At 35.4% G+C, this 227405-nt stretch overlaps 1 protein-coding gene across 3 annotated transcripts; it reads left to right on the top strand.

Moving 5' to 3' along the window:
• The first annotated feature begins 1699 nt into the window (after nucleotides 1-1699).
• On the top strand, nucleotides 1700-227166 carry mip40 (Myb-interacting protein 40). 3 transcript variants are annotated; one of them, XM_090406870.1, is made up of 10 exons: nucleotides 1701-2283; nucleotides 53008-53064; nucleotides 54856-54928; nucleotides 78745-78801; nucleotides 85926-86020; nucleotides 94107-94330; nucleotides 131158-131292; nucleotides 162822-162895; nucleotides 196182-196256; nucleotides 226824-227166. In XM_090406870.1, the coding sequence occupies exons 1-10, from the start codon at nucleotides 2250-2252 to the stop codon at nucleotides 226873-226875; spliced, it is 876 nt and encodes a 291-aa protein (XP_090262996.1). In that variant the 5' UTR covers nucleotides 1701-2249; the 3' UTR covers nucleotides 226876-227166. The 3 variants fall into 3 exon arrangements, with proteins under 3 accessions (XP_090263004.1, XP_090262996.1, XP_090262988.1); XM_090406862.1 differs by having other exon boundaries at nucleotides 226812-227166; XM_090406878.1 differs by lacking the exon at nucleotides 53008-53064 and having other exon boundaries at nucleotides 1700-2283; nucleotides 226812-227166.
• Nucleotides 227167-227405: the final 239 nt, after the last annotated feature.

Below are 227405 nucleotides of genomic sequence, written 5' to 3'. Positions count from 1 at the left end.
TGATCTGCACTGTGAATTGTTGGAACATCCACTCTATTCCCCCAGATATGGTTCCCTCTGGATTCTATCTCTTTCCGCAACTTTAACTCCTCCTTGCTGGTCAGCGAATCAAGAGGTGATTGCATATGTAGAGGGGTATTTTGCACATCTTATTGAGAATCGCTACAGGGACGAGATAATGGTGCTGGAGCATCGCTGGACTAAATGTATTAGTCTTAAAGGAAATTATGTTGATCAATAGGAATAATTTTGAAATTATAAATTCGTTTTTTCATTGTTAGGCCAAGATCATCCTCATATTTCCTGGAGTACAATGTGATTCACAGCTTGAAACCTTTATGAGAAAGCTTCTTTATAACAAATATTATGAGAAATCATATGATCAAATCAACAGAACAAAATTAAACAATATTCTTCAAAATTAATCAATAAACTTCAGTAATATATATATATATATATATATATATATATATATATATATATATATATATATATATATATATATATATATATATATATATATATATATATATATATATATATATATATATATATATATATATATATATATATATATATATATCCCGAATCTCGAGGAGCGCCCGTGGAGAAAAAACAAAATCATAGTAATTAAAATAGGAAATAAAAACGAACCAGCGTTCTGTATGCTGATGATCAAGTTATTTTTGCTCAAAACTGAAAACCAAATAGAGAAAAAACAATTAGAGAAAAATATCAACAATACAATAGAACAGTATGACATTAAAATCTCAAGAAATAAAAATAAATGAATAGCCTTTCTAGGTAAAGAAATTAAAAGATGCAAACTAGTCATCCACAAGAAAGTAATAGAACAAGTGAACAAATTTAAATATCTGGGAAATTATATATGAATCCCAATGGAGAAATCGACATTGCATATAAAAAACAATAATTCCTAGCAGTCATTGGAATTTTGAATAGATACTTCAGTAAACAGATGTCTAGAACAACCCAAATAAAACTATATAAAATATTAGCAAAACTAATTCTGAAATATGGCAGTGAAATATGGAATTGGGGAGAACGAGATAAAAGACAAACAGAGGCTGTAGAAATTAAGTTCCTAAGAACGCTCGCAGGCTGTAAAAGAATAGATAAGATAAGAAATCACGAAATAAGAAAACAGTTATCCATAATTATCATAACAGAATACATCACAACTATAGAAAACACTGTAAAAATCACATCGAAAGAATGAATGAGGACAGATGGCTAAATATTGCTTGGAAATATAAACCAAATGGACATCGATCAAGAGGAAGACCCAGGAGGAGATGGGCAGAAGAGTTTTTAAACCCTTGAAAACGTTATAGGCATATAATTACCTAAAGAAGTGCATCTGTAAAAAAAAACAATAATTTCTTTAATGTACGTTTTTCAAACCTGTTATTGAATTTCATAGTATAATTTGAAAATGTTTATAATATTTAAAAGCATGATGACAAAACTTTAATAAATAACAATCATTATCACATTTGAAAAATTGCAATTTGAAAATCACTTTGGATCGTTATCATATCATCTGTAACAATTTGTTCATTCGTCGATAGATGGCAGGGCATCATCAATTGCACTGCAGGGCGATTGCAGCATTTTTAACTGAAATAAAAATTTGCGGAGTTGGGAATGAATGTATCGATGTTTAGAAGTACACTTTTGGAAAAATACTCGAGGACTATATGCATTTCATGCAGATTAATATAATTTATATGCTTTTTACATAATTTTTTTGTTCTTTCAAAATAAAAAAATATTATTTTTATTTTGTTCTAATTCCGATTGTTATTTTCTGTGAATGCTGGAATTTTCCAGTTTACTGGTGAATATCGCATTCTTTAAAATGAATGCAAGCATACTTTTGCTTATGTAAATTGTTAAAAGGAAAGTCCTGTGTCATGTTAATGAGCATTTATTTAAAATACAATGATAACTTTTTAGAAAAATAGAGGGCCTGTCAGTAGGTGCGCGATTTGAGACCCGATTTGAACATCTTTATACAGAACAAGTTACGTAAATATCAATACAGCATCCTTCCTACATCGTGATCGATGCTAGCCGAGAGGAGAGGGTGTTTAAAATGGTAGACTTTTGAACTGAAGTGTTAACGAAATAAGGTTGTATTTCTTTCAGGTTACATTTTAAACCACAGTTGAATTTTTAAGTTTTTAAAGTCGCTGGAAGCACTTGAAATTTCACATTTTGGTGTCATGTCTCTGGCCAAAATAAAACAGGAAAAAATAGGTGTGTATTTAATGATGTTCTTAAGGTTTTATGTTTTTGTTTTTCAAATACGGAAAAATGTATTGTTATTTATTTATTCAAGCAGAATTTCAATTGACAATATGCATGGTGCGTAAATGTTAGAATTTGATATAAAATTAAATGATGTAGTGTAAGATTTGTGTTCAAATTCAATTTAGTATGCTCACGAGTTGCGATTTCCATTTTGGCTTCTCGGTATTAAAAGAAAGCTCTGAAATGTGTGTGTGTGTGTGTGTGTATATATTTTTTTTTTTTAAAAGAAAGCTCTGATATATATACATATATTAAAAGAAAGCTCTGATATATATATATATATATATATATATATATATATATATATTTTAAAAGAAAGCTCTGATATATATACATATATATTTTAAAAGAAAGCTCTGATATATATACATATATATATTAAAAGAAAGCTCTGATATATATATATATATATATATATATATATATATATATATATTTTAAAAGAAAGCTCTGATATATATACATATATATATTAAAAGAAAGCTCTGATATATATATTAAAAGAAAGCTCTGATACATATATTAAAAGAAAGCTCTGATATATATATATATATATATGTATGTATGTGTGTGTGTGTGTGTGTGTGTGTGTGTGTGTGTTAAAAATACCAAGCAATTTTAAACCTGGTTTTACTCCATTTCCCAAGTAAGCAAACAGACAAACAAGTCAAGTTTGCGCCTGCAAGTGATGCAAGTCTAGCTGATCCTACAGGTAGTGCAAGACCAAGGCAACTCGTGGTAAAGGTGGCATAAGCTCCGATCACTAATCTTAATATTTACCCTTAATGCCAAAACATATCTCCAAGAAGGGATGCATGATGCCTCTTGCCTTTAATACAAAACATCATGCATCCCTTCTTGGAGATGTGTTTTGGCATTAAGGGTAAATATTAAGATTAGTGATCGGAGCTTATGCCACCTTTACCACGAGTTGCCTTGGTCTTGCACTACCTGTAGGATCAGCTAGACTTGCATCACTTGGGCGCAAACTTGACTTGTTTGTCTGTTTGCTTACTTGGGAAATGGAGTAAAACCAGGTTTAAAATTGCTTGGTATTTTTAACATTTATTATACCCAAGGTAAAATACTTTCTACATATATATTAGTCCATTTCTAAAACATACGTTTAGCTAGCAGTTGCAATTTTTTTTTTCTCGTTTTTTTTTTAAAGCCTAGTACGCCCTGCTTTAGTTTGACCAATATTTCTCTTAACTTACTGAACATGTAATAATATATATTTATTTCATTTGTATTTTTTAATGTGCAGGATATTTTCAGATTATCCTGTGAATCTAGGATAGACATTAAATGAAGAATGGTAGCATTAGGCAAGAACATAAAAATAATGTGAAAGAAGAATAAAAACAAGGTACATGAGTGCTATTTTTATTACATTACACATTCAAGGAGTACAAAGACTCATTGATGGAGGGAAAATGTGGAGAAAAAGAGCAAAGCTAATAATAATGGCATATACCTGTTGGATTTCTGCTCAGGACATGGAATGGTTATTACTAACCATGTTCCAACATAAAAATGTGCATAAATTCACATGGAGAGAAGAAGCAAGGAATAAGAACAGTCTCGTTGACTATGTTATTGTTGACGGGGTTGTTTTCTCACTGTGCAGGACACTAGAGTGTACAGAGGATTTGAAATTGAAAGTGATCACCATTTAGTCTTGAGCAAGATAAAATTGAATTTCATATTGAAAAGAACAACAAAAGTGAATAAAAGTTGAGCAGATCTCAGATGTGAACTGTAGACTAAAATACACAAACATTATTCAAGAAAAAATGAAAGAGTTTGAGAACAGGAACCAAACCTTGGAGGTTCAGTGGCAAATCCCGAAGAAAATTGATTGATTCAGCCGGAGAGCATGTGGTGAGGTTGTCTGCAAGGATAGAAAAATCAGAACTCCATGGTTGACACAGGAAATTAAAGAGGCGGTTTCGACCTTTATTGAGGTCTCATCAGTCAACTTATCTCTAATCCAGAGAATTTTAATAATAAGGTGTGACACCTTTTGGCAACTGGTATAGGTAAATATGACTTCTCCATTACTTTCACCTTTAGTATCACCACCTCTGGGTCTGGCTCCTAACCGATGAGACTGCAATAAAGGTCCAAACCAGTCTGGGTAGTGGCCCTTCCCTTAATGCATAGCATTATACATGTCTGCAAGGCGATGTGCTTTGCATTATGGGAGATACTAAGGCAAGTGATGAGAACTTATACCACCTTTACCACGAGTTGACCCAGTCCTGAAAATACTTCAGGTGCAAACTTCGTTTGCTTACAATATAATAAATTTAGTTTAATCCTTTATCCAAGTGTGAGCAAACAAAGTTTGTGCCTGAAAGTATCTTCAGGACTGAGTTAAGGTGGTACAACACCAGGGCAACTCGTTGCAAAGGTGGAGCAAGATACCAACACTCCTATCTCAGTATCTCTTATAATGTAATGCAAAACACATCTCCTTGCGGATATGTCTAATGTTATGCATTAAGGGAAGAGCCACTACCCAGACTAGTTTCGACCTTTATTGAGGTCTCTTCAGTGGGAGCCAGGCCCAAGTGGAGATATCAGGCAGAAGCATTAGCAGGTCATCTCTACCTATAGGAATTGCCAATTGGTGTGCCACCCTTTTTTTAATAATTTACTCTGGATTTAGAGAAAGTTGTTGAAAGTTTATTTTTCACTTGGTTAGAGTATAATAAATTTAGTTTAATCCTTTATCCAAGTGTGAGCAAACAAAGTTTGCGCCTGAGTAAATCCAGATCTAAATCCAGAAGGGTGGCACACCAATTGGCAGTTCCTATAGGTAGAGATGACCTGCTAATGCTTCTGCCTGATATCTCCACTTGGGCCTGGCTCCCACTGAAGAGACCTCAATAAAGGTTGAAACTAGTCTGGGTAGTGGCCCTTCCCTTAATGCATAACATTAGACATATCCGCAAGGAGATGTGTTTTGCATTATAGGAGATACTGAGATAGGAATGTTGGTAGCTTGCTCCACCTTTGTAACGATTTGCCCTGGTGTTGTACCACCTTAACCCATTCGTTTGCTTACACTTGGATAAAAGATTAAACCAAATATATATTTGGTAGCATAGCCAAATGAAAAAACTTTCATCAATTCTTCTGCATACTTAGAGCTTCACTAACATCCTTTATCTTGCACTTGAAGATTGTATATAACTGAACTGTATTTTTTTAAAGAAATTACAACATACTTTCCAGTATTTTGGCAAGGTCAAACTGCCATCATCAGGAAACAAAATATAATAAGATGTGTGTGCAGGCACTACACTAAGTAATGAAGATGAAACATGAGCTGAGAGTAACCCTAAGTCCTAAATAAATTTAATTAATTTAATATTTAATAGGACTTAATTTATATTTGTTGTGATGGACTGTTCCATTGCAGAAAATATAAATTTAGAGAGCACTATTTAGGACTTAGGGATACTCTCAGTTGATGTTTCATCTTCATTACTTAGGGTAGTGCCTGCATGCACATATTTTATTATATTTTGTTTCCTGATAATGGTAGTTTGACTTTGCCAGAATATTGGAAGTATTAATTAAATTTATTTCAGTTAATACATTACTCTGCATTTTAATTTCCTTAAAAAGACAGTTATGAATAGCCAATGTGTAAGCCTTCACACTGGAATTGCACATAAAGTTGGTGTGATTAAGTTGGAATGGATGAGGTTAGTGAATTTAGAATAATGATTTGTCAGATAGGTATATCAGCAAATTTTGTATGGGGGGGGGGAAGTAGTATCCTGGAAAGAAATTAGTAGTGAAGTGCAACAGGTCTTTGTTTTGGGGCATTACTGTTTGACCTATGTTAAGACATAGGACTTAATTGCATTTAAACCTCACTAATATTAACATAATATTGGGAGAGATTTAAATACTTTAGCAGTATGCAGTTGTTTGCAGATGACAGAAAGTTAGAACTGTTAGAAGTAGAGCAGATGTTGTGAACTTTTCAGGAATATCTCTGTAAAATGATTGAGCAGGTAGATTTAGGTGGGAGAAGAATTTCATCTCATGGTACAAAACAATCAGCATGTTTATTGGTGGGTCCTGAAGTGACTTGGAAAAATTTAACATTTGTTCTGTAGAGCAGGCTTACCACCAGATTGTGTAAACAATAAATAAAAATACAAACATAATATACAATTATTATTTATATCAAATAAATAATCAGAATAATGACAAATAACTGTTATCAAGATGATACTCTATAGGTTTACAATCTTTCATGGGTGGAAGTCGCATAAAAATGAATGAAAATGCTGGTTTAATGTTGCACTTGTACAATGTAGGGTTTGCAGTTTTGAAGGCAAGCATGCATGAAATGCAAAGTATTCGGTTGGAGATATTGTGATGGAGATGGAGGAGATAAGTAATCTGGTTGTGATGGTGAGTCACTTGAAATTTAGCAGTCACTTTTTTAATGATAATCTTCTTCATGAGAGATTGAATAATGTATGGTATGTTACTACCATGGATGGATGAGAGGGAACTTGTTTATATTTAATTTGAAGAGTAGTGGATTGTATTCTGTGGGAAATGCATAAGATAGGAGATTGTTCCAGAGGACAGCGGTAGAGTAGATAAATGAGAATTTTTTTTTTTTTTTTTTTTGTAAGTTTGGAGTTGAACCGTGAATTACAGATGGATCATTAATCAGCCTAATTGCTCTCTTCTGCATTGAGTTTAGTATTTTTAAGGAGCTCTAATGGACACTGCCCCAAATATGAGAACAGTATTCAATGGTTAGGTAGATTTGGGATTTATATAGAGTTAATAGCTGTTCAGAGATAAAGTAGTGCTTTGAGCAAAAGTGAAATTCTAATTTTTATTTAATTTTTATCGATGCCAAGGAGGCAGTAGCTTTTTTTGTGCTTTGACCAAGATAGGTTTTGATTATAGATTAATTCCAAGAAGAGAGATTGCATGTATTGAGGTTTGGGTGTTGTCTAGAGTAAGACATGGGAGATAAGGTTAAAATGTGTTTTACTAGCATTAAAACTGTCAAAGTTGGTCCAGATCCCATTGAAGAATGGTTTAGATATCAGAATTTAGTGATAGTAGAGATCGCTGTTGTGGAGGTTTGTGTAGCACATGGGTTGGCAAATGAGGAAGAGTGTAGTGTGATGGCATCAGCAAAGCTGTGTATTGGTTTTGTAGTCAACTGATATATAGAAGGAAAAGAGTGGGTCAGAGAACTGAGCCCTGTGGATCTCTAGCATTAATTACATAGTTAGAGGATAAAGAACCCTCAACCATCACATGTAGTGCATGTAAGAAACCTGACAGTCCAGTTACCAGAAGTCATGGGATAGGCCAAATGATGGGAGCTTATTTAATAGATCCTTGTACCAGTCCTTGTTGAAAGCCTTGGAGATATCAAGAGTGACCACCTGAAACTTGCCAAATTTTTTTCATGGTATTTGTTTAGAGATGACATAGGTAAGCAGATCCTCTGTTGATTAACAGTGGTGGAATCCATACTGGCAATCATTAGTTGGGCACTTAAGCCTTGGAGTCGAATGTTGGTGGTTTTCTCTCCATTACTTTAGAGAGAACTGAGCTAAGAGAAATTGGGTGGTAGTTTGATGGAAAGGATTTGTCACCCTTCTTTGGAATGGATTGTATGTGAGCTAATTTCCATGCTGTGGCATATGAATGCATAAAAAGGTAACACAAAATGGGAGTTAACTCTGAAGCACACACTTTTTTAAGATTTGAGAAATACCTTTAGAGCTTTCAGATACAAATCAGATACAAAGGGATTTCTTTGTATCTGATTTAGATTTCTTTCTGGCAAAAGGTCAAGGAAGACATTGTGTGGTGAGTGTTTTGAACAGTTGGGTGGGGCTGGGGGCACATGCAGGAATTAGAGAAGTTAGAAGCCAGGAGGTTGGCTCTTTCTGTTGGTGATGATGATAGAAGGTTAAAGCTGATTGCTTGGACAAGAGATCAGAAGACATGACTGCCATTTGGACAGGATATAAGTTTCTAGCTTTTAGCTCTTTCAAAATCTCTTTAAATGAGTTGATAATATTCTTGCAGCTATTCCATGCTTTAGTATTAAAAAAAAAAAATGGAGTTCTGGATCCGAGTGAGTTATGGTATCCCTTGGGTAAAGGATTAAAACCAAGTATGTGCAAATTTTGTTTGCTTACACTTATATAAAGAATTAAACAAGAATATAATTTCTTGGCAAGTTTAATGCAATTTAGTATATAGGTTTTAGTGGCTTCAGTTTTTACATAGAAGAAAGTGGAGGACTGGTAGTGGCCAATTCAGAGAAGCAATGCCAAAAAAATTACCTATAGAGAAGGCATGGTGCAGAAACAGAGTGGTTGTGAAGGAAGGGAAGTGATGTGACCCTTCCCTCTGGGAGGGAAGGGTCACATATTAAGCAGACTGCCCTTTTCTGTATATCATCAAGAATTCTTAGGGAGGTTTTGGGTGCACCACCACAAATGTGCTAATGATATTCCAAGGTTGGTCAGATCTGAGATGTAGAGCAGAAGAGAAGTACTGTTTTAAACAGAAAAGAATAAGATTTTTAGAGTCTGAGGAGACTATGTATGTAATGTTAGTGCCAAGATAAACTGGATGTGAAAGTCAGCCAAAGAAGAAAGAGCTCATCTTGAAAGGAAATTGTAGCATTATCAGAAGCAAGTGGTAATAAAGTAAGATCTTTTTTTTGTAAGTAAATCAGACCTGAGTTTTTATGGCATGGAAATTGATTAAGTTGTCCTCGTTCCATTTTGAGGATGGTGAGAAAATAAATATTTAAATAATTATTTATGGAAGATATTGAGTATTCTATTATTTGAGTATACTACTGGGTTTCTCAAATGAGGAAGAGGAAAGTAACATTCACAGTGTACTTAGAAGGGTCACCAGTGAGAAGTCCTGGGTGTTTGTAGAGTGGTTAGTTATCTGATATTTGAGCGGGCATGTGAACTATTTGTATAAGGTCATTAGTGACAGTAGGTGTCCCAGCATCTCTACTTTACCCGATCTGTGTAATTGAAACTTGCTGTTTGGAAAACTGGAGTGAAGAAAATTGATGTTTAGAGAGAAAATTCAAAGTTTGGCATGGTTGGTGGCGATAAAGAATTTGTAGGAATAAGGAAGTGGTTGTGCCACTGTATAAAACACTAGTCAGATCATATTTGGATTGTTGTGCTGAGATTTGGTGACTTAGTTTTCATTGTAATATGAAAACATTAGAGAAGGTCCAGAGATGAGTGACTAAGACAATATCAGGACTCTAGCATGTTTGTTATGGAGAAAAATTAAAAGAATCTAAATTAGAGTTGAGTGGGGAGACATTTAAGTTAGAAGATTTTATCAGATTAATAGAGGGGAAGAACCATAGGCCACCCTTTGAAGTTGTGTGAGAGTGTGGTGAAGAAGGGCATGAGGAATAATGTTTTACATGGAGAATTGTGAGTGAATGAAATTTAACCAGTGGTGAGCCATGGAAATTTTAACAAAGGGCTCGCATCGTCGAGCAAAAATAAGCCGTATTTCACAATACAGCTTTTTATTAATACAGCTTGTGTACCAATAAAAAAGTATGAGGGGACAATCAACCTGTAAAGGCTATAATTTTTAAACAAATATTTCATGATCTAAACATGAAATATTTGCACACAATCATCTGTGTTAATAAGAATAAAATCTTTTATAATTGCACATATGAAATAGTCCACATTTTTTATAAACAAAATAAATTTTTGTTTGCTATAGAAGATTTTATGACAAACAATCTATAAAGATTAAATAAATATTATCTAAACACAATAATATTGAAGTGCGTTATATATATATATATTTTTTTTATACTTAAAGTGATAATCAATGGTACCAATCAAGGGGCATTATTTTATAGTCCAGTTTATTTATATGTGATTACCAAAAGTGAATTCTTATTTGTAAAATGGTGGTAACAGTAACTATAATATTTTATTTAATGAAATTACTTTGTTAGGTTACCGTATGAGTTTGTTGCTTAATATATTTCAAAAAAAATTTTTTTTTTTTTTTGAAAAAATAAAAAAGTAAACAAGAAGAACAAGGGGCTCGCAAGTTTGAGAAAAAGTTAACAAAGAGCTCGGCGAGCCCCTTATAGCTCACCACTGAATTTAACACGTTACCAGAACATGTGATTGCAAGGAGTGGTAAGCATTTTAAGGTTCAGTATAATAAATATATTGCCAGTTGTGAATGAACCTCCCATGATGAGTCTGCTGACTCCATGGAGGATGTGATGATAATAGACAACAGATGAATTTGGTATAATGTGGTAGAGAGATTTTTGGCCAGAGGATGACAAAATTGGGAGATTCTAAGTTATTGGTATATCAGAGCAAACGTATGTCCACATGTTCTGCCTTGAAGTCAGAATGAGTCAAAGAGCGTGTAATTAAAAAAGTTCAGATGTGCAGCACTTGAGGAAGTTGCAATTTGAATTTGTTAGTAAAAGCAGGTGAGGTTTTATAGACTGGAGGTGGTAATGGACATTATTAAGGTTGGAACTGAGATCATGTATGTTTGTAAAGTGGATCCTGAAAATTGTTTGAGGGTTTACTATTGATTACTAGGGCTAAGCACATTCCTTCACAATTGCTAAAATTTCTACTCATCATCATAATAGATTATGCAAATGATAAGGAGAATCTGTAGACTGGAACCATATCTTCTTTACTTTTACAAGGTCTTGATTTGGTTAGGGAGATGAGGATAGTCAGGTTTTCCAGAATATGTGAACAAGAATAATGGTCAAGGCATTTTTGTTTCAAAGAGTTTAATGTGAAAGCAAATAAAAAAAAAAGCCATGGATTGCCCAGGACATTCTAGAGACCTAATAGATGAAAGAAGAAAACATGAAACCTTCCTAACTGAAGAAAGCAAAGACAAATATAAACATATAAAAAATGTGATAAATAGAAAGCGTAAAGAAGCAAAAGAATAATGGTATATAGAAAAATGTAAAGAAATAGAAAATTTAACAAAGACTGGGAGAATCGATAAGGCTTATAACATTATAAAAGGAATAAGCAAGCAAAATAAGACAAGAAGCATAATTATCAAAAATAAACTGGAACATACTTATAGATAAGGAAGAAATTTCAGAACGATGGAAGGAGTACTTGGAAGATATATATAGTCGAAAAGATATAGATGCCAAGGCTATAGAAGATGAAACAAGACTTGATGTGTAAGAAATTGGTCCAACTATATTAAAAGATGAATTTGAATGGGTGCTAAATGAACTGTCAGCTAACAAGGCACCAGGTGTTGATAACATTCTCTCAGAATTAATAAAATAATCAGGAAACCTAACTAACTCATATCTTTTCAAGATCATAAAGGATATATATATATATATATATATATATATGAAACGGGGATCATTCCCAGACTTTACACAGTGTGCTATCATACCCATTCCTAAAGTAAACAATGCAAATAAGTGTGAAAATCATCAAACGATAAGCTTAATATCACATGCTTCAAAAACACTACTAAAAATTATACAAAAACGAGTAACAAAGAAGGCTGAAGAATATATTGGCAATGACAGTTTGGATTCAGGGAACAAGAGAAGCAATCCTAGCTCTAAGAACAGCTATCAAAAGAAGTTTTGAGAAGAAAGAATCAAAATACTCTGATAGTCTTTCTTGACTTAGAGAAAGCCTTCGATAGTATTGACTGGAACCAAATGTTTCACCTCTTTAAAACAATAAAGGTGGATTAGAGAGAAGGCTCATATTTAATCTTTACAAGCACCAAGAAGCCCTAATAGAAACAACAGCAATAAAACAGAAACTGTAGTATCAAGAATGTTTAGAGGTGTAAGACAGGGTTGCTGTCATTCACCTATACTGTTCAATCTCTATATTGAAGATGCAATAAATAAATTGAAAGAACTAATAGAAACAGGAATTAAGATAAATGGAATTGAAATTAGCTGGCTGCGGTTTGTGGATGACATAGCAGTTATAGTTCACAATGAAGATAAACTGAAATCTACCCTGACAAAGATGGAGGAAATTTTCACATAGTATAGCCTAAAAATTAAAACAAACTATTAATTACAAGTAAAGCAAATCCAATGAAAATAAACCTGGAAATAAATAATAACCCAATACAACAGGTATCCTCCTTTAAATATCTTGGTAGTCTTATCACGGAAGAAACCAATCAGATATTAAAGCATGAATAATTTTGGCCAAAAGGGCATTCTACAGTAGAAGAAACATTCTCACCAGTAAAGGATTTAGCATCTAGCTCAAAAAAAGGCTAGTGAAAACATACATATGGAGCATTATATGGTTGTGAGACCTGGATGCTAACAAAACAAGACATCAAAAAGTTTGAGGCATTTGAACTTTGGTGCTGGCGAAAGATGATGAAAAGATAAAGGAGAATACCTGTTGCATGGGTTATTATTTATTTCCAGGTTTATTTTCATTGGATTTATTTTACTTGTAATTAAATTAGTTGGACAGAAAGAAAAAGTAATGAAGTTTTAAATATAGTTCATGAAGAGCAGTCACTAATGAACCACATCAGTAAAAGAAGAAAAAGCCTAATTGGACACCATCTGAGGCATTGGGGGGGGGGACTGATTACAGAAATAATGGGGACGACTATAGAAGGAAAGAGGCTACAGGGAAGACCAAGAATTTCATATATAAATCACATAATGATGCTAACCACCGCTAAGAGTTATGAAGAGATAAAAAGGAGGTCACAAGACAGGATTTATGACATGCTGCTGTAACTAACCAATCTTCAGATTGATGCACCAAAGAAGCAGCAGAGTTCTATACCAGACAAAACATGAGCTTGATTGACTTGAGAAGTGACTGGTGTGTGTGGCATAGCAGGGAGGAAAATGAAAAATGAATGGGGAAGAGCATGAAACAGTGTGAAACTGAGAATAAGAAGAGAGTATTGTATGGAGATTCTATGATAAGAGGTGTGCTTGATGAGAATGTGATGAAAGGCTATCAGTGAAGTATGCAGAGAGGGGAAGTAAAGTGTTGATTGTTTTGGTAGGCACAAACAATTTGAAAGGTGAAAAATATGCAGTAAAGAAGATATAAGTTGATGGAAGAAGCAAAAATTCATTCCTATCATGGTATGATAGGAATGAATTGAGAAGTGCCATGATTACAAATGAGTCAATAAGAAGATTGTGAAGGAGGAATGGCATGCAGTTTTATAATTCTATCTGGTGTGAATTGGGATGAAAGGACCTGTACATGCCTAGATTACATTTGGATAGTTTTGGAACTAGATGTTTTGGGGAAAGTGTTTTTCATTGAGAGCTTAGAAGTGCATAATTAGTGCAGGTGTTGAGGGGGGGGATGCAGTTAAGCATATGTTCAGCCACCCCTAGGCCAAATTAGTATAAGTACAGGACTGAACATGCAATGCTGAGTGCAATTCGAATCTGAATGGATTAGTAATTACATCAAATTATTGGCATCAGGGAGACTTAGTTGACAAAACTTGATAGGTATAGAATGCAAGGGTTATTGCATTTTCAGAGAGGATACAGAGAATAGGACGGGAGGAAGGGTCTTACTGATCATAGCTGAAGAACTGCAACCAGTAATACTGAAGGATATTACGACTGATGGAGATGGTTCACTTGAGACTCTGGTGTGAGACAGGCTAACAGCATGAAATATATAGTTGATTGCTACTATATAGCATGGAGTTAACAGAAAAGGGGGGGGCTTCAACTGTGAGGACATGCATTAGAGATACAAAATGGAATTTATATAGTTACTAAGGGATAATTACCTGGCACAGCATGTGATGGATGGGGTTCGCTGGCTTTGAGAATGCTGGATCCTAGCAACATAAGATGTATTTATAATAACCATAATAAGCCACTCTGCCTGTGATTGGAGCAAGTGACCATTTAATTACTTAAAGTAACCATTTAATTACTTAAAGATTATAATAACCCTTGCATAAAATATTATTTATTAGTAGAATTTTTGCCTGAGTATCACAGGCATCTTTAGATTTAGAAAGACTAATTAAACAACTGACCATTACAAAGGGTGCCATCTAAGTAGCTCATGTAAGATAACTAAAAAAAGGTCATTAAGTTTCCTAACTTATTTAAAAAAAATAACACATATATATATGTACACACACACATGCACAATTAAAAAGTTAGTACTTTTTAAATCAGCTAATCTTTCCTATCTCCCACAAAGGGGATAGATGTAGACCATTGGATCTGTTTAAGTTGGGAGAGTGAAGTAAAGTTTCACATGTTTCTTTATAAAGCTGTTTCATGAGGAGCCAACTTTTGTGAAGGACTATTGTCTTGTTCCAATGAACTCTAGTGTTGATGGCATGCTCTACAAGTCCAGACTGTTCAGGTTCAAGGTATTGAATATACGACTTGTGTTCACCCTAGAAGTAGAAGTAAATAAGCAGTGAGCCTTTTTAGATCTTTTAATTCTTTGCCAACCAGATGGTAACCTACATTTCTCAGTCTATAGGAAGGGGACTCATACAGGCCATTATATCCGTGCTGAATCTCGTCACCATCCCAGTAAAAAGGCGAACTATTAAAACACTGGTTCATTGGATCCACTCCTTTCTTCAGAGGAACTATTATAGAAAGAATTGCAATATATTATTTTCTCTTTTCTATCTAATGGTTATAAGAATTCTTTCATCAAAAGAGCTTTAACTAGTTTTGATATATCTTCCTCTTCAAATACAGAAGAAATAATGCATATTCCTATCCCTTATGTGCAAGGCATTAGTGAATGCATAGCGAAAGTTTTAAAACCACTAAATATTTTTGTTGCCTTTCGACCCATGAGAAAAATCGCCACCTTTCTCGCTTCTCCAAAGGACAAGCTTCCACATCTAAGTCATCCAGGTGTCTACCAAATTCTTTGCTCTTGTGGGTTATCTTATTTTGGACAAACATTAAGATCTGCTTTTATTCAGATAGAAGAACAAAAGTTGTATATTCAATGCCTTGAACTCGAATAGTCTGGCCTTGCAGAGCATGCCATCAACACTAGACAGAGTTCATTGGAACGAGACAAGAGTGCTTAACAAAAGTCAGTTCCTTGTGGAATGGCTTTGTAAAGAAACGTGTGAAATTTTACTTCACTCTCCCAATTTAAACAGATCCGATGTTCTACGTCTATCCCCTTTGTGGGAGATGGTACTTTTTAAATCAGCTAATCTTCCCTAACTTTTTAATTATATATATATCTTACTTGAGCTACTTAGGTGGCACCCTTTGGAATTGTCAATTATTGTTTAATTATCCTTTTTGCATATACTGAAGATGCCTGTGATACTGTGGCAAAAATTCTACTAATAAATACTATTTTACGAGTTAATTCCGTTTTTATAATCTTTAAGTAATATGTCTACTATTTACACACAGTATTTCCTTATTGAAAGAATATCAGTAGTGTATAGGGAAATGGTCCTGGGTTGTTTGAGTATTTTGAGGGAAGCATTATCATATCCAGGGTTAGGAGGATAAGTGGGGATTATGGATGAGTAGCATCATAAATCAGGAGCTTAAAAAATTAGGTGGTGCCCTTTGGAATTGTCAACTATTGTTTAATTAGCCTTTTTATAAAAATCAGAGTGACTAGCATGGTAATAAGGAGGGCTAAATATGATTGAGAGAAAATTAGCTAAGCATGCCAAAAGAAATCCTAAATAAATAAGAGAATGATTATGGAAGGATAACTTTAATCATTACTGAGGGAAGAAGCAAAGGAAATAGTAGGGTTACTAAGCGATCACTTTGTAAGAATTTATCATCCAGATGGAGATGTTGCAGATGCGAGAATTGAGCTAGATGAACTGGAAATGAGAAATATCAGTGTTAATACAGCAGTGGGATTAGATGGCATGTTGGCTTCTGCATAATAGAAAAGTGTTACAGAATTCACAGTGCCTTGAAACAACTCTTAGCACTGTCAAGGTTCGTAGGGAGCAGAAAATAGGTAAGACAGTTCCACTACATAAATGGGGGAGCCATGACAGAAGTAACAAATTACCAATTATTAGTATTCATTAGTAGTGATGACAGGTCTGTGGAATGCTCCTTATGAGGATAGATTTAAGCTGTGTAGGGAAGAGGGAAAGGATGCGCAAAGGGTGACCAAATAAGCATGGAAGGCTGGATTATCTTTGTCGCCACGTACAAGCTTATCACCCACAGGGTGTGTGGGTTGCAAAGTTTAGTTGATAGATGGACAAGAAGGGACAGAATAAAAACAAAGCTTAAGTTAATAAAGGGATTCTATAAAATTGATACAAAAGAAATACACAATGAATAGGGAAACAACTAGGGATGATTCCTGGAAGTTGTGTAAGAGTGTAGTTAGTAAAGTTAAGGCTAAATTTTTTGTTTAGAGAGAGTGATGAATAGAATTTTAATTTTCAGGGGTTTTGAGTGCTCTGACAGTGAATGAGTGCAAGGAGAAATATGATAGCTTTTGTGTGAATATTTAGTATGGGCTTTTTGCAGTGAGTTTTCTGACTCTTTGCAGATGCCTGTAATAATTTATCATCATTAGACTTCCGTAGTCAAAACTCTTTGGGGTCCCACTATCACATATCTCATCATGATGTTGATGTTGATTTACACTCATGGGTAGACCACACTTCACCGTGCAGGCATTTGAAACTGAAAGTCTTACAGAATAGCTTGGTTAATCCTTATTCCAGGAATGTCTTATGTCTGGAGGTGTGCGTTCACTGTCTTCTCAAGCAGTGCATTCCATATACTCACCTGTATATAAACTTCTCATTCTCTTGCACAGTGTGCAAGGATGACTTCCTCTCCTTTCCTAATTCTTCTCACCCTCAAAAAAAAATCTGTGTCCATCTAGCAAAAAACCTATCAATTTGAATGCTTCATTCATTTCATCTTTCTTCTCTTATCCAGCATACTCTGAGGCTCTACATCCAAAATATAATCTTTGTAACCTTATTAGCACACTTTCTAAAAGTTTCTTCATCCTTTTGAAATCCAGAAAATGAGATCTGTGCAAAGTTGGGTCATATATGGCGTGAACAAGGTCTTATTTCTATTTATGGCCTCATTTATACTTATTGTGGTAAGCAATCCCAGTAAGATTTGCTATGCAGCAGTCACCAGGTTGTCTTCAGTCTTCACTGACTTCACTTAAGGTGTGCTAGTAAATTTTTGATAACTGGCTTGCTAAATAAAGAAATAAATGATAAAAAAATTGCCTGGGCTTCCTCGGATAATGACCTTACTAGGTTCATGACAATTCTAGAGATGCAAAATCTTTGCTTCTAGAATTGAGTGGATTCTTAGTGAAAAATAATATTCCTGTAAAATTGCAAGTGGATATCCTACACATACTGCTGTGTAGAGAAGAGGGAAAGGATGACCAAGTCCTGAAGATACTTCAGGTGCAAACTTTGTTTCCTTACACTTAGATAAAGCATTAAACTAAGTATATAATGTACCAGGAAGTTGTTTACTTTGGAACATTATCTCACCAGAAAAAGTTAACCAGTGAAATGCCATAGTTTTGTTTTTGGGTTACTAACGTTAAACTTGAAAATTTATTTATCACTAGGTTAGACTATAATAGATTTAGTTTAATCCTTTATCCCAGTGAGAGCAAACAAAGTTTGCGCCTGAAAACATCTTCAGGACTAAATATAGTGTTGTACTATCTTATCCAGTAAGTAGTGCAACACCAAGGCAACTCGTGGCAAAGGTGGAGCAAGCTACCAGGCACTTCTAACCCAGTATCTCCCATAATGCAAAACACATTTCCTATGTGGATATGTATACTGTTATGCATTAAAGGGATTGGCCATCTACCCAGACTAGTTTCGACCTTTATTGAGGTCTCTTCAGTGGGAGCCAGGCCCAGAGCTGGAGATACCAGGCAGAAGCAGTAGCAAGTCATCTGTGCCTATGGGAGTTGCCAAAAGGTTTATCACCTTTTTTAAAAATTACTCTGGATTTAGAGAAAGATGTTGAAAATTTATTTATCACTAGGTTAGACTATAATAGATTTAGTTTAATCCTTTATCCCAGTGAGAGCAAACAAAGTTTGCGCCTGAAAACATCTTCAGGACTAAATATAGTGTTGTACTATCTTATCCAGTAAGTAGTGCAACACCAAGGCAACTCGTGGCAAAGGTGGAGCAAGCTACCAGGCACTTCTAACCCAGTATCTCCCATAATGCAAAACACATTTCCTATGTGGATATGTATACTGTTATGCATTAAAGGGATTGGCCATCTACCCAGACTAGTTTTGACCTTTATTGAGGTCTCTTCAGTGGGAGCCAGGCCCAGAGCTGGAGATACCAGGCAGAAGCAGTAGCAAGTCATCTGTGCCTATGGGAGTTGCCAAAAGGTTTATCACCTTTTTTAAAAATTACTCTGGATTTAGAGAAAGATGTTGAAAATTTATTTATCACTAGGTTAGACTATAATAGATTTAGTTTAATCCTTTATCCCAGTGAGAGCAAACAAAGTTTGCGCCTGAAAACATCTTCAGGACTAAATATAGTGTTGTACTATCTTATCCAGTAAGTAGTGCAACACCAAGGCAACTCGTGGCAAAGGTGGAGCAAGCTACCAGGCACTTCTAACCCAGTATCTCCCATAATGCAAAACACATTTCCTATGTGGATATGTATACTGTTATGCATTAAAGGGATTGGCCATCTACCCAGACTAGTTTCGACATTTCCAGCTCTGGGCCTGGCTCCCACTGAAGAGACCTCAATAAAGGTCGAAACTAGTCTGGGTAGATGGCCAATCCCTTTAATGCATAACAGTATACATATCCACATAGGAAATGTGTTTTGCATTATGGGAGATACTGGGTTAGAAGTGCCTGGTAGCTTGCTCCACCTTTGCCACGAGTTGCCTTGGTGTTGCACTACTTACTGGATAAGATAGTACAACACTATATTTAGTCCTGAAGATGTTTTCAGGCGCAAACTTTGTTTGCTCTCACTGGGATAAAGGATTAAACTAAATCTATTATAGTCTAACCTAGTGATAAATAAATTTTCAACATCTTTCTCTAAATCCAGAGTAATTTTTAAAAAAGGTGATAAACCTTTTGGCAACTCCCATAGGCACAGATGACTTGCTACTGCTTCTGCCTGGTATCTCCAGCTCTGGGCCTGGCTCCCACTGAAGAGACCTCAATAAAGGTCGAAACTAGTCTGGGTAGATGGCCAATCCCTTTAATGCATAACAGTATACATATCCACATAGGAAATGTGTTTTGCATTATGGGAGATACTGGGTTAGAAGTGCCTGGTAGCTTGCTCCACCTTTGCCACGAGTTGCCTTGGTGTTGCACTACTTACTGGATAAGATAGTACAACACTATATTTAGTCCTGAAGATGTTTTCAGGCGCAAACTTTGTTTGCTCTCACTGGGATAAAGGATTAAACTAAATCTATTATAACGTTAAACTTATTTATTAGTGACATTTTTTTCATGTGAACTGAACAGGATTTTCAGTTATTTGCTAATGATTCAGAATTTCGTAGAGTTATAAGGAGTGATGCTTATTAATAGTGATTGCTTCAGGAAGATTTAAGTACTTTTAGCACGAAACAGAGGAGTAGGGTTGCAGTTTTTAATGTTATCAAATACAAGGCATTTCACATTGGAGTGTTGACGTGAAGGGATATCTGTTGGCTTGGGGAGGGGCAGTGACAGTCATTAGAGGTGATTTAGTTCAAAGGATATATTGCAAAAGTTGTAAAGCCTGCAGCACACATTACTTGTGATAATTACTATACTAAGATAAAGAGGTTTTATCATTTTATAATGCTTTACTTTCATCTTGTGCAGATTTGGTCATGTTGCGATCATGAAACTTCGGAGAATTTTGAAACTGCTTTAGTGGTATCAAGATTTTGTACTGTTGCTATGGAGAGGAATTGAAGAAATACAAATTTCAGAGTTTTAGTGCATAGATGCAAAAGAGGTGATAGGATAGTGAGGTTAATTTGGGGAAGGCCATCACTAGAAGTTATATAAGGGTATGGTGAAGAAGAAAGCGAGGGATAGTTTTTATTTTTTTTTTGCGTATGGAAAATGTGGGAAAGTGGTGGAGTATTTTTCATATGTTATTGGTTGAGTAGAATATTCTGTAATGAGTTTAACTCCTTTGAGGTTAGTATTAATAATAATTAAATATCAACTTGTCATGAAATCCTGTCAAAGGTTTGCAAAATACACAAATATTATAATATATACATTCCTGTGATCAGCTGTTATGTTATAAAATGTGACTAGATTACTAAAATAAGACTGCCTTTGAACAAATCCATGTTGGTGTCTATGAAGTATTGCACCTCCTAATTCTTTATACAAGTCTTAACTGATTTGTTCTGTAGAATTATTGGAGACAAAAATGTGTGTTAGAGCAATTATGTGGACCTCAACGTTTTGACCTCTATATCAAAGTCATTATCAGGAATACTTATACTCGGTGGACAAAAACATTAGAGATATCTACTTAATATCCTGTCTGTCCTCCTCTAGTGTAAATAACAGCTGTACTCTCCGAGGCATTGACTCCACCAGATGCAAGGTAATTCCAGCCATGCCTGTTGCAGCATTATCCACAACTGTGCCTTTAGATGTCAGTCCCAGATACTTGGATCTGATATCTCACTCTATGGCATACCAGAAAGATTTGATCGGGTTTAAATCCAGGGACCACTGGATGGTCCCAAACTCAGTGAGTGTTCCTTGAACCATTCCTGGGTGGTTGAAGCCTGGTGGGGGGACAGCACATTATCCTGCTGAAACATACCATTGGTTGCAGGATGTGCGAATGCAATGAAAGTGTATAGGTGATCAGCCAGCACTTTCTGGTAGCTCTTTCTGATATTTAAGGAGACCTCTCCAGACATACTAAGGAACTTAATGCATCACATGAGAAGGCTCCCCGAACCATCACAGAGCCACCACCTCCCTGAACAGAGCTGACTCTGGCACAACGGGGCCATGACCTCATGCTGTCAGCACCACACTGCACCCTCTCGTCAGTTTGATACAACTGATAATGGGATTCGTTAGATTGCACTACTCTGGTCCATTCTGCAGAGATCCTGTTTTGATGGTCCCAACACTAGGCGAGGGGCAATGTTCGATGATGAGCTGTCAGCAGTGGTACACGTTAGGACGTCGGCTCCCATAGCCCTTGGTATGCAGGATACGCCGTATTGTTGACTCTCTTGGACCTCTGACATTGAAACTGGATGCGATTTGTGCTGCTGTTGCCCTGTAATTGGTCTGTACGAGCCTGGACAATCTGCATCATTTCTAGTCATTGATGGCGTATGGCCAACCACCACTTGCTTGCTGGGCACTGGTACATCTGTTGATTGTTGTATACTCACAGTAAACTCTTCATGTGGTTTCCCTCGAGAACCCTAGGGTTCTTACCACTTGGGTGATTAGAATGACCCATCTGTCTTACGCTGATAATACGTCCATGATCAAAGTTGCTAAGGTTGCCACATTTACCCATGTTTGTTGATTGTGATACGCTATTGGGAAGCCCAATGTTTGCCTATTTACTGTTCGGTTTGGGTATGCTTCACTCTGTGCAGAGGGAGGAGATAACAGTGTCAACTTCCCATTACCCCATCTCTAATGTTTTGTCCATTGAGTGTATATATGAACTAAAATATGCTATGATACAATATATAAAAGATAAAGTATATCTGCTTTGTTAACTATTTACACTAGTGTGACCTGGTGAGGAAAAGAAAGGGGAAGAGTAACATTTAATATTTAAAAAAAAAAAAAAAAAAAAAAAAAATTAAAGTTGGACTACATCATTTAGTACTCTACAGTCCTGTTAATTTTAGGTTCTGCCCCCTGATCTGGTTTTCTTGTATTGGGGGTTCTGCCATTGTGTTTTTTTTTATGTTCTATATCTGAATGTTACATGAATTGCAGATGGGTCTTCCAGACTCTTGGAATTGCTAATCCATTATTCTTGTTGAAATGAGACGTTGAATCAGCATCTAACAAGCTTCATTGAATTTTATTTCGAACCATGTTTTGGTGCAGTGCAGGGACTAAGTGCCTTTCACTTAATTCTCTGACACGTTTGGAGAGCATGATCAGAAAGTCCTGTTTTATCATAATGAAGGAATTTAATGTATTTTGCATTTATCTTTTCTTATTGGAATTGCACATCCTGTTTACCCTGTGTAGGGTAAGTTGTAGGTGCACTCAGTTTTGTAAATCCCTGGGTGGTCATGGTAAAAAGAGGATCTTTGGACGAGCTAAGTATGCTTTTTAATTTTGTGGGAAGTTGGAATGTTGCCTTTAATATACATCTCAGATCATCTTACATATTCATGGCACCAGTTTTGACAAGTTCTGTGATAGTTTGTGGTAATGAGATACATGCCACTGGCTTCCTTGTATAGATCCCACTTGAATTGAGTCTTCGTAACACTGAGTGGAAATGTTTTCACTTGTGGCCATAGTAATCTGAAGAGATGGTGACAGGACATCATAGGATTCTGTTGTGTTGTTATAGCCCTCAGATGACTTTGTCTGACTGTTCTGGTTCCTATCTCCTGAAACTACATCCATGGTACTAAGACAACTTTCACGCATTAAACCAATGCTCCACCTTCACCTGGCTTCAAGTCATCCAACAGTTTGCCATCTCAAAGAATCATCTATGTGATGATGACTTGCCATCTCTGAAAGTAGTAGAAATGTGTATAACTAACTGAGCAAACCAAGATATTGGAATAAAGTGATGTGGTTGCAATCCATGTTTCTTATAGCATTGTATGTGGACCTATTGAATGCTCAGAATTTGCATGCAAGAATGCCTATTATATGAAATATTTCTCTTCAGAGATGCTGTTAAAAATCATGAGAAATATTTTGTTCTGTTAAATTTGTTGAGCAGTGTACATTTGTTTGTACTGTTTGCTTAGATTTCATAGTTAGATTGTTTGACCTATACTGTAAATTAATATTGAACTCTGAGGGTTTCTGAGGGTAAATTAATATTTAATTACTGTACATGTTCTTGAAAAAAAATTCCAATGAATAGTTACTCTTTAATATAAGGCATTGTTGATATTACATATCCATATAAAAGGGATATCCTGTCCTTTAATAATTCAATTTTGCAAACAGAAGGACCACTTTTTATTTCCTCCATACTTTCACGTTTAACATCTCTACAACTCTTGCTTTTCCATGATTCTTAGTTCTCATCAGCATTTTTTAAACTCTGATAATGTTATTTCTCTCCAACCAACCTACATGATTGGGGTTTCTGAATAATGCTGGTTCACTTTCTTAAATTTCATTCTCTTTATTTTAATAGCTTTTTCGTTGTGAAGTGGCGAGATTCTTTGTGTCTCCAGAGAATTTTTCCCAACCCTAGAAAATCACAGAACAATTTGAACACATGGTCAATAGATATAATACATATGGCTCATTGCCTCACTTGCCTCATTGTCATATTAAAGAAATGATTCATCATCATACAAAAATCTCAAGTCCATTGAAACTACTCTAGCACTTGCCTTAAATAGTCTAACCACATACCATACCAGCAATCAACTAAAACCAAACCCCTTGAAAACCCAGACTGGCCTTTTCCACCTTAACAATAAGGAAGCCAACAGGAAGCTATAGATTTCTTGGGAAAGCTCTAAAATAGAACATTCCTGGAATCCAATCTGACTCTCGATCGCACCCTCTCATATAAAACCCACATAGAAAAAACAAAGGCAAAAGTGAATGCAAGAAAAAATATATTACGAAAGCTTACCTCCTCCAAATGGGGTGCAGAACCTAACACACAGATCTTCTGCCTTGGCCTTTTGCTTTTCTTCTGCTGAATACACCTGCCCAGTATGGTCCAGATCCTGCCATGCTGAAAAACTTGATCCAGCATTGAATGAAAGCTGCCACTTAATTACAGGATGACTGAAACCAACACCACCACCACCACCAAAAGACCTGTATACTTTGGTTGGTATTGCACCCACATTCAATTCGAAGAGCTGCATTCTCAGCTGATGAAAGAAGCAGACAAATGAATGATGAACGCCACCCACTGTTCGGCAAGACTGCAGTACCCCAAAGACTAAGATCCCGACATAGCTTCCTGGCAACTGTTGAACTACCTAAAAACCTCTCAGAGACATGACTTCAACAATGGCTTGCACTATATCCTGAAAATAATACTGGTATTCCAATAGCCGAACATCTTCCACGTGGTGCCCACTTGGACTGTAATACTTGGAAAAGCCTAAAACAGACTGCGAACGACAGGATGCCGCAAACAAAACCCTCATCAAATGGGGCAACCTCACTGGCCCAGACAATTGTGAGTGTGGGACAACCCAGTGCATGGAACATCTTCTTGCATCACCTTACACAAAAGAGGACCTTCTTATATCCTGCACAGAAAGAGCAGTTGATTGTGCAAGATACTGGAGGAACATCTGACCATATCTACTGTATATTAGTTATGTATAGTTGCCTTTTTTTCATATTTAATTATTATTTCCCTGTATAATTCATCTACCAAATCTAAGCTGATCTCATTGTAATGTATCCTAATTTGGTGTAAATCATGTACCACTTACTGGATATGAAATAAATAATCATCGAATTCCTCATATATGTACCCTCAAGGGTGTACAGGATATGATAGTACTACATGAAAAATTTACATCATTGATAACTTCCTATCTACAATTTTCCTCCAAATCAGTCTGTTACCTGTCAAGACCCCAGTATTATCAGATCTTATATTTCTGTCTTCTAAGGCACTTTTTACTGCCTTAGAAGACAGAATTATCCACCTATATCTTGGTTTTCCTCTAGGTCTTTTTCCTGCCAACCTGGCAGAGAACACTTGTTTTGCTAATCTTTCCTCCCATTCTGTTTAAGACCATACTACCTGAGATTATCTCTGCTAATGCATTCCTGGATGCTGACAATGTCAAGTCATTTCCTAATATCCTCTTTTTTAGTATGATATTGCAATTGATGCCATCTGTTCATGCCTCTAATCTTTTCTCAGGACTCTCATATCTGCAGTCTCTAGTCTTGGGTCAAGTGTTTTACTTTTGACCCAGCTCTCAGATCCATAAGTTAAAATTGGTTTGAACACCGTCTTGTATACAGTTTAATTTAGTGTTTTGGCTAATTTCTCTCTTATTCCATATTAATTTATTCCGCTGAATTTCTACCATACCAGCTTTGTCAATTCTCGTTATTTATTTCCATATTTAATTTACCATCTTCACTAAAAATCATGCCTAAGTAGCTGAAATGTTTTACTTGTTCTATAGGTTCTCCATTCACAATGCAGTTGATATTTTCAATATTTCTGTCTATTTTCATTGTCTTTGTCTTTTTAATGCTGACCTTCATACCATATCTATTACAACAGTTATTCAATTTAGTCAGGGAATCTTGCAGACTTGTAGTGGATTTATTTAGAAGTATAACATCATCTGCAAAGAGCTGACATTAACATCTCCAATTTTGATATCAGGTTTAATTCCACTTTCCTTCATAATGTGATCCATATAAATAATGAATAACAGGGGAGGATAATGTACATCCTTCTCTCACACCAGATTTAACATTAACATTAAAGTACCTTCCTGTACTTCTTTCAATTCTAACTGCTGACTTACAACTCAAATAAAGACTAAGTATTGCTTGATATAATGCCTCATTGACACCATATAACTGCAGTGTTTTGAATAGCTTCTCTCTTGGCACCTTATCATATGCCTTTTCCAGATCTACAAAATTTAAATACAAATCTTTGTCATATTCCCATGATTTCTCAACTGTCTGTCGTAAAGTGAAGATCTGATCCTGACAACCTCTATTTGGCCTGAAATACAGCTTGTTCTATATCAAGTATACTTGCCTGTTTCTCAAGTATATTTGCATATATCTTACCAGGAACATTCAATAATGAAATACCTCGGTAATTCTCACATTCAGTTTTATTTCCCTTTTTATATATGAGTACTAAGAGAGCTCTACTCCAATCATCTGGAATTCGTCCTTATGTCCAGGGCTTCTGAATTATGCAGTGCAGCCACTTCAAGACTTTTATACCTATATACTTGAGCATTTCTGGTCGAATATCATCTACTCCAGCTGCCTTTCCACATTTCAAGCCTTTGATGGCTTTTTCTATTGCAAGTATGGAATTTGTATTCCTGACTGTATGCTTTGAGTGTTTTTTATCACTGTGCTTCACCGCTTGTTTCATTTAGCAGTTTTTCAACGTAATTACTCCATACTTCAAGGATATCTTTTTCTCCTGTTTTCATGTCACCTTTATCATTTCTAATTTCTTTTACAGCACTCTTTCCTCCATTTCTGAGCTTCTTTAATAACCTCCCGAATATCTTGCTACCTTCTTGATATTTATTTTCTATGTTCTTACCAAACTCCCATGACTTTTGTTTAGCTAGTTTTACACTGTGTTTAGCTTTCTTATATTTGTTTCTGTATTCTCTAAGAGCACAAGCTGACTTATTTGCCAGGAACTTTAGATATGCTTTCTTCATTTCCTTCACTGCCTCTTTAACTTCCTGTGTCCACCATGGAGTTGTGATTTTTCTATCCTTGCAGACAACCTCACCACATGCCTCTCTAGCTGAATCAATCAATGTTTTCTTCAGGGCTAGCCAGTGAATCTGCAAGGTTTGGTTCCTGTTCTCAAACTGCTTTCATTTTTTCTTGAATAATATTTATGTATTTTAGTCTGCAGTTCACATCTGAGAGCTGCTCAACTTTTATTTGCTTTAAAACTTTCTTATATGTTCTTTGAAATTCAATTTTATCCTGCTCAAAACTAAATGATGATCACTTCCAATTACACTCTGGTGTGCTGCACCAGGGAGAAAACATCACTATCTACAATAACATAATCAATAAGACTTTTCTTTTTCCTTGTCTCTTCTCTCTCCATGTGAATTTTTGCACATTTTTATGTTGGAACATTGTGTTAGTAATAACCAGTCCTTGTCCTGAGCAGAAATCTAACAGGTATTTGTCATTATTATTAGCTTTGCTCTTTTCTCCAAACAGATGATTCATCATTTGTCTGCTTTCTCTCTCTCTCTGTGTGTGTGTGTGTGTGTGTGTGTGTGTATATATATGTGGATGGATGGGTGGGTGGGTATGGGTTTGAATCCTGTCTAGAACTTTAAAAATCTTTTATAAGGGATTTTCATCAGAGAACGAGTTGTCCTGTCATAACACTGGAAGAGAGAGATATATCCTTTCCCATTTCTCAGATCTTTTAGTGCATCCAATTCTTAGTTTGACCTCTTAAAAAAACTGTCTTATGGTTGATGTCAGCTATTCTTTTCCTGTTCCTTATTTGGTTAGTAATTTTTTTTCACTTTTTTTTAATTTCTATTTTTTTTATTATTCATTGTGTTGACTTTTTGAATTAGTCATCTGTTATGTTTTTTTTTTATCTCTCTTGAATGAAGATGTTCAGCATACATACTGTTTTTCAAAGTAAATTGTCTGAACGATACTAACATTATAATTATAAAAACAGTACTAAAGTCTCTATTCTCATTTAATCTAAGTCTACTGCTGTCCCATCTAATAAATTCGATTGTGATCAAGCTTTACTCTCTGGTATCACTGTAATAATCTGTTCACTGGTGCTCAGAGTTAATCTTTTGTAAAAAAAAAAAAATGACTATTTAGTAATGTATAGTACACAATGTCCCACACAATGAAGATCCTAGAAAGGGTTCTTGATGGTAGATTGAGGGAGGAGGTGGAGATTGCAAAGGAACAATTTGGCTTCATGCCTGGTAGATCAACAACAGATGCTATCTTTGGGTTACGACAGATGATGGAAAAATATCGAGAGAAACAAAGGGAGCTACATCTGGTATTTATTGATCTGGAGAAAGCATACGATAGAGTGCCAAGGCAAGAAGTCTGGAGGTGTCTGAGGGAGAAGAAGGTGCCGGAGAAATATGTCAGGTTGGTGCGGGAAATGTACAGAAATGTGAAGACAAGTGTTCGGACCTGTTTGGGACAGACAGAAAGTTTTCAAGTAACAGTTGGCTTACATCAAGGGTCAGCATTAAGTCCGTTTCTGTTTAATATTGTGATGGAGGTGGTAACAGAGGAGGTGAGAGAAGATGCACCTTGGACAATGTTGTATGCAGATGACATCTTGCTGTGTGTAGATTCAAGAGAAGAAGCGGAAACTAAACTGGAAAGATGGAGAAAAGTACTGGAAGAGAGAGGTATGAGACTGAGCAGAAGTAAGACAGAGTATATGTGTTGCGCAGTGGGCGGTGGCCAGGAGACAGATCTGGAAGGAAATGTCATCAGGAAGGTGAGAGACTTTAGATACTTAGGTTCAACAGTGGAAGAAGATGGAGGAGCTGAGAAGGAAGTGGGATGCAGGATACAAGCGGGTTGGAGGAACTGGAGGGAGATGGCTGGAGTGTTATGCGATAAGAAGGTGCCGATCAATCTGAAAGGCAAAATTTTTAGGACAGCAGTGAGGCCAGCTATGACATATGCTATAGAAACTGTGGCCCTGAGGAAAAATAACATCAGCAGGATGGAAGTAGCAGAGATGAGAATGCTTAGGTGGATGTGCGGTGTGACCAGAAAGGATCATCTGAGAAATGACTATGTCAGGGGAATAGTGAAAGTTACGAACTTAGGAGCGAAAATACAGGAGGCAAGGTTGAGATGGTTTGGTCATGTGATGAGGAGGGAGGACGAATATGTGGGAAGAAGGGTCATGCAGATGGATGTGCAAGGAAGGCGGAAGCGTGGGCGGCCAAAGAAGAGATGGAGGGAGCTGGTAGAAGAGGACTTGAAGATGAAGAACTTGGTTGTGGTGACAGCCCAAGACAGGAAGGTGTGGAGGAGACTCATAACAAACAGTGACCCCACTTAAGTGGGAGAAGCTGTAGAAGAAGAGAGAGAGAGAGTAATGTATAGTACATGTTGGTACTGATTTTCATTGTTTATAGCTTTTAATTTTCCAGGAATTGACAACATATACTAAAATATTAATTATAAAAACTTTCATTAATACTTGCCTATATTTTGGCAATGTTACATTGCCATCTTCAGGGATCACAAAAAAAATAATGATATGTGCATGCAGGCACTAACATGGGCAAATGAGTCTGAATAAAGGCAGCAGAAATTGGACCTGGACTCTTAAACAGTGTCCCCTAGTGCAGTGCTTCCCAAACTTCTGGATGTCAGGGCCCCCTTTGCAAAAATTAAAATATTTCACGCCCCCCCCCCTCAAAAAATCATAATAGAGAGATATATTATTATAATATTTATTGTATTTATATTCAATACAAAATATACACATCAATTATTGCAAAAATCAAATGCATATATTATTTTTTGCCTTTTACCGTTTGGTTCTGAAGACGATGCGGGCTGTTCTGGTAAAATATGAAATACTGTCCCTTTTTTTGAGTCTGTTTCTGCTTCTTCTGATTGTTCGTGGGATTTTTTTAAATTTTTTATCAGCCACTTATCCATCTCAGGGTTAAATTTTTTAATGTAGAATAGATCAAATAATATCACCACTTACCGATACTGGCACACCACAGACTGATAACATGAAATTAGTGAATATTACCTGAATAAGGGAATCCCTGGACCAGGAACATTTTTCTCTTTTGTGACTTTTCTCCCTTTACAGTAATTAAGCCTAACGCGAAACAGACAGCAAAGGCAGGTTATTAAAACGTGCATATGATTGGTACGGTATTAACAAAAGATCGTGCAACCGAAAGAGAAAAGCATAGCTGACAATTGAGTTGAAATGCTAATTCTCTTCAACCGAATTCCATATGTGAAACTGCCATAACATTCATTATATATATATATATTACTTAGTTTTAACACTTTTACGAATTTTAACACGTTCGGTTGAATTTTATTGCTGCCTTGGGAAATCGAACTCGCACACATCTAATTAATAACAATAGTTTTTAGTTAGATATTGTGTTTGCCCATGCAACATATGGTTTTGTTTCAGTCTATACAGCATAGTTTCTGTATGAGGGGACATGTGATTCATTAATTAGTGTTTTTATCCCAGTTGTCTCTAATTGCACTATTTGTTGAGAAATATATTACACAGACTCCTCGTACCTTATTCACTGGCATAATAAAAGTACTTGTTTTTATTGCCTCTGCAGTATAGTGGCTGTTAGGGAGGGAGTGTTGTTTACCACTGCAAACGAGTTACTATCTTCCCCACATGGACTTGTTTAAGCTTTTTTTCATGTGTGAAGTATATGCGAAATTTTTATTGGTAACAGAAAACTAGCTCGGATGACAGTGATAATATAAAACGAGTTTTGATGTGTATATAAAGTCAGTATCAACAGTCCCTGAGTACGAACACGTGATGAAAGGGACAGGAAGATTTGGAGCTTCCCTGGAGAGCATTTGAAGTAAATACAATTAACCACTGCTTTGAAATGAAACACATGAATAAGCAATATTTAGTAATATTCATTAAGTGCCAAAATATGCAGGAAGCAAAGTTTTTGAACCAACACTAATGTGTGAATTTTTCCATTAAAATATAAAAAATAACAAAAAAGAAATAATAAATAATAAAAGTTAAATACGTTTCTTTTAAAATAAAAAAAAATCTACTTAGTCTTAAAACATTTTAAATTTGTTTTCATTATTTCACGCCCCCCCCTCAACAAAACCTACGGCCCCCAAGGGGGCCGCGGCCCACAGTTCGGGAAGCTCTGCCCTAGTGAGTTAAATTGGGTTATCTTGGCTGTTGGGCTGACGTTCTTAAAATGTATGCTTCCCAGATTTGGGACAGTCTCATGCACCCAAATTTGTGAGGTTTGGATACCCACCACAAGATATGCTCGAAGGCCACTCTATTACACCACAGTAAATGTAAATATGAAAGACTGTTCATCAAATCTGCCTCAGCTTTAAAAAACTTTCCAAACCTCAACAAATTTGGGTGCATGAGACTTTTCCAAATCTGGAATGCATACATTTTAAGAATATCAACCTAATGGCCAAGACAACCATAATAAATTTAGTTTAATCCTTTATCCAAGTGTGAGCAAACAAAGTTTGCGCCTGAAAATATCTTCAGGACTGAGGTAAGGTAGTACAACACCAGGCAACTCGTAGCAAAGGTGGACCGAGCTAACATCACTCCTATCTCAGTATCTCCCATAATGCAAAACACATCTCCTTGCGGATATGTATAATGTTATGCATTAAGTGAAGGGCCACTACCCAGATCAGTTTTGACCTTTATTGAGGTCTCGTCAGTGGGAGCCTTAGCCCTGAAGATATTTTCAGGTGCAAACTTAGTTTGCTCACACTTGGATAAAAGATTAAATTAAATTTATTATAGTCTAACCAAGTTGAAAATAAACTTTCAACTGCCAAGACAACCAATTTAGCTTACTAGGGGCACTGTTTAGGACTTCAGTGTTGCTTTTTTTATTCAGCCTCATTTGCTCATTGTTAATGCCACATTGATGATTATAACGGATCACAAAAAACAATTTAACATTCTTGAAATATAGGAAAGTATTAGTTTTTTTTGTAATTAATATTCTGGTATACATTGTCAATTCCTGAAAAATTAAAAGCTATGTATAACCAATATATAAGCTTATCTACAAGAATTACAATCATCCACTGAGATTCCATCACATGCAAGACCCATCAATATGTTAAGTTGAAGCTGAAGATATCCAGACAACTGAATTGATTAGCCTTTCTAAAATGCCGGCGAGATAACGTGATTCCGAATTGTGTTAAATTAAAACACTGATTTACGTCGCTGAAAGCTCAGCGCATTATAGATGCACTAGCTTTGCTCTTCCACAGGAGCAGATTGCTACCACCTGCATTCTTCTGGCCGACACCAACGAAGCTATCCGTGCTCTGGAAGAGCTTGCTGCTAAGCCAAATGTTGATCTTTGGATGATCATTTCTGACGTCTTGAACGCTTTAGCGGACAGAGAATTTCAAAGAATATGATGTCAGCATATTAAGAAATTGAAGTCTACAAAAAAAAACTCTGCTTCCAAACCTCAACCACCTCCTAACACTATTATAAACCTATCTTCACTTACTCTGAAGCAGTTAGTGCACTCGTGCATGGCCATGACGTTGCAATAGTACCTAAAAAAAATTCCTGCAGAATTTGAGAAAAAGAATTTGAGGCTCTGCAAGAGATAAGCAGCAACAGAATATTAATTACCAGTGGATAAGGGAAAGACCACTGTGGTTTTAAACCAAACAGACTACTCAGGTAAATTGCCACGTTACTATTAGATCGTTCTTCCTACTTTTTTTCCCTGTAGACTGTAATCCTCCACACAAAAATCAGAACACTCCATAGGTTCCTTAAGAAGGTTACCTCTTGGCCTGTGGAAGTTGTTACAAACAAATTAAAACCTTATAACTCTAGACCCCCCACCTCGGATATATGGACTACTAAAAATCCATGAATAGAATGTGCCATTACGTCTCATTATGGATGGCTTTGATTCACCCACATACAAATTAGCCAAACATTTTGCTAAAGTGCTTCACAATATAGTGGCAACACACCTTTACACATAGAACTCAGCCCACTTTAAAGCCTATATAGAAAACCTCACACTCCAAAACAATGGCATAATGGTAAATTTTGATGTCTCCTCCTTTTCATCAATGTCCCACTCAAAGATACCTTAAGACATCATCCAAGCCATATTTCCTCCCAATATCTCCACCCTATTTCAGTCACCATGAACTCTGTTTTGTTTGGTAAGGAAAATTCTACAAACAGTTAAGGGGACTACCATGGGTTTTCCATTCTCACCACCACTGGCCAATGTCTTTATGGAGACCTTTGAAGAAAAAGCTTTAAATTCTGCTCCACAAAAATCCACTGTCTGGCTATGCTCTGTGGATGATGTGTTTTCCATTTGGCTGCATGGCCTGGATACACTCCACATTTCTTAACACACGTAAAAAATCAACACCCCACGATCTAGTTTGCTTTGGAAAAGGAAAACAATAATAGTCTCTCATTCCTAGATACTTTGATTATATTCCAGCTAATGAAAGAGGTGCCAATTTGTCTTTTGTAGATGGCACCTCTTTCATTAGCTGGTGTTTACCAGATGCCATGTGAATGTAATTTATCATACTTTGGACAAACAGGCTTTCTGTGGAAAAAAGAATGAAGGAACATCAGTATTATATCGAATACACAAAACCTCATAAGTCTGGTCTAGCACAACATAGCATTGACACTAAACATAATATCCAGTGGGATAAAGCTTGTCTTCTCCATAGATGCAAGCTTAAATATGAACGTCTTTTCAAAGAAAGTTGCGAAGTCCTTTTACATCGGCCGAATTTGAATCAAAATGACTTGTCTCTCTCTCCCAAAAGTTTGGGAGATTCTTATCTTATGCAACCATCAATGAAATAGTTTTAAGAATTATTTAATAATAATTTATTAATATTAATTTTCTGGCATGCGGCAACAATTTTCATTGGTAATCCACTGACTGTTCTGTACTTTGTATTCCACTCCTTTAACTGTTTGTTCTACTGATGTACTGTTACTTTCAGTATGAAATATTTGTACCTTTTAATTCATTCAAGTTACTGTTGGTTTTATATGCGTTAAGTTATTAATTTTAATTATGCCTCAGGTACCTTGCGACCATAAAGGACGTAACTGCGTCTATTAGAGAGCAAAAGGAAAGGGTGAAAGAAATGATTGTTGTGGCAGGTACGAATGATTTGAAAGGAGATAAAATGGAAATGATAGAAGACCTGAATGAATTGTTTGAGGTAGCAAAAGAAAAGAGTGAGAGAGTTAGAATGATTAGTCTTTTGCCACGGTATGACAGTGAAATGTTTAAAAGGAGGGCTATAATTGCAAATGACTTTATGCGTGGGTTATGTATGACGAGTGGTGTGGAATTTGTGGATGTGTGGAGTGAGTTTGATGGGCGAAAGGATCTATATAAGATGGATGGCTTGCATTTGAATGGTTACGGTGTAAGAAGACTTGAGAAAGTGTTGCTGAATGTAGTGGATGTGCAAATTCAGGGAAACTAGATTTGTTAGAGGGGGGTTGGAGGCAGTTGAATGTAAGAATGAATATAATATGCCAGAGCAAATAAGGACAACAAATCTGAGTGGGATAGTTAATATAAGGCATCAAGGTAGGGTTGGGGCTAATGGGGGTCTTAAATTCATGTACACTAATACTAGGAGTATTAGGAACAAGAAGGAAGAGTTTTTGGCCATGGTTGGCACTTCCAGACCACAGGTTATAGGTATTAGTGAAACATGGCTGACTGTAGATGATATAACTAGTGGGATTGAATGTGATGGGTATAGTGTGTTCAGGAATGACAGAGAGAATAAAATGGGGGGAGAAGTATTGTTGATGATAGCTGATGAGCTCCAGCCAAGGAGAATAGAAGTTGAATTGCAGGATAGAGAAAAGAGCACATTTGAGGCCATTTGGTGTGAGATTGTGGCTAGCAGAACTAAATATACAATTGGGTGCTGCTATAGACCAGGTGATGGAAAAGATGGTGGTGACAGTATGCACAAGCAAATAGAAGAAATGGGTGGAAGGAGGGTGATTATTATGGGAGATTTCAACTATGGTCGCATTGATTGGAGTGAGGAGAGGACACACGGGAGGAAGGAACTGCATTTTATGCAGTTATTAAGGGATAACTATCTGCGACAGCATGTAATGGAAAATACTAGGGGTCAGAGAGTGCTTGACCTAGTAATTACATCTGAGGATTTGGCTGTAACAAATGTGACCACATTGCCACCAATCGGTGAGAGTGATCATAGGGTCTTAACTTGGGAGGTGGCTAAAGGTGTAGAATTTTCAATTAAGACAGGGTACATGTGGAATTATCGGGCGGGAAAGTATGACAAGCTTAGGAGTTTGATTGGTTCAGTGCCATGGCATGTACAACTGCAAGGCCTAGAAGTTGATAGTGCATGGGAGGTAGTTAAGAAGTGCTTGCATGAAGCAATGGCTGACTGTATACCTAGAGCCCGAATAATAAATCAAGTAGGGGTTAAATGGATGAATAACACCATTAAGCTTGAGTTGCAAAAAAAGAAACAACTATGGAGGGAATTTAAGGAGAAGGGTGACCGGCAGGCACATGAACGGTATAAAGCGCAGGCCAGAAGGGTGACGAGTGTGGTAAGAAAAGCAAAAAAGGATTACGAAAGAACATTGGCCATGCAGGCTAAAGAGAATCCTAAACAGTTTTTTAGATATGTAGCAAGTAAAAGGAAAAATGTACATGGCAGATTGATTTTAAAGAATGCCGATGGTAGGGAGGTAACTGAATCAGTTGAGATAGTTGAGTTACTGAGTGAGCACTTTGCAAAAGTATATCATCCAGGTGGTGACATTGCAGAAACGAATAAACCAGTAGATTATACGGGAATTGTGGTTAATGAAGTGGAGGTGAGTAGTCTATTGCATAACCTCAATGTCAATACATCTGTGGGATTGGATGGTATACCAGCTCGTGTTGTACGAGAAGCAGCTAAAGAATTGTCAGTACCCTTGACCATTTTGTTTAATTTGAGTCTCGGGTCTGGGTTAGTCCTGAGCGGGTGGAAAGAGGGGAAAATAGTTCCACTGCATAAAGGTGGTTCCAAGACTGCTGTTGTAAATTACCGACCGATTAGCATATCAGGAATCATTGTCAAGGTCTTAGAGAAAATAGTCAAGAGGAAAATACAAGATTGGATAGAAGAAAATGGGATACTGTATCGGGGACAGCATGGTTTTGTGAAGGGTAGGTCATGCCTCAGTAACTTGCTCACGTATTATAACACAGTGACGGCTGAACTGGATAAGGGTAATGGGTTTACGGTGATTCTACTGGACCTTGCCAAGGCCTTTGACAGGATTCCACATGGAATTCTAATCAGTAAATTGCAGCATATGGGAATGGACATAGGGTTGGTGAGATGGATAGGAGGGTGGTTGACGGAGAGATATCAGAGAGTGGTTTACTCGGGAGTAGAGTCCACAAGACGGCCTGTGACTAGTGGTGTGCCACAAGGATCTGTTCTTGGACCACTGCTGTTTAATTTGTTCATAAATGATATAGGAAATGATCTGAGAGGAACAGTTCATTTGTTTGCGGATGATGCGAAGTTGGGTAGGGCAATAGTGAATGCAGATGACGTCAAAATTTTGCAGGATGATTTGGATAGATTGGAGGTCTGGGCTAAGGAGAATGGATGTCAGTTTAATGTGGCAAAATGTAAGGTTATGCATTTTGGGGTGAAAAGATTGGCGGCAGTTTACTGCATTGGTGGAACCGTGCTCCAGGAAATTGATGAGGCACGAGATTTAGGAGTGTTGGTAGATAAGGAATTGAAATTTAGGGGACACATTGCAAAAGTGACCAAAACAGCTCATCAAATCACTTGGTTGCTGAAGAATACGTTGACAAGCAGAGACAAGCAGGTTATTGTTCCTCTGTATCGAGCCTTGATAAGACCCCATCTAGACTACTGTGCTCAGATTTGGTCACCTAGGTTTCTTCTTGATGGGGAGGAGGTGGAGAGGATCCAGAGGCGAGTGACCAAGATGATAGCAGGTCTGTGGAATGAACCGTATGAGAACAGGTTGAGGATTTGTGGGTTGCAAAAATTGGTTGATAGGCGGAGGAGCGGAGATATGATTGAGACATTCAAATTACTGAAGGGTTTCTATAAAATTAATTCAGAAGATATTTTTGAGAACAGGGCTGGTTGTGGGAGGACTAGGGGACATCCATGGAAACTGGGCAAAAGTGTGGTTAGTAAAGGTGTTAGAGCTGGGTTCTTTACTTTTAGAGTAGTGAATGAGTGGAATGCGCTCCCTGAGTCTGTGGTGGATGCTGTGACAGTGAATGAGTTTAAGGCGAGGTATGATAGATACTGTATGAATGTCAAATAGTTGTGATGAATATGATTTGGGGCCTCCCTCGATGAGTCCAATGACTCCCTGGAGTTGCCCGTAATAATAGTAATAATAATACCTCTAAAGATTGTCATATCTAACATTTTATTCTTCTAAGGTAGTTTTGACTGAATCAATCCACCTAGACCTTGTCTTACTCTGGGTCTCTTTCCTCACTCATTATATTTAAGTGGCTATACCACCTTAGATTAGCTCTGCCAACACATTCTTGAATGCTAATAATATCAAGTTCCTTTCTAATATTTTCATTTTTAATATGATTCTGCTATTGATGCCATCAGTTCAGTCTCCTTAATTTTTTTTCAGAACCCTCATATCTCTGGTCTCTGATTGGTATTTTGGCTAATTTCCCTCTAATTCCATATAAATTTATTCAGCTGGCTATCCACCATACCAACTTTGCTTATTTTGTTGTCTATTTCCAGATTTAACCTGCCATCTTCATTAAAAGCTGTGCCTAACTAGCTGAAAAAGTTTACTTGTTCTATAGGATCTCCATTCAGAATGCAGCTTAAGTTTTGTATGCTCCTGCCTATTTTCATAGTTTTAGTCTTTCTATTGATTTTCATGCCAAATTTGTTACAGCTAAACTGTATTCAGTTTAGTTAATGAATCCTGCAGACTTACAATAGATGTGTTTAGGAGTACAATATCATCTGCATAAAACAAAGAGCTAAGTTTGACATCTCCAATTCGAATATCAGGCTTAATGCCACTTTCTTTCATAATGTGATCCATATACATGATGATTAATAGTGGAGATAATGTGCATCCTTGTCTTACTCCCTGATTTTACATCAAACCATCTTCCTGTATTTCCTTCAGTTCTAACTGCTGATTGTCAACTTAAAAATAAACTATGTATTGCAATCTCTGTATAATGTTTCATTCACCCAAAATAACTGTAGTGTTTTGAAATGCTTTTCTCTGGGCACTTTGTCATATGCCTTTTTCCAGATCTACAAAACTTAAGTACGGATCCTTGTTGTATTCCCATGATTTCTTAACTATTTGTCTTAAAGTGAAAATCTGATCTTGACGGCCTCTATTTGGTCTGAACCCAGCTTGTTCTTCTCGAAGTTTCTGTTCCATGATCTTTCTGAACCTCTTTTCAAGTATGCTTGCATAAATCTTACCTGGAACACTCAGTAGAGAAATTCCTCTGTAATTCTCATATTCAGCTTTATTCCCTTTTTTTTTTTATAGATGGGTACTATGAGAGCTCTGCTCCAATCATTGGGAATTCGACCTTCTGTCCAGGCCCTCTGAATTATGCAGTGTAGCCACTGCAAGACTTTTAAACCTCCATACTTGAGCATTTCTGTCAAATATCATCTACTACAGTTGCCTTTCCACATTTCAAGTTTTTAATAGCTTTTTCTGTCTGAAGTACTGATATGTACTCTCTTTGCGTTCCTCTTGAAAATTTTCTAGTACGGTTCTGTCACTGCTTAGTTTCTTTAACAGTCTTTCAAAATAATTTACTCCAAACATCTAGTATGTCCTTATCTTCAGTTTTCATGTCACCTTTATCTTTGATTCCTTTTACAGTACTCTGTCCTCCATTTCTAAGCTTCTTCAATCTTCCAGAACATTTTGCTACCTCCCAGATATTTAATTTCCATAAGTCTTCCCATGACTTTTTTGTTTAGCTACTTTTACACATAGCATAGCTTGCTTACATTTTTTGTGTATTCTTTTAGGGCATTTGCTGACTTAACTGCTATTAACTTTTGGTATGCTTTCTTCTTTTCCTTGACTGCTGCTGCTGCTTCTTCTTGTGTCCACCATGGTGTTCTTATTTTTCTATCCTTGCATACAACTTTCCTAGCTGAATCAATCAATGTCATCTTCAGAGTTTGCCATGGAGATTTCAAGGTTTGATTCTTGTTTTCAAACTGCTGTAAATTTTCTTCAATAATATTTGCATAGTTGAGTCTACAATTTACCCATAAAAGTTGCTCAACTTGAATTCTTTTTAAAACTGTCTTACATACTGTTCTTTTCAATTTGATATCTTCTTTATGAACAAGAGGAGATTTCAGTTTCCTGAAATCTCCTCTTGTTCTATCGCTGTCTCATTCTATGAAAATATTTTTTCTGCATAAACCAGATAACAACCTCTTACTAACTTCTGTCCCAATCACATCCCCTCCCATATCCTTTTCCTATTCATGAGGTTTTTGCAAATTGTATTCTCTCATTGTTTTCATATCCCACATTTCAACCACCTGATACCACCTTAGTCAATCTTCTTTGCAGTCTTTCTAATAAATCTTCACTCCCATGAAGACTAGGCAGCTGAATCTGTGTATAATCCATATGAATCCTGGTGAAGACCTTATGCAATGAACAATAACCTCTTTGTGTATATCAAGGTATTCTGCAGCATTGTTGCAATCTGATGTGATAACTTCACAGCTCGCATCATGTGACTCAGAAGACTTCAGATCCCTGTCTAAACTCCTCCTGATCCAAGGCACGTTAGCTAATTTTTAAAGAAATCTACTTGATAAATGCTAGAACAGCACAGTTTGTATTTGAAATCTTATCTTCCCAAGAGCTCAGGACAACTCATGTCACAGAGTAAAGAAATAAGTATCATTACATGAAATTTTCATTTAGGTATATGATATATAAACAGCCTGCTAGATGTTCACAATGTACCAGGCCATTGGGATACAGCTCTGGAAAAGATTAGTGCTGTTTTGTGTAGTAAGTCACAATATTGGATAAATTTTAAGGGAATCTTGCAGTTACACTAATCTATTTTTGATAGCTTAGTGTAACTGCATGATTATGATGCTTTGTGGGTTTGTTAGTGATGTTTTTTAAAATGAGTTTTGAAGCTTGCCTTAAATGAAATAAAATGGTAGTACAAATGAGAACTGAATGCTGCATAGTGTAAAGATCAAATGTAATTAATAGCATAGATTTTTCAAGAAGGATTAGATCCCATGCATGCAATAGGTATGCATGACAAAATATGGAAGCTGTGTTTGTAGAGAGACACTGAACAGGAGATGAGAAAAGATAAGAGTTTGTAGAAAGTTCAATATTTTGTTAGGCTAAAAGTTATCATTAAATGTGAAACAGATTGATGGAATGAATGCTAGCATAAATTCATGTGTAAAAGACTGCATGAATCATGGAACAAAAGTGAGTGAGACTGGGAGTGAAAGAACATATGAATGAAGAAACAAAAGATTGTGGAAGTGGAAAGTAGGAACGAGGATCAAAAAGTGAGCAAGGGAATGGATTAACAAAAAGAGGGTGCAAGACTGCGGAAGCAATAGAGAAAATTACTGGTATTTGAAGTTGTTGTACCGGTAATTACCAAATTACTGGTATTTGGTAATTGAGATTTGAAGAACAAGTTACTTAGAATGAGAAATGAAATGAGGAATATGTGTAGTGATATTACATGTTTGGTGGAAAGGAATGAAAGGATGCAAAAGGATAGAATGAAGGAAAGTAGAGAAAACAGATGAATGATTTGAAAATAGGAACGTATGAAGATTACATTATTTAGAAGTGTAGTCGATGTAAAAGTCTGCAAGCTCTGTTTTCCAGTAGGGAGAATGAGCAAGATAATGAATACTTTGGATATGAGAAGCTAAATTGTCTTTGGAATTTGTGGCATGAAGACAGATTGAGAGAATGCGGTTTGCAGATCCTCATGAATAGGAGAGGGGATATGATTGAAACGTTGTGGAAGAAATATTTCATAGAATGGGAGAAGGGAGTTGAATGAGGGTCCATCCTTGGAAACTATATAAGGAGGGCATGAGCAGGGGAGTAAGGAGCAGGTTCTTTACATGGAGAGTGGTTGATGAGTGGAATGCATTTCCTGACACTAGTGAATGCAGATACAATGAGTTTAAAGCACAGTTTGAGTTTTGTGTAATAGTGTATACCTTCCTCCTGTGATGAATCTGACATAACCCACCATTGGAATTACACCATTCCTTCTCTTACCATTTCCGAGAGTTACCTTCATTCCTTTAAAAAAATTTTGTTTTTAAATAGATTGATATTGCCACATGAAACACCCTTTTAGATTCTGTTTAACGTAATGATTATGATATAATCACTACCTGCACTCATACAATGCATTCCATTCACTAACAACTAAAAAAAAAAAAAATCTACTCCTCGCACTCTTCTTCACCACATCATCATTATACAACTTCCAGGTATGAATTCTCTTGTTCTTCCCATCTTAACATCCACTATTTTTTTATAGTTTCTTCTGTATTAATCTGATAGAATCCCTTAACTAACTTCATGTGCAAAAGTGAAGGTCTTTATCATATCTCCTCTTTTCCTCCTGTCCATCAACCTCTGTAATCCACATTCTCTCAAATGCTCCTCATAGCCAAAATTCCAGAGTCCTAATATCACTTTGGTTATTCATCTTTGTATCCTCTATATCCATCACAAATGAAAACTAGGTGACCAAATCTGAGCACAATAGTCCATATGTGGTCTGACCAATACTTTATTTATAGAGGTATCACCACCTCTTTCCTACATGTCAATGTACTTTTTTTGTCATAGCAGCAGCTATACAGTGTGCAGTCTTTGCAGCACGTGCGATATGTCCTTAGAACTTCAGTCCACTGTCCACCATAACTCCAGGATCCCTTATCTCATCCACTTCCTGAAGTACACCTCCACCAGTACAGTATGTAGCCTTATATCTGTGTATCCCAAAGTGTAACATCTTTCATTTATTAACATTAAAACTGTAATCCCCACTCATTTGTCCAAGCTATGAAAGTCTATTCAAATCTATCAGCACTACTACTGATAACACAGTCCAACACAATTTTTGCTAACTTTTATACGAGACTTGTTTTTTACTAATTTAGGTGCGCTAATTTCAAATATCAAACCCATTTTTCTCTATCATGGCAGGTTTTTCCTCTACGACATTTTCTTTATGCTAATTTGTAAGTTTTTGATAGTTTTAAGGAGGCAGTACTATTTAGAGGATCAAAAAAATCGATTTTTTAATATTATTTTCTGAAAGTATGTACTTTTAAAAATCTGTTCCTAACTTTTTATCAAGAAATTTGAAAAATTCCTGAAGATATAGCCTATTATTCAAAGCGGTGCGCAGATCAGAATCGTAGCGCTCACCGCTCTTGCTTGTTACTGGCCGAATTGCTGAGTTGAGATTTGGATACACAATTTTTTTCTTATTCTTATTATAACCAGAAGTCTGAACTAAACAAAAATAGCAATCAACTACGTGATTTTTCGGTTTACACCAAATCATCGGAACCAAAAGCTAATTTTTGGTGTTTTCCCTTGCTCCACTGTTGTAAATTTTCTACACATGACGTACACACTTTATTTGGAGCCCATGACTTGTCCTGATCTGCAATTTTTACGTCAAAGTATGCAAAGTACACTTTCTTAACAAAATCAGTGATATTTGTCCTTTGACTGGAACAGTAAAGCTGCCACAAATGTAGCAGAAGGAATCTACACTATTGACACAATTTCGAGTAGTAGACATGATGTATTTTCTTCACTGCCGACTAATATGCAATTAACAAGACAAAAAAAACCAGACTTTATTGAAACGTTATAAGCGCTCATCATACTTTCACGATCGATTAACGATTGACTGATTTCGATCGTTCTTTGTCCGCTATGATGCATATAGCATTCATTTGTTTTAGGCAGTTGTCATTGCCTACTTTTCATCACCCTAATGTATTAGGTCGGTTATCGGCCTCTCTCGCATTCAAAGCGCCAGTACGTGCCATTGCAGGTTCTTTTATTCGTTTACTAACAAGCAAGAGCGGTGAGTGCTCAGATTCTGATCTGCACACCGCTTTGAATAATAGGCTATATCTTCGGGAATTTTTCGAATTTCTTGATAAAAAGTTAGGAACAGATTTTTAAAAGTACATACTTTCAGAAAATAATATTAAAAAATCGATTTTTTGATCCTCTAAATAGTACTGCCTCCTTAAAACTATCAAAAACTTACATAATTAGCAAAAAGAAAATGCCATAGAGGAAAAACCTGACGTGATAGAGAAAAATGGGTTTGATATTTGAAATCGGCACACCCAAATTAGTAAAAACAAGTGTCAGATCATGATCAGTAGAAAAAAAATTTTTTTTTTGTTGGCCAGTGTAATTCTACCTAACTTTGCATCATTGTCAAACATTTGAAAATCCCCCATCAATCCACATGAAATATCATTAACAAACAAGTTTAACAGTAGGGAACCCAAGAACAGAACCTTGAGGTTCATCACTGGTCACCTTCTTTTTCTGAGATATGGCTTCATCATACACAACTTGCTGGTATTATTAAGAGAGCCAATCTCTGATCATCTACCCAATATACTATCTTTTCCTATCCTCTGCAGCTTGTACACTAACTTATCATGTGGTAATCTCAAATGCTTTTGCAAACTCCAAGAATATCACTGTATATGATTCTCCCTTATCCAACACATTTTGTCACCTTATCATAAAACATAAGCAGATTGCTAAAACAAGACCTACTCTTCACAAATACATGCTGGCCATCAGGTAATCTTATGTTCATCAACCTATTCCTGTATTCTATTTTTAACCAGTTTTTTCCAACACTTGGATCATAACGGCAGATATACATACCTGTCTATAATTGTAAACTTCCGTTCTTGAGCAATGCTTGTGGAGAGGTATTATTTTGCCGTTTTTCCATTCCTTAGGAACCTTCTCCACTGCAAGACTTTAATTAAATAACCAGAAAAAGGGCATGGCTAACTCTTTTGCACATTATTTAAAAATACGTAGTGTATTGTCATCCATTTCCGCAGCTTTATTAACAACGAACCTGAGCAACACGTGATACACCTCTGATTCTCCTAATTCTTGCCTCCTTTCTACATGTTGCATAGCATCATTCACACTACTATGATATCTTCATTAAATAATTCAATTTGTTTTGGTTACTCTCCACCATCGTTAACCTGCTATAATTATTTTTCTTCTTGCTTTCCACATAGCAATAAAATTCCCTTGGATTAGCTTTGATCTGACTGGCCAATCTCCTCTCATATTCTACTTTTTTCTTTTTTTAACCATGGTTGTCACTTTTCTGGCCTGCACTTTATATTCTTCATGCATCTGTTTACTACAAATTGTTTTGTACTTCCTCCATAACAACTTCTTTTGTAACACTGCTTGATTTCACTGTTCATCTCACTCCTCTATTTATTCACTTAACTCTTGGTATGCATTCACTGCTTGCATTAGATACTGCCCTATCATTTCTCATGCACTCTGAACATTTTTTCTACATAATGTATCAACCCAATGTGTTGATGCTAGTTGACTACGGAGCTTCAGATAATCACCCACCTTATATTTCCACATATAGACCTTCTTGATAACTTCTTCCTGTTTGATTACCTTCCAAATCAGTACCTCATGATTATTTTCACCAACAGGTGGCAGTGTTGATACCTCATTCACAACTACATTCCGTGAGGATATCACCAAATCTAATACCGATAAGCCTCATGTTGCTTCCATCACATGCTGCCTCAGATAGTTATCCTGCTGAAACTCAACAAATTCAATCTCCTTTACTATACACTCTCTCTGCTTTCCAATCCACATTCCCATAATTAAAATCTCCCATTAGGATCATCTTCCTTTTACTTGCCCAACTGATTTGTCTAAACATTTCACAATCAATACTCTCCACGTTCTCTCGCTATAACAGCATCCTGTTAGATATACTATTCTACTGATCTCAACTTCACGCCAAACAGCTTCAAAGTCTTCGCACGTACTACTATTTTCCACTTCGAATCTTGGAGACAATTCCTCTGCTATCATTAATAATATTCTCCCTTCTGTCTTCATCTTCCTATTCTTTCAAAAAATTCTATATCTCATCATTTCAAGTCCTAACAGTATATCATCCTCAGTCAACCAAGTTTCACTTATGCCAATTATCTTTCAGCATACTGATTCAATCAATGCTACAAATTCAGGCCTTTTTATTTCTGATATTCCACACATTAGTATACAAGCATGACAGTTCTCAACTCGATGACAAAAGCATCCAAAGTGTAACACTTTGGATGCTTTTGTCACCTACCTAAACAGCCAACACCCCAAAATTCACTTCACAGTAGAAAAAGAATCAAATAACTGTTTACCATTTCTTGACACATTAGTCACCCGCCTTTCAGATGGATCACTATCTTTTTCTATTTACAGAAAGCCTACACACACAGGAAGATACCTACATAAACAATCACATCATCCAGTCCAACAGTACGGCATTTTAAAAACACTTACACACAGAGCCATTTGTTCTAACGATACAGCTCTGACCACTGAACTCCAGTACCTGCGCCATACGTTCTTAGCCAACGGCTACAATCTCTACAAAATAGATAAAATACTACATAGGCCCATTACTCTGCCCTCCCCTAATACACAAGAATACAACATGACCATTTCTATTCCCTATATCAGAGGTACATCGGAAAAGATAGCCAAAGTATTGTTGAAACATGGCCTTCGCACCACCTTCAAACCTCATGTCAAGCTGGCAACTCTGATCCGCTCGCCAAAGGATAAACTTCACCCTTTAGCACACCCAGGAGTGTATGAAGTTCCATGTGACTGTGACTTGGCCTATTATGGGCAAACAGGAAGATCAGTGAACATCCGCCTGGAAGAACATGAAAGATACATTCGCTACTATTACTATGGCAAGTCGGGACTGGCAGACCACGCTTTGGACACTCCTTCACACAGGATTAGATGGAGGAAAACAAATGTGCTATTTAGGAGTCGTTATAGATCTGAAAGATTATTTTTTGAGTCAGCAATGGCTTTGAAGAATTCTCCCAACCTTAACAAATATGGTTGCATTAATTTGCCAAAAATTTGGGAGACGGTCATCCTAAGAAAAACTCCTGGATAACTGCTTTTTTTTTTTCGTTAGAGGGTGCCAAAAATAGGACTTTAGATCTTTTGTCTTTTGCAATTATATTGTTTCACTCACTCACTGTCGCGTTTACATGTGTGTTGTGCTCTGATGATGCTGATTTGAAAATCAGCGAAATATTAGCGTTAATAAAACATCTTTGTTGATAAAAGTGTTTGTGGTGGTGTTAATACCGTGAAAAATAAGTCATGAATAACCATCAACGCCTAAACTTATCTGTTAGACCAACTACTATTTGTGATAAATAATAACTCTCTCTCTCTCTCTCACACACAGCATTAAAGCAACTAATACTGTACTTCAATGTTGAAGGCTTAATGGATTGTATACAGCACTCAGAAAGGATTAAAACAGAATTTAATACTTCCTATATTTCATCTCAGTCACTGAGACAAAATATAGGAAGAATCCATTAAGCCTCCAACATGATGTCCTCACAGCACTTAAGCCTCTACACACGGTAATGCTGTACTGTTGTCTAAATAATGTCTAAAAGTAATTAACCTGCGTTGCCTGATCCCTTGTGGTAAAAATTATAGAAATAAATAAATAGATAAAAGTAAAATTAATAAGTTGATAATAATTACATCAGCCAATCAAAAAATTCCTATTTTTGACACCCAGTTGTTAAACCCTACAGTCGAGTCATTGGTTGACCTATGGTTATTTTATTTAGCCTAGAGCAGAGGTGGCAAATCTAGGGTGTGCACACACACATTTTTTGGGTATACAGAATTCAGAGAATCCCAAAACAATTCCACACTTCGAAACATCACTCCAGGAATCCAACTTGAGTTGCGACTTTTGCATGGCTGTTCTCTCTGCAGACCGTAGTGATATCACACCATGTTTGAAAATATCCGGACCAGTTTCTGTCTGACTAGTCATGCAATATCTGAACTCGCTACAGTTTCCTTTATCTTTGTTACATTTAAGTTACATTTTAAGATACTTTTTTTTTTTTTTGATATGAAGGATTTTAATTTAATACCTTTTATCAAAGTATCTTTAAAATGTCTTTTATTTCATTATTTTCTTATGCTTTTCTCAAGTAGCACGTGTGAGAAAAATGATGATATACTGTGCAAAATTCCAAGGGGCACACAATGGTAGTTTTTTAGAGATTTAGCCAATCTTTTGCACACACCCTTAAGGAGGAGGCTAGAGTCCTTTTTTACAAAAAAGTCCATGGTTCTTCTGTTGACTTAATGTAGTTCATTGCTTTCAAGTAGTCATCAGCAGATGTGATTTTTATTATTTTCATTTGCAAAGATTAGTGCTAACTGAAGTCAGTGCTATAGCCAATCTGAGGATGTACATTGATTTTAACATCTGTGAGGGTCATATTAATTTTGGTGACCAAAATTCGGAAATTTTAGGCCACCATTTCTGTTTAGATTTGGTTATTTTATGAAAGTCACAGGCCTCATTAAATTTTCTTTTGTGACATGTTCTTGTTTGATGAAAGAGAAATTCCTCCCACTTATGTTCAGACGTATACCAAATTAAATGTATACAGTAACCTACACTGTTTTTATGCTCTTTTCTAATATTTACTGATCATTGTTTTACCAGTGTACAGAAGGTTACATATACATTTAATTTGGTATACTTCTAGACATGAATGGGAGGAAGAGTCCCTAGATGTGCTGAATAAATGCTTTAGTTTTACAGGCAGTTTAAAAGTAGTTTTAATGTTGTACTTTCTTAAATTTCAATTATTTTTTTTACTTATTTTTTCTGGTAGATCCTTTAAAAATTTTACTTTATTTCATTTAGTTTTATTTCATTTTTTTTACAAGAAGTCAGTAGACAGTTATGTAGCTTACAGTGTTAGTTGTTTTAATGTAGTTTATATATTGTATGTGTATGTATTACTAAAGAGAACCTCTGTAGCTCCATTGGTATAGACAAGCCCTTTGGTTGGAAAGACTTGGGTTCAAATCCAGTCTGTGATGAGAGGAACCATTGTCTAGCATTTTCAGTCAAATGGTGAGTTTGTTGGTCTCATATGGAGGTGAAGGGATTTTTCTTCTGGAAACTTGGGTTTTTCATCCCTCCAAACATGCAAACTATCCCTGTGAACATATCTTCAGACATAGGATACTAATCATGAGATGGAAGAGATTAGAGCTTCGCTGTCTTATTATTCTATTGCACATTATGGATCTCAGATAAAGATCCATAATGTGATTCTGAAGAGAACCTGAAGAATGAACTTAATGTAGAATTTTAATTTTACATCCACTGAAGTGAGCACATACACAAGCTGTTTGTCGGATTAGTGACAGTTATTTATTTCGTATCCAAACACAAGTAGTACAGTGGTAAGTAAGTGGTACAACATGATTTACAACAAATTAGGATACATTACAGTGAGATCAGCTTAGATTTGGTAGGTGAATTATATATGGAACACACAATTTCAGGCACAAACTTTGTTTGCTCACACTTGGATAAAGGATTAAACTAAATTTATATAGGGAATAATAATTAAATATGAAAAAAAGGAAACTATACATAACTTATATACAATAAACATGGTCAGATGTTCCTCCAGTATCTTGCACAATCAACTGCTCTTTCTGTGCAGGATATAAGGTCCTCTTTTGTACAAGGCAATGGAAGAAAGGGACTAGAAAGAGGGTGTTCCATGGACTGGGTTGTCCCACACTCCCAATTGTCTGGGCCAGTGATGTAGCCCCATATGATGAGGTTTTGTTTGCAGCATCCTGTCGTTCGGAGTCTGTTTAGGCTTTTCCAAGTATTCCAGTCCAAGTGGGCACCACATGGAAGATGTTCAGCTGTTGGAATACCAGTATTATTTTCAGGATATAATGCAAGCCATTGTTGAAGTCTTGTCTCTGGGAGGTTTTTAGATGGTTCAATAGTTGTCAGGAAGCTATGTTGGGATCTTAGTCTTTGGGGCACTGTGGTCTGGCCGAACAGTGGGTGGCGTTCATCATTCATTTGTCTGCTTCTTTCATCAGCTGAGAATGCAGATCTTCGAATTGAAGGAGGTGCAATACCAGCCAAAGTATACAGGTTTTTTAGTGATGTCGATTTCAGGCATCCTATAATTAAGCGGAATAATAATTAAGAATCATGGAAAAGCAAGAGTTGTGGAGATGTTAAATGTAAAAGTATGGAGGAAATAAAAAGTGGTCCTTCTGTTTGCAAAATTGAATTATTAAAGGAGAGGATATCCCTTTTATATGGATATGTAAAATCAACAATGCCTTATATTAAAGAGTAACTATTCATTGGAATTTTTTTTTTCAAGTACATATACAGTAATTAAATATTAATTTACCCTCAGAGTTCAATATTAATTTACAGTATAGGTCAAACAATCTAACTATGAAATCTAAACAAACAGTACAATCAAATGTACACTGCTCAACAAATTTAACAGAACAAAATATTTCTCATGATTTTTAACAGCATCTCTGAAGAGAAATATTTCATATAATATTTCAGCCCATTTTTCAACAAGTTCTCCATCTTCGTTGGTCTTTGTGTAACCCCAGTTAACACTATGGCTGTTAAAGTCACCTAATACAACATTAGTCATGTATGCATTATTATTGAAGAGGATGCCAGGGAAGGAAAAAGCTTCTTCTGGTGGTTTATAGACTGAGGTGATTGAGATATTTTTAAATGTGATCGTAATCATCTCAATGTTTCTGTTGTTCGTTGAGTCAATGGACGATGGGATCAAGTTCTCTTTTGTAAATATTGCACTGCCATATTTATTGTGGGGTATTTTTTTGAGTTTCATGCCATGGATGTAAGGTAAACATCCATGGCATCCTCTGCGAGTTTCTTGCAGGCAGAGCACATTGCAGTTATTATCTCTGCAAATATTTGCAATGAGATCTTGCTTGACACTGGAGAAACCTTCAATATTAAATGATATTATTTTTAGGCTTGACCCCAGGTAGGATCCTTTAGGGCAGAAATTTTGGAGCATTTTAGTTCGATCACTTGCATTCTGTTAATATCAGCTTTAGCTTCCCCTAATAGTTACTAACAGGGTGCAGGAACGAGAACCTAGCTGCTGCGCACCCCATTAGTGAAAGAGTGAAAACAGTGAAAGAGCTTGAAATGAAATGAAAGAACGTGTGTATGTGATATTTTGCTGCAAACTTGGTAAAAAGTTTACACAGACATTTCAATTGCTTAACCAAGCATATGGGGAGGATATGAGCCAAACACAGTGCTGTGAGTGGTTTAAGTGTCGATGGATGAGTCGGTCAAAGATGAAGGTGATGTTGGTTGTGTTTTTCGATCGGAAAGGCATTGTCCATTATGAATTTGTACCATGTGGTCAGATGGTAAACAAAGAGTTGTACCAGGATATTTTAATGCATTTGAGAGATGCTGTGTGCAGGAAGAGGCCTGAATTGTGTGAAAACCAGACTTGGATGTTGCACCACAACAATGCGCTGGCTCATGCGTTGCTCCTCATCTGCAGTTATATGGCAAAACATCAGAATCCGTTGTGCCCCTCATCCACCCTATTCTCTAGACTTAGTATACCATCAAGTGGTATTAAGCATTGTGTGAAGGTTAGTGCTATTACCTGGGAGAGAATGCCTTGGATTGGATAGTTCTTGGTGCTAGCTGAAATGAAGGAGGGACTTGGAAAGGTGCAATCCCATCTAAGTCCCTCTTTCATTTCAGCTTGTACCATGAACTATCCAATCCAAGGCATTCTCTCAGGTATTGCCACTGCTAACCTTCACATGATGCTTAATTCTTTTTCTAATCTAATATCACTTGATAGTATAGTATACATTTTAAACATTTATCTCATAAATTACCCTTAGCTTACTCCAGAGATGAATAAATTCTATATTTTTTACATTTCTCTTTATTATATTTAGATATTTTTATAATTTAATCAAATAATAATTTGATCCCTTTATACCTATCGCTTGAATATTCTTCACTTTAGGTATTTTAGCAGTTTTCTGATGAGTGGGAGCTGCCCCTACTGTAACAATCACTATCTGGCAGACAGTGTCTTTCTTTATATGGCTGTGCACTAAAATATCTGGAAAGGGAAGGTCTTGCCAGGAGTCATGCTCTTGTATTTCCATGAGCTGAAATAGTGGTGTGGTTGAACCATGGAATGCATTGCCTGATGGAGTGGTGAGAGCAAGAACGGTCAATGAGTTTAAGGAGTGGTATGATAGGTTTTGTTTCTTGGGGGGGGGACCTCCCCTCGATGAGTCTTGATAGACTTTGTGTTTCTTAGGAAGGACCTCCCACGATGAGTTGTTTGACTACATAGAGGCCTGAATAATAATAATAATGGAAACACAAAGCTCATTTTCTACAACACTAACAGATACCATTCATAGAAAACAAATGCATTGATAGCAAAAAATAACAATGGAGAAGCATAAAGAAAAGATACTTGTAGCACTTTTTTTTTTTTTTTGCTGGATTGGAAGGTATATACTAGACAAATTTTTCTTTTCATCCTTTTGTACCCAAATGTAGGCAAACAAAACTTTTGCATGTGAAATATTTACATGTACTAACTAACTTTTAGAGTACTTGCATATAGAGATCATTTGACTTTGAATGGTGATTTTACTTTGTTTCATACTGTCTCTTTTTATCATTAAATTTTTTCTTATTTATTCTACATAACACAAATTTTAGTTAAAATTATCTAGTAATAATTTTTATGTTATAATTTTTTTTGTCTATTGCTTCTTATCCTTCACTTTTCTTCAGTCCCTCAAATGACTGTTACATTTGCTAGGATATCTTACAAGCTTTTGCTATAATCATTAACCCAGAAACCATACATGGAACTTTTTTAAGTGAAAAAGTTCCATGTATGGTTTCTGGAGCGGGTTCTTGGATTAACTAGTTAGTCTTAGCCGATCAATGGTATTAAATATATTACACAAAAAATCAAGCTTTTGTGGATAGGCTACACATTTAAAAAAAAAAAAATCAAGAAATTTTTGATCTCAAATCCAAATTTGTTCTAGTTAAACTGTTCTTTTCTATTTATGTGATGCCTCTCATTCTTACTTGTCTAAACATCTGTTTATGCTGTGCACAGGCGAAGTGCTTTTTTATTTTTCATAAGTCCCCGGGGAGCAGACAACTTTGTAATTGCTTGCATAATTACAAATGGGAAAAAGATATCATAAAAATTCACTGGATATTATGTGTAAGTAAGTAAGAGAAAGTTTTACCCTAAACGCTTCTGCTGTTTTGTTGATACAAACGCAAAGATACCATAGTCTACACAGGTAATGTTTCAAAATTAAGATAAATTTATTTAAATTTAAAAAATCAAAATAAAAAAAATCAGTTAATTTTTAGATCAGATTATACAAACAGTGAAAGGGAAAAGCTTCATTCTGAAGAGGGATATGAATATCTTATTTTCTTTGTCATTAAAATGATTCAAAGAAAAAAAAAACTTTTGCTTAAAACTTCAAGATTTATATACGGTGTTATTTTTTTTCATTTCTTAGCAAAACAAGCTCTTTTTCTGTCGAGAACACAACAAAAAAAAGAGGAGACAAAAAAAAGTATGTAATTTTATTTTCTAATTGCAGTGTAATGCATCGCTTTTTAATGGATTCATTGTCATGAATTTCTCAAAAATAATTATATATGAAGTCATTGAATATATAAGATTGAAGATTTAGGCATTTGGATAAATGTTGTTTATGTGAATCTCATACTAGAATTTTGAAAAGTGAAACTTTATCCTTGGTTATTTAGATAGCAGATTATCTTTTGAGTAAATAGGTTTGACAATAAATTATACTGTTTGGCTGAACTAATTAAATTTCATGAATGAATATAATCTCTTATTTTAATTCCACTCAATTTTGTTTTTTTGTGTGTGTAACATTGTACCTAATATAAACAAACACTTCAGTCTGATAGGTGCAATATTAAACACAGCTATCTCAGGTTTATTAATGATGAACTCTTAATTTAATAAACTCAATTAAATTCATTATTTATATAGAAGATACTGTACTTTTATTATTCATTATTTTTAGAAAATATAAGATGCCTAAATAATATAATAAAAATCTTATGTTGGCATAATATGTTCACTCCAAAAAAAAAAAACTTCCTTTTAATAGCTCATCTATTAAGAGGATAGATGAGCTATTAAATTTGCCTTAGTTGGGAAGATTGGGATTCTGTTGTAGTATGAGAGTTAACTCTCATATTATAGTGAGCAGTGAGTTAACTAGTCAGGTATGCAAATGAACAGTATTTACCTCTTGCAGTCTGTGTTTTTTGTATAATATACTTGCTAGAGAACTGCATGTAGATTTAGACATAATATGCTCTCATACTTTTAGTTGCTACACTAATTTAAAATCTAAGCCAGATAATTACTGGAACTGTATGCAATTTTCAGACTACATTACGCATATAATATCCATTTAATATAATCATAAGAAAAAGTATGTAAAATTATTTTTATAACAGTGATTTGAAAATTAACTACCTGCTTCTTTTTAAGCAGGTAGTTAACTTTCAGTTGGTTGGAGAATGATGGGATATGTACCTTTCAATTGCAAACAGCCTGAATTTGATTCTTATCATGATGAAAGTAATATTTCTGTAAATTTTTTTTCAACTGACAAGTTAGTTGATCTCATACAGAGGCAGCAGGGTTCTCCCCCTCCTGGAAACTCAGGTTTTTCATCCCACATACAGGCAAATTGGCCAGAGAACATACAATTAACAGACAGAAATACTCTTAGTGGGCGGTAGATGGTGTAATGTATAGTTGACAGTAGATGGCACAGTGTGTAAATGGTGGATTGTGTAATGTATAGTGCCCTCCTATGTTGAGTTCTGGTACTCCATGGTGTTGCCATTTAATAATTTTTTTTAAATGTAAAATGAATAGATCTGTAATTGAGCTGTAGTGTAATTATCAAATCAACATTTGCTAATTACACTATAATTTCTATCTCAGCCATTAAGTAGGAGGTACAGGCATAGTTCCACCTTCAGCTCTGGATTGTGGTATCATTATTCAAGCCTTGAGACCAAGGTCAGTTGGAAGTCACGTAGTTTGAAGGTTAAATTACAAATTAAAATTATTAAGGCATACTTAATCTTTCTTTCATTGCGTTAAATAAAACACACACAAATTTTATTTCTGAATTTGGTGCTGCTTGTAAATATTTTCTGAGTTTAATAGGAAGAAACGAAATTTTAAAATTTGGTGATAAATTCATGTAATAAATATTCAACTAATTTGTTTTTGCATGTACTGCTAGATCATGTCTTGCTGTACTACATTAGACTTAAGTCATTTTTATTAAATTTGTTTTGTTTTTCAGTTCCTGATTTAGATGATGCCCGATCTAAACTAGATGGAGTTCTTCAACACTTGATGGAAAAAACAGATGAAAGGTAGGAAAGTAGTGAAGTGTTTGAATAATCTGTTATAATAATAGATTATATTATTTGAGTTTACGTATTAGTCAATTCGTTCTTGCTTAAGAGATACTGAGAATAAATAGTAAGTATTGTACTTATGAGAATAAATAGTAAGTTTTTAATGAAATCGTTCACTTATTTGAAGTTTAGTATCCATGATTCTCACAGTCTGAATAGTTACTATTTATGGCATCTCCATGGAGTCTAGACCTAAATCAACCATCATACGCCAAAATCCTATCATACAAAAATCCTATCCTTGAATCCATTCACCGACAGGGAGCTCGCAACCAATTCTGGCAATCCATTCCATTCACTCGCCACTCTCCACACAAAAAATCTTATCTGCACACCCTAGTCGATATATGTTTACTTTACTTTTTTTTTCTTTTAATACAATAGATAAATGTAACATATAAACAAGAATATTCAAAACTTCTGTTTTGCTTTTTTTCATTACAGTATTTTCCTCATCATTTGATGATCGGTTTATGGGCTAGCATTTGATAATAGCCTATGTAAAATAATATTTTGTTGTGATGAGAAAGTTTATTTTTAACAAATAATAAATTAAATCAACATTAGTGAAGTCATAAAATTAGTTGACGTGAACGACTAATTGGCTGAAGTTGAAGATAGGATTGGTGATTTACCAATGTTAAGCAAAGATGAGTTTGCTGGGTTGTAAGAGTGAGAGATATAAGTTTTGATGAGGTATAGCAATGGTCAGTGGACTGTCACATCCATTAGAATTCTAACAAAAATATGTGCTAGAAGTTGAATACAAGAGTTCTTCTGGCAAGATGGATTGCATGTGAATTACTGTATTTTTCCATGTATAAGACTGTACTTTTTTTCAAAAATTTTTAGATCAAAAATTGGGGGTCGTCTTACACATGGGGGGTAACCGGTTGAGAGATCCACGGTTGCCGTAGAGAAACTGCTGTATACTTTGTCTCCACGAACAGGCTTCCGCCAATCACTAGCCTTTGTTAACTCTGTTGATTGACGTTATTAATGGCTGATTCTGAATAAACTAGTCAGAACTCTGAAAGCATTAACTTACCCCTGCAACTCGTTGGTGGAGTAAGTTAATGCATTAACAATATTTTGAGCACTAGCTCTTAAAAATGTCTGAAAATAAAAAACGATTGGTGTATTCTTTAAAAAAAAATTATCTAATTACTAAATATACTTTGAATATTTAAAAAAATATCAAATGTGTTCTGTTTTATGTTTAAAATATTGATTTCTTAATTTTGAGTTCGAAAAAGTAGGATTTCTCTTATACGTGGGGCGTCTTATACATGGAAAAATATGGTATACTGAAAAAGCATTGCAGATTAAACTGCTCTCTAAAGCATAATTTATTAACAAAAATAAATGAATATATTTGATGGTCCAGTTTCTGTATTGAGGTTATCTATAGAAGTATGTACAATATTTACTAAAATACACAGAGTAACTGGGAAACTGAATTTTCCCAATTATGGGCTGCTTCCTAGTGGCAAAAAGAAAAAAATAATTTCAATTTTTTAACTCTTTAAAAAAAAATTAGTAAATTAGTTAAATAATATAGAGTTCTTAATTAGCCAAAGTATACTTAGATAGAAAAATCTAGATAGAAAATAGAGAACTTGGTAGTGAAGGATATTTTGATACTGATTATCTGTCAGTGGGGTGCTTAAGTGTCAAAGCTGTATAACTGAGAGGAGACGTCCACATAGCCTTTAAAGGAATGCGGAGAACCGACCAGGGCTTCTGACCTAATGTCCAATCCTCACCTTCTCGTGGTGCACCCTGTTGGGTATCTACTTGGATACTGACCGAACGAGGATGGGCTGGCAATTTGGGATTTAGTCGACCAAATTGTATTCTTATTGGTTAAACCACAATTAAAAATGATGGTACGACATGACAAAATTTCATGCCGGCTGGGGCGTCGCCCGGTTAAACAGGCCCCTGTTGTTTTTGCCAGGGAACCAGGGCTAACAGCGAAAAGTCAGCTACTGGAACAAATCTAAAAACAAACCCCAACCCAACATCACCAGAGTTAAAGATCAGTACTATCAATGTAAGAAGCCTGAATGGCAAAGAAATGGAGCTAGCTGAGGAATTAGATAAGTACCAGATCAACATAATAGGGGTGATTGAAACAAAAAAGACAAAAACTGGTGAGATCTTTCTGAGCAATAAATACAAAATGTTATATTCAGGCAATGACCAAGAAAAAGGAGTAGCCATAGTATTCAACACAAAATACGAGGCTAATCTTCTTGAATGGCAGTCAGTCTCAAGTAGAGTAATGTGGGCAAATATGAGAATGGGGAACTGGACAATGAGACTTATTTGTGCCTATGGTCCCACAGAAGGTTCTACTAAGGTAGAAGTGGAGGAATTTTTTGATGCTTTAGAAAAAGCAACTGACACAATGAAAAATGAAAAGTTGATCCTTGTTGGGGATCTAAATAGCAGAGTAGGAAATGATTGTGAGACATACAAAAATATTTTGGGAAAATTTGGAGAAAAGAGCAAAGCTAATAATAATGGCAAATATCTGTTGGATTTCTGCTCAGGACATGGACTGGTTATTACTAACACCATGTTCCAACATAAAAATGTGCACAAATTCACATGGAGAGAAGAGGCAAGGAATAAGAAAAGTCTCATTGATTATGTTATTGTTGATAGTGATGTTTTCTCCCTGGTGCAGGACACCAGAGTGTACAGAGGATTTGAAATTGGAAGTGGTCACTATTTAGTCTTGAGCAGGATAAAATTGAATTTCATATTGAAAAGAATGACATGTAAGAAAGTTTTAAAGCGAATAAAAGTTGAGCAGCTCTCAGATGTGAACTGTAGACTAAAATACACAAAGATTATTGAAGAAAAAATGAAAGAGTTTGAGAACAGGAACCAAACCTTGGAGATTCAGTGGCAAGCCTTCAAGAAAACACTGATTGATTCAGCCAGAGAGGCATGTGGTGAGGTTGTCTGCAAGGATAGAAAAATCAGAACTCCCTGGTGGACACAGGAAGTTAAAGAGGCAGTGAAGGAAAAGAAGAAAGCATATCAAAAGTTCCTGCCAAATAAGTCAGCTTGTGCTCTTAGAGAATATAGAGAGAAATGCAAGAATGCTAAACACTGTGTAAAACTAGCTAAACAAAAGTCATGGGAGGACTTTGGCAAGAACATAGAAAATAAATATCAAGAAGGTGGCAAAATATTCTGGAGGTTGTTGAAGAAGCTTAGGAATGGAGGAAAGAGTGCTGTAAAAGGAGTTAGAGATGATAAAGGTGACATGAAAACTGGAATAAAAGATATCCTTGAAGTATGGAGTAATTACTTTGAAAAACTGCTAAATGAAGCAAGCAGTGATGACAGCACAGTGGTAAAAAACACTGACCATGCATGCAGGCAGGAATACATATCTATACTTGAAGTAGAAAAAGCCATCAAAGGCTTAAAATGTGGAAAGACAGCTGGAGTAGATGATATTCGACCAGAAATGCTGAAGTATGGTGGTATAAGAGTCTTACAGTGGCTGCACTGCTTAGTTCAGAAAGCCTGGACAGAGGGATGAATTCCCGATGATTGGAGTAGATCTCTCATAGTACCCATATATAAAAAGGGAAATAAAACTGAATGTGAGAATTACAGAGGTATTTCCCTACTGAGTGTTCCTGGCAAAATCTATGCAAGTATACTTGATTAACGGTTGAGAAGAATTGTGGAAGAAAAGCTTGGAGAAGAACAAGCTAGATTCAGGCCAAACAGAGGCTGTCAGGATCAGATCTTCACTTTACGACAAATAGTCGAGAAAGCATGGGAATATAACAAAGATCTGTATTTAAGTTTTGTCGATTTGGAAAAGGCATATGATAAGGTGCCAAGAGAGAAGCTATTCAATACGCTGCAATTATATGGTGTCAATGGGGCATTATATCAAGCAATACTTAGTCTTTATTTGAGTTGTAAGTCAGCAGTTAGAATTGAAGGAAGTACAGGAAGATGGTTTAATGTGAAATCTGGTGTGAGACAAGGATGTACATTATCCCCTCTGGTATTCATTATCTATATGGATCACATTATGAAGGAAAGTGGTATTAAACATGATATCAAAATTGGAGATGTTAATGTCAGCTCTTTGCTTTACGCGGATGATGTTATACTTCTAAATAAATCCGTTACAAGTCTGCAAGATTCTCTGACTAAATTGAATAGCTGTTGTAATAGATATAGTATGAAGGTTAGCAATAAAAAGACAAAGACAATGAAAATAGTCAGAATCATTGAAAATGTCAACTATGTTGTGAATGGAGAACCCGTGGAACAAGTAAAACATTTCAGCTACTTAGGCACGATTTTTACTGAAGATGTAAATTAAATATAGAAATAGACAACAGAATCAGCAAAGCTGGTATGGTGGGAAGTCAATTGAATAAATTCATATGGAATAAGAGAGAAATTAGTCAGAACACTAAATTAGCTGTATACAAGACAGTGTTCAAACCAGTTTTAACTTATGGATCTGAGAGCTGGGTCAGAAGTAAAACACTTGACCAAAGACTAGAGACCGCAGATATGAGAGTCCTGAGAAAGATTAGAGGCTTGAACAGATGGCATCAATGGCAATATCATATTAAAAATGAGGATATTAGGAAAGAACTTGACATTGTCTGCATCCAGGAATGCGTTAGTAGAGCTAATCTCAGGTGGTATGCTCACCTAAACAGAATGGGTGAGGAAAGATTAGCAAAACAAGTGTTCTCTGCCAGGTTGGCAGGAAAACAACCCAGAGGAAGACCAAGATATAGGTGGATTGATACGGTACAAAGTGCCTTAGACGATAGAAATATAAGATCTGATAATGTTGGAGTCTTGACAAGTAACAGACTGATTTGGAGGAAAATTGTAGATAGGAAGTTAGTAACGATATAATTTTTTCATGTAGTACTATCATATCCTGTACACCCCTTGTGGGTACATGGCAGGAATTTGATGATGATTATCTGTCAGTATATGTTATTAACAGTCTGAATTGTGAACAACAACATTTCTGAACAGGATGAATATTTCATTATTTCTGTTGTCAGCGTATAAGATGACTCTCATACTACAGAAAACCCCTCGAAATCGTGGGTCATCTTTACGGCGAGTATAAAAAAGGGAAGCTTAATTTCTTGGATGAACATTTAGGTAGTTACGGTACATTGTTATATAAGAAAATAGGCAGTGTTTATAAACCAATCAGATTTATTTTTTGTTACATAAATTTATTTAAAATATTACAATAGATGCAAGTCTTAAAAAAACAAATAATAATTATTAACCTCAATTTTCATGTTAATTTTCTTCATCTGTTGAAAGTCGTTCTTCAGATTCATTGTTTAAATGATTGTCATGTGGATCCCAGTTCGAATCTGGTGAATTGATTTCGTTTTCATCATCATCAGTGTCCCACAACAGATCATCTTCTGTATCATCCATAAGATTAGAGATACCACACTTTTTAAATTATTTTATTATAGCCTCTACTTTTACTTTATTCCATGTTTTGATTACAATATTGCACAACATATCAAGTGATGCAGCACGTGTAGATCCACTGTTTGTAAATGATTTTTCACCACTCAACATCCAATTATTCCACTCTTCCATATGATCTTTAAATGGTTTGTTCAAGCAGACATCTAGTGGTTGCAATATAGAAGTTAAACCACCTGATATAACAGCAATTTTTGTGTTATTTTTTTCTAGAAGACTTTTAGTATTCTCTGTTCTCGAAACATATCCCATACTAATAAACTCCATTTTTTTCATTATACCACCTGGTCGCATTTTCCATACATTATTTATTCATAATTTCACACCATTTTTGTCCATCCATCCTTTTTCGTGAAAATGTACAAAAACATCTGAAGGAAATTTTTTCCTAGTTTTACGTTTGAAGATGATCATTGGTTTTAAGTTGGTTCCATCAGCCAAACATGACAACACAACCATAAACCTTTTTTTTTTTCATGACCTTTTCTTCGAACTAGCACACTCTTACTACCTTTAGACTCCACGGTTTTATTGCTTATCACAGGGTTTCCCAAACTGTGTTACGCGGAACACTGGTGTTCCATGGAAGGTGAATAAGTGTTCTGTGAGAAGTTCTCCTGGAATTTGTCATTTTAGTTTTCTAAGCATTTTTCATGAATAAATATTTTATAGTGGAAATATTCTGAGGAGAATAATATTCGTGAATATGTCGAAAAAAAACTCAGACCTCAGACCCAGAATGCCTGATAACATCTGTTAGTGACAAATGTTAGTGCCCAAGCCATGTATTTTTTTAAACATGGACGTATTCATGAATTATCATTAATTTTCACACATCGAACCCTTTCAACATTTGGGAAAGGGAATATCGCTGTTTATGACTGGTCATAAAAATTGCCTGCAATGGGATTATAACAATGTGCGGCATATCCTCTGTTCTCAAAACTGAAGGAAATGACATCTGTGTAGCAAATGTCAGTGACCAAGTGGCATATTTTTAAACATGGAAATATTCATGAATTATCATTCATTTTCTCACATCGAAACATTTCAACATTTGGGAAAGAGAATACTGCTGTTTATGACCAATCATAAAAACTGCCTGCAAGCCGATTACAACAATGGGCAGCATATCCTCTGTTCTCAAAACTGAAAGAAATAACATCTGTGCTGCAAAAGTTAGTGACCAATCAGCAAGGAAGTATAAAGAAAATTTTTCTACCAAATGTGAAGATCAAGGGAGTCTGTATCCGGTTCTTGAATCTGGTAATACTGAATACTTTCTTCGCAAGTTCATATTCTAGGGTGAAAGTTTCGAAACCGTAGTGCCATGATTTTTTAAAAGTAATAAGTCTGCAGATTTAAATTTTAATATGAATAAGAGATGAGGGACTTTTGTTTAATTTTGGTATTAAGAAATCTCTCATTGAAGGTGTTTGTGATGCAACAGATAGTGAGTCATTTGCCACCAGCCTACAAAGCGATCTCCAGGATGTACAAAAGGAGAGGAAAACTCCTGGCACACAGGAGAAAAAGTCTGCATTCACTCGTAATTACTTATAATAATATTATAAATTTTTGGTGATCTGAATTGGATATGTCAATAAATTTGGCATATGATTAAATTTTCTTTTGAAAAGAGGGGGGGGGGGTAAGCCAAATAAATTTGGGAACCACTGATAGAGCAATGTTTCCCTGGGTTCCACGAGTATCTCGAGGGTTCTGCAAGTTTTGATTAGGATATGGTTCTAAAATACAAAATAATTATATAGTTTGCACACTATGCGATGTTATAAATGGGAACAATGGTTTTGGTGATGGTACACTATGGTATAAAAAAACAGACTTGCCCAAAATGACAATATGCAGATGAGTAAATATGTGTATATACAATTTTCTTGCCATTTACTTCTTTAGTGTAGCATATTTGTTGGTTGTCAGTTTTGTGTTTACTTGATTAATTTCAAAAGTGACAGATTATTTGAGACTTGTTTAACAAATTTAATGAAACAAATCTACACTCCAAGGAGATTAGCTGAATTTAATAAAAAAAAAACGTTTTTTTTTTTTCAAATAATTCCCTACATTACTTTACTCCCACTTTCCCCAACTCCCTTCCTTTAACAGCAGATGTATGTGTAAAAATAATCATAATTTAAAAATTCTGAATATTTTTACGTATTATTTATGTTAGAATGTTTATTCGTTTTAGTTTCATAACACGCATTGTCGGCACTTGCGATGTGTTCGTTATTGAAATTGTTTTATCAAAGTGATATGTAAAGCATTTAAAAATTTTATGTACTTACTGGATTTGATATTTGTATTACTTATAGGAATTTTATTGTAGTTTAAAATGATCAATATACAGTACTTGGTTTCTGTATAATAGCTGACACGGAGTGGCTGTATAACGGCTGACACTTTCATGGAGTGCACATGCTCGCCGAGAATTTTGATGTGTGATTGACAGCTGACAAGTTCGGTATCAAAGCAGCGGGAGAGTAAACAAGAATAGCGTTCGGGAGGAATTGAGAACACAGGCCGGCAGACGTTTAGATTTGGAGGAAATTGAGTTTTTTTACTTGACATTCGGAAGAAAATTAATAGTATATTCTAAAAAGGGAATCGTGGAACTATGAAGTTTAAAGTGGAATAAATGTTGGTAAATAAAAGAGAAATATTACTATAGGCGTTTTAAAAGGAATATTGGAGGAAACGCTAATTGGAAGATTTATAGTAGATTCCGAAAAGGGAATCATAGAACTGTAAATTTTTTAAAGTGGAAGAGTTAAGACTGTCAATAAATATTAGTGAATAAAAGAAGTTGCTATTTATGTTCTAAAGGAATGTTCGAGAAAACTCTGATTAGGAAGTTTCATCTGTATTAAGGAACAGGATCTAACTATTATTTCTACTGAAGAGAAGACAGAATCGAGTCAGGAAGATTTAATGTGTGCTACATGAGTGATGAAAAAGGATCCTGTAAAAATGAAGAATAGAGTCATCTTCGGAAAAAGGCCTTGACAGAGAAAGAAACTGGCTATGAACATGGAATGACTTTTAATGGGATTATATTGATCAAGTGCATATAATAAACAACTATGTTATACCAACTAGTTTCATGAACTAAGGCTGGCATCTTCAGGGTACATAACTGATGTAAAAATAAAATAAAAAACTGTTACAAACTATAATCAACAGATTCCAATTATATTAAACAAAGAACAGAACACATACAATACATGCATAGAGCCTGCATGATCTCACTTGTTATTTAGGAACGTACTATAGTTGGCACTGTAATTCAGTTCTGACGAGTTGAGAGATCTAATAAAAGTCTTCCAGATCATGGGTAAAATTAGTCCTTCATTCCTGTTAAGGTTTTTGTATACAAAAACCTTAACAGGAATAAAAAATAAAACCCTACAAAAGGCCTTGGATCCAATTAAATTTGTAGTTAGTTATGTAATATTGTTTGAAGTGTGTGTGTGTGTGTGTATATATATATATTGTTTTGTTATATTAAATGTATTTATTTTGTATTTTGGTTTTGAGTCAGTGATTTATTTGGATTCTGAAAGAAATAGTAAAAAAAGAGGTCATTGCACCAATTGGAGTGAACCCTTGTGCATGTATAGGTACACTCGGAATTAAAAAAATAATTGTTGAACAGAGATCATCTCTATAGACAGGATAATATTAAATAATTAAAAATCCTATATTTAAACAATGGCACAGCCGGTAGGATTAATATTATAATATTCTCTATATAAAAATCACTAGCTGAATTTAATAAAAAAACATTTTTTTTTTTTCAAATAATTCCCCACATTACTTTACCCCCACTTTCCCAAACTCCCTTCCTTTAACAGCAGATATATGCATATTGCTGGGATAAGGAGACAGCCAACAAATAGTTATTAATAATAAAATAATAGAACAGATAAATACTTTCAGTTATCTTGGATGTGAAATATCATACGAAGGAGAAAAAGGCATGAAATTAAAAATATCAACATTTTTACAGATTATAGGCCTGATAAATAGAACACTTGATCCAAATATAGTACAAGAAGAAACATTTTAAATGACTGAAAAACAAAATCAATAGAAGAAAAACTAAACAATTATAAACAAAAATGGATAGAACATGTAAACCAAATGGCCAACACCTGATATCCTAAACAAATACTAAAATATAAGCCAACTGGAAAGAGAAGGCAGCATAGACCTCAAAAAAGATATTGGATAGATAATGAGACTGGAACAGACGATCAATATGGTCTATACCCTTAATAGCGTTATGATGAATTATAATTTTTCATATATTAGTTTTATAACACATCAGTAATGCCCTAAGATTTGAGTAAAGAGCCAATGACATTGTAAAAAAGACACTCCTAACGAAAGTAGGCTATATTAGCCATAAAAATAATAGTTTATCTCAGAGGAGTAACATGAGAATTTTCCCAGAAATAATACCAATGAGATAGATACTCTGTCTCCAAATGATAAGTGACCATGCAGTCTTTTTGTGGGAGGTTGCTAAGCACATGGAATTCTCTGTCAAGAAAAGGTTTGTTGTACTATAAATCTGTTAATTATGACAAACTTAGGAGGCATCTTGGAGCAGTGCCATAGCCTGAGAAGCTAAAAGGAGAGAATACAATATCAAACTGCATACCTACAGTCAGGAGTGTAAACCAAGTGGTGGCTGAGTAAAGATTAAAGCAAGAACTGTTTAAAAAAAAAAAAAAAGCATTGTGGAGAGAATATAAAACAGATCATTAGCATAACTCATGAGCAGCAGAGTGCATAAGCAAGAAGGGTGACTAGTATGGTAAAAAAAGCTAAATCTAATTGAGAGAAAATTAGCTAAGCAAGCAAAAGTAAATTCAAAATAGATTTTTTCATTGTGTGTCAAGTAAGAGGAAAAATTACTTTAATCTGTTTTGATGGTAGGAAGGTGATGAAGGTAGAGGAAATAGTCGAGGTGCTGAGTGATCACTTTGCAAATGTGTATTATCCATTGATATTGGAATTAAGGTAGATGAATTCTAGGTGCTCAACATATTGAAAAATATAGCTGTGAATACAGTAGTAGCACTGGATTGCATATCAGTCCTTGCACTGCGCAAATGTGCAAGAGAATTTTCAGTGCCTCTGATGAAGTTGTTCAGTCTTGGCTCTCACAATGAACTGCCCTCTACATCTCTGTCCTTGTGATGTATTTTTATTTTATTTTATTTTTAAATTGAGATGTTAGAGGAATAATTCATCATAAAATATTATTGGAATCACTTATACTTAATTTAAATATCTTTATTTGTAAAATTTTTGGGTAAGTTTCATAGCCATTGTCAATAGTTATAGGAAAACACAAAATGAAAGTGCATGATATTGTGTTCAGTATCGGCTGCAGGGAAATAGCTCCATCTGCATTAATAGATATCCAAAATAAATTGCGATAAAATAATTTAGTTAATAAATTATTTTTAAATATAAACAAAAAATTAATTACACATTAAGTAACCCATGAATGGTGAGTATTTGTCATTGTAACTTCCCAAAATTGAGATAGTTTTAGACAGTCATTTTTGTCCAGGTTTGGGGTGTGAATGTGTGCTTGTGCTTCAAAGTTTTTCCTTGTAGTCTTTCCGGAAGAAAATAATTTTTGTGTGGAACAAGCAAACAAACAAAATAAATAACTGACTGTTGCACTTCTGAACTCTCATTGAACATTACATTCTCATCGACCCTTAACTTTGAATCCATTAAATTGCAGTCTGCCTTATATAAGGTCTTTGTATATCAGACTCTCTCCACACTATTCCTCTTGCACAACTTGTGCATTGACCTATTTGCAATTGTTATCCTTCTTCTCAGCTCTCCTCTAGACTAACATTCTGCTCTCTTAGAACAGTTAAAGAATATACAAGAATGGATGCAGTATGAAATGATGAAATCAGAAAGGAATTACAAATAGATACAGTAAATGATAATAATAAAACAACACCAAACATATACAAAGAATGGAGGAGAGAAAGTTACCAAAAGAAGTAACAAAATATAAACCAAAGAGAAAAAGAGACAGAGGAAGACCTAGAAAAAGAATGAAAATATAGTTTTCCAGAAGCCAAAACAGGCTTTTTAGCACCTATTTGAGCACTTGAAAGAAGACCAGCAACTCTTTCATATCTTCTCACATGACATTCACTTGCTAGTTGTATCTGCCCTTTTGCCTATCGTGCTCTTGTGGAAAGAAATACATAAATCAGATTAGAAGCTTCGAAATCCAACAAAGAACATAATATAAGTGACGTTGCAAACAAATAGGAAGGAAGAAAGAAAGCAGATGTGTGGGACAGATCCTCAAAGAACATCACATGGTAAATTGGTAAACATCCTCCATGCCTTACTCAGAAGAGAATTACTTAGACAGATTGTTCAAGAAGTCCTCAGAGATCATTCATTCAAAAGGCACACTAAATAGAAATCAAGGAATTATCCTTCACGACAATTGGAAGTTGTTAATGAACATTGTAACATTGAAGACCTCTCCTATGCCAACAATCACATACAGAGTTTACACAAGCATGGAGAGACTGCACATAACATGCCTAACATTATTAAAACACTTAAGGAATAGAACAACGTAGTTAAGGATATAAATTAAATTAAACTTTAATAAATATTTTCCGATATTTCGGCAACGTCACGTTGCCATTTTCTAAAGGAACTTACAAAAAAGTTACGTGCACGTAGGCACTGCAACACAGAAACTGGGAATGAAGAGATGAAGCAATTGTTCTCCTGACAGTCCTGATGGTGCCCTCTAGCGGGCTAAGTAGGTGTTCTTGGCCGTTGGGCTGAAGGTCTGCAGATGTAGGCCTCCCAAATTTGGGGCAGTTTAGCCCAACGGCCAAGAACACCTACTTAGCCCGTTAGAGGGCACCATCAGGACTGTTAGGAGAACAATAGCTTCATCTCTTCATTCCCAGTTTCTGTGTTGTAGTGCCTACGTGCACCTAACTTTTTTGTAAGTTCCTTTAGAAAATGGCAACGTGACGTTGCCGAAATATCGGAAAATATTTATTAAAGTTTAATTTAATTTATATCCTTAACTACGTTGTTCTATTCCTTAAGTGTTTTAATAATGCATAACCAACGTATAAGCCTGTCTACGAGAATCAACATGCCTAACAGTACTTGTGATTAAACTATCATTCCAGTCTTTTCAACTTGTAGATATTAACTGCTGTTGGAAAATGTTTAATTTTTGTCAGTTTTTTTTATTTATGTTAAGCACCCTTCCGATGATGCTGTTAGCCATATAGACAGCGAAACATGTAGAGGAAATACATCTAGTATAAATAAACAATTAATCAAAACAGCCTTCTACTACAAGAATGTCAAGAGAATTTGTAAAAGACTTCTTATCTTGTAAGCATTAAAATAAAATAATATGAAACTACATGAATCATGATTGGAAGTTCTTGATAAAATCTGACCAAATGTTGAAAAATGTCTGAAGCTATAAGAATCTAACCAAACTGAAAGATAATGAAAGTGAGCTGTGGTTTTTAATGCAGTGGTTTGGAGAATGATGGAGAAGAAGAAGAAATCTCTGTAATTCACTTGTTATTTAATGTAGTTTTTCCTGATAATTCTGTTTTTGTATTATGGCAAAATGCATACTTATGCACTCAGTTTTACATTTGCTTACTGAAGAAGTCTACTAGTGGCATTTAATGATAATAAATTTTAATGTTGTGTGTTTTTCTTAACCATTTCACACAAAATATATAAAATGTACTGTGAACATTGTAACTCATTGTTATGAAATTTGTGATTTTAATAACGTTAGCTCCGAGTTGTAAGATTTCTGAATATTTTATACATTTTTTTTCCACATCATTCTTTTTAGACTTTATATATTAATAAGGCAGTGTATATGAAAATCATTATGCCTACAAAATGTTACTAATAATTTGTGTAATTACATCATTTTATGACAGTAAATGAAACTGTTTATTGCATTTTGGTATTGGCAGCAAACCAAGAAGTCATTAAATCTATTTTTTTTTTTTTTTTTTTTTATGAGATGCTACCCAAAAGTTTGGGAAATTTGAATAGGACATGTGAACTGGTTATAGTGAAAAGCAACTCTAGACATTTCATAATTTACAAATTGGAAAGAGAAAAGCATGGAATTTATACTTCTTATAATTTATTTTAGTAAAATGAGTATTGTATTGTACAGATTATAGACAATGGTTAAAGTTTTATTAAGAATTAAAATATTTATTGCCTGCAATGAATACAATTGCAAAAATAATCATAATTTATAATTATGAATCTTTTTACAATTATTTATATGTTAGTATTTAGTTTTGGTTTCATAACACATTTATCAGCACTTGCGATGTGCTCGTTATTGATATTATTATTGTCAAAATCAAATGTAAAGCATTTGAGAAATTGATGTACTTACTAGATTTTGATAGCTATGTTACTTTCAATCCTTTTATTGTAGTTTAAAATTATTAAGTGTTGTTTTTATAAAGACATTCTCATTATGCTAACGGAGACATGCAGCCATTATACGTAATTTCTCGCTTGCCATTTTCATGGAGTGCGCATGCTCGCTAAGGTGATTTGGATGGGTGATTGACAACTGACAGAGAGAGAGAGCATTCGGTATTGAAGTAACAAGAAAACAAGAAAGCTTTATTTATTTATTCGTATGGCATGAATAACAAAACATGCAGTATAATACACTGTCATTTTAAAAACATATAAAATTAAGTCATTTTAAAAACCAATGAAATTAAAAGGTTACATCCATATTGGTCAAATAGTTTATATCTTCGGGTGTAGCACTTAAAAAGTTCAATTTGTCTCCTAAATATGCATTAAGATAACATTGGGTCACAATATGGTCAGTTTGTCTTTGAGCTTCACAATGGGGATGGTCGTTTACCCCATTTAAAAAGTATGCCCGTACATACACCATAACCAGTTTGTATTCTGTTAAGATGAGTCCAGGATTTTTGTGTGAGGTGGGAGCAAACATCAAAACTTTCTTGTAATTTGTTGAGAGAAAATTTTGTGACATCATCTGTCTGGCTCTACCACTGTTCTTGCCACTTTTGCTTCAGGTCGAAGTTAGATTGTAGTAGTAGTAGTTGGGCTAATTGGTGGTGGATGTCTCTATCTCAATCGTCGTATACTTAAGTCTGGGAGATCTAAGTGTATTGGTAGGGCTGTGGTCTCAGAGATTTTCTTATATTCTTGTAAGGGAGGTTTAGTCCTGCGCAGAGCTGGAAGCCAGTGTGTGTGTGTGGGGGCATTGATTTAATTGTGCCAGAAATCAGTCTCATTGTATTGTTTAGTTGGTTATCAACAAGTTTAACATGTGTGCTATTTAGCCACACTGGTGAGCAATATTTGGCAAAAACTAGACCAAGAGCTGTAATCTGTAGATTATTGGCTGTTGCTCCCCATGTCATGCCTATTAGTTTTTGCATTATGTTGTTATGGGTTCTTAACTTAGCAGAAACATTTGTTAGGTGTTGCTTGTAAGAGAGCGTGTGGGCCAGGGTCACACCCAAGTACTTTGGAAACTGTGTCGTAGTAAATATCCTTCAAAGCAGATATGCAAAGGGACATCTGCCATGTGATTATTAAGGTGAAAACTTGATACTTCTGTTTTGTCTAGATTGAGCTGGAGTGAGCCTCCATTTTTTGTAATATTCACCTATTGTTTTCAGATCTTTTGTGAGTACCTCTTCAGCCTGACTCATGTTTTTGTGTCGAATGGCAATTACAGTGTCATCAGCATAACAGAACTTGCGTGAGATGGTAGTGGTCAAGTCGTGTGTGTGTGTGTAGGTTATAAAGTAAGGGTGCCAATACTGACCCTTGTGGAAGACCATGAACATTGTATTTCCTAATAGAACTTGAAAGAAACATTCTGTGAGCATGGAGGAAATTAAGTGCACAGTCTGTTTACATGGGACAATGCTAAGAAATTTTTATATAAGACCTTCATGCCATACTGTATCATAGGTCCAAGAAGACAGCTGATGTTTTTTCTTGCTTCTGGAATCCAGCTTCTATGTATGATGTTAAAGTGAGCACTTGATCACAGCAACCACGTTTTCTGTAAAGCTGGCATGTTCAATCGGGACATGCTGCATGATTGGTATGGACAATCTGTTGTACAGAAGCCGTTCTAACATTTTATAGGTGTGCAACTCTATAAAGCAATAGGTCTGTAGCTTTTTGCCTCCTGGGGTGGTTTTCCAGGTTTAAGAATAGCAACTATTTTTGACTTCTTAAACTGGCTAGGTAGTTGACCAGTCAATAATATATCAGAAAAGAATTCAGAGCTATTTTATAATATTTGGCCTGCTATTAATCAGAAATTCAGGATGGACACCGTCGGAGCCTATGGCCTTGCCTGCTTTGATATCTTTTATGATGGCTTTTACTTTATCTATAGTGAAGATTGAAGCATATTGTGAGAAAGCAGGGGCATTTGTTTTTAAAGCTCTAAGTTCTTAATTTTCTTGGTATGTTCATAGTCCCTAGGTGCCCTTGGTATATAAACGATTTGATTAGCTATTACTCAGGGGAGATAGTTATACTTTTTCTTTTAGGTAGATTAGTTGTGGATAGTTGAAGAAGATTACAAGCTTTTCTACTTGAACATTTGAAGTTCAAGGTTTTCAATCGTATCAATCCATTTTGTTTTTCAAGATGAATTACTACATAGCCTGAACTCATCTGCTATTTCAGGATCTTCACTTTTGAGGAACTCTCTATAGAGATTTTCACTCTCTTCATTCCATCCAGGGGACATAATCTTTTCTGTAACCTCTAGGGATATATTTTGATATGATAGTTGATATGATTGCTCCTACAAATCTCTTGTACTCCACAACTCTAGCAGGTATGCAACAGACACATTTATCCAATTCATTTGCAAAATTTCTCCAATTTGCTTTTTAAAATTCCAACGTGATCATGGAAAGGATCTTGCTTTAGGTAGTATCATACCAATTTCTAGTAACACCGGTAGATGTTGACTGTGTGGGAAGTTAGAAAGTACATATCGTCTTGCTGGTAATGGTTGCCCTTCTGTGTTTAATGAAACAAAACATAAGTCCAGATTAGACTCTGTTTGCCATGCTGCTGATCTAAATTTATTTCTATCATTGGCATCAAATACAAGGTGTATATTATTTATTTCTGCCTATTGAATGAGGGCAGTACTGCAGCCGTTATTATCACGGTACGTCCATTCTTCATGATGGCTATTAAAATCGCCAATCCATACACTTGGATGTTGATAAGTGGGTATCACATCTATAGACCATGATGTTAAAGGAGGGTTATAGACATTGACTATTGTTATGTTGTGAATTTTCACACTCACAAGATGAGTATCATTATCAAATCTCGTTGTCAGGACAGAAGCATTTTCTATATCATCCTTAATATATGTTGCAATGCTATAATTCTGGTGGTATGTAGCACTACTCAGGGTATAACTAGTTATTTTTCCTCTTCTATTAAGGTCGTCTTCATTTTCAGCATGCATTTCTTGAAGAAGCACAACATCAATGTTAATTTCTTGTAGTATTTTGCAGAGATAGTCACATTTTGCCCTGTTAATTCTCTCGATATTCAGTTGACACATCTTAAGGCTAAATCCCAGTTTTTTGTCATCATTATCAATAAAATTAGAAAAATCAGTATTGTTTGACTGCATGCCTTAGCCAGGAGAACTAAGTGTCAGACCGGCTGCCAAATCACTCTAGCTCAATTAGCATTACCCAGGGTGCACCATGAGGAGGTGGGCTAGATTACACACCAAGAGAGAGCTAATGGAAGTTTAAGAACGCAGACTGGAGGAATTTTGTTCTTATGAAGTTTATTTAGTTTTATGTGACAGTTGGAAGAATATCAATAGTCGATTCTGAGAAGGAATAGTAACGCTATCAGTCTTTAAACTGGAGGAGTTGAGACTGTCAACAAGTAACTATTAAATAAAAGAAGATTTGCAGTCGATGTTCTAAAGGAATGTTCGAGGAAACGCTGATTGGAAAGTTTCATCTGTCTTAAGGACACTGGATATATTTGTTCTTTCTACGGGAAAGGGAGATGGAATTAGCTGAACTTAGATATGTTGTTTTTGAAGTAGTAGGAGAAAATTTTTTCTCTGGTACAAATATTAGTAGTTTGTGCATCAAACTGAACTGTAACATTATTTATACTTAATTGAGGAATAATATTGTATACTACATAAGGATCCCATGGAAATATTTTCTGAAAAAGGCCCTAACAAAGAAACAGACTATGAAAATTTTTGTTGTTGTGAAAACAGTCTTTAGGCTCCGATTAAGGATGTGATTAAGTATATGTTAAACAATCCATTAATAGAATGAGTCAGAGAATGGGTGATTTTAATATTTTTGGAATAAGAAAATCTCTAAAGTGTAGATGTATTTAGAAGGCCTTGGATCCAGATATTTTGTAGTTATGTAATTTTATTTAAAGTGTATATATATTGTTTTAATTTTATTAAATGTGCATTTTTTTTGTATTTGGTCTTGAGTCACTGATTTTCCGGATTCTAAAATAAACAGTTAAGTCATTGCACCAATCGGAATTGAACCCCTGTGTAAATAATAATAAACACTCGGAATAAAAAAAAAATCTCAATAGAGATAATCTCATAACAAATGGCAATTAATAATCTCTTTGCTAATTCAGAGATTCTTCTCTAAATACTACTACTGACAGGGTTATCTCAAGACATAGGACTATATAAATATTTTTTCTTCTCTCTCAAGCCAACAATGTATAATGAAATGATCTGATGATATTATTTATCATGTGACTCTTCCACATGGTGTCCAAGTACTCATTGCAGGGAAGTGCTTCACATAATGTGCATAATACATAATCTACTCATGCACTATACCACTGCCACCCACTAATAGGGTGGCAGATGGTATGATGCTAAAACTTACTTATGAGATTAGTTAACTCACCTTCAATTTAAAAAAAAAAATGTAGATATAAAGATTCCTCTCATGAGGAATTGAACTTGGGTCTCTTTAGTCAAAGAGTACATTGTCTCACCATTCTTCCATGTTGTTAAGTCCATTGAATAGTTTCTAGATATGACTGTGGATCTGTAGAACTGCTTTGGCAATATGTTTTACTTTGATGGCGTAGAGCTTTTCTCTAAGGTTAGTCAATTTTCTGTAGAGCAGCAATTGCTGGACAAGAATAAATTTGGACAGGTGTTAGTCCAACTCCTTGACAGTTTTTGTATGTTTCATAATGCATAGCATTATACATGTCTGCAAGGAGACGTCTTTGCATTATGGGATACTAAGGCCAGTGATGTGAAGTTGGTTCATCTTTGCCACGAGTTGCCCCAGTCCTGAAGATACTTCAGATGCAAACTTTGTTTGCTTACACTTGGATAAAGGATTAAACTAAATATATATAATTTATAGTCTAACCAAATGAAAAAACTTCCTACATCTTTCTATAATCCAGAGTAATTTAATAATAAGGTGTGACACCTTTTGGCAACTTATATGTGGAAATATGACTTCTGCATTGCTTCAACCTTGGTATCACCTCTGGGTCTGGCTCTCACTGAAGAGACACCAATAAAGGTCGAAACTGGTCTGGGTAGTGACCTTCCCATAATGTATAGCATTGTACATGTCTGCAAGGAGATGTGTTTTGCATTATGGGATACTAAGGCAAGTGATGTGAAGTCAGTCCACCTTTGCCACAAGTTGCCCCAGTCCTGAAGATACTTTAGGCACAAACTTTGTTTGCTTACACTTGGTTAAAGGATTAAACTAAATATATAATTCTTATAGCTCCTACTACCATCTGGCTGAATTTTCATGCCTTTAAAATATTCTGTCCTTAATCCTAAAACAAATTATCAAGAAGAAGAATGAAATCAATGAAATTAATGAAAATAGAGAAATAACCACAATCATCATTAATTTCACTGATTTCATTCCTCTTCTTGATAGTTTGTTTTACCAATCTTATTTTGGCAATAGAGTTAGCACCAGTTAGTGATAGTGGATGTAATTTTTGAGTATCTTGTTTCTTTGGCTAGTCTATCTGCTCTTTCATTGCTTTAGATATTTACATGGGCTAGTATCCATTGCACTGTGCAGTTTTTATTTTTCAAATTTAAAGTTAGTAGTTAATGAATTTCCTGTGTGAGTTTTGCTTTTCCATTTTTTTAATGTCTCAAGTGCAGCTTTTGAGTCACTGTAGATGGTTATTCCTTCTGTAATGTTTATTACTGAATTTGAGAGATGGAATTTGAGAGCTGTTTGTATGACTGTTAATTCACAAGTGAAGTTTGAAGCTATTTTGCCAGCTGTGGTTTTGATTTGCATTTCCTCACCTCCAGGTAGAGTTAGAAAAACCCCTGAACCTCTTTGGTTGAGTGCTTCATCAGATGATCCATCAGTGTAGGCAATGACATGGTTTGGATTATTTAAGTGATGTATAGTGTCAAGTCCTTTTCTTTTATTTTCTTGCTGTGAATCTTTTTTTGAACAAGGTTCGAGGAGATTTAAGTTTATTATTGTGTTTTTTGGTAGAATAATGGAAAAGAATGATCTTTGCTTATTTCAATGGATAGGTGCTCTAAGTCAATCTGTTTTCTAATTTTTTTGATCATATTTATCGTAGATGATCTCTTTAGTCTAGATTTTCTTGTCCAGGCATCGAAAATCCTGAGTGAGATGTGATCCTGTTGGTGGCTCCTGATTCTGTTAGTGAATTTAACTGTGGAGAGTTTTCTTCTGTCTTCTAGTATGTGAAGCCCACACTCTTGTTGAGCTTTTAAATTATTTTTGGATGAGACTGCACCTATGATAATTTTTGCTGCTCTTGATTGTATTCTGTGAAATTTTTCTTTTGAGCTAGTAGAAGCTGGAGCCCAGATTGATGAGGCATATTCCACAGTGGGTTGTATGAGTGCCGTATATGTAGTTTTGAGCGTCTTCGGTTTTGCACCCCACTTTGTTCCACAAAGTTTTTGATGATATTAAGCTTTTTTAAGAGCTTTATTAGATATATTTGTAATATGAGTTGTAAATCTCAGTTCAGTGTCTAGGGTTAGGCCTAAGTATTTTGGAGACTGTTTTTTTTTTTCTATTTTGGTATTATATGCTGTATTTTGATTTGAGGGTTGTAATTGTGTCTATTTTTTTCTATCAGTGGAGACGATGTTCAGATTTGTTTTTTCTGGGTTTATCTGTAGTTTAAGTTCCTTTGCCCATCTTTCTAAGCCTTTTATTGAATTATTTAGGACGTTTTCAGATCATTGAGGATTACCTGCTTGTATGCCAGATTGCAATATCATCTGCATAGCATGCTATTTTTGTGGTATTTTATTATGTGAGGATGGATATTGTTCATATAGATGAGAAATAGGAGGAGTGGGCTTAAAACAGAACTTTGTGGGACTCCAGCCCAAGTTTGGTGCATGTTGGAATAAATTCCATTGACTTTTATTTCATTTTTCTTCCTTTCATGAAATCTGAAATCCAAATTAATGCATTCCCCCTTATTCCAGTATCGTATGCAATTTTTATTAACTTTTGTCTCCAGACACAATCGTAGGCAGCTGTGAGATCCAAGAATATTGCTGTTGTCTTCTTTGGTGGTTTTTCTTGAAAGCCATCTATGACTGGTTGGCAAAGATAAAATAATTGATCTTCTGTACTGTGTTGAGACCTGTATGCAGTTTGGTAGAAGTTGATCTTGTTATTTTCTAAGAGCCATTTCATAAGTCGGGTATGTATTATTCTTTCGTTTAGTTTACAGAGAGTGCTAGTCAAAGCATTGGTCTGTAGCTGTTACAGTCACTAGGGTTTTTGTTTAGGTTTTAGTAAGGGTATATTGACTGATGTTTTCCAGATTTTTGGTAGTTTACCTGCATTCCAAGAGGCATTAAATATCTTCAGAAGGCAGTTTTTGGCTATTTTCCCCATGTTTTTAATCATATGTCCAAAGATAAGATCAATTCCGGGTGATGTGTCAGTGTCCATTTGAGTAATTGCTGTTTCTAATTCTGTCATTGTGAGGTCCTGAATAAAGATGTCTTCAGAGGGGATAGGTTCTGGATTGTATTAGCAGCTGTTTTGCAATTTTCCTGCACTTTTTGTCTTCTTTGTTGTATTGAACTTGCTTGCAGTAGAGTAATGTTTGACTAGTAAATTTTGCCATCTGTTTGTTTGTTTGCTGCTATATTGGTTCCTGAGGAGACCGTGTTTGAAGAGTGATCAGTATCCAGATCTGATCACGATTCTTCCATAAGAAGTAATTAATAATTACTTTTATCCTAGCCTACACAGAGGTTGTTTTGGAATGATGAGATGGTCACATTAAGGATCCTCCAGTGGTTGCGCTTTAAAATGATTCCCCATTTCTACCCTCTTTTAACAAAGAGTAATTATTTTCTTATGTCTGTTCTCCAGCACAATTCATGTTGACTTTCTTCAGCCAAATGTTAGAAGAATGAGTGACTCATTGAGATCTTAGATACCTTGGTAGAAATATCAATAAAATATCGGTAAAAAAATATCAACATCCATTTCACTTCCTTTTATTATTATTATTGAATAATTAGAGAATCTTTATATTATATTGCTGATGGTTTTTGCTAAAAAAAAGTCCAATTTGGAGTCAAAGTTAGTGTTTGTTCATGGATTTGCAAATGTCATGTACACTGCAGAGAAAGAAGTCAACTGACACCATTGTTTGAGGAACAAACAGCCATGGTTCCCACCTTAATAAGATGTAGGACCTCCTTTTGCTGTGATGACTGCAGCAATCTTATGGGGGCACACTAGTGTATGATAGCGATTAGTGGGAATTTTGGACCATTCTTCGTAGGCATATAATGAGGTCCTGGATAGTTGGGCAGATGTCCCTTGACCTCACCAGAGACTTCAGTTCATCCTACTAATGTTCATTAGGATTGAGATCAGGGCTCTGTGGAGGTCAGTCAAGTGTGAAGTTCATGTTCACAAACTATGCAGTTACAACAGCAGCAGCCTTATGATGTCATGCTTTGTCTTACTGAAAGAGACAATGGTCATTTCTGTAGAAATGCCACAAAGTAGGAAACATTGCATTGTCAAGAATGTTCAGATACCTCTTGGAGTTCAGTATTCATGTCACCACAGAGGCCAAATCAGACAAAAAAAAAAAAAAACAGTACCACACCAGCATACTGCCACTGCTGAATTTGTAGTTGGAGTTATGCACTCTAGTAAGAGACAAGGAATTTGCCACACCTGCCCATCTGCTTGGTAGGGGTGTAGCATGATTTGTCACTCCATAACACAGATTTCCAGGCTTCAGCGTCCCTCTGTACACACTCTTTGCACCTCTGAATACAGTTCTGCATGTTATTTCAGGTAATGTGGGACTGCATATTGCAGTCCTATCATGGAAACCCATGTTATGAGCCTTGGTTCTGAATGCAGATTCATGTGTTCCAGTCCATTCCCAGATCTCTGTATTTCACTGTGTCAGCCGATGAATGGCACTTTTGTGTATTATCCTTCATAATACCCTATAACACTTTGTAGGTCGTGTTCAGTGAGTGTGGTGGATCATCCAGTGCAGTAGCACTTGCATTTGACTCCCTTCGCTTCCACCTCAGTATAGCATCACTGATTATTGACCTGGGATGCATGCCTCAATTTACCAAACAGATAGGCCTGCAACATGACGTCCTATCACAACACCTCTTTGAAACTCCATCAGTTCCTTTCTCACAACCATTTCACCTGGACATAGGTGCACCGACTTGGGAGCATCATATTCCTTCTATTGTACCGGCTACAAACACTACTCGTTATGTGCCATGATGCACCTTGTACATGGAGTTGTCCATTGACTTTTTCTCAAGCAATGTTAAATGTTATAGGTGAACAAGAGGATATGCAAAATTAAAATGTCGTTCTTTTCAGATTTCACCATATTGCTTTGGAGATTCGTGAAAAGTCTATTAGCATTATTTAGAAGACTACAGTCTACTTTTTAGTGATCCCCATTCTAATACTTGTGTTATATGTTTAAAAAAAAAAAAATCTTTTATATGAATCAGTATAGTGATTTAGAGCATTAAAATTATTTTGCATTTTTTTTTTTATTTGCAGTCCTAGTTCCTCAGAAGATGAGATATGTAAGGGCCCACTTGAGATAGTGATAAAAAAGTAAGTTGGCATTAAATTATATAAGAAAACACGGAATTATTAAAATAACAGTATAAAATGCTGCTTTTTTTAACTGCAACTTGGAGCAAACATTTCTCTTTTGCTGTTATTACTGTTTCAAATCGGAGCCAAAACTGAGAAGCTATTATTTTGCTGATCCTGATTTTTTGATCATTATAACTACAGTCATTTACGCATGATGTAACATGACATATGACCAACTGTGTTGACTTTCCTGAAACTTTTTTTTTTTTTTTTGGTGGGGGGGGGGTTATCATAACTCTTCAGGCATTCAGCTTATATTGTCTGGCTGGTTTTTAGGTATGTTTTTTAAAATGCATATGTAGGTCATTCTAAAACTCGGGGATGAATTTTACTTAAATTTAATATTTGGAATCCTTATGAAACTTCAACCGGCTATTCCATTTTTTGTTTTTTGATCACTGCAGGGATGCAAATGACCATAACATGCTGAAAGTATATACTGCAACAACTCTGCTTTAGGTGGACGGAATTTATTGCCAGCCTGGTTGGCTGAGTGGTTAGCGTATTTGCTCTCCAGCCAAAAGGCTTCAGGTTCGAATCCTGCTGTGGGCATGGATGTTTGCGATTGTCTACGAAAATACTAGTAGTAGTGAAGGGCGGTAGATGGCATTGGTGTAGTTGTGGTTCGTTGTAGTTGGTGGTTTGAGTGGGAGACAGAGAGTTGTAGAATAGGTGACCTCCCTCGATGAGTCTTTGGACTCCCTGGAGGTGTCATGCAATAATAATAATAAAAATTTGACAATGATTCAAATGAATGTTAATAATTCCATACCAGCTGGGTGGAATTTAAAGAAATTTTGTGTTTGTAATCTCCATTGAAATTTGCCAAGTCGTTTCAGTGTTTCATTCTGGAAACCAACCAAACATGGATTACATTTAATGATAAATGTTATAACTTCAGAGATATGCTCATCTTTTTTTTTTCTTCCTTTTTTCTTTTTTTTAAACAAAAGTTTTGCAAGCTGCTAAGTGTTTTGTGAACAGTGTGACTTTGTTGTGGATTATCATGATACTTTTAGCAAAAGCAGTGGAAATATTAGCAAATTCTACTCTGAACAATTTCATTCTGTATTGCATGAACAGTTTTAAGAACATACCTCTAATACTTATTTGGTGTAGGACAGCAATTTTCATTGTTAGCAAGTCCTAGGTACAAGGCTGACCAGTGAGATTGTTTTTCCCCCCCTCTACTATAATTGGAATAGTAGAATAATTCAGAATTGTGATATTTCCATATCTTGATTAAATTTAGTATTTAAGGATCAGTATTATAAAAGACAATTGGTTTAATTGAACAGCTTTAATGACAAAATTACACAGAAATGTTCCTAGGTTAAGCTGTGATAATATGGAGGAGTCATTTCATAATGCTATTATGAGAGGGCTCCCTATTATCACAGCTGAATTATGCAGTGCAGACATAAAACTCATTATTACTGTCCCAGGTCAGTGGTCTCATACTGTGCTATGAAATTCATTTACCACCTAAAGACTTATGGTATGAAGGCAAGAGTGGGGAGAGAGAGAGTGTTGAAAATGTTTCATGTGAGAGTGCATGAAATACAAGCTGGGTGGAAAGTAGGAAAATTAAGTTTCTAATATTAACAATGTAAGGCAAGATAGTGAAAATCTTACCTAGAACGTGGAAGGAGTGAATGATAATGCCTGAAATATGAATGCTGAAGGTAATGTGAATGATGAAGTGGCAATGAAGAGTAAAATAGCATGCTTATGCAGTAGTCTTCGCTGTACAAAATGAGCTAGAGCAACTGGAGAAATGATTGATGTGATACAACAGGGGAAAAAAGGGGGGGGAGAATGAAAGAAAAGATGAATGAGAAAAGTATGAAAGTGCAAGAAACTGGAAGTAAAGAGAAAGTATTATATGGAGATCTGATAAGGGATGTACTTAATGAGAAAGTGACAAAAGTGTGCGTGTTTCCCAGGTGCAGATGAAGATTGTTAGTGAAGCTGTTAGTTTGCAAGGCAGGGGGAGAAGCGAAAAAAATTAATAGTGTGCTGGTACGAATGATTTGAAAGGTAAGAAATATGCAATGAGATAAGATATAAAAGAATTGCTGATAGAAGCAAAAGAGTGAGAAAGTAAAGACTTTGAGTCCACTGTGATTGAGTCGTTATGACAGGACTGAATTAAGAAAGTCCATGATTATGAATCAATCAGAAGATTGTGCAGGAGGAATGGTGTGCACTTTGTAGATATATGGAGTGAATTTAATGGATGAGAGGACTTGCACATGCCTTATGAACTGCATCTGAATGGTTTTTGAGTTAGATGTTTGGAAAGAGTGCTGTTCAGTGAGAGGTTGGCAATGAAAATTTAGGAGTATTGGGGGGGAGAGGGAGAAGACGCAGTCAAGTGTAGGGTTTACCTACTCCTGAGACAAATGCAGTTTCACAGATTTCAAATCTAAATAGGTTGGTAATGACATTGCATGAGAGTAACTGTGGGTTCAAGGAGATGTTGAAATGAATATTGAAATGAAAAGCCTTTACATTAATGCCAGAAGTATCAAAAATAAAAAAGAGATGTTTTTGGCATTAATCAGCTCAACTTAGCCAAAAATTTTATGCATCAGCGAGACCTGGTTGATAGAAAATGATAGTTTCAAGGATAGAATGTAAAGAATATTTTATTTTCAGGGAGGATAGAGGGAATAGGAGTGGTTATTGCTGATAAGTGAACTTCCAACAACAAAATTAGAAGTTAGAAGATTTTAGGTCTTGGATAGATGGTTCATTTAAGGCTGTCTGGTGTGAGATAGAGGCCAATAACACAAAATATATTGGTCATCATCAAATTACTGACATGTACCTTCAAGGGGTGTACAGGATATTATGAAAGTACTACATGAAGAACTTACATCATTACTCACTTCCTATCTACAGTTTTCCTCCAAATTAATCTGTTACCTGTCAAGACTCCAACATTATCACATCTTATATTTCTGTCTTCTAAGGCACTTTGTACTGTATCAATCCACCTATATCTCGGTCCTCCTCTGGGTGTCTTCCTGCCAACCTGGCATAAAACACTTGTTTGCTAATCTTTCCTCTCCAATTCTGTTTAAATGACAAACCACCTGAGATTAGCTCTGCTAACACATTCCTTGATGCTAACAGTGTCAAGTTATTTCCTAATATCCTTGTTTTTAATATGATATTGCCATTGATGCCATCTATTAATGTCCCTAATCTTTCTCAGTGTTCTCATATCTGTTGGTCTCTGGTCTTTGGTCAAGTGTTTTATTTCTAGGGCAGCTCTCAATCCATAAGTTAAAATCGGTTTGAACACTGCCTTGTATATAGCTAATTTAGTGTTTTGACTAATTTCTCTCTTATTCTATATAAATTTATTCAGTTGAATTTTTACCATACCAGCTTTGTTGATTCTGTTGTCTATTTCCATATTTAATTTACCATCTTTACTAAAAATTGTGCCTAAATAGTTGAAATGTTTACTTGTTCTATAGGTTCTCCATTCAAGATGCAGTTGATATTTTCAATGTTTCTGCCTATTTTCATTGTCTTTGCCTTGTTATTGCTGACCTTCATACCATATCTATTACAACAGTTGTTCAATTTTGTCAGGGAATCTTGCTAACTTGTACAGGACTTATTTAGAAATATAACATCATCTGCATAAGATAAAGAGCTGAGATTAACAACTCCAATTTTGATATCAGGTTTAATACCAATTTCCTTCATAATGTGATCCATATAGATAATGAATCACAGATGTTATAATGTACATCCTTGTCTGACACCAGATTTAACAACAAATCATCTTTTTGTACTTCCTTCAATTCTAACTACTGACTTACTATTCAAATAAAGAGTAAGTATTGCTTGATATAATATTTCTCAACTATTTGTCGCAACCTGAAAATCAGATCTTGATGGCATCTATTTGCCCTGAATCCAGCTTCTTCACCAAACTTCCCTTCCACAATCCTTCTCAACCATTTCTCAAGTATACTTGCATAAATGTTTCCAGGAACACTCAGTATGGAAATACCTCTATTATTTCACATTTAGTTTTATTTCCCTTTTTATATATTGGTACTATGAGAGCTTTACTTCAATCATCTGGGATTCATTCCTCTGTCCAGGCCTTCTGAACTATTTAGTGCAGCCACTGCAAGACTTATACCTCCATTCTTGAGCATTTCTGGTCAGATATCATCTACTCTGCCTGCCTTTCCACATTTCAGGCTTTTGATGGCTTTTTTACTTCAAGTATGGATATGTATTGCTGACTGCATACCTGTTGAGTGTTTTTTACCACTGTGCTGTTATCATTGATTGTTTCATTTAGCAATTTTTCGAAGTAATTACTCCATACTTCAAGGATATCTTTTTCTCCCATTTTCATGTCACCTGTATCATCTCTAACTCCTTTTACAGCACTCTTTCCTCTATTCCTAAGCTTCTTCAACAACCTCCAGAATATTTTGCCACCTTCTTGATATTTATTTTTTATATTCTTGCCAAAGTCCTCCCATGACTTTTGTTTAGCTAGTTTTACACAGTGTTTAGCATTCTTGCAGTTGTCTCTGTATTCTCTAATAGCACAAGCTGACTTATTTGCCAGGAACTTTTGATATGCTTTCTTCTTTTCCTTCACTGCCTCTTTAACTTCCTGTGTCCACCATGGAGTTCTGATTTTTCTCTCCTTGCAGACAACCTCACCACATGCCTCTATAGCTGAATCAGTTAGTGTTTTCTTCCAGGCTTGCCAGTGAATTTCCAAGGTTTGGTTCCTGTTCTCAAACTCTTTCATTTTTTCTTAAATAATCTTTGTGTATTTTAGTCTACAGTTTACATCTGAGAGTTGCTCAACTTTTATTCACTTTAAAACTTTCTTACATGTTCATTTTTTCAGAAATTTAATTTCATCTTGTTGAAGACTAAATGATGATCACTTTCAATTACAAATCCTCTGTACACTCTAGTGTCCTGCACCAGTGAGAAAACATCACTATCAACAATAACATAGTCAATGAGACTTTTATTATTCCTTGCCTCTTCTCTCCATGTGAATTTGTGCACATTTTTATGTTGGAACATGGTGTTAGTAATAACCAGTCCATGTCCTGAGCAGAAAACCTACAGGTATTTGCCATTATTATTAAGTTTTATTCACTCAACTTTTATTCACTTTAAAACTTTCTTACATGTTCATTTTTTCAGTATGAAATTTAATTTCATCTTGTTGAAGACTAAATGATGATCACTTTCAATTACAAATCCTCTGTACACTCTAGTGTCCTGCACCAGTGAGAAAACATCACTATCAACAATAACATAGTCAATGAGACTTTTATTATTCCTTGCCTCTTCTCTCCATGTGAATTTGTGCACATTTTTATGTTGGAACATGGTGTTAGTAATAACCAGTCCATGTCCTGAGCAGAAAACCTACAGGTATTTGCCATTATTATTAAGTTTTGCTGTTTTTTTCAGATTTTCCCAAAATATTTCTTAATGTCTGACAATCATTTCCTACTTTGATGTTTAGATCCCCAACAAGGAGCAACTTTTCCTTTTTCATTGTGTCATTTGCTTTCTCTAAAGCCTTAAAAATTTCTCCATTTCTACCTTAGTAGAATTTTCTTTGGGACCATATGTACAAATAAGTCTCATTGTCCAGTTCCCCATCCTCATATTTGCCCACATCACTCTACTTGAGACTGCTTGCCATTCAAGATTAGCCTCCTATTTAGTGTTGAATACTATGGCTACTCCTTCTTTTCCTTGATTGTCATTGCCTGAATATAATATTTTGTATTTATTGCTCAGCTATTTCCATTTCTTTGCTATTCAGGCTTCTTATGTTGATAGTACTGATCTTGAACTCTGATGAGTTGGGGTGTGTTTCAGGATTTGTTCCAGTAGCTGACTTTTTGCTGTTCACCCTGGTTCCCTGGTGAAAACAGCGGGAGCCTTGTTTAACCAGCCGATGCTCCAACTGGCAATGAAATTCTTTCATGTTGTACCAGTGGTTTAAGCCAATGAGAATGCAGTTTGGTTGGCTAAATCCCAAATTTCCAGCCCATCCTCAGAATCATTCAGTATATAGGTAGATACCTAATGGTGCACCATGAGAAGGTGAAGGTTGGGCATTATATCAGAAAGCCTGGTTGGTTCTCCACATTCCTTTTAAAGGCTATGTGGAGGTCTCCTCTCAGTTGTATAGCTTTCATCCCTTGAGCATCCCATTGGTGGTTGCTGCTATTCACCATTGTGTGTGGCGGGGTCCACAGGAAGATATGGATTAGAAAATTATCACAACAGTTATTATGGCTGACTTGATCTGTAGGGACGTAGATGAAGGAGAAAAGAGAACATATCAAGATTGAAGTGTTATTTATACAGGGATACTTACCTGAAATAGCATGTTATGGAGGAGACCAGCAAGTTGAGAGTGATGGATCTGATAATAGCATTGGAAGATGTATCTATAACTTTAGTTATGGATAGTCACTCTGCCTCCAATCAGGAAGGCAGAGTGACTCCCTGATTGGAGTCACTCTGCAGTCATGTTATGGGAGATTGTTAAATGTGGACTCCCTGATTGGAGTCACCATGCAGCCATGTTATGGGAGGTTGTTAAATGTGGATTTCTCAGTCCAGAAAGGGTGTAAGTGTTGAACTATAAATTGGTAATTCTGACAGACTTAGGAGGCGTCTATGAGCAGTGCCATGGCTTCTCCTAGGCTGGAGAAGCTACAAGGAAAGGATAACAGTAGTGCATGAAACTTGTGACGAACTACTTCCTGTAAAAGGAATGATTTTATTCCATAACTTCTATTTAAATTTGGTCCACATAGAAAAGTTTCACAACTTTCTTTATATGAGCATTCTGAGAGATAATTACTTTTATACATAATTACTTTATGGAGAATCTTTATTTTCTTCTAAAGATTTCTGTCTGGTGGAGATAGCCTGTTTGGCAAGTTCCGATTGTTCTAGTTAATGAAGTTGAATATTATTATATATTATTACATATTATTAATATAAGTCATTAGGGTATTTAAGCTTTCATAATATACTTACAGAGAACCATCTCCTATATCATCACCAACAAAGAAACAGACTCAGAGAACTCAAAGAAAAAGGAGACGCAAAGATGATGTTGCTACCAGGAATGCTAGTGAGTCTGTATTAACAAATGATAAGTGTATCTATTCAACTGATATCTAGTTGTTTCTATGAATTATTTACACAAAAACACAAGGAAAGATAATATTTATTTACTCTATAATATAAAATAAGTTTTTTTTTGTGTCACGTTTTTTGTCAAGTTATTTGAAACTTTTTGATCTGGGGCTACCCTGAGTGTTGAGTCTTCAAACTTCGAGTCATCAGAATTCAAGGAGAACCCGTCTACCAGTCCTCAACTTGAGGGGTTGGGCAGCATAGGTGCCAGGGGGAGGAAACCCCCCCCCTTGAGTTTTCAAAATTCGAGTCATCAGAATTCAAGGAGAACCCAGCCTACCAGTCTGGAACACGGAGGGTTGGGCGCCGTATGTGCCAGGGGGCTGAACCCCAATTTCGAGTCATCAGAATTCAAGGAGAACCGGCCTACCAGTCTGAAAGTCGGGGGGGGGGGGGGGGTCAGGGGGTGGAGTTAAGCGATCTTTTGATACATTATAGCCAGGCTGCGCTGCTTCTTTTTTTTTGATATAAAAGTTCTAGATGGCATTATTTTCCAATAGAGTCCAGTTTCATCTACATTGAAAATTTGCCGGTAATCGTAATAATTTTCTTTGATAATTTTCTGCAGCTCAGCAGGAAATGTGGATGCAGCATCTTCATCGGCACTTGCACCTTCACCTGTTATTTTCACATTCTTTAGTTCAGCTCTAGATTTAAAATTTTCAAGCCAGCCTTTGCTAGCTGCGAATTTTGAATTGTCTTTTTTATGTTAAAAAACGTTTAATTTTCTTGAACTAAAAAGCTCTGGGATGACTTTTAATGGGATTATATTGATCAAGTGCATATAATAAACAACTATGTTATACCAACTAGTTTCACTAACTAAGGCTGTTTGCATTATTCAGGGTATATAACTGATGTAAAGCACTAAAAAGTAAAAAAACTGTTACAAACTATAATTAACCGATTCCAATTATATTAAACAAAGAACAGAGCGCATACAATACATGCATAGAGCGTGCATGATCTCACTTGTTATTTTAAAGTCCACAGCAGTTGCCTGCTGCATACAAAACCTTAACAGGAACCAAGGACTAATCTTACCTGTGATCTGGAAGACCCTCATTACATCTCTCAACTCGCCAGAACTGAATTACAGTGTCAACTATAGTACGTTCCTAAATAACAAGTGAGATCATGCACGCTCTATGCATGTATTGTATGCGCTCTGTTCTTTGTTTAATATAATTTGAATCGGTTGATTATAGTTTGTAATAGTTTTTTTTTTTTTTTTTTACTTTTTAGTGTCTTACATCAGTTATGTACCCTGAAGATGCCAACAGCCTTAGTTGGTGAAACTAGTTGGTATAACATAGTTGTTTATTATATGCACTTGATCAATATAATCCCATTAAAAGTCATTGTCTTTTTTATATTTAGTCTCTTTAAGTCTTGAAAACAGGCTTAGAGCTTTGGCCGTGATATTATAGGCACTAATTGAATTTCTCTTTTGATTGCAGCCAAATAATCAACAGATCCTCCATTTCAACCATTCTCCGGTTACGTGTGCATTGCATACTTGCAGATGTAGATGCCACTTTACCTTGCTCGCAATGCTCATCAGCTTTGAATAAAATAGTCTGCATTGTAGACTCGTTAAAACCAAATTCGCATCCGATCTTACTTTTATTTTCACCATGTTTAAATCTTTTAATTATATCAAGTTTTGTATCTAAGGTAATTACCTTCCTCTTCTTTTTTTTTCACTTAATGACCCGGTTGTGGGATTGCTCTTATTCTTAGACATGATCAATGGGCTGTAAAATTTACAAAGAATGTAATTTGTAAATACGTACAACAGAACAACTGGAGCTTGTAATGCACCCACTCTTAATGATAGCAGCAAAGTAACTGGCTGGCACTCAGCGTCGTGGCATGATTTTCACCTGTTGTTGTTTCAACTGCCTTTGAGAATGTCTTTTTAAGAAATTAGGCTTTGAAAGTTGCAATGACACTCATGTCTGTAGGTTGTAACAATGATGTTGTATTTGGTGGGAAAAATAAAACTTTCACATTCTCACACAGATCATTAAGAGAATTTGGATGACGACGTGGCGTGAACATGATTTTGCATGGCAAATTTAAAGGCAGGCCCGTTAATCAAAACTCTTGCCACGTATATCAAGGGATTGCCGCAATTAATTTCGCTGCGATAATCAGATCCGCGTTAAGGAAAACCTGTATTCATACCAGGTAATTGTATAATGTAAGGAACAGGTACCTTTCCAACCAATTTGGTGTATAGTGTTAAGAGCATGATCTTGAGAGGCTTGTTTTACTAAAATTGTTAAATTTAATGTGTCATTTGTGTTTATATTATTTTATTTTTTTTTTACAGGTGCAATGGATAGATATACTCTAGGGTGGGCCAAGGGGAAGAGGATCCTGAATGAGTTGAACATGTTTTTAATTTTACAAGTGTTTTGAAGGTAGCATTAAGATTGTAATGGTATAGAATTTTATTTACTTTATCTGATAATTCTTTAATGTATGGGATAGCTATGGTTTCACTGTAATATATATTATTTGCATTTTTTGCTGAAGTTTTATGAAGAACTTTATTAATGGTATTTTTGTTATAGCCAGTATTTATAAATGTGTTGCTAATAATTTATAATTCTTGTTTAAGAGCTTCTTCATAAGAGCAATTGTTACAGCTGTTTTTGAGGATGTTAATGACTCCAAGTTTCAGGAAAACCTCACTTAATGCAATTAATTAATCTATTGCCTCCTAATAAAAGTGTAAGATGATCTTTCGCTTTTCAAAATCTAAGATTTAACATTAAAAGTATCTAAATGCTTGGTATCCTAGTTGAGATGCTTCAGTTTTAGCTAGGAAAGTTTTTGTTGTCATAAGTTTCCAAAAGAGACCAGTTTCGTCAACGTTGAATATTTGCCAATCGTTATATGCACACTCCTCAATTATCCTTTACAATTCTTCAGGAAACTTGGCCACGGAATCTTTATCAGCACTGGCAGATTCCCCAATTATTCGTACATTATGCAGTCCATTTTGATTTTTAAAATGGTCAAACCATCCTAAACTCGCAGTAAAGCTTCCACATTCCTCTTGAAATTTGGTTTCTTTCAGTGAGATAAAAAATACTGAGAGTTTTTGCCTGAATATTCCCTGTACTAAGAGGTATTCTTTTTTGGCAATCCAGAGTGATAGAAAGATGCTCCATCTCGATCATTAAATGGCTTATATTTCTGAATATTTGCATGCTTAAGGAAGCAGTAGCAACTTTTCCTTGTTTATTATATTTTTGCTCTTATTTAATATAGTCCAAACTGTAGATCGCTGTATCCCAGGTCTTGCACAGTCATCGTATTACTCAGCGCCACTTTCATGTCTCTTAACGACTTCCAGCTTTTCTGCTTGCTGTAGATTGGCGAGAAAAAATTTCGTGTAACGTAAAATTTTGCATAACTAAAAATTGCGTTAACTGATTAATAATCACTCTCTTAAAGCAGGAAATAGCATCATTTTACTCAAAGTATATCGAATTCGCATTAAACAAGGTTTTCCTGTATATATTGGCCAGTATGTGTGGGCTAATGGAGACAGTGAAGGATATTCAGTGTATCCAGGAAAGAAAGTGAGTTTTGATTTTCAGTTTTAATAGTAAATTATATGCATTCATGTTTGTTCAGGTGGCTGAGGAAGGTCTTCAAAGTTTGTTGAATATGTTTTTATAGGTTTTTAATGTTTTTCTTGTAGAAAGGCTTATATGCTGGTTAGATTTAATATATACTTTCCAAAATATCGGAAAGTATATATTAAAGTTGATTTAATTTATATTTCTAGTGTACGCTGTCAATTCCTTAAGTATTTAGTTATCATGAATATGTTTTTATAAAGAACACAGAACATTTCATAAACAAAAATTAAAAACATAACACTCGACAAAGATGTTTTTATTAATCAGTTTTGACGTTTTTGCACTTTTCACAAATGTCAACGAATTTCCACCCAGTATTATGGCTCTTTTGCCACGTACTACTTACTGGTTAATTCATGTGACAAAATACTTTTTACCTACAAAAAGAAGCTACAACCATGTTCCCGTCACTATCCAAATTGCTAATTTTTTTATGGAAACTTTTGATCAACATGCTTCAGATTCCTTTACTTTAAGACCTACAGTTAGGTTTAGATACATAGATAATGTTTTCATTATCTGGCCACATGACTACCAAACTTCACCTGAACAAACAACATGAGTGCATGCAATTTACTATTGAAATTGAAATCAAAACCCACTTCCTTTCCTGGTCACACATCTTCCTTCAGGCATTGTGTCCTTCACTGTCTACCTCAAGCCTGCACATACCGGCCAATATATATATATGTGTGTATATATATATATATGCTAACTCCTATCACCACCCTTCATAAAAACTTGGAGTCATTAAGATCCTCAAAAACAGCTATGACAATTGCTCTTAAACAAGAATTATAAATTATTAGCAACACATTTATAAATAATGGCTATAACAAAAAGACGGTTATAAAGTTCTTCATCAAAAAATGCAAAATAATATAAATTACAGTAAAACCATAGCTATCCCATACATTAAAGGGTTATCAGATTAAATACAATTCTATGCCATTACAATCTTAATGCTATTTTTAAACCACCTATAAAAGTAAACATATTGAACTCCTCCATGGATTTTCCTCCTGGCTCACCCCAAGGTATACCATATCCATTGCACCTGTAACTTACCTCTCAGTGTAGAATCACTGTCCCGTGGCCCTTTGTCAATTCTTCATTCATCTCTATCAAACCAATTCAGAACTTCAACTTTGCCTCTAAAGAATAGTATTTCCTAGGTCTCTACGGATATTTGAAGGACCTTCACTTGGCCTTTATTCACATTATTTATTTCAGTTTGTTTTGTTTTTCTCTTGCTGACATCTTGCTCAAAGGGTGCATAACTTATTTACATTTAAAGTAGATAAATAAAGCATTAGGGACACATTAGATCAAAGTACAAAACAAGGCACATGTATGAAGCTTCCACGTCCTTGGATAGGAAGCAGCAGAAGTTTTACCAAAATTAAATGGCATATATGCAAAAATGCAGAAAACAAAATTGCATATAACAATAGTTACCTGTACTTTTTAATGTTTTTTTTCTTTCTTGGAAAAAGTAATGTCAAGTTTATTTGAAGTGTTTGTATAATATTCATGATATATATATATATATATATATATATATATATATACACACACACACACATTTTTAAAAAATATAGATTTAATGACTTAAAAACCGAGGTAACTTATAAAGTTTTTTATGAGAATAATACAACTAGTTTCGGCTTATAACAGCCTTCATCAAGTATTCATTAAAGGAAGAGAATAATAATAAACATTGAAGCATCTAAAAAACTGAAAATTACAGGTAAAAATTGCAACACATAATTGAAACAAAAAATGTTGTATTTTTTAAGTTGTTCTAACTGGTGTGCTATTGTTTATTGCGTGTGTGCGTGCAGGCTCTTGTGAACGCCAATATTGAATAACTGCAGTATGGCTATCTGGGATGTTATAACTCAAATTGCTGTTTAAGTGTTCAGGATTCAGAATGATTTCCCTGGATTCCACGATTTTTCTTTCGAACTCATCACCACAGCAGAAAAATATTTTCTGATTTATCCCAGCAAACGGAGTGACTTTGGAGATTATCATTAGGATTGTTTGAGAAAAGAACATGACTTGACAACGCAGTTGCATGTGATCTTTTATAGGAGATGTCTCTCTTATGCTCCTCAATATGTTGTTCAATAGATTTGTTGGTTTGTCCAAAATAAGGGATATTGCAATCACACCATAATTTATATACACCTGGATATTTTAGGTTGTGATGAATAGGTTTTGGATGACTGATAAAAGAACGGATCTTTGGAAGTGTGGTGAAGAACGTCCTAATGTTGTATTTTTTAAGGGCCTTAGCCAATTTGTTAGAGACTGTGCTAATGTATGGGATGGAGATGCTACTTTTAAAATTATTATTAGTTTCTGTGGTGCATTGTCTAGGAGGATCTAGAAGAAATTTCTTAATCTTTTTTTTGGAGTATCCATTTTGTTTAAAGATAAGAGACAGGTGATTTATTTCTTTTTGGAGTTCATCCGGTTCATTCAAAAGAGAGCGTGCTCTGTGTCCTAAGGTAGATATAGTTCCATCTGTGGTGGGAAATGATGAGAATGACTATGCAGATATCTATTGGTATGAGTAGGTTTCCTGTATATAGAGATTTTTAATCTTTCAGCGCATCGTGTAATCATTACATCCAGGAAAGGTAAGGAGTGATTTTGTTCTAGATCAGCAGTAAATTTTATATTAGGATGTTGGTTGTTAAGATGATGAAGAAAATCTATGAGAGATGTGCGTCCGTGACTCCATATAATGAAAATATCATCAACATAACGTTTCCAAAGTTTTGGTTTAAGTGAGAAGGAAGATATAGCTTTCATTTCAAAATCTTCTAGGAAAATGTTTGCTAAAACTGGGGACAGTGGGTTGCCCATTGTTATGTTGATATTTTCATTATATGGAGTCATGGATGCACATCTGTCATAGATTTGCTTCATCTTAACAACCAACATCCAAATATAAAATTTACTGCTGATCTAGAACAAAATCACTCCTGACCTTTCCTCGATGTAATGATTACACAATGCTCTGAAAGATTAAAAATCTCTATATACAGGAAACCTGCTCATACCAATAGATATCTACATAGTCATTCTCATCATTTCCCACCACAGAAACTTGGAACTATATCTACCTTAGGACACATAGCACGCTCTCTTTTGAATGAACCGGATGAACTCCAAAAAGAAATAAATCGCCTATCTCTTATCTTTAAACAAAATGGATACTCCAAAAAAACGATTAAGAAATTTCTTCTGGATCCTCCTAGACAGTGCACCACAGAAACTAATAATAATTTTAAAGGTAGCATCTCCATCCCATACATTAGCACAGTCTCTAATAAATTGGCTAAGGTCCTTAAAAAAATACAACATCAGGACGTTCTTCACCACACTTCCAAAGATCCGTTCTCTTATCAGCCATCCAAAACCTATTCATCACAACCTAAAATATCCAGTTGTATATAAATTATGGTGTGATTGCAATATCCCTTATTTTGGACAAACCAACAAATCTATTGAATAACGTATCGAGGAGCATAAGAGAGACATCTCCTATAAAAGATCACGTGCAACTGCGTTGTCAAGTCGTGTTCTTTTCTCAAACAGTCCTAATGATAATCTCCAAAGTCATTCCGTTTGCTGGAATAAATCAGAAAATATTTTTCGCTGTGGTGATGAGTTCGAAAGAAAAATCGTGGAATCCATGGAAATCATCCTGAATCCTGAACACTTAAACAGCAATTTGAGTTATAACATCCCAGATAGCCATACTGCAGTTATTCAATATTGGCGTTCACAAGAGCCTGCACGCACACACACAATAAACAATAGCGCACCAGTTAGAACAACTTAAAAAATACAACGCTTTTTGTTTCAATTATGTGTTGCAATTTTTACCTGTAATTTTCAGTTTTTTAGATGCTTCAATGTTTATTACTATTCTCTTCCTTTAATGAATACCTGATGAAGGCTGTTATAAGCCGAAACTAGTTGTATTATTCTCATAAAAAACTTTATAAGTTACCTCGGTTTTTAAGTCATTAAATCTATATTTTTTAAAAATGTATCAAAACAACCAAGTAGAAGTCCATAATTACACACACACACACACAGTGTGTGTGTATGGATAAAATTGCAGATGAATAAACATTAAACATTTGGTGTTTGTCTTTGTATGTTCTGAAATTATTTTTTGGAGGAATATTAGAGCATTTCATTGTCCCAACACATGTAGACTGTCAGAATTCAACGTATGTTGTATTTGAAGATGTAGGAATTTTGTATATCACTTTTGCATTGATTGGTATTCTTTTTCATATAAATTATAACAGATGATATCAATTAACTTCACAGATTCTTACATCATGAAACTCTATGATCGAAGTGTTGACTTGGCTCAGTTTTCAGAAGAAACTCCATTGTATCCTGTATGTAGAGCATGGATCCATAACCAGCCACATGGAAGTGAGATTCCAGTAAGAGAAGAACCCGTTAGTCCAATTTCTCCTCCTCCACCGCCACCACCTCTACCTCCCCCACAACCTCTTTCTACTTCGACAGAGATGCAAGATGACAAGGTATAGTTTTAAGGCATGTCTGTACTTTTTTTTGTGTTACAATATCATGCCCGAAGCTGTGTTGATCTTAATTTTGTAATTTTAAAATTGCTCCTCAATATATTAAGATATGGATTTTTTAGTATTCTTTGCAAGGAATAAGTTTGCTAGATCAAAGCCTTATAAGCATAGCTTCTGTAGTTGAAGTAAATGCCATTTAGACATCTACGTGATATTTTATTACTTGGTGAAACACCACCACCCTACTTATTTGGAGGCATAAAGTGGTACTGCTGTCCTCTCCAGAATATGATCCCCATTTTCTGCTCCCCTTTCTCTTTATACACATTGCAGTTATGGCCTTGTTGAATATGCGTACACAATTTTCATAAACTTGTGAGTCATACCTCCATTTGAGGGTACATCAGTAAAGTGATTTCTGTGGGCCAGTTGCTTAATGATAACTCATCCAGAGTTATCATTAACTTCATCAGCTAGTAAATAATCCTGCTGCTACTTATTCTTGCCATATCATGCTTGGAGAGAGTTAAGAGTATGGTAGCAATGAGGAAGCACTATTAGACCATGCTTGGCTTGTAGTTGGGATACTCCCTGTAGGGGTTAAGTTCACAAGTCCTTTACCTCTCTTGCATGCCCCTGCTCTGTTAGGTTCCCAGCACTAATTCAACCAAAGAAAGATAGACAAATAAATACTAGTGTCATTGTGGGTATAAAACATCTCCCACAAAAATCAATAAATAAATTGCAAAAAATATGGCAAAACAACAAAATACGTTGAGAAAAAAAATTATATATATATATCACAGAAAAAGCTAATATAACCATAATTTCATACAGTAAATAATAGACGATAATAAATAAAACAATTAATGATGTGCATGGCCACGTAAAGGTATGAAAACCTGATTTACTATTTTTAACAGAATCCTAGCTGTCATCCTTCATTACTCAGTTCATTTTGGCTATCCTAATTACATCACCTACGATGTACCTTCTGTGCAAAGAGCAGAACATGTGCTTTTGTGAAATCGGATATTCCTTGCCAATAGTTAAGCTTGGAATCCCTGTTATATGATCTGCTCTGGCTCAAGATTTCTTTGTCTCACTTTATAGCTTTAACACTCTCCTTATTCAGACAACCATAGTGACCTCTGATTATTTATCTCTGAAAGTCTGTTTCATACAATCTGGCTACCCAAAAACTTTGAGATTATCTTCCAAAGAAAGAAGGGTAAGACAGTGAGTTAATAACTTAGACTGTCTTTCCATTCTCTAGCTTCATAGATCCAGTGGAAGGAAAGCTGAAACAAATTGCCATCAGTTATGATCAAACACAATTGTTAATCTACCAACTAGAATGCTAGATAATTCTCATCATTCTTCTAATACTCTAGATCTTTTCTTTATCACTTTTCTCTCCAAATACACCATGAATGTTGCTTTCTTCTTGGCAACTCTGTCCATAACTTTATTCACATGTTATTCTTCTTTACAGATTGATCTCCTCTCGGCTAATGGCACCCCCACTTGGATTTTTGCACCTTTTTTTCCATGGTCAGATTACTGTTTCTGCTCTCCTGATCCAAACACATGGGATGACCAAATTAGTGAAATGATCCTTATTGAAATGTGGACCTTTATTCACCATTCCACTGCAAACCGCTGACCTCCGTTCAAACTCTAGTTCTTGATTTTTAAAAAAAAGCCATTGCAGTCTTTGATAAAATCAGCATATATCCATTGGCTCAAGTCAAACTCTAACCTCTCACTCAGGCTGCACTATAGCTCCAAAACAAGCAAGAAAAGCATTAACAAACCCAAGGTAGCCTTTATAAAGGTCAAATGCAATAAGCTTGCTTTCTAGTTCTCTCACTAAGATGCTAGATATCTCTGTACTCAGCTGTTTAATTTTGCCTGTGATTCAATAGACCAGTAACAAGTCAGAATCTTCACAAACACTCAGAACAGCTCTTAGTTGCCATTACAGTGACATTAGTGTGCAGTGTGTTGTTCAGAATATAGTGAACACTGTTTTCCAAATAGCTTTGGGAACATCCTTTTTAGATGCTGGAGTTTTCTTTATTTTAGAGGCTCCCTAGGATGACTTTCCATGTTATCCACAAGTATGTACTAAAGTGGTGCTATTGTGTTCTGGATATGTACATTTCATTATCATAGGACCTATGTCATGAATAGTTTATAATGCATACAGAAAAATGAAATTATTGATGGTAAAAAGAAGAAAAACCATTGCCTGAATTGTACTTTTGTTTGGAATAGTATTATTATTGCACAGATATAGTCCTAAGACTCATTGTGGGAAGCCAACATTATCAACATATCTATTGTGCCTCTTAAAACTGTGAATAGACAGAGCACTTACAATTGATCAAGCAACCCATTTCATTCATTCAAAACTTTTCAAGTGGTGAATGAATGGAATGGGTTGCTTGAGTCCCCACAACCCTATTAGCCACACCTTTATTCATCTTCCACGGATGCCCTCTTGTTCTGGCCCTTCTAGCCCAAGTGCTGAAACATTTCCCCCCCCCCCTGCATCAATACTATAAAACCCTCTAAGCAACTTAAATTTTTCTATCATAGTCCCTCTTTTTCTCCTCTCAATCAACTTCTGCAATCTAAACACACTTAATCTTTCCCTCATAGGGGACATTCTACAGACCATTTACCATCTTGGTCACTTTCTTCTGAATCTTCTCCACCACTTCTTCATCCTCAAGAAACCAGACTTGAGCGCAGTAATCCAGATGTGGATGTATCAAGTCCTTAGTTAGTGTTAGTGTATTTTTCAATAATCAAATAATCTTATGAGCTACCCTGGCTACTTCATCAGTATGTCTTCTAAACATCAGCTCTGTCTACTACTACCTGCCTCCTAGCCTGATCAATTTCCTGGAGTACAGTTAATGTGGTATACAGCTTGTAATCTATTTATCCCAAAATGCATAACTTTGCATTTCTCCACATTAAACTGATACCCATTATCTTTGGTTTGTACTGACGGTTTCTATTTAAATCATTCTGCAAGTTCTCCACATTGCCTTGATTAACTATTACTGTATCTAATTTTGCATAATCAGCAAACAACTTAATATCTTCCTTCAAATTATTTCCTATATCATTTATGTGCAAATTAAACAGCAGTGGTCCAAGTACTGAGAACTGTGGCACACCACTAGTCATCCACCTTCTCCTGGATTCTGCTTTTCCATATACTACTTTTTGGTATCTGTCCATCAACCATCCTTGTATCCATATCACCAGTTTCACATCCATCCCTCATTTGTTGCAGTTTGTGTAGCAGAGTTCCATGTGGTATCCTGTCAAACACCTTTGTAAAATCCATGGTATCATTGTGTAGCTATTCCCTTTATCCAACTCGGCTATCACTCTTATAAAAAGTTAGTAGATTACCATGGTATCACTGTCCCCTTCACAAAGCCATGCCGCCCCTTATAGAGCATCGTACTTTTATCCACCCATTCCTGAATTCTCTTTTTGACCAACTTTTCTAGTACTCTTTTCACTACTCCTGAGATACTAATTGGTTTATAATTTGCTACCACAGACTTAGATCCTCCTTTATGCAAAGGAATTATAGACTTCTTTCGACTCTCTTGGAATTTGTCAGCACTAATACTTAAGTTAAACAGCATAGTCAAAGGCATTGCCAGTTCCCCTGTAGCACATTATCTTAAAATGAGAGCTGATATCTCATCTAATCCTGCATATGAAATATGGAAAAAATATGAAATTAGTTTCTTTTTTAAATTTAATACAGAATGTTTATAAAATCAAACAAATATACATTTACAAAAGAAACTGAGTCACAGAAAGCATATCACTTCCATTTTCCCACATTTGGCGAAGTAACAGCAACCCAAGTTTGCATTGCGAAATGGGAAATTTTTCCACACAGTGCACTAAAGACAGTCATCACTCATAGTTCATTGTATTCCAAGTTTATTTTCAAAATTAAATGCAGTTTAATTTTGCAGTTGACAAAAGTTCATAAGAGTAATAAATATATTTCTTAACCAAATATTACTGAAGGACAAGTTTCCTATGTATGCTTGTTTGTTGTAGCATTCTATATTAATTTTAACACGTTTCCTGCCACACTACTTGGGGATAGTTTGTTACCGTATGCCAAGCAATTTCACTTCTTCAAGGTCAGTACGGGTAATCTCATTGCTGGCGGTAATCGACATAAGAGTATATTCGTAATTGGCTTGTGAGGTTCATATACCATCTACGAGTATACACTCTTTCGCTGCTAGCTCTGCATGCCAAACATTTTCACTTCTTCGAGGTCAGTATGGGTAATCTCGTTGCTGGCAGCAAGCGTCATACGAGTATATTCGTAGTTGGCTTGTGATGCTCATATACCAACTACGAGTATACTCATAGTTGGCAGCAAACGTGTTAAGTAGCTAATATTTCATATTCCAAACAAAAGTGCAGTTCAGCAATGTCCTCATTCTCCCCCTCCCCACCACTCCCACATCAGTCATTTTGTTTTTCTGTATTCATTATTTATTCTTATTATTAGTAGAATCATGTTCACCAATGCAATTAATAAAAATTAAAATAATCAAATTATTAATTTTCTACTAAAAGTGCAAAAAAAAAAGGGAAGATATAATTAGCAACATTATCTGCTTATGCATCAAATAATAGTATGAATAGGCAGATAATGTTGCCAATTATATTTTCCCTTTTTTGCTGTTATCAAGTAATAGTGTGAATGAGCTTAGAAGGTATGGTTTGGGTGATGTATAGCCTCTCTCTCATTGAGTTCCTGACTCCCTGGAGATCTCAGATGATAATAATAATTTATTTGATCATTTTTTTGAAATTTCTAAAGTTTTTAAGCATCTTTTGCTTAATACAGAAAGTTTATTAGAACAATTATCATGAATATAAACCTAATCCTAAATTTCAACAATAAAAATGATGTTTAAGTTACATTCTTGTTTTTCTACAATCAGTTATAATTTTAATCTTCATTTTCATAGCAATTCTATTAACTTCTCAGTACTGAATTATGAGCACTATAGTTATTATAAACAATGAAATGTATTTTAGGATGGTCTCTGGAATATCTTTAAAGAAACGTTTTATTTTATCTGCTTGATTACACGTACACATTTCAGAAACACAGTAGTAGCAGTAAAAGTTGCTACAGAACTAGCAGGTATTATTATATCAGTTTTGTAGATACTGTTATCGCCGTTTATGAGCTATTGCTGTTTTCCTAATCAATATAAGGAAAATAATAAAATGTATTTCACTTTTTTTGCAATCAAAAAGCATGCAAAATTCTTTATTCTTAAGATTTGTTCATGCACTTAACTGTCATTATTAGTAACTGTTCAGATTAAATGTTGCATCACGTTGCACTCCTGAGGTCATAAATTAGTGCACACTGGAAAACTTTACTATTGTTTGTCATAGTCTGAATATGGAAACCACAAATAGGAAGTATAAACATGTTTACAGAATATCTATTGCTGTCTACCACAAAGAGACTGTGTGAACACACACTTCACTCAGCTGACTTCAGAGGATGAAACTAAAGTGAAGTGAAATTATCAGAACATAAAATTCTAACATTCTGAATTATTGTAACTGTTGTGTTTAAAGATCTGTTTTGTTTTCTATAGACGAAAAACCATATAACTGTAGAAACTTAAGCATTTGTTTTGATATTTATGTAATCATATAAATACAAGGGTTGTTTGAAAAGTTTGGTAAAAAAAAAATAAGTTAAACGCAATTTTTTGGAAAAAATCTATGATCTCAGAGGTGAGAAGTATTCTATGAGGGAGGATGTGATCTTATTAAAGTTCTCTAATGGATTGTCCACATTACTTAATCAAACACAAATTTCAATCTTCTATCACCTCCGTAACATATAACAAAGATCTCTACGTTACCCAGTTCTTTCCGAAGGTCTATTAACTACAACATGTTGTTCTGGTCATACTTTGATCGGCTATTTCGGTGCCTGGCTTATGGCTACATCGTCCTTTCTACAGTTGCCGGACTCGAACTATTCTCTTCCACGACTGAGGGCTATCTCCGCTCTTTTCCGATGGAACATCCAGCAAGTTGCACGATTCTTCATAGGCTGATGATTCGCGTACGGCTCCACGTGGTATTTTCTTCAGCACAATCAGGAAAACGGCCCGCTGTCTGACATCATAGAACCCTGGTTTGTCCTTTCTCCGACCACCGGTCAATAATCCTCGAGATGAAATCTGGAACAAAAGGAAAAAAGCCCTGCAATATGGCACGCATTGCCTTATATTCTGTGTTCTAGTGCCCTCTTTTTGCTGTATCCTTTTTTTTCACACGACCCTTAGTTTTAATGCCCTTAAGATGATCCTTAAGATGGTACAACATGACAAAATTTCATGCCGGCTGAGGCGTCGCCCAGTTAAACAAGGCCCCCGTTGTTTTCGCCAGGGAACTAGGGCGAACAGCGAAAAATCAACTACTGGAACAAATCTGAAAACAAACGCCAACTCAACATCACCAGAGTTAAAGATCGGTACTATCAACTTAAGAAGCCTGAATGGCAAAGAAATGGAGCTAGCTGAGGAATTAGATAAGTACCAGATCGACATAATAGGGGTGACTGAAACAAAAAAGACCAAACTGGTGAGATCTTTCTGAGCAATACATACAAAATGTTATATTCAGGCAATGACAATCAAGGAAAAGGAGTAGCCATAGTATTCAACACAAAATACGAGGCTAATCTTCTTGAATGGCAGTCAGTCTCAAGTAGAGTAATGTGGGCAAATATGAGAATTGGGAACTGGACAATGAGACTTATTTGTGCCTGTGGTCCCACAGAAGGTTCTACTAAGGTAGAAGTGGAGGAATTTTTTGACGCTCTAGAAAAAGCAACTGACACAATGAAAAAGGAAAAGTTGGTCCTTGTTGGGGATCTAAACAGCAGAGTAGGAAATGATTGTGAGACATACAAAAATATTTTGGGAAAATTTGGAGAAAAGAGCCAAGCTAATAATAATGGCAAATATCTGTTGGATTTCTGCTCAGGACATGGACTGGTTATTACTAACACCATGTTCCAACATAAAAATGTGCACAAATTTACATGGAGAGAAGAGGCTAGGAATAAGAAAAGTCTCATTGACTATGTTATTGTTGATAGTGATGTTTTCTCCCTGGTGCAGGACACCAGAGTGTACAGAGGATTTGAAATTGGAAGTGATCACTATTTAGTCTTGAGCAGGATAAAATTGAATTTCATATTGAAAAGAATGACATGTAAGAAAGTTTTAAAGCGAATAAAAGTTGAGCAGCTCTCAGATGTGAACTGTAGACTAAAACACACAAAGATTATTGAAAAGAAAATGAAAGAGTTTGAGAACAGGAATCAAACCTTGGAGATTCAGTGGCAAACTCTGAAGAAAACATTGATTGATTCTGCCAGAGAGGCATGTGGTGAGGTTGTGTGCAAGGATAAAAAAATCAGAACTCCCTGGTGGACACAGCAAGTTAAAGAGGCAGTGAAGGAAAAGAAGAAAGCATATCAAAAGTTCCTGGCAAATAAGTCAGCTTTTACTCTTACAGAATACACAGACAAATGTAACAAAGCTAAACAGGGTGTAAAACTAGCTAGACAAAAGTCATGGGAGGACTTTGGCAAGAATATAGAAAATAAATATCAAGAAGGTGGCAAAATATTCTGGAGGTTGTTGAAGAAGCTTAGGAATGGAGGAAAGAGTGCTGTAAAAGGAGTTAGAGATGATAAAGGTGACATGAAAACAGGAGAAAAAGATATCCTTTAAGTATGGAGTAATTACTTTGAAAAACTGCTAAATGAAACAAGCAGTGATGACAGCACAGTGATAAAAAAAACACTGACCAGGCATGCAGTCAGGAATACATATCCATACTTGAAGTAGAAAAAGCCATCAAAGGCTTGAAATGTGGAAAGGCAGCAGGAGTAGATGATATTCTACCAGAAATGCTGAAGTATGGTGGTATAAAAGTCTTACAGTGGCTGCACTGCATAGTTCAGAAAGCCTGGACATAGGGATGAATTCCCGATGATTGGAGTAGAGCTCTCATAGTACCCATATATAAAAAAAGGGAAATAAAACTGAATGTGAGAATTACAGAGGTATTTCCCTACTGAGTGTTCCTGGCAAGATCTATGCAAGTATACTTGAGAAATGGTTGAGAAGAATTGTGGAAAAAAAGCTTGGTGAAGAACAAGCTGGATTCAGGCCAAATAGAGGCTGTCAGGATCAGGTCTTCACTTTACGACAAATAGTTGAGAAAGCATGGGAATATAACAAAGATCTGTATTTAAGTTTTGTCAATTTGGAAAAGGCATATGACAAGGTGCCAAGAGAGAAGCTATTCAATACGCTGCAGTTATATGGTGCATTATATCAAGCACTACTTAGTCTTTATTTGAGTTGTAAGTCAGCAGTTAGAATTGAAGGAAGTACAGGAAGATGGTTTAATGTTAAATCTGGTGTGAGACAAGGATGTACATTATCCCCTCTGTTATTCATTATCTATATGGATCACATTATGAAGGAAAGTGGTATTAAACCTGATATCAAAATTGGAGATGTTAATGTCAGCTCTGCTTTATGCGGATGATGTTATACTTCTAAATAAATCCGCTACAAGTCTGCAAGATTCTCTGACTAACTTGAATAGCTGTTGTAATAGATATGGTATGAAGGTCAGCAATAAAAAGACAAAGACAATGAAAATAGGCAGAATCATTGAAAATGTCAACTATGTTGTGAATGGAGAACCTGTGGAACAAGTAAAACATTTCAGCTACTTAGGCACAATTTTTACTGAAGATGGTAAATTAAATATAGAAATAGACAACAGAATCAGCAAAGCTGGTATGGTGGGAAGTCAATTGAATAAATTCATATGGAATAAGAGAGAAATTAGTCAGAACACTAAATTAGCTGTATACAAGACAGTGTTCAAACCAGTTTTAACTTATGGATCTGAGAGCTGGGTCAGAAATAAAACACTTGACCAAAGACTAGAGACAGCAGATATGAGAGTCCTGAGAAAGATTAGAGGCGTGAACAGATGGCATCAATGGCAATATCATATTAAAAATGAGGATATTAGGAAAGAACTTGACATTGTCAGCATCCAGGAATGCGTTAGCAGAGCTAATCTCAGGTGGTATGGTCAGTTAAATAGAATGGGAGAGGAAAGATTAGCAAAACAAGTGTTCTCTGCCAGGTTGGCAGGAAAACGACCCAGAGGAAGACCAAGATATAGGTGGATTGATACGGTACAAAGTGCCTTAGACGATAGAAATATAAGATCTGATAATATTGGAGTCTTGACAAGTAACAGACTGATTTGGAGGAAAATTGTAGATAGGAAGTTAGTAATGATGTAATTTTTTCATGTAGTACTGTCATATCTTGTACACCCCTTGAGGGTACATGGCAGGAATTTGATGATGATGAAGATGATCCTTACTCTCCCTATTGCTGTTAGGTGCTGTCTTCGAGGAAATCGCGCTTACATTATTTTCCACATAGCTGTAGCCTCTGGCGTTACGACCGATACGTGCGTTTCAGACGCGACCTTTGCACTGTTACTCATTACCTGTCTGGCAACTTACATTATTTGAGATAGCTTAATAGCAAAAAAAATTTAAGCTATTATTTCTTTTACATAGAATCATTAATCTAACATAATTCTCTACATGTTATTACAATTCTACTAAAAGGAGGTATTTCTATTTACAGTTAGTACTTTATTTCTTCTGCTCGAGTACAAGTTTTTTCTCTCAGCTGATTTTTCTGACTTGTTAAATCCTGAATGAATTGTTTCCTTTTAAAGGTTCTTCATTCAGGATGTAACAGCGTTGTTGAATGAAGCAAAAACTAAGTCTCCTGTCACTCTGTAATAGAGGTGAATTTGGGAGGGGACGTTGATGGCAAACAAATCAATATGCAGGTTGTGCAGAAGGAATGTTGTAGGATTTGTGGACCTTGGTGCAAGTTTGACAGAAAGAAGGATATGTATAATGCTGAGGGACTGCATTTGAATGGTTTTGGTGTTAAGTGTAGATAAGAGGGCTGTATTTGAAAAGTTTGGTAAAAAAAAAGTAAGTTAAACACATTTTTTTGGAAAAAATCCTTTATTTCTCAACGTAGTATCCATCAAGGTCTACACATTTGGTCCAGCGAGTTTTCAATTTTTTCATCCCATCTTAAAAGTAGGATCTGTCAAATTGTGCAAAATGTCATTGACAGCGTTGATGACATCCTCGTTCGAAGAAACATTTTTCCCACTGAGCCAAATGTTTAAGTTTGGGAACAAGAAGTCACACGGAACCAAGTCTGGTGTGACTTGGTCCTGTGTTCCACATCCACTGCGAATACAGTGGATGCGGAACCAATTTGAACCTCGATTTACATCGCAATTGCTGACTGGCCATCGCAATTTTGTCATTGCGATGGCCAATGTGTGGAACAGTGCATTGTCTTGATGAAAGAGCACTTTTTTTGTGTGCCAATCTTGGGCTGTTTTTCTTCAGTTCTTCTTTTAAATGGTCTAACAATGACACATAATAGACTCCTGTTATTGTCTTACCCTTTTCCAAATAGTCTATCATGATAATTCCTTGGGAATCCCAAAAAACAGTGGCCGTCACCTTCCCAGCTGACAAAACTGTCTTCGCTTTTTTCGGTGCTCTTTCATCAGGCATTGCCCACTGTTTTGACTGCTGCTTGGACTCAGGTGTGTAGTGGTGGATTCAAGTTTCGGCTACAGTCACAAATTGACGCAAAAAATCCTGCGAATTGCGATTAAAATCACCAAACATTCGTTGAAATGTCTTTTCGCATACATTTTTGATCAACAGTCAGCAATCATGGCACCCATCACGCACACAGCTTTTTCATATGCAACTTTTCATTCAGGATATTATACACCCATTCAATTGAGATACCTACAATCTCATGTATTTTCACTCTGCGGTCTTCCATAATGATATCATGAATTTTGTCAATTTCCTTTGTAGTGACCTCGGTCAGGCTTCAGGAGCATGCTTCATCTTCGATGGACTTAAGACTATGTTTAAACTCATTTATCCAGAAATAAATAGTCTTTAATGCTGGTGCAGGGTCTCCATGAGCTGCATGTAACTCGGCTTTGATCTACGTGGCCATCCACTTCTTCAAATAAAAGTGTTTTACCACTTTTTTCCTCCATTTTTATGGAAAACGTGAGCACGGTCATTTTAAATGTTTGCCAAACGAAAACTATGCATCGCACGTGGCTAAAATTTTGCCAGAGGTCATGAAAAAGATGATACGTACCGACCCTGGTTTGTTCATTCATACCATTCATACTATTGGAAATTTACCAAACTTTTCAAATAACCCTCGTATGTCTCAATCATATCCTCCCCCCTCTCCTACCAAGCTTTGCAAACCACATACCACATTCTATCAATCTGGCCTCATTTAGCATCCCAGGATCCTGAAAAAGTTCAGTTGACTCTGTATTCTCTTCAGTGTTTCCTTTCAGTTACAGCCAGATGACCAGATTTATTTACAGAAATACAAGTGAGCATAAAGCACACTTGTATTTCTGCTTAATGTATTTCTTGTATTTCTATTTAATGCTTTATATATAGTGGAATTATCATCTCCTTATCTGTATTTTTGGAATTTCTTTCATTATAGGCAATTTTCTGGGTAACCCTTACAATTTTTGATGTATCCCCCTTGATCTTCAGTTCCCTACCTACCAAAATTTCTCACTGCCTTCACATTCTGAAACATAGTTCATCCAACATGATAAACCTCATTCTTTCTTTTCTACCCAAAGTGCATAACTTTACAATTTTTTATAATGATTCTAAACATGAGAGGCAGGGCAGTCTGTAGTATATTAGTACTGTGGATAGGCAAGAAGGAACTTGTTCACATTTAGTTTGAATAGCTGTGGATTGTATTTCCTGGGAGACTGTTCTGTGGGTTTGGTATTTTTAGATGCTGCATATATTTCAAAGGATTTAACCAAAGCTGTAGAAATTATTGATGTTAGTTTGGATGAATATTGGCTGTGAAAGTATTTGTAGAAGATACAAGACGCAGAGACTTCACCTTTGTGAGAGTGGATGGAGTGAATTGGTGAGAGATGGGTCATTAATCAGCCTAATTGCTCTCTTCTGTATTGGGTAATTTAAGAAGTTCTTAGGGATGCTGCTCCAGATGTGCAAACAGTATTCAATAATTGGACAGATTTGTGATGGGGAAAATAGCTGTTCAGCAGCAAAGTAACATCTTGAACAAAAGAGAAATCCTAATTTTTTTGGATGCTGAGAATGCAATAGTATAATGTGTGTATATTAACAGAGGTCTGATGATTGAATAATCCCAGGAAGAGCAATCTCATCTTGTCTACAGATTTAGGTGTTGTCAAGATTAAGACTAGAAGAAAATGGTTCTTTTTGTGGGAAATAAAACAGTTATTTTGCTGGCATTGAAACTGACAATGTTGTTTGAATCCCACTGAAGAATGGTTTGGAGACCAGAATTCATGGTAGTTGTTCTGAAAGTTGTGCTGATTTGTCTGGGACATGGTTTGCCAGATGAAGAGGAGTATAGTGTGCTGTCATCAGCAGAGCTGTTTATTGGTTTGGTAGTCAGCTGGAGTAAGTCATTAAATATCTTTTAATTGCTCCAAAAAATAGTTCCATAGTTAGAAAATATAGAACCCTCAACCATCGCATGTAGTGTGTGTGTGGTGTTCAGTCAGAAAGCTTACAATCCAGTTGCAGAAATCTTATGACGGACCTAACGATGGGAGCTTATTTAATAGTCATTGTACCAGATCCTGTTGAGGACCTTTGGGATATCAAGAGTGATCACCTGGGAGCTATCATATTTTTCATAATATCTGTCGAGAGCATGCACTTTGTTTCCAGAGGAAACACTTAGCAATGTCGAAGTAATATTTGCTTTCTTCAGCCCAAAGTAGGATCCTATTTAAATCCTCCTATTTAAATCATGTTATGACTTCCTGACACTACTCTATCGAATTAAGCATCATTAGCAAATAACTGAATATCTCCTCTTAAATCTTGAACTGTATCATTAATATATAAATTAACCACCAGTGGTCGCTTTCTTTTTTTCAGGACACTGCACTCCCATACATAACTTGCTGGCTACTATCATTCAACCATCCCTATAACCAGGGTTCCAAAAATAAATATTAAATCTACCAGTCGTAGAAAAATTTTACTTGCCCAAGGTATTGTTATAAGTGATGTTTTAAAAAAACTAAATGTTGTTATTAGTCAAAATGAAGTAATGCATTCTTTAATTCTTGCTACACATCACATGTAATTGCATCTACTGCACCTGTAATTTACCCTTATATTGGTGAAACTGGACGTACAATCCCTACATGTAAAAAAAAAAAAAAAAAAAAAAAAAAAAAAAAAAAAAAAAACATTAAATATAATAATTTTGGTGAAGCAGGCCTCTCAGATCACACTCTCAACACCCTGCACCAAATTGATTGGAAAAGTACCTGCTCTTTACATCATACAAAAACCTGGTATGAAAGAAAATTTATAGAAGCCTGTGAAATTCTGATTAACCACCCTAATCTCAACAATAATGATGGCATAAAAATTCCAAGAATTTGGATGGCACATATTCAGCCTACTTAATATCTAACATACTTGAGGACTTGAAGCAATTTTCAGCTTTTATTGAAAACTATTCCATACCACTTGATTGAAATTTATATGTATAATCACAGTTTTTTTTTTAATATATATATATAAATATGTTGCTCTCCAGCCCAATTTAATTTTGTAACCTAATAGATAATAATAATAGGACTCTAGCTTTTATGTAGTAAAGTTTTTTTTTTTTTTATTCCACCAGAGGTCAGGTTAATAATTGTAATGGTTGGTCAGTAACTTTAGCAAACCATGTAGATTGTGTAGTGCAGCTTTTTTCTCTATATATACGTGTATGCTCCAGATGAATGATGATCTTGTTGTGAAGGTCGAAATGTCGAGTGTTCATTTTGGTTTAAAACTAAAGTTTTGCTCTAACATGGTAGTTTTCTCCATAATTTAGTGAAAGTTGATAGTTATTAACTGTTAATAAACTGGATGTTATAATATACTACATAAAAATAGGCATTAAATTCCTTCCAAAAACATTCGTTTAGCAACAAGTAATGTTTTGAATAAAACGAAAGCTATATGTAGCAATCTCACCAAAACAGAACTAGGAGCCATCAAGTATTAAAAACTAATCAGGATATACTGTAACAAAGTCGAAAAAAGTAATGCCATGGTCGTCCTAAACAGATCTGTTGACATTCATCAAACGAATCAATCTCTGATAACATCGCTTATCAACTTGTGAACTAATCCAACTAACAGGATTAAGAAGAAAATTGTTAAATTAAGTCTGTCATTTCTTGGCCATCTTTTTTTAATTTCTATAGCTATATCATTCTTGGTATTAACTTCCAATCCTAAGTAGGTAAAGCTACTCACTTTTTCAAATTAATAAAATCCAATTTCTGAAGAATTAATGGGGTTTATTTTTATTATTTTTTTTGCTGTATTCCATATATTAGGCTTTATTTTGATTGATCATGAGGTGCATTTTCTTTGCTTCACTTTCTAAAACCAAAAAAGGCTATTTTAGGGCTATGGGTGCTCTTGCTATAATATCAGTGTCATCAGCAAAGGCAAGGATTTGCACATATTTGTTAAAAATGGTTCCTCTAGTATTGATATTTGAATCTGATTATTTTTTTCAAAGCTGTATTAAAGAGAGGACAAACCGAGGCATCTCCCTGTCTTACTCCAATTTTAAATTCCATAAATTCTGAGACACTTCCTTGGATTCGAATTTTCAGTGTTGTTTCTATGAGAGCTAGTTCAATAAGCCTTACTAATTTTTCTGGGAAGTTAAAATCTCTCATGGCTCTTATGAGTAACATTCTGTTTATGCTATCGTAGGCAGCATAAAGTCTATAAAAAGGAGATGTATATCAATACCATATTCATTGCATTTCTCAAGAATTTCATGAAGATTAAATATTTGTTCTAAAGTGGACCTTCCCTTTTTGAATCCACAAGAGAGAGTCCCCGATAATTCCATCAACAAAAGGAGATAGCCTGTTGAATAGGATATTCTAAAATATTTTGTAAGCAGTTCAGAGTAGACTTATCCCTCTATAATTGGAGCATTCAAGAATGTCTCCTTTTTTTATGTATGAGACATAATGGCTTTGTTTCTATTCTGGGGAAGCATTTCATTAATCCAGATTGAGTGCAAAATATTATGAATTGTTTCTATAAGAGCTGGCCCCTGCATTCTTCAGAAGTTCTAATGGTATTGAATCTGTTCCAGCTGCTTTATTAATCTTCAGTTTCTTAAGCCCCCTCCTCGATTTTAATTAGTGGAGGTCCAATCACTTCATAGTTACTATTTGAATCGACATCAAGTTCCTCACTGCCTATATTTTCATGATTCAGCAGTTCAAAATATATCAGTTTTGTTACTAAGCAGGGTTCCATTTTTACTTTTACATAGAATGGTTCTAGGTTTAAAGTCTTTACGACCTGTATTTATTTTTCTAAAGAAAGCTCTGCTTTCGTTGGATCCCCTAAGATGTTCAACATCTCTAAATTGATTCCCCAAGAACCTCCCCTTTTTCTTTTTATGTATCTTTTTCTCTTCTTCCTCACAATTTTATATTCTTCAACAGCTTTTCTTGTGTGCCTTTCTTTTAGCATTTTTTTATAAACTTCATTCTTATTTTAATGTGGCTGCCACACACTCTGCATGCAACTAATCATTGTTTTATTTTCTGAGCTTTACCCAGAATGACACTGCCTGAATTTAGAAGAATTTTTTTAAAGTTCCATTTTATATTAAGATCTTCAATAGTTTCACTATTCTTTTGCTTTAGTTGATTTTAACATTCATTTAGAAACTTTTGTTTAATTTCTGAGTCAAGTTTATCACAATTAAATGTCTGTAGACATTCTCCAAGTCTTACGTGCATTTGAGATTCTTGCTCTTAATTTACTTTGTTTTTGTCCATTATCATTAGTTTCATCATGTAGTTCTTGTTTTCCAATTATTGATCTATATCTATTTTCTCTACCAATCTTGGCATTCATATCTCCCAGTATTATTTTGATGTCATTCACTGGACAAGAGTTATATAAATCATCAAGTTGTTCATAAGAGGTCTCTTTCTCATTTTGATCCTTTTCCTCAGTTGGTGCATGAGCAGTAATTATACAGTAGTTAAAAAAGACTCGTCTTACTCTCAAATTGCAAAGTCTTGGTGATTTTGCTTTAAAACTGATAACTAATTATTTTATCCGATTATTCAGTATAAAGCTTGTTCCTGTGCTTTGATTTGTGATAACAATAAAGGACTGTGTGATTCTGGATGGCTAACAGGTCAACTTTATAGTTGTTTATCTATAAAGTTGTTTATTCTATGAGCAAATGTAGTTATTTTGCTCTGATATAGTGAACAAATGTTCCATGATCCAAGTTTCAAGTCCTTTAATCTTTTGCCAGTCCAAATGGACTTGCAAAAGATTAAAGGGTAGTCCAGAGTTTTTATTTCCTTGAAATTTCGTAACAAGATTTTTTATGAGGTGGGTTGTTAGCCCCATGCCCCCCCTTCCCTCCAACTCGGAGGACAAGGTCCTGTATTTATATCCCCTGGGACTGGGTGGCCTGGCTATACCCCCCAGATATTGGGTGTCCATTTTAGTTGCCTTCTACGACATGCATGCGCACAGTGGAACAATTCTTTAATCCCGGTCACCATATGGGAAAGCCCTAATTATCACCTAGCCAAGAAATTAGTGTCAACACTGAAGGAGTTGGTAGGTCATTCCACCTTCTATATATACAACACACATAACTCATAAAGTCTTCACATGTCTGAGAACTCTTGACCCTAGCCATAACCTCTCCATTTCTTTCTGGCTTTTGTTGCAGCGGTGGTTAACTCCAAAGCAAGTCTGATCTTTTTAATCTGGTCTAACAATCTTGGTCTTGTCCTTCCCCTTTGCCCTGGATGATAAGTTTTTCCAGGTTGTCATTTTCATGTCTTGAAATATGACCAAAATATTTGACAATTCTTTAACTTTCACTTACAATGTCACATAGTTCCCTTTTGATTTTTAGTTTGCCTTATTATACTTTCATTAGACCTTTTGTCCATCCAGGAGACTGTCAGCATCCTTCTCCTGCACCACATCTTGAAGCTGTTTATCTTGTCCGTGTGTTGCTTGCTGAGTGTCCAAGATTCAGCACTATAAATGAAAATCAAAACTGCCAAGCTATTGTCTTAATTTAGTGGTGATAGAAATGTTTGTCTTTCCATATTTTCTGCAGTTGTACTATTGCTGACCTTGCCATGGTAATTCTTCTTTTAATTTCTGATTGACATCTACTCTTGGTGTGTATTAGAGCTCCAAAGAGTAGCTATGGTATTCAACACCAAATATGAGGCTGATCTTCTTGAATGGCAGGCAATATCAAATAGAGTGATGTAGGAAAATATCAGAATGGGGAACTAGACAGTGAGACTTATTTGCGCCTGTGGTCCCACAGAAAGTTCTACTAAGATAGAAGTGGAGGAATTTTTTCAGGCTTTAAAGGAAGCAACTGACACAATGAAAAAAAGAAAAGTTGGTCCTTGTTGGAGATCTAAATAGCAGAGTAGGAAGTGATTGTCAGACGTACAGAAATATTTTGGAAACATTTCGAAAAAAGAGCAAAGGTAATAATAATGGCAAATATCTGTTGGATTTCTGCTCAGGACATAGACTGGTTATTACTAAAACAATGTTCCAATATAAAAATGTGCACAAATTCAAATGGAAAAAAGAGGCAAGGAATAAGAAAAGTCCCATTGACTATGTTATTGTTGATAGATGTTTTCTCACTGGTGCAGGTGAGAATTTCAAATTTCCAATTTCAAATCCTCTCTAGAGTGTAGAGAGGATTTGAAATTGGAAGTAATCACCATTTAGTCTTGAGCAGGTTAAAATTGAATTTCATATTGAAAAGAAGAACTTCTAAGAAAGTTTTAAAGTGAACAGAAGTTGTGCAGCTGTCAGATGTGAACTATAAACTAAAATACACAAACATTATACAAGAAAAAATGAAACAATTTGAGAACATGAACCAAAACTTGGAGATTCAGTGGCAAGCCTGAAGAAAGCATTGATTGATTTAGTCAGACAGGCATGTAGTGCGGTCTGCAAGGATAGAAAAATCAGGACTTCATTGGGGACACAGGAAGTTAGAGGCAATGAAGGAAAAATAAGAAAGCATCTCGAAAGTTCCTGGTGAATAAGTCAGCTTGTGCTCTTAGAGAATACAGAGACAAATGTAAGAAAGCTAAACACTGTCAAATCAACTAAATAAATGTCATAGGAAGACTGGTAAGAACATAGAAAATAAATATTAGGAAGGTGGCAAAATATTCTGGAGGCTGTTCAAAAAAGCTCAAATGGAGGAAAGAGTACTGTAAAAGGAATTAGAGATGATAAAGGATGATAAAGATGAAAACTGGAGAAAAAAATGATATCCTTGATGTATGGATTAATTACTTTGAATAATTGCAATGAAATAAGCAGTGACAGCACAGTGGTAAAAAAAAAAAAAACACTCCACAGGCATGCGATCATGTATACTTATCCATACTTGAAGTAGAAAAAACCATCAACAGTGGGAGTAGATGATATTCAACCAGAAATGATCAAGTATTTTTATTACATAACATCTCCGGGGAGTTCTAAGACTCATCGAGTGAAGGCACATACTCTACAGCTCTCAGTCTCTACAAAACGTTCCACCAACTGCAACTACTTTCATCAACTATCTTCACCCTCTTTTTTTTTTTTTTTTTTTTTTTTTTTTTTTTTTTTTTGTTAAAAAAAAAAAAAAGAGGTAACAAGTATGGGGGTATCAAAGTCTTGCAGTGACTGCACTGCATAGTACAAAAGGCCTGGACAGAGGGATGAATTCCAGATGATTGGAGTATAGCTCGCATGGTATCCATATATAAAAAGGGAAATAAAACTGAATGCGAGAATTAAAGAATTTCATTACTGAGTGTTCCTGGTAAGATATATGCAAGTATACTTCAGGAACAGTCAGTTGAGAAGGATTGTGGAAGGGAAGCTTGGTGAAGAGCAAGCTGGATTCAGGCTAAATAGAGGCTGTCAGGATCACATTTTCATTTTATGACAAATAGTTGAAAAATTGTGGGAATATAACAAAGATCTGTATTTACATTTTGTAGACCTGCAAAAGGCATATGACAAGGTGCCAAGAAAAAAAAAAGCTATTCAAAACGCTACAGTTATATGGTGTCAATTGAGCATTATATCAAGCAATACTTGTAAGTCAGCAGTTAGAATTGAAGTCCAGGAAGATGGTTTGATGTTAAATCTGGTGTCAGACAAGGATATACATTATCCCCTCTGTTACTCATGATCTGTATGATATCAAACCTGATATCAAAATTGGAGATGTTAATATCAGCTCTTTACTTTATGCAGATGATGTTATTGTTTTAAATAAATCCAGTACAAGTCTGCAAGATTCCCTGACTAAATTGAATAACTGTTGTAATAAATTTGGTATGAAAATCAGCAATAACAAGACAGTGAAAATAGGCAGAAACATTTAAAATATTAGCTGCAAAATGGTAAATGAAATATGGAAATAGACAACAGAATCAACAAACCCGGTATGGTAGGAAGTCAACTGAATAAATTTATTTGGAACAAAAGAGAAATTAGTCAAAACACTAAATTAGCTGTATGCAAGACAGTGTTCAAACCAATTTTAACTTATGGATCTGAGAGCTTGGTTAGAAATAAAACACCGATATGAGAGTCCCAAGAAAGATTAGGGGCATGAACAGATGGCATCAATGGCAATGTCATATTCAAAACAAAGATATTAAGAAAGAACTTGACATTGTTAGCATCCAGGAATGTGTTAGCAGAGCTAATCTCAGGTGGTATCATTAAACAGAATGGGAGAGGAAAGATTAGTAAAACAAGTGTTTTCTGCCAGGTTGGCGGGAAGAAGAAGAAGATCCAGAGGATGACCAAGATAGAGGTGGATTGATATAAAAATGCCTTAGAAAACAGAAATATAAGATCTGATAATGTTGGAATCTTGATAGGTAATAGGTTGATTTGTAGGGAAGAGTTCTTGATAAGAAGTTAGTAATGATGTAAGTTTAATGTGGTACTATCATAATATCCTGTACACCTCTTGAGGATACATGTGAGGAATTTGATGATGATGGTAAATGAATTCATCCACCTTGAAGTGAAATTGCATTTTAATCTATGGCCATGTATTTTGTTTTATCATGATAAATTCTTAAACCATATTTCAGTGTTTCTCATTCAAATCTTTTAATGAAGGACTCCAGTTCTCCTTTGCTGCGGGCAGTAAGAATGGTATTGTCAGCATATCTAAGATTATTTATCTTTTTGTCACCAACGAAAACCTGTCCTTTAAGGGGAGAGTATGCATTCTTGTCTCGCACCTTTTTCGGCATTGAACTACTGAGATGTTTTTCGATCCATCTTCATTGCAGATTGATTAATTGCAGAGTTGTTTTGTAATGTGTCAAGTGTTCTGGGATGCCCATTTTACTTATCATTTTCCACTCGTCCTCCCACCTGACGCAGTCGAATACTTTGGCATAATCAATGAAGCACATATTGAAGTGACATTGCATTTTCATATACAGATACAAGGGAATATTAAATTCGTGGATCTTTTCAACCAAGTTCCTTAGATTATAAATTTGATCTCGTTCCACATCCTTTTCTAAAACCTGCCTGTTCTGCAGGAAGTTTGTTGCTCAACATATTTAGTCTTTCTTTAATAATATAGAGAAGAATTTTGTTTGCATGTCAGAGTTCTATAATTATTCCATTTTTCAACATTTGCTTTTTTTTTTCCATATTGGGTTAAAATGGATTTTACCCAATCATCAGGTCAATCATCCCAAAAGTTTATTACAGATATTTCCTAATGAATTTAGTTCCTATTGGTCCTAGATATGTGAGAATTTCATTTTGGTATTTGGTTGTGGCCTGGCATTTTCCCTTTTGAGTTTTTTTAGAGCTTCAACTGCTTTTAAAATTCCAGGTTCCTTATTTTTAAGTCTGGTGTTTTTGTTGAATGAGACTGAATTATCTTTTATATAGATTTCAGTAATAGTCTTTCCATCTATTAAGGATGTGTATTGGAGTAAGAATATGATTGTTGACATCAGCTATAATACTTGAAGGCTTTGGTTTAAATTTTCTATTTAACAGCCTTATTTTGCTAAATAGGTCTTTGGTTTGATTTTGTTTGAGCGATCTTTAATTTCTCTGCATATGTTGATAAAGTTGTTTTTATCTTTAATGCAGTTTTTTTGCTGAGCTTGGAAAACTATAAATTTGCCTATCATCTTCCTTTGATGGTCCCTTTGACTTTATTTCTCTTCTTTTCTCGACTTGTTTCAGGAGTTTCATTTGATATCCAGGGTGTGTTGATTCTGGATTTTTTGGACAATGTTGACTTTGCAGTTTCCAGTGATATTATTTTGGTTTTATTCCCAAGTTCTTCTGGAGTCGTTTAATCAGTGTAATATCCTAGTCCTAGAAAATCATTTTCCACTTTAATGCTGTGTGTCTCCGTAATTCTTGTGAAGTCTAATCTGCTTGGATATGTTATTTTGGTTTTAAACATATTTTGATATCAGCAGTGAGGAGCAGATCAGAGCCACAATCAGCTCTGGGCAATGCTTTAACATTTTTCATCATAGCCCTCCATCTTTTGTTAATAAGGATGTTTAAAAATAATCATAATTTACAATTATGATTCCTTTTACAATTATTTCTCTATGTTAATATATTATTACTTTTGGTTTCGTAATGTGTACATCGGCACTTGTGATGTGCCTGTTATTGTCAAAATGAAATATAAAGCATTTTAAAACTAATGTACTCACTAGATTTTGATAGTTGTGTTACCTTCAGTTTTTTTTATTGTAATTTAAAATTGGTAAGTGTTGAGATATTTATTGTTTTGTAAAGAAATTCTCGTTACGCTAACGGAGACAACGTGTCAGCTATTATACATAACTTCTCATTTTCCATTTACATGCAGTGGGCCCTGCTCACAGAAGATATTGATGCATGAATAACAGCTGACAGAGCATGTTGTTTATTATTTTAACGGTATAATAGAACACAGAAACTAAGTAAATAATTAATTTATTAACTTGATGCTGATATTTCGCTGGTATTATAACCAGCATCTTCAGAGCACAAAAACACTGTTTGTCACAATACGCGAGACTAAAACAACATGGTGTACTTAAACAAAATTGTAGCAGCAACACAAAGACTAGAGTCCTGATTTTGGCGCCCTCTATCTGAAAAAAAAAAAAAAACACTCTATCATATATTACTAGAGTCCTAGAAAAGTGCTAGTTTTTTCTTAATATGACTGTCTCCCAGATCTTCGGCAAGTTAATACAGCCATATTTGTTGAGATTTTGAGTGTGTTTTAGGGCTTCTGTCGCCTCTAAGAACAATCTCTCTGATTTATATGGGTTTCTGTGTAGTACTTTTGTGTTTTTCCAGTTGATCCTGTGTGCAGGGGTATCCAGAGCATGGTCTGCTAGGCCCGACTTCCCATAATGATATTTCCGGACGTATCGTTTATGTTCGCTGATGCGGATATTCACAGTTCTTCCTGTTTGACCGTAGTAGGCTTGATTGCATGAGCAGGGTACTTGGTAGACTCCTGGATGTGATAAAGCTTTTTCCAGATAGAGGGCGCCAAAATCAGGACTCTAGTCTTTGTGTTGCTGCTACAATTTTGTTTAAGTACACCATGTTGTTTTAGTCTCGCGTATTGTGACAAACAGTGTTTTTGTGCTCTGAAGATGCTGGTTATAATACCAGCGAAATATCAGCATCAAGTTAATAAATTAATTATTTACTTAGCTGACAGAGCATTTGGTGTTGGGGTAACGTGGAAAAACAGAGAAAGCTAATGGAAATTTTGAGAACAGCAACTGGAGAATTTTGTTCTTAGGAAGTTTTTTACGTGACAGCGAAAGAATATTAATAGATTTCGAAAAGGAGTCGTAGAAACTGCGAGCCTTTAGACTGGAAGGGTTGAGACTGTCAACAAGAATTTAGTAAATAAAAGAAGATATTACAATCGACATTCTAACTGAATGTTCGAGGAAACACTGAATGGAAAATTTCATATTCTGTCTTGACACCGGATTACTATGGAAAAAGCAATTGGTGAAATTTGAAACTGTAAAGTGGCCTAACACGAAGAGCTCGACTTAGATATGTTGTTTATGAAGAAGTAAAAGAAACTTCTTTCTCTGATACAAAAATTGGTAAATTGTGCATCGCAAGAGTTAAGGATATTTATACTTCAGTGAGACAGGAAGAATAATATTGTATGCTACATAAGGGAGATTAAAAAGGATCCCACGGAAAAGAAGAAAATTTTATATTTTTGGAGAGGGCCTTACAAAGAAACTGACTCTGAACATTTTTGTTTTTGGGAAAAACAAGGTGTTTAGTCTGGTAGGCATGATTAAGGGTTCATGGATCCTTTGTTGCAGGAAAATTCATCGTGGAAAAAATTTGCTGAAAGTGTTATTCGCTAGAAAATTGAAATGATATTGTATTGATATATATGAAAAGTAAATGCAGTGCAAGATAAATTTCACAAAATATAGTTTGTTTTATGTATTATTCGTTTAGATTTTAATTAGATTTTCATAATATTTTTATTCTTATGCAATGAAAGTAACATTTTATTCATTGGTGAGTTTCCTAATTTCTGTTTCATCTTAAAAAGTTGTAAATATTTTTTTATTACTTAAATACTACAGGTTCTGCTGATGGAATATTAATATTTACAAAACTGGAATATATATATATATATATATCAGTGGCGTCATGTGCCCATTTCAGTTGGGTCTGCTGTCGTGTGGGTTATGCAACCCGTGCTACACATTACATGTCAATTTTGACTGTATGCATGGGCATGCGCCTGCAGAAAATTTTCCGGTGGGGGGGGGGCAAAGCTTGGAGACAAATAATTACATCAATAAATTTTTATAATCATTGATTTAATTAAATAATTACATCAATAAATTTTTATAATCATTGATTTAATTAAATAATTACATCAATAAATGTCTTTTAGTATTTTTTGATGCAATTATTTGCTGATGTAAACTCGTTTTATGTCGATTTTAACGATCCTTAATTCTTGGGAAAAAAGTATTCAGAATTACGTTCTTAGCACAATTTCATATATAAAAATTCACTTGCATATTTTATTAAAAATCAACTAATTAATTAATCCCAAAATCCTAAATTAAATTATTTCAGTTTAAAAGCAAAAAAAAATCATAAAACAAGTAAAATAATATTAAATTACATACTTACCTTTTAAAAATGGATTTTTCTGTTTAAATTTGTTTCGCTCTAAATTTACAATTCGCACTTCACTCAGTGACTCACTAGACACAGAGGGCAAATGAACTGGTCTCTGTTCACAACAGTAATGAACATTTTTTCTCAAATCAGAAAAAGATGAACCATAAACAGGAACACGTGTTTTATTGCTGCAATAAAACAAGTGTTCTATGGCTAACCTACCGTGGGCCGAAACAGGTCAACCCATAATAAAATTTTAAGACAAAGCATCCCAGGGTGGAGGGTGTAAGATTACATATCTCAATTGCTTTTACGATTATAATTTGTGGAATTTTTTACTCAATCCTGGGGGAGTGCCCCGTTTTCTCCCCTCCCCTCTGCAGATGCCCATGACTGTGTGATTGCATTTTTATCGATGTATGAAAGTTTTGAGAGTGCATAGTGCATCAACGCTCATCTTAATTGGTCCAATGCAATTAATTGCAAGATAACTTTGAATACTTCTGCATAGAGTGCGGGAACAATCTGTTTGTTTTAGGATTTATTAGAAAACAACAATGAAGGTGAATGCTATATTTGGTTGATATATTTGAAATACTCAAAAGATGAAAATATGTGAACCATCATTTATAAGACATGTAAGAATAGGAAAGAATAAGTGTGAATAGACTTTCATTAATGATGAACAAATTATTAATAATTATCATTTGTGATATGGGCGTCCTATAAGTTGCTGGGTAGAGCACATAGCCTTTAAAGGAATGCGGAGAACCGACCAGGACTTCTGACCTAATGTCCAATCCTCACCTTCTCGTGGTGTACCCTGTTAGGTATCTACCTGGATGCTGAACAAACGAGACTGACCAAATTGTATTCTTATTGGCTTATATCACTTGACAAGTAATATCAAATGATGGTACAGCATGACAGAATTTCATGCTGGGTGAGGCATCGCCCGGGTAAACAAGATCGCCATTTTTTGTTTTTGCCAGGGAACTAGGGCAGACAGCAAAAAGTCAGCTACTGGAACAAATCCTAAAACCCATCCCAACTCAACATCGCCAGAGTTCAAGATCGGTACTTCAACATATGAAGCCTGAATGTTAAAGAAATGGAGCTAGCTGAGGAATTGGATCAATACCAGATCGACATAATAGGGGTGACTGAAACAGAAAAGGCAAAAACTGGTGAGATCTTTCTGAGCAGTAAATACAAAATGTTATATTCAGACAATCAAGGAAATGGAGTAGCCATAGTATTCAACACTATATACGAGGCTAATCTTCTTCAATGGCAGGCAGTCTCAAGTAGAGTGATGTGGGCAAATATGAGAATGGGGAACTTGACAATGAGACTGGTTTGTGGCTATGGCCCCACAGAAGGTTCTACTAAGGTAAAAGTGGAAGAATTTTTTGAGTCTTTAGAGAAAGCAACTGCCACAATGAAAAAGGAAAAGTTGGTCCTTGTTGGGGATCTAAATAGCAGAGCAGGAAATGATCGTCAGACATACAAAAATATCTTGAGAAAATTTGGAGAAAAGAGCAAAGCTAATAATAATGGCAAATATCTGTTGGATTTCTGCTCAGGTCATGGACATGGTTATTACTAACACCATGTTCCAACATAAAAATGTGCACAAATTCACATGGAGAGAAGAGGCAAGGAATAAAAAAAGTCTCATTGACTATGTTATTGTTGACAGTGATGTTTTCTCCCTGGTGCAAGACACCAGAGTGTATAGAGGATTTGAAATTGGAAGTGATCACCATTTAGTCTTGAGCAGGATAAAATTGAATTTCATTATTTAAATTAAAGGGATATTAAATCCCACATTGTTTCAAAACCGAATAAGAAACTCAAAGATCGGAATCAAAGAGTTTCATGTCGAATATAGTAAACTATAAAAGTATCGGCGAATACTAGCGTAAGCCAAAGCACGTAGTCCAACACTAGGGCAACTCGTTGCAAAGGTGGGGATAGTTCTGATCTCTATTCTTAGTATTTCCCACAATGTAAAACCCATTTCGTAGGAGATATATGATGATATACATTATGGTGGAAGGTATACAGACTTCCCAGACCAGGAAGCACTACCCAGACCGGTTTCAGCCTTTATTGAGGTCTCATCTTTATTGAGGTGTAGCGAAAAGAACTTATATACTCTGCTATTCGAGTCGTCAAAAAGGTGCACCCATTAAATTACTTAAATATAAAGAGCCAATAGGCTTCAATTAAATAATGTACATTGCCAAATTGAAGCCTATTGGCTCTTCTTATTTAAGTAATTTAATGGGTGCACCTTTTTGACAACTCGTATAGCAGAATATATAAGTTCTCTTCGCTATATCCTTAGTATTAATTTGGTCTACCTACTCACTGATGAGACCTCAATAAAGGTTGAAACTGGTCTGGGTAGTGACCTTCCACCATAATGTATAACATCTCCTAGGAGATGGGTTTTACATTATGGGAAATACTAAGAATAGCGATCAGAAATTTCTCCACCTTTGCATCGAGTTGCCCTAGAGCACTATGTGCTTTGGCTTACGCTAGTATTCGCTGAAACTTTTATAGTTTACTATATTCGGCATGAAACGCTTTGATTCCGATCTTTGAGTTTCTTATTTGGATTTGAAACAATGTAGGATTCAATGTTCCCTTAATTTAAATAATGTTACATCGCCGAATTGAAGCGTATTGGCTCTTTATATTTAAGTAATTGAATTTCATATTGAAAAGAACGTGTAAGAGAGCTTTAAAGCGAATAAAAGTTGAGCAACTCTCAGGTGTAGACTGTAGACTAAAATACACAAATATTATTCAAGAAAAAATGAAAGAGTTTGAGAACAGGAACCAAACCTTGGAGATTCATTGCCAACTCTGAAGAAAACACTGATTAATTTAGCCAGAAAGGCACGTGGTTTGGTTGTCTACAAGGATAGAAAAATCAGAACTCCATGGTGGACACAGGAAGTTAGAGGTAGTGAAGGAAAAGAAGAAAGCATATCAAAAGTTCCTGTGAAATAAGTCTACTAGTGCTCTTGGAGAATACAGAGACAAATGTAAGAAAGCTAAACTCTGTGTAAAAACTAGCTAAACAAAAGTCATGGGAGGACTTTGGTAAGAACATAGAAAATAAATATCAAGAAAGTGGCAAGATATTCTGGAGGTTGTTGAAGAAGCTCTGAGATGGAGGAAAGAGTGCTGTAAAAGGAATTAGAGATGATAAAGGTGACATGAAAACAGGAGAAAAAAGATATCCTTGAAGTATGGAGTAATTATTTCAAAAAAATTGCTAAATTAAACAAGCAGTGATGGCAGCACAGTTGTAAAAAAACACTCAACAGGCATAGTCAGCAATACATATTCATACTTGAATTAGAAAAAAGCCTGAAATGTGGAAAGGCAGCAGGAGTAGATGATATTCGAAAAGAAATGCTCAAATATGTAGGTATAAAAGTCTTACAGTGGCTGCACTACATAATTCAGAAGGCATAGAGGGACGACTTCCAGATGATTGGAGTAGAGCTCTCACAGTATCCATATATAAAAAGGGAAATAAAACTGAATCTGAGAATTAAAAGAGATATTTCATTACTGAGTGTTCCTGGTAAGTTTGGGTTCACCACTTTACCCACCCTTGGCCAATTTCTTTATGGAGACATTTGAAGAGAAAGCCTTAAACTCCGCCCCACAAAAACCCACTATTTGGCTTCGTTATGTGGATGATGTGTTTGCTATTTGGCCACATGGCTCAGACACACTCCACTCCTTCCTAGCACACTTAAACAACCAACACCCCAGAGTCCAGTTCACCTTAGAAAAAGAGGAAAACAACACCCTCCCCTTCCTAGACACTTTAATCACCCGCCAGCTTGATGGATCTTTGGTTTTCTCTGTTTACAGAAAACCCACCCACACTGGCAGATACATTCACCAGCAATCCCCCCCCCCCCCTCACAACAATATGGGGTGATAAAAACACTACATAACAGGGCAAAATTAACTGCTCAGATGACAAGGCCCTGACTGTTGAACTAAACCACATCCTCAACACTTTCTTAGCCAATGGCTATAACCCCAAAAAAATCCAAAAAATACTAAAACCTGTAAACCACAACCCCCCTCCACAATAAAGATTACACCAAGTCTATCACCATCCCCTACATCCAGGGCACCTCTGAGAAAAGAACCAATATCCTCAAAAAATATGACCTTACTTCCTGTTACAGACCATATAAAAAGTTGGCATCCCTTATCTGCTCTACCAAAGACCAACCACTTCCCCTAGACCTACCTGGTGTATACCAGGTCCCTTGCAGCTGCAAATTGTCCTACTTTGGCCAAACAGGCAGAACAACAAATATCAGGATTTCAGAACACCAAGACTACATCCGGTTTCACTAGTACAGCCGCTCTGGGCTGGAAGACCATGCCTTGGATACCCACCATAAAATTCGTTGGAAGAAAACAAAAATAATTCATCGCAGCAAGTTTAAATACGAAAGATTATTCAAAGAATCTTCAGCAGCTCTAAAAAAAACGTTCCTAACCTCAACAAATTTGGGTGCATGAAACTGCCCCAAATTTGGGAGACTTTCATTATGAGAACTTCAGCCCAACTGCCAATACTACCAAATTAGCCCGCAAGAGGGCACCATTAGGACTTTAGGAACAATATTAGTTTCTTGCTTTGTGTTAGTTCCTGAGTGCACATACCATATCTTTATGTTCCTGAAGATGGCAATGTGACATTGCCGAAATATAGAAGTTATTCATTAAAGTTACCTTTAATTAATATACTTTATATGCGTTGTTAATTCCGTAAACTAATTACCAGTTATTCAGGTCTTTAGAACACAGCATAAGAAATAAAACCTTCCGTTCACAAGATGATGTCCAAAGGAGTTTGATATCATTTTTTGCCTCCAAAGAAAAAATGTTTTTCAAAATAGGAATTCTAAACTTAGTAGATCGTTGGAATAAAGTTATAATTAAGGATGGCAATTATAGAATTGAATAATGTTAATTTGTTCTTTAATAAAATTTATATTAAAAATGTAGTTCAAAAAATTGATTACTTTCCGTCCCCCCTTATATTAATATATTCCAAAAATAGTTATGTTATCAACATTTCCGGGCTATTCCATGTTGGTATTGTCTGTCAGCCACACCGGCAACATTTCGGGTCTCTTTTCAGACATGGACACAGTGAGGTTGCATAGACTTTTTTCTCACTGCACTGTCCGATAACTCAAAATGCCATTTTCGAAATTGCCAGATCGGCGCTCCCTCGAGGCTCACCTCTTGCGCATGACGTACTATATGGTACACACTCCAACTGCTTCATTTCGACATGCTCACAGTACACATTTTAGTGATAAACATAGGTTAGCTAAATTACTTTTGCTGATTAAATTTTAATCTAATCGTAAGTAGCTTATAGTTTCTTTTTAGCCTATTCTAAAAATGAAAGGATAGATCAAGATTTAAATACATTAAAATATTATTTATTTTTTAGCTTATTTTTAAAATGAAAGGTTAGATCAGGAGTTATTTACAAAAAAATATTATTTTTGCAGACCCAAGGAATGACCACACCAAAGAAACGTTGTTACCAAGATTCATATGTGCAATATGGTTTTACTTTTGTGCTTGACAAAGAAAGTGTGCAAAAGCCGCAGTGCTTCATTTGCTTCAAGATATTCAGCAATGGCAGTATGAAGCCATCAAAATTGAGAGAGCATCTTCAGAATGTTTATTCCGAACATTAGTTATAGTCCTCATTTAGAATAAAACGAGCACGATTTGGTAAGAATATCATACTTCATGACCATGGATTTATTACCCCGAAGAAGCCAACATTGGAGGCCAGTTATTGCGTCACATTGAGGGTCACCAAAGAAAAGAAACCACATACAATTGCTGAGACATTAGTGAAGCCATGTGCTATGGACATGGTTGAGTTGATGTGTGGTAAAGAAGCAAAAGAGAAAATTGCACGAATACCATTATCAAATAATACAGTTTGTGATTGGATTAAAGAAATGTCAGAAGACATAAGTGTATGGGTAGTGGAGGAAATCAAGAAAAATCCGGCAAGAATTAGTTTACAGTTGGATGAATCAACTGATGTCTCTAACTGTGCATAGCTTCTTGTTTTTACTAGATATATACATCAGAATGAAATAAAAGAGGAATTTTTTTTTATAAACCCTTGAAAGAAACAACAAAGGCAGTGGACATTATGAATTTGGTGAATGATTTTTTTGATTCAAATGGCCTTTCATGGAAATTAGAATCTATTTGTACTGAATGGTTTTCCCGCTATGTTGGGGAAAAAAAAAATCAAATTTCACCGCTTTAGTTAAAGAAATCAACCAAAATATTTTTACAAGCCATTGCATCCTTCACCGGTATGCTTTTACATCTAAAACACTTCCACATAATTTGAAAGTCATTTTGGATGTTGTTGTTCAAGTTGTGAATTTTATCAAAGCAAAAGCATTGAATCACCGTGTGTTTAAATCTTTGTGTGAAGAGGTTGGAGCAGATCATATTGTACTGCTGCTTCATATAGAAGTACGATGGTTATCCAGAGGAAATGCTTTAGGAAGGGTTTTTGAACTTAGAAATTTAATTGAAATTTTTTTAGTCGAAAAAGAATCTGCTTTTGCTTCATATTTCAAAGATCCAAACTTTGAGAATTCTCTGGCTTATCTTTCTGATGTATTTGGAATTCTTAATTCTATGAACATTTCACTGCAAGGTACAGATGTCATTCTTGCGGAGGCTGAAGAAAAGATACAATCGTTTCAAGAAAAATTGACTCTCTAGGGAAGAAGGGTGGAGTTAGGTAACTTTGCCAATTTCAAATCTCTTGATGAAATCACTTCAGATCCAGCATATGAACTAAAACAGGAAGTTTGTGATAGCATTATGTTACATTTAAAAACTTTGAAAGAGGCACTTGCAAGAAAAATTCCTCCTGACCAAATGAATGAAGTCTGGATACGTAACCCTTTTCATATTGATTTAGAAAAAATCAGTGACAACGACCCAGTGAAAGATGAGTTAATTGATCTCCGCAATAACAAACTCCGAATTGAATTCCAATCAATGAAGTTACAAAATTTTTGGTGTACACTTGGAGAAGCATATCCTGTTATCACCAAACGTGCTTACATGGCTATAATTCCATTTATAACAACTTATCTATGTGATTCAGGATTCTCAGTTTCATTTTCAATCAAGTCCAAAACAAGAAACAAACTGGAGCCTGAACATGATATGCAGGTATTTATTTCAAAAACTGTACCAAGAATAAAACTGTTGGTGGATAAGAAACAAAATCAAGAGTCTCACTAGTCGATTTTACTACAGCTTAATAAAGATTTTACAATTTTATGATAATGCAATTGATTTATTTACCGAATAAAGCTTTTATGAAAACTTAATTACTATTTATTTCTTATATTCTTTGAATCTGTATGGTAAACTTAAGAATTCATTTCTTATTATAATGAATAGGGGACACCAGATAATTTACTAAAAGCCAAGGGGAGTGGGAACCCCTGAGCTATTCGAAGCACTACAGTTATATGGTGTAATTGGGGCATTATATCAAGCAATACTTAGTCTTTATTTGAGTTGTAAGTCAGCAGTTAGAATTGCAGGAAGTACAGGAAGGTGGTTTAATGTTGAGTTAAATCTGGGATAATGTACAACAGACAAGGATGTACATTATCCCCTCTGTTATTCATTATCTATGGATCACATTAAGAAGGAAAGTTGTATTAAACATGATATCAAAATTGGAGATGTTAATGTCAGCTCTTTGCTTTATGCAGACGATGTTATACTTCTAAATAAATCCGCTATAAGTCTGCAAGATTCTCTGACTAAATTGAATAAATGTTGTAATAGATATGGTATGAAGGTCAGCATTAAAAAGACAAAGACAATGAAAATAAGCAGAATCATTGAAAATGTCAACTGTGTCATGAATGGAGAACCTGTGGAACAAGTAAAACATTTCAGCTACTTAGGCATGATTTTTAGTGAAGATTGCAAATTCAATATAGAAATAGACAACAGAATCAGCAAAGCTGGTATGGTGGGAAGTCAATTGAATAAATTCATATGGAATAAGAGAGAAATTAGTCAGAACACTAAATTAGCTGTATACAAGACAGTGTTCAAACCAGTTTTAACTTATGGATCTGAGAGCTGGGTCAGAAGTAAAACACTTGTCCAAAGACTACAGACCATAGATATGGGAGTCCCGAGAAAGATTATGGGCATGAACAGATGGCATCAATGGCAATATCATATTAAAAATGAGGATATTAGGAGAGAGAGAGGGAACTTGACATTGTCTGCATCCAGGAGTGCATTAGCAGATCTAATCTTAGGTGGTATGGTTACTTAAACAGAATGGGCGAAGAAAGATTAGCAAAACAAGTTTTCTCTGCCAGGTTGGTCAGGGAAAAGAACCAGAGGAAGACCAAGATATGGGTGAATTGATGCAGTAAAAAGTGCCTTAGAAGACAGAAGTATAAGACCTGATAATATTGGAGTCTTGACTGATTTGGAGAAAAATTGTACATAGGAAGTTAGTAATTATGTAAATTTTTCATGTAGTACTCTCATATCCTGTACACCCCTTGAAGGCATATATCAGGAATTTGATGGTTGGAAATAAAACTTTAATAAAGTTATTGGCAGCCACTCATGATCAAATAACTTGTAGTGAATGCTATGTTTTAAAACAAAGCCAAAGTGAAAAAAATGAAAACGTAAATGCTATTTGCATTCTCTGTGCTAGGCTGCCTGAAGTTCTAGTTTAGTTGCTGACTGGAGGAACTATTTTTAATCTTTTCTTCAACTGATTCCCAAGTTGGTCTATCTCTAGCACTGGCATGTGGGTTTTTTTCTCCTAGACACTTGTGCTTTTTGTCCCATAAACTTGAGAAAATCGAATGTAGAATCCACACTATTTCAGACAATAATTTGTTAGGGTTAGGTACCACGAAATAGTGACACGTCAGTCATCTCTTCATCAGATGCCACTAATAATTATTGATCATTGTGGGCCATCTATCTCCTGTTGGCTACTGGTGGAAATTGAACTGTCCTCTCAGTCTCCAAAAGTAAGATGGGGATTCCCTATAAATGGGGAGGGGGAATTCCCTTACCACTTGTCTCTGATAGCTTACCTGTGGCAAGTGGGTGAGTAAATTTCTGGAGTCTTGCCTATAACTGAACTGCCAACTGATTGTCCAGCCACTATCTTGCTCAGTTTCAACAGCAAAAAAAAATTGTCCAATGTGGAATGGGAAATTTTACTGTTCTAATTGGGATACCCACTTGGTGTCCAGGCCATGGTTTTCCTAAAAGTGTACCAGAGAGGTCCAGTCAAGAGAAACATCTCATTAAGTGGCTTGCTACAAAAACTCCAGCTTACACTATAGCCTACAACACTTGCAAAAGATTTACAGATATCACTATGAATGGTTACAAAACATTTACTGGGTATAATTTTGAAAGGTATGTTTTTTTTGGGGGGGGGGGAACTAAAACTTATTGCCTGTGCAAGTGGAAATCATGCCTTTGGTCCTCTTGCAAAAGTTGTTAGGCACAACCTCTCTTTCTCTCATCTTTCATCCAAATGATAATATTGCAGTGTCACTTAAACATAATGCTGTTCTTCCGGCATCATTCTTCTCATTCAACTTTGCATGGATGACAAGGCAAATCACCTTCTTCCTTATCTGGAACATTGCATTATACGTTTCCTATGGCTGTGTGCCAGAAAAATACTAGTAGAATTTTGAATATTCTGAATGACAAGAAGGCTTCAAATCCTGATGGTATCCCACTATCTGTGCTCAACAGGTGTAAGAGGTGTGCCAAGGAGTACACCTGTTCTTTATCACCTCTATAGTATATTATACTCAGCCGGCATAGACTCCCCAGCTTGGATGCAAGCCCATATACAGCTGTTTACAAGAAAAGGTGATTAGTGTTTATAATCAAACTGTCGACTTATTTGTGCCTCAATGTTTTCTGTTAATGTAGAAGATCATCAACAGTCAACTTCTGTAACACCCGGGGAACTGTCAACTAATCAATGACCACTAGATTCCTTCACCTGCATCACTTACCTATGGACACTCAACAGTCTACCTTTCTTCCTTTCCTTGTACTCTTTTACTGATTTTTCTTGGTTTGTTTCCTCACATACATAAATGATCTTCTCTTGGCCTCAAACCCCATACACAGTTTTGCTGATATTAGCACTCTCTGCCTACTCTACTCATGACTCACATGTGAAACTTCCAGACTCTCTCTGCAGTAATTGTCCTAAACACAGATTTCAGTGCAGCTTTCAGTGAGGCAGTAACAACCTAGTTGCCTTCGATACCTTCAGGACATTTTTTTTTTTCTTTCTCACAAGGTTAACTGAGGTATTCTCTTTTTATTTTTAGTGGTGCTCAACTTAACCCTCACTGGCCTGGTTGGCTGAGTGGGTAGATAGCAACCAGGAGGCTGCAGGTTTGAATCCTGCCAGAGGCATGGATGTTTGTGATTCCTACTAACCATTTACCATATTTACTGCTGTAACCTGTGGCCTGGCACAGTATGACCTTTGATGTTTTTGTGCCATAAAAATCAAAAATAACTAACTTAATCCTCGGACTGACTCATGCTCTGAACTTTTCCTGGCATAATCGCATCACTTCTATAGTATCTATAGCTTCCAGAGAACTTGTCATAATTTTTCCCTTGGGATATTCCTTTCAGCTTTCCTAGCTCTTTGTAGAAGTCATATCTGAGACTTTGGAATTCTATTCTCCCATTTAAGGTGGCGAACTTAAACCTCTCAAAAAAAAAGAAAAAAAAAAAAAAGAAAAAAATCTATATGTTGTTCAGGAGTGGTTTGATTTGTTGACAATCTCTCTCACACAGTTTCTTCTGCTGGTGCCTCCTAGATGGTCAGTTTCCACATTGTATCTCTTGTGTAGATATTTCCATGGGTGTAGTTCAACAGGAGTGAACATCCATCATGCCCACTATTTTTTGCTAAACTTAAGTCTTATGTCTTCATACCACAGAAGCTTTTGAAATGACATTTTAATTCTACCCTAGTTTTTTTTTTGTACCCCATCCATAAAAGGGTGTAAACCTATGGTATATCAGCACTATGAGAGGACTAATAATTTTTATTATATTTTTTTTTTTTTGCATTTTTATTTAATTTTTACAGCCTAGAAACCAAACATAGAGCTTTTCAAGCCATTTCAGGCCTCCAGTAAGTGGGCAGTGGTCTCATGCCAGGTGATGAATTCATCTCCACCTAAAGACAATCACAAACATGTCCATAGCAGATCTTAACCTGCAGTCTGTTAGTTGGAAAGTGGATACGTTAGCCGCTGAGCCAACCAGACCATACAGTTTATTTTCATGTGGTGGTTTTCCTCCATTAATTAACATGACTCATTTATCTTTTCACCAAAAAGCTATAATTCAAATTTTGAAAATGGCTTCAAAATTTCATTCTGTGACTTTGAAACAACTAAATTAATAGGTGAGTTTGGACACACACTCTGAATCAGTGTTTATTCTTTTTGAGCATGTTGTGTGTGAGTAATCATTTGTTTTGAACTGACCTTTATTTCTATTCAGACTTTCTCATTTCTGAATTGGTAGAAAACTTTCTTTTCAAAATTTCATTATCATCAATTTTATAATCAAGCAACAGCTGAACCAGTCATAAATTGAAGAAGAAAGAGATTATTTTAAAGTTTAGACTTAAAATTAATGGGTGTTCTTCAGTCCATCTACCAGTTATCCTTACTGATTTTCCAGCTTCAAAAAATGCTTCAATATTTTCATCAGAATCACTATTAAAGTTTGTTATAGCATGGCTCAAGTTAACATATTTTGAAAATTCTTCATTATCTCATGAACTACAGCTTTCATCTTCTACACTTAATGAATTATTATTTACTTTCTTACTCAGCTAAATATACTGTACAAATTTATTTTTATGATTCAGTTTCTTAAATTCTTGATTAAGATTCTCTTTTTTAATCCTTTTAGCAACATTGCCAATCATGGATTGGCTTTAGTTCTATCTGTGATTGCACTTATAATGAAATTTCATTCTTGTTATATTGGTAATGAATACATATTCAGATATATTTAGATATTCCATAAATACTTACAGGAGGATCCAAAGTTGAAGCATATATATCGCCTTCCTCCTCCAATTCCACGACCTCTCGATTCCAATGGAGAACACAAAGATCTTCGAATACCATCACCAGTTCCTCATCCTCAAGAGGAATTCAGTATTTGTTCGGTAAGTAGCTATTCAAAATAGCTATATACATCAGTCCTTAACTTATGACAGGGGGTTCTGCTCTAATGATTCCCCCTCTAAATAGTCAAAAAAAGTCATAAGTTGGAAATTACTATATGAACCATATATGTTAACAATTAATATACCTGAATGTTAAAATGTGTAGATCTGCTTGCGTTTTATTTTTAACTAATTTTACTATTTGTTTATAGTGAAATAATTTGCAAATTATAATATAAAATTACTGTGTACAGTACTATCTGCAGTACATAATGAAACATGAGTGTACAGTGCTTGTGCACTTACCAATAAAATAATCAGCTAGAAACATATTGAGCAAGAGTAATTCTTCAAAGCTGCTGCTTTATTAATTGGTTGATTCATTGGAGAAGGCAGGAAAGGCTATTTCATCAACAAATTCTTCAAATTCAGGAAATGCAATAAAGTGTTCTGATGGTGGCTTGCCATATGCATATGTGGAAAGTTTAAGCTTATCTTCAGGGAATGAGGTAACAACAGGGGTGAGCTTCCTTAAAAATATGTACAGTATATCCAACTTGGTCTGCACAGTTCTCATTTTCTTTTTTTGCATAGATTTATCTGTAGCAATTGATTGCAGCTTTCATTGTTTTGACCACTTTGCTAAATCTCTCCAAGTTGCCAAGAGTAGTGCTGATGTTGCTATATATTTGTAATGATGAGAGCTGGTTAACCATGCTACCGGCTAAGACATCTATAGATGTCAAGTTTATCATGGATGCGAAGTGCATATTAAAATTGTAATACCATTGATATTACATTGAAATATATGATGGATACGAAGCGTATGAGGATGCGTATTTGATCCATAATGGCTGGTAAGGTGGTTAAGGAAGGTTTAGGGAGTATAGAGAGATTTATCCATGATTCTTGTGAGTAATGGACTATTTGTGTTGGATCATTGGTAACACCAAATACTTCATCTCTTCTGGCTTGAACGGTGGAATTAGGAAAGGAAAACCAGTTTGTTTTGAACATTAAAGGTCCCAAAAAAAGGATGACCCCCCCATGATCACACTGCTCTGAATAATTAAATGAAAAAAATAAATAAAGAAAGAAAAAAAAAGTTTCTTTGGAGATAATTAGAGGTTATTAAAATTTAATAAATTACACCAACAGCAAATGAATACGACAAAGCGTAAGAAGGAAATTTTGAGCCAGACCACATCATAAAGAGATTATTCTGGATTTGGTATTCTGCATTGGATACTGCAGATTTGTGAAGTATATATATGTGGTAATGCTATATTAACTGTGTTGGTATAGCTTCCACAGTTCATGTTTTAATATTCTGTAATTGATGTGTTTTAAAAGTTTATAGTTCTTATTTAGATGTATGTAAATGGTGGTGCACATAGTTTGCTAGTGTTAGGGCCAGCAAATATTGTTAAAGTGGTTATGGAAGCTTGTCTATGATTTTTTTCCATATTACTAACAGTGAAGGACACCATTGTCTTTCATTGTTAATAATGTGGGAAAGTTTATTATGGAGAGGGGGAATGTAGTGTTGGGGTGAGATTACAAACATGTTTTCTACTCACAAGTTACCCAATCTCTTCTCCATGCATGTGGTTAATTGTCCTCTCCATATTACTCTATTCAAACTTCCCATATATGCAATCTGTGAGTGTAGAAGTATTATTTAATAGCTGAAGTTGAAGCCTATCCTGACGCATTACCATCAGGTTTGGTATGTGTGGTATTTAATGCAAATTCTACAGAAGTGCTTCACTTCTGTCTGTGAATGGAGCAGTGTGAATAACACCCATTATGGACATACCTAATTAATTAGGGAACCAGGGAATTAGGAATGTCCTTAAAGGATGTTACCCACACCATCCCCTGATTAATTATTAATTACCTAATACCCTAAGTTATTAGTTAATTAATTACTATATCAAAATAGGATCTAATAGAAAAACAGTGGATGGTTTATTTTCTAGGGGCAGCAAAGAGGACAAAGTAAGTATACATGCAATATTTTTTCATGCATACAAGCAAAATGAGACTTGGCTTTAATTTTTTCAGGAAATGACAACAAATACCAAAATATTAATTAATAACTTTAATCAATACCTTTCTATATTTTGGCAATGATACATTGCCATCGTCTAGGATCACATAACTATTATATGTACATGCAGGCACTAACAGCAAGCAAATGAGGCTGAAGAAGGCAACTGAAGTTGGTCTTAGAGTCCTAAAGATGTCCTCTAGCAGACTAAAATGGCCTTGGTTGATGTTCTTAGGATGCAAGCTTCCCAAATTTGGGGCAGTCTCATGTACCCAAATTTGTTGAGGTTTGGGAAGTTTATCAGAGCTGAGGCTGATTCCATGAACAATCTTTCGTATTTATATTTGCTGTGGTGTAGTAAAGTGGCTTTCTTCCAGCGTATTCTGTGGTTGGTATCTAGTGCATGGTCAGTAAGTCCTGAGTGGCTGTATTGGTGAAACTGGATGTAGTCTTTCTTTGTGTTCGGATATCCTGATATTAGCTGTCCTGCCTGTTTGGCCATAATCTGACAGTTTACAACGGCAAGGGACCTGGTATACTCCAGGTAGGTCTAGGGGAAGTGACTGGTCTTTGGTGGAGTAGATAAGGGATGAGTTTCTTATATAGTTTGTCATTGGTAGTCAGGTCATATTTTTTTAGGATTTTTGTTGTCTTTTCAGACATGCCCCAGATATAAGGAATGGTGATGGATTTTGCAGAATCTCTGTTATGGAAGGGGGGGGGGGTGAAGGGATTGTGGTTAACTGGTTTTAATATTTTCTGGATTTTTTGATGGGTTGTAGCCATTTGGGGGCGGGGTCTTGTATCTTCATCTTCTGAGAATGTCTAGTTTAGTTTGAACTGTTGAATTCCATACTACGTTTTCTGAAATATAACATTTCACATGGATCCTATTTGAAGGTATTGATTGTTTTTCTTAAATAATCTCTCACTAATTATCATATAATTTAATCATATTCTTTAAATATAAACAAAATATAAGTTTTTAGACTTCCAATAGGCCAAAAATTGAGTGAACAACTTGCAGGACTATTCCTCCTCATTATAATCACATCTGTTACCCTCCCTTCTCACTAATATTTCTTGTTATGGTAGATATGTTGTTCTTTTCCACTTATTCAGTACTTTCAGTCACAGAGTACAATTTACTAACAGACATGAATAATTGCCCACCTTTTTAAATTTAACTATAACATGAGCACAGTATTATATACCAAATACAAACAATATGAAAGGTATGCCATAAATCCACAAATATTAGCACTTAATTGCGATTCCCATCTTATTGCCCTTAACTGTATCAAAAAAAAATGTCATATTAATCCAGTTTATCAATGTTTATGTTTACAGATATTCAACTACTGACTCAAATCAAGAACCACATGCATCTTAAAGGTATATTTCTTTGTAGACAATGTCTACAACATCTAATTGACTGTGCTATTTATTTAGCCCAAAATCTAATAATTCCAGTATAATTCATTAAATACTTTAGCCATTTGGAAATCCTGTATATTCATCGCATCCATAAATCTATCAAATATATCTTCAAACATTCACATTACACAGGTGTTTTCACCTGTGTAATGTGAATATAGTCTTATAGAAAGCAAAAGTAATGTCATCCAACTGATTACAGTGCCACAATGCTACCTTATTGTACTAGCATATCAGTATTATTTTGACAATGCTACTGCTATGTTATCCAGTGTCAGTCTATGTTGGATCTACAGTTTATCTCTCTCTCACACACACACACATACACACAGTCCCCTCCATGTGGGGCACCTGTTCGTGGTGGAGGGGACTCCCCAGTGATGGTACCGGCCCTTTTCATTCTTCCTCTTTTTCTCTGCTTTTCTTCACGTATTCTTTGCTCTACTTCTCCTGAGTCTTTTTCACTATCCTTTTTCCAGACTACCATCACTGGGATCCAACGGTGTGTTTGCGGTTCGACCTGCGGGACATCCAGAAAGGTGGATCATGGTAGTCTTGCACTACTTTGGCCCTTGCTTCGGCAAGACGGGTGGTCCTGGATGGCCAGCCAGGATCAATTGCTAGTGGGCTTGCCTGCAAGGGGTCAACGGTGTTGCAATAAGTTTCTCACCCCATGGTCCGGGGTCGGGATCCTAGACCTGCTGCAGTGCTGGTATAGCGTCCAGGGTAGCCCTGGCGTCCATGTGTGGCTCCATGGTGGGTGGGGAGGCTCTGGCAGCAAATTAAAAATTCCTTAAATATGAATTCTTCATCCTCAAATGTTTCAGGGACTAACAAAGTCCCAACCAAATACTGATAATATAGACACAGCATTTGGAAACAGAAGTAAGAAACAAAAGATATCGAATACTAACATAAATGTACCAACCTTTTTAATCATTCATGCAACAGTGAAAAACCAATTGGGAAAATGTCACCCTTCTTTATCCAAAAAGGTTTAGAAGGACTGGCAGAACCTCCCAGAACTGTCAAGAAATTGCGTTCTGGTGATATCCTAGTGGAAACAATGTGCAAACAACATTCCGAGAAACTACTGAGAGCAACGACAATAGGTGGAATACAAATTTCAGTAACACCTCACAAAACACTCAATTCCAGTAGAGCAGTGATATCAGAATGGGATCTCCTTGAGGTTCCTGATGAGGAGATATGTTCAGAGCTTAAAGATCAACGAGTGATGGGTGTGAGGCACATCCTGATATGCAGGGATGGTCACATGGTCTCAACCAAGAATGTCATCCTTACTTTTGATACACCTAGGCCTCTGACATCTGTAAAAGCAGGGTATCTCAGCTGTCCTGTTAGAATCTACAGACTTAACCTGCCGAGATGCTTTAAATGTCAAAGATATGGACATGCCCAAACTGCTTGTCATGGTTCTACTACCTGTGCCCGATGTGGTAGTAAAGAACATGATAATAAATCTTGCTATGAAACAAAAGCTAAATGTGTCAACTGTCAGGGAGATCATCCAGCAATACTCTTGTGCATGTCAGAAATGGAAAGATGAAAAAGAGATACAAAAAATTAAAACAGAACAAAACATAACATATCAGGATGGAAAAAGAAAGCTAGCCACCATTACACCTGTTCTACGATCCTTTTATGCTGAAAAAGTAACAATTAAAAAAGTGCCAACAGCAACTCAAACATGTATGTCTATTCCACCATTTGAGAATTTCACCCTGAACTTTACGATCGCAAGTGCTTCTCTGTTGAGCGCATTAATCACAAGACCTATGCCCTTACTCCAGAGACAACTTCAAAAATGGTCCCATTCGATGAAACATTCAGTCTCCACCAAAAAAATTATGGTGGAGACTGAACTCAAAGATAAACCACCAGACACCTGCACAGAAAAAATGGACACCTCAATACCAAGTGACCCTAACACATTTGATGTTTTGAACACTCTACCAGAGGAAGAGATGGAAACGCTGAAAACTCGCCTGCCAAAAAAATTATGGTGGAGACTGAACTCGAAGATAAACCACCAGACACCCGCACAGAAAAAATGGACACCTCAATACCTACCGAAAGCAAACTAAACTTACCAACTGACCCTAACACATTTGATGTTTTGAACACTCTACCACAGGAAGAGATGGACACTGGCCGTCGGAATCCTCTCGAAAACCAGACAAGTCAATAAAATCAAGACAATAGGAAAATTTTTACAATGGAACTGTCATGGGATCTGCCAAAATATTGACAATATCAAGATGTTGTTGCAGAAACACAAACCTTTGTTTCTGTTGGAATTTCACTGTTGTATGTAAGGATAGAACTGGAGATGGTCCTGCTCATGAAGGAGTAGCTATCCTAGTGGGCAGTCATATTCCTTTCCATCAGGTCCAACTTAATACTTCTCTAGAAGTAGTGATTCACTTCTCTGTGGGATTTCTTATTATAGTATGTTCAGTTTATTTACCACCAAATGCTGAGTTAAATGAAATTGATCTTGATAACCTTATCTCGCAACTGCCTGAACCCATACTTTTGATGGGTGACTTTAACGGTCACAATACTCTATGAGGTAGTGCCAACGCTAATAGATGAGGTCGAATCATTGAAAAAATTCTTGATAATAATAACCTTTCCCTTCTAAATAATAAACTCAATACTCTCTTCCATATGCCTACCTGCTCATATTCTGCAATTGATCTTACAATCTGTTCCCCTTCCATTCTTCCACTGCTCATTGTGGGACGTTGAAGAGAACATATGGAAGTGATCACTTTCCTGTTCTTTGTACAATGTCTTCACAGGAACCATGTTCACCCACACGGATACCTATATGGAAAATGGACTAGGCTGACTGGAACAATTTCTCTCATCTTGCAAAATTTAATGCTGATGCCATCAATCAAACACCTATCAATGAAGCTGTAAAATATTTAGCAGAATGCATTGTCCAGGCAGCAACAACCTCCATCTCAAAATCATCTCGTTTCCAATCTACCCAAAGCCTTGGTGGAACCCTGAATGTCAGGCAGCCAAAACAGATCAACACAGAGCATGGAGCATATTTCGTAGATACCTCAAAACATCAAATTTAATAACTTTCAAGCGTGCTCGAGCCAAAGCACCTTATGTAAGACGTCAGAGTCAAAAACAATCATGGATCCAGTTTACTACATCAATTAATCAAATGACCAGACCAAAAATTGTATGGGATAAAATTTGGAAAATGAAAGGCAGATATAGTATACACTGTTTGTCTACCTTAGACTATAATGGAAGTGTTCTTGCTGATCCCAAAGCTATTGCAGATACTTTTGCTATAATCTCAGCAACAGCTTCATATTCTCTGGAATTTTTAATACTGAAAGAGCAGCAAGAGAAACAAAGGCTTCATTTTTCTACCAACATTCTTCAGCCATATAATCAACCATTTGTTAAGGAGGAACTAAAAAGAGCTTTCCTACAATCTCACCCTAGTTCAGTAGGACCTGATGACATCCATTATGAAATGATAAAACATCTACCATCATCTTCTATGGATCTTCTTCTCTTATTATACAATAGAATACTTTCAGAGGAAGAATTTCCAAATTCTTGGCTTAACTCAATTGTCATTGCTATCTCTTTGTAAATAATAAACTCAATACTCTCTTCCATATGCCTACCTGCTCATATTCTGCAATTGATCTTACAATCTGTTCCCCTTCCATTCTTCCACTGCTCATTGTGGGACGTTGAAGAGAACATATGGAAGTGATCACTTTCCTGTTCTTTGTACAATGTCTTCACAGGAACCATGTTCACCCACACGGATACCTATATGGAAAATGGACTAGGCTGACTGGAACAATTTCTCTCATCTTGCAAAATTTAATGCTGATGCCATCAATCAAACACCTATCAATGAAGCTGTAAAATATTTAGCAGAATGCATTGTCCAGGCAGCAACAACCTCCATCTCAAAATCATCTCGTTTCCAATCTACCCAAAGCCTTGGTGGAACCCTGAATGTCAGGCAGCCAAAACAGATCAACACAGAGCATGGAGCATATTTCGTAGATACCTCAAAACATCAAATTTAATAACTTTCAAGCGTGCTCGAGCCAAAGCACCTTATGTAAGACGTCAGAGTCAAAAACAATCATGGATCCAGTTTACTACATCAATTAATCAAATGACCAGACCAAAAATTGTATGGGATAAAATTTGGAAAATGAAAGGCAGATATAGTATACACTGTTTGTCTACCTTAGACTATAATGGAAGTGTTCTTGCTGATCCCAAAGCTATTGCAGATACTTTTGCTATAATCTCAGCAACAGCTTCATATTCTCTGGAATTTTTAATACTGAAAGAGCAGCAAGAGAAACAAAGGCTTCATTTTTCTACCAACATTCTTCAGCCATATAATCAACCATTTGTTAAGGAGGAACTAAAAAGAGCTTTCCTACAATCTCACCCTAGTTCAGTAGGACCTGATGACATCCATTATGAAATGATAAAACATCTACCATCATCTTCTATGGATCTTCTTCTCTTATTATACAATAGAATACTTTCAGAGGAAGAATTTCCAAATTCTTGGCTTAACTCAATTGTCATTGCTATCTCAAAACCAGGAAAAGATCCAACACAAGCAAATAATTATCGACCCATTGCTTTGACCAGCTGTCTTTGTAAGATACTAGAGAAAATGGTTAATGCCAGACTACTCTGGTATTTAGAAAGCAATAGTCTTCTCTCCAATATACAATGTTGCTTTTGTAGACATTGATCAACTTTAGACCATTTAGTTTGGTTAGAAACTTATATAAGAGATACATTTCTGAAGCGAGAACATCTTGTATCAGTTTTTTTTGACATGGAATTTTGACATGAAATTTTAATATGGCATATTAAAAGACCTCTATAACCTAGGTCTCAAAGGACACCTCCCTATATTTATTAAAAACTTTCTGTCCAGGTGAACTTTCCAAGTCAGAGTGGGAAGTACGCTATCTCGACCATATCATCAAAAACAAGGTGTTCCCCAAGGCTGTCTTAAGTGTAACCCTTTTTTCTATTAAAATCAACTCAATCATTGAACAGCTTCCTCCCACTGTAGACAATGTTCTATATGTTAATGACTTCATAATTTACTGTCACTCATGTAACATGAAGGTAATTGAAAGACAACTTCAGCAAGCAATTGATCACGTCTCTCTGTGGGCTCTTAATAATGGGTTTAGGTTTTCAACAGAAAAAAGTGTCTGTGTACACTTCTGTCTAAAACGCACTCATCACCCAGATCCTGAACTAAGAATGGGACATACTGTTATTCCAGTAGCTACAGAAACCAAGTTCTTAGGCCTCATCTTTGACAGTAAACTCACATTTCTAGCACACATTCGTCAACTAAGAGAAAAGTGCAAAAGAACTTTGAACCTCCTTCGCACTCTGTCCTCTACTGAGTGGGGGTGCTGATTGAGCTTCATTGCTCCATCTTTATCGTGCACTTGTACGTTCAAAGCTGGATTATGGGTCCCAAGTCTATGGTTCGGAAAGACAGAGTAACCTACGATGGTTGGATTCCATCCATCATCAGGGTATACGGATAGCTACTGGTGCCTTTCGCACCTCACCCACTCAAAGTCTCTATGTTGAAGCAAATGAACCGGCTCTATCACTTCAATGGAAAAAGTTGTCTCTTAATTATGCCCTAAAAATAAAATCTCTCCCAGATCACCCTACATGGAATAGTATCTTCTCTCTGCATTGGGAAGCTCAATATCACATCAAACTGCTATGCATCCTTTTGGTATGCGTATTAAAGAAACTGTGCAAGCTGTTAGTATAAATGTTGATAACATTAGCTACACTAAACATAATAGCATTCCTCCATGGCAGGTTTGCACACCATCCTGCAACCTCTCACTTGTCAGCTACAGAAATCTTATACCCCCATCATCTATTTACCTGCAATTGTTTAATGGACACAGAGCAGCACACACACTGATTTCTTACCCACCTATACTGATGGTTCAAGAACTAACACCTGTGCTGCTGTGTTTCCTGACATTATTATCTCAAATCAGATCCCACCAGACTGCACTAATTATACAGCAGAGTTACATGCCATTCAGCTTACACTTGTGCATATAAAAGAAAACTGCTACCAAAAGTGTATAATTTATACAGACTCATTGAGTTCTTTACAATTTATCTCCACTCCTATGTATAATCCGCATCCAGTACTTTATGAGGTGCTACACCTGCTTCAGAAAATGAAAATCCTTAATTTTGATGTTTCAGTTCTGCTGGATTCCCAGCCACATCGGAATCAAAGGAAATGAGGCTGCAGATGCAGCTGCTAAATCAGCTCATACCTTCTCCACATACTGTTTGACAGTTCCATATACAGACTGCAGACAACTTATAAGATCAAAGCTAATTGCTCAGTGGGAGTTAACATGGCAAGAAGCATCAACAAACAAATATAACATTAAACCTGAAATTAAACACTGGCATTCTAGTCAACATACAAAGAGAAGGGAGGAGGTTGTCCTTGCTAGGCTCTGCATGGGTCACAGTCACCTTATGCATTCTCATTTACTGAGAGCTGATGACCCTCCCATATGTGAAAAATGCAACACACATCTCACTATTCATCATATTCTGGTAGATTGTCAAAAATTTACACGAGAGAGGAATGAAATTTTCACCTATCTAACCAAGCCATATACACTCGGGGAAATGCTAGCAGACTCAGGCAAATTGGATGATGTTTTTAATTTTTTAGAAAGAATTAATTTGTACAAACACATTTGACCATAAATTTGTTTATATGTAAATACTTTTTTGCTTAAATTAACTTTTATACATACATATTATTCATTAGGTTAAATCTGACCAATTATGTATTACCATAGGCCTTGATCCTGTATATTTGTATCACCCTGCTGTAATTTTGTTAATATGTAAATACCATAATTGCTGAAGTTAAATTTTATGCATCAATGCTGTATAATAATTCCTTTCTGACTCTTTAAGTATTAGTATAATAATGTTTGTTGTAATCTTACTAGATGTAGACACTGCTTTCCTTGACTTGTTTTGTATATACATATGTTAACCTATAGTTATCTATTTATGTACTGCTGAAATCTTTGCAGTAATTTTGTTTATATGTAGATACTGCATCACTTAACATACATTTTGTGTATGCATCTTATTTACTACTTTATTTTTCGAATAATCATGTAGTGCTGTAGGACATCTTACCTATTTGTTTACTTTCTAGTAATTCTGTTTATATGTATTGCTAAATTCTGTTTATACTGCACTGCTAAATTTAATTTTCATCCATGCATATTGTATAATAATCCCTTTTTGCCTATTTTTGTACTGCTATAAAGGCATCTATTATAATTTTACATGTATGTAGATACTGCATTACTTGGCTTAGTGTTTCATATATATTATGTGTTAATTTATATTGTTAACAATTTTTGCACTACTGTAATAACCTCTGACCTTGTGTGTTGCTGTGCTCTCTGCAGCAGTTCTGTTTACCTAAAGATGCTGCTTTGTGAAACTAGATTCTTGTAGAGACATATTGTTTACAATTTTCTGTAAATGCTAATGTTGTAACCTTTAGTATGGCACAGTATCACCTTTGAAGTTTTTGTGCCAAATAAACTATAAACCAACCAACCAACACACACACACACACACACACACACACACACACACAGTTGAGCCCATGTTAAATCTACAGTTTTTCTGTCTCTCTCTCATCTTGCTGTTAATGGATGAAATTACAATGTAGAATATATAATTAAATAGATTTAATTGATATTATCAGGGCAACAGTACACTTGTACAGATATGTGCCCATACAGGGAGTATATGAAATGAGACCGAAATAGAAGCTGAAGTAACTAGAACAGGATTACATATGGGTGAGTCTTTGGTGAATGATTCAGTAATAAATAGTATGGGAGTGATTGGGAGTCAACATAATAAAACCACAAGTAGCCAAGAAGAAATGAGATGTAGTGAGAGTGGGGGGGTAAGTAATAGAGAGTTGAGTAATGAAGCTGGGAGAGTCATGCTGAATAGTGTAGAGAATGAGTCCATGAGTGTGAACTTGAATGAAGTTAATAGTGGTAAAATATATGGTGATTCTATGATTAAGGGTATGGAGAGTGGTATGCATGAGGAGTGCTTGGCTGATGGTACAATAGAAAGAGTGGCTTTAGCAATAAAGAGAGGGCATGAAACAGACAAGATGATAGTTATGGTGGGTACGAATGACCTGAGAGGTAGTATAAATCGGGTAGGAAAAGATTTAAGAACATTATTAGATATTGTGAAGAGGAAAAGTGTCAATGGGAGAATAGTGTGTGTGCTGCCTCGTTTTGACAATTACGAGTTAAGTAGACGAGCAATGATAATGAATGATATGATTGCAAGAATGTGCAGAAAAAGAGGTCTGGAGTTTGGAGTGTGTTTGGAGTGTGTTTGAAGGAAAAAGGCAGTTGTATGCTAGAGATGGACTGCATCTTAACATGGAAGGACATAAGAGATTGAAGAAGTTATTGTTTTCTGAACAGGTTGAAGTTATTGGGCAGGGAAACTAATATTGAAAAGGTTGAGTGTAAGAGAGAGAAACTTTAGCACTGATTGTGTATTTATTGATCCTTATAGGCAGAATAAATTGCAGAAGAGAGGGGAAAAAAATCGGCATAGGACTACGGTAGTTAGTGACTTATATATCAGTTCTAAAGCCGGTACAAGATCTAGAGGGAATCTGCAATTTTTGTATACCAATGCTAGAAGCATTAGAAATAAGAGAGAAGAATTTTTGGCATTAGTCAGTGAAATCTCACCAAAAGTTGTAGGCATTAGTGAAACTTGGCTGTCAGCAGAAGATGTGGTCACTGGAATTGAATGTGATGGGTACAGTATTTTCAGGGAGGATAGAGAAGATAGAACAGGAGGAGGAGTACTGTTGATGATAGCTGATGTGTTGCAGCCAAAGAAAGTAGTATATCATGATGATAGACATGTGAATGAGAGTTCATTTGAGGCAGTCTGGTGCGAAATAGTGACCAACGCAACCAAATATACAGTTGGATGCTGCTATAGGCCAGGGAGTACAGGGAGAGATATTGAATTCATGCATCAGCAACTTAGTGCAATGAGTGAAGGCTTAGTGATTATTATGGGGGATTTTAATTATGGTGATATCAATTGGAAGGAGGAAATATCACGTAGCAAAAAGGAAATGGAGTTCGTACATCTGCTACGAGATAATTACTTGAAACAGCACGTAACTGAAGGGACACGTGGTGTGAGAGTGTTGGACCTGGTTATTAGTTCAGAGGTTATATGCTTAAGTAAGGTGACCTCGTTACCTCCAGTTGGTGAAAGCGATCATGTGGTATTGACTTGGGAGGTTGCAAAATCTGTGGATTTTTCTATTAAGAAGGGGTATGTACGAAACTACAGGTTAGGCAATTATAACAAGCTTCGGAGTGAGCTTGCAGCCATCCCATGGCAGAACATATTGCAAGGGAAAGATGTTAGCAGTGCTTGGGATAAAATCAGCGGGTATCTGAGGAAAGCAATATCAGATTGTGTCCCCATGGTCAGGAGGTCAAACAAGGCAGGCATTAGATGGATGAGCAGTAGTATCAAGCTTGAACTACAAAAAAAAGAAAATGTTATGGAGAATTTACAAGGAGAAGGGCGATCAGGACACCCATGAGCAGTACAAGGCTCAAGCTAGGAAGGTTACCAGCATAGTAAGAAAAGCTAAATCAGATTATGAGAAGACCTTAGCCAAAGAGATCAAGGGTAATCCCAAAGAGTTCTTCCGCTATGTGGCAAGTAAGAGGAAGAATGACTTCGGAAGGATAACCTTAGTGGGTGCTGATGGTATTGAGGTGACAAAATCAGATGTAATAGTCGAGTTACTGAGTGATCACTTCTCAAAAGTCTATCACCCAAGTGAGGATATCTCTATACCTATAGCAATACCTAATGTGAGAATTGAAGCTAAAGAATCAGAGGTATTAAATATATTGCGAAACTTAAATGCAAACACTGCGGTAGGCTTAGATGGAATATCAGCTCGGGTGTTGCGTGAATGTGCAAATGAATTGTCAACCCCTCTTACCTGGATATTTAATTTAAGTTTGAACTCTGGTATGGTCCCTAGGGAGTGGAAGTTAGGCAAAGTGGTTCCTTTGCATAAGGGTGGCTCTAAAACTGCAGTATTGAATTACAGACCAATCACCATCTCAGGAGTAGTGGTAAAAGTATTGGAAAAGTTGGTTAAAGACAAAATTCAAGAATGGGTGGATCAGGATATGATACTCTATAGAGGCCAACATGGTTTTGTTAAAGGTAGATCCTGCCTTAGCAATCTATTAACTATCCATAATAGAATAACATCAGAGTTGGACAAAGGAACTGGCTACACAGTGGTACTTCTGGATTTTGCTAAGGCTTTTGACAGGATACCCCATAGAACACTGTTACGCAAATTGGAGCAGATGGGAATGGATATTAAATTGGTGATATGGATAGGAGAATGGCTCAGGGAGAGATACCATAAGGTGGTGTATGGAGGAGCCGAGTCCAGAATGAGGCAGGTGACCAGTGGTGTGCCTCAGGGCTCTGTGCTTGGGCCAATGTTGTTTAATTTGTATATAAATGATATAGGAAACGGCTTAAAGGGAGATATTCAGTTGTTTGCTGATGATGCAAAGTTGTGTAGTGCAATAAAAAATCAAGCTGATGTTGAAAGTTTGCAGGAGGATTTAAATAAGCTGGTAAAATGGGCAAAAGAAAATGGATGTCAGTTCAATGTGGAAAAGTGTAAAGTCATGCATTTTGGGATTAAAAGATTACCAGCTGTGTACTACATCGATGGAAAGGTACTCCAAGAGATTGATGAGGCTAGGGACTTAGGGGTATTGGTAGATAAGGAGATGAAGTTCAGAGGACACATTGCTAAGGTGTCCAAGATTGCACATAGGATTACTTGGTTGTTGAGGAACACACTGACATCCAGAGATAAAGAGGTTATTATTCCCCTTTATAAAGCATTGATACTTCCACATTTGGATTACTGTGCTCAGGTCTGGTCACCTGGATTCCTTGGAGATGAGGAGGCTGTGGAGAGGGTTCAGAGAAGAGTGACCAAGTTGGTGAGTGATATAAAAAATGCTCCCTACATTGATAGATTGAGAGCTTGTGGATTGCAGAGATTGGTTGATAGGCGAAGAAGAGGGGATATGATAGAAACATTCAAATTACTAAAAGGTTTTTATAGGATTGATGCAGGGGAAATGTTTCAGCTGTGTGATAGTGATGGAAGAACAAGAGGTCATCTCTGGAAATTAAAGAAGAGTGTGGTTAACAAAGGTGTCAGAACAAGGTTTTTTGCCTGGAGGGTGGTGAATGAGTGGAATTCATTGCCTGACTTTGTTGTGAGCTCTTCATCTGTAAATGAATTCAAGAAGAGATATGACAGATATTGTTTTGCTAGCTTGGGTCTCCCGCGATGAGTCTACTGACTCCATGGAGATACCCGTAATAATAATAATAATAGAAAAAACAAAGGAATGCTTAAGTTCACACCACTTAATAGATTTTTGACCATTGTACTGATTGAATGAGTGTCCCCCCCCCCTTCCCAGATGAGAGGCATTTAATGCATCAGTGTTTATTGAAGTTAGGATAAGTTTATTAAGGCAGGTGCAGATTCAAGAATTACTTTCATATTTTTACTTACTTAACAGAAGTAAAGTTACAATTTTTCAGTGAATCCTGCCACGTGTGTTGAAGGTATAGTCATCCTCAGCAGTAATAATGGTGGAATCAGGTGGAATCTCAGAGTTCAGAGATTCTGATGATTGGTGGCTGCCCTATTCTGCTTTAGGTTGTTTGGCCAAAGTAGGATAGGTTACAACAGCAGTTTACTTCTTAGACCAGAAAAATCAAACGATTATAGCTGGTCTTAGGAGAGCAGATGAGGAATGCTAGTATATATAGTTTGAATGTGATCACCATATTTGTACATACTCAGGATCTTGGCTAACTTCTTTTCAGAAGTGTTACAGACATATATGGATGGTGATAATGATTTTCTATGGAAAGGATGGGTAAGTGGTAGTGGTCCAACAATTGTTTTAATTATTGGCTTAAAAGGTATTATGTAAGTAGTTGAGTTGGAAGTGCATTGTCATTGGAGCAGATTAGTTTTTAACTCAGTCAGTTTTTTTTTAAATACCATATTGCTGGAACAAGTAGTGGTGTGACTGTTGATGGATGTGTTTGTGTGCATGGATCTTCACTTCCCATATGTCAGAATATCTAGGAAGAGCAGTTTTTGTTGCTTTTTATTTCTAAAGTGAATTGGATCTTTGTATATTGGTTGTTTAAAATGAATGAATAATGAAATATTTATTTTATCGTGTGTGTGTGTGTGTGTGTGTTTCCCTGCACCTATAAAGATTTGGTTCATTCCGTGAGTATTATTTTAGTATTTCTAGTTGCTTTCCAATATATTTATTTGCTTTAAAGCAATTTTACTTTTCCAAATCTTAAAGTAAATTTCACATATTGCATTCACTTATCTTAGTCTCATAAAATAAGATAGAGAAATGTAACATAAAATAAGCATTGTTTAATTAAAATAAATCCCACACAATACAAATATAATGTATTATGTGGGAACCTGTGTAGCTCAGTGGATGTGACATGTATTCACTAGGCCACCTAAAGGAGGAGTGTTTTAAGTTCAATTCTAGTTGCTGACTACAGAACTTTTAGAGCATGAAAATAAAGATCAAATTTTGTATGGTGATTCATTGATACAAGGAGAGTGTGATGAAATTGTGTTTCCATGGAGCTAAGATTAAGGATATCAGTGTGTGTTGTAAGGATGCAGAGAGTTAAGATGAAAGATGTTTATTTTGGCTGGTATAAATGATTTAGCAGATTAAAAGTATGGCATGTGAGAAGATACGAAAAAGTTGCTAGTGCATGCAGAAAAGAAGTGAGAAAGTAAGTCAGTGAGATTGTGTAGGAGGAATGTGTGAAATTTGTGGAGTGAGTTTGATGGAAGGAAGGAATTATGTAGAGTGGATGGCTTGCATCTAAATAGATTTGGTGTCAGGAGTCTTGAGAAAGTGTTGTTTAGTAAGAATTTGGAAGTACAGAGTCAGGGAAACTAGAATGTTTAGGGGGAGGGTATGTAGGTGGGTGTAGGTACAGCAACCTGGAAGTAAGTGATCACATGATGCAAATTGTAGTAACCCTGGTTAACTTTAGTTGGCTGCGTAACCCAAGGTGTAAGGGAGGTGATGGGATCAAGGAGGTATTGCAGTTTATGTATAGTAATGCCAGAAGTATTTAAAATAAGGAGAGTTGTTTTTGGTATTGGTTAGCACAACTTAGCCAAAATTTATAGGCATTAGTGAGATGTGGTTGACTGAGGATGATATGGTCATAGGAATAGAATGTAAGGGATATAGTGTCCTCAGAGAGGACAGAAGGAGGAATAGGATAGGTGAGGAGGGGTTTTGCTAATGATACCAGAGGAGTTAAAGCCAGAAAGAAAAATAAATAAGTAGAACAGGGATTCAGAGGGCAATTCATTTGAAGCTATCTAGTGTAAGATAGAAGCCAACAGGACTTAATATGTAATTGGCTGCTGCTATGATCCAAGGGATATACAGGAGAATGTGGACGACTTCAAAATTAGTATGATGAGTACAGGTTGAGTAATTATTATGGGGGAGATTTCAACCATAGGGACATAGATTGGGGGAGGAATGGTTACAGACAGGGAAGCAAAAGGAATTTATTCACCTACTGAGAGATAATTACCTGAAGCAACACGTAACGGAGGGGACATGAAGTTCGAGTTCTGGATCTGATCATTGCATCAGAGAAGAAGGGATATATGTGAAACTACAAAGCAGGTGATTATTACAAGCTGAAGAGACAGCTTTCAGCAGAGCAATGACATAAGAATTTGGAGGGGAAAAATGTTGTTGGTGCATGGAAGGTGGTCAAGGGATGTTTGAAGAAAGAAATTTCCGAGTGTATACCTAAAGTCAAAAGGATAAATCAGGTAGGAGTTTGATGAATAGTTTCATTAAGCTGAAATTGCACACAAACAAAAGGTTCTGGAGGGATTATAAAGAAAAAGTGATCAGTATGCCTGTGAGCAGTATAAGGTGCAAGCAAGAAGGGTGACCAGTATGGTAAGGAAGGCCAAAGCTAATTGCGAGAAAAAGCTAGCTGATGAGGCCTAAAGAAACCCTAAGGAGTTCTTTCACTATGTGGCAAGTAAAAGGGATTGCATGGAAGAATGACTTTAAAAATTGCTAATGGTTGGGAGATAACAGAATTAAACCAAATAGTTGAATTACTGAGTGAGCATTTTGCAGGAGTGTACCATCTAGGTGGTGACATTACAATGCCAGATGTGACCTTGACCGAAAGGAGAATAGAAGTTGAACAAAGAAGAAATGGAGGTGCTTAAAATATTGTAGAACCTCAATACGAACACAGCCATGGGATTAAATGGCATATTGGCCTTCTATTATGAGAATGCGCAAGGGAATTATCAGTTTCCTCTGACCAGGCTGTTTAATTTTAGCCTCATTAGTGGAAGGTGCCAGTGGAGTGGAAAGAGGGCAAAATAGTCAGATTGCATATAGGAAGCTCCAAGACAGAAGTAGCAAAGTATAGGCCAATCAGCATCTCAAGAGTAGTTAAGGTATTGGAAAAATTGGTGAAAGACAGAATTCAGGACTGGATGGATATGAATATGATACTCTATAAGGGACAACATGGTTTTGTGAATGGTAGGTCTTGCCTTGGTAATTTGCTTGCTTTTTTTTATAATCAATTGGATAAGGGAAAGGGCTACTCAGTGATATTGCTAGACTTTGCAAAAGCATTTGACAAGATTCCACATAGAACTATATTGCATAAATTGGAACAAATGGAGATGGATACGAATCTTGTTATTTGGATTAGAGGGTGGCTGATGGACAGATGTAAAAGAGAATGGTTTATGGAGAAGTTGAGTCTAGAAGGCAAGTGATCAGTGGTGTGCCACAGGGCTGAGTGCTTGGCCTCTGTTTTTAATTTGCATATCAATGATATAGGAAATGATTTGATCAGGAAATATTCAGTTGTTTGCTGATAATGCTAAGCTAGGAAGAGGAATGGTAAATGAGGGTGATTCACGGGTCCTGCAGGAAGACTTAAACAGACTCTCAGTGTAAGCAAAGGTAAATGGCTGCCAGTTTAACGTGGCCGTAAGATTCACTTTGGGAAGAGAGTACAAGCTGTGTATTATATTGATGGAACTGAACTGCAGGAAACTGATGAGGCCAGGTAAGGGCTGTGATTGTGGAGCGGAAGTCAAAGTTTAGATGTCATATTGCAAAAGTAACCAAAATAGCACATTAGATTACATTATTGTTGAAGAACACACTAACAAGCAGGAATAGAGAGATTATTGGTCTCCTATATTAGGCTTTATTTTTTTTATGTTGGGCCCCATATACAGGAGGTTGGCTGGTCAATCTATAGTATGTTAGTACCATAGGTTGACCAGTATGTTAGTACCATATATGGGTGATGGGTTGTGAAAGGAGAAACTTGTTTACATTTGATTTGAACGCCTGTATATTGTATTCCTTGGGAAATATGTCAGGGGGAAGACTGTTCCACAGTGCTGCAGTAGCAGGAATGAATGAGGAGGAGAAGAAACTTGTTCTGTTTGTTTTGAGGTGTATTGTAAAAGGATGTTGGGCAGCAGCTGTATGTATTCCAGTGGGCTTGGTATAGGGTGGGGGAATTATTGATGCTGTTTCAGATGAACCTTTCCCGTGAAAGTATTTATAGAATATACAGATTGCAGAGACCAAGCGTCTATGTGAAAGTGTGGGGGGGGGAGCGCGTTGGTGAGGGATGGGTCATTTATTAGTCTAATTGCTCTCTGTATTGAGTCAAGCATTTTGAGGGAGCTTTTTTTTGGAGCCCCACTCCAGAAAATGATATAGGAAATACGAGAGCAGTATTCGAGAGCTGTGCAGATTTGTGACTTGTATAATGTTAACAGCTGTTTAGAGGTGAAGTAGCGTCTTGAGCGAAAGAGAAAATCTAGTTTTTTGGAAGCTGAGGATGCAATGGTTGTGATGTGTTTATGCCAGGAGAGGCTTGATGTCAAGGTAATTCCGAGAAGTGAAATTTCATCTTGTCTGTGAATTTGAGTGTTATCGAAAACAATGCTGGGGGAAAATGGTTCTTTTTTGTGAGAAATAAGACAGAACTGGGTTTTACTAGCGTTGAAGTTGACGAGGTTGTCTGAGCCCCATCGGAGGATGGTGTTAAGTCGGAGTGAAACAAAATATTAAAGAAAATTACGTTTCACTCAGACTTAACATAGCTCCCACTCTATTGGAGCAAGTAATGATTTTTTCAGAAATGAATAAGCACTTGTATAGCAATCTTAATTTAGTTTTATGTCTTTTATCTTATATTGTATTGTGAAATTTTATTATGTATGGCTACTTAGTCTCAATTACTATGTAAGTACCTGACAATTGCTGGGAGAGAAATAATACTCAAAAATGTGAAATGGTCGACTTCAGAAACACATAATACAGTGTACAGGCATATCCCACCTTTACCACGAGTTGCCCCAGTCCTAAAAATACTTTAGGCGCAAACTTTGTTTGCTTACACATGGATAAAGGATTAAACCAAATATATAATTCTTAGTTTATTTGTTCTTCTGTTTGTTTTGGAGGTTGAGATAGAATTTTTTTGACTAATGTTCTAATATAACCATTTTTTGGAAGGACAGAATTAAGATACTGTAGCTCTTGGTTTCTTTTATTATATTCATGGAAATTCTGTACGCTATCATGTAAGGAACAGATGATGCCTATTTTTTGTGCCAGGTGGTGATGAGAAGTTGCATGTAGATAACTTTCATTATCTTCCTGAACAACATCCTTCCTCAAATCAAATTCACAGTTAAATTATAAAAAAATAGGTCTTTACCAGTTTTGGATACATTAGTTGAGATATCAGAACAAAACACTCTCACCTTCTCAGTCTAACAGGAAACTAGCTAACATAGGATGTTATCTACACTCAATGCACGCTTATCATTGTTTAAACGTTTTCAAATATTCATCACTAGAAATGTTAACTTATTACTTTGCTTGTAGTTTAATTTATTCATGCTTTTCCTGGTGAAGTTAACCAAAGTTTTTTTCACGAAACTAATCGAATTAAAATACAAATTCCTTTTGACTTCTTTGTGTGTGGTTTAATACTGGAAAATAGTGATTCTAATATGTCCTTTCTCCACAGAATCCTACAACAATGAGAATTATTATTATTATACAGCTATCCCCATGGAGTCAAAAGACTCATCGTGGGAAATCCCATTTATTCGCACACTAGCCATCATTCACACAATACTTATCATACTTCTCTTTAAACTCTTTTACTGATGAATCACCCACAGCCACTTCTGGCAACCCATTCACAATCTTCCAAGCAAAAAAATCTAGTCCAGACATCCTTGTTAATCACACTCTTACACAACTTCCACTGGTGGCTCCTTGTTCTCTCCCTTCTTGACATGTACTGAAAAAAAGTCTTCGGTGTCAATCCTATAAAACCCCTTTAATAGCTTAAATACTATCATGTCTCCTCATTTTTGTTTATCAGTTAATTTTTGAAGCCTACAAACCATCAGTCTATCCTCATAAGGAGCATTCCACAGACCTGCCACAATCCTTGTCATAAGTCCTCTGAATCCTCTCCACAACTTCATCACATGGAATTTGGGAGTCCAGGTCTGTGGGGGCAGTATTCCAGATGTGACCTTATTTTTTATTAGACATGTATAGGTGGTGCCAACGAAAAATCAATGTTAAATTGTGCTCCCGCATTTTATCGTAACTGCAAGTGTTTTTGATACAAAATAAGCAGCAAACAGAAAAGTAACAGAAGGTACTAAGCAGCTGACTATTACAGTACAACTCTTAAGTACAATACATATATAACATACAACTCATTCATGCACTGTCCGATGACAGTGCATGCATGTTCAGCATGTTCTTGGAAGATAAAAATTTCCCTGGGAATACAACAATGGTTTCAAATGAACCCACAAATAAAAATCCACAGGATTTAAGATAGGTGGCCAAAGAGTCCATGTAATTGATCCACCTCACCCAATCGATCTTTTCCACCTCATGGTGTGAAGATCCTCTTAGCCTCTTTAGCATTCAGTCCTGTTGTATTTTCAACTATACATGTCTGTATACATTGATAGAGAATTGCTGTTGATATCTTGACTGAATAACTGTATGAAATTTGATTGGTCCACATGTGATTGTTGTGATTAAAATACTATCTTGCGGTATTATGTGAAATTTTCTGTAAAAAGTACACGAGATAATTGTTAGTCCTACATATTCTTGTAGAAATCACTGATAAAATACCATTTGATGATGATATAATGATCAAATCTCGTAAAAGAAATCAAACCTGCTAGAAATGGTGGCTGATTTTTATGCAGGATCCCACATACAACTTCTTGAGAAACAGTCTTACACTTTCCTGTCTGCTGTATTATGTGTAGATCCCATGTTTACTAAGTGTAGTATGTTTTCCTCAGTTTCTGTACCTTCTAGTTTCTTCATTCCTCTCCTTTATTTCATGTGCAAAAATTTGTCACAATCACAAAGGCAGTGAAGATGAACAAAATTCATGTTGGAGGTGCACTGGCATAAAACAGCACTTGGAAAGGATTAAAAACACTATTTTCTAGTATTTCATCTCATTCAAAGAGATATCAGCTTTCTTCAGTCCACTGCTGTGTGAATGCCTCTCCATGCTTCTTCCATTTTAGCCAGTCTTGTGCATCTGTCCACCATAAATGTCCATACCATCTTGTTATCTCAACTTCCCATCTTACTACTGGTCTACCTGGTTTCCAATCACCAGTTTTTGGTGTCCATTCTGTTCTTTTTGTCCTTCTGTTGCAAGACATTCTTATAACATGTTCTGCCCAGCACCATTTATTGTCTTTTATTACTAAGGCAATGTCCATTATCTTTGTTTGCTTTCTTATCCAAACATAAGGAAGTACAATACAAAATTTGTAACATATACACATAAAGGCTGCAACAAAACTAAGAACAAAAGAGCTAACTAGAGTCCTAACTAGTTGGGATTCTCCCTCTTGGCACCTGTTGGAGGTCTTGGATGTAAACTGGTATCTTGAGTGACTAGTATTTCTCATTTTTTGGGAAGTTTTTGAGAAGAATATGTCCCATATTATGCATCTGTATTTATTCAGATCAAGCTGCTGCAGATAAAAACAAGTCTTTCTCTTTTAAACTTGTTGCAATGGAGCAAGGTGATTTTTTTTTTTTTTTCCAGTTGATTCTATTAGTAGTAGTACAGCATAGCCTGCAAGGCCTCATTGATCATAGTCATGATTGCAGATGTATTTTTTTGTGTTCTTTTGTACAGATGGTGTGATCTTCCTATCTGTCCATAGTATGCCAACTTGCACACTCCAAGAACTAAGAGGAAGGAGTTGGTCCTTAGTGGAATGGATATGGGTAGCTAGTTTCAAGTGGGCTTGAAAGCTGTGGAGATTGCATTTCTTTAGAAATCTATCTATTTTACCTGAAGTGGTTGAGATGTAGAGAATAATAGCAGTAGTAAAAATCCTTCTAAAGAGGTCTTGAATTGGGGAGGGGGCTACTGTTTTTTGATTCTGCAAGAATCAAAAAAAAGTAGAAACAGGACAAATTCAAAAGTGTGGAACAAGAACTATGGATTAAATATTAGTAGTAAGGTGGTTTTAGATCATAGAGGAAATGTACAGGTTACTGATGTTAATCTTAATTGGAATTTTTTGAAAAGGAATGAAAACTTCCAATGTTTGGGAATTGCACTTTGCAGTCATGAAAGTCATACAATATCAAGGAGAATTTCACTTGGCCCAAAATTTTAGCAATGTATGTATGTATTCTATTTTGGAACTGAGTCTTTCCGAAGTGTAATTTTTTGATTAACAGAAGTTACTGTTGCCTATAAATGTTTTATCTGTTTTCTTGTTTATTTTGTTATTCTCACTAAAAATTATTCTGAGTAGCTTGAAATATTTTACTTGCCAATAGGTTTTCCATTTAAAATGCAGTTAATGTCCATTGTCATTTCATTGCTAATTTTTTTCCTACATTTTTTGTACTACATTTGTTACAGCAGTTACTCAAATGGGATTCCTATGCACTTTTAGTAGATTTAGCATTATCTGCATAAAGATGAGCTTATTTTGCTGAATTTGATATATTGTTTAATACTATGTTAAAGATACCATGCAATTTTATAAGCTAGGTTTTTAATCATTTTTCCCAAGTAAGCAAACAGACAAGTCAAGTTTGTGGCTGCACATAGTGCGACACTAGGCAACTCGTTGTAAAGGTGGAGTAAGCTCTGATCACTTAGAATTTTCCCCTAATGTAAAGCATATTTCCTTGCAGAGATGTATAATGCTATGCTTTAAGGTAATGGTCACTACCCATACCGGTTTCGACCTTTGAGGTCTCGTCAGTGGGAGCCAGACCTAAAAAAAAAATGCAAAGGGTGAATTAATACAGAGCTTATAAATATTTTACCTAAACAAGTTACCATAAGGTGCTTTGACCTCATTAAATAAAAATCTCAGGATGAGAGTAAGATGTAGAAAGTTTTTACCTTGGGTATATATTATGTTAAAGATATCAAGCAATTTTATAAGCTAGGTTTTTAATCCTTTTTCCCAATTAAGTAAACAGAGTCATCAAGTTTGCAGCTGCATGTAGTGCAACTCGTTGTAATGGTGGAGTAAACTCTGATCACTTTCCTTAGAATTTTCCCCTAATGTAAAGCACATTTCCTTGTGGAGATGTATGATGCTATGCATTAACCTTTAACATAATGGTCACTACCATACTGGTTTCGACCTTTATTGCGGTCTTGTCAGTGGGAGCCTGACCTAAAGAATGCAAGGGTCTCAATAAAGGTCGAAACCGGTATGGGTAGTGACCATTACCTTAATGCATAGCATCATACATCTCTGCAAGGAAATGTGCTTTACATTAGGGGAAAATTCTAAGGGAAGTGATCAGCGCTTACTCCACCTTTACAATGAGTTGCCTAGTGTTGCACTATGTGCAGCCGCAAACTTGACTTGCTTGTCTGTTCGCTTACTTTGGAAAAAGGATTAAAAACCTACCTTAAAAAATTGCTTGGTATCTTTAACATAATATGTACCCAAGGTAAAAAAATTTCTACATTGTTTAATACTCCTCATTCATAGCTATCTTCCTGTACATTCTTCAATTTTAATTACTGACTTATACTATACAATCAGAAATATCCATATGCCTGCTCAACTCTTACTCTAATATGAATGGCATTAATATGGAATTGAACCACCATTTGCTGCTATATTTGCACATCCTCCTGTCCTGCCTTCAATCCTATGGGACTTTCCACTAGATTTTGGTATGTTGCTGTGGTAATTCCCTTCTATTCTTCCAAAAGAGTATGTACTCACTAATACTTATTAGTGAGGTTGGTCACTGATGTCAGGCAATTCGGCCTGGTTTTTACAGTCAGTTTCAGTTCATTACACAGATGTTAGATGGGGTTGAATTCATGGTTCCGTGCAGGCTAGGCAAGTTCAACACTCATCTCATCAAACTATTTCTGCTGATTTATTTAATTATCATGTGGGTTGTACACATGGTTAAAAGACGATAAGATATAATACACGAGTATAGATAAGATACACATATATGATAAAAAAAAAATAATAATAAAATAAAAAAAAAGTCTACATTCAGGCAAATACAAATGTGAATTTATGGCAAGCATCAGACAGAAGATTGGTCATATTTCAACATTTAGGTTTTTGATCCAGTTGATTGCCTTAGGTCAAAGATATCCTTAAAGTCACCTGGATATGCTATCAACTCGCATTCCTGTGCTATATGGTAAATGGTTTGGGTCTTGGCTCCACAGGGACAGTGGGGATTTGGTATCTTACCCCACTTTGAAAGCAAGTCTCCACATACACCATGGCCTGTACGAATCCTGTTTGTTGTCCATATAATCCTAGGCAGGTCAAATCCAGATGGTTTTTGGAAGATGTTTATGTGATTGCGAACTACTGGTGATACTGCTTGGGACCACAGTGCATCCCACCTACTCACCATACTTTCATTCTGGCTACGAAGATTATGGGCAGTTTTTATGGCAGGTCTTCTGGATTTTAGTCTTTTAGATGAAGCATCTGTAATAAATTCATGTATTGGGAGATTTTGGTTATTTAAAATTCTTTTATATTGATGAAGCAAGACTTCCTGTCGTCACAGTTCCGGAGGAACAGTATGGCTCAAAGTGGGGAGCCATTATAAGGGCGTTCTCCTAATGCAACCTGTTATTAAACACAGAGTGGAGTTAAGTTGAGTATCTAGTTTATTGACATGGTAACTATTGAGCCAGACAGGAGCACCATACTCTGCTGCACTGTAAACTAGACCCATTGACGTGCACCGAATAGCTGTGGCACTTGAGCCCCCATATAGTACCACAAAGCTTCTGAACTACGTTATTTCTGGTGTGAACTTTAGCAGCGATATTAATCATATGCTGTTTATATGTCAGAGTTCTATCCAGAGTTATTCCCAGATATTTAGGTGTCTGATTAAACAAAATTAATGTTCTATCAGCATATATCTCTGGTTTTTGATTTACAAGACTATTGTTCAGGTGAAAGCAAGAACATTTGGTTTCACCAGAATTTGGTGTTAATCTCCATTTTTTATAGAACTGCCATAAAGCCGACAGATCATTTGTCAGTATTTCTTCAGTTCTTTTGATAGAATTGTCGCTGATCACCAAAGCTAGATCATCTGCATAAGCAAACTTCCTGCTGGCCGTTTCAGGAATATCTGCGATGTAAAGGCTAAAAAGCAGTGGTGTGAGCACTGAGCTCTGATTTCTGCTGAGACCTTGCTTTATGGATTGGGGAGGTCACATTGTTGGGTGGGTTGGGATATTGTTGTGTTGATACAGGAAAGGGCCTTCATTGAATTATTGCTATAATGTTGGAAGCACAGAACTGTATAATAGAATGTCATTATAGGATGTAGCATTAAGATTTTCATTTACTGGAACTAGAGGGCCTAGTCTGAACCATAAACAGCCTTAGACCATGATGCCTCCAAAGCCAAACTTCACAGTTTGCATGATACATTCTGTGAAGTTTGGACTGCCAGATGGTGAAGTATGATTCATCACAGCAGAGAACATTTCCACTGCTCCACGGTTAAATGGTGGCAAGATTTACACCACTCTACCCAACTCTTGGTGTTGCCTTTGCTGATGTTAGGCTTGTGTGCAGTCCTGGATATCCATGTTCTTTAGTTCCTGTCAAACAGTTGTGGTGCTGGTATTCACTTGCAGTGGTGTTTTAGAACTTGGTATAGAGTATTTCAATTGTGGATGGGCAAATTTTTCATGCTACTTTCTTCCACAATTTCCTAAAGTCTTCCAGGTAAAACTTATGCATAAGGCTGACGAAATCCTCTATAATTCTACCATTTCCTGTTTCCCCCCCGCATGCTAGGTTCAGTGGCCTGTTATCCAAGTAGTTTGAAGCTTAATGCTCTGATAGGGCAATTAATTCTGTCTGCATGGGGTTGTAATGGCTGTCAGTTGCATATGTAGTACTATTTTTTTTTAGTGTTTTGCAGAATGAAAAGACTTGTCATCTCCATATGGGACCAGCTAACTTGCCTTCAACTGAGAAGCCCTGATAAAGGTTCTTTGCTTCCTAGGCAGGATTCCAACTAAGGTCTTTCTAACCAAAGTAAACTATCAAAACCAGTTTGAGCAACAGAGGTTCCTCTATAATTCTCACATAGTTTTATTTTCTTCTTTTTATTATTATTATTATTCTTCTTCTTCTTCTTCTTCTACTACGCGTTATTCCCGCTTCCCATGCAGGGTCCGCGTGTTACTTTAGATGCGACTTCTTGTTAGTACTACTCCCAACCGATCCATCGCCTGGTCTGCCGCTGGGGGGGGGGGGGATATATTTTTGACTGTAGAGGCGTATGTTCATGGGGCTGGTTTGCCTGTTTGCGGGATGAAAAACACCAGATAAACTGGCGGAAAAAACCCTACTGACTGCGCCCAAGACCGGCTAACTTGGCTATGCCTGAGGAAGATCCTCAAATTCCTCACGTCTACAACGGGAATCAAACCTGGGACACTCCTTCCCCAGGCATATGGTTGCGAAGCGCAAAGCCACTAGGCTAACCGCGCGGTCATAATAATAATAATAATAATAATAATAATAATTATTATTATTATTATTATTTAATAATAATAAAAATTCATTGATTCAATTCAAATGATTGAAGAAGAGCTCCTATAGGTAGGTAGGTAGGTACTATAGGAGTTCTGCTTCAATCATTTGAATTGGAATGCACTATAGTTATTGTGGAACTCTTATACCTCCATATTTGAGCAATTGTGTTTAGACATCATGCTCCGGCTTCGTTTCAGATTTCTGACAGCTTTCTCCTCCCCCAGCAATACTGAAATGTGCAGTTATAGATGACCACTTTCTGAATACCATATAAGAGCTCCCCACCCACAATATCATGTGGTATCTGGTAAAATATGGTATAATCTTCTTCTGCAGTTTGTCCCACTTAAGTGGGGTCACTGTTTTTGGTGGCCCTGGTCACACTGCACATTCACCTAAGCATTCTCATCTCCACTACCTCCATCCTGCTGATGTTATTTTTCCCTCAGGGCCACAGTTTCCATATTATATATCATAGCTGGTCTCACTACTGTCCTATAGATTTTGCCTTTCAGGTTGATCAACACCCTCCACATCCTCCTTTGGAAATACTTCACAGGAGGATGTGGAGTATTTCCCTTCACATAGCACTCCAGCCATCTTTCTCTCCAGTTTCTCCATCTTGCTTGTATCCTGCATCCCACTTCCTTCTCAGCCTCTCCATCTTCTTTCACTGTTGAACTAAGTATCTAAAGTCCTTAACCTTCCTGATGACATTTCCTTCCAGCTCTAGATCTGTCTCCTGGCTGCCACACATATACTCTGTCTTACTTCTGCTCAGTCTCATACCTCTCTCTTTCTCTTCCAATACTTTCCTCCATCTTTCCAGTTTAGCTGCCACTTCTTTTCTTGACTCTGCACACAGCAAGATGCCATCTGCAAACAACATTGTACAAGGCACATCTTCTCTCACCTCCCCCATCACCACCTCCATCACAATATTAAACAGGAACAGGCTTAATGCTGACCCTTGATGCAAGCCAACTGTCACTTGAAAACTTTGTTTGTCCCCGGCAGGTCCGAACTCTTGTCTTCACATTTCTGTACATCTCCTGCACCAACCTGACATATTTCTCAGGTACTTTCTTCTCCCTCAGACACCTCCAGACTTCCTGCCTTGGCACTCTATCGTACGCTTTCTCCAGATCGATAAACACCAGATGTAGCTCCCGTTGTTTCTCTCAAAACTTTTCCATCATCTGCAATAACCCAAAGATAGCATCTGTCGTTGATCGACCAGGCATGAAGCCAAATTGCTCCTCTGCAATCTCCGCCTCCTTCCTCAATTTTCCATCAAGAACTCTTTCTAGGATTTTCATTGTGTGGGACATCAACTTTATTCCTTTTTAATTCTTACAGTCTTGTGCATCCCCTTTACCTTTGTAGATGGGGACAAGAGTACTTTCCCTCCATTCCTCAGGTATATTTTCCTGTTGGCAAACTTTCATGAACAGATCCAACAGCAGATCAATTCCCTCTTCTACCAGTGCCTTCCATGCCTCCACTGGGATCCTGGCAGGGCCAACCGATTTTCCATTCTTCATCCTCTTCCTGGCCTCCTTCACTTCCACTCTACTGATGTTCTGCCACCATCCCCTCAGAAGGCTGCCCATCTTCTCTGTGAGGCCTTGCATTTTTCCTCATTGAAAAGTCCTTCAAAGTATATTCTCCTTCTGTTTCTTATATCCACATCCCTCCATAATACTCTTCCTCTAGAGTCTATGATATGCCTCACATGTAAGATGTCCTTTGATGCCTTATTAGTAAATTTTTCTCTATCCTTCCTTTGTTTCTAATTGATCATAAAGATCTTGATAATGCCATGGCCTGTGCCACAACTCTCTTGGCTTCTCTGTATGCCTTCCTCTCTTCCACTCGTGACTCATCCCACTTCTGCTTTGCCTTCCTCTTAGTCTTCACTGCTTCTTGTACGTTATTATTCCACCATCAACCCTCCTTCTGCTCTCTAATCTTTCCAGATGTCTCACCAAGCACTTCAATTGCACAGCTCCGAATTGCTTTTGAATTATATCTCCACCAATCTTGTACACTTTCTAGTCCATCCAAAATCCTCTCTAACACCCTCTCCCTAAAACGGTTCTTCACACTCTCTTCTTTTAAGCAATTCATCATCAAGGTATAATGGTAAAAAAAATTATATATACAAGGGTGGTCTGAAAAGTTCTCGGCTTAACAATGAAAAAATGAATTTATAATTTCAAAATTATTTTTATTTTTCAACATAATCTCCCTTAAGACTAATACATTTATTCCAGTGCCATTATCCCGTCCCTGTAGTAGTGGTTCTCAGTAAGATCTGCAAAATACACCTCTACAGCTGCAATCACCTCTTGATTCGAAGAAAAATGCTGATCAGTGAGGAAGAGATAAAGTCAGAGGGAGCCAAATTTTGGGAATAGGGTGGATGTTCCAACAATTCATAGTGCAGATCCCTTAATTTTCCCATTGCAAAATACCTTTGTGGGCAGGTGCATTTTCCTGATGAAAGATGATCTTTTTCTTCTCAGCCTCTCCATCAATATTCCCTGGTTATTGTTTTATCCTTTTCAAGATCCCAAAACACCTTTCCTGCTGATGGAACTGACTGTCTTCTCTGGCACTGAACAGCCAGCTTCTGTCCACTGTTTTGATTGCTGTTTTGGATTCTTGTGTAATGGTGAATCCACGTCTCATCTGTAGTAATAAATCGATGCACAAAATCAGTTTTATTCTTGTTAGAATGCTGCAAGCACTGTTCAGAGATTTTCATGCAGGTGCATTTTCGATCTGCTGTTAGCAAGCGTAGCACCCATCTTGCGCAAAGCTTTTTCATTTGCAAATCTTCATGCAAAATATATCCTACATGTTCTTTTGAAATGCCTATAGTCTCAGCAATTTCACGCACTTTGAGGTTGCCGGTTATCCAATACCATATTGTGCACTTATACATATAACACCAGAAATCATTGATTACGATTTCTGGTGTTGTTACACTTTTTGGACGTCCTTTTCTTGAATCATCTTCAAGGCTGGTACGACCATGTTTAAACTCGGCAGCCCATTTCTTAATTGTCGAAAACGAAGGCGAATTGTGCCCATAAACTTTTATGAACTTCAAATGAATTTCTCTTGGCGTTAAACCTTCTTTTACAAAGAATTTTATAACTGCACGATACTCAATTTTATCCATTTCAATGGATACGGATAACACTTTTGATTCAGACAGCTGTATAAAACAAACTTGATAAAATGACTTGCTATTTCGCATGGATGCTTATGACAGATGTACCAACTTAGGAAAAAATATATGTTGCTGATAGTGTTACCATCTCTGGTCGAGGCCGAGAACTTTTCAGACCACCCTCGTGTATATGTATATAGATAGATATTATAATCTGACCTTTATAAGGTCACAGGACTTACGTGCTCAGTAAACAAGCCTGTATTCTATACTGTGATCTGTATTGCTGAAATATGTAGAAATACGTGAGCGAACTTTTTTTTTTTAATTTTTTTATTTAACATGATCCTTTTCAGAATGGGCAACATGCTCCTTCCAAAGAATCATTAATGGCAAAGCATATGGAGAGATGGAGAGCAGTAAGACAGAAGTAAGTGTTTATTATATGCAGTTTTGAAAGTATTTCATTTTTTCTAATTACCCACTTTTTATTAATCATTGGTATTTTATTTCCAGTAATTTTGATGTATTTTAAGGAGAATTTTTAATGAAAGGAATAAATTAACATGACACCAAAACAAACATGGGGAGTGGTTAGCTAAACTGCATTCAAACCACCAGACTGTGAGTTTGAATCCTGTAAGGACCTAGATGCTTGCGATTGTCTTTAGGTAATAGATGAAGTTGCGGGATGCCCAATCAATTGGAGGCCTGAAGCGGTTTGAAAAAGTTCCATGTTTGGTCTCATATAAAATAAAATAAAAATTCTCAATTGTATCCATTGTACCAATCCATTAGGGTAATAACTTGTCAAACATGGTGAGCATTGCTTACAACTATGATAGTATTTGGTATGAACAGAGCTCATCTATGAGAGGTACCTCTTCATCGTGGGTGGTTCCACCCATTGATTGTATTGGTCCTTTTCATTTTTCCTCCTTTTCTTTGCTTTTCTTCCTATATTCTTCACTCTACTTTTCCTTCTCCTGAGACTTTTTTATTATTCAGTTTTCCACGCCACCATCTCTAGGATAAAATGCCGTGCTACTGTGTTTGCAATGTAGTGGAAACCGTGGGCATTTGAAAAGTGAGATCCCGGTAGTCTTGTACTCTTGGCTTCTTCTTTGTTTGGCAAAACAGGTGGTCTTGGACCCTGTCCTCATGGTGTCTGGGGAACAAGGCTTTCTGTCGTGCTGGTATAGTGTCCAGAGTAATGCTGGCATTCCACTTCCAAGCATATTTATTGTTTGCTGGATAGTGGGTGTCCATGTATAGCTCCATAGGGGATGGGGAAGACTGGTGCCCCAAAAAAAAAAAAAAAAAAAAAAAAAAAAAAAAAAAAAAAAAAAATCCCTTGAGCATAAATTCTTTATTCTCAGATTTTTCAGTAATCCTCACAAGGTCCCAACCAAGTGCAGATACTGTAACTACATCATTTCATACCAGAAGTGAGAAACAAAAATGTGACAAGAGTATAAATGTAGCAGTGCTTCTCATCCATGCAACAGGTGAAAAGCTAATATGGAAAATGTCGCTATTTTTTATTAAAAAGAGTTTAGGACTGGCAGGATCTCCCAAAAGCAGGTAATATTCTTGTGGAAACACCAGTGGGTGGAATAACAATTATGGTAATACCTCCCAAAACACTAAATTCTTGTAGAAGAGTGATATCAGAATGGGATCTCCTTATTGTTCCAAATGAGGAGATATATTTAGACTTAAAGATAGAGTGATAGATATGAAGTGCATTTTGATGTGTAGGAATGGTCATCTGGTTCCAACCAGGAACATCATTCTCACTTTTGATACACCCAAACCTTCAACATTGGTAAAATAATGTTTTCAACTCTCCTGTTAAGCGGTATATCCGTAACACCACAACAGGTAGTATGGGCATGCCCAAACCACCTGTTTGTGCCCAATATGACAATAAAGAACATAATAAATCTTGCTGTGCCAAGAAAGCAAAATGTGTCAACCACCAGGGAGATCATACAGCCTTCTCCAGGGCATGTCATCAGTAGAGGGATGAAAAAGAAAGATAAAAAGTGAACAAGATATATCAAGATGCAAAAAGGAAGTCAGCCACCACTACTACACTTGTCCTCAAATCCTCTTATGCTTAGAAGGTGGCAGTTAAGAAACAAAAGCATTTCAAGCATATATGCCTATTCCACCATTGGATAATTTCAGTATACCTCAATTTTATCATTGTTAATACTTCTCTGTGGAGTGTTAGTCACACGACTTACAGTCTCACTCTTCCAACAATTTCAAATATGATCCCTTTCTATGAAAACTCGTGTGATGAAAATTATGGCAAAGGTTTTTCTTGTATAATGAGACCTGCGGAGTATCCATAACTGTGGAATGACACATATACAACAGCAAAAATAAATTTATTATGTAAATTCTTTCCTTCATGCTTACACAGTGATCAGAATACATTATGAAAATTATGGAAACAACTACAATGTTGGAGTAAAACTTTAGTTTAACATAAACCAAAATAAACACTTCGATGTTTCGTCTAAGACCTTCACATTAAGGTCATCATTTGGAGTATGCACATATATACAAAGAAACAAGCTGCACTACAATCTACATGGCATGCTAAAGTTACTGACCAACCGTTACAACTATTGGCAAGACCTCTGGTGAAAAAAAAAACTTACTACATCAAAGCTAGAGTTCGATTATTATCATCCTCTATTAGGTTATAAAATTAAATTAAGCTGGAGAGCAACATGTTTACAAAAAAAGGAAAAACTTAATAAATAAAAAAATTATCCATATAAGTATACATATAAGTTACAATCAACTGATGTGGATAGTGCCAAATAAAAGCTGAAAATTAGTTTAGATTTCTTTAAATTTCTGTTCATACCAGGTTTTTGTATGATATAATGAGCAGGTACTTTTCCATTCAATTTGGTGTAGGGTGTTAAGGGCATGATCAGAGAGCCCTGCTTCACCAAAATTGTTAAATTTAACGTGTCGTTTGTGCTCTTTTTTATGGATATGGATTGTGCATTCAGTTTTCCCAATATAAGGTAAGTTGCAGTTGTAATAGATGCAATAAACTCCAGGATGTGCCAATGGGAGAAGAGGATCCTTAGAGGAGTTGAATATGGGTTTTTAATTTTAAAGGTGGTTTAAAAGTGGCATTAAGATTATAATGGTGTAGGATTTTATTAATTTTTTCTGATAATCCTTTAATGTATGAGATAGCTATGGTTTTACTGTAATCTATATTATTTTTTGATTAAGTTTTATGAAGAACTTTATTAATAGCATTTTTGCTATAGGCATTATTTATAAATGTATTGCTAATAATTTTTAATTTTTGTTTAAGAGCTTGTTTATTAGAGCAAATTTTTATAGCTCTGTTTTTGAGATGTTAATGAATCCACGTTTTTTCAAAGGGTGGTGATAAGAGTTAGCATGTATATATTGGCCGGTATGTGTAAGTTTGCTGGAAATATTGAAGGATAGACAGCCTGAGGGAAGATGTGTGACTAGTGTATCCAGGAAAGGGAGTGAGTTTTGATTTTCAATTTCAATAGTAAATTGAATGTGCTCATGTTGTTTGTTTAGGTGGCTAAGGAATGTGTTTAGCATTTGGAAACCATGGGCCAGATAACGAAAATATCGTCAACATATGTAAGCCAAACTGTAGGTTTTAGAGTAAAGGAATCAAGAGCATGTCTGAAAAGCTTCCATATAAAAGTTAGCAATTGGGGGGGGGGGGTAGAGGTGAGCCCATGGTCATACCTTCTTTTTGTAGGTAAAATTTATTTTGCCACACAAAGTAATGGAACATATCATGTGGACAAATAAAGCCGTAATGTCGGGCAGAAATTTGTTCTGTAAGAAAAGAATTGTCACTGATTGGGACATTTGTGAAAAGAAGGACAGAAATATCAAAACTGTATAATAAATCATATTTGCCGAGTGTCATGTTTTTAATTTTGTTTATGAAGTGTTGTGTGTTCTTTATATAGGAGGGGGAATGACCTACCAACTCCTTGAGTGTTGATGCTAATTTCTTGGCTAAGTGATAATTAGACCTGTATTCCCTCAACTATCGGCCAAAGCGGGATGTTATGTCTACCTTGGGAACACCATATATTCTGGGAGAATGGGCATAATGGGGGTATTATTTTTTAACAGTATCTGATAGCCACAAATTACTTAAGTTTGTCACTTCGTGGCTATCAGACACTGTTAAATCATGCCCTTAACAGCTACACCAAATTGATTGGAAAAGTACCTGCTCATTACATCATATACAAAAACCTGGTATGAACAGAAATTTAAAGGACTAAGCTAATTTTCAGCTTTTATTTGGCACTATCCATACCAGTTGGTTATAACTTATATGTATACTTATATAGGTAATTTTTTTATTACTTTTTAATTTTTATTTATTAATTTTTTTCCATTTTTGTAAACATGTTGCTCTCCATCTTAACCCCTTAATGTACCAATTAAACTAAAGCAGTCATTTTTCTGCCAATTTTTTGGGCGAGTTTTGGGCGAGGGTGATTTGCTGGATCAAATTCATCATTATTTGAAAAATAATGATGAATTTGTGCAAACGCAAATGAAATAGCTAATACACGCCGTTGGCAACTTTTCTTGGCTGAAAGGAAATAGGCACAAGATTGTCTAGCATCTATATTCAGTTGTATTTATATGTGAAACCAAAATTCAAAATCAATTTTGGTGCAATAAACAAAAGATGTGTCACAGACATCTTTGTATGTTAAGGGGGTAATTTAATTTTGTAACATAATAGAGGATGCATCTCCCAAGACGTTATGTGGCTAGCGTGGGAGACGTTAGCACTGCAATAACATCTGCTGTTTCATCATTGGCAGAAGAATTCATATATTAACGGCAATGTGAAACAACTGGCAGGTGAAAGATTCTGAATACAGATCAATGGCTAACAAAGTGGGCCAAGTTAGCTGGCTATTGCAGACGTGGAAGAGATCGGGGCCTCACCACGTTACTATCCTCTATCCTATAATCAACCATGAAGAAATGGAAATATTTTACAAGCTATGCTTTGGAAGTTGGAACCTCTGCAATGTCCCAAGCTGGAAATAGTTACAGGGAAGAAGACACTGAAACTGTGATTAAAACGAGCGCTGCAAGTGCACTCTATGATGATGTCAACTTAAATCCGAAAGGAAGGTTGGCATCTGATATTCCTTGTTTGAAAACAAGAAACAGAGTCTTGAAAATTGGAACTTGGAACGTGAGAACATTATATAAACTATGGAATTTTGACAACCTTATACAGGAAATAAAAAGACTTAAAGTTGATGTGATGAGAATTAGTGAAACAAGATGGCCTAACATGGGAAAACTAGAGAAAGACGGATTTACATTTGTATATTCTGGTGGAGAGAAGCATGAATATGGAGTGGGTTTCATGATTAAGAAAGACATCTTTAAATGTGTAATGGGGCTGTGGCCCATAAACGAAAGAATAATACTTATTAAATTAGCCGCAAAGCCTTTTAACATCATAATTATCCAGGTTTATGCCCCTACGATGAATTACAATGATGAAGAAATAGAAGATTTTTATAATAACTTATAAAAAAAAAATCTATAGAATATGTAAAATCAAATGAGATACTCATAGTGATGGGTGACTTGAATGCAAAGGTTGGAGGAGGGGAAGAAAATCCAATTGTTGGAAAATTTGGACTAGGCGACAGAAATGAAAGAGGTGAGAGATTGATACAGTTCTGCATTCAAAACACTTGCGCATAATGAATACTTTCTTTCAACATCCCAAGCGTAGACTGTATATTTGGACAAACCCAGATAACTCTATAAGAAACCAAATAGATTTTATAATGATAAATAATAGATACAAAAATAATATAACCAACATAAAAACATACCCAGGTGCTGATATAGGTTCAGACCATAACCCTGTTGTGTTCACTTTAAAAATTAAACTAAAAAACATTTCTAAAAACAATCATGCTGAAGGACTTGACTTCACAGCTCTGAATATACCTGACAATATAATGGTGTTTAACTCAGAAATTAGATCATGTAGGATATAAAACAGAAGACAATATACTTTGTAACACAGGGGAAATTGAAAACAGGTGATCAAATTTTAGATGTGCAATATATAAGACAGCTAACAAGGTTATCCGAAAAATTAAATACAATAAGAAAAAATCCTGGATGACTGAATCAATACTAGAACTTATGAATGAAAGACGAAAAAAGAAAAGTACACAACAGTATAGAATACTCAGTAAAATTATAAAAAATGAATGTAGGAAGGCTAAAGATAAGTGGCTAAATGAAAAATATAAAGAAATAGAGGAATTGGACAAGAAGCACAATAGTAAAGAAATGCATAAATTGATTTATGCATCAATCCAAGCCCTGACAAATAAAAAGAAAAATTTCAACCATAATCCTTGTATAAAAGATCAAAATGGAAGAATGCTACTAGAGACACAAGATATCATAAAAAGATGGAAAGAATATGGAAAAGAACTATTTGACTCTGATCACTCAGACGTACCAGATATACAAAATATAGATGGTGAACCAGTTACGTATATAGAAGAAATAGAATACGCTCTAAGCCAAATGAAAAGAGGTAAAACACCAGGCCCTGATCAGATCCCTATTGAATTGTTAAAGAAAGTAAATGAAAACACACTCAATGACCTAAAGGTTATTTTTAAGAACATCTATGATTCAGGATACATCCCTGATGATCTAAGGAAATCCATCTTTGTCACTATTCCCAAAATTCCAAGAACTTTTGAATGTACAGAATATAGACTAATAAGTTTAACAAGCCATGTTACAAAATTACTACTGAGAATAATCCTAGAAAGAATAAAAGGCACTTTGTCAGTAGAAATAGAAGACACTCAGTCAGGTTTTCAAAAAGACAAAGGTACAAGAGAAGGAATCTTCAATTTGAAAACATTATGTGAAAGAAGCCTTGACAACCAGAAAAGCATATATCTTTGTTTTATTGATTACACCAAAGCATTTGATTCAATAGATCACAAGAAATTAATACATATTCTACAGAATAATGGGTTAAAAGGAAAAGATCTACATATAATTACAAATATATACTGGAATCAAATGACCTCAAGATATAAAAATACATATTCTGGCAACTTTGAAATCAAAAAAGGAGTAAGGCAAGGATGTGTCTTATCACCCTTATTGTACAATATATATAGTGAGCAAGTTTTTAAAAATATTTCAGAACTGAAGGGTGTAAAAGTCGTAGGTAGGAACTTCAACAACTTCAGGTATGCAGATGACACAGTTCTTATAGCTGAATCTGAAGATGATCTTCAAAACTTAATCACAGAAATTTACAACAGAAGCTTAGACATGGGACTAATTCTTAACCTAAAGAAAACAAAGTGCATGATTATATCAAAAGAACCAATAAATAGGAAACTGAACATAACTGTTAACAAAAAGAAAATTGAACAGGTTCAGTCGTTTATATATTTGGGACAAATGTTTACTGACAGAGGAAATTCCCTTAAAGAAATAAAAAGAAGAATAGAGATAGCAAGAAAAGCCTTTACTGATATAAAAACTGTTCTATCATCCAGAGACATTAATATAGACACAAGAAAAAGATTAATAAAATGCTATATCTGGTCAAGCCTTCTCTACAACAGTGAAACTTGGACTCTAAATAAAGAAGCAGAGAAAAAATTAGAAGCTTTTGAAATGTGGGCCATCAGAAGAATGTTGAAAATACCATGGACAGAGAAAACGGAGATGTTTTAAAGAAGCAAAAATGAAAAGAACATCATCAAATTCCTGACATGTACCATCAAGGGGTGTACAGGATATGATAGTACTACATGAAATATTTACATCATTACTAACTTCCTATCTACAATTTTCCTCCAAATAAGTCTATTACTTGTCAAGACTTCAATATTATCATTATCAGATCTTATATTTCTATCGTCTAAGGCACATTGTACTGTATCAATCCACCTATATCTTGGTCTTCCTCTGGATCATTTTCCTGCCAACCTGGCAGAGAACACTTGTTTTGCTAATCTTTCCTTGCCCATAGAGCGAAAACTTAAATATTTTGGACATGTAACCAGACAAGAAGGCATTCAGAAATTAATATTAGAAGGGAAATTGGATGGAAAAAGAGGGAGAGGTAGACCCGGAGAATGTGGTTCGAAGACATTAAGGACTGGACTGGCTTGAATTACTAAAAATGTTTCAGAGCAGCAAAAGAAAGAATAAGGTTCCGTGACATGGTTGCCAACCTCCTTCTAGGAGATGACACTTGAAGAAGAAGAATAGAGGATGATGATAATAATAATCGAACTCTAGCTTTGATGGAGTAAGGTTTTTTTTTTTTTCTCCCACCAGAGTCATGCCAATAGTTATAATGGTTGGTCAGTAACTTTAGCATGCCATATCGATTGTAGTGCAGCTTGTTTCTTTGTAAATATGTGCATACTCCAGATGATGACCTTAATGTGAATGTCAAAATGTCGAGTGTTTATTTTGGTTTATATTAAACCAAAGTTTTACTCCAACATGGTAGTTGTTTCTGTAATTTTCATAATGTATTATGTAAATATTTCATCTTACATATCATAAACATCATCAGTACAAACAGCAAATAACAATAAGGAATTGAATAAAGAAACAGAGTGCCTACATTAAACAGGAATCCTCTATGTATACAGTCACGTTCATAGATTAAAACAATCGGGCCGAAAATAATTAAAATGAGTTAAAGTAAAATATAAGAGATTACAAATTATTTAATACAATTGAGGATAACATTTTCCTACACTTTTGGAATAGTGTGGCAGTCATTATGATTGAAGTTAGGTCGATGAAGTACGGCTTCAGCACTTTCTTTGTATAAACATTTAATTTGTTTATTTTGTTTGTAAATGTTATAACAAATTAAATATTAGTTGTAAACAACTAATATTTAATTTGTTTGTAAATGATATAGGAAATAACTTGAAAGGAAATATTCAGCTGTTTGCTGATGCAAAATTAAATTCAGTAATAGTTAATCAAGGCGATCTGGAAAGCTTGCAGATGTGTTAAAAAATAGGCTGTCAGTATGGACAAAAGATAATGGGTGTCAGTTTAATGTGAAGAAATGCAAAGTTATGCATTTTGGAATAAATAGATTATGGGCATCTCCATTGAGTCTCCGGATTCAATGGAATGCCCGTATAATAATAATGTGGATCTATGCAGCAGCTTAGTATTTTCCCATTGGATCCTGTGGCTAGCGTTTACAATTCCATGTTGTGGCAGGTCAGATTTGTGAAGTTTGATAAGCCAGATGTGGTCTTCATGTTCAGAGATGCATTTATTTACAGATCTTCATATTTGCCCATAGTAAGACCAGTTGCACGACCATGGTACTTGGTATACACCAGGTAACATAGTGATGTGTTTGTCTTTTGGAGAGAAAGTAGCAGGTTATGAATTTGGTTGATGGGTTTATAGGTAGCCATAAGTTGATATTTTCTCCACATTGGAATTAAGGAAAATGAGACTGCAGCTGCTAAAGCTGGAAAATCTATGAGCTGTTAAAACAGCTCATAGATTTTCCAGCTACTGTATGTCAGTTCCATATGTAGACTGCAGTTTATAAGATCACAAATAATAACCCAATGGCAGTCATCATGAGAGGAAACTGACGAGTAAATTGCACATAATTACTCCTGAAATTAAGTATTGGCAGTGAGATCACAGGAGAGGAAGTTATTCTTGCTAGGTTCCACATAGGTCAGTTATCTTGCACATTTTTATTTACTGACGATTGATGTGTGAACAAAGCAAATGTCTCACCATTTGGTCATGTCTTAGAGTACCAGCACTTCACTCACTTGAGAAAGGAATGAATTTTTTTACTACTCTGGCTGAGTCATACATTCAGGCAGATCTTCTCAGACTGATAAATTGCATGAAGGTTTTAACAAGAATTAATTTATACAAACACATCTGATAATAAATGATATTTATATATAGATATATAGATAAGCATGAAGGAAAGGATATATGAATACCACTTATCTTAATTTTTTAAAATTTGCTTTTTTGTATATAGCGTGTTATTTCCTAATTTATTTCTTTATTACTGTTTATTATTGCCTTGAGTATTGCTGTGACCTTTGCTGTCCTTGTGTGCTGATGAACTCCAAAACAGCCAACCACCTATGAACAGAATTTTTATTTTTTTATTTTTATTTTTATTTAAAAAAAAATTTTTTTTTTTATAATTCTGTTGATGACAAACAACAGTGTTTCTTATCCTGATGTAAGTCTGATTTCTGTCTTCTTTTATCTCTACTGTTTTGGACATAAAGATATGTAGAAATTAGAATTCAATAATATATGCATTATAGTGTTTCTTGATTGCTCTTATTTTGGTACATTAGGTTTTGTGATTGTCTCCCTCATGACTACAGGCTGGAAATAGATCAAAGTTTTGCTTGGATGTTGCTTCAAATGTGATAACTTGATCTCTGTGCTTAATATTGCATTAAGCACAGAGATAAAATTAATATTTTCATTGAATTCTAACAACGTTTACTCCTGCGAAGAGCCACAGTACTATTGAACTGGAAACTCATGTGCTAAATATTTAATTGTTTTAAATGTAACATATTTTTTGTTAGTTTAGCTTTGATAAGTAATTATAGAGAAATTACCTATTATCAGTTACTTTGCAAATCTGTATAACATTTATTCATGATGTGATAAATCTTTGATATTGATTGATGATTAGCAAGGTTTTAGATCTAGAACATTATACATAGATGCACTCCATTTAACAAAGTAGCTGATAGAAAAATGAATAGGATGTAGCACTCCATTTTTTATATAGTTATGTAAAGCCTTGGATGGTATAAATTACAAGGTATTCAAAATGTAATAATGAAAAGATAAACAAAAAATAAGCATAAACTGTATTTTTATCTTATGAAAGATATATATAGTTATTGCAGCAATTAAAAAAAAAAAGGAATTTTACAGGATAATTCATTAAGTACGCAAGTGTTCAGTATTATTAATTGATGAAATAACAATTCATATCCTATGCTGATGACATAATGTTAGTAAAAATATATCTTTACAAATATATTTGTAAAGATAATTTGTAAATTATCTTTACAAATATATTACTATTTGTAAAGATAATTTACAAATAGTAATATATTTAAAAAAATTAGAACAAGTGATGAATTTTAAATACTTAATAGCCTGTGTAGCTTATTTTGTATTGTGGATGCCAGATGTGTCAAGTGTGATGTTATGCATTTGAATGAAAATATTGCAAGCTGTATGCAGAACTCCTCCAGGAAATTGATAAAGCTCAAGATTTGGGTATGTTGGTGGATATAGTTGAAGTTCAGAAGTTGCATTATTGAGGATAAGGAAGTTATCATTCCTCTTTACAAGGCTTTGATATGGTCACACCTAACAGATTACTATGCACAGGTCTGGATGCTTGGAATATAATATTTTATATTATATTCTTTCTGAGAGTAGTAAACAAGCAGAATGCATTGTTCACTACTCTCAGAAAGAATATAATATAAAATATAAGTTCCATGTGAAATAACGTCACAACTGTTTCTTGTAAACGGAAATAGATGATTTTTCATGTATATTTCTTTCATCATCATAAATTTCCTGATATATATATATATATATATATATATATATACACACACACACACACACACACACACACCCCCAAAGGGGTGTTCAGGTTACTACAACAGTACTACATGATTAAATTTACATTGTTATTAATTTCCTATCCACAATTTTCTTCCAAATTAGTCTGTTACTTGTAAGCACTCCTATATTGTCATATCTAACATTTTTGTTCTTTTAAGGCAGTTCTAACTGAATCAGTTCACTAGACCTTGGTCTTCCTCTGGGGTCTCTTTCCTGCCATCTTGGTAACAAGCATCTGTTTTGCTAACCTTTCCTCACCCATTCTATTTAAATGACTATACCATTTTAGATTAGTTCTGCTGACACATTCTTGAATCCTAATAATATCAAGTTCCTTTCTAATATCTTTATTTTTAATATGATTCTGCCATTGATGCCATCAGTTCACTCCCCGAATTTTTCTCAGAACCCTCAATATCTGTTGTCTCTAGTCTTTGATCAAGTGCTTTATTTCTAACCCAGCTCTCAGATCCATAACTTAAAACTGGTTTGAACACTGTCTTGTATACTGCTAGTTTGGTGTTTGGGCTAATTTCTCTCTTATTTCATATGACTTTATTCAGCAGGCCATCTTTGCTCATTATGTTGTCTATTTCTAGATTTAATCTGCTATCTTCACTAAAAACTGTGCCTAAATAGCTGAAATATTTTACTTATTCTATAGGATCACCATTCAGAATGCAGCTGAAGTTTTTTATGTTCCTACCGATTTTCATAGTTTTTGTCTTTTTATTGCTGATTTTCATGCCAAATTTGCTACAGCCGTTATTCCATTTAGAGAATTCTGGAGACTTACGCTGGATATGTTTAGGAGTACAACATCATCTGCATAAAGCAAAGAGCTAAGTTTGACATTTTCAGTTCTAATGTCTGTCCTAATGCCACTTTCTTTCATAATGTGATCCATATAGATTATGATTAAGAGTGGAGGTAATGTGCATCCTTTTCTTCACCCCTGATTTTATATCAAACCATCTTCCTGTATTTCCTTCAATTCTAACTGCTGACTGTCAAATTAAATGTAGACTATGCTTGCATAGATCTTATACGTGCGCAGATCAGAAAGGTGATGACTGTGAATAGCAAGGTCACGTTTAGCAGCTTTAAGTTGATTACGGATTAGAGATAAACTAGTGTTCCGGTAAATATTATGAGCTCCAAGAGATTTTATTGTTTCTTTAATCTTAGCGAAATTGGGAATAATCTTGTTGTCGCGGCACTTTTTTAAGAAATTGATCTTTGCTCGTAACCTACCTTGTATAACTGAAAATTTCCCTAATTTACCGGTTAGTTTGGTAGCATTTTCCCCGTGAAGGATAAGAATTTGCTGTTTTAAGGATACTCGTGACATAAGACTGAATGATATATGCACGTAAACACAAGAAAGATATTTAATTAACCAAATATTTCAGTCTGGAAATAGCAGGCCATCCTCAGTGGTATTACAAGAACAGTTTTAAAAAAATACAAGCTAGAATACTAACAGTAGATCATTAAAAATAGAACACGTCGCGTGATGTTATATCACTAAGTATTAAGTATAAAACGGAAAATTTTGCAAGACCTCCTAGATTTTATGGCCTTCCAAAAATCCATAAGATTGACTATCCTCTTCGTCCAATACTAGATTGTATTGATTCTCCTACTTACCGTATAGCCAAATATCTAGCTAAATTATTGAAATCTTACATTGGCAACTCTAATTCTTTTTTAAAAAACTCCTCAGATTTCTTAGAAAAATTAAAAAATGTCTTATTACAACCTACAGATCTTATGGTTAGCTTTGATATAGAATCTTTATATACCAATGTACCTCTCAAGGAAACTTTAAAATTACTTGCTGACATCTTTCCTCAAGACATTATAAAACTATTCGTTTTCGTAATACATTCTGGATATTTTGTATGTCAAAATAAATTTTACAGCCAAGTAGAAGGAACGGCCATGGGAAGTCCTCTTTCTCCTGCTTTAGACAACTTTTATTTAGAACATTTAGAAAAAAGTCCTCTTCTCATCTATTTTCCCTCAACCATCTTTTTGGGTAAGATATATAGATGACATCTTTACTATTTGGCCTCACAGCAAAAACTCTTTACCTTCTTTTTTAAACAATATTAATTCCTTGCATCATCATATAAAGTTTGCTATGCAAATAGAAGAAAATAACCAGTTATCTTTTTTAGACGTTCTCCTCATCCGGTCACCTTCAAATATTCTTACAACTACAGTATACAGGAAACCAACGTTCACAGGTCGTTATATTCTTAAAGGATCAGCCCATCATCCATGTCAAAAAACAGGAATTATAAAATGCTTCATCAGAAGAGCCAAAACTAATTGTTCTACTTTTGATTATCTACAAAAAGAACTTTCTACTATCCAACAACACATGAAACTCAATGGCTTTTCTAAAAAAAAGTACTCAACATCTCATTCTTATAATCCTCCACAAAACAAAGTTTCAATACGTCGAGTGCCTATTCCTTATATCTCCGGTATTTCAGAATCTATCGCAAGAATTTTAAAGAAATATGATTTAACAACATCGTATTTACCTATTAACAAATTGTCTTTTCATTTTCCTTCTCCTAAAGACAAACGCTCAACTTTATCTCTTCCTGGAGTTTATCAAATTCCTTGCAACTGTGATCTCTCCTATTTTGGACAGACTGGACGTTCTCTTGAAAAAAGAATCCAGGAACATCAATCCTCCATTCTTCACAACAAACCTGAAAAGTCTGGATTGGCTCAACACGGGATTGAAACTGACCACAGCATCTTTTGGTCTCCAAGACTCGCCTCTTACATAGATCCCGTTATAGGTTTGAACATTTGTTCAAAGTGTGGAGGCCTTGCTCCATCGTCCCAACCCGAATCGTAATGACTGTATATCTATATCAAAAATTTGGGAAAGTCTAATCAAGATTACTCATTATTTATTTTTATTTTTTATTATTATTTTTTAATCATGTCTCTACTTCAAAATATTCCGTTTTATACTTAATACTTAGTGATATAACATCACGCGGTGTGTTCTGTTTTTAACGATCTATTGTTTGTATTCTAGCTTGTATTTTTTTTTAAAACTGTTTTTGTAATACCACTGAGGATGGTCTGCTATTTCCAGACCGAAATATTTGGTTAATTAAATATCTTTCTTGTGTTTACGTGCATATATCATTCTTCAGAGTTTGCCACTGAGACTCCAAGGTTTGGTTCTTGTTTTCAAACTGCTGCAAATTTTCTTCAATAATGTTTGCATAGTTGGGTGTACAATTTACCTGTAAAAGCTGCTCAACTTTAATTATTTTTAAAACTTTCTTGAATACCGTTCTTTTCAATGCGATATCCATTTTTATCAGATTTTTTATTTTCTTTGTCAGCTGCCTGTTCTAATGACTCAAAATTCTTCCCCATTTCTTCCTTAGAAGAATCCTTTGTGGGACCATAGGCACAAATAAGTTTCATTATCCCTTTCCTCATTTTGAAGTTTGCCCACATAGCTCCGCTTGAAACTGCTTTCCAATCAAACAGTTTATCTTCATGTTCGGTGTTGAATGCTATCACTACTCCTTCCTTTCCTTGATCATTATTGCCTAAAAATAGCATCCTATACTTATTATTTAGTGATATCTCACTTCTTTTTATCTTCTTTGTCTCAATAATGCCAAGTATGTTCATGTGGTACTTTTCCAATTCTTCAAGCTCAATTTCCTTTCCATTCATAGTCCTTATATTGATGGTTCCTATCTTCAGTTCTTCTGATGTTGGGTTTATTCTTCTTCATTTTGATTTGGAGCTTGTTCGAGTAGCTGACTTTTCACTGTTCGCTCTGGTTCCCTGATGAAAACAGCTTGTTTAACTGGACAATGCCCCAGCTAGCATAAAATTTCATGTTGTACCATCATACGCATTTGTGGTTTAAGCCAATATAAAGTACAATTTGTTGGCTAAGTCACAAATTGCCAGTCCATTCTCATTTGTTCAGTACCCGGTAGATACCTATTAACAGTGTGCACCACATTGTTGTATCGTTGTCTATGGTTATATCGATGATTCTATAAGATTTAATATAGTTGTTTACTTAATCTATCCTTCTTACCTAAAACCTTACTCAATCAAGTCCTGTCATTTGCGCCAATTGTTATTGTTCGATCTTCTTCTTTATATATTTCTATCGTTATTATTGCCTTTACCACTGTTCGCTACACTCTCCGACACAGTTATTTCCTTTCTGGCTTCTATAATAGTTTTCCAATAAGTTAAATAAATGAGCTATCACTCTCCTTTTCTTAAACAAACTATGATTCAGGCTGTTCCCAAATTTTATCGCGTGTAATCCTTTCATTCGTTAGGGCTTTGTCTATGTTTGGGACAAGGCCTTAAAATATTGACCTCTGAGACATTCCACCTGTTAAATATTGACGAATTTATTTTTTGCTGCGCCAGCCAATACAGAGGATAGATAAGATTCTTATCCAAGGTGGCTATCTCAGAGTAATACATAATAAAATTTCAAACACTAATCTAACTATTCTCACTTCTGTTAGTTTTACATGCAGCCGTGGCTTGAAAGATCAAACTATATTCATATGTCCCTCCCGCTAGGTTCGTTAGTAATTTTATGAGTGGCTATTTGAATTCATAAAATCAGCTGGATTCAGGCAAATGATATAAAACATATTTATTAAAGCTTAAGAGATATACATGAAGAATATAAGGTACATGATTAACTTAATCACCTTCCTAGCAATTTCTGATATCAATACTAACACTATAATACATTAATCACTCTAGGGTCACTAATCATATCTCGCAACACATCTAAGTTATTTCACATACAGATCCCTTCTAGGGAGACCTTCTTCAAACAGAGACAGGTTACTGCCAAATGGGATAATCACTAAAGTTCTCTACAACTTGTCCATTCACAAATTAACCTATAAAGTCTCTCATATCTTTAATTGGAAATCAGATACTTTAATATTCTACGTTACCATCCTATGGAATGACTTTCTGTTCTGTCTTCAGCCTTGTCTAGACATCAAGGCACTGTTGCGGGTTACCGTTCTTCGGGTCACATACGATAACGGGACGATAAGGCGGTCTGCCGCTCTGGTCTCTCTCTGGAACTGCATGAACACATCTGTATCGTCGGTCACACAATACAGCTTAGCTAATCTGCTATGAAGAGATAGTTAGCCTTGCCTCGCGAACCTCGATAAGCCTTTCATGACTTCTACGGCCGACCTGGAATCATCCCGTTGGCGGAGACGGAGAGCCAATGTCCAAAAGCGCAGGAACCAAGAACCAAAAAGAAAAAGCCTCGTGTGTGTGTGTGGGGGGGGGGAGCTTGACCCTTATATTTTCCCTCTCTTTCTCGGAGATTCTTGCGCTTAGCTACGTTGTTTACCGCACATCATTCATTCACTTGCGTGTGGCGTTCTTCTGAGAAAGCGTTCTAGCTTTGCTTTCCTAATAAATTCTCCTTCCCTTAGGCCATATGTTGTACTGGACAGCTAAAGTGTGACCTTTGGACTATAGCTTACACTCAACTTGCTTTCACACAATACATAGAATGGGATACTCTAATTAAATAATAACCTTAAATAAATTCCTTTATTTGACTCTGTACCAAACTGGTAAGTCTCACATTTCTTAAACTAAACATTTCTTCAGTTTTGCTTTAAATTATAATGTACATTTCAATTTCTATGCCAAAACACAACATTTGTCTCAGAATGAAATATTTGGTGTATATATATATATGGCATTCCTATTTTACCCAGAGGCAAACATATGTGCTTACTTTCCTATTTATTGGGAAACCCATGTCGAACTGTGATAAGATAGGAAATCTTCATTTCATAATCTATCACAATTCAACAACATGAAGGTGAGGATTGGACATTAGGTCAGAAGTCCCAGTTGGTTCTCCGCATTCCTGAAAGGCAATGTGGAGGTCTCCTCCCAGTTATTTGGTTTTCACCATTAAGCGACCCGACACTTTCTTTCAAGCAAGTATATTGCAGGCATTATGGGAGAGTCACTCCACAAACCAATGTTGATCTTTATTGAAGTGACAAAGTGGAAGAGTATTCATCATAGGCCTAAAGCAGCCAAGTATGTCCACGTGATACTTTTCCAGTTCTTCTTATTCAATTTCCTTTCCATTCTTGGCATCTTTAATTTATAATATAACAAAATGAAAAAACTTTCAACATCTATTTCTAATCCAAAGTATTTTAGTAATAAGATGTGATACTGTTTGGCTACTTGTATATGGAAATATGACTTCTGCATTACTTAAACCTTAGTATCACTTCTGGATCTGACTCCCACTGATGAGACCTTAATAAAGGTAGAAACTTGTCTGGGTAGTGTTCCTTCCCATAATGCTTAGTGTTATAGATGCCTGTAAGAATATGAGTGTTCATTATTGGATACTGTCCATGCGGTTAGCCTAGTTACTTTGCACTTCGCAATCATATGCCTGGGGAAGGAGTGTCCTAGGTTCGATTCCCGTCACCGACGTGAGGAGCTTAAGGATCTTCCTCAGCCATAGCCAAGTTAGCCGGTCTTGGGCGTGGACAGTAGGGTTTTCTCCGCAAGTTTATCTGGGGTTTTTCATCCCGCAAGCAGGCAAACCGGCCCCGTGAACACACAAGGATACAGCCAGGAATACTTACAGGCATAGGGGTGACCATCCTATCCTCATACTTCAGTTACGAAATCCAAGCATGCTTGGAAGGTTGTGGGCCTTAAAGGCCTGTTTAAAGCCATCGGGATAGGATTATTGGATACTAAGGCAACTGATGTAATTATACGACTGTATACAAGTAATCCAGTCATGAAGTTACTTCACGGGAAAACTTTATTTGCTTACACTTGGATGAAACCAAGAATATAATTTCTTGGCATCTTTAATTTATAGTATAACCAAGTGGAAAACTTTCTTTTTGGTAGAAAAGTTTAGTCCGTTTCTCTTATTGCTCTTTCAATATTAAAAATTCATAAAGATATGAACCTGTTGTTGAGATTCTGGCCAAATTTTTTCCCATAGTGTTTACAGTGGCTTTGGGATGAGCAATAACATCCATTATGGTCCAAACTAGACAAATGGCATGTTCTGCATCTATCTTTCATTTTTCTGATTTTATGTTATACAATTTTTGCACTGGTTGTTTGAAGTGATAATGTAAAATGGATCCATGATTGTTTTTTTACTCTGTCTCACATAACGTGCTTTGTCCTAAGCATGTTCAAAAACTTAAGTTTGATGTAGTTTGATCTTTTTTGGCTGCTTAGCACCTTTGGTTCAAACAAGGCTTTTAATTTTAAATGAATTGTATATATTTTGTTTAATTTTTTACATATTCTAGCAACCTTGCTCTAAACCAAACATGGAAAACTTATTCAAACCATTTCAGGTTTTCACTAAGTGCAGTCTTATACTGGGAAACAAAATTTATCTCTTATGTAAAGACTTGCAAACAACCACACCTAAAGCAGGATTCAAACCCTCAGCCTGTTGGTTGGAGACCAGATGCACTAACCACTTGGGCAAGCAGAATGGTTGGTTTTAATTACAATACATATTGTTGAATATTTAAATAACTTTCATGGCTTACACATAACTAAAATTATATAGAATTTATTCAAAAAATTCAATATATTTCAACCAACATTATGTGGACATCATGGAGATTTTAACTACTTTCAAAAGATGAATCAAATGAGTCATAAATCCTACATATATTAGCTCATGCTCATGTTGCAGCTGAATTATGATATTACACTATTAGAATTCAAAGGAATAATTGGAGTAAGTTGTGTAGATAAAAATTATTTAAAATAATTATTAATTAAAAAAAAACAACTTATGAACAATTAATAGTGATCACTTCCCAAAACTTGGATATTGGCATACAGTCTGATTGGTTCAGGTTAGGACGATTTTGCAGCATGTTTCAAGGAAAAGATGCTAGAGTCTGAACTTGCTGAAATGAAGAAGTTTTGTCTGGTTCCAAAGAATTCTGTGAACATTGTGCCTACTGTCAATAGCATGAGAAGCAAGACCAGACTGCTCAGATTCCAAAAATGTAATATAGTCTTGATGTTCTTCAATTCTAATCAAGGCAGAACACCAGTCTATCCAAAATAGGAAAATGACATGTGCAGGGTACTTGATAAACAAGTACCTTGCACATGTCATTTTTTCCAGTAAGGAAAAAGAATAGTTAAGTATCCTTTATTGATTGGTAGTAAGAAAGACTGTTTCTGAGCTGGTTTGAAGGAAACTTATAGATTGAACTGGGGGGGGGGGGGCTCTGCCCATATTTTTATTTATTTTTAATATAAGCATAAATGTTTATATTTTTAAATTTTTTCTATTACTAGTTCTTGGTTTAATTCTTTCATAATATCTTCATTTCTTTTGTGATCAAATAGGGCATACTTTGCAGTTTTTCTCATAAACTTCATTTCTGCTGTTGTTAATCTTTGTTTGTCTTTTTCTTTTATTGTCCAGATTTCGCTTCCATTCATTAAGACCGGTAAGGCTAATGTATTGCATACTTTTAGCCTGGTTTGTTTTTGAACTAGGTTTGGTTTAAATCTAGAGTTAATTACACCTGTTATTTTTAAATATTTTGCAATTTTTACGTTTATATCTTTTTCATTTTCATATGTGATCATACATCCTAGGTAGTTAAATGAATTCACCTGTTCTAAGATCTTGTTATCTATTACTATTTTAGTTCTTACTGGATCTTGTCCTTTAAAGGCCATAGTTTTTGATTTTTCCGTTGATATTATCATACCATAATCTTTGGATATCTCATTTAAGATTTAAAATAGCTTTCTGTAAGTTATCTTCAGAATTTGTAATTATTATTTGGTTGTCTGCAACGAGGAGATGTTTGAGTTAACTGTAGGTGAAAGTTTAATTCCTTGATGTAAATTTTTACTCCATTTTATTATTATTTCATTTAAGTAGATATTAAAAAGAGTTGCTGAGAGGGGACATCCCTGTCGGACCCCTTGGTTTATCTCTCTTGTATATGACAGCTTGTGATTTAATCTTATTTGTATTTGATTCTTTTCATATATACTTGTGATAGTGTTTAGGATATTATTTGGTATTTGTCTTTCTTTTAATATGTTAAATAATGTTTCTTTTAACTTTGTCAAATGCTTTTTCAAAGTCAATAAATGCAATATGTGTTTCTAAATTATATTCTCTTCTTTTCTCTATTATTAATTTTAGGCAAAAGGCTGGGTCTATGCATGATCGTCCTTTTCTAAATCCATTTTGTACATCTAGAATAAAGTTTTCGGAATATTTCATTAGTTTGTTATTTAAGATTCTGCTATATATTTTGTAACAGGAATTTAGTATACTGACACCTCTATAGTTTTTAGGGTCATCTCTATTACCTTTCTTAAAGATAGGAATCACAATTGCTTTTTTCCAATTTATTGGGGGGCAGGGGGGATACCAGTTGAGTAAATTTTATTTAAGAATAATAAGAGTCTTTCTTTGAATCTTGTTCCTGCGTATTTATATAGTTCTGAACCAGCTTATCTTCTCCAGGTGATTTTCCATTTCTTGTTTCTTTCAGGCAGATTTCTAATTCTTCTTCAGTTATTTCCTTTTCATTTTCGTTAATTGTTTGCCAGTTGTCTTTTTTAAAATATTTGTCTATCCACAGTTCTGTGTGGTAGTTTAGAAATTCTTCTAATTTTAATTCAGTGTTTAATTTTATGTTTTCTTTGGTATCTGCATTTAGGTGTTTCAAAATCTTATATACATTGGGTCTTATTTTATATAAATCATATTCTAAATTAGAAACAAATTTATTCCATGATTCTCTGTCTTTTTCTGACTTCTCTTTTAGCTATGGCTCTTATTCTTTTATAATGTATTTCATCTTCTAATCTTTTACTGCTTAACCATTTGTGATAGGCTTCTTTTATCTTTTTGATTATTTCTTTGATTGTATCATCCCAGATCTTCAGTTTTTTTCTTTTATTGAATTTTTTAGTCTTTCCTAAGCTTTCATTTGCTGCTGCATTTAGTATCGTTTTTATATTAAGCCATTCTATTTCTATTTCTTCATTTTGTTTTATTTTATCTAGATATTGGTTAATTCTTTGTTCATATAGCCATTGTACATTTGTGTCATTCAATAGTCTAGTTTTATATACAAACGTTTCAATTTTTCTTTCTGTTCTTGTTACTTGTAGCATTTAGGTGGTAATCTTAATTTTATTTTAACAAGGAAGTGGTCACTGCTTATTTCATATCCTCTGTGAACTCTAACATCTAGTGAAAATTTTGATGTCTTTTCATTTAATATGAAGTAATCTAATATTGATTTCCATCCTCTTGCTGCCCAAGTATATTTATGTATGTCTTTATGTTTATAGAAGGAATTCATTATTTTTAGGTTATTATAAACTACAAAGTCAATCAATTTTTTACCATTTCTGTTTAGAGTGTGTTCTCCATGTATTCCTATATTATTATTAATTTTCGTGTTTCCAATTCTTGCATTTAAGTCTCCTACTAAAATTATGTAATCATTTTTATTTCTTTTATTATATATGTTTTGTAGCTGATTATAAAAATCAATATTATCCTGTTCTCTTCCTTCTTCTGGGGCATATAAACCAATTATTGTTAAATAGCTTCTATCTATTTTTCTTCTAGCTTCTATTATTCTTTCATTCCATAATTTATAATGTTTTAACTGTTTTGAAAGGGAGTTATGAATCCAAATCATGACTCCTGCTTGTGCTCTTTGGTCTCTGTCGACTCCACTGCATATCACATTAAAATTTTCAGTTCTCATAGTTCGTTTTAATTTCTTTTTTGTTTCAGTGATTACTGCTATTTTAAAATTTCTTTCATTTAATAACTGGTCTAATTCTATTTCTTTATATGCTATTGTTCTTGCATTTCAGTTTGCTATGTGTATTATATTTTGTCGTTTCCATTTTCGTTTTCCCTTTTCCATTCCAGGGTCATTTCCCACAGATTCAATCCGATTATCTTTTTCTGTCAGCTTACAAGTAGGATTATGTTCTCCATGTCAGGGGACTAGCCTGACAATGGAATAGTTCAGTGGTAGGGCTGCTGAACTAGCAGCCCTATCACTGAACTAGCCTTCTTCCGAATTTAAACCCATAGGAGGAATAGGGTATATTGAAGGGGAAAGAGTAGATTATAGAAGAAATATAGTAAGGTTTATAGAGAGAGGGCATAGTTGTAAGGCCAGAAATGAAAAGACCCCATGGCCCTCGAGTACTCTAATAGCATAAGGGTCATAAAGTAAGAAGAGTTGGCTGATAAGGCCTTATAGGAAAGATTAAAGTAAGTGGATCTTCCTCAAAGTAGGAGGAGAGGATAGATCCAGCTAGGGTTCCATGGGAGTGCCGCTTCCCTTACAATCAAGATGATTGTCCCTTATGGCCCTGTTGGTCCACGAGTTCTTATTCAGTATATTCAGACAACCCACCATATATATATACACACACACACACATGCACGCACATGTACACACACACATGGTGGGCTCCCCTATCCTCCACCCAGGGAACGTGCTCTCTAGGGGTTACAGGGTCCCTTGAGAGATTGTGTAAAATAAAAATATAAAATAAATAAATGAATTTAATTTTAATTTCAGTTAAAAAATGAAATTAAAGTTTTAAAATAAATAAAAGCAAACAAACAAAAACCTCCAGTGCTAATGTGCTATATATTTAAAAAATAAATAAATAAAAATTTTAGGGATGGTATTCCTTTCAAAAATAATGTGGTTTTAGACACTTTTTAACATATAGTTTACTTTGACATAATAGAAATATGGAAAATTTTGGAGTTTGTCCTTATGGATGGAAGAAATTAATAACTGCTACTTTAAAGGATATTATCATGTAAATGATATACTAATAATATTTTGCCAAAGTGAATGGGCATCATCAGGGAACAACAGATACATGCATATTATTATTAAAAGAGACCTCCAGGGAGTCAAGTTCTCAGGTGTGTGTGTGTGTGTGTGTGTGTGTACACACACACACACACACACCTATGTAATATAGGTATTACATAAAGTAAGTAGGACTGACACAGATCATACAAATTTAGGCATTGTATGTTCTATGTTGTAAGTAGTGCCACCTGGTTGGCTGGTTCGGATGTTCTTGGCTGTTGGTTCATGTTCTGAAATTGACCATTTTCTGGATTGATTTAATTGCATACATCCTAATTTGTCAATGTGCTTTTTTTTTTTTTTTTTTTTTTAAGCAGACAGATTTTGAAATAGTCTTTTATATTTCTGCAGTGAAGTAAAATAGCTTTTTCCTAGTACAAGTTGTGGCTGGTGTCCAAAGCATGGTATAAGAGCCCTTAGTCAAAAAAATAAATGAAATAAAAATAATTAACAAATTTAGGCATTGTATGCTCTGTGTCCTAAGTAGTGCCACCTGGTTTGCTGGTTTGGATGTTCTTAGCTGTTGGGTTCATGTTCTGAAATTGAGCATTTTCTGGATTGATTTAATTGCATGCATCCTAATTTGTCAATGTGCTTTTTTTTTTTTTTAAGCAGAGACAGATTTTGAAATAGTCTTTTATATTTGTATTTGCTGCAGAGAAGTAAAATAGCTTTTTTCTAGTACAATTTGTGGCTGGTGTCCAAAGCATGGTATAAGAGTCCTTAGTCAAAAAAATAAATGAAATAAAAATAATTAACAAATTTAGGCATTGTATGCTCTGTATTCTAAGTAGTGTCACCTGGTTTGGATGTTCTTGGCTGTTGGGTTCATGTTCTGAAATTGAGCGTTTTCTGGATTGATTTAATTGCATACATCCTAATTTGTCAATGTGCTTTTTTTTTTTTTTTTTTTAAGCAGAGACAGATTTTGGAATAGTCTTTCACAGTGGTGCACCCAGGAAGGGGGCCAAGGGGCCCTGGTCCCCTCAAAAGAAAAAGGAAAAAACACTACAAAAATTTCCAAAAATCTTTTCCTAATTAAAATTATTTTTTTTATTTATGTTGTGTCTTCTATTTCTATACTACTTATGAATTAGCGGCCACATAAGGTGGGAAGAACCTATAGCTCTCGGGAATCACAGCCGCTGTGAATGCAAGGTGAATGAAGTAGTGCTCTTGAGGACCGAGCGCTACTTCGTTTGCCCGAGCCGGGCCAGAGGAGATCACGGATATCATGTATTGGCAATCACTGCAGATGCACAGTCATAGGTCATATGCAATGTAGTGTGCATTCTCAAATCGTCTACTCAACTCGGCCCCCCCTCCAAGATTAAATCCTGAGTGCGCTACTGGTCTTTCATATTTGTATTTGCTGCAGAGAAGTAAAATAGCTTTTTTTCTAGTACAACTTGTGGTTAGTGTCCAGAGCATAGTATAAGAGTCCTTAGTCAAAAAAATAAAGGAAAAAAAATAATTATAGAAGGAGTGGTTTATTTGGATACATATTAAGAACTTGATATGTATCCAAACTTCAAAAACAAAATGCATGATCTTTGTCTAATCCCTTTAGATATTATGATTAGCTTAGATATAGTCTTTCATTTCACTGACATTCATTTAATGGATACCATTGATCTGATAATAATATTTCCAATCTGACATTATCAAGGTTATTTTAGTGTTCAAGATAATTTATATCAACAGATTGAAAGTATAACAGTAGGAAGTCCTCTTTCTCCTGCATACTTGCTAACTACTTTATAATTTTCTGCCATGCTTAAGTTCTGTTACTGGTACATGGTTGACATATTTGCTATGTGGAATTGTTCTCCATTGGATTTAGCACTTGTCTCAAAAATAAAGGCAATTCTTCTGAGGATTCAGTTAGTTTTCGAAGAAGTGGGGGAAAAAATAGTTAGCCTTTCTGGATTTGATTTATATCCTTGCTACATCACATCCTCCTAGTCAAAACATTACATCGAGACTCAAGACATTACAACGAGCATAGTTAATAAGGTCATGAAATAACAAGTCCTCTACTCTACAGATGGCTTATTACTTCAGAAGTTAGATTGCATGAAATAATCTTTTTAATGGATTCTGTGAGTCATTTATTATCAGAGCTTTTCTCAGTTTTAGACTTCTTGCCTCAGGAAGAAATCACTTGTATTCCTCTTATGCTAAAGAAATATCAGAAAATGTATTGTTAAATTTCTGAGGTTTCTTATCGTTATATCATTTCATTCTGTCAGGAAAATTTCAACCTTTCTTTCTTCACCTGAGGATGAGTTTCTTCCATTTAGTTTTCCAGATGTCTGCCAGATTCCTTGCTCTTGTGACTTGTCTTATTTTGGTCGTTCAGGTATATTTACTGCTGTTAGTTTGAAGGACATAAATCTTGTATTCAGAACTACAACACAGTCTTGTGGAAGAAAACTGAACTCCTATACAGGAATAGATTTATGGAATACATTAAAGATACCAAGAAATTTTATACTTGGTTTTAATTCTTTATCCAAGGAAGCAAAACAATGTTTTGCAAGTGAAATATATTCATGTCTGAGCTACTTGTATATAGAGGCTAATGACTTCATATCATTTGTCTTAGTATATATCCCATAATGCAAAACACACACCCTTTCGGATGCAAAATACTATGCATAATGGGAACAGGTAGCTCAGATGTATATATATTTTAGGCACATGACACATTGGTTTACTTCCTTGGGTAAATGATTAAAACCAAGTATATAATTTTTCTATAAAGAAAGTTGAAAGCTTTTTACATTGTTCTGATTTAAACAGATTTGATTGCCTTTGGTTATTCCCCCCCCCCCCCCTCCCCAACACCACCATGATATTATTGTATCACTTCTCTAATAATTCCAAATTTTTTTCTGTATATATTGGCTATGTACTTTTTTTTTAATTAGAAATTTTATTGACTGATGACGGTGCTTTTTTAAAATTCTTTTGTTACTTGCAAACCTTTTCTTATGTAAAACAATAGGTGCTAATAGTTATTCTTTGCTAGCAGGAAATACTGAGAATTAAAAGTATATGAAAAAAACAAAAAATACTGACATGTTTATTTCATAGTGTGATAATGTTTTTTGATAAGAACATCAAATTAAGTATATAACCCACAGATTATTAAATGTAACTTTATTATATAAGTATATAAAAAATAAGTAAAATGTATATAATTTTTAATAATTTTATATAACAAATATCTTAACATTTGACATAGTCAAAAATGTAAATTTCATTAAATAACTAGCTTATTTGCATACTAGGTAAACGTGTAAAAAATATTACCAAATACTACAAATTTCTAAATGTACTGCATTGTTATTAATATAGATGCCAGCATGCCGTACCATTTTTGTAGTGATCCAAAAAAAGCACTGCTTTCTCATATGTATTGTTTCATTATTCGATTGTACTGATGCCTTCAATACTAAGGCAAAAATTTTACATCTATTAAATATTTATTCATATTATTTATTTATCCACATCCATTTGCTTTTTTGTAACTATATCTGCTTCTTAGTCAGTACTGAGTGGATGTGGTAGTCGTGCTACCGGATATAGTCCTTATGCTTGGAGATTTTGATATTGACCATCTTGCTTTCCTGATAGCTTGCAACTTCTGGGTACTAGGTATACACCGGTGTAAGATTTAGGGACTATAGTTGGTCTTTGGGAAAGTGAATAAGGGATGCTAATTTTTTGTATGATTTGATCAAGGGTGTTTTGCTAGTTTTTCAGATATTCCCCATATACAGGGTGTTCGGGATAAATTTGACAGTTTCGTAAGGAAAAAGAAAATCTTCTTTGTATCTATTAAATTTAATGAATTGACAAAAAAACATTACAGGCAGAGTTAATTACAATACTATCAACAAGATTTACTCAAAATAACCACCATTAGCATCGATCACAGCTTCAATTCTGCTTCGGAACCTCGAACAAGCTGATGCTACAGTCTCCCTGGGAAGGGCCGCAAAAACTGTTTTAATTTTATCCATTAACTGGGCTTTTGTGTATTATTGGAAGTGCGATTGGTGTCTTTTTCAACTGCGCCCCATACAAAATAATCCATGGGGTTAAGGTCTGGGGAGTTTGGAGGCCAAACATTTGGACTGGTGAAGTCATAGAAATTTTCAGACAACCATTTTTGACTTTTCCCAGAGGTGTGGCAAGGGGCCGAATCCTGCTGCCATACATACAGCCTACCATTGGCTACCCTTGTTATCCAGGGCTTGACTACAGTTAGCAACTCCACGAACAAAGCCCGAATTCCAATGCCAGGGTTCTTCAACACCTGTTCCTGCAGATTTGCGAGGAATTCTGCTGTACGAACGCAATCAGATCGTCTGCTAGGGATCTTTCTTCTTGCTACATCCTCGTAGTCACCATTGCAAGTCTCTAGTTCATGCCTGATTGTTTTTACTGTATTCAGGGAGCATTGGGCAGCAGTCGTAATATCCTTATTTTGATGGCGGGCACGAATCATCATGATACAAGTTATTCTCTTCCATGATTCAGGTGGGTTCCAGCTATCCATCCTTTCTGACATCTTGTATATGAATGAAGAAGGGTCCAAACTTTTAAATGAAGAGAAGTGTGTGTTAATACATGTAACTTACGGAAAAATATAATTAATTATAAATATGTCAAATTTATCCCGAACACCCTGTATATATATGGAATGACAATGAATTTAGGTGTCTGTTTTTGAAAGGAGTTAATATGGTTTTGAGGTTATTTTTCTGATTTGGTGGGGAGCATATCTGTTTACTAAAAATTTCTTAGCTAACCACAGTCCCACTAAATTGTGAATGTGTCAGATTCAGTAGTGAGGGTATTATTATCAGAACAAATGAGCTTAGTTGTGACGAAGAAGGTTTTTATAATTAAATTAAACTTGCTGAGAAGTTATATTCTTGTTTAACCTTTATCCAAGTATAAGCAAACAAAGTTGGTGCTCGAAGTATTTTTGCAACATAGCTGTATGTAGAGGCTGATGACTTCACATGAACCCAAGTATCCATAATGCAAGACACTTCCTTTCAGAAGTGTATATTGCTATGCATTATGGGAAGGGTTACTACCCTTCCCATAATTTCCAACTAATTGGAAAAAATTTCTACAACTATTTCTGATTCAGAGTATTTTAATAATAAGGTGTTACACTTTTTCACTACTTGTGAAAAGGTGTAATAAATTAAATAAAAATTGAAACTAGTGCGAGTCGTGACTCTTCCCATAATGCATAGCAATGTACACTTCTGAAAGAAAGTATGCTTTGCATTATTGAATGCTAAGGCTGATAAGTCAAGATCCTTGAAGTAGCCTAATCGTGACAATACTTAATATGCAAACTGTGTTTGCTTATACTTGGATAAAGGATTAAATAAGAATATAATTTTGTGGTAAGTTTAATTCCTAACCAAGTGGGAAAAACTTTCTGCAAGATTCTTATAATTCCATACTGTTGGGGAGATAACTGTTGACAAATGTATCTAGTTATGCATGTTTGTGGTTATGTTTTCAAAAATGTAAAAACAAGATCCTGATTTTTGAGCATGTGAAAATATTCTCAAGAAAAATCAGTTTGGAATATGATATTATTATTATTATTATTATTATACCTTCCATGGAGTCGTCAGGCTCATCATGGGAGGTTCATTCAACTGACAACATATTTATTGTATAGAATTTTAAAATCCTAAACACTTATTGCATTAACAACATATTCTGGGAATGCATTCCATTTGCTGACAATTCTCCATGTAAAAAATCTACTCCTTGCACCCCTCTTCACCACGCTTTCACATAACTTCCAGGGATGACCTCTGGTTCTTACGCTCTCACCTTCTACTCTTTTTACAATCCCTTCTGGATTAATCTGATAAAATCCTCTCACTAACTTAAATGTCTCTATCATATTACCTCTTTTCCTCCTATTCACCAAACTCTGTAATCAACCTCCCTCCATAGCCAGCATTCCAAAGTTCTGACTTTGTCTTAGTCACTCACCTCTGGACCCTTTCCAACGTCTCCACATCACATTGAAAACTAGGAGACCAGATTTGAGCACAGTAGTGCAAGTGTGGTCTGACCAGTGCTTAATACAGTGGAACAACCACTTCTTTATCCCTACATGTTAGAATACTTCTTATCATAGCAGCAATACGATGTGCAGCCTTTGTAATACTAGCAATATGACCTCTAATCTCATTCACTTTTTGCAGTATGATTCCATCATACTATACCATATATAGTACAGAATTTCTGCATTCCATAATGCAGAAATTCTGGAAACCTTGCACTTATTGATATTAAAACTACAACCCCACTCCTTTGTCCAAATAAAAAGTCCATTCAAATCTTCCTGAAGGGAATTAACATCAGCAGTGCTACTTATAATTCTTCCCCATTTTGCATCATCAGCAAACTGCTGAAGATCTGCAGTCAATCCACATGATATATCATTTACAAACAAGATAAACAGCATGGGCCCAAGAACAGAACCCTGGGTTACTGGTTGCCCTCCTTTTTTGAGACACTGGTCTATCGTACACAACCTGCTGGTATTGTTCAGACAGCCAATCTCTGATCCATCTAACTAACATACTATCTCTTCCTATCCTCTGCAGCTTGTACACCCTTATCATATGCAATCTATCAAATTCTTTTGCAAAATCCAAGAATATCACTGTATATGATTCTCCTTTATCTAACACACTTGTTACCTTATAAAATGCAAGTAAATTTCTAAGGCAGGACCTACCCTTTACAAGTCCATGCTGACCATCATAAAGAATGGTATTTACATCAACCCAATCCTGTATTCTATTCCTTACCAATTTCTCCAAAATCTTAACCACAATTCCAGTTATACAGACTGGTCTGTAGTTGGAGAATTCTGTCATAGAACCATGCTCATGGAGTGGTACTATTTTGCCTTCTTTCCACTCCTTAAGAACCCTACCCACTGCAAGACTTTCATTAAATAACCAGATCAAGTGCATAGCCAACTGTTGTGCACATTCCTTAAGAATACGTGGTGATATGTCATCCATTCCCACAGCCTTATCTAACCCAACCAACATCTGATACACCCCTGATTCTTTCACTTCCAATTCTCCTAATACTTGCCTTTCTTCTATATATTGCACCCATCATTTACACCAGTATGATATACACTGATGAAGTGCTCATTCAATAATTCCACTATATCCTTTTCAGCTGTTATTTTGCTGTCATCACTATTCATCAATGTTAATCTGCCATAATTATTCTTTCTCTTGCTTGCCATATTGCAGAAAAATTCCTTCGAGTTAACCTTGACCTGACCAGCCAATCTTCTTTCATACTGCACCATTTCTTTCTTTACCATGTTCGTCACCTTTCTAGCCTGCACTTTATACTCTTCATGGATCCGATCACTGCCAACTGTCTTGTACCTCCTCCACAACATTTTCTTTTCCAGCATAACTTGCTTGATTTCACTCCTCCTCTATTTATTCACTTAACAAGTGAGTATGCAGTTATGCATTTCCCTTTGTCAGATACTGCCTTGCGAGTTTCCATGCATTGTCAACATCTTTTCTTTTTAGCTCATCTATCCAATATACTGATGCTAGCTGACTACAGAGCTTCCTATAATCACCTGCTTTATACTTCCATATGTATCCATTTTTTGCAGTAACCTTTTCTTGTTTCATCACTTCCCAAAGAAGTACCTCATGATCACTCTCACTAACCGGCAGCAGTGTCAACACCTCTTTAACAACCACATCTTGTGAAGTTATCACCAAATCCAAAACATTAAAACCTCTGGTTGCTTCAATCACATGCTACTTAAGATACTTATCTCTCAGAAATTCCACAAACTCATTCTCCTTGTTCCCATACTATCTCCTCCTTCCATTCTATATTCTTGTAATTAACCTCTCCCATCAGGATCACCTTCTTTTTACATGCCTAACTAATTTGCCTAAACATTTCACAATTGGTATTCTCTACATTCCCTGGCCTATAACAGCATCCTATCAGATATACTAAGCTGTTTATTTAAACTTCACACCACACAGATTCAAAATCTGTGCATGCACTATCAACTTCCACACTTTACAGACACAATTCCTCTGCAATCATTAACAGCACTTCCCCTCCTCTTTTCACATTTCTATCCTTCTGGAAAATTATATATACTTCTATTTCTATTCTTGACATCACATCCTACTCAGACAAAGTTTCACTTATTCCAATTATCATTGGACGTACTGACTCAATCAACGCAACAAACTCAGCTCTCTTGTTTCGAATACTTCTTACATTTTTGTGTAAACATAACAATCCTTGTGTGTTTGAGGCCATTCTATCTCATGTTTGGAGGCTTAATGGAATATATACATCACTGAGAAAGGATTAAAACTGATTTTAATACTTCCAGTATTTTGTCTCAGTCACTGAGGCATCTTCTGGGATTACAGAAAGCTAATGTAACACACACTCATGGCAGATCAGAAAAAATAGCCAAGAAAAAGCCAGTCTTTAAAAAAGTACAACCTCCACACCACATTTAAGTCTCACCGTAAACTTGCTATCCTTATCCATTCTAACAAAGATCAGCTCCCTCCTCTCTCAGTGCCTGGAGTTTATAAAGTACCCTGTTTCTGCACAGACAGGTAGATCAGCAACCATCTACTTAGAAGAACACAAATCGTACATCTGCAATCATGACTATGGTCAGTCTGGCCTGGCAGACCATGTTTTGGATACAACCCACAGGATATCCTGGGGGAAAAAAAAAAAAAAAAAAAACTACATGCTTCACCACAGTAAATTCAAAAAAAGAAAGAAAAATATTTTTAGAATCTGCAGCAGCACTCAGAAATCAACCAAATCTAAATAAATATGGTTGCATTAAACTTCCAAAAATTTGGGAAACATTAATTATCAGAGATCCCACCTTACATTCTAGGCCACCTACAATCACCCATAGAGGGCACACCACCTAGATAGGACTTTAGAGCCACCCACGTGTTTGGCTTAGTATTGTGTTGTATTTGAGTGTGTGTTACATTAATTTTTTTGTAATCCCCGAAGATGTCTCAGTGACTGAGACGAAATATTAGAAGTTTTAAAATCAGTTTTAATCCATTCCTAGTGCTGTATATATTCCATTAAGCCTCCAACATGATATCCTCACAGCACTTAAGCCTCAGCACACAGATGCCATTCTACTTATATTTAAGGTTAATTTCTTAAACTCTAATTTAGGGCACTGATTGAATAACAGAGTGGAAGATTTCATCAGAAATAAGAGGAAAGAAAGTACCAGGGATTTTCTAGCATAAGCCCCATGGTTGATTAACTGTTGGTGTTGATAAAGTAAAACTGAGTGTACTACATAAGCTATTGAAACACAAAAGAAAGAAGAGTTTCTTTAGACTTCCTTCTTATAAATAAAAGTATTGATTTTACAAAACAATGCTTATTTGATCATTAGGTTAAAGTATATGAAGTTGAGTTTAAAAATAAACAAATACTTATTATTGTGAAAATACCTTACATGACACAGAAGATGCAGATCATTTTGAAATCAGCATAGCAAATACAGCTGTATTTGTATGTAAACAGAAGCAATGCATCAAAGTGAATTCAGCAGACTGTGTGTTGTATATATTGGACCATATCGTCTAGCAGTTGTTCAAGTGGGTGAGCTAGGTGCATGCATCTAATATTTATAAATATGAATATTATTATTGCTAATATTTGTATAGTAATATTTCTTCTATTATAGCCGCAACCAGCTCTACAGTGCTGGCCTTCAAAACAGCTTGAACTTGATGCTACAATGACTTAGAATAAAAAAATAATAATTTTGCATATGAAATTAAATCAGCATTTATTTTCCAGGTGGAAACATGCAGCAATGGCAAATGAAGAGAGATATAAGGAAAGTGGGGCAATTTTGAAAGCTATCTTTGAGAGGTGAGAAATTTTATTCTTCTCTGGAAGCATTTTATTTCAGAAATGCCAGTTGTTGTGGATTCAGTAAATTCTCTGGAAATGTTATCAAAACAACTCAGTGTTCCTAGGAATAACTGAAAATTGGCACATTAAGTATGTAAGTAACATATACCAAATGCAGTTTTCAGTGAATGTTACCAATCATGTTTCAGGTATAAAATATGCTCAACTCATCAATACATGAAACTGTGCTTGCTTACAGAATACTTGCAAAAAAAAAAAAAAATAGTTTGACTTCCAAATCATATGAGAACTAACTTTCATTTTTATCTCCTATCCTGCTATTCTTTGGGCGATCCTCCTCTCCTGCTCTTTAGAACAACTGCAATTTCTAAAAATTGCAATGTATAGATCAGATCTTATGTCAATAAGTTTATGCTTAACAGTTTTGCATTGCTGGATTTTCACTCATGAATTTTTATTAAACTTTTATTCCTGTAGAACTGACAACAAGCCAGTGAATATATGCAATTACTCACAATTATACTGTTCTGATAACCTTTGCATTATTTGCTTTAGCATGATCATAATCCAACAAAAACATAATATTATGCCTTTTCTGATGCTAGAATATTTACCCACTTCTGATTATAACTTCGTTCTCTGATCTTTAACCTACGCTTCTTGCATCATGTTAAAGTATAGGTATCACAGAGCGAAGTTATAATACAATATAAGCGAAGTGGGTAGATAACTAAAATAAAGAGCCAAAAGGCTTCACTTTTGCGATGCAAATTTATAAAAATTAAGTGGATATTAAATCCAGCATTATTTCAAAGCCAAATATAGAAACTATCGGTGAGTGTATTCCCGTAAGCTTTCTGGTCAGATTTCATAAGAAACTTTTATAGTTTCTATGTTTGTCTTTTAAATAATGCTGGATTTAATATCCATTTAATTTTTATAAAGAAGTGGGTAAATATTCTAGGATCAGAAAAGGCAGAAAATATTGAGGTGCCTTTTTGTGGTGGAGGAAATCTCCCAGTAATGTTACCGACACACTTTTTGTTCATATTCTTGTACTGTGCTTTTCTTCCCATATCCTTTGCTATACTTCTGAGTCTTTTTTGCTATCTTCTCTTCCAGCTCACCATGTGGCATCCGTAAAATGGGGGGGGGGATTCAGTAGTCTTGCACTACTTTGCTTCCACCTTGGCAAGAAGGGCAGTCCTGAATGGCCTGGCCAGGATCAATCAGCTAGTGCTTGGCTGCAAGGGTCAAGGGTATTGAAGTAGATTTCCTTTCACATGGTCTGGACGACAGGGTCCAAGGCTTGCTGTACTGCCAGTATAGTGTTTTGTAAAATGCTATACTGGCAAAACTTTTCTCAATACATAATATGAACTGCTTGATGTTCCCAATGAGATCTGTCTTTAAGGGTCAAGGAGGTGACAGCCATAAGAAGAATCCTTATATGTAGGGATGAGCACCTGGTTCCAACTAGGAACATCATCCTTACCTTCAACACACTAAAACCAAAACGTTAACTGAAAACCATCTGTCAAAGAAAATTATCTCAGTTGCTCAGTTAACCTCTACATTCCAAACCCTCTGTGCTGGTTTAAACTCAACCAGCCGATGTGGATGAAATACTCAGAGCACCTTATGATTTCTCTTGGATAAAAACATCATCAGAATTTTGTCATTTATCATGTAATTACCCTTGTCCATTGTTAATCCCTTAACAGCAATTATAAATACAAAATTAATAACGGAAAAAAACTCTCGTACAAAGATTATTTAATAGTATAATTTTTGCCTGTGTGTCACAGGCATCTTCAGTACATTAAGCTCAAATTAAACAATAACTGACAATTCCAAAAAAGCGCCATCTAAGTAGCTGGTGTAAGATAACTAAAAAGGTCAATAAAATTATTGTTTAATTTGAGCTTAATGTACTGAAGATGCTTGTGACACACAGAAGAAAATTATACTATTAAATAATCTTTGTACGTGAGTTTATTCCATTATTAATTTTGTATTGATATGTCTACTCATGGTATACCTCTTTTAAAAGCAATTATAGAGTCATTAGTGGATTAATTGTTATGGAGCGATCTTGGCATCCCTTAACTTAACGTGTACTGTGCTACTTGGAATTTCTTTCTTAATCTTTCGATATCTCATATTTTTCCTGCACAATTTATTTATTGTTATTTTCCCAAAGATAAAAATGAATTTTACATGTGTGAAAATAATCTATCCTAAAATGACAACAGGTTAGCCTTTGCAATAAATTTATTTAGTAGTAGTAAATTTTCTGTCTTTTATTCTTCATATCAGTGCAGTGGAACAAGACAGTTTATGTTCTTTCATTTAGTGCAGAAATTATTTTTGTGCAGTTTTTAAATGCTTGCATTGTTCAGTTTAAGTGTCATGCTTTTTGCAGCCAATGTTAACTCGATAACCAAATAACTTCCAACTACAATAGCCTCTATATGGATAACTTGACCATCTTCTATTATTTATGTAATATGAGAATAATAGAAAGGCAGATGCAGCAAGCCATTGACCATCTTTCAAAATGGGCACTTGCAAATTGGTTGAAAATTCAGATTTTCACAGCAGAAGACTGTATGTATTTGTAGTAGACATGGTCTTCATTCCGACTCAGAACTTGTACTAGAAACAAACTTCAATCTCAGTTGTACCAGAAGACAGGTTCTTGGGTACCAGTATTTGACAATAAAGTCAGTTTCCTCCTTCACATATGCCAGTTGTGAGATAAGTGATGCAAAGCAGTGAACATCTTCCACCCCTTGGCAGGGGGGGGGGATGCTGACTGATGTTCTTTACTTCAATTGTACTGACCACTGATCAGATCAAAACTTGATTAAGGGTCCCAGGTGTATGTCTTTGCCAGAAGCAGTACCTTGCATTGGTCAGACCCTATCCACGAAGTCATAAGAACTGCAACTTTCGAACTTCTAGTTTGCATGTTGAGGCAAATGAACCACTTTCATCACTTTGATGTGAAAAGTCTGTTATACACTATGAAAATCCTGCCAGACCATGGATGGTGAGCTGATGTATTATGGATATCACAATTTTCACTCCCTCCCAATTTCTATTTCTACTTCCGTCTATCAAAAACCAACTTTTTCAGGTCATCATATTCATAATGCATCAGTTCACCATCCATCTCAAAAATCATCATAAAGTCTTGAGTATCCAGAGCACACAAGATTTGTTCTTTTGAAGAATCCCTAAAACAAGAATTGGAAATTATCAAAGAAATGCCTTACTAAATAGATATAGTCCAATAACAACCCAAAAAATAATTAACCACTCTCCTATAAATCAGCCCAGTCAAGAAGCCTGCAAGACTCCTATTCCATATATTAAAGACATCTCTGAATGTGTGGCAAAAATTAAGAGAAAATATCAACTCATTGCTACCTACAAACCCATCAACCAAATTCACAACTTGCTACCTTCTCCAAAAGATAAACTCTCACCAATGACGCTACCTGGCATATACCAAGTACATTTTCATGTAACTTGTCTTACTATGGACAAACAGGAAGATCTATAAATAAATGTATCCCTGAACATCAAGACCACATCCACTTTATGAAACCTCACAAATCTGGCTTTGCACAACATGGAATTGAAAATGCTAACCACAATCCAATGGCAAACCACCAAGTTACCACATATAAATATGAACAGTTATATAAAGTGCTGAAGCCTTACTTCATAGACCTAATTTTAATCGAAATAACTTTCTCACTATTCCAAAAGTTTGGGAAATTGTTATCCTCAATTACATGTGATGTTTGTTAGTTGTACTGATGATGTCTTATGATATATAAGACAAAAATATTTACCTAATAAAAAAGTTAGTTATGGAAATGACTTCTATTGGGATTTATTGATCAAGTATTTTTTTTTAGAACAACTATATTATACCAACTAGTTTCACCAACTGAGGCTGTTGGCATCTTCAGGGTACATAACTGATATAAGGCACTTAAAGCTAAAAACTGTTACAGACTATAAATCAACCGATTCCAATTATATTTGACAAAATAGAACGTGCACAATACATGCATAGCGCGTGTATGATTTCACTTGTTATAATTTAGGAACGTTCTATAATTGGCACTATAATTCAGCTCCTGCATGTTTAGAGATCTAATGAGGGTCTTCCAGATCTCGGGCAAGATTAATCCTTGGTTCCTGTTAAGGTTTTGTACCGAACGGGCAACTGCTGTGGCTTCTTTAATAATTCGGGAGCGGAAATCCTCCTCTATGTAAGGAATGGTGCTTTTATCCCACTATGATATGGTTAGTTCTTGAGAAATGAAAGGATAAACCCCCGATTTTTCTTCTCTATTGTTATTAACGTCTCCAATGTGCTCCCTTTGTCTTATCTCAAGGCTTCTTGAAGTCTGGCCAATGTAATTTAAACCGCACGAGCAGGGTATGTTGCAAACTCCAGCATATTTGAAGAAAGGATGGCCATCTTTTGGAGATCTTAAGAGTTGTCTAATCGTTTCTGTAGGTTTAAAAGTCACCCTTATTCTATGGGATTTGAGGAGTCTTGCAACTTATTAGAAACTGTCCCCACATATGGAATGACGATTGTAGAAATATACTGTGTTTTGTCCCATTGTCTTTGTGTGTGTGTGTGGGGGGGGTTTCAGAGAAAAGTATCTTGTGGAAGAGTCTCCGAGGTTAGCCATTCATGGTGAGGTTGTTAGATATCAGAGATAATTCATCCTGGAGATCTTGTTGGTCTGTTGTAATGCGGAAAGCACGCTTTTTTAGCATGTGTACAATGCTAAGGATCTGATAAATGTGGTAGGAGGAGCTAAAGTGCAAATAATGTCCTGTATTTGTGGGTTTTCGGTAAACTAAGAGGCTGAGACGACCATTCGTTTGCTTCTTAATTAGGGTGTCCAAAAATGATAATTGGTTATCTTTTTCAAGATCTAGAGTGAATTTGATTGTATGGTGTAATGAGTTGATCTTGTTTAGAAAATCAAACGGGTCCTTTTTTGTGTGGTTCCAAACAATGAAATCGTCTACGTATCTCTACCATACTGTGGGTTTAGGGTCTACTTGAGATAAAATTTTACTTTCAAGATCCTCCATAAAAAGATCAGCAAAAGATGGTGAGAGAGGGCTACCCATTGCAAGGCCAGTTATTTGCTGATATATGGTTTTATTCCATAAGAAAAAGTTTGATGTTAAACAATGGCGGAACAGGGAAGTGATATCTTGTGGAAACAAACTTCCTAAAATGGTGAAAACTTCTTCTACAGAAATTGTTACATCTCTATTCACATGTTAGTGAATAGAGATGTAACATCCAAACTTGTGAGTAGGTCCGTATTGGAGATGTTCTTCAATTTCTCTACGAAATGTTGCGAATTTTGTATGTAAGCATCCGAATTATGGATGTGTTGTTTGAGGAGGCTTGCAAGGTGTTTAGATAACAGATAGGTGGGCGAGTTGATACCGTCTGCAATAGGGCGTAACAGTATTCCATCTTTGTGTACTTTTGGAGCGCCATATAGTCTTGGTGTTAGTGGATGCATAGACTTCAGTCTTCGTTTTAAATCTGTAGGCCAGTTTACCATGTGATGCAATAAATCGTTGGTATCGTTGTGATTCTTTAATGTTGGATCTGTGACTAGGACATGGTAAACAAACGTATCTGATAGTAAGTTGCTAATTTTATCTTCGTAATCCCTGGTGTTTAAAATCACTGTGCAGTTGCCCTTATCTGCTTTTAATATAATGATATCATTCTTTTTCTTTAAACTATACGTTGTTCTTTTTTCCAGAGGGGTGATGTTTGTGTTAGGAGTTCTTGAAAATGAGAGGATAATACTACTTTTTAATCTAAGATCATTAGCTGTGGGTTCCGGTAACAACGAGACTGCTTTTTCTATATTACAAATGATATCCGCTTTAGGAATATGATCAGGTGTTATCGCAAAGTTAAAACCTTTCTTGAGTATAGAGATCTCTGGTTTTGTTAATACGTGATCTGATAGATTAAAAATAACTGTTGTCTGGCAGAGAAGGTTTAGATTTAAAACATTTTGCATAAAGATCGTTGAATTTTGATTTGGTTATGTTTGCTTGTTATAAAGGCTTTCTCATAGCTAATATTGATCATTCTGTCTAGAAGTGACCATATATCTTGGTCTAAAGTACTAGAGATATCTTCAAAAAACTGATAACATTGTAAATCTATTTTGCTTAATAGAAATCTAGTGTGTTGTATCTGTTCACGTAAAAGTGCCAACGATGTTTTAAAATAAATATGTTTAGTTTGTCTGGAATGGAATTGTTCCTTTAAAGATAGAAACTTGGGAATGATGTTGTTGTCCCGACATCTTTCAAAAAAGTAAGGTGATTTAATAGTCTGGCCTTTTTTGCATTTTAGGAGTTCAAAACAGCGTACCTTTTTTTGGTTTCCCCATGGATTCTATTCATGTTAAAATGTTATTTTCTTGACCACGAAAACTATCGAAATGACTTCTATTGGGATTTATTGATAAAGTATTTTTTTAGAACAACTATGTTATACCAACTTTTTTCACCAACCGAGGCTGTTGGCATCTTCAGGGTACATAATTGATATAAGGCACTTAAAAAAAGTTAGTTATTTACTGTGGCATACGTGTTATTTTATAGTTATGGATACCACACAGGTTTCACTTTATATATATATATATATATATATATATATATATATAAATAAAAAAAAGTATAAGAGAGGGAGGGAGAAAAGGCCTCAGATCTTATGTCATCATATAGCCAAAGGCTATCTGATATAGTTTTCCTTTTTTCACAAATCTCATGTAGATGAACAATCAAAAGAACACTTGAGTGCAAAGATGACTGTGGTAAGCCTTATCTGAGTTAACTGCCTCGAGTTGGCCTTCTCTGCTTGGGATTGCTCTCCAGTCATCCTTTGCAATTGAGCATAACACATTGAATTAAGAAGATGAAACCATTTAAAAAACCTCACATAGCAAAAATAGACAGAATTTTATCTCCCCCTGGTGAATATTGCATAATGTGGTGGTCTACACCACCTAGCGAAAAATTTGATATCTCCTAGAATGCTTCTTTCTAAATATAAAAATCATCTGACTGAACAATAAACTTTCCACAATACAATATTATAAAGCATTTGGATGTCATGTTGCTGGTTTTCAAATCATGTTTCTTTCTAACCTTCCATAAATGTTATTTTAATTCATTAATTATAAAAATCAAAATTCTCTTGCTATTGCTGACAGGTGGTGGTTTTTTTTTAAAAATAAAAAACCTGTTCTGTTGCATGTAATGGAATGCCCAACACATTACATAATCTGCTCCAAATACGCAGGGCAAGAGGGCAGCTGTAGAATGCATGTTCTACTGTTTCCAATCGGTAACAGATGTCACAGATTGGATCTCCTATATTAAAGTACCTCCATTTGATGGTATTGACTGGAAGGCGGCCATATGCAATTCTCCAAGCAAGATTCTCCCCCCCCCCCCCCCCCCCCCGTTAGGGTATCCTTGGAACTTCAATAAGTTATGAAACAAAGTTTTGTTGTCAGTACCCAACCGCAGAAGTTCGTGGCGAAAGAGATTAAAGATTTCTTTAATCTTTTTTTTAATGGAAAGAATGTCAGTGCCAGAGTGTTGTAGCAGTCTTAGAGTTCAGCACAGAATGTTGTAATATTCAAGAACAATCTTAGCTTTTGGACCTTTATAATCATTTATTCTAAACATTTGAAAATGAAAAAAAAAAAAAAAAAAAAAAAAAAAACCAGGCAGTACAGGAGACAATCTGCACATGTGTGATTGGTCTGCAATATTTTATGGATTTTTGAAGCTGTATTGCTTAAATAGTAGAATTTTAAGACTGGAAGCCCAAATCCTCCATGCCTCTTTGATAGTTTAAGAAATTCCTTTTTAACTTCTTGGTATTTTTTGGACCAAAAAATAACAAAAAAATTGCACAGGCTTACTATACAATTATTTTTCTTCAGATTCTGTGATGTTTGTAATAATAAATATTACAGACATCACAGAAGACTATATTAGAAGACTGGAAAATAGGTGGCCCTATTTTCCAGTCTTCTAAGGTTTCGATGTTCTTCTATATAAGTGTTCTTGAACTGGTAATATTAGGTAAGTGGATAAGGGAATTCCAAGTATATCTCTCTCTCTCTCTTGGGGTTTAGTCCAAAAGGAATGCCTCCAAGATCCCACTTTTAAAAACTTTTAATTTTGTCTTATCTGCATTAGTAGTTAATCCACTGATCTTGCTGAATTTTTCCAAAATGCAAAAAAAAAAAAAAAAAAAAAGTATGTGGAATCAATATCGTTCAAAGTGAACACTACATCATTGGCATATGCTAATACCTTATTTTCCTTCATAGTTGAAGAAACTTATTCCTAGCACAGCACGTGTATTGTTGACTTCCTGTAAGAAAGGTTCAAGAACCAATGCAAAGAGCAGTAGACTAAGAGGGCAATCTTGCTTGATTCCTTTTTGAATTTTGAACAGGTCTGACAGGAACCCATTAACTAAGAGGTTGGTAGTTGAATTGGCATAGACTCCTTTGATAACGGATAGCAGCTTTTTACCTACACCAATTTGCTGGAGAATGTGGAACAGAAAGGGATGCCGGACATTATCAAATGTTTGAGTAAGGTCTACTGATAGTACTGCCGTTGAGTGCTTTTTTGTGTTAACTAAGCAGATTAGATCACGTAGCAGAAATAGATAAAATTCTACTGCTTGACTTGGTACTCCATACACCTGTGTACTTTTAATTATGTTCATTCCCACTTTGAGCTTGTTATTGATAATGCAGATAAATATCAGTATTTTTCAGATAAAAATAAAAGAATACCTTCCAGCTGCTGATTAAGTTATGGTCTCTATTATATTTTGGAATGAGGACAGTAGGGCTTGCTACAAATTCATTTGTTATGTGTCTTGACGAGAGAAGAGAAGCAAGTAGCATAACTAGAATGGGAAGAATAAAATCCCAGGCCTTGCAGTAAAGTTCTATCCCTAGACCGTCAGGTCCTGGGGATTTTCTTGTCTGGCATTCTTTATAGACTTGTGGTAACTTCAGATGCTGCTGTGGGTCTGTCAAGCCCATCTTGAATGTGAACAGGAGAGTCCTTTATGTTCTAAGAGTCAAGAATGTGAGTATATTTTTTTTTTGCCACTAACTTAATTTTAGAATAAGATTATGCTTTTTTTTTTTTTTTAAACCAATAAATTTAATGATGAATTATGCCAAGTTTCACCAACTGGGTTGTTTGGCTTCTTCAGGGCATACGAACCATAAAGACAACTCAAAGTTGCTAGTACATAGAACAAATGTATAAAATACAACAAAATTAAAAAGACCAATTTTCCAATGAAGAGTCATAGAAAGAAATCAACCACTGTTACTGCGTCTGGGGCGGCAGTCCGGGCTCCTGATGAGAAATATGCTACAAGGACCCATATTAACATTTTGCAACTCAATATCAGTGGTACTCAGAGAAAAAGGGATGAACTTCAATACATGCTTTACAAAAACAATATCCATATTGCTTGTCTGCAAGAAACAAAACTGAACAAAAATCTGAACTTCTGCATCAAAGGATACACAGTTCTTAGGAAGGATAGAGAGGAAAGAGCAGGTGGCAGACTTGCTATCCTTTTGAAGACCCCAGAAATCAAATTCAAAGAAATCACTCTAAATCAATATTTAAATAATAACAGTTCGACGGAAGCTCAAGCTGTTGAAATACACCTACCAAACCATTCTCTTTCAATCGCAAATTTCTACCACCATGATAATACAAATATCGATACAGACATCATTGAAAAGCTAAGCGAAGCTCCAACTGATACAACCATCATATTTGATGACCTAAATGCAAAATGCCCAACGTGGCGCTCCCCCGCTTTAGACCATAAAGGTCAACAATTGGAAGACCTCCTTACAGATTTGGAACTCAACAATTAACAATGGACAAAGCACCTATTGACTGCTATTGACATCACAGCTATTAATTATAGCATCGCATCAAGTGCATAATGGAAAATTTTGGGAAATGCCATCAGTGACCACAGACCCATAATAACAATACTGAACTTCAAGATTGATCAAGAACAGTAAATCAAAAGGACATGGAACTTCAGAAAAGCTGACTGGACAAGGATTACTCAAATCTTGGAGAGCCTCTGTCAAGATGAACCTGTCTCTGGAAACCTTGACAGAAAATTGCAAATCCTTACTTCACACATCAATAAAGCTGCCAAAGCAACAGCACCAAGAGGCAAACGGCAAAATTCCTGGATACCATACTGGAAAGATCACAATATTGATTCAATGATAACAGAAAGAGGCAATGTCAATGAACAATTCAGAATTAATAAAACTGATGAATTCAGAAAGAAATTAATGGACATAACACACAAAATAGAGCAGGAAATTTGGAAGTGCAAACAAGAGAAATGGGCAGAGCTTTGCAGTAACCTGGACCCAAGAAAAAACAGCTAACACTGGAACATTATTAGAATCCTAGACAACAGTATCAAAGAAGAGAACCAACAGAAAACAAACTCCATCATAAATGCTGAGAAAAAAGCTATTACAGATCAAGAAATTGCAAACACACTTGCAAAAACCTATTCAAGCAACTCCAAACTTCAGTATTACAGAGAGGACAAGACCCTCAATAAACTCACAAGTAAAATACTAAAACAAGCAAGAACATACCAAACTAATGACATCTCTGAAGAAAACTGCACCTAATAAATCTCCTGGTAATGATCTTAACTTTGGTCGCATGGTCAAACACCTTGGCAAAAATGCCAAAGAACAACTTCTGGACATTTTCAATACCTCTTGGCGAACAGGTAAACTTCCAAAAGAATGGAAAAAATTGGTTATTGTACCCATCCTGAAACCTGACAAAAATGCTGCAGAATGTCAAAGCTATAGACCTCTCGCATGCTCTTTAAAATTACTGAAAGAATCATACACTCCAGGCTCATGCACTGGCTGACAAAAAAATAAGAAAATTAACTACTACCAAACTGCCTATAGAGCCCATCATTCAACAACAGATCAATTATTCCACTTCTGCCAAACAATAATAGACTAATTTCAGGAAAAACCAACAAAAAAGACAACTGCCATATTCCTTGATATGACTGCTGCTTTCAATCGTGTTTGGATCAAAAAATTAATACAAACAGTACATGATATTGGAATTAGAGGAAATGCTTTAAATCTGGATTCCTGATTTCATTAGAGAAAGAAAGATCAAGGTTAGAATCAATGCAGCAATATCAAGAGAGCGGAGAACCTGGGCTGGTGTTCCCCAGGGCTCAGTACTCAGTCCCTTACATATTCCTTTTATATGTCAATAACATTCATCCCTACCTTACAGAAGACACCAAAGTAGCTTGCTATGCAGATGATATAGCCATTTAGCACACAAGTACTAAAATCAAAGAATCAGAGGAGATTCTAAACAAATCCATGAGAGGATTAGAAAAATGGTCAGATAAACTTAAACTCAAAATCAACCCAGACAGAACAAAACTAAGTACCTTTAGTACAGACAGGAAAAATAGACATTCCTACAATCCCAAAGTCATGATCAACAACAAGCTAATTGAAAAAGTCACAAATCCAAAATACCTTGGTATTACGCTTGATCAGGAATTACGTTTTGCACAACACATCTCTAACACTTCCAACAGAGCTCTAAAAAAAATTAAATATACTGAAAAGGCTTTGTGGAACAAATTGGGGCGCAAAGCCAAAAATCCTCAATACTACTTATGCTACACTAATAAGACCAATAGTGGAATATGCAGCACCTATATGGTCATCTTCGGCCTCATTGGTAAAGGAAAAATTAGACAAAATACAAGCAAAAGCATCCAAGATTATCATTGGTGCAGTCTCATCCACTAACAACATTAGAGCTCAACAGGAATGTGGGCTCGACCTGCTGGAGGACAGATGAAAATTTGCCACCATAAAATTCATAAATAATATCAGAAGCTACCAAAGCAATCATATCTACCTAAAAACTTATGAACATTGGAATCAAAAATGCAGACTTCATAGATCATCAACTTTACAATATGATGACACTATCAGGAAGGAAATAGGTCTTGATCAGCTAAATTCCCACATGAACAAAGAACCTCTATTTTCCAGTCCTTTACCTCCAAATATCTCCATAAATCTAAACCTTACCAAACTCTGTACAAAAAAAGAATCAAAAGAAATGCTCAAAGAAAAAGGCCTAAATACTATCAACCTTCTTTCATTCTCCAAACAGGTTATTTGTTATACCGATGGATCGTCAGACACCAACATGATTAATGGAGGCACTGGTGTTCTTCTTCTACTCCTGAAAGGTGAAAAACTTTCAATAAAAGTTGGATCTGGGAGAATCACTTCCAATTTTACCAGCGAACTCTACGCAATAAAGCGCTTGAAGCCTACTTAAAACTATCATCATCTCAACAATCTGAAGGAATTATAATTTACAGTGACTCAAAATCAGCTATGGAGGCAATCAAAAATGACAATACCAAGCTCCCACAAGACATCCATAAACTCTTGAATCAACTAAAGTGTTTGGGAAAAAGTTGCATTTTACAATGGATCTCTGCTCATGTAGGCATTGATTATAATGAAGCAGCTAATAAATTAGCAAAAGAGGCCAGAGAACTCAACCAAGAAACTCGCATGATAACTCTTGCTGATGCTAATGCACTAACAAAAGCTAAACTAATTCCACTGAAATCAGTGATACAACATCAAATTCCTGAAGTCAATGCTTGACAGAAAGACCTCCACCATGATAGCAAGACTACGAACAGGACATTATAGAGGAATGAAGATCAATACAGATGATACGAGAACATATAGAAACTGCTACAACTGCACCAATACCGAACTGACACCCACTCACATCTTTACCTGTCCAGCAATTACAGCAGCCTTGCAAGAAATAGATCCTATTCCTGAACAATAGCTCTATACAAACAAAATAATTGACATAGCAAAAGCAGTTCAAGGAGCATATGGAAACATCTAAGACTCTTCAAAGGACAAGACAACAACAATTAAAAAGACATGTCACATCATACTCATGGAGCGTGTGTTTCATTAGTTATTGTTGTGTGTGCATGCTCTGTAGTTTGCAGCGAAATTAAATTCTGGCAAGCTATCTTATTAGGGTTTTCCATATGTTAGGCAGGATCATTCCTTGATTTCTGTGTAGGCTACTTTCAGAATGGAGAACCACTGTGGCTTCTTTGAAATTGTGACACCAGAAATTTTCTTCTGGATAAGGCATGGAACTTTTGTCCCATTCTGTGGTATGGCTTGTGTTGAAGAAGTGGAGGGCTAATCCAGAACTATCTATTTTGTTGTTTTTAACATCTCTTATGTGTTCCTTTTTTCTTATTTCAAGACTTCTTGATGTCTGACCTATGTAGCTTAGACCACAAGAGCAAGGGATGTTGTATACTCCAGCATGTTTGAAGGAGGTATTGCTGTCTTTTGGTGACCTTAATATAAAACCCAGCCTGCCTGAGGACAAAGTAATCTTTAACCTCTCTGACCATTCCTTAACACAACCGGAAGTCAGCATACTAAAAAAAAAAGGATTAAATTTTGCTAACACACCTAACCATATTCCAAAAGTCAACATTATTTCCAACAAAGAGACAGCACTTTCATCTTTGTCCGAAACAATAGCCAATGATCTTAGATTAAAGAGCGCTGTTATCCTTTTGTCATCAAGACCGCCAAACCAAAATATAACACCTTCAGAAAAGAGAGCTCTCTCCAACTTGAAGGACAAAAATCATCATTTTAAAGGCAGACACAATTAAGATCACAGAACAGACAAAGGAAACTCGACGGTTATCCTCAATACCAAAGACTACACAATTAAGATCACAGAGTTACTCTCAGATACATCAACTTATCGGATATTAGACTCAGACCCTACATGGAAAAACCACGAGGCTACAAATAATTTATTATGTAATAATAATAGCTGGTGTACAGATCTACAATGGAGATTGAAGTCTTTGCATCCAGTGACACTGAGATTATACGGTTCTCCTAAAGTTCACAAAAGTGGAGTCCCTCTATGCCCCATAGTCGATGGAAGAAATTCTCCAACCTACCTGTTGTCTAAATACATGCCCATCTCCTAAAGGATCATATTCAAAACTCTGATACCTACAAAAGAATTCAAAGCACTTCATTACTAAATTGAAAACATCTCATTTTTGAAACAGATATTCTTGCCAGCGTGGGCATGGTATCTTTATTCACCAACATCCCAGTAGAAGTAGTTATCGACATTTTACATAATCTGTATCCTCAAGATACTACTAACCTCTTCAATCATTCCCTCAAATCAAACTTCTTTAAATGGAATGGCACTATCTATGAACAACTAACTGGCTTGGCTATGGACAGTCCCCCTATCTCTTCCGTGCACAGATCTTTTCATGGAGAAACTAGAAAATGACATCCTTTCCCAATTAGACCCTAAGCCATTAATATGGTGGAGGGTATGTTGATGACATTTTTATAATTTGGAGAAACACTAAAACAGCACTTTTTGACTTTCTAACAAAAATAAATTCTTCCACCAGAAAATCAAATTCGCCTTGAAACTTGAGAAGGATAGACAACTACCATTTTTAGATACCCTAATCAAAAAACATGCAGATGGACATATCAGCCTTAAAGTCTACTGTAAACCAACTCGTACTTGACGTTATCTTCACTTTTCGTCTACTCGCCACATTCTCAAAAACTTAGCACATTTACATGCTCAAAAATAGAGCCACCAGCATCATATCAGAAGAAAAAGACCTCCAGGACGAATTAACTCGTATATCACAGACCCTGGTAAAAAAAATGGCTATCCAAGATATTCAATTAAAAAAATTCTTCATAGCAACCTCATACAACAACAGTCTGCCAAGACTCAATATAAATCCTCAATTGCCATTCCTTATGCAGGAACAGTGTCAAAAAATATTGCAACACTCTTCAAACCTTTTGAAATTAGAGTAACTTTAAAACCGATCAAGACGATCCGAAACATATTAAGGTCACCAAAAGATAGCAATACCTTCTTCAAATATGCTGGAGTATACAACATCCCTTGCTCTTGTCGTCTAAACTACATTCATACATCAAGAAGCCTTGAAATAAGAAAAAAGAACATGTAGGGGATGTTAAAAACAACAAAATAGATAGTTGTGGATTAGCCCTCCATTTCTTCAACACAAGTCACACCATTGAATGGGACAAAAGTTCCATGCTTTATCTAGAAGAAAATTTCTGGTGTTGCAATTTCAAAGAAGCCACAGTGGTTCTCCGTTCTGAAAGCAGCCTAAATAGAAATCAAGGAATGATTCTGCCTGACATATGGAAAACCCTAATGAGATCGCTAAGCTTGCCAGAATTTAATTTCGCTGCTAGCTACAGAGCATGCACACACAATCTCCTTGCATATGATGTTACACGTCTTTTTAATTTTGTTATATTTTATACATTGTTCTATGTATTAGCGACTTTGAGTTGTCTTTACCGTTGAAGAAGCCAAACAGCCCAGTTGGTGAAACTTGTTGGCATAATTTATTATTAAATTTATTGGTAAAAAAAAAAAACCCAGGGTAATCTTATTCTAAAATTAATTTAGTCAAGGATGTCTTTAGTGGTGGACATGTCTTTGCCATCAACGCAGAATTTAATGAATTGTCTATCGAAGAATGCAGCGGAAGGGCTATCTGCTAAGTGCTACTGTATTCTTATTTTAAAATTTCTTTCTACTACTTATTTTTGTCTTTCCATTTCTATCTCTATGTTAATATTTCTAATGATGTTGCTACATTCTATACCATTGCATTGGTTTGCTATGAACCAGCTTCTCTCTCTGTGTATACAGGTCTTTCAACTTTTTTTTTCTTTTGAGGAAAGCCTGTTCCTTTCCCCATTTCATCATATTCTGTTTTACTGCTTGTTTGAATGTTAACCACATATCCCAGTTCCAAGTAACATATTCGAACTTGAATAGAGGATCCGGAATTTGGTTAAAAAGATCAACCCTAAATTTGGTGGAATTCTTCATGGTCCAGAACTTTTCTCTACTTGTTCCATGCAGCAGAATTTAAGTAAAACTGGATTATGATCTGACATGTTGATGTTAAGATGTTTTATCTGAATTATCCTATTTATAAGGGAAGAAGAGATATAAATTTGATCAAGATGGGTACTGATACCTTAATTCATGTACATGTGAGCCTGCAGATTAGAATTGCGGCTCTTCCACATATCTACTAGTTGAGCATTGTTGAGTCATGTTTTTAACTGTGCATATCCCACTTTTCCACTCCTGGGGTGGCCTCCTATTTTGTCTAATGTGGGATTTTCAATATTTTATTTCAATAATTCCAGTCCTCAGCTGCTATGATGTAGTGAGCACCATATAAATATGGCTCCAGTTCCTGGAAGAATTTTCGTATAACTGTCCCATTGGATGGGAGCATAAACATTTATAAACCTTATTCCCGTAGATATTGCAGTCTATGTCAAGATTCTCCCTTCTGCATCCCTTTTGAATATTGCAGAATGACCCAAGGAGGAGGGGGGACAAGAATAAGAACTCCTATTCCAGTCCTGTTAAATCTTTCAAAGCTCCAATAAAAAAGAACTGGATATCTATCTGTTAGTTTTTATATCTGCAGGAGTATGGTTCTTGGAGAAACAGAAACCTGATATTATGGCATAGCATCAGTTTCCATGTAGTTTCTTGTTCAATTTGCCTGTGGAATCCTCATACATTTAATGAGGCAATGCAGAAAGGAGATGCTGTGATTAGTGAAGTGTCACTGGTAAGTCTTTAACTTCTAGATTTTGGATGAATCTGATGAGTTCTTCACTCTGTGAAGGAGCCATTGTGTAGCTTGCTTCTTGTAAACTGTTTTCCAGTTTTTTACAGTTCCTTTCGATTATTTCAATTTCATGCCTATTATTCTTGATTTAGAAGCTAGTTAATTTCTTTTCACGTAGATGATAATCGTACTGAGAAAACTTTGAATCAGTAAACTTTATTATTTTTTCTTTAATTGTATCTCTTGCTTTCCCTTTACAGGTAGCCCCCCCCCCCTATCCACGGGGGATACATTTCAAGATGCTTCCGTAGATATCTGAAAGTGCGGATAATACCGAACCCTATATATGCTGTTTTTTTTTCTATGCATACATACCTATGAGCAAATTGAATTGAATTTATAAATTAGACAGAGTAAGAGATTAACATAATAACTAATATTAAAATAGAATATTTATAACAATATACTGCAATAAGTTACCTGAATGAAATCTTAGCAACCCTGGCATATGTTTTTTTTTTATTATTTATTTATTTATTATTTTATGAAGTAGAGAACTTTCACCTTTTTGCTTAAAAGAAAGCACTTTACGACTTTTCTTTGGCATATCCAGATTTGGGGCCCTTATTAAGTAAAATAAGGGCTACTTGAACATAAGCATTGCAATACCACAACAGTCGATCTGATAACTGAGAACTACTTAGAATGGCGTGCAATTTAAAACTTATGAAATGTTGATTTCTGGAATCTTCCATTTAGTATTTTTGGATGGCTGCTAAGTGACTAATGGGTGGGTAGCATATATGGTACAGCATGGATACACTGGACAAAGAGGTGATCCACGTCCTGGGAGGGGACAGTGTGAGATTTCATCACATTACTCAGAACAGTGTGCAATTTAAAAGTTATAAATTGTTTATTTCTGGAATTTTCGATTTAATATTTTTACAATGGAGTTGACTGTGGATAACTGAAACTGCGGAAAGCGAACCTGCAGATAAGGGAGGACTACGGTATTAGCATGGGATGGTTCTTCATAGTCCATAAACTCGTCCAAGCCTGAAGTCTTCATTTGATGATCTGCAACCTTCTCCATCTTTACATTTTTTATTACTTTTTTCTTTTAGATGTAGTTCCTTTTTTTAACACATCTTTTAATTTCTTTTGTTTATCCTCAGTTTTCTTTATTAATTCATCTTTCCTTTTGGGTGATCTTGTCTGCATATTAAGTTCTTTCAGTTGTTTTACTTGTTTTTCTGTTTCTTCTTCAGTTTCTCCTTGTAGAACAGTTTCATGTTTGTATTTCATCAGTATTACTGCATTACTTCACCCTTGGTACCACTTCTGGGTATGGCTCCCACGGATGAGAACTCAATAAAGGTTGAAACCAATCTGGGTAGTGGCCCTTTCCATAATGTGTAGAATTATACCTGTCTGTAAGGATATGTGTATTGCATTATGGGATACTAAGGCAATTGATGAGAATTTATTAGCCTCTATATAAGCGCAGCGATGAAGTTACTTCATGCACAAACTTTGTTTGCTTATACTAGGATAAAGAATGAAATCAAGAATATAATTTCTTGGTATCTTTAATTTATAATATAATCAAGTGGAAAAGCTTTCAACATTCCATCCCTCCTGTTGTCTACTAGCAGCTCTCTTAAGTATATAAAAGGAATACTCACATTTTGCTCTTCTCTACACTGATGGTTCAATCAGAGGATCTTACTGGATCTGCTGTCTTTCTATACGATATCATATTTGCTGAGATCTCAATGGAATGTAATGACTTTGCTGCCAAGCTTGTTTCTAATTACATAAGACTGCAATGCCATCAAAACTGCATTATATATACAAATTCACTTTGTGAATTTGTATATATAATGCACTTCCAGAAACATCCAGGGCTCTCTCAATTCCAGTATGTCTGCTTTCATTTATGAAAGCTACAGTTGGATGTATGCATCTGTTAGATTTCAAGCTACTTTATGATTAAAGGATTTATGATTACTGCAGCTAGGTGTTTTTCAAGCTTTCACCATTTGCCTTTCTCGTACACTGATTACTGACATAATATCAGACAAACTTTTATCCTAATGGCAGTCATCATGGAATAGAGAGATCAATAATAAGTTCTATTAAACAAATCTGAAATCAAATTATGGCAGTTAAAGAGGAATTTGCTCATGCTCAGCTCCACTTGAATCATAATCATCTTATACACTCCTTCCATTTGAGGAATGATTACATGTGTGATGTGTGAGTGGTGTGTTACTGGACTAACCATCATTCATATTTTAATTGACTGCTCTTGTTTCATCAATGAGCGCAGCGACTACGAGGGTGGCCTGAAAAGTTCTCGGCCTTGAACATAGATGTCAACACTATCGGCAAGATTTTTTTTTCTAAGTTGATACATCTGTCATAAACATCATGTGAAATTACAAGTTATTCTATCAAGTAGTTTTATACTGCTGTCTAAACAAAAGTGTTGTCTGTATTCCTTGAAATGGATAAAATTGAGTTTCATGCGGTAATAAAATTCTTTGTAAAACGTTTACCGCCAAAAGAAATTCATCCGTAGTTCATAAAAGTTTATGGGCACTCTTCTACTTCGTTTTCGACAATTAAGAAATGGGCTGCCGAGTTTAAACGTGGCCGTACCAGCCTTGAAGATGATCCATGTGAAGGATGTCTAAAAAGTGTAACAACACCAGAAATCATTGATCAAGTGCATGATATGGTATTGGATGACCGGCGAGTCAAAGTGCGTGAAATTGCTGAGATTATAGGCATTTCAAAAGAACGTGTAGGATATATTTTGCATGAAGATTTGCAAATTAAAAAGCTTTGTGCAAGATGGGTGCCACGCTTGCTAACAGCAGATCAAAAATGCACTCGCATGAAAATCTCTGAACAGTGCTTGCAGCGTTTTAACAAGAATAAAACTGATTTTGTGCGTTGATTTATTATTATTATAGATGAGACTTGGATTCACAATTATACACCAGAATCCAAACAGCAGTCAAAACAGTGGACAGAATCCAGTTGTTCAGTGCCAAGGAAGACAAGTTTCGTTCCATCAGCAGGAAAGGTCATGGCATCAGCGTTTTGGGATGCTAAAGGCATTTTGTTTATTAATTATCTTGAAAAGAGTAAAACAATAACTGGGGAATATTATTCCGATCTTTTAACCAGACTAGATGAAAAAATTCATGAGAAAAGACCCGGTTTGCAGAAGAAAAAATCATCTTTCATCAGGACAATGCACCTGCCCACAAAAGTGTTTTGGTAATAGGAAAATTAAGGGATCTGCACTATGAATTGTTGGAACAACGACCCTATTCACAAGATTTGGCTCCCTCTGACTTCTATCTCTTCCCAAAACTAAAACTCTTTCTCACTGGTCAGTGTTTTTCTTTGAATCAAGAGGTGATTGCAGCTGTAGAGGGATATTTTGCAGATCTTACTGAGAACCACTACAGGGATGGGATAATGGCACTGGAGCATCGCTGGAATAAATGTATTAGTCTTAAGGGAGATTATGCTGAAAAATAAAAATAATTTTGAAATTATAATTTCGTTTCTTCATTGTTAGGCCGAGAACTTTTCAGACCACCCCTGTATTTTAATCACATTTATAATCTGTCACAGTCCTTTACACTCAGGCAGATTTTATCAGATTCACCAAATGTTTTGCCCATTTTTAAATTTTTCCAGTGTACCAATGTATATCATTTTATGCGCTAAATTAAAGAAATAAAACTAATATGTAGTTAAGTCTCACAACTTTTGGCTATAAACCATTTAAAAATCTATTACATTACAACTGTATACCTGCAATGCAAGAATTTGCGATCTTTCAAAAATAGAATGCTGCTCTGGCTGTTAGTCGAAAGAATGGGCAGCTCAAATTATCATGCAGACAAGAGACTAGGAGGAATATGGAACATTCAAGCTGGTTGAGTCAGTCCCCTTGTGTGTGCGTCATCAGCCATTGTCGATCCACTGCTGGATGAAGGCCTTTCTCCAACATTACTCCAAAACTGTCTGTCCATGGCTCTCCTTTCCCATGTCACTCCTGCAAATCTGATGATATCATCAATCCATCATGATTCAGGTTGGCGTCGTGGTTGTTTTTTCCTCTCGTGGAATCCAATTCATTACTTCTTTTGTCCATCGTTGATTTCATCTTCAAGCAATATGCCAACCCATTGCCACTTAAGATGTTTCACTCTTCCTATGATGTCAGAGACTTTGGTTTGATTTCTTATCCATGTATTCCATTTGTGATCCAATCTTGTGATGCCAAGCATACTTCTTTCCATTCTAATTTGTGTTGTTCTTAATTTTTGAATTTCCTTTGCATTTAGTGCCCATGTTTCACAGCCATATGTCAATATAGGAAGAATACATTGGTTAAAAAGTTTTCTTTTCAAGCATAATGGTAGTTGGTTTTTGAATATTGAATGTAATTTTTCAAATGCTTTCTACCCAAACATAGTGCATCTTTTAATTTTGTCCACAATATTTTGTACCACCGATATCTGTTGTCCTAAGTATATGTAATGATCTACTTATTTAATTTCCTCATTATTGATTTTTATTATTTCTGGTTGGACATAGCTATTGAACATAACTTGGGTCTTTAGGTTTATCTTTAGGCCAGCTGTTTTGCTAGCAATTTGGAGTTCATGGATACGAATGTAATTCGTGCGCAGTTGAAGTAAAGATAACTATATCATCTGCAAAGTGTAATTGGCTTAAATATCTTCCATTTATCTTCAGACCTTTCCCTTCGCAATCAAGAAGTTTGAATATTTCTTCTAGGTACGCTGTGAATAATTTTGTAGATATTGTGTCACCGTGTCTTATACTTCTCTGTATTCCACAGTAGAGATGTTTCCATTGAAATGAATTGCTGCTGTGGCATTGGTTTATGCTGATTTGATGGTCCTGACATATGGCTCCTCCACTTGTTGGTTTCATAATGCTTTAAGTATTGCACAAGTTTTTACTGAATCAAAGGCTTTCTTATAGTCAATAAAACCAAGACATAGTGATAATTGATATTCATTACACTGTTCAATAATCTGCTGTACAACTTGAATATGGTCCATTGTACTAAAGCCACTTTGAAAGCCTGCCTGTTCTTTTGGTTGTGCTAGGTCTAGAGTTGTACAAAGCCTGTGAGCTAAGACTTTTGTAAACACTTTGTGATAGGTCTGTAATTCATCAAGTCTTCTACCTCACCTTTTTTGTGTATCAAAATTAGGGTAGTCTTCCATGTTCTTGCTACATAATTTTTCTTCAGGCATAAAGTAAATAGTTTTGCTAAGAGTTTGTAGATCATTTTCTCCACCTGCTTTTAGAAGTTCAGCTATAACTCCATCCTCACCTGCAGCTTTTCCATTTTGCAAGCTTTGGATGCTCTACATAACTTCTTCTGGTAGATTCTGTGGTACTTTGGCTATTTCATAATTGTCTTCTTCTAAATTTAATTCATCATCCTGATATAATACTGAGTAAAATTCTTCAATTCTTTTTGCTATAGCATATCTCTCTCTGGTTATGGTCCCATCTTGTAGTTTGACTAAAACCATCTGTTTATTGCTGTTTGACTTTTTTGAGACTACGATTGTTTTCGATTGTTGTATGAATTTACAATTGAATTTTCTGATTATTTTGCACAATTCAGTGTTTTCAATTTCATTCTGTAGGTTATTTGATTGTTTAATTTCTCTTTGTTTCTTCAGAAATTTTGTCTTGTTTCTGTTCTGTAGTACTAGCTATTTCAGGTGAGCATTGTAAAAGGTTTTGGGTAATAATGTCATTACTTTCTGATGGATCAGCATTATCATCTGTAATAACATGCTTAAATCTATTATTTAGTTCATGTTGGAATATATCTTTTTTAATGTTGAGTTTGTGTACATCTATATTTTGCTTTGATCTTCAAAACATTTTCTTCTTTCTTTTTGGCAGTTTATTTGAATCTTACTGTGTGCCATACGATGGTCACTTCCAATGTTGAAGATGTTTATAACAAAGCAGTCTTGAAAGATGTCTTTTTTATTTATATATATATATATATATATATATATATATATAAAATAAGTTTAATGACTATTACCGAGAGAAAAGATGGCAAGATATATTTAACAATATACTACTAGTTTCGTTACAAGAACATCATCAGGTATCATACTCAAAGAAGTATATAAAAAACTACAGAGACTTAACATTGTACTAACAGAACAAGTGAAAAACAGTAGCATGTTTGAAAAAATGCAAGTATGAGTTCCATACAAACGAATACTACGCGCTGTCGCGAGTGCGCCAGTACTGAACAGAAGCAACGTGTGCGTCCGAGAGATTGTAACTTAGGCTGTTATTGATATGAGAGGAATCTAGAGAAATTTCTCTTGATTCAACAATCTTTCTTTCCAGTTCATCGTAGCACACATGGATATTAGCAGTTTGAGTCCAGTTTACAATGTGCTGGCGGCCTTCTTAAGTCTCTGTAGTTTTTTATATACTTCTTTGAGTATGATACCTGATGATGTTCTTGTAACGAAACTAGTAAACTAGTAGTATATTGTTAAATATATCTTGCCATCTTTTCTCTCGGTAATAGTCATTAAACTTATTTTATAATATTCCAACCGAGTTAAAATGAATTGTCAATATATATATATATATATATATATATATAAAGCACTTCATAAAAAACATTGGGAAAATTGCACTCAGAAAAGATATTTATTAGTAACTGTTGTTATATTATTTTTCCTTTCACAGATTTTCCAATCAATGACATTGTTCTTTTACAAGACAGATTTCTGTCATATCATGGGCCCTTTCTTTTCATGTGCAATATTGTTATTATTTTGGTCCCATGGCTTCCAGATAATGAAAACATCATTAATCCAAACTTTAAATACCTTCCTCACCTAACTGAACGAACAGTACAAACACATAAAATTCGCCACTGAAATTGAAAACCAGAATCCACACCATAAACCTACTCATAGTGGGCAATACAAGCACATCCTGTCACCACTATATACACACAGCATGTGGATGGGTGTCATCAGCAAGCTCTTAAGAATAAGTTGCAAATTATTACTGAAACAATTATAAACAATGGCTGTAGCAAAAAATATTTAATTAAATAAAATAAAATTAACTGCAAGACTACATCTAAAATAAATAAAAGATTGCAGCAAAATCTATAGCCATTCTCAAAATAATATATGGATTTAAGTTGAATGGACAAGCTTTAGACAAAGTAAATGAGTATAAGGATTTGACTGTTTTCGTTGAGGGTGAATTTAAGTTCAGAAGTCAGGTAAGACAGCTAATAAAGTGTTGCAGATTGTAGACTTGATTTTTTTTTTTAAAAAAAAGCTTCACTTATAAGGGAAAGGAAGTTATACCATAGAAAGTTTTTCACTTGGTTATAAATTAAACTTGTCAATAAATTATAATCTTGTTTAATCCTTTATCCAAGTGTAAGTAAACAAAATTTGATTACTTGTACTTGGATGAATTATTAAAAAATAATATAATTTCTTTGCAAATTTAATTTAAATTATTACACCATAGTATGTGTTTCTAGTCAGGCTGATATTTGTTAATGGCTCTGCTCACAAAGGTTTCTAATGAATGTCAAGAGTCAAAGGTGTTCAGAGAAGAATAAATATGTGAACCCCAATGTCATCCAATTTTATACTGGTCTAATTTGGATGAGACATCAGAAACCTCCTCTGGCATAAATAGATCCCACTGACAGGTTCACTTTTCATAAATGTTTGCTTATGCCTTTTTTGTAGGTACGAGCAGCTGGATGCTGCTCTACTCAGCACTCCACAATTTATCCCCCCCCCCCAAGTTTGCTTCACTCGATTTTTCATCCTCTTTTCATTGTATTCTTCTTTGGAACAGAATTCTTCACATTGTTCCCACAAGGACTATAACTTCCAGCTGTTCAAGAAGCATGCCAACAGGTTTCTGCTTTCTATATAACCATCCTCTCCCCCCCCCCCCCCAAAAAAAAAAAAAAAAAAAAAACCCTCCAGACACACAACACTGTTTGTTATAAGTTTTGTCACTTCACTTCAGGATTGATGAAAAAAAAAAAGTCTCTATAAGGTGTTAAGAATACTATGTTTTGTTTGGCAATGAGTTGCTGTCATGGTCATTTTGTCGAAAATCTTGTCAATCAATTTAAGATCCATCTGAAGCATTTAGTGAAGGCTTTAGAGTTGAATTTTATTCATTTATTTCATTGATGAAATAAAAGAAATTTCAGATATTAGTTTTCCACAAAAATTTAATTTCAGAGCTCCTGACATCTGTAACTGAAAGTTGCTAACCAATAAACAATCATAGTGACTTTTTTATCCACTCTGTACTGTATATGCTATGCAGGATTGATGATCACCCATTAGTCAACTTAGTAGCTGTCTTGGTTATCAGATCGACTGTTCTGCATCGCAGTGCTTGTGTTCAAGTAGCCCTTATTTTCTTTAATAGTGACCCAAAGTGCAAGAGTAGTGATGATGGCAATTCGGATATGCCATGAAGAGAAGCCGTAGAGTGCTTCCTTTAAGTGAAAAGGTGAAAGTTCTTGACTTTAAACTTTATCATAGGCATCCACGAGGTGGGGAATCTTGGAACATATCCCCCAGTGAATGTGGGGGTGGGTGTACTGTATCTTTATGTATTGTTCATGAATGCTGTTCCATTGAAATGGCTTTCATTTCTTTCACCTTTTTCTTAAAAGATGCTTATCCTGTATTCACAATCCAACTTCAAACCAGCTTCTCATCTTTTTTCATTCCATTTGTTTGTGGAATATCCTTCCCCAGCTGTTTAAAAAAAATATTAGTAGGAGACTTCACTTTTTTTTTTTTAGCCATTTCATACAATGCGTATAATTTTTGTAACATCTTAGATGGGATTAATTTCTGAAAACTAATTTCCAAATTACAAAATTTCTTAACTTCATATACATATTTCATAGCATAGTTAGAATAGGGTTCCCATAATATTTTACTAAAATCTGGGACATTCTGAAATTTTTACTTCAAAAACCCGGGACATTTTGTAAAAAAACGGACATGTTAAAAATTAAGAAAACCAAAATAAAACTATTATATATGTTGCACTTTAAATTAAATACTGCTATAAACATACATTAACATTAAATCCACTTTAAAAAAGGATTATTAATCACAAACATATTTAATTAGAAAATATTTATCAGATGTATGGACCTGTTCAAGAATTTTTTTTCTTTTGATATTTTATCATAGAACTCAGCACAAGAGAAATTCTTAAAATATGTCTTTACAATGATTAAAGCTTTTACTGTCTCAATTTTGTCTGTTTTTTTCATCTGTCCAAAGCACATTTATTAATGAAAAAACATGTTCAACAGCTGCATTAGTTCCTGGCAGTGCTAAACAAAAACTAACTAGGCATTTAATACTCCCAGAATTTATATCCCGCTTTGTAAAATGAGCAAACATTTCACACCATTTATCACTGACACTTTGATCCTTCTGTTCACTCCACACTTCAAATTTGCTTTCACAATATTTTTTCACACATACAGACTCATCAAATAAATCCTCTTCATTCACAGTAAAACTTGGTGACACTGTCTGCATGAATATGTAGCTTTCTTGTATCTTCTAAGTCACAGGATCCTTTCCCTTCAAATTAATCCAATCCATAGATTGAAGAGGTGTGAGAAATGGTGTACACTCCTGAATATATTCAATACAGATGCAGTAGAAATCTACTGCATAGCTTTCAAACTTTTCTACTGTTATGTGTCCTTTTTCTAATTCTTGCAACTGTTTTCTCACAGTAGTTGTAAGAAACTTTTCTGCCTCCCTACAATTTAGCCTTTCCACCAGTTTGTTTGTTTCACCCTTTACTTCAATTACCGTTATATCTTGCTTTTCAATACATTTAATGGTATCATAAAAGGTTTTTAACTGGCTGGCAAGGAAATACAGGAGTGTGATTGAAAGTGGATTTTCAAAGAAATTTTTGAGACTGATAGGACATTTGTCAACAGAAAGAAAATATGACTTCAATGAAGGGAACATGTCAATAACCCTCTGGATTGTAGACAAAAGAGCAAGCCATCTGATCTTGCTGCTACCCAAAACAGTTTTATACTCTGTGTTTGTGAATTCACAAAAGGATTTAAGTTCCTCAACTCTTACACAATATATATGGAAATGTTGGTAATTCTTGTTAATTATTAACTGAAGATCGATAGGTAAGCAAGTCTGTACAGCATTATGTATCACATGTGCAGGGCAACCAATTACAATTAAATTGTTTACAGTGTTTTCTTGCATTTTGAAGTACAGATTATCCTTTCTCTTCTTTCCACCAAAGTTTGTATTTGCATTATCTGCTAATATAGCAATAACCTTTTTCAGGAGGTCTAACTTCTGTAACACTTCCAACACATAAGAAAATAAAAGTTCTGAAGTTTCACCACCTAAATTAACTAACTCCAACATGTTCATCTTCACACCTTTTTCTGGATGACAGTATCTAATGACCGGAGGCACTAATTTCATGTCAAAGTGGTTTGATGAATCGATTAGTACTGATATAAAACAAACTTCTTTTAGCTCTTCCTCAATCTGCTTTGTCACTAATGCCGCAATAACATTCATTATTATTGCCTTGCACTTTGTTTGCGAACACCTGAATTTATCATTGAAAATTTTTTTCACGATGGTTGTTGTGCAGTCCATGGAGTTAAAGCTGTGTTTATGCACTGCTGTGTGATACACGAAGGTTGCTTCCTGCACTGCCAGTGATAACTCTTTTTCCCTTTCACTCTTTGTTTTCACAATTAAAAAATTACTTATACTGCAGTTGGAATCCTTACTTCGAACAGCAGCTTTGTTTTTTCGCTTTCACGTGGTTGACTACGTTTGACTAACCACCATGCGAAATGCAAAATTTGCAGTTACATAAAGTACATTCCACATTTTCATCTACATCTTTAATGAAAAGAAATTTTCTTCTAATATTATCATTAACACTGCACTTACATTTCGGCATTATAGGGGTAGAAAACAATAAAAATTATAACATGCAAAGTAATGATCAAGTAAGATACTGTTATAACAGAAGCATGGGAAAAAGGAACATCGCCTTTAGTTACTATTAGTTATTACTAGTTAGTTATGTTATTTATAATACTAATGATTATTATTATAAATAATAAATAAATAGAGCCTGTGTAGCCCAGTGGATGTGGCTTTTGCACACCACGGCGCTTGGCCGCACGAAGGAAGACTTGGTTTCGAGTCTAGTCAGCGACTAGAGGAAATTTTTCTAAGCCTTTTTTCGACCGGTTCCCAAGTTAGTCAATCTCTGGCACGGGCAAGCGAGTTTTCCCTCCCAGTAACTTGGATTTTTTGTCCCGTAAACTCAAGAAAATCAATCATAGAACCCACATTATTTCAGACATTAAATATGTTGTGTTAGGGACCATGAGATGGCAGCACATTTGAGCCGTCTCTCTTCACTGTGTACTGCTTAATTAGTGATAGCCTTGGGCCATCTATCTCTGATTGGTACCAGTGGAAATTGAACTGCCCACTCAGTCTCCAAAAGTTAGATAGGGCTAAATGGCCTCGCCTACTCCCGTATACGGGAATAAAAAAGGCATTAGCTGATTTTTTTTTTTAATAATAAATAAATAAAATTTATTATCAATATTGTAATAGAAATTGGTACTAAAAACGAGATAAAAACTGTTTATCCATTTTTTCCTGAAGGATACTTAAAAAAGCGGGACTTTTGAAATTAACTCGGGACAATTGTATAAAAAACGAGACTGTCCTGGAAAAACAGGACGAATGGGAACCCTAAGTTAGAATAACTATGCCATGTCAACATATCTATGCTATTGTAAAATCTTGCAAGAAATTATTTTTTAAGAGAATTTTCGCTAAGGATTTTCCAATTTTTTGTCTAAAATTATAAGAAAAAAAATATGCTTTGTAAGATGTAGAAATATAAAAGAATAAATTACTGTTAGAATGTACCTGCACTTTAGACTTGTTTGTAAAAGCTTAATAGGAGTTAAGCCGGATTAGCGCAGAATACCACCAAAATCGTAACGTCAAGCGACCGGCGATGACGTCGATTCTTTTGTTACTTCTGGCTAAGTCGGGAATACTCTTACTTAAGAACAAAGGAAGGAAAATGGAATAAAAGGCAATGCAGCACGTGGTTCTCGGCTTTTTGGTCCTTGGTCTCTTGCTTGGCTCTTCACCTACGAGGTATACGGGAGCTCCTTCCTTAGTTCCAGGATGATCACTCTTCCCACCGGCGATGCCAGATGTTTCTCTGCCAGCAGCACGCTCTAGGCTCCCGGTAGCTACGGCAGAACCCCAGTGAGTCCGACGAAGAAAAACTCTCGAGGATTGACTGGACGGAAGTCTCTATGTGTGATACGGAATAAATTGGAGTTTCCTCTCGAGTTTGTTAGCAAGTAAGCCATTCTTTTGTTTGTAGTGTGTTATACGATTGTAACTCGAAATCGTAAAGGATTGAGAGAGGTTACTTGTTAACTGGTGGTTATATTGAATTTTAAATAAGGGAAGAACTTGTATTGTTAAGTATGTCTAATTCATAAGTTGCTTGTGATAATGTCTGAATTAGTATCAATTAAGTATTGGAAGAAAGTTAATGTAATCCCTCCTGGAATGTTTATGCATGCTTGTAAGCCAAGTTGTGTCATAGAAGACACCTTTATATCAAGGCTCAATAGGTTTTTCTGATAGTGAAAACACTATAGTTTCTGTTTCTCAGATAGCAAGTAATTTTGTGTTAAAGTGCTTTAAGTAATCTTTAATCAACTTTTATATGCTCTGTATCATATCTTTTAGTTTGATAATAAACGTTTTTGTTTTGTAATTACCTGGTTCTCATTCCTTAACCAATGCACTATCCCGAAAATATTAACGAGCCTGCGGGAATAGAGAAAAGTTATGAGCCACAACTTGCATATAAAGATATTGTATAGAAGTATTAACTTATTTTTTGTTATCTTCTTGCCCTGACTTTCAAACATAAGTTAATACTTCTATACAATATCTTTATGTGTGATGCAGTCGTTACGAATAAATAAATTCTTAATTGATATTGTGCGATTGCTCAGGGACCTGTTACGTTAGATAGACTTATTACACAAGGTCTACCTAACAGCAGAAAAGGGGGGGGGCAAGAAAAAATTTAAGTAAGAACATAGATAAATAAAATAGATAAAAGAATAGATAAAGTAAAAATAAAGAAAAGTATATATATTACAAAGGAGCAACCGACAAGGATTAAATAAAATTAATATAATAGTAAGATAATAAAGAAGAGAAGTAAATATTTTACACTATAATATGTATTGGGCATGTAACCCCTTTAGAAATAAGTTTATATTATTTTAATTAACTGTATGCATGCAAATATGTTTTTGGTATTAAAAAATTAAAAGGAAATGTTCTTTCATATGATTTGTTTACTGCTTATTTATGTATCATTAGAACATTTTGCAGAGAAGACACTGGAGGTCCTGAGCAGTGGGAGACAGTGAGTAGTGTTTCATGATGGAATCATCTGGTCTGGAGTCCTGTCATTTTTTCCACAAATATTAGAATATGTGTAAATAAGATCAAGTTTGCAGTTTTGGAATCTAATGTAACAAAGCTGAAATACCTATGTATTGTATGTAATATTACATGTTTTATCTGTGTTCAGTGTTAATTCTTGAATCTGTTACATAGTTTTCCTTATAATAAGTAATGTTAGTGAATGCATAATTAATGCCGTGTGTTTGTAAATTATAGTACTTTGTATTTATATAGTTGTCTAACATAAAAATTCGATCCATTGCTGAAAGTGCTTATTTCATATACCATGATCTATAAAACATGTTAAAATTGCAAATTATTTATTACATTTATGCACTGTATACACATAAAGCATCTGCATTATGATGCTATCTGTATTCAAATAAGCCCACAAATAATAATATAAAAAAAGTTATGTTCTACTTTTTTTTTATATAATATAAATAATTTGTTGGCATTTAAAGGAAAGCACTTAAACCAGTAATGGCAACACAATTTTTGGACTGG

This window comes from Typopeltis vanoorti, chromosome 2 (genome assembly GCF_054136105.1).
Source record: "Typopeltis vanoorti isolate ZY-2024b chromosome 2, IOZ_Tvanoo_1.0, whole genome shotgun sequence".
NCBI lineage: Eukaryota > Metazoa > Arthropoda > Arachnida > Uropygi > Thelyphonidae > Typopeltis > Typopeltis vanoorti.
Note: the sequence above shows the minus strand (reverse complement) of the source record. Positions and strands in the feature narration are given on the sequence as shown.

What these genes read in the sequence shown, in the direction of transcription:
- mip40 (XM_090406862.1), top strand. Translation starts at nt 2,250, where the DNA reads ATGTCTCTGGCCAAAATAAAACAGGAAAAAATAG. An exon ending in ATGGAAAAAACAGATGAAAG is followed by an intron (nt 54,929 to 78,744) that starts GTAGGAAAGTAG and finishes TTTTATTTGCAG; the next exon opens with TCCTAGTTCCTCAGAAGATG. An exon ending in TGTTGCTACCAGGAATGCTA is followed by an intron (nt 86,021 to 94,106) that starts GTGAGTCTGTAT and finishes TTAACTTCACAG; the next exon opens with ATTCTTACATCATGAAACTC.